Raw genomic sequence first — 247,416 nt, 5'->3', positions numbered from 1 at the left:
CTGCCCAGGGAAGTGGTGGAGTCACCATCCCTGGAGGTATTTAAAGGCGTGTAGATGTGGTGCTGAGGGACATGGGTTAGTGGTGGACTTGGCATTGTTCAGTTTATGGTTAGACTCAATGATCTTAAAAGCCTTCTCCAACCTAAATGATTCTGTGATTCTGTGTCCCTGTCTATATAACATGGGAGGATGATGCCTATGTAGGTTTATGAACTGCTTACATACTGATGTGTGAAAATCCCTACACAGGCATAACATATTGTATTTTTATAATTAATCAGACACAGAGTATGACTGTTACAGTCTCCTGTAGTTCACCCGAATATCCGTTTATTTACTACTTGTAATTTGCCACACTTCGATGAAATCAATTTCCCATTTCTGAGAAGACAGCGAACTGATTAATAAAAACTCCAGTCTGCTGCATGTCCTCCCTCCCGTGATTTGTGGGCATAGAAAAAACTGATACATTCTCTTTGCCAAGCGAAAAAATTCTGTAACAACAACAGAGATGGAAGAGAAGGCTTAAACTTTTTGAAGCAAAAAATCATAATAAAATTCTCATGGAAAAGCCAGTACATTATGTGATTCCCTGCCAATGGAAGCAGTCGAAATAGACTATATAGACAGCAAAGGGTGTAATCACTGTTTTAGGATCAAAGATAGAAACCAGGAGGTTCCATCTCTCCCAGAAACCCTACTGGACACACTGGGTTGGGATCCAGCCTGTAAATTATCGTACGGACCGCTACCAAGTCATTTAAAAATGACCCAGTCACAATACCCAGAGGAGGAAAGGCACAAAAGAGAGAGAAACCAGGCTCACTTTGTTACGGAGCAAATCTCAGCATCCCTCAGGGAGGTCACAGAGATGTAAATGGCTGCATGAAATATTCCCAGCTCCACAGAGGTCACTTCACAAGGGGAAACGTGGAATCTGCCATGCTAAGGATTTATAAAAGGGTAAAGACACACAATCTACAGCAGAGCACCATATAGTCAGGAATATCCGTACCTCAGTCCCTCTGGAGACAAAGTGAAGAATTTGCACGGCACCGAGCAGGATTTAAGGGGGTGCTCATGGAACTCGGGGGGGTTCTATCCAGCCATCCTCCGATGCAGGGATTGCTGTCATTCTTAGCAGGGAAGTAGCTGGATTACTGCTTAGATTACTCGTGCTTTGGGGACACAAATCTATCAGGACATTTAGGCAGGAATTTTATAGGAAACCTCAAGGTAGGAAAATCCCAGCCTGGGTATTGTTTGTTTTGGTTTTTTGCATTTCCTTTCTGGATTGTATCACCCCCCTCTAAAACACTACAAGAAATTCAAGTCCAATCCACAATGAAGCTGGTTTCTGATGCACAGATGAAAGTATAAATACTGCTTATTTTGATAGATGGGGGAGAACATGAGACCTGCACCTGGGTTACACGGTTTGAGTTTGTTTCTAGGTCTGTTTCCAAGCTGCTCATTGATCTTAGATACTCACTTCCTTTTTCTGGGCTTCCATTTCTGTAAAATACGGCCATGAGATCAACCTTCATTATAAAACGCTCTGAGATCTGTGGATGAAAACTACTAAATAAGAACCGATTATTATCATTAGGCCGGATCCAGACTCAGAAGTCGTCAGTTTTCTAGTTCAGCCTTACTTGGACTGTAATTATAATCTCATCAGAAGAGTTTGGCCTAAAATGGCAGAAATGTCCTAGAGGAAAATTCAGAGTATTTTAGTGTGGTTCTATTAGAAATCCTAGCTTTACTTGAAACTCATGTCCAGCCTTACCTAAACCTCATCATCTGCATGTCCCCATAATTCTTCATAGCTGCATTTTGCTACTGAAGAGTTAGAATGCCTGAAAATAGAATTATTCTTTGCTCTCAAAACAGTTGTTTTCCTCTTTATTACAAACTGAATGAAAACAAGCAAATACCAATGTACAGTTATCATGTCAAGCTGATTAGATTTCATAAAGCCATTCAGAAAATTATTTCAAGTGTATCCTGTGTTTCTCTAAGACCAAAAATATTACCCTCCATTCCATAAGATTTTAGCTTTTTCTTGACAACCCCACTGCTCCTTTTGGATGGTGTTTGGTCTTTTTTTAACCTCTTTAATAGGCAAAGTGAATCCTGCCTCCTGACAGCATACCAGCACACCTCAAACAGGAAAGTGTATGTGCTGTTTCTTTTGCTACAAGCTTCAGATCAAGCCTTTGATGAGAAAAACACGTTCTCTTTCTAAAGCTGAAACCCCAGCAAATATTGGTGCAATATATCTGCTTTATTGGAAGGAAAATCCTCTTTAAGAAAGGGCTGTGAATTCAAATTCCCAATCCAAACTGTGCGTCACAGTCTGAATTTCCTAGTCTGGTAGCACTACTAAAATGCCTCCCAGAGACTAAATTCAGCCTTAATTGAGGTTTGTCTGGCCAGCAGAGAATTAAGAAAAGCCCACAGCAGGGCCCAACGGCTCTACCAGCGTCTGTACTAACTCCCAGATTCCCTCCATGTAGAAAGGAGACGGAAAAACGAGCATTCCTCCAATCCAAACGTTTAAGAGGAAGATGAAAGAATCCCCACCCAAAGCGGGCAATTCAGGAGTAGTCCAGCTCTAGACGATAATTCTTTTTAACCTCCACAGAACATTAGTGATTGTAACTCTAAATTTCTAACTTGTTTCATGATGTTCGTACTACATTACATCATGCTACCCTGTGTATAAAAACAATGGAATGAAAGCCTCTAATTTCAGCTGTCATAAGTTAAAGAATAAATGGCAGCAGAAGCTTTCACTTATAATTGTAGGATTTTAGGTAGCTACAGAAAAAAAAAAGTTATCTTTTCTGTGGGTGAACAAATGCTCACACCTTTAAGGAAAATTTCAGAAACAGAAGTTGTGTGTGCTTAAGAGTTAATGGCGAAGGTGTCACTATGCTCAGAAATAGAGCCGACTTTTCCATGTCACATTCAGCTTATTAATAACCCAATTATTTCTGTCGCAATGGCACATGTCTCTCTCTGCTTTTTGTTATTGTTCTGCAGCTAGAAGAGCTTTCAGCATCACTTTTGGCTGAGCTTGAACAGGTAAACTATAAAAATTCAGCCAGAATGGAGTTTTATGCTGAAATGTTATTGCAATTCAATAGACGAATGCGGAGTGACATAGAGTATGCAATTATGCAAGAAGACTGTTTGCAACAAGCCATCTTGGAAGTACTTCCATTTGGGAGAGGATTTTTTTCACATTCTGAATCTGAATACATTAAAAAGCCTGTAATCAGTTAATAGAGTCAAATCTGCAATTCTTAATTCTGAGTATCTCCTCTAACGAGATGAGCTTCTCCATTCTTGTGATTAACTTACAAACAAAGCCAAATACAAGAAGCTGGTTCAGAAAAAAAAAAAAAAAAATCAATGCAGGGAATCATTGCCAGTTTTCTCATAAATATTTCTCCCTTAGAAACCACTGAAATTTACACTCTCTTTACCATGTGTTGTATAGGGCTATGTGCAATTACAGCACTTCCTACATAAAATAATATAGAACTGGGTAAGATCTTGCGTAAATGGATATAAAAAATTACATGCAGCCTCCTGGCAAATAGCCAAAGTGGTCCTTGTGCTTAGAAAATAGTGCATCAATCTCATCTAATCTCTGTGTGTACACGCCTATGACAATATTGCTGCAAAGCTGCTTTGTTTAGATGTGTATTTTCATGACCTTGAAGCTCAGGATAATGTATTTTTTATTCTATTCAGTATCTTCACACAAGGATATCTACAGTCATTATAAAAAATCTCCAGCCAGAGGAGTGGGAAAAAAAAAGGGACTTCAACTGCTCAGTTTCTAAATTAAGCTACATCTGAAGTTAAAAATAGCCCTTCCGCCTGAAGATGCTATGCTGCCTGAATTTAAATAGCCTGTTTCTTTCCCTGACAGATAACATTTATTGTGCTCTCTGCTGCAAAAAAAAAAAGCCTTCTATAAGGAGACTACCTTTCTTTAAGTCAAATTTCACTTCACCTAAGATGACAGAATTAAATAGAGTCAGTGTTCTAGCCAGGACGTGTATCAATTTTCCCAGAGATACATTTCTCAAATTTTACTAAATAGACCTAAAAATATGCATGTGTATATGTGTGACTTTTCCTAGCTCTTTCTGCATATTTTTCCGGGAAGATCTATAGTGAGAAAATGTTGCCTGAAATGCAATGAGTTTTCTACAACATATATCCTTTAAGTGCTTGCGCCCATCCCTACCAACCTGTTTTGTTTTCATTTACTTTCTTTTACATATATATATATAAAAGATATATATTTATAAATGTTATTTCTAGATGTTTCATTGCTGATTTTAGATAAAAAGAAATGTTAAATGCAACGACACACACTACACCTGAAATGGTTTTCTTGCTGCTTTTCCCCAAAGCACTGAATGGAGAAGCAGAGGCTGAGTGGTCACGATTAAGTTTCACAACGCCTGCTCGTGCTACCCATGTAGAGTAACTCAGGCATTGGCTTTATATCACATGCAGATTAGAAAGGTAAAAATTCTTTTATTCCATCCAGACCCTTTTTTCCAAAGCAGGTTAAGTTTTGTTGTTAAAATTTCTAGTGCTCCATCCAGTGTAGTTTGGAAGTTTCAAGCACTGCATCCATGCCTGCGCCTGGGAAACTGTTAATTTTCCTCAATATTCACTCTAAATTTATTGTACCTTAATGTCACCATTTTACAAGAATTAAAATTAATCAGATTCACTTCTACATTTCAGGCAAGAAAATAAGAAAGGCATACTTCTAATGTGCAAAAATGAAACTTGAATCTTGCTATATTGAGACAACCCTACTTTCCCCCTCTTTGTTAAATTGCATGTTTTATATGGGCGCTCCCAAAGGAATGCACAGAAAGACTCAGGAATAAGTAAATGCAAGATGAGATGGATATAAGTATTCCTCTTACCCCCAAGCAAGACTTTCACATTGCAGTCAATTTGTGGACTAAAAGACTGAAAGATCCCTGAAAGCTTTACAAGCATCAATAATATTTGCGCTGACGTAAGCCAAAGGCAGGGATCTACATTCTGCGGGCCCTAAGTGAATAAAACACCCATTGAAGTCAACAGAAATCGCACTCAATTAAGCTGTACAGTATTTCAGGTATATAGCATTTTACCTAATGTTACTAATCAGCACCTACGAGTAGTTTCAGTTGCATAGGGCAATGTTTGCATGTATGATTCAGTTGTGCAGCTTCAGCTGAACCTAACTGCAGCCATCAACGAACACCCCATGAAGACAGCAAGTCCATCCAGTTATCCAGGTGAAGCTCTAAGGCTACTTTGATGTGTAACAGCAAGGTCAGTCATGTTATAGGGGGAGTGAACTTGACTCAAATTTTAGATAAAACGGAAAATAAAATTAAATCCTTGTGAAATTTGGTGTGCATGTCCATACTGCGGGAAGGACAGGCTCACGGCTGCCGGAAACCGTTCGCATTGCACTGTGTCAGGGCGCTTCACAAAAGCCTGTGCTAATGCGAGGAATGAGTCTCCAGAATCACGTTTGTGAGGCCTGGAGAATGTTTCTCTTTCCAAATGTGAACTACTGAGTCATCCTGTTCATGAGAGACAGACTGTATTCTCTTCCCAGAGAGCTCCTTTGAATCACTGTTACCACCACAGAACAGATGTTGCTCTCCAGGAAAGTTTTTCATACAAGCTCTTATAATCATTCGGATTATTTCAACTTGACCTTGTAGCTACAGCAGAAAAACAAGATGGACCGGGGGATCTCAGAGGGCTGCGGGTTGTAGTACTTTGCATATCTAAGTAATTAGGCCCTCAACAACACGACTACTCAAAACACTACGCAAATAATAACAGGCAACATCCACAGTTTTATAGGTAAATACTACTTATTCCCAGCTTACGAATGAGAAGAAGCAAGCCCTAAAGTGTTTAATGGACTTGTCCAACATCATACAGTAAATATGGAACAAATCAGGAATAAGTGGCCCAATGCTCAAAAGCATCTATGTCCCTTTGAAACTTAGAGCCTACAGACACGCAACGAAACTCGAGTTAAATCATTTCAAAACAGGACTAAAAGTATAAATTGGAAGCTTTCAGTAAAGTACTTTAAAATGCCTGTCTTTTGACAATTGCTTCTTTTTTTAAACTACAAGACACTTTCGTCCTAATTATTTGTTCCAAGTCAGCAGAATCACAGAATGCTATGGGATTGGAAGGGACCTCTGGAGATCATCCAGTCCAATCCCCTGCCAAAGCAAAGCAATGTGTCCAGGCGGGTTTTGAATGTCTCCAGAGAAGGAGACTCCACCACCCCTCCGGGCAGCCTCTTCCAGGGCTCTGCCACCCTCAAAGTAAAGAAGTTCCTCCTCATGTTTAGGTGGAACTTCTTATGTGCAACTTTTTGTGCTCGTTTCCTCTTGCCCTCTCACTGGGCACCACTGAAAAAAGACTGGCCCCATCCTCTTGACACCCACCCGTTAAGTATTTATAGGCGTTGATCAGATCCCCCCTCAGCCTTCTCTTCTCCAGACTAAAAAGACCCAAATCCCTCAGCCTTTCCTCATCAGAGAGATGTTCTAAGCCCCTCATCATCTTTGTGGTCCTCTGCTGTACCCTCTACAGCAGTTCCCAGAACCTTACCATGTGCTTTAAAAGAGCTGTTGAAAAGTACTGTAATACATACTAAATTTCAAACTTTCCTAACTATTCATACTTCTGGCCAAGTGGCAGTAACTGTCCCTCTGCAAGCCTTTATTGTGTTCCTGGATTGCAGCTTTGGATGATAAAGCACATTTTCACCACTATTTTTCAAAAATGCCAGAGTGTGGCAATTTAAAATCAGACATTTATATTGTAACTATTCCTTCTGGTGCCACTTTAACTAAGTTCAGGCAATTAAATTATTTCGCTAATGCCCTGAATACACGCATTTCATGATTTGACATCAGAGTTTTGGAGTTGTGCCACCAGATCCCAGAAGTAAATAGCGAGATGCTTATTCATGGCAGTGGACAGTCAGGCCCAGGTAATGCAATAACAGCATGGATTCCAAACAGCAGCAACAAAATACAGAACCGCAGGGCTTTGGTTAAATAAAAATGAATTAGTAAATTTTTCATCAGATGGTCTCATTAATCACTACAGTCATGACTTAGAACCTCACAGTATTCCTTTAAGAGAGATACTTTTCATTTAAAAAAAAACAAACCCAAAACAACAAAAAAGGTGATGTCAGATCATGGATGACGATCTGATGATCCGACAGATCTGACGCCTGTCAGATAAAATAATCCACCAGGTCTCAGTAGAATTAACCTCTATAGCAAAGGCCAAGCTGAGGCTGAGGGGTCCAGTGCACCGATAGCACTAATCCCGTTATCAATAACGATTTGCTTTGCCATACACTATGTTTAGAAATTATTGTTCACCTGACCGTTATTCACCTTCATTTATTTGTTGCCTTCTGCTTCTCAAGGGATGAGGATTTTGGGCTAATGAATGTTTTTATATGTTCTTTCACTTATCCACCGTGTCTCAGTCTTTCTAGGATAAGCACTGCTGCTCTTTTGTCATCCTAATTGTCTTCCCATTCCTCAGTATCTCCTCGTTTTCCAGCCTGGTCCGAAGCCTGACTTTTCACCAGTGGATTAATTTGTACTGTTAATTCTTCCTCTTCTTTTCCATGTATTCAAATGTGGAAGATAAAGAAACAGCTTGAGTTCACCACTTTAGTTACCAGCAATAGACATGGCATTAGAAGGTTTAAATTGCTCAACAGCACTTATGCTGTGTCATGGGTATTTACCCATTTACAGTCAATTACCCATTTACAGTATTTACTGTCTCCCAAACTTTAGTGTCTGTCTCTTCCCAACCTATCCTCCCTGGATTCCCACCCCAAACGCTGCACACCAGCTTCTCGAGATGCTCCAGGAACCTCCCTAGCCTGCTCCCTGGAGCTCTCTGCTACTGGGTTAGTTTACTGCACTCCCAGTATGAACACCGCTAAAACCACTTAGTCTCCCCTAACCTTACAGCTTTCCTTCATTACTCCCGGTCCGTTTGCCTCCTGATTTCTCAGACTTCGTTGCTGCAGAATTATCCACCTCCTGCATCACTCCTCAGAGCCACAAATACCTCGCTGGAATTGTTGTCAGACTTTATACTGTGAACAACTCACAAGGCAGACTTCATTCCCTTCTCCTCCTTTCAGTGTCCATCTCTCTGTCCCACTGTCTGAAAGTAAGTGCCATCCTCTGCATAATGCAGTCACGGAGCATTTTCCAGTTGGAAAGGGGGAGATGGAGAAGCAGATAGACAGGAAGAAGGTGAAGAGAAAGATAAAGAGAGAGCCTTGCTACCCACCATCTTCTCCAGAAAGGTTTATCTCTGAATCTCTCATTTGAAAACCTGCTTTACTAATTAACATGCCTTACCTAGTTGTCATCGTGTTATTTTTCTGTCATAAGACACCACCTAGAATACAAAATGATCTTTTTGTGGTTTTGCTTCCCAGATTACTAAAAATGGTGGAATCATATGGAAAGCTGACAAACTAGGAACGTTAGATAATGATACATTTTCTTCAAGCTTCCTGATTATTTTTCCTCCAGTGTAAGCTTTTAACTATTATTCATATCTTAAACTGCTTAAAAGTGATATCCAGAGCAGAGATGTCAAAAAAAAGGTAACAATTTTTAGAAAGAGGAAACAGGTCTACTTTCTGAATAAACATATTTTCTCAACAGCCTGAGGAAAAGATCGTTTCCACCTCAGACTGAAATTGTCACTCTCAATTCTCCTCTCATATATGCACATCCAGACGCACTGCTGTGCTCCAGTTGTTTTGATAATGCAAAGATATCATAAACACATCTGTGAATACACAGTAACAGCTAAAATTCAGCAACTGGTATTTACCATGCTGAATTAAATGCCCAAACGGTATATTTTCACTGAGGAAAAGTGTGAGTCAAATTCACACTCTGGATGTATTTGCAAGAAGGAGCAGGAAATAAATAGATGTGCTTTATTCTGATTAATATACGTGGTGCCCATCACGACACGTGAGATTGCCAGGACGTGAAGCTCATGGAAGCTCTGCGTAGGTGTAAATATATTAAGCAGCAAATAGTAACTTTGATAAGACAATCACTATTTTGAACTTTGATACCTTAGCAATTCTACATAGCAAAACGCAGCCACCTCCTCGATTGTCCCTTTCTCCCAGGAAGCCGGCACACAAACAGGGGACTGTACCAACAAACGTGCTCTTGACTCAAAATAATTCCAATGTAGTTCATTTAAAAAAACAACAACAACAACAACAACAACAAAACCCACCCTAAACCTGCACTTCAGTCATATCATAACCCAGATTACACGTAATATACTTCAGAGAAACTTCAGAGCTTATTGGGAACTTCTGAATGGATGTTTTTTGCCTCCTTTCCTATGTATTATTTTTGTGCCCTCACATGGCAAAGAACAAAATTTGGGCCCATTCTGTGAGGCACTAACAGCTCCCACCGATAGCATCAGCTCCAGAAAAACATTCTGCAATCTGGAGACTCTATTTTCTTACTGCCTACAAGTGAGCAAAGAGTTAGTCCCTGAGCCTGCAAGTGTCTATTTAATAGACAAAATATAAAAACAACAGGAGTTCAACATCTTAGAGGATAGGGCTCAACTCCGGATTTTCAGTTTCCAGTTGATGTGGCCTATTATATACATACAGTACAATGAAGACTATTCAGAACTTCCCATTTGCCTTAGAGGCAACCACAGCTAATGCTCTGTCATCTGCATTACAACACACTCCGGAGTTTTTTTGTTTTTAATTAATTCTTCTGAAAATATTTTGGGGATGAGTGGATGTATACGGTGAACGTAGTGGCGAGAAAGGCTGTGGGATTCGTAATTACAAAGAGAATGAAACCATGACCTGCTGTATATGCAGCACTACTAAGATTTTATTGTTCAAATTAAGTAAAACCTCTGTGCTATTACTAATTTCAAGGTCAGCTACACATATAGCAAAAAAAAATTGGTAATGATGCTCAATGTTTTGAATTAATCCAGACAGAGCTGTTAATAAAATAGAAAAGAAAAAGCCTCACTTACCTCAATAGTTGGAAGCTGTTATTTCATACTCTGTAAACTTTCACTCCCCACTAACTAAACAAAAAAGTTCTGCAATCTTGCTGCTGGAACAGCTCTCAAATACATACTGCAGAATACCAAAAAAGAGAAAGCCTATGTTGTCCTTACTAGCAGGCATCTCTCCAGGGATGATTGGTCATTACCCTGGCAACCCTCACAAATGGCAAATGACGTAAAGAGAGTGGGAAAAAAGCCACTGAGAGCAAAAAGCACTATATGCATTATAGATAGTTCTGAGAATCCACGCTCACATATGCATTAAATGGCTTCAGAGGAGCACAAGGGACCTTCCATTTTGCAGCGATTCCTGCCGAGGTGAATAAGAAACTTTCTCATTTTTTTTCTTAATCAAAACATTGGGAGTATCTTTAAGTCTTTAATTGAAGCAAATTGGTTTCTGATTATTTTAATAACTCAGACACTGTTTTTATTCTCTTTTTTTTTTTCCATTCTGTTGAAATTTCCCATTGAAATAGCTCACAGTGGTATTCAGACAAGAGTGGATGTATTTTTCATTATTCCTTTCCATTTTATTTATTGTTGCTTGAAGTTACTTATTATTTTATTAATTCAAATTAGCTCTCATACCCTCATTTTTCCCTAGCAATGCATTTGTAAAAATTGTACAAGAGTTCTTGTGTTTATGTCATTAGAAATAAACACATTAGCAGTTGTATTTAGTGTTACTGGTAACTATATTCTGCCTAAAGACGACATGATGTAGCCAAACATGAGAGAATAAATTAAAAAGCATTTTGTTATTTTTGCACAGCATGATCACAGTGAATTTGACCCCACTAGGATGTGCACATCACAGAGCTAGAGAAATTTGGGTGGGGTTAATTCTTCCACAATTAGATGGGAAAAAAATCACAAGTAAGATAAAAAGGAAACCTGTTTTGAGATTCTTTAGCATCTGCACCCTTCTTCTATACACTGAAAAACTGAAGGAATTCCAGGTACGAAACCCAAGAAAAGCATCTTCCACCCCTTCTTGCACATCTTACCAATTACAATCCAGGGTCAGGCGTCCTTTTCCTTGCTCTTCTTTGGACGTCAGGATTTCTGGATCCCTAAATGCATGCAAGCCAACTTCCAAAGAGCATATTGGACAGCATTAGCACTTAGATCATTTTATAACCTAAAGGAAAGGGCACAATTCTCAGAGATGAAGAAAGAAGAGCTAAGGAAGCAAGCGAACCGAGGCAGCTGCTCTAACCATTTAGCGACTATGTAAAACTTGGATGGGAATGGCTCTACTGGGACAACTGAGTTTTGTGCTGAACTGAAGAAAACACCATAGATGTATCTGAATTCTGCCCCACCCCAAACAGAAGTAACCAGCAGCTGCAACTAGATATTTCTCTACCTAACTGCCTAAATTCAATCAGTTAAAAGCCTAAGGAATAAAATTTAGCACTCATTGAAATTTAGATGCATTTAAACTTAGGTGCCCTTGAAGAAGAGGACAGACGGGCTTTAGAAGCCCAGCTTGTTCATACAAGAATAAGGGCAAGAAACTTTGTCAACACCTATAGTTAAAAAATTACATCTGGGTCCTTCAAGAGCAATCGAACTATAAAGGCAGGACAAATCAGCACATTAAGCACAACGTACACACTTCTACCAAAGAAAATCTGTTAAAAATATGATTTTCTAAAAGTGTAACAGAAGGAAGACTCTGACGTGACAGTTGTAGAGGGATGTACCTGGGCTACTTCACCAAATAAAGAAGTTGATGTACAAGAAAAATCTTTATCAGAACAGTTGCTCTGTAATAGTGAGATTTCCTTATGGATGTGGCAACACTAAGAGACATTGCATGATCAGCAGCAGGGCCCTGATTGTCCTCACAACTCAGGCAGTGAGCTGAGATTAAAGGAGACCCAAGTTAATTCTCAGTTATATTCCTAGCTCTACTACTAGCTTGTTGGATGAGCTCTCACAAAACCCTTCCCCAGCTGTACAATGTGAATAAAGATTCTAACTCCTTTAAAACGTGCTTTCAGTGCTATCATTGAGATGGTTTACACAAAAAAAAAGGCTTCATTTTTACTATTTTCCAAAATCTGCTATCTCCCTGCAATCAGGAAGAAGGCAGTACGCTTGTATTGTGACAATTTTCCAAAAAGGCTGAACAAGCCTTTATGAAATAACAAGTAATGACAAAACAAATAATACACAAGAAAGGATATTCAAAAGCTAATGCTTCATTAGGTGTACTTTACTTATTTGCTGAAGACAACTCATTTTTAAATATTTAAACTCTGGCAACACCACACTAGCAAATGTTCTGCTGGGTTATAATTGACAGAAATATCTTGATCTGAGTGAAGTGAAGCCCGAGAATAACATTACCTCTGCTGTTACATTTTCCCTGGCAGGAGGACAGCAAGCACTATTTTGTGTTTAGAAACCACAGAAGGCAAAGTTCACCAGTATGTAGATGGCCAATGCCTGCTCTACGCTTCCCATAAATCTTCTCTTTGATGGTCCAAATCTAAGCTTCTCATTTTTTTTTCACAATTACCCCTTGCAGAAACTTAGATCCAACTACAAACTTTCCACATACCTTCAGCTCATTACCACAACTGAACAAAAATCTTACCCTCAGTGTTCCCAAACTCGCTTTTTTAAGAACAAATACAGTTTTGTCATGGACATATTTTGTATGAAATGTTATAAGACCAAAAAGTATTTTTAAATATACAAAAACTTTCTCTGTTTTCGCAAGAAGGTGGTCTTCATAAAACCTTCATCTTTTTGAATCATATCCAACCCTACCAACTTGCTTTTGACTCAGCTTGTGAGATTGACTCATGAATGTTCTGGGAGGCACAACGGGGACAAATCCAGGCAGTGAATGGGTAGAAGGGGAAAACACTGGTGCAGACCTGCAGTCAGGGAACAAGGCTTCTAACGGAACCTTAGGAAGAGGGACAATGACAGAATCTTGCGCTCATTTGGGGACACTGTGTCAACCATGCTGCTGAATCTGACAGATATAGTGCCTGACGGAAAACTGGATTGCCAGTCCTAAAGTATCCTTTCCATACACGGATAAGAATTTTCCAATACATTAGAAAATTAAATTAAAAATTGGTCAGTACATTAAAAAAAATGATTGGAGACAGAAATAATCAGATAAGTAAGTTACGACTAACGTTATTCTAAGCGATTCATCTCAAGAAAGGATTGGCTTACTCGGTGGGAGTTAAAAGTCTTCAGTATTTATCTGGACCAACCGTTTAAATGCTTGGGAAATACATCACATGGCAGAATCCAGCCACAGTTGCTTCCAGGCAACTGGCGTAAAAGACAATCACACAGGGCTTTCTCCATACTTTTCAAGTTCTGTCCTTCCTCATGTGTGCGTCTGCTCCGGTCTCTTTTTTAGCTGGAGAAAATTAGCTCAGGTTTTAGCAGAGCCAATGCACTATATGTCAGAGAGTTACAGAAAATAAAACTGTCAGAACATATTATGTTTCTAGAGGCCTTTGCACTGTCATGTCGTGTATACACGACAAAGGGGTGAATGATGATTTTTATTTCCTAAACTATGAATACGATTCTGAAAAATACACTGTTGAGTAAGCAAAATAATGTTTTTTTCTTTCTCTGCTCTTCTAGAGGACAAATGTGTGCCTTGTCAGGTGATGCCAAACCCATTATTAGTGTCCTTGCGCTTCTCCATTAGCGATATTGCAGCTAGACCAGCTGATGTCAAGGATGCCCGTGTTGAAAGGTAACAACATTCCTTAGTAGCAGAAACTATAGGCTTTCAGCATTCTCGGGCGTTCCCGTGATTCGTCATTAACTGGGAACGTTATTACAGCGAAATTCAGTGAGATTAACTAAGAAATAGAAAGTACCAACATTCAGAAAGTGCAAACACCTGAGTATGAACACACTGCTGTCAGTACCCTTCAGTACTCAGTCACAACCAAATTCAGACACAGGCTGCTCTTTAACACAGACGCATCCAAACCCAGCAACCCATTACTCTCATTCCGTCTTTTTTCCAGTCCTAGAATTTGTGGTCTAGGACCTTTGCGACTCAGACCAGTCTCTCCTGACCCCATAAACTCTGTGCCAAAATATTCCAATAGGTGGCCACCACCTCAGCTGGGGAATGCTGGGGCAGGAAAACTGGAGTCATTCTGGTAAGAGAGGACAGTGGCAAGTCCAACCATTCCAACAAGAGACAGGGCAAGGCCATACGGGCCACCGGTGATGGTGACACCTGCAATCTCTGCTGAATTACTTTCAGAGCTGGTAGTCCAGATTAACCAGCAGCTGCCAAGTCAACCGAACCACACTTCTGGTACGTGGCACAGCCCGGGGATCCACACAGCACTAGAACTTCTAGTAAGCAACACAGATTTTAAGTTCGTAGGACTGGCTATCCCTGTGCCAGCACCAGCGAGCAGGAAAGCGCTCGTATACACTTAGAGGAACTGTGTTTACAGCTTTGTTTAAGGTAGATCTAAACAAGCCATTAAAAATAAGCAGCTTCTCAGAAACATAGCTTAAAAGGCCTGGTTTCCTCCAGTCGTGTTTCATATTTGGATTCTTTTGTGTGTCTCAAAAGCAAAAATTTCTGATCAAAGCTCTAACTAGGATAAAGATATTCATGCAATCTGTGTTCTAGATGGGTTATCCGTTGTCAACTAATATAATATAGCTTACGCTGCAACCTTATCATCTGTGGAAGCAAGCAAAAAGGAAGCATAAACCCAGTTTCCTAAAAGCACTAGTTTAAAAATACCTGAGGCTTGCTCACATTAGCTCACCCCTACCACAAGCATCCCCCAGGGCTAGGCAGTTTTCTATCTCTATTTTTCTTGATTGTTCAAAGAAACCAAATATCATGACTGATAATAAAAGTCTCTCCTTAAAAGCTTTCTATAGTTAAAAGTTTCAAGAAATTAATAAATACAAAATACCAAGACTATGCTGGAGTGGTGCTCTTATATGCTGTTTATTTCCTGCGAAAAATAACATCCCTGACCACCCTCCGAGCCAGTACGGTCTGTGCCATAGCTAATTTTCATATAAAGGAGTAAATAATGAAGACCACCCACAAACGTAAGCTGACATATAAGGACTCAAGGAAAGCTCATCATCTGCAGATCTTGTCTAGTTCTGCACTGTACCACATCTTTTCCTGACAAGACTCGGAAACATTGATTCCTCTCAGTTTCACTTGCAAGGGAGTTATGGAAAATGCCATGAACTAATTTGTTACAGCAATTTCAATAATCATCAAATAATGCAAAGATCTTCACCACCACCCCAAGGACTTTTTAAAATGGAGCATATTAATACAGATGTGTGCTGATGCTGTAATTTAGGAGCTGATACTCTCAAACAGTAGTAGTGTGACTGCCCTAAAATACAGATTTTCTGTGAACAAATATTCCAGACAAAGCACTGCAATCCTAAGCTTCCCTGTATAAATCAGTGTCTCCTGAAGGAAAGCACACCCTTTTCTGCATCAGGCTTCTTGCTGCAGTGCAATTGCATTGCTCTACATGCTCATTTTGGATGATAAACTACATACTTGTCATAGTAATGACCTGAATGAATTCAGGAAAAAAGAGACAATCTGTTTGCAAACATGCCCATCCAGCAAATACACTATTATTTCTCCTCACTGATGTACCATTTAATAATTAAGTTTATAACAATATTTTTTTGTGATACAATAATACATTAATCTAGAAAATCAGGCTGATACCTTGCTGTTTTTTTGAAACCCAGTATAAATAATGCTACTCTAGTTTGTATTCCAAACCCACCTACATTGATGATGATTGCCAATGTCTTTGCCCCCTGCTTTGCCTATGCCCAGTTCTGGTGGTAGAATAAATGTTGTACAGAATAGACGTGGAGACACCAAAACCTCTCCTTTACAGCAAGCATATCCAGATATCAAGTGAAAACAGCTTTCTATAGTAAAACAGGCCAAGATTCCGAGCCTAACAGGGTTCCAAAAAGGTAACATAGTAAGCGTCACAACGCCTATAAGATCATTGATTAGCACACCCCTACAGCTCTACTCCCAAGAACGCTTTATTTCACCCAATTAAGAATGCATATGCAGAAATAGGGACTCGGGGCTCTTCTCTCTCCAAGGAGCAGGTTAATCACCAGGATTAACTTTTATCCTTTAGGATTCCTTACCCCTGGCTGCACAGAGCCATGATTCTTAGCCGCACGGTATCACAGCTCAAAACTACTAGTGAGGAAACACAGCATCTTCCTTGAAAGCTGGGAATAGAAATTTGCACCTTGTCAGGCTGAAGACAGAGCATCTGACCAAGAAATGGGAGATCAGTGGGGCATGCTACCTGCTCGGCTATTACAGCCAAATTTCCATTCTAGCAGTGGGAAGCGCAGGGGATCAAAATGCCTCATTTAATGGTAAGGCTCAGCTGACACAAAGATCTTCTGTTTATCAGGCTAAGCTGGCTTCCCAGCTGTAAGTAGCTTTGTTTGTACAGATGAGAGGTACTGAGCCAGGTCAGGTTTGGCCCAGCTGCCAAGCTAATAAGCCCTGCAAGAATCCAAAGTGACTACAGACCAAGCACTAAGCCCGAAACAGTAAGTGCTGCCAGATCTGAGCCAAGCGAGACAGACATACACAAGAGGCTCATTTGAGAAGGGCAATACAGGCCCACTTAAGTTCTGGCCAGGGCTGGCTTAGCCCAGCAGACCTCTTACCTCAGAACCAGTTCCAGGCAAAGGTTGCCATATCACCTTCACGCTTAATCTGGCTCGGTGAATTCATACCCTGCCTGAGCTAAACAAGGACAGTGGCTGGGAATCCTCCAGTGTGGTTTCACAGGAACCACTTACAGTCAGAACAATAAAGCAGCACTAATATTACGTGGGTTTTTTCCCCATTCTCCAGTGTATCCTAGCCACTACTATTCCAGCCAGAGTCAGCTGGAATCTCAGCATGCATTCTCTGTACTGTTTTTTCCTTGTCCAAAAACTGGTCAGGCCATCTATTGGTGATGGAAAGTTGATTGTATATTAACAGCAAGCACCATCACCTCTTCCTTCAGTCATGTTCTAAAATGAGAGTGAGTCATGGATCTTTTACAAAAGGACTACGTTAAACACACCAGTTCATAAAGAAGATTCTGGGACATATATCCCGGTGACTGCCTTGCTGGAGTCACAGGCAGATTTCAGACATATCTCCTCTCCTCAGCATTTTCAACCGCTAAACCCAACTTCCTGTACAGTGGTTACACTTTCGCAAACCCGGTTTTAAGTTGTCCATCTTTAGTACATTTTATATGAAATGTAGCTCAATGCTTGGTAAGAACCTAAAGGGGAGGTGTGGCAATGTTGAGGCCCCTTAGTGAGGTTTAGTATTTAATTTGTGTTCTAGCTCTTTCTCTGCAGGAGGATGATAACATATTTATACTCACTGCATCCCTGTAAGGAAGGGAAGTATTAAAATTGAGAAAGTACCCAAGCACTTTAGCAAATAAAGTGGAAAGTTAAAAGGTCATACGAAGTTCTTGAGCGAACGAGTTTTAATGATAATTTTCCCTTTTTCATCTACAGATGCTTTTTTTAGTTCACATAAACATTTAAGACTTCTTCTGAAAATAAGAAAAATAAAAGCTTTAACACACATTTTGCAATCAAGAAACTAGAAGGAACACAGACGTTATGAATAACCCATTGTATATCTACACATACAACTCCTGCCAAGATACTATGGCAGTTTGTACCAATATGGGAACCTAGATAAAATACATTCATTGTTTCTATCTACTTTGAGTTTATAATCCTTGCTTCTGAGTAAACTAGGCAAAATACTTTAAAAAAACTCCAAAAGTATTTGGGTACGTTATGCACAGTGGTGGGCAAAACTCTAGATTTCACCTGCTCTTATGCAAATATAAGATAATGTGCAGGAATTCACTGAAATAATCCTAGATTTGTGTCTCTCTAAGCAAGGTTGCTGAAAAAAGATGCCCGGAGTCTATTTCTCTTGTGCATTGAACTTTGTAGGGTTATTACCCTGCTGCAGAACAAAGTCATTGTTTGTGTACACATTGTGTAAAATGTTATCACACCTCAGTGATGAGACGTTCTACACACTTTCCACTGATGTAAATACCTATAAAAGTGCAAGGCAGAGAAAAGTAAGACGTAGACAGTTGTCAGTCTAAATTTCCTTCCCCATATCCTCCAGGCTTCTTGAGGATTATATAAATTTGCTTTATTTCCTTATGCTTGTCAAATTCCGAGGCTTCTAGATACGGGTATGATTTCCAGTACACGTTACCTTGCAGTTCCTCCTCTCAGTCCCGATCAGCCGCTGGAGCAGCAGAGATGAGTCAGGCACAGGCAGGGCCCCTCTCCATGCCTCACACAGCCACAAGCCTCTTTACCCCGGCACACGTTTGCTGATGGCATCACTGGGAATTCCTCTGTGTTGAAGAAATAAGGAAGAAAAAACCAAAGCAGCACAATGCTGCGTTTGTTTCTGGCTTGCAGATCAATCCTAAGCAGCTCTCATGCAGAGAGCAGGATCTGGCTTAAAGTATCAATTATCAGTTATCAATACAATGAACCATTACTACACCAATAATGTAAGTACAAGCAGGAGCTAATAGAAGATTCTCTGGCATTGTAATTCCAAATTTTCTCAACTGCTTTTCCCATCTGCAATTAATTCCTCCTCCTCCAACAACTCTACCTTGAGTATTAGTGCCACATACTGGAAATCATGGTAACACGTTAACTTTAAAAGATCTCGTAATACAAAACTGAGGTGCACTGACTTTATGAGGTATAGTTAGTGAAACAGCAGTATTTATATTTACCTTCCTAATGCTAGCATCTACATTTTGTAGTTGTATTGTATTATAATGTATGCAAAAACTTCAAATTTCTTAATTACATGATAAAATTATGAAGTTTGCTCATTAAAGAAACTGAGAATCAAAATGTGTGTCAAATTAAATTCCGTGCCCTTAAGATAGTAAGTCCAATCACCTCCTGGTATTCTCATAATTGTGCTTAAAAAAACCCACCCAACTGGTTGTCCCTTACTGTTGGATTTTAATATTTTTCCTATGTTTTGATTCAGGATGAGACTTAATGGGGGACTGCCGGTCACCAGCCTAACATTAACGGCAGCACCTTGGGAGCTGCAGTCCAAACACACACATCTAGGCTGCTTTTCTCCTTCACTAGCACAAAGCTTGCTGGAATTTGTAATATTCTGTTCTATTCACAACAGCGTTACAAACTTCCTGAATAAAACTACTGGGTACACCAAATGTAAATTTCCTCTCTCTTCTCACCTCACTGATTAAATTAAGTGTAAATAAGGAGACACAATTGAAACTTAAGTCACAACTTAGAAAAAAAACGAAGCTTTGTTAGGAAGCTCTGAACTCTCTATCAAAATAAGACAAAGCAAGACCCATAGCAGTAATTTTTGTCTTACGGTGAAAATATACAAAACACTTTTTAATTATTTACAGTCCAATAATTAATTGCTATTAAGATCAATCATTACGCTATCTAATACTTTATAGGGAAATGTAAAGGTAATAAATCAAATGCCATTCTATTATGCTGACTAAATCTAATCATTTGGAGATCCTTACTGCAGTATTACAGAAATAAGCTACAGATCCTATGTGAATTTGAAAAGAACGTTCATGATTATACTAGGCCATACACAAAACTCCCCTGCACCTCAAAAAAAACCCCAAAACAGCTCATATAGGAATTCAACAAGGTGCACACCAGAAATTGCACTTTAAGCCAATTCCCTCATTCTCCAGTTAGAATTTTCTCTGATGCTAACCTCTGGTTATGCCTGAGGTCTCTTTCTTTTGTTTCCTTTAATTCCTACAACTTTATCGTTCCCCCTCTCTGGCTGAATAGCAAGTTTGGCCGAGAACTCTGACGCCAAATAAGGCGATCTGAAATCCTAATTACAAGCTCAATGGCTAAACGGGCAGCTGAGCTGGCAAATTAGAACTGCCAACCATCCAGCTCGCCTCAGGGATCAAGGGCTGAGGTGCAAAGGAGTGCCCCAAGCGAGAAAGGAACACCACAAGGCTAGGATACGAAGATATACTTTAAACACGTTTTATTCTCGGTGGAAGAGCCCAGAGGAGCAGTGACAGCAGCAGGGGAAAGGCTCAGGGAGGGCCCAGCTTCAGTAACCATAGCTCCATTCGACAGCAGCCCCTCTCCACTCACCCCACTCCTCCCTATTGCCTCAGGCGGCAGCAAGCCCACCCCACGAGTCCTCAGGACTCCCAAGCTTCCTTTCTCTACCTCAGCAGCCTTCCCCTTGACTCTCCCCACCTCATCCATCCATCCATCCATCCATCCATCCATCCATCCATCCATCCATCCATCCATCCATCCATCCATCCGCCCGCCCGCCCGCCCGCCCAGGCCCCTCCCGCCCACTCCTCACACCTCCCGCCTCGCCACTCTCCTCACACCGCCGCTCCCGCGCACTGCACCCGCGCCTGCTGGCCTGACCGCTTGCCCGCCCTCCGCTTCCTGCCTTGTGATTGGCTGTCCGCGGCATGGCCCCGCCTCCCTCCGGCTCCGATTGGCCCTTGTGCCGAGCGGCGGGCGCTGCTATTGGCGGCAAGGCGGCGGCCTGCAATGTTAGGCTGAGCGCCGGCGGCGAGAGGGGCGAAGGTGCTATTGTTGCCGGGTCGCCGAGAAGAGGAGCCGGCGGGCGGCGGGGCCGGGCAGAGCGGGCCCAGCGGCAGCCATGAGCGGCGGCGTGTACGGGGGAGGTGAGTCCTGCGCCGCCGCGCTTGCCCGTTCCCCTCCCCTGCCCCGCGACCGTTGAGCTCGGCCCCGTCCCGTGAGGCGGCGCGTGCGAGCTTCCCCCGGGTGCTTCCCGCCTCCCGCCGCTCCCTCAGGCCCTGGGCAACGGGGTGGGGGGGCTGCGGCCCGCCTCTGCCGAAGCCCTCCCGGTCCTTCCGCAGCATGCGTGAGGAAGAGGAGGCAGCAGGCCTTGTTTATATCCCTCTGGGCTCCCTCCGGAGACGGGCCAAGCCCCGGACGTGGGCTGAATTAGCGCCGCTCGGGTGCCGGCTGGCCCCGAAAGACCCCCCGCGCTGTGGAAAGCGGGGTGTCGTTCCCTGCCGGGGCCCTTCTGCCCACCCTGCGGTGAGGAGCGGAGTCCAGGTGCTTTGTCTCAGGCTTTGGTTCTGCTGGGGGTGCTCAGAGCCACCTCAGTGAGGACCGGGGGCCACAGGGGTGAGGTGTGCCAGCCCTCACTGACAGAATCGGCGTTTTCAGGCCCACCTTTCTAATTCTCATCACCCCCGGGAGGTCTGGGCTCACCTGGATTTGGGTGACTGTTAAGCCAGCGCTTTCTGAAAGTTTTGTCTTCTAATGTATTTAGATGCAACTGTGTTGTCCCTCTTCTGTTAGAATCCCCCCTTTACTTATGCTAAAGGAATGTTCTAAATTAAATTAAAGCCTATTAAATCCCAATTAAAGCCTATTTGCACTCTTCTAATAGCTCTCTGGTAACTGGAGTTCTGAACAGAATTTCTTCTTGCCTTGGAAAAGATGTTTTGACTTGCTTTTCTTCTTTTGCAAGCAAACCAGACGGGGGACAGGGAAAGTCAGGATTGTAGTAGAGCGTAATAACTGTTCACTATCCCTTTATTAACACTCTTTTCAGATGAAGTTGGGGCTCTTGTTTTTGACATCGGCTCGTACACGGTGAGAGCAGGCTATGCAGGCGAGGACTGTCCAAAGGTGAGAATCTGTGCCACTCAATGGAAATAAAACATGAATTTAAGCCTTGGATCTTGTGTGTTAGTTACGAGCTTTCAGAATATGCTGGGTTTTGTTCTGACTGTATTCTATAAGGAAAGCTCTGAATTTATGAGCGAAAAAAACACCCAAAACACTAATAGTTCTCATATACTCCTTACCTTTTGCCTTACAGGTTGATTTTCCAACAGCCATTGGTGTGGTGCTAGAAAGGGATAATGGCAGCACTCTCATGGAGATAGATGGTGACAAAGGCAAACAAGGGGGCCCGACTTACTACATAGACACCAATGCCCTGAGAGTTCCAAGGGAGAATATGGAGGCCATTTCACCTTTAAAAAATGGAATGAGTATGGTGCTCTGTCTTTTTTTCTACCTGTTTTTAGAATAGCATTGGTGGGCCACAAAAAGTCATAGCTTTCATGTAAACAGATGGGGGGTGTGTGTGGTAACAGGAGCCGTAAGAACAGATACGTGATTTACAAATTGCATGAAGTATAGTTGGTTTACGGAGTTAGTAGACTTTCAGCATAATTCTTGAAATGTAATGATTGTGATGCTTACAGAGAAGAGAACTCTACAAAGCTATTAAGGGAGTTGTGTGTCAGCCGAGGACAGCTTTTTGACTAAGGAGCTCTATGCAATAAAAAAAAAATCATTGGAAAACCTTTATGTATTTATGAAATGGAACAAAACTTAGAAGTAACTCCTCTGCTCGCTTCGATGTTGTTACAGTTGAAGACTGGGATAGTTTCCAGGCAATTTTGGATCACACTTACAAGATGCATATTAAATCTGAAGCAAGTTTGCATCCTGTCCTTATGTCTGAAGCACCGGTGAGTAAAAGCAGCTTTCCATTTTGAAAACTCTTAACTGTATCTTCTTGCTGACTCTACAGACATTGGTCTTGGGCAAGTCTGACATTGGCTTGTAGGTTACGAGTGTTAAGACTTAGCTACAGAAATAATAATTTTGAAATACTTTGCCAAGTTCTGGAAAGTAATCTGTTTAAGAAACACGTCTAAAAAAGAGAACAATTTGAAATAGTTCACGTGAGTTGTATTAGAAATTACTTACAATGTACTGTTGCTTTTCACTTAACAAAAAGAAGTCAAAATTAAAGAAAAAAAATAAGTCTCACTTTACTGCCTAGAATAAAAGCAAAAGATATTTGGATGTCTTCATATGTATTAAAATACACCTAATGTCATTGAAAATCTGTCGCTTCGTTCAGCCTTGCAACTAATATTACATGAGAGAATAATTTTTATCATGGAGAAGTTTTAGGTTTTCTGTCTTCGTTTTTGTAAATGGCCCTGTAAGGTAACTGAAGTGGGCAAATACAAATTTCTGGGATAACACGTGGACAAGGTTTCTGTTATTTAATAGTGCTCAGCATTCGAAGGGCGGATCTTAAAGTCAGAATACAAAAGGTAGCTATGCCAATATGCCATACAGAAGTTATTCCTATCTTTAACAAAATCTTATGAGAAGAATTTTTATTATTCCCTTGCATTGAATTGTAGCTTGTGGAATATGGATGAATTTGCAATGGTTCTTTCATGTTTGATGACTCGGTGGGTGTCTGTTCTGAATAGAGGTTCCCATTAGCATTCTCCTTGCAGAACTAATCTTACTTTTAACGTATTGGCTTGGAAAAAACTTGCCGTTTTCAGTAATATGTAGAATAATTGATATATATCCTGGCTTAATTGCAAGTGTAGTAGAACTGTAGGAAGATACCTTGGAAACAGGAAAATCTGGATTTATTTTTCTTTCAACTGGGCAAGTTATTTCATGTATCTTTCCCCTTGTAAAATGGGCATGTTACTTGTTTTAGAAAGTTTTTGGAGAGACAGATACTGGGAGAGCTGTAGAAGTGTAAAGAAATCTTTGTCGTAACAGTAAAAGTATGTATCACTTTTGCCCTTGATTTTCAGAAGTCTTTTTGTATATTTAAGTCAATATTACTTTAATTTTGTGTGATAGATAAGCATTAATGTATTTTAGTAGAATTGGAATAAAAAGTTTCTAAAGAAGTAAATTAGTAGAAATCTGTGTATAAAATTTTGATACGGTGGCTATAATAATTCTAATTACTTCTTTATTAGGCTAGCATTCTTTTAGTGTGCTCTGATGATCCTCAGGATAAACATTTCTTGCTTTTGGTCATTTATTTGTGGTTTGGTTTATTTTTTTTTCTTCTAGTGGAATACTAGAGCAAAGCGTGAAAAACTGACTGAATTGATGTTTGAACACTACAACATCCCTGCTTTTTTCTTGTGTAAAACCGCCGTCCTGACAGCGTATCCTTTGGAATGTTTCACTGCTCTCCCTGGAAATGACAGTAAACTTATTCTAGGCAATTCCTACTATAACAGCATGTCTAACTTCTTTTAAATTAATTTTTCTATAAACATCAAAGGAGGAAGTAAACAAATTCTGTTTCTGAGCTTTAGAGCTCAGTTTTGAAGTTCTCCCAATCTGTTTTCCTTGAAGGCAATGTCTCTTATTTTATATTTTTTTCCCCCCGTTGTATACCATGGGTAAGATTACAGACCTGAAATGGTGTTTGTCCTGACTGCTAAATACAGTAATTAGAGCTTGAAGTTCCCGTAGCCTTAAGATGAACATTTGTAATTATTTTAAACTAATAATATGTTTCACCTTCAGAGTCTAAATGAATTGGATATACTTAGAGCTTGCTGCGTAGTATTGACTTGAAGTCTCGCCTTCGTACGTCCAAAGCTTAAGGTAGTTCACAGACAGAATTTAAAAATCATTCTCTCTATGAGGTGGTCACTTCATAGAAAGAAGATTTGACTGGAAAACAGCAAATCCTTTTGTAAAGCTGATGAAAAACACATCAGGGGTCTTCAGTCCTTGTTATCCTTTTAATTGCATGGCAGTATTATTTCCTATGGTGAAAATAACAATATTGTCCTTAATCATTTTTGTTAGTTTTGCTAACGGGAGATCTACAGGTCTCATTTTAGATAGCGGAGCAACGCATACCACTGCTATTCCAGTGCACGATGGATATGTACTTCAGCAAGGTAAAAACTTGCGTGGATAACGGCATTGTGGTATCAAGGTCAAGTTAGTTTTCTTCCTGCTTTTACACAGATTTAAAAACAACAAAACTCTATTCCCTTAAATATGGGAAAAAAAACCCTAATGGTGTTCACTGACAAATAGTTTATTGGGAGAGTTTATTTGCAATTTTTTTCTCTATTACTTGTGTTTTTCTCTATTACTTTTTTGTTGTCTTTTAGGTATTGTAAAATCACCACTTGCAGGAGACTTTATTACTATGCAGTGTCGGGAATTGTTTCAGGAAATGAACATAGAGATAATTCCTCCATATATGATTGCTTCAAAGGTGGGAAAATAACGTTACTTATTAAGTGCTTGCTTGGGGAGAGGCTTAAATGGTTAACTGATGGTCATGTTTCCCGCAATCTCAGGAGGCGGTTCGTGAGGGGTCACCAGCAAATTGGAAGAGAAAAGAGAAGTTACCTCAGGTCACTAGGTCTTGGCACAACTACATGTGTAATGTAAGTGGGTTGTTTCTCCCACCCTCAAACTCCCCTAGGCATCCCATAAAGAGGTTTTGTTTGCAAGTATATCAGGTTTTCCTCTTGAAAAACTAGAAAATCTTAAAGTCAGTATCAATTCTATAAATTCTATCACCTGAAGACTGAAATTCCTATAACCGTGTTATTCTTAACTCCGTAGTGTGTCATTCAGGACTTCCAAGCTTCTGTCCTCCAAGTATCGGATTCAACCTATGATGAACAGTACGTCACTGTCTTTTTCTTATTGTAAAATCAATTATTGGTTGTGCATGGGGTGCTTAGCCTGTTACTGCTGTTGGCTGAGTTTATTAGAGAAGTTTTTAGATTAAATCTGTTTATTTCTGAAAGTAGAAATACAGTCTACCTCCAGGTGATAGACTTTTGTTAATATTTATTATGATCTCGTGCCTCTTGGAATTAAATATAAAACTAAAGCATATCAATCACAATATTCCAGTTGAAGTTTTGGTTTATAATGCCACTTAGCTTAACATCCTGTTTACATTGCACTTTAATATGTGACTCTCTGACAAATGCTCCAGGGTGGCAGCGCAGATGCCAACAGTTCATTACGAGTTTCCCAACGGTTATAACTGTGACTTCGGTGCTGAGCGTCTAAAAATTCCTGAGGGATTGTTTGACCCTTCTAATGTAAAGGTAAAATAACTGTGATGTGCAGTAATTGGAAGGCTTTAAGTTACTAGATTATCCCATGCCTTCCTTTTGCATGACGTTCTTAATTTCATGATTTGTATGTGTGTATTTACACCGCGTGGTTCTCTTGGGGGTACAGTTTCCCTTTGTTTTAGGGCTGGGGGAGCAAAGGACAAAATGTAGTTCAAACTGGGTGATGACGACCTGAATGGGAAAATAGGGTTTGGGTTTTCTTTTTTCCTTCCCTAAAAAATGCTTAGCTCCCTCTCTAGTAATATTTGTAAACTCAATTCATTCAGGGCTTCTCTGTGCCTTGCTCTTTTGAAGTGATGATATGTAGATTACTAATTTTAATTCTAGGGTTTATCTGGTAACACGATGTTGGGTGTGAGCCACGTTGTCACAACAAGCGTTGGAATGTGTGATATAGACATCAGGCCGGTAAGTGTTAGTCAGACGTGTTTTATTTTAAGGCATAGATATTTTTGTCCTGATGGGATTTTTTTGGGGGGGACCAGAACACTGTCGATGAAGAAATGTGGATTTCCTTGGATGATGATAAACACATTAGAATAATTCTCTGAATATTACGTATTTGTATATAGGAGCATGTAGAATTACTGTTTTGTCTTACAAAATGCTAAATCAGGATCTTTTAATCAGTGTTTCTACCCATAAATAAGCAGCTAGTGTCCAGATTTTGTGGCTGGCACTGCATAATGTGCATTGGATTGGCTTAAGATGAGCATTTTATTTTCATAAGTTTGAGCGTTATCTTCAGATTTTTGGGTGTGACAGATATACCAAAATTCCATATGATTGGTTATGTCTAGAAAGTAGAGAGTAGAAGGAAGAAAAGAGGTTTTAAAGGAAAACTTCCTTTTTAAAACTATGTTCTAGCTTTCTCAGGTGTCAATTTGAAAATAGTCGAGTTTGATACGAACTGCCCGGGGGTTGTTTGAAATATTTTTATTTATTTTTTTTTCCTCTTTGCTGGCATATCAGGCTGGCTGAGCAGAGCCAGGCTGTGTGTTGTGTTCACCAACTGCAGCATTAGTGAGACTGAGGACTGCTGCAGTGCTCCAGGGTGTTCCTTTGTGGTTGGAACACCCATCTGTAAGGAAACCGACAGTTCGGATACAGGAGGTATCTGTAGGTGTAGGGTTCTCTACAGTAGAAAATACTCTGTGAAATCATTTAGAGCCATTAATTGCATAGTTTCTGTCTTCCTTGGATAGTTTAATATTAAGCTGTCTTCAAATATCTTTCAAGTGATTAAAAAAAATAATTTGATTGGGAGAGGCAATACTGTTGGCATCAAGTATTATTGCTGTTGATTGATTATATGTGCTTGAGTGCCATTGCTCTGTATTCTGTGGAAGAGTTGATTTCAGAATGATTTCAGAGTTAATATTGTAGGTCACTTACTCTCTTTCTAGGGCCTCTATGGCAGCGTGATTGTAGCAGGAGGAAACACTCTAATCCAGAGTTTCACAGACAGATTGAACAGAGAGCTGTCTCAGAAAACTCCACCGGTAAAACAACTCTTTTAATTGCTGCATTGAGTTACTTATCATTTTGCTTTTCTGCCATATAAATACATGAGCATGTTTCATAGCGTTGGCTCTGTTAGAAATCTCTTCAGCTGCTGGGTTCCTCTGGGGAAAGAAATCTCTTCCTTCTCCAAAGAAAAGAAAGAAGTCTTGAAAAGTTGTTGTATGAAATGAATTCCAGCAGTTACAATACAACTGCTTCCTTCGTGTTTGACTTCTTCGTTCCTGCTTTCAGATTGTGATCTTGAGTTCTGTAGCTGTCCCTAAGCAACAGTCACTATTTCCCTTGGTGGCCTCTGCTGAAGTGCCGCTGACTAATTTGAGGCACATTCAGTCATTCTGCCCGAGGTCTTGTCAATTCCTCACGGGACTTGTTCTTTCTGGATTCTGCAGACAGCTGAACTTACTCGTAGATAAAACCTGGTCATTTAACATACTTGTATTTTTTTTTTTGATCACTTTATGTCAAAGAAAGTATTAATACCTTGTTCTTGAGAGCACATAGAGCTTATGATATTTCTTGAATATTCATATTCATGAAAAAAGTTCTACGTGTAGCAACTCTGAAATCATGAATGTTACGAGAAACAGGTAGTTACTCACTGCTGCTTATAACAGCTGGGAAAGAACCCACTGAAATTCAAAGATTTTTACTGCTACAATGCATTTTGAAAGCAAAAGGAATGAATGGGTCTGAAAAGGACTAGATGGATGAAGTTCAGCAACGTTAGACATGTTAGTTCCAGAGCACATTTTCAGTAGCCAAGTGTAGGAGGTGACGATACATATTGTATAGCGTACGTATACTGTATTACTGCTCTCTACCTGCCCTATTTCTAGCCTTAAGCATTTACTGCTGCTCTCTGTTGGGAGACAAGATAAAAGCCACGTGGGCTCTGTTCTGCTGTGGCTATTCTTCAATTCTAAGCACAGGGCAGATGAGCATTATTACAAGTTTAATAAAATTGACCCTTTTCACCTGCATGTTGGTATATACACCCAGTTCCTTGCGCTGTCCTTCTCTTGTCCCTAAAGGTCACCCGCCTACAATTTCTCTGTTCTTTTGTTTTACCTCTCTTCCGTTCAGAGCATGCGCCTGAAGTTGATAGCAAACAACACAACGGTGGAGCGGAGGTTCAGCTCGTGGATTGGTGGCTCAATTTTGGCTTCTTTGGTGAGTAAACCCATGTTACTATGTTGCTACGCTAAGCAGCTCTGTCACCCAAAAATTTAGTGCTATATGAGTGTGTGTCGCAGTGTTTGTGCTACCATAGCAATTGTAATCTTTTCCATCCTCGTGGTAAGGTGGAGAGAATATATTTAAAAAATAAGACAACTTGAGTACTTTGATTCAAAAAAATAACTTGCCTTATTTAATAACTTGCCTCCTGGGGAGGAATAACCCCCTGCACCAGGACAGGTTGGGGGCTGACCTGCTGGAGAGCAGCTCTGAGGAAAGACCTGGGAGTCCTGGTGGACAACAGGATGCCCATGAGCCAGCAATGTGCCCTTGTGGCCAAGAAGGCCAATGGCATCCTGGGGTGCATCAGGAAGAGTGTGACCAGCAGGTTGGAGGCAGGTCATCCTCCCCCTCTGCTCTGGGGAGGCCCCATCTGGAGCACTGGGTCCAGTTCTGGGCTCCCCAGTTCAAGGACAGGGAGCTGTTGGAGAGGGTACAGCAGAAGACCACAAAGATGATGAGGGGCCTCGAGCATCTCTTATAAGGAAAGGCTGAGGGACTTGGGTCGCTTTCGTCTGGAGAAGACTGCGGGGGGCGGATCTGGTCAACGCCTATAAATACTTAAAGGGTGGGTGTCAGGAGGATGGGGCCAGTTTTTTTCAGTGGTGCCCAGTGACAGGAGAAGAGGAAATGGGCACAAACTTGAACATAAGAAGTTCCATCTAAACATGAGTAGGAACTTCTTCACGTTGAGGGTGGCAGAGCCCTGGAAGAGGCTGCCCGGAGAGGCGGTGGAGTCTCCTTCTCTGGAGACATTCCAAACCCCACCTGGACACGTTCCTGTGCAACCTGCTGTGGGTGGACCTGCTTTGGGCAGGGGTGGTTGAACTGGATGATCTCCAGAGGTCCCTTCCAACCCCATGTCGTTCTGTGATTCTGTTATGTAAAGACTGGTTTGTTTTCCCCTCGTACTAAAAGCTAATCGTCTTTCACTTAACCTTCATTTGTTTTCTGATTTATTTTTTTTATTGTGTGTTTTGTTGTTTGTTTTTTGTTTTTTTTTTTTTTTGTAGGGTACTTTCCAACAGATGTGGATTTCTAAACAAGAATACGAAGAAGGAGGGAAACAGTGTGTAGAAAGAAAATGTCCTTAGACCTCTGACTGTGCCGACGGCTGCCTGCTCAGTGCTCCTTCTGTTTCATAGCTTTAGCAGACTCAGGAATGGGATGGACTCTCTTTTTTGTAGAAAGTTTATATGGGATTTTTTGTGTAATTCAAGTTCCATTTTAACAAACCTTAGAAATTTTGAGAGACCTAATTGGTACTATCATAGAAAAAGGCTGTTTACATCCCTTGTAAAGCAATAATTCATGTAACAAGCATTTTATAATTTTGTATAAATGTCTATTTTTCTCTAGTATCTTTTCCTGGGAACAGCTTTACAATTTAGCAAATAGCTAGAGGCATAACCTTGCAAATGCCCGTGCGAGTTTATTAAAAAATCTCTCCTCTACTTCCATATATTAGTCTTCCTTGCTGGTACTTTGGCCTTAAATCGCTCTTATTTCTCTCTTAAAAAATAAAATTTGGTCTTTTATATTTGAGCAATTTTGTGAGTACTTGAAGAGAAAGTTACCCTTCTGTTTTAAAAATGGAAAGTTTGTATTTAGTAATTACTATAAAGTGACTGAGTTTGGTGTAACTCTCACTCTCTGGTGAAAGTGTTACATTCCGTGTAGTGAATGTTCTGCGAAGCACTGGTTTGCTTATTTCCCGCTCTGGAGCAATTTCATTTCCATAAAGCGTTTCAGTGCTTTCCACCTGATCTCTAAGAATGTATTTAATGCCTTTGTGATGTAGGTGAGAAGCAAAACTTGTTCGAGCCAGGGCAGCTGAGGCGAAGAATGGTCTCTCCGGGAGGAGGAGCGTAGTCCTAGAAGAGCTCAGGATGTGGTTTGGCATTTTCCAGGGAGCTGGAGCTCGAGGGGACAGTCACCATGTGTTTATGGCTGGTTGGGTCCCTTGGCCAACTCACCACAGGGTCAGTAAGTGCCTGCGTTTGGCGCGGGGAGCACGCTCAGGGGAAGGAGGAGGAGAAGCTGTCGAGGTGCAGCTCTGTGTTGCTGTTAAGCTTCACTTTCCAACTGTGTGATATTCTCTACTGGGACACAACAAAGTTTTGCTCCTTAAAAGCCGTGGAAAACCAAATAGCATTTAACTGATTAAAAAAAAACCCCAAGTTTGAACAATACTGCTATATTTTTCGCATCCTAAGATCTTGTGGGTAAATAATGATGAGGCCTCTAGTTGGAAGAGTTTCACATTACCTCCTAATAAAGTAATTTATCAAAACAGCCTGGTTTTGTCCTATCATGAAAAGCATTAGTTTGCTCTTGAGACAAAGTTGCTTGCTCTACACTTTTCTAGTTATAGACTTCCTAGATTTTCAATTTTTACTGGTAAACCGCTTTTCTCTCACAAAATGAGGCAAACTTAAGTCAGCTACAACAGGTGATGTAAGTCACCAGCGGGAAGAAAGAGACTTTAATTTGCATTCATGTAGAGTGTGGAACCTCAACTGAACTTGTATCTTAGCTCTCCTCAATAATGGTCTATGAAGTTAGTATGGCATCAGTGAAGTACTAATGTTGTCCAGGCAGCTTGTAGCTCTAAGTGAAGATATAAAGTAGGCTTTTCTGCTTTTTCTTTTGGTTGGGACTAAGTGTTTTAAGCTTTCCTTCTGTGTCGTGTGCTTAGGTTTCATTATGGCTCATCAGCTTTTATCTTCCGTGTATCTTAAAAGAACTGCAGTACGATGGTAGTAGCTGTGAGTGTTGCAGCACCATATGGAGAGCGAAAGACTTTCTGGGGTTTTCTCACCACTGTAAAGAGTTTCTGTGTAAGAAGTGGGTATTTTGTGTTCTGCAGAGGAGTAACTGAAGGTCAAGATGATGGAGATAGATACGCCTGTCTCCTCAGTTTTGGTTCCCTTGGAGTTTCCAGTGGTTTATCAGATTATATTGTAGCACATTTACTTCCTGAAAGACTAGTATTTGTGATTTGATTCTTAGTTTCTACACAACCTCATGTGAAGGTTAAAAGCTTTCATGGGGTAGGTGTTTGCTGCTACTGCTCTCAGTTGTTGTTACCTTTCTACTTCAAATTGTTTCTACTTCAAATACTTGGCACTGCAAAAAAGCATTGCACAAAGTTTCAATTTTATATCTAGAAATTTAGGTATAAAGACTGCATTGTTAAAAGTTCACACGCTAAATATTTCACACTTTCTAACAAACCTGACTTAAAGCAGGGAAGAAGTTCCTTGTAGGAGACCAAAGAGCATATTTTCCCATGCTTTTATGCAGAAAGCACACGTAACTTGGGTGACGATCAGGCTCTCATCTTTCTGTCTGGTTTTAATGCGTATTTGTTAAACTAAACCAGGTAAATATTATCCCTACACTTAATTCTTTCATCTGGCACTCGCTGCTTGTCACTGTTAATGATGTACATCTCACATTTATAATAGCTGGTTAATGCATCATTTTTCAAATGTTTCTAGAAACAGGATTAATTTGAGTTATGCACCAAAACTGCTTTTGTAATTCCAGACCATAAATTTAATTTAGGTCAAATGCAGGATTAAAAAAAAAGAAAAAGAAAAAAAGATGGAGGCTTTCAGGAACGCTCAGTGGAGTTGTTTGCTGCTTTTAGAACTTGTTTCGTGTTCCGGTCACAAAGGTATTTCCAGCGCGTTACTGGCTCTGAGATTTTACAGCAAGGTGAGGGAACTTCCTTTCCAAGACCTTCCGCCTCGTCCTCTCCAGGTTTTGCCTTCTTGCTCTTCTACGTAATGATTTTTCAAGCCTGAGCCTGAAATAAAGAAGTCAGTGTGGTTAATTTCTAGAGAGCTTGTAACAGCCTTAATGAGCTCACCCCCGTAGTCAAACAGAGGCTCCCACTGATTAATAACCTGAGTATTAATTTGCTTTCAATATGCAAAAATGTCTGCAAAGCAAATTAGATTTTTTTTTTTTTCTTCTGCTTTTGAGCTCTACAGAAATGCAGCCTCTGGGAGGATCTCAGGTAGGCTGCACCTAAAGCTACTTTTACAGTGCAACTTCACAGATAACCAAATCTCTTCATAACTAAGATGGGAAGAGCAAAAAAAAAAGAGAGAGAGCAAGCTGTAGCTAAAAAGTCATGTTTTTGTCCTACTAGCTGTAAAAACAAGATTACTACTATTTTTGCCCTGCAAAGTGGAATGAGGAGGACTGAGGAACAGATCAGAAAGTAACTTTCAACGTCAAAAAACTTTTTTACCTGATGAAGTGATTCACGTGAGGTAAGTAATAGAATTTCCTCTTTTTGTATTTTTTGTTCAAGTACCACGGTATTGGCCATTCCTTGTAACTGTACCTGTTTGAAGACAAAAAAAAATGTACCTTCTATAATTCCTTTTCTCTGTCTTCATTCTTGGATTCTACCAGTTACACCTGGTTACAGCAGGGCGATAAAGTGGTCTGATGGGTAGATTGCAGAATTTGGGTATTTACTTTCAGCTCTCTTGCTTGGTTTGTAACTACACCTCGTCGCCCCAGGTCTTCATGTAGAAACTGGTCTTGCTTTAACAACTGTAGATGTTTGAAGGGAGGGCCCAGTATAGATAAAGATTCTTTAGAGTTATGTTTTAAAGTTACTCCTTTGTAAGAAAACTTTCAAAAGCTGATTTGAACAAACTGTGTGTAAAGAGAGCTTTGTTTCTACTACAATTTTCTTTTAAATGCCAGTGTTGGAGTGTCATGTCAAGTGCAAATCAGCCTCAACGTAAATATAGACTCTATAGAGTCCCTCTAAATATAGACTTTATTATTTGTGTTTGGGGTTTCTGGTGCATAGGAGCTGCACGGATGGCTCGTGCAGATTGACCTACAGACTCCAGCGCACCCAGACTGTGTCAGACCTACTGCTACGCGTGTGGCAGAGTTTCTGCATGTGCTTACAGACCATCTCGTGTCATCTGCCCCCTTTTCCCCTGCTTAAACTGGGGGGGACTGGACTTCCAAATGCGTGGGCAAACCCTTCTTTGGGGCCAGGGTTTCCATGCAGAAAGAGGTGTGAGGAAGCCTTACCCTAAAGATGTAAATCTAGTGGTTGGTGCATTTTGTACTCTGCTGATTAATATTTAATGGGTAAACAAAAGCATAACAACTGAAAAATCACCAGTATAATAGTGTGGTCACCTTCTGTTATCTGCACTGTTACTGCAGAGCTGAATGCTGTAATTAGTGCTTTAAATGCCGGTACGATGAGGGTAAAATACTGGTTAATGAAATAGCAGGTCCTGCCAGAGCCTTCAGCGTCATCGTCTGAAATTACAGACTATTGAAAGTATCCAGACAATAAACCATTCTAAAGGTAGAAGTTTCTAAGTTAAATAAGACCAAGCAGGGAATTCCAAGGTGTGTTTAGGTGGTCTCACGCAGTGATTTGGGTGGTTGTCCCCCAGTATGTGGGTTTTGCATAACTAGAGAAATTGGGACGGTTCAACTTGAACTGCAGTCCCTAGTTCATTCATGTGTTACTGAACAGCTACAGTAACAGACATCCCCCTCCTGCAGAAACCATATTAGTTACACAGAACTAATTTTCTTATAATTACTGGCCGAGTTTGCCACTAATTATTTAGCAACAATTATAACCACATTAAAAAACACAAAACTAAAACAAAAAAACTCAAGAAGAACCTTAACGCTGACCAGAAAACATTTCGTTCTATACATCCTTTCTTGATTAGATAAGGATTTTCTGATAAAAAGAGATCGCATGAAAAATTCACACGTATGAAACAAAAAACTCCTTTTCCATACCAGTAGGTGCGTCCTAAGAAGTCGTGTCTCCACTCGCCAGGTACTGGTTTCTCATGGCCGGTTTGCAAAAGCCTCAAAGCAATTTCTCTTTCTCTGACAACCAAGTCTATATTTTTCATAGATTTTGCTACCTGGAAATAGGAAATAATTTCAGGATGGGCCAAAAAAAACCAATGCTGACAATTCAAATGATATTTAAAGTGCGGTCACAGCCTCAGCGATGCCTGTTGGCCGCTGAAGAGGCTGCCTTGACCTAAGTATGACACTTGAGTTGAAGGTTTTTAGTAACACACATCACACGTGGCAACATATTTAACGCTCTGGGAAGCTGCTAGAGCTAATTTTAATAAGCAGATTGTTGTATTTTGTCTCAGTGTGATCACAGTATTTCACTAGTCCTTGATTCTACTTTTCTTGTGCTTCAGCCAAAGCCGAACAGGCTACTAGTAAGATTTGACTTTTTGAAGTGCTGAGACCACGCGCTTCAGTTCGCTCCCAAAACCAGTCCTTCCGTGATTCGTAGTTGCTGAATACAGAAGTGTAGGTGGGACTAAGAAAATACTGTTCAGTAATCATGAAGAAGTGAAAATAAATCAAAAAAATAAACCAAATAAATCCACATCTGACACAGTGCAGAGATGGTAATATCGTTGCAGATCTACGTGATGGCAAATAACAGTTCAATGATTAATGATACAAAGAAATTCAGGGGAACAGTGTAAAGGTCAGACTCTTCCCAAATTCACTGGATAAATAGGGGCTATTTTTACAAAACCTTTTTTATATATAAAATACATTTCCATAGGGGCTTTTTATACAAAAATCAATCCCAGCTGGATTATTTAGCTGGCCAGTGACGGTGTAAATTTCCATCTGTGAGACATAAGCATAGAGATGGCAGCTGATTTATAAGTAAATGAAGTTTTCAATGATACTGAGGAAAGAATTTAATAAATTAGTGGCAGAATCGCAACGATGCAAAAGAAGTAGGGGATGACAAAAATGAGGACAGCAAAGAACTAAAAGACACAAGTTCGGAGAAGACGGTATCAGGCAAGAAGCTGGCAACGGTTAAGAGATTAAAATAAAAAGTTTGTGAAGGGTTTGGCAGGAAGTTTCTAGAAATCCTCTAGTGCAGTGCCAGAGCATGAAAATGGCAAAATATTTCTTAGTATTATATAGCAGGTGGAGAGGCCTTTCCCACTATATTGCTTGAGCGCAGAGTTCGTGCTTATACTAAAATCAGGGAAACAATTTTAAAAATGGTCTTTAACGAGTTTACAAACACTTCACCTTTCACTCAGCAATTTCACTTGGAGTTATATTTTTAGCTAGTACGAAAAAGTTACCTTTTCTAATCGTTCTGGACTTGGCATAGGCTTGAGCTGGCGTTTTGATTCTTGCTCTAAAGTTAACAGCATGTTTTTTTCCTTCAGTAGGACATACCTAGATCAGAAAGCACAGGACTTCAGAAATAACTTCTGGATGCGTTGGCAATTATTCACTCGCTCCCCTGCTGGATAGAGAGAGTGCAGTTGTCCAACCTATAATCCTGTATCCTATACCTGCCAGCTTCATATAAAAAAACAAAAATACTGAAAAATAGTGGAGAAAGGCCAGCAGGGGGGAGCTGCTGTTTCTTGGTTGTTAAGCTCATTAGCCACGTTTTAATAAAGCGGGCAGAGCTGCTTGGAAAGAATCATAGAATCACAGAATGGGTTGGGTTGGAAGGGACCTTAAAGATCATCCAGTTCCAACCCCCTGCCCTGGGCAGGGACACCTCCCACCAGACCAGGTTGCTCCAAGCCCCATCCAGCCTGGCCTTGAACCCCTCCAGGGATGGGGCAGCCACAGCTTCTCTGGGCAACCTGGGCCAGGGTCTCACCACCCTCACAGCAAAGAAGTTCTTCTTTAAAGAAAGAAGAGAAGCTGCTTCACTAACACTTACTTACCAAAGTTTGTGCAAGTCTTCACTGCTCTTGCCCCTTAGCTGCTTTATATTCCATGCATCCCCTGTAAGAAAAACAAGAAATATCAATTTAATAGGACAAAATTCTCTTATTCTGAAAAAAAAAAAAACATTAGCAGGCTCAGCTGACTCAACAGAGCAAGGATCACTTAAAAAAAATACCACCTCTTGAAAAACTATCCTTGTAGATATTCAGCTTTGCTTTAAATATACAAATAGATTAAAAAGGCAGTGACATAAAGTGTTTGTGTTTGTAAAAAGCTGAACGCAGAGAAAGCTGTAAGATGAATCTTTACATTGCAATATTAGCCTTCCGTGGTCCTGTGTATTTCATCAAGGAACATCTCTTCTGTGGAACACTCTCAAGAGTGAGGCAGAGGATTTACAGCAAAGTATTTTGCTGCATAATAGCTATTCGCTTTCTTAAGCACAGAAAAAAATAAAATTCACAGACATAAAAAGCACAAGTACATGTACGTACGTATAAAAATAAAAGTTTTATGTAGCTATGAATACTTTCTCTAGTGGAAAACAGTAGGGCAGGTTTCAGCCCAAAAATCACTGTCAGAAATGCTAAATAAAACTCACCGGACTTTACTGTTTTTTCTCCCCAGTTTCTCGGATCATCAAAAAACTCCTCCAGACCTTTCCGAGGCAGAGTAGTGTGCACAAACCTCAGCTGGCGGAGGGGCTCAGCTTTTGCTAGGTTCTTGGGGAGCAGGTTCTGAGTCAATCTGCATAAAAATTAACGGGGAAATCAGATTTGAGAGGAAAACTAACATTTGGCTAAAGGAGAGTGTTTCTTGTGTTCATAAAGGCAGCTAAAGGTCCCGCAGGTGAATACCATGGTCTAGGGGCTAAAGATGCGAGTTGAGCTCTTCATAAAATGTCACTTAATAAAAACGTCACAGTGTTGCTTCCCCCTCTACCCTCTGTTTATCGTTTATCCATGATCAGAGATAAATAAGTTTGAAAATTAAAAGAAAGAGTAAGTTTGAGCTACGCTGTACACAAATGTCCTCCTACACTGACTTTAACTAAACGACAAAAGCTATAAACACGGAATAAACACGAAAACCCTCGCGCCGCAGCATGACGACTGCGGAGCAGCGATGGGCAGAGGGAACCGCTTCACACCGCCTCTCCGCGGCCCCTCACAGCACCCACCGCCCCGCGGCCCGGCCCGCCGGGACGGACACCGGCCGACGCGGGGGCAAGGCCGCTACAGGCGGCTCTCCTCCCCCCGGGAACCCGCTACGGCCCGCAACGCGCCGGTTTCCGAGCCCCGGCCTCTCCCGCCCCGGTGCTCACCCGGGGAGACCGGCCGCCGCCGAGCCCAGCCGCAGGGCGCCCGCGAGGCGCCGGCACAGGGCGGCCATCCCCACGGCGGCCGCCATTGCCCCCGGCCGCCCTTCCCACAATGCCCTGCACCGGAAGGAGGGCCGAAGGTCTGCCCTTTTCCAAGATGGCGGCCGCTTAGCTTCACCCCGCCGCGCAGAGCGGCGCCGCCCGCTCCGCCCCCCGCGCCAGTTCCAGCCATGGCGGCCATGAGCCTGCTGCTGCGGGCAGCGGCGGCCTGGGGAGCGCGGCGGGCGGCGAGCGGCGCGGCGGGCGGTGTTCGCCTCCCCTGGCTCGCTGGGGCCGCCCGCCTCCCCGGCACCGTCGGTAGGACCTCGGCGGCGGCAGGAGTGAGGGGGGGAGCGGGTGTGGCAGGGGCGAGGTGACCTTGGGGAGCGGAGGAGCGGGCGGCGGCTGAGGAGAAGGACCCCGCAAAGGAGCGGGAGCCCCGGCCGAGGAGAGGGGGGTTCCCGGCTGAGGAGACTGGGTTCCCGGCTGAGGAGACTGGGTTCCCGGCCGAGGAGAAGGATCCCGGCTGAGGAGAGGGGGGTCCCCGGCCGAGGAGAAGGATCCCGGCCGAGGAGAAGGACCCCACTGAGGAGCGGGAGGCTCGGCCGAGGAGAAGGAGTCCCTCACTGAGAGAGGCGGGGTGCGCGGCTGAGGAGAGGGGGGGTCTCCGGCCGAGGAGAAGGATCCCGGCCGAAGAGGTGGGGGTCCCCGGCTGAGGAGAGGGGGGTCTCCAGCTGAGGAAAAGGATCCCGGCTGAAGAGATGGGGGTTCCTGCCTGAGGAGAAGAATCCTAGCTGAGGAGCGGGGGGGTCCCCGGCTGAGGGGTGCTCGCCTCGGGGAGTGCAACGCGTATCTCCCATTTCTCTGAGAAATTGTCAGTTCTTGGGCAGAAGGTGGATGGGAATTGGCGGGAGGCTAAGCTTCCCAACATACCAATCTGTGAACTGACTCGGCCCGCGTAAGGACATTCCGTCATTTATTTGTGGGGACCTGAGGGTAGAAATAGATCTCTACCTACAGTTAGAAAGAAAATAGGTGTGTTTTAGCAAAGTAGGAAATTAGTTCAGTCGGGCTTTTAGGAACACTGATTTCCTCTGGAAAACCAGCTCGTAACTCCTCAGCCGCTGTTCTGTGTCGCTTTTTTCTTTTCCCCACATGGGTTGTTAACCTTATCCTGGCACAATCGCCAAAAGGAGAAAAAAAAAAAACCAACCATAATGCTTTGGTTCAATTTTCAGCTCCTGTACGACACAGCAGCAGCCATGGGAAGAGAATGTTTATTATCAAGGCCACAAGTTTTTATGATACTCGATTTCTCAACTTGTTGGTGAGTTAAGACCAAATTTATTACATCCAATATAATGCATCCCTTGCAAATGGTGTAAGAGTGTCTTAAATACAATTTCCTCCATTGTTTATGTGAGCATCTAAAACGTGGTTGGCACTGTTCACATAAACAGGAATTTCCAGCCCCCTCCTAATGAATTTTTTTGTCGTATGTTGTAAACTCGGGTGCAGATGAAGTAAAAAGATCCACGACTGGCGAAGTGGCAAAGATTGTGATGGGTGCTTAAATTAATGCTGTAGTAGCATTCTTAAATTATGAGTCCGTGTTCATATATGCATAACCTACAAAGGCTTTCCACTCCATCCTCGTTTTTCAAACGTATTGCCTTACTCTTCTGCAGGGTTTTTCCCCTCAGTTATTTAAACCGCTAATACCAGAGATTAGACTGGGGAAGCCTGACCTGCGCTCAACCTCTAAAAAGCCAGGTTTTGGATAAAGCCTATTAGGATGGGTACCAGCCAGCCTGATACAACTCCCTTCATGCGATCGGGCTTCCTTTATCTGCCTTCTGCAGTTACCAGAGCCGGCAGCCGTTGTATTTACACCGGATTATGTCACGTCGGTGTCAGTGCCTCCTCCCAGTTCGGTGCTGGAGCCGGTCCTGGCAAGGTGCTGAGCCGGCACTCGGGGAGAGCATCACTGTCTGCCTCTGCAGAGGCTGAAAGCTGAACTAAAAAGGCTCATGGGCTGACACAGCGTCGCTGTCCCTGTATTCTACTTTGTTAATTAACTTATTTTAGTATATTTTCACATACAACACCCCTACCCTATGAATGCGCATCTAAGAATAATTGGCTAATTGACTAACTTCAACTAAACACTGTCAGGCTGACTTTCTATTTCCTTTTTGCTTTTTATCCCCTCTACAGAGATTCTATATATTTCTGACGGGAATACCAGTGGCGCTGTTCATAACGTACGTCAACGTCTTCATCGGTGAGTGCTCACTCGTGACTAAGCTAAGTACAAAGTCAAAAATTTATTAAATGGGAACTAAGTAGGCTGGGTAAAAAAAAGAGAGATCTTCTAAGGCTCACTCTTCAGAAGACCATGAAATAAGCCTAACAGTGGTGATAATATTGTATAAGTACATAGAAGATCTTCCCAGGATTTTCATTTTTCTCTAGTTGTTACTTTTTTCTTCAAAAAAAGCTTTCCACATTTTTAAAAAACATAAAAATCCCATCTTTTGAGAGTCTTTGCAACACCCGTGAGGGTTAGCGAACGGTTCTTCTGTATTCAAGTGAGGAGTCTGCATTACCTTCTGTTACGTACTTCTTTAAGAAGGCTGCATACGCTGCAACTGGCGCTTTTTATCTAGCCAAAAAGCCAAAATTCTGCTTGGCAATGTGTTTTAAATTTACTACTGTAATAATACAGAATTAATTTAATAGAGAAATTAGGAGAAATCCATGCTTTCAGCTTATATACTTTAAAGGGCATTTCTGGAATTGATTTTAATTATTTCTTCTTTATAGCTGCTAATTTCACCCTTTTGTTGTGTGGCTTAAAGTCTATGAATTAGATAAACTCAGTATCAAGGGAAGCGTCTGGAAAAATCACGTCCAATTTTTCTGAACAGAGCTCAGATTGAGGGATTAAGTACTCTCCACGTGAAATAATGATCTTTTCCTAATGTGAAAGACAGAATAGAAGCTACTTAAAAAAATAATACTTGAATTAAACGTTCCTCCCTTCTTTTCCTTGTCAGGTGAAGCTGAACTTGCGGAGATTCCCGAAGGTTATATTCCAGAGTACTGGGAATACTACAAAGTGAGTGAAACACGTAAAAGGGTGGCATGTTATGGTCGGCCTTCCTCTTCACACAATGACAGAATGCTATGGGGTTGGAAGGGACCTCTGGAGATCATCTAGTCCAAGCCCCTGCCAGAGCAGGGTCACCCAGAGCAGGTTGAGCAGGAACGTCGCCAGGTGGGTTTGGAATGTCTCCACAGACAGAGACTCCACCACCTCCCTGGGCAGCCTCTTCCAGGGCTCTGCCATCCTCACAGGAAAGAGGTTCCTCCTCATGTTTAGATGGAACTTCCCGTGTTCAGCTGTGTGCCCATTTCCTCTTGTCCTGTCACTGGGCACCACTGGAAAAAGACTGGCCCCATCCTCCTGACACCCTCCCTTTAAGTATTTAGAGGCGTTGATCAGATCCCCCCCCAGTCTTCTCTAGACTAAACAGACCCAAGTCCCTCAGCCTTTCCTCCCAGGAGAGATGTTCTAAGCCCCTCATCATCTTTGTAGCCCTCTGCTGTACCCTCTCCTACAGTTCCCTGTCCTTCTGAACTGGGGAGCCCAGAATTGGACACTCTTGATGGTATTTTGGGGAGTAAAATGTGTGGAGTACGGTAATGAGGATGACCACATCCCTGCCAGTGGGTATCAGTGCAGTAGAACTGGGAACACGCAGTATCATGTAGTTACAATGACCTTTCTACTTGGGAATCGTGTGAATAATCTCTGCTTTTCCACTATCCAGCACCCTATAAGTCGCTGGATAGCTCGTTACTTCCTTGACCCTCCTGAAAAGCACTATGAGAAAGAGATGGCTTTGCTTGATATTGAAGCGAAGAAGACTGAACTGAGGTACGTTACGTAGTTGAGGTTTTTAAAATATTGATACGTACTGTAGCTGACACAGGCAGTCTGATAAAACAACAGCGTCTCTTCAAAAGGCTTCGTATCTATAAAGGTGTCTTTAACTCTGTCTTCCTGACTCAGGAAACGGACAGCTTTTTGCCTCTGCTAATGCTCATGGCTTAATTGAGTAGCTAAATGACAGAGGACAGGACTTGCCGTGTTCCTTGCTGCTGTTGGAAATGTTGTGAGCAGCAACCACGTTGTTGTACTGAGTTTATTCTGTACTCAGAGGAAACTGTGGTGGTAGAAGACAGTCCAAGTTCCACGAACTGTTGCTATTGGGACCACAACAGCAGAGCTCTTTCTGCCATCACGTTTACTTCTGATTTTCTTGCTCTTATTTATTTTTAGTTGAAAGCTGTATCAAAATAGTCTAGCCCCTTACTAAGCGAGAGCCTGTGACAGAACTCCTGCAAGTATTTTTATTACTATTTTGTGAGACAACTTGCTGAAAAAAATGGAAAGAGAATGATGCAACAGTTCATGCTTTAGCTGAACCCTTCCTATTTTGGTACTGCCTGTGTTTCACTAGTATTTATAAAGCGTAGATGCTAAACTCCGTGCTGTTGTCAGTGATGCCCTTATGTTAAACATTGATATATGTACGATCAAAGCTAATAAACTTACATTGAGTGTGTCTGTTGCTCTTGTTTTTTCCAGGCTGATGGAGCTGGAGGCACGCAGGCTGATGAGGCACAGGGGGGATGGACCTTGGTATCATTATGAAACACCTGACAAAAATCTCGTTGACAATTCTATGAAATCCACACCTGACAACTAAACAATTTTGTGAGGGTATGCTTGGTCTTAAGTGCACACCGACAAATTGTGCCTGAGCTATATAATATATACATCCTGCTGGTTCACTGACCGAAATGAATAAAAATAAGCAACGTTTGTGTTGATTGTGATAATTTGAAAGAAACCCTGTAGCAGTTCATCTCGGATAGCTGTTCAAGTTGTTAATCAGACAACATGCCTTATATCAGTTGCCAACAATTACTCCTCTTCTCCAGAACATCAATGTAGAATGGGCTTTGTGACCTGAGAGATGTGAAACAATTTGGTAATATTAGTCTTCATCATGTGATTTCTAGTATTTAAAGTTTTAAATGAAAAGTACAGGAAACCGCAAGGCTTTATTCTTTCACGATGCCTTGCGGAAGATGAACTGAGAAAGAAAAATGCCTTCAGATCTTTGGGATATTAGGATTAGATCTACAACTTTTGACAAATTCTTTCACTATTTTTTCCCTACCTGTGTGGTGTTCAACGTCTGTTCTCATTTTCTCTACATTATCTCCAAAGTTTCTCTCTTTAGATATGTCTCTTCTTCCCCGATAGTGTCAGCCCTGCTGCTCTTCCTTCATTAGTTTTGTCACCAGCTTTTAACTTTTTTCCTTTTGTGTATGCATAATTTATGCTTGTCTGCTCTTTCCTTTTCCCCAATCTCACCTCCTATACAATCCGTGTCTGGAAAAGACTTTAAAGACTATTTAAAAAACCCCAAACAAACAAAAAAAACCCCACGACAACAACAAAAAACCAACCCCCAGAGATGACTGAGAGAATTCTGTGCGTCTTTCAGGACTGGACACTTCTCTGTGTAAATCATCCAAAAGGTGGTCTTTCTAGAACATCTTTCTATGTTGCTCTGGTTATTTTTTTGTTTGGTTTGTTGTTTTGGTTTTTTTAATGGTTTGGTTTTAAATGAGGTTTAAAAGCATAACAAGGAAGAATCTAAATGGACAAATATTAAACTTAGTGTTTTCCTAGTAACTGCTCTGAATCTAACACTTTTAGCAATATATTCAAGTTACTGATACTGTTTTTACCTTTTTACTTCCTGGAACAGGCTTAGTAAGATGAACAAGGGAAAAATAGGAAATGGAAGGTTGTTATGGAAGGAGCGCTAATTGTCTGGAGAGCAAGGATGAAGGCAGGGAGACTGGCATAGGCTGCCGCTAGTTAATAGGTTTTATGGATCATCTTATGACTGCTGGGTGAAGAGATACTGTCTTCTGCTGTGCTACTACACAACTTTTAGTACATAAAAATAGAGGTCTTGACGGCGAAACCTCAAGATGTAAACTTCAAACTGTATACTCCCAATGCATTTAGTGTAGAGAGGCCACGTGAGCGATTTTGGAGATGAAAAGGGTAAACCTTTCTGGTAACGTTGAGGCTAACTCAAAGGCTTCTTACCAAGGACGAACTGGAATTAAAAAAGCAAACCAAAAGAGTTTATGTGGAAGTGGAAATGTGCTGTGCAACTGCTATTCACCAAGGAAAAATTAAGAAATAAATGAGCTGCATCTGAGGACATCCACACACGCCTACATTTTCAGAACTGTACAGCTATTTTTCTACACCACTTTTGACAGTGACCTTTACCTGGCAGACTTTTGCCACTAGAGGGATGTGCTTCCTTGGGTTCTACTGGCCATGGTGCTCCCCTGGATTTAATGCCTCAAGAGGGTGATGGGAAGTGCCTCTTACAGTTTGTGACCCTAAACTACCTGTCCGTATTCAAAATTCCCACTTTTTTAAGGAAATAAGGCCAAGTCCTTTAGTAACTCCTGATCATCTTGTGGTTTCAGACTGTTAAAACACATAGTTTTTTGTGTGTACATTAAGCACAGGCTATTTTAAGCAAAGACCGCCTTGTTTGCTGTTTCTTAGCACTGCCAAATATTAGAAAGATTCTGATTTTGTATCAGTGCTTTGACTTGTCCTTTTTGCTTGAGTCAATCTTTCAGGTTAGACCGTTTGTATGTTATTATGGCTCTCATTGTTTATAAAAGCTGACTTAATCGTAAGAAAAGCCATTAAAAAAAGCACAAAGTCTTCTCAGGTAAAATAAATCTGCCTGGTGGGCCTGTATTATTTTGTGGTTTTTATCCAGCATCCAACTGTTCTTGAGTTCTAAGGCCATTCTGTTCTAAGGCCGTTCCACTGACATATTCTCCCTTCTGTATTTCACATTGTTCCCAACACTTGATTTTTTATTTTTTTTTTGGCTAGAAAAATTGCTGGGAACGGACTGCGCTGGTCTGCTCGCTCTCACAGCCTGCTTCTTCATAGCTGGATACAACATCATACAAGATATTTCAGTGCTGTTGGGTTTTTTTTTTTTTCTTATTTTTTTCAATTCTGTTGGGATTCTACTAGAACCACCTTTTGAAACTTTAATTTTTTAGGTAAAGGTCCCCTCACTTGCTTGGAAGTGATCGATGAATCCTTGGCTATACCGTGGACTACGGGGGGAAGGCTATTCATTGCCGTTTTACATCTTCATTTTAAGTGGATCAAGTCACTTCTTGAACCCTGCTGCTGTCAGGCGTATGCGACAGTCATTAGATATTGCTGGGAAAAAAATATTATCTCAGTATTTTTTTCCTACAAAGTTACTTCAGTCTATTCCTCCTTCCCCTAACAGCATTCTCGCGAAGTGAAAAGCAAAGAGAAACGCAGCAAGCGCCCAAAAAAAAAAAAAAAGCGCTCATTTTCAGCGAAGGCACTGTCCCTCGAACCGGGAAACGCGGGTTTGGCCACCGGCACCCCCGCAGCTCCACAGGTCACCTCAGCCCGGGCATTCCCGCTCCCTGTCCCGCTGCCCCGGCCCGGTTACAGACCGCTCCGGAGGGTGACCGTCTCCCTCAGCCCCGCGGGGCGGTCGCCTCGCGGCGCCGGCCGCCTCAGGGCCACCTAACGGCCGCCCGGGGCGCGCGCCCGCGGCGGGAATCACCTCAGGCCAGCGGCCCCGCCGGCACCTCCGGCCGCCGGAGGCCGCCCTGCCTCTCCCCTCCCTCCCTGGCCGGGACCCCCGAGTGTCGCCGCCGCAGCTGGTGCCGCTCCCGCTGCCATTGGATTAAAAATAGCATCTTCCCTCCTCCTCCTCCTCCTCCCCTCCCCCGGGCCCGGCTCCCGCCGTCGCCGCCGCGCCCTGCCCCGGGCCCGGCTGCCCTCCGCCTCCATTGCCCTCGCCGTTGCCCGCTCGCCGTCGGCCGGCCGCAGGGAGGGAGGAAGGATGCAGCGGGCCGCGCTCTTCAGCGGCGGCGATGCGCAGATGGCCGCCGGGGACCTGGGCGAGCTGCTGGTCCCCTACATGCCCACGATCCGGGTGCCCAAGTCAGGGGACCGGGTCTACAAGACGGAGTGCGCCTTCTCCTACGATTCGCCCGTGAGTGCAGCGAAGCCGCCGCCGGCTGCCTCCGCTCCCCCTTTTCCCCGCCGCCCACCTGCCCTCCCTCAGCCGGCTCTCTGCGGCAAACCCGCCCCTCCCGCCGCCCCTTCCCTCCCCGGGCCGCTGCCTCCCCCCCTCAGCCTTCCGAAACCTTCCCCCGTCCCTTCCCGGGCCACCCCGCCCGCTTCCACCTGCCCCGGAGCCGTGTCTCCCTTCACCCTCCTCCGCCCGCGGCTCCTCACGGCAAAACGGCTGCCGGCTCCTCCGCAGCAGCGGCGGGGTTTCTACGCTTGTTTATTTATTTTATTGTTTTTCCCCTCCTTCCGGCGGTCTGAAGCGGTTGCTTAGACGCGGGGGCTTTGCGTTTTTTTTGGGGGGGGAAACTTTCCGGCCTGCTGGGGACCAGGCCGTGGCGGCCCCAGGGCTGCACCCCCCCCCCCGCCCTCAGGCTGAGGGCAAGGCAGCCCCCGGCCTTCTCCTTTGCGGGTCTTGGCTACCAGGTGCCAATCGTTTGGGTTTTGCTGCTGCCTCGGGGCTCACTCTCCTTTTTTTAAAACCTTCAGCGAAAGCATCCGAGGTAAAGGCTGGACCTGAAAATCAGTGTTGAAACTCCTCCTGAAACGCTTTCTCTCCCAGGGTTTCAGTTGCGTCACTAGACTTCAGCAAACTCGTGCTTATTTCCCCACCAGCTGGTCGAGTTTGCTGTTAAACGAATGTTCGATGTGCAGTAGACTTTCCGTGGTGTGATACGTGTCTTGCAGAACATCCCCAAGCTCCGCAGACTGCATATAGCAGATTTTTACTCATTTTTAACTTTGCTGATAATACTTTTAAGCCTTCATAGGCAGTAACAGTTCCATGCTATGTAAGAAACAGGTGCTAAGAAATGATACTTTTTAAATGGAGCTGAAGTGTTATTAAAAGTTGCTTCTCCACATGAAGCTGAGGTTTCCCAGAGGTGATTGAGCACCATATATTGTCGTTAAAGGCAATGGCAGCAATCAAAAGGAAAGCTCAGGGTTTACGTTACAGAATATTAAATGCAAGATACATTTCAGACAGATTTTTTTGAATCCTTTGTCCCCCTCTCTTTGCTAATTCCTTTTAATGCAGAAAATCAAAATTGGTTTCAAAGGTGACTCAGCTGCCTGGTGTTCATCATCTCTTGTTGAACAGAGGTTATTTTTACCCGCGCTCTCCAGATCTCAAGTGTCACCCAGCAGCCCTGACTGTACTGGGAGGCGGTCTGATTAAAACTGCCTAATCAGACACTACTGTGGAGACGCTAATTGCATTATATACTTAATAAGGGGTTTGGGGGGGAAATCAACGTACCACAATCTTTCCTTCAGATTTCTACTCTGGTGGACACGTGGTTGATGGTTTTAGTTACACTTTCAGGCTTTTTTGACATTGTGGTTTATAAAAAGTTTCTGTGAACCAGTAGGAAGGGATATTAAATGCTACTACAAATTAAAAAACAACCAATCACCACCCCTACCAACAAGCCTCAAGTAAACCCAGCGAAAGCTGTGTTTAACGAAACAGTTTGAACAAAACATAATAACGTTTGAACAAAACGTAAAACACCTGAGCATGACTGAACAGAAACTATGTATGAAAGTAGCAAAGAAGTTGGAATCACCATGTGTGAGGCTTTTTTTTCCCAAAAACGTTTCATCCTTTTGACTTTATTGGAAAGAGATTTCAAATTTTGGACAATGTTGCCCTCCATTGTTAAAGCTTTTATTTTTAAATTGCATTATAGGCATTCACTGGGCGAAAGGTTTGAGTGAACCTGTGCAGTACCAGTAAAAATAAAACTAGTCTCAGTTTCTGTTGTTTTCCATGGCTTTTCAGCCCACACCACTCCTCAGCTCAGCTGGGCAAAAGACTTGTCTCAGATTTTATTTTTTATTCCTATATAATCTAACAGATACTTGGGTATTGTTTCTAGGATGACAGTTCTAAAGGGCAAATGTGTGCTTTCTAGGGTAAAACACTGGCATTTACAAACTGAAAATAGCGAAGTTGTGTTTTTACAGTCTTCTGTTCAGAAGGAAAGTGAAAGGGTAGAGGCAGGTTGTTGCCTTGACTGAAGGGAGATGTTTCTCTCGGTGTTCTCTGTGTTAGATTGGTTTAGTAACTTATTTTCTTAGGTTAGCTATGTGTGACCTAAGCGAGCCTCTTCCTATTGAGTTGTCTGCCTCTTTCGAAATAAGATGCACAGGTTGTTTGCTTGGTTTGTTATAGTATTAAAGCAAATGATCAACGTTAAAAAACATGCTCTTGGTATTATTATCCATGGTAAAATTCCAGATTACTTTTCTGATAGGGGAGGTGTAAGCTTATTTCTCAGTATTTCCTCACGTCGTCTCATTTTGCCATTTGCAATATGCTCCTTGTTACAGTTCTGACTTCAGCACGTCGCTCTTTGGAGCCAACTCAATGCAAGATGTTTTGTTCTGTCACTTTTCTTCAGTACCAGATCTTATTTCAGTAGTTTCTTTCATTAACACCATAAGACTGTATCTCAAGCTTTACCCTTCTTTTTCTTTTTTTCTTCTTCTAAGTAGTGAATTTCCTGAGTATTTGTGTGTGTGCCTTAAAGTAACACACCCGGTCACACAGCAGCTCTATACTCAAATTTCTTTAGCGATACTAATTGTAGATTATTACTTTCCCTGTAAGGAAACGTTGTGATCTTTAAAATACACTAAAACCCATCAGGCCTGTGAGGATTAGGGTACAAGGTATTATTATTATTATAGAGAAAGATTCTGCACCGATTTTGAAGAGGACCAAGGAGGGTGGAATGATCGAAATCAGAGACGTTTGTGTCAAGGGTTCTAGGTCCAGTTTTTACTGGGAGTGAGTGGCTCCTTGTTTTACTTCCAATTGTGCAAAGCTTCACGTGGCTTTTGCAGACTTGTCACTCTGTCAGTCGTGTCTCTTGTCCGGATTTCAGCGGTGTAGTGTCACTGAAGGCCCATGTTCTAGCGGTTACAGGCAGCCTCACGGATTACTCTCAAAATTGGTTGACTCACTATTTCCTTTCCATGAGTTTTAAGTCTTACTTCCTTGGGTGAAGATCTGAGAACAGCACCTTTGTGCTAAAAGAGAGTCATTAGTTGAGAGATTTCAAAAGTGTGAGCATAGGAGATAACACTGAATATCCACTTGTACATTTTTTCCATTATGATCTTGTCAGGAAGGTGGTATTGTTAGAAGAGCCACTAAACAGGTGAGAAATTCATGTTCCTTAGATTTGGCCTATTTCCAACAGAACATAATAGGGTTAGTTTCCAGGAAATTCAGCAGAATCAGGAGGCAAATTTCTGTGCACTTCAGAGCCCTAGTGACACTTTTTAGTTTGCTTGTCTCATAAGATTAGACAATATGCCTTCTTATGATTTAATTTTTAATTACTTCCGTTTTTTTGGTGGCTTCTAGAAAACCTGTGTTTCCCTGATGCAGGCTCCTACTCCAGTGAGCCATTGAGCCATTATAGAGAAATTGGGAAGGGAAGGAAGGCTGCCCACAAAAGACACGTGTGGCCTTGTGTTGAGTGTCACTCAGTGAGTGGCACTGGCCCAGTAGCCATGGTGGCCTGCCACTTCCCTACAATTTGATGGATAAAATCCTATACCTCTGACTTTTCAGATCTGACACGCAGTCCCTGCTGGTGCCTGGTTTTCTGTACCTGTGCTCTTGTGGTGTAGGTTTCTTTTCTCCTATTTTGTCCACCGTGACCTCTTGTCCTCTTGGTGGATGAACTTGACTTTGTGTTCAAAAAGGAGGCAAAAAGATTGCATTTATATAATCTTTTAATATAATTTTTTGCCCTCATTATTATGTATATAGAAGTGTAGTACTCTGCTGGAAATTCCACCTTTTAATGGGATCCTTCTCTCAAAGACCTCTGACCATTTTAGACGAGACTTAGCTAAGGGAGAGGCAACTGCTAGAAGAGGGATGCAAACCGGAGTTCTAAGGAAGGTTTACGCGTGTGTTGTAGATGGATGTGCCCTGCAGCCTTCCCCCCGAAGGACGGGGGTTACAGCTACAGCACAAGGCACGAGTCCCACACAGACAGGACCAAGCAGTCGGGTTCTGGAGGTTGCAGGACTGTGTTGGAGCATCTTAAAGCTTGGCTTCACTCTGCTGGACAACCTTAACTGCTGACAACGGTTTCCTTTGTGAATCTTGCTGACTTCATTTTCGTGGCTCGGGGGCTCGGTAATGGTTATATTAGGACAATTCCCGAAGGCTGAACTGTGCTGATGGCCGGCTGTTTATTAGACAGTACAGTGGAGGCTGAAATCCTTGAGAGTTTGGAGTGTGTAACTGATATTGGCGACCACGCTGCATAAAACTGTCTAGAAATAAGTACCTCCAATCTGGCTGTTCCTTTGGTCGATATTCCTTGAAGAAAATGAGAAAGTCACTGTGGCCGCTGTCTGGGAGGGGTAGGCCGGTGTCTTGTTTCTATCGATGGAAGCAGTGAGGAAACAAGAGGACTGAATACTCCCAGACAAATCGAATACTCCAGACAAAAGATTTTGGCCAAGTTACTGGGGCAGTGAATTGCTTGGTGGCGGGTGAAAAATCACAAAAACCTGAAAAATCAGAGTAGTGATGTGCTGCTGCATCACAGGGAGATACCAAAGCTGTCCCGCGGGTGAGTGCCTTGCTGGCTGGGAGTGCACCAGGACACTAAGGTTAACTAAATGGTCTTCCAAAGTTGGAGAATGGTAAAAATCAGTAAGTGGCTCACAAATGAGAAATAACTTTGCAGCTTTGGAGAACAACCATTGTGTATGTGTATTGTGCATTTGTATGGGTTTGATCTAAATTTGGATCTTACTTTCCCTCCATATGACTGACCAAACTTTAGTTGTCCTGTTATCCATAGTGACAATGGGCTGGAATATTTTGGGTAGCAGAGAGACTTTGTATGATACCTGGAATGCTAGAGGATAAATACAGAGGTGCAGATGAACAGGCAGCCCTGGAGTTCTGCTGAATCGCTGTGGAACCATTAGGTTTCCTCTGAACTCTTCTCCCCAGATCTTCTGTTGTGGAATCACAGCACTGTCTTTGTGACCAACAGAACTGTACATCTAGGGCTCTCCACAGAGCAAAAATCATCAGGCTCTCTCCAAATCTAAGCTGCTGTGGAAGCAGTGCAGGTGGCACCGCTTGAGCTGCAGTACTGGGATTGAGCTAGGAAATAAGTCACGATGGGTCTGAGACACCTCTATCAGTGGCCCAGGCAACCTCCACGTGGATAATCCGACCCCTAACAGCATTGATTGATGGATGGAAGTTCTGTGTTCCTGGCTGCAGGTCAGAAGAGCTCATGACCTAATGTTGGTTTTGCCATTGTATCTGCTCAATTATCGTGAAGCCTTGATCCTGCCCGTGAATGTGACTTATACAAGATACAGCTTCGGAATTACGTATGACCTGCTCCAGAGTCCACCTACAACTTGTGCACATGAGTGAGCAGTCGATCCATCTCTTGGAATGGTGCTTTGGCTTCATTTCAGTGACTGACTGGCCCACACAGCTTTTTTCTTCCCCAGTAATGTTTTAAGTGCTGTACTGGATTGGCCTTTTCCATGTGCCCATCTAGAAGATACGATGGAGATACTGGACATCTTCTTTAAGCAATTGCTTAACAATCTGCTCATAGGGAAATACCCAGTCCCATCCCTAATAGTTGGCATTTAGCCCAGAACCCGGAGGATTTTAAACCTTTCAAAACTGTAATATAATTGCTGTTATAAATTTGTAAAATTGTCTGCTTCTCCACATAACATCAGAACCCCAGAGTCCTGATAAGTTTTGATTTCAGCGACGTGTACTTTCTTCAAGCTGTTCAATATTTTGCATGTTGCTCTCACAAAGTGTGATAAAATGGGAAATAGTAACTTTATATTTGTTTGTTTGTTTTTGTTTTTAAGGGAGGGGAAGGATTTCTTTTGCTCTTGAAGCTAACAGTCCAGTTATTAGAAGCCCTGTACTTTAGTTCCTGCTGCCATGTCATTTGTCCTTCCTTTCTCTGCCCAACCCAGCTCTTCTTTTCCCATGTCTCTTCTCTTTTACCAGTTCCAGTGGTACATGGCTCTGCTTCACGGCTTGTATATATTCTCACACCAGTGCTTGTGTATGTCTGTGTTGTTCTCTTCCTTTCTCTGATTCTGTTGCTTCTTGCTCTCTTCTTCTTTACCAGTTGTCCAATTTTACCCTCTTATTATTCCTTTTGTCACCACTGCTTTCTTGTCATCATTGGGTGACAGATGACAGGCTTTCTTTTTATTCCTCATTGTAAATTATTATATGTTCTTGAGATAAATATTAAGTGCTGAAAAGTCTGTTATTCTTTTTAAGCCTGTCCTGAAATTAAATACCTGTCAGCTACACTATTGTGGGATTCAGTGCAATATGTGTATGTTAGGGACGGTAGGATTCAGTGCAATATGTGTAACTTTTCGAAATACGTTAAAGATTGGATTGTAGTTACACCACAAAAGTCTTACGACCACAGCCAGATTAATTGTGGTGGTTCCTGATGACCAGACACTCTGAATAGAGCCCTTAGCAGTTCTGTTTGGTTTTGTAGGGAAAAACTTATGGAAACCATAGCAAAAGGCACAGAGGAGCCAGTGACCCTCTGTCATAACTGGCACCTTTTACTTTATATGTGATAGGATAAACAATCTTTTCGTTCTTTATATTTGTGAAGACTCAAGGTACCATTTTATTCTCTTCTCTGGTACCTATATTTGCAAGTTTTACCATTGTTCTGGTGGATCTAAAGCAAACACCTGATTAGTAGACATTGTGCCCAAGTCTGTAACTGTGTGCTGTGTGCGTAGATCACCGCAGCAATTGTGATTTTATAAATTCATTATTGTCTGAGCCACCTCAGGAGCTGAAATTGCTGAACCCTAGATTTCCCTCAGGGGCCTAAATGGTTCGGGGGTTTGGTAATGGAATACAGGTCATTAGTTCAAATCCTGAGCAGGTTAGTAGTGTTTGAAAGCTATTAGTGTCTGGTTCCTTGTGGACTGGCATTTGTGTTTGCTAGAGCTCTCATCCACCAGCTTCCTTCCTCTGGTTTTCAGGCCTGAGAGGGAATAACTTGCATTTTAGCTCTTTCACTGTGGATTCCCTGTCCCTGCTCATCTTACCTCTGCAAAACACGATTTATTATCTAAATAAGTAAGATGAGCTACTTTTTTTTTTTTTTTAATACTTTTCTCCCTGGTGTGGACTGTGTGTCTCCCTCTCTATCAATAAAGCACCTGACATACTGTGACCATCTTAGCAGCAAAGAACAGGAAGAAATACAGTGAAGAGCAATCACTTTTCCTTCTGCTTCAGGGGCAAGAAGACTAGTCTGCTCTTGAGTGACCTTCTGGGTAATGATCAAAGCCTGAGCAAGTACAAGTTTCTGCCCCAATAATGTTTTTAGATAGATTGGAGTAATAAGGGAAGGCAATGTTTATACATTACTTTATGGTAAACTTCACACTACATGCCCACTAAGTGCTGAGGCAAGAGTGAGGGAGGGGAAAAAAATCCAGCTAAAATTCCTGGGTTTGTCTCCCAAGACAAGCTGTATTTTTCTGGTGTAAAATCGTGTATTCAGTTCTTTAGATATGTTGCCTTCCTCCAGCATAACCTTTCACACATATCTAAAATGAAAGTTGATTACAAAGATTTACATGCCACAGCCTATATAAAACATTGTTCCTCCCAGAACTGGTTGTGTGCGCAGTAGGGTTGAATTAATGAGCACAAAACCTGTCTTAGAGCACAGTCGAGCATTCTTTGAACACCAAAAAGGGGCCTAATAGAGCCTTCTGCAAAGGTGGCTTTTTCACACATGCCCCTATTTTGCTGTGACCTTTTAGGCTATTGAACATCCCGTCCACTTCTTTCCAAGTTGCGTGAGAGAATAGTCTGCCTGCGTTCTCCAGCAGAAATAACTGTTTTGTTAGTAACCATAACCAACTTACTCAGATTCTACATTTAGCTCGTATGTTGAAAGTGTCAGATTGTTGTCATAGGCTGCTTATCAGAAACGGTTCAGTGGTCTCTTGGATTCCTTCCAGAGAGAGAGAACGGTCTCCCAGAAAACAAAATTGTAAACGAAGATCCTGAGACCCTAGGGTGACAACACGATATATTTTTATTTAGGCTGGGGACCTGTAGGATCCCCTTGTAGAGGACACATCCACGACTTTCTCACAGAAGGAGATAGTGCAAAAGGATTTGGAATACAGGATATAAGAGCAGACAGCAAAGATATAATGGGCCTTAAAGCAGATAAGTCTGCGAAAGAGTAGTGGAAATTAAAATAAATGTAATGCAATTAAAATACAATTGTATTTTATGAATATTTTGAATACCGGATTTGTAGTTTTCTTTTAACCACTTTATTAATTTTGAGCACGATTGTAGGTATCAGCCCTGTTCTTAAGGCTGTGAATATTTGAAATTCAAAGGAGCTGTGTTTTTTTAAAATATAATCTCAGTTAGGGGTTATGTGGATCAGAAATGAGATGGCTAAATAGTTTACTATTTACTCTGTGGAGATAATCATTGTGATATCTAGATGCTGAGAGAATGACTTCATGGTATATGTTAAGTGTGAATAGCAGATAGACTAAACCCTTGCTCCAGATCGCCTATTTCAATCCTGAAATGCTCAATGCTTTTATTTGTCCTTTAGAGGCAGGTAAAGCAACGTTTGTATAGTTCATTACAGGTTCATCTTTCAGCTAAATCTGGAAAGCTGAAGCTTGTATGTGTTGGTTCACATTAAGAAAAGCAGAAGAGATGGATATTTTCTAAAGTCTTGAGGTAAAACCTCATTCGTTGATCTCTCTCCGTGTTCTGTTCCTCAGCTCCAGGGCTCCACTGGTTGCTGTGGAAGTACCAGTATTTAGCTGCTGTTTGAGGCAGTTCCTCAGTTCTAGCTACAGTTATATTGATAAAAATGAACATGTTTGAAAGAGTAGCGCACAGATATGGATAAGGGTTGCAGGTAAGCTGGAAGTTTAAATTCCTTCCAGTCCTACTGAAATACTCAGTGCCAGTCTTTGAAACCAGCTGGGGAGAACTAACTGGGTTTAGAGAGGCACATTCAAGCCTGGTTTTGGGGTAGTGGTAGGAGCGGGCAGACTGGTCTGTGCCAGGTATCAAGTGAGCAACAACTGCTCAACACTGTTAGCCCTTCAGCTTCCTTTTCTGGAAGAGAATAAGGTGTATTAACCTGGTGCTGGTTAGGAAACTGTTGGAGGTCAGCTATGGTCTCTGTCGGACTTGCTCTCTGCTACTTGTTCCAGTCCTCAGGACTGGAGAGTGCCTAACTCATGGTTGGCATGGCAGGATGGCCACTTTGTGCTGGCTCTGGGAGGGGATCCTGGGGGAGATCAGAGGTTCCTGCCTGGCAGGGCCTTGAAGAGAGGTGACCCAGGCAGGAGAGGACTTCTTGTTTTACCATGCTGAATTTGTTCCAGGTGTGGCACTCTCAGGTGGTATCCTGTCAAAGCAATTGTTCCTGTAACAATTCTCATTACATGATTGTACTCATATACGTGCCTAATGTGACTTATTTCTGGAGATAATGATTTATTTATTTATTTATTTATTTCCTTCTAAGGTGCCCATGGATGAGTTTAGTTCATGTTGTTCTTTGTGGAATCCTAACATGAGATGTTCTGTACTACCCAATAGCACAAACACGTTCACAATAGAAGGAAGGTCATGGTGCTCAATCTTTGTTATGCACCACCTACTCAAAACAATACACGCTAGAGAGGGCTTAAAAAATTGATCCAGCACCAATGAACCAGATGACTGAGAGTCCTCCTGGCAGTCTGAATGATGGAGGAGAGATCTGGGAGCGGTGTTAAAGTGGAACAAGGCCCTGACAGGAGCCAGCATCAACACCCAGCTTTTGGGAGAGCAAAAAGTGACGGGACTCTTGCCAGGTTATGCTACTGAAATGTAAGCAGTTGTGATCGGTACCAGGAATATACAACTTTGTATTTACTTTATAGTGTCCTTGTCTACAAGCATTCTTACTGCATGAATAGAGAGAATCCCTGGTTGATACTGAAGAATGTTCACAAAACACTTGCCAATTTTCTTAGCCAGTTCTAAGAGCTGTAAGATCACTTGAGATCTGTTTTTCTTGGACAAGATTGTGATCAATAGTAGAAGTTGTGGCTGAATCAATCCCTGGCCATCAGCTCTGTCATGCTTCTGATTTGAAATGTTGTTCTTGCAATCAAATGGCCAAAAAAAGTTCTACTATTTCAAACAAATGTCTGTGCTTCGTTATTTCTGTGCTTTACAAATTTCTGCACCTACAAATCTGAAAGGGTCTGCAATTCTTTGGGGTTTGTTTTCTGCTTGCTGCATCTGTGCTCTAACTATTTGTGTCCTTCCTTTTAGGATTCAGAAGGAGGTCTTTATGTGTGCATGAACACATTTCTGGGATTTGGAAGGGAACACATTGAAAGGCATTACCGGAAAACAGGACAGTGTGTATATTTGCACCTGAAACGACATGTGATAGAGGTGAGATTTGTGGCTTCCCAACTAACTACCCCAGTAGTTCTCGGGTCTCTTGTGCTCGTTTCGATAATGCATTCCAGACACAGAGCAAACCCTGAATGACAGAAATGAGCATGTTCAGATTTGGGGCTGGATATCAAATTCAGGTGCTTGGATCCCAGCCAGTCCTATAGCTTCAGTTCTGAGATGAATCAAAAGCCCTAAGGAGTCAGATTTTAAAGGCAGCTTGTTGCCTGATTTTGACTGATCTTTTTCATGACACGCTTTTGTGTATCACATGCATATCGTCTGCACGTTATGTGCATGTGGTTCGTCTGGCATCTTTAAAGGGCTGTTGATGACTTCTGACCTGAGCTATAGGGAAGGCGCCAGGTTTACTTATAGCTCACTCTCCTGTAAGCTCTGTCTCTTTTGGCAAGTTAGAGGGCCTAAAATAGCTGCTTGGAGTGGGATAGAATACTTGACGTTTCTCGTTCTGCAGCAATGTTTCCCCTGGAGGATGAAGGCCCCGAGTTATGTGAAGTGCCCTGACTACTTATTTCCAGTAGATGACTATTCATTTTTTATTGAATTATAGTGAGGTGGGTTGCAGGTCTCCCAGGCTGAGATTGTTAATGATGTTTGTTATACTTTAGAATTGTCCTTCCTCGTAAGGCTGATAGCAACATTTTTCCTCACACAGTATCTGAGGTTTTGGAGAGCTGAGTCTAGTTTTAGCAACAGCTCTTCTGAGTGAATTTAACACTCCTGAAAGATGATATCTAGGACTAGAGACCGGTGGGCAGAAATCCCGTCAGCTTTCCTTGTATATAACTTTCTTCCAGCATGTGACCTGGGAATTTTCAATATTAAAGTAAACTGGCATTAAAATGAGGCCTCAAAAATTCCTTTCCTGGATAAAGATTACGCTGAAGAACTCCAAAGGGGAGAAACAAATATATTGACTGTTGCTTGGTGTTGCATACCCCTTCACTTGAACTAGTTCAGTGGTTCCAATTTTTCTTCTTGTGGATCATGACGTAGCAGAGGGGCCTGGCATCTCTGTTTGAAGGTGATGACACACTGGTGCACTGGGTGATGTGGCAGGAAATGGTGTTAGTCTCTACAGTACAGGTGAAGATTGTGTTGTCTAATGTGGCTCATAGGTAGGATTCCTCGTACATGAGCTGTGGGTTTTGTTTACCATGACTGTCTTATGTGCTCTCTGTGGTTTTCTTAGAGCCATGAGAAACATCAGGCCTTCACTGGAACAGTTTTATGAAGTGTCTGGCACACACTGCAATGTGGTTTTGGTTTTTTAAGCCAAGCTTTTGATGGGGTGGGATACAGTAAAGCCAAAGGCATTGGACATGCTATCTTAAGATTCTTTTAGTAAGGTTGCTATTCTTGCCTGTGGTTCCCTTGGCATCATCCTTGCAGAATGCACTGCATTGCTGCAAAATCCCTGTTTGCTTCCGATGGCATTTGGAATAAATATGTCGTGTATCTTGTCACAATTCAATTAGAAAATACAGGTCAGATCTTCAACCTAATGAAGAAAATAATTTTTTTTTTCTTTTCTCCAGAATTTCACTCTTCAGAATTTTTAAAACGGCCACTTTCTAGTAATGTATGACTCATATACAACTGCCTGGGTAGTATTCAGCCTGGGCAGAGCTTTGGTGCTATAGTGATACCTCAGCCTGGTGAAAATACTGGACAGAGAAGCATGAAATGTCCTACAGTGATGGGTTTTTGGATATTATTCAGTATGGTACTGTTATAAAAAATGTGGCAATGGTGCAGTTAAAGAGAGCGCAGAATTGGCTACACTGACACCTCGTACAAGAAGCATCACACACAGAATTTAATGCCACTGCTGATGCGTTGTGTAGAGTCCCGTTTGCTGGGTGTCACATCTGTTGGAAACCAAAATTGTTTTGTGGATGGGAAACACTGTGATTTCGGACAGGTGGAGAAACAAGGTAAAAAACCTGTCAGGTTCTGGGTTTCTCGGGATTATTGAGCATCTGCAATTGCAGTTCAGATGGATTTAGCAGAGAGGAGAATCAAGCTGAAATTTTTAATATCAGGCTGACAGTAATAAACACTCCATGTGAATTCTTCCTCTTTGAAATATCTAATCTTAATGACTTTCACAGTATCCCACATGGTGACATCAGAATTCAATTGGAGCTTCCTAGTATTGGAAACAACTTTTTTTTTTTTTTTTTAAGTTCTGAAGCTATAATCCTTGGACTATGTGCGATTTATTCATAATATATTTGTAATTGGCTCATGTTGTATCTTGCTGCTACTTTTTTAAAATAGATTTCTATTCTTTGCTGCTTCCTTTCCACCTGTTAAATTCCAGTAGTATTAAGGAAAAAAAGTGTTCTGCTTGTTATTTTCACTTCATTGAGGAATTTTTTATTATTTTTTTTTAATGCTGGATTTGCAACCCTGGCTTTCCCTAGGGCTTGTATATATGGATAATAAGTTCTGTTCTTAAGTGCAGCCAAGGAGTGTTGGCATCTGCTCTTTCTAAGAATGGAAAACTTTCCTATGATGTATAAGACCTCCGTGATGATTCAAGCAGTCTGCGTTGGCCAGAGCTTTATTTACATGGTGAAGGGAACCACCCAAAATATGTGACCCTTTCACTTACCAAGGAGCAGAGGCAAACATGAACTTTCCCTGGGCTGACAGGTTCTTGGCTGGTTTCTCTCCACCTGTTGTATCCCGATATTATTATTAAAAAAAGGTACCTAACAACCTCACCAGTTACACTAACATCATACATGTTGGCATTATAGCCACAGAGGCTTATTTGATTTAATTCAATTTGATTTAATGTTGCCTGTTAATAAACAGTTTAAGAAGCAAGTGTGTTGATGTTTACATTTCCTCAGCTACTAGTGTTTTCTCTAGTAGCGTGAGGTATTTTGAAGTGGGAAAGTAGTGTTTGAATGTCACTTGGAAGTTACTATGCTCTGCTGTGGAGCTTAAATTGAAAAATAAAATAAAATCCCCCCTAAACAATTGCTTGGGTGTTGTGAGGTTTCCTCCACACTTCCTAGTATTAAGAAAGCATGGTGTTAACTTGGATGGATCTTCATGGGAGCAGGCATGGATCCTGACGGAAAGGGCATTTTTTTTCTGGATAGAAGAACTTTAGCTGAACTAACAGATCACGGCAAAGTGGTCATACTGGAATTAGTTGTGAAGGATTGAATCTTTTATGCTGATTTCTTCCCCTCTCTAATTCAGCTTTAGTCATGAAGAAATACTGTAGGGCATCTAGTGGTGAGAGGTCTGAGCGATGCTAGATGTCCCCGTTTTGTTGACGGAACTGCAGTCACCCATGATGACCATGAGACATGCCCTGCTTAATTTCTAACAACAAAGTTTGAAGGATTCAGGTGGTGGCTTTTTCACTCCATGAGGGTTGTAAGCAATGACGAGTTGAACCCCATCATCAGAGGTGAATTCTTACATTACGTTCTTGCTCAGCAAGGACTGTGATTTAATAGAAGGACCGTGAACAGATAGATGTGTGTCAGAAATGGTGATGGTATGGGGTTGTTGCTGATTTACTGTTGTCTCACTTGATGGACTTCTAATTGTTTCTTTCTTTCTTTCCAGAAGGTACCAGGGGCATCTGGTGGAGCTTTACCCAAAAGGAGGAATGCTAAGCTATTTTTAGGTACTGTGAACAGCTGCTTTCACAGAGTCCTTTTCTGACCCTGTCTGCATGTGTACTTGGGTACTGTCCACCATTGTGTCTGCCTTTGGGGCTCCTTCTGGGTTTTATTTTTCTGTTGGGTTGTTTTTTTTAATATTTAGTTCTAGTTTTTTCAGTTGGTCCAGACAAATAAGTAATTCTTAGCAATTTTGGTGTATATTGAGAGATATGTGTATGTACACTTGAGGCATTTTAATCTAAAGTAGGCCCTCAACTACTCTCAAACAGCCTAGGGTTTGATAGGCATTTTTAGACTAATTCTGTCCCTTCTTTCTCTTTGTGATTTCCACAAAGCACCCTTTTATTAAAATGTTTATCTATATTTAATGTTTAGATGTAACATGGCCTCGGTGTGGCACTGTTCTGCTCAGCCTCTGGTCGTAGAAAGGGTTGTTAAAATTTCGAAGTTGTTACACAGGTAAATGTTCTTAAGTGATGTTGTGGTCTCTCCTGTAATGAGTGCAACAGAACATATATCATGAGTGTCTCTTACAAATTCTTACTCTGTTATGTCCACAGTTCTATCCCCTTGCTTCATGGAAAGCAGTTTTCTTACCATGTCCATTCCATCCAATATCCATAGATTCAGATTATCTGGGAAACCTGAGGGCCTCATAAATATGGATGAGGGGAACATGATGCAAAGCCTATATTCTCCCTCCTCCCACCACTTGTGATATTTCTCTGATTCATCTATTATTTATTCTTTCTGTATTAATAGCGAATAGTGAATTTTTCTTCTGGTAATGAAAAGGTTAAATGTTTTCTTTACAATTGCCAGCTCTTATGGCTAAAAGGAAACAATAGCATGGCCTCCCTTTGGAATTGCTTTGATCTGTGGAATGTGTCCCTAAGAGGCCTTTGCAGATTGTGATCGATTAAATTATTGTTTTTAATGTCTGGAGTAAGTTTTGCAAGGAGTGCTCAGAGAGGAAAAAAAGTCTTAAAATGAGTCATAAAGAAACGAAACGTCTCTTTTAGGAGGAGACTTTTAAGTCACAGATGCTGGTCTAAATGCCATTTACTGTCAATTTATATTGAAAATAATGTTTGTCACTTGATACTTGTGAAATAATTGGTTCAGAAACAAAGCTGGCTGCAATGCAGTGATGGTTGTACAGTGTTAGCAATGTGAGTGTAAACAAAAAGTACAAAAGCGTGGTCAGATTTTATTCTTGCTGATGTCCTGCTACGCTTTGAGGCTCCTGTCGTTGTGGTATGTCGGCACACAGTGTACGCGGCAGAGCGTCTCTCATGTGCCGTGTTGGAGTCCTCAAATTCCATCCTTGCACATGAGTATTTTGTTCCCACGGAGTAGATCTGGAGCAGCAGTTCCAAGTGTCCTGGTCTCAGGGAGCTTCTGAAGGTGGTGCAGTTTCACTGTGGTGGATTTAACACATGGAACTATCACCATTTAATTCAGCACTTCTGGAATCTAATGCACTTTTGAAAATACATTTCATCTGGTCTGTTTTTCTACTGCAATCCTCTTTGCAGCCCATGCTGGTTGGGAGTAAAATGGTATCAACTCTCTCCTCTGATCCTTGAGATAGTACTTCCATGCATCCAAATGCTTTGTATCCACTTCTTTGGCTCAGCAGATCTTATTCTTTTTTTTGGCCATGCTTAAAGAACAAAGAATTATTCCTGTCCTTATTCATAGCTGAGGAAACAACAGCCCAGAGATGTCAGCCGATTCGGTAATTTTGCATGAGACAGTAGCAGAGATGGTTAGCAGAATTTGGCATCTCATCTCTTCATCCAACATCTTCCTCATTGGTTTGGAGCTGCTGGACTTCTTAACAGGTTCTTTTAGTTCTGTCTTTCTCATTGTGACCTTGGGCAGCTACGGTAGAGGTCTGCACCAAATGGGCTGTTACCAGTGGCCTGCCATTCAGGGCTTACCCTGCCAGACAGGCATAGACAATGATCAATGGGTGACTCTAACATCACTATGTTTCTAGGTGTCTTTGAATAATTCCCTGAAGGCCCAGAGATTTAAGCTTTGTGTACAAAGTCAATCCAGTTTGGGCATTTGTTACATTGCTTCTCATAATCCTCTTTGATGCAAAGCTATTAAAGATACTAAACCCTTTTCAAATCTGCTTAGTATTAGGAAACATCTTTTGGATGCTCACCGATTACTTTCTAGGACTGCCACTATCCAGCAAATGCACTAGAAACACAGACTGGTTGGGGCAGTCAACTGGAAGCTTTATCTTTCCCTAAACATTAAGAGATCCATAGCAAAGCGTGTGTGCATTAGATTTTGGGCTCATTTTGTTCTTCTTTTGGAGAGGGCTTTGAGTCTTCTATGTAATCAAGAAGCATAATAACATAGTGCAGTGAAATGTGTGAACTGCCTTTAATCCCCATTGTTTAGGTGTTGCCGGGCAGTGTGGTTACGGTCACTTCAGCTCAGGCTGTGTGAGCTTTCAGGGAATTTGGGGTGATAGTTAAGCATCTCAATGCATGGAATAATATCCTCACTGCATTGTTATCTAGGCTGGCAAGTTTGAAGGTACTTTGTGCTTGCCAACGTGTGTGGCTATCACACAAAGAAGTTCCAGATCCGGTCTGTAAAATAGAAAGAAATTAATTGATGGGACAAGGTGGTATCTCCCTATGACTTCACAAGGCTCTCAGATAAGAAACAGCTGTGCTGTCGTCTTCAGTATGCAACCTCTTGTTTAAATCAGCCACAACGTGATAAATATGATACCAGTTCTGGAAAAAAAAAAAAGACATGATGGGACCAGGAGGAGCATCATCACTAAATTTAATTTTCATATTAGCCCATCTGGAAGAAAAAACTGGATCAGAACTGATAGAAAGGCATCTAAAGATGACAGAACAGAGAAGAACCTTTGTGGATTTTCCAAAGTGAAGTAATGATTCTGGGTCTGCCAGAATACTCTGTGACTATGTGTAGTAATCTCCCTACGTATTCAGTGACTATGTGAATAAGAGCAGTTCCATTAACAGGCTCTACTATGATTTTCCTCACAAGATCCTGGTTGAAAGGGGTGGTAGAATAAGAGGGAAGATCCCTGTATTGAAGGGACTGGAGGCCTAGTTCTTACAGAAGAGTTACCAGCAGAGTCCCCCTGGACCTGTTACTCCCAGGAGTTATCAGCAGAGTCCTTCATAATGTTCTAATTATGAAGAATTAATGCCACTGTAAATGGTCTGGAAAGGGATTGAAAAATGAGGAAATAGATTTTGCTGGGTGATTTAAAATTATCTAAGAGATTAAATCTAGAAGTGACTTTTAATGTGTTACCGAGTAACTAAACAATAGATGAAGTAAATGTTGAAAAATGCAAAGAAGAGGAATGAATGCTTTAACCGTGTGTGCACAGTGATGGGGTCTAAGTGAGCTATTTCTGTTCAGAAAGGTTTTTCTGCGAGAGCGATGGTGTGAACGGTTCTCTGAAAATGTCAGCTTAGTTGTCAGCAGCAGCAAAAGACTCAGGTGGAACATCAGGAGTAGAGAAACATTTTATATTCTGTTCTCTATTATTTTGCTTTATAAATAAGAAGTGAACCTCTCTTTTGAACAGAGAGACCACAGCTGGGTGCAGTATCACCAAAAGGTCTCTCTCCAAAATCAACGAGACAAACACTCACCCACCCACCCACCCACCCCACCCCAGCAGACAAAAACACCCCAGAGAGGTATCTGGAAGCGTGAAGGGGTATACACTGAGGGAGGAATCACCGCAGTTTTGCCTTGTTCTGGTACCCTCTTCCTGGGCATCTGTTGGTCCATGCCAGAGCCTGGACTCCAGGCTAAACAGAGCTGGCAGAGTGGCTGTCATAAAACTTGTCCACAGACAGATGTCCCCTTCCAGATCAGTTACCACAGCAGTATCTGCCAGTGCAGCAAGTCCTGTGAGCTCTGTTTTGAGCAAAGTCAGGGCTAACTTAGCCCGTCAATTAAGTGCTTTGAAGTACTCAAATGAACAGCTCTGTCAGCAGATCTGTGCGGATGGTAATTGCTGGTGAGAAGAGTGTCTGTGAGGAGCAGTATCCATGACACACAGCTGGTCTCGGAGAAGGACTTGGAAATAAGAGAAAACTTCCACTTAGAGAGTCTGGGAGAATGTGTAAAATTGCTGGGGTTTTCCTGGATGGCACCTGCCTGCCTAGAGCTGTGAATGCACTTACAGCTACCATTTCCAAGGGTAAAGACCACTCATAAGAGTGGCTGTACTGGATTTGGGCACAGCCCCACTTAGCTGCCCTAGATGTCACAGCAGCCAGCAGCAAACTCTGTTTTCAGTAAGGATGTTTTTGTTTGGTAAGCTTCCAAAGAGGACTTTTATCACAAGTGATTTAAGTTTATATTTATGTAAGGAAGCATATAGAGCATATATCTGTGAGTGGAAAGTTATGATTTAAGAGGATTTGAGTGTTTCCTGACAATATTTTTAAATTTTAGTCCAATAAAGTTGTGCATACCCCCCCACAGTAGCAGTGGAACTGGTTTTACCATGAGTTGAACCTGTTGCTTTCCAGCTTTGCCATCTAAGGTTGAGTATAGAATGGTGAGCAGATACCTTACACTAAGAATCTTAATAGTTTGCTGATTTAAGCAGAACTGTGGAAATTGGGCTAGATTAACAAAGGCTAATGCTGCTAGTAAAATAGTTAAGGTTTTGAATTCTGGTGGTTTAGCTTTGCTTGTTTAACACATGACTGTGCTAGAAATCCAAGGGATGAGGTCTGTATCTAGCAACAAGACCAGCATATTAATGATTTGGAGATGTAGCAAGGAATTTGAATGTTATTTTACAAGTAGTGAATGATCCGAATGATCCAAGTGATCCTAGTAGAAAATTTTGCTTTTCCTTTTGCCACAAAGGAGAACCTTACGACTCTAAAGTGAATCTTTTTAAATTATTTTTAATTTCTTCTTTTTTATAGTTTATCTGGTGAGGTCAGTGTTTCAGATGTGCCTGAAGACAAATGAACAGAACCGCTTATAGTTTGCAAAGCGCTGCTGCTGCAACTCACTATTACTTAGAGGCTTCAGGAAGAAGTGACTTGATTTAAAGGCTCAGTCCTTCACTTCCAAGTCAATACAAATTTGTCCATTGCTTTCAGTGAGAGCGGGATCAAGCCCAGATTCCTAAGGCGCCTTTCTAGGGTTTCAAAATTAATTGTAAGCTCGCTATCAACATCCTCATTCAATTTTCATGTTTGTATTCCCTTTCATATGCACACAGACGCATCCATATACACAGGAAATCCTGCTTGGGGGTCCTGCCTGGAGTCTCCTTATGCCACTATTATTAGTGGCAGTCAGTTGGTAACTTGTCTAAATCTGATCTGGGCATGTCCACTCCTTTTCTTCCCCTCCGGCGGGTTGGTTTACAGTACTCTGTCTTCCACTTCCAGCTGCTGTTTTCAGTTAGTTCAGCAGCAACGCATTTCTCTCCGTCGCTAATGCGATGCCTGTGAGCTGGAGTAAATTTACTGACTGCTTGCCCAAAATAACAATGTCAGTCGAGCCTGTGTTTTAACGTGTGTGCTATTTTGCTTTCCCCATCGTCCCAGCCTCCCAGCACAACTTATGACCTACAGACGCTTTGTTTTAGTGACCACAGTGTTTAATTGGGGCTCTGAAGAGGCACCGTAAAGCTGTTAGCCCACTAGAAGGGGAACAATGTCATGTGGGCATTCACCGTCAAGCTGTCAGCTCTTTAAAAAAGATTAGTTGGTTGTCTTGTGGCTCAGTCTTAGAACTGAGTAAACCCTTTTTTGCCCAGAGATTCTTCTACTCAGGGTGCATATTAGATGAACATCTTCGTCCAAGAAACAGCTTTGTAGGAAGTATAGTGCTTAAAAGTTCATATTCTTCAGTGCCTTTAGTGTTACAGTAATTTTTAATCAAATATGCTCCATTTGCAAGTAGATTTCCCCCTGCTTCTCTTTCCTCTAGTTACTCTCGTTCCTCTCTCAAATTCTACATTAGTTTTAAAATCCAACTTTGAAGCTGCCTGCAGACTGAACCTGATGCCCCATGGCTACGGGGTCAACCTCTGCCCTCATTTAGTGTGGGCTCCATTGCTTTCAAAAGTAATAGTTGTCTGTTTTTATTATATCTAAGCTTATGGCTTTCTTAGCCATGTTGGCCCTTGCACAGGCACAGAAAATACGATGCAGGTAGAACTTCTTACTGAACTTAGACATTCTGACTCTCAGCACATACCAGCCAAAATTTAAAAACATCGGTAGTTATTTGGGGGTTTCAACTGGACATCGTTAAGGGGCCTGTCTGACAGTCAACAAAAGGGATTAGTTTATATGGTCATCTGCTGTATCGAGATTTCAGTCAGTGACCTTAGAAGTCCTTTCCGCTCTTACGTACCGGATCTGAACCCCGAGAAACTGCCTTCAGAGTGATAATTGCCAAAAATTCCAATTAATTCCATTAATTCCTATTTAGAGGGAGTAGGTGTGTGAGTGGAAGTGTACCAGCTTTACATGGTCACCTTCAAAAGTGGAATTGCCAGTTAAATGCTCATGTTGGGTTTTTTTTTTTTTTTCCTGGAACTGTTATGAGTCTGTGAGCATCTTTCTTTAAATAAGAAGCGTGATGCTGCCATATCGGCGTGTCAGACACCCAAAATGCTGTGCTGACGGGACATCGTTTTCTGCTTTTCTGGTAACATGAATGGTATGAAGTCTGAGAAGGTAAAAAGGAACTTTTCTTCCCTACCCGTTGCACACAAAAGTTTGATGCTCCTCAGTGTGTGAAGTCCTTAGGTGGCAGCAGATGATTGCTAATGGGATACTCCGTCTTTCGTCCCTGGATCACTAGTTCAAATGCAGGTCAGGTCGGTAGCAGTGAAGTCCCTACTGTCTGACTGATGTCGTTTGGCTTGAGATGAGCTGAAACATGAGCCTGAATTTTGAACCCAGGCAACCATATCATTGTGTTTCTGTATCGTGGATTATAAATGCTATAAACTTAATGTCGATATCGTAAGGAAATGGAAATATCAGCAGGTTTTACACATATCTAGATAACAGCGGCTGATGTGAGCTGTCCTCAGGTTCCCTCTGGTGGCAGAGCGACGTGTGTGACTGCAAGCCCTGGAAGAGGCGTTTGCTGCCTTTAAACCTGTCTGAACACACACTGAGTTGTCATCCTCTCTGAGGAACCTCTGCATATTTAGGAGATGGGCAGTGCTTTTGGGTTTGCTGTGCTGGCCACCACCAAACTTCTGGGCTTTACGTGAAAATTCTCTGTGATGCATTGCCGTATGTGTCATCAGCTTGGAGATACCTTCTTTGCTCCAAAGAAAGAGAGAGTTTACTGTTGCAGACTGCATCTGTTGAGATTCACTCCTTTATCAAAACACAGCATTGTAATAAAAACTGGGAAAGAAGACCAAAGTAAAGTGAGGTCGCTGGTTATCTCTGTTATGCTGCAGAAAAGGAAGGGGTCATCACAAAAATAATGTGATTCAGGGAATTAGTAATGAATTAATACTTTCTTTATAGATGTCATGCTTTCAGAATAAGAAAAAGTTCTTGCTTTTGTCTTTGTATTCAGCTGATGAGAAGGGTCTTTTGTTGGGTGATGCTGAGAAAGAAGTGATGCTGCTGGAAGTCACTGACAGTGGGTGTTGTCACCCCTCAGGACTGGCTGGTGCAGCAGGTGAGCCAGGAATTGAAGGGAGACTGGATTATGTTCCTTTCAAGAGGTGGTCTTTCCAGGTCAAATTAAAATATCTTTGGATACTTGTTTTATCACTTAGGATGTTCAGGCTGTCACTGCCCGCTGGGTAAATAGAGAGCGTAGGTTTCTGAATCTGGCCTCTGTCATCCTCACCTCTGTCCCAAATACACATTTGAGATCTCAGGCATTCCCAGGGTGCAGCGGTTGCTGCACATGCATTTACTTGGAGTGAAAATAAGAGCCAGCTTTAGCTACTGCTGATGCATCTTCTTTCTTGGTTGAACCTTATTCTGTTGGTGACTGTCTGGTACATCAGAATACGGTAGATCCAGCATCTCCAGACGGGAGAAAGATCCAGAATATCCCATCCTTGCCCAGGCTGTTCTTGCAGCTGAATCACGTGAAACGTCTGACAAAACACGCACATGTTTGGTCTTAACTTTTTCAGTTGTCCTGGGAAGAACTGAGCAAGATTTTAACTTGGTCTTGTCACTATGGGATGATTATGTTTTTGATGAAGCTAGAGATAAAAACAATAGCCTTTTAGTTACTTGTATACAGTCCTGGCTTCTCTCTGAGTCTGCTTATTTCTGGACAAGCACTTTAGCTGATGTTTCTTGATCAAGGCTCATATTTAAGCAAAAAAGTCATCCTTACAATGAAATAAGAGTGTACACAAACGCTATGGAAGGCTTCATCTTCAAAGGAAAACTTTATTAGTTAGTAAGTGCTTTTTAAATAGATAGTTACAGTGATTACAGAGTGGAGTTAGCAAGAGAGGGATAACGCTGGTATAACTGTACTTGCTGTAGCTATTTGAGACTATGGATGAGCTGCAGGAATACTTCAAGCCATGAACATCTTCATGGGAGGAAGGGCCACAGGTTCAAGACGGATGGGAGCCATAGCATGTTTCAACCAGGTCTGTGATGTGGAAAATATGGGGGACTGAAGCAGAGGTGCATTATTCCTGCTCTGCAATTTGGGTGTGGGTAGTGTGACGTGGTCTCCATATTGTATAGTGTTTCAGGATCCTGGGTAAGAGGCACAGCATTTTCACATCCCGATTTTGTTCAAAATGAGCAGAATTTTGTTGGCCGCTTCCCATAATGTGATGTCTGCAACAGTGCACCGCTTGGAGAGGGGCCAAGTGATCTGTGAGTGGGGATGAGATTAAGATGGAAATGTTGGTCTTCAGAACATCCTCTTGCAGATTTCAGTTTAGGTCAGGATTTCACAAACATTTCTAGCCAGAAGGAACTACCGACAGTGTCAGCTTGCAGGCTGATGCCAGGCAAGCAATGCTTCAGAGTGCTACCCCTGCCACAGTTTAGGAACCTTGGTCTCGGGACAGACTCCTAACATTCTCCATCTTGTTTTCCAGATCTAGAGACAAACAGTGATCCCAACAGTGATGACTTTGAATATGAAGATGAAGCAAAACTCGTTATATTTCCTGATCACTACGAAATCCCATTACCCAATATAGAAGAGTTACCAGCACTGGTCAGTGAGTGTGTGCAAGTGGTGACAGGAATTGTCTCCCGCTTCAGTTTTTATCAACGTAGTGCTCTGTTTCCTTATGTGTGATCTTATTTTTACATAAAGATCTTTCTTAACTAAAGATCTTTCTAGCTATAAAAGAGAGTCAGTCATTTTTAAAAGTCTGCTTTGTCTTTGTTTCTTGGATTTCCTTTTACCTCCCGTATTCCTTCCCTTATTATGATGCCAGCTTGTCCTAGGGAAGCTCACATAGTACATGTTGTGCTTACTTCCCTGCTAAAATAATAACAACTGCAGTCTGGAAGATTACATGCATATTTAAGTATATAAATAGTCTTACTGATATCCAGTTCTGTACGTGGTTAGCAATGGGCTGAATGCCAAGTTCTGTCCAGTCACTGAACCGCGTTAGGTTTTGATTGACATTCATTTATCTTCCAGGTGACGATAGCTTGTGATGCGCTCCTCAGCGCAAAGTCACCCTACAGGAAGCAGGACCCCGACTCCTGGGAAGAAGAGCTGCAGGCATCTAAACACGCCAAAACACTTGTACAGTTAGACAATGGTGTTAGGATTCCCCCCAGGTGAGGGTAACAAGGTTTGTTCATTGTAGGCTCTCTAATATAATCGAGTAGCAGAACTAAAGCCAGCAACTCGGTCACCAATACTCTTGCATGACTCCGGGCTGTGTGTGTGTGTTTGCTTTGACCTACCATAACTGGAAATACAGGACTGGTCCTGCCTTCCTTATTTCTGTTCTTTCTTCCTGTTTTCTCTTGCAGTGGTTGGAAGTGCTCAAAATGTGACCTGCGGGAGAATCTGTGGCTAAACCTGACGGATGGTTCAGTGCTGTGTGGGAAGTGGTTCTTCGACGGCAGTGGGGGGAACGGGCATGCAGTGGAGCACTACAAGGAGACGGGTTATCCCCTGGCAGTCAAGCTGGGAACCATCACTCCTGATGGAGCAGGTCAGCCACCTGTCAGGCCTTGAGATGGGCCATCTTTTGTGCATCAAACTAACAGTGTTTATCTATTACCAAATGCATTTGTTCTTCTAGTGCAAATGTTTGAGAAACTGATGTGGAAAGAAAACCCTGTGAGTCTGCGAATCTTGATTGGGACTGGGGGAATGACACACATTCTGTTTGGAGAAACACCTTGCCTTTTTTATCTGCTCTTCTCCTGTTTTATATTTCGTGTAAATAGTTTTTTGAGTTTGTATAATGGTAGAAGAATGGTATTATTTTGAAACAGCAGAATACAGTGGTATTTTTGAGTTCTGCTACATTTGTAGGGCAAGTGGTTAATCTTATGTAATATAAATACAGTAATGATTTTTAAAGTCAGAAAAGTCTGTTCTTATCAGCATGTGTGGGTTTTTTTATCATTCTGGAAACCGTGCTATTTTTCCTTATGTAGGTAATATTTTGTTCAGTCTAATGAATGCTTATCTTCATGGGGCTGCTGTGATGCTCATTTGTAAAACGCTTCATGATCTCAAGAGGGGAAAAAAGCTGTAGCTGTATCCTTGTTTGCATATTCTCCGAGTGTGACGTTCTGCAGTGTTGCTGTGGAGAGGGTTATGGTGTGTGAGGATTACACGGAGTAAAAACATGAGAAGCTGAAAAAGTCATAAGCAAAGAGATCTTTTGCTGCAGCTGTACAGAGAAATAAAAACCAGAAGAACACATAGCATGATTATATTTTTGGTTTTATTGCTTATGACCACATGGATGAAACATAGCTGTTTAGAGCAGCCCCCTTTTTTAACATGCATCAGTTGAGAGCTTTTAATCTTTAAGTCCTATTCAGTGTCAGGGAAAGGAGACTGTAGTCAGATCCAACCAGCTGTGCCACAGAAACACTGAGAAAAATTCATTCTTTTCTTTCCCAGATGGAATATTGTTTCCTTGCATGAGCCTGATTGTGGATGATTTCTATCCAAGGCTCTCAATTATTGAAGTTTTTTAGGATTTTCCCAGCTATAGGCTTCAAATGCATCTAAAAAATAACCAGAATGTTCTTTAGTGTGTTTTTTCAATATTTTTTTTTCTTTTCTTTCTCATCTTTAGCAGCAGTACTTGTTTCCTTATGGCTGCTGTCCTTCTGCCTCCCACCGATCAGCTGCTTCCTTAGGTGGCCTTTGGGATGACGAAGGACAGGCTGTCATCCTTCCCTCTGAATGAGGGGCACCAGCTGTTCCCTGCAGACCTTTGTTCTTCTGGGTGACGTTTACTTGGTTTCCCGATAGAAAAGACTTCCTTCCCCCGACCCTCCTTGTTTCCTTTCTTTCTCCGATCTATATTGCAGTGGTTATCATAACCTCTTGAGAGGGCTGGGTGACAAATAAGCTCCAGGAAAAAGGGTGTGTGGCTGATTGTGACACAAAGTCTGCCTGGGTTTCTGCTTCCCTGGGCTGGAGGGGAAGAGGTGATGGTAGAGGAGTAATAAGTTAGTCCCTCTGCTCACATAACATCCCTTTTTCACACCAGTAAGAAGGAGAAAGAGGTGGTGCCAGAATTCCACTTATACTTATACTACGTACACAGAGGGAGCAGAGGAGAGCTCCTTGTCTTCTCATGAGAAATCTGTGTTGTATACATTATGAAAGATTTCTGGGGCATTAGCCCCATTTTGTAGCGTTCTGTCAACAGATCTGGGATCGGGGCAGAAATTGAACCAAACTTCTGTCTTCCACTCTCGGACAGGACGCACAAGAGTCAGAAAAGCTGCTTGCTTCAATAGGTTGAGTGCTCCTCAGCAGCCCGTGCTACCTGCTGCCTCTGTTGAGTAATATTCTGTCTCATCTGTCTCAGATTTTTCTTGCGTTTTTTACCTCGTATTCCTCCCTTTCCCCCCCGCCCTTCTCATTCTAATGATACCAGCTTGTGTGTGTCACATTTGCTGACTTGTCAACATCCCTTATCTACCAGAGTCCATATGACAGCACTACACACCTGTGTTTGGGGGCTCTCATCTTCTTTCTTTCATTTGCTGCTCTTTGATTTTTTTGAAATAAGTGAATTCTGTCTCTCTCCTATGAATTTAAGTTGGCTGCACAGCAGAAAGAACTAAAATGTATGACATGACCTGGGCTTGAGCAAAAGATTAATGTGTCTTGTGTTCCTATTCTGCTGCTCTGGGACAGTACTCCCAGGTGGCTGCTCTCTCTTCACTTACCAGAGCTGAGAAAAACAAAATCAAAGCTTCCACAGTGAAAGTAGTCACCCAAGATTAGTTGATGTGTAATCTCACTCCAGTAGGTGTTTGAACTTTACAGGATCTTTTGGTTGGGCTGTGACCTCACCAGAAGACTATGGGAATGTTGTGATCTCGTGCGTGTGGATGAACGGTCGTATTTTCTGGGTGCGCTTGCTACCACACGGTGGAATTCCAGCAGATGGGCAGCCACAGCCACACACATGCCAGAGAGGTCATCAGGACCTATGTTAATAGGGGGTCTGATGGCTAATCAGCAGCTGGCAGCACAACTCAAAAGCACAATTCCCTGATTTGAGGGAGATATTTTTTCATAGGGCTGAATTTTAAAAGTTGCATTAGGTCTTTGAGTTCTTGGCTACCCTTCAACCTATTGATGGTCCCTTCCAACCTAGACGATTCTATGATTTAAACACTAAAAATGAGGTTTTTCTCACAACCATTTTGTCCTTCTCTTGAATTTATTAAAACTGGTTTCATAATGAAAATATCGTCATATTGCTTCCCTTCACAGTTTGAACTTTGCTCTGCCGAAATGTTCATGGGCTTTTTACTGAAGGCCACAAGGACCTATCATAGAACTAGAACTGGAATCTGGGTCTCCCATGCAATAAAGCAAGACATCTCAGGCATGGAATCAGCCTTTCTCCTTAATCACAAGATTAATCTTCCAAGTGCAATCCAGTGGTGTTCAATACAATAAACACGTCTTTATTCCTAATAAAGAATTTCTTAGTTCTTCCTGCACCTCTGTGGGAAAAGGGCATAAATGGATTCCTTAAACCGTGCTAGAAATTAAAACACCATTGACAGTAGTCAGTTGGCCTCGTGTGTTCACAGTTTTCGTGTGTCTACCTGTATCTATTAGCTCCACAAAAATTCAGAATCTCTTGTTGCCATGTTCAAAACATGGACTGGCCACATAGCTGAGAATCTGGCATGCCCCGTTCCTTGTTTTCCCTACAAATTTCTTATTTTTTGGGCGGGGGGAGCGACTACTATGATCACTATAAATATTCTGAGGTTTTAATACTGGGAGGGCATGCGATTTCTTTTGAGGAGAATAGTTGAGGTGATTGTGTTGAGAACATTTAAGATATTTACTGAGCCCTATGGATGTCTATGCATGTTTCTGTTGGTCCTAACTAAACTTAGAGAATATGAGTAAGGCATCTTGTATAGGTGGTCCTGGACTGAGAGTGCAGTGTTGGTAAACAAAGACAAGGGGTAATATTTGATACTGCAGCTCATCTGTTTCTCTCTGCTTTTGTAGATGTCTATTCCTTTGATGAGGAGGAGCCGGTTTTAGATCCACATATAGCAAAACATTTGGCACACTTTGGAATTGATATGCTGCAGATGCAAGTGGTAGGAAATCCATCGTTTACTTAGTTTGTTGGGTACTGCTTGTTTGTTTAGTTGGGGGTGGGAGAGAAACGGGAGAAGAACAATACCTGTAGCTTTTATTTGTGTGATTCCTTCAGACTGTTATAACAGTATTTAGTTTTAAGTTGAGCCAGCCAGTTCGCGTTTTATTGTCTGAGGTCTGAGATGACTGAACCGTTACTCTCAAATCTAAAAATTCCCTCCCAAAAGAGTTCCTTTGTAGTCTTTAGCTTAAGTGTTTCACTTCTCATGTGAAGTTGTATGGTTGTATACCATTTTCCTTCAAGATAAAAACCTCATTCAATTGGAGAAGAATATCTAGGATATTTAATTACAGTGTGTGAAGGAAAGCCTATTGCATGTGTAAACAGATACAAGTCTTAAGCAAAATTAAGCTAAGCAATCAATAAATTAAAAAATGGTTGAAAGGTTCTATATGCGAAGTTATACATTTCAGTTTAGGCCTTGTTAACAAATACATTACAAAATGAAAAAATACCTTGTCTCAAGTCTAGAAACCAGGGTGGTCTATGGTGTGGTAGACTAGAAAGGGACTGGGGCAAAAATGTGTCGCTGGTCTGTATTAGTAGAGAAGCCCTTTTAATAATTTGTATCTTAGTGGATATTGATTCCAGTTCTGATTAAATCATCTAAGAAGTCTGAATGGAATATAGTTATAAAAGCAGGTGGCTATATTCTTATTTTTTCACTGAAGCACGTAGCCTAGCATCACTACCTGAGAACGTGAAAAGGAAAACTGTTAAAAGTGAACAAACCTGATACTAGTTCAGTGTATTTCATTTTCCAAATGGAGAGAAAACTAATAATAACTCTAAAATGATAGAAAAGAGTTAAACTGCGGTTTCAAAAGCCTTCATGGGATGCAGGCGTTTTACCTGCCTTTGCCCGTTGGTTTGGCTCTTCTGTTCTAGAGTACAGAACACAAAGCTGGTGATGATGACAGCAGCAGCATAATTGTTGCAGAAGTAAAACAGATTAAAAAAAAAAAAATAATCTTGTTGCTTTCAGGCAGAGAATGGGCTAAGAGATAATGATATAAAACCAAGAGTCTCTGAATGGGAAGTGATTCAGGAAGCTGGTGTGAAACTCAAGCCCATGTATGGCCCAGGATACACCGGCATGAAGAACCTGGGAAACAGCTGCTACCTCAATGCTGTCATGCAGGCCATTTTCAGCATCCCGGAGTTCCAGCGAGCGTGAGTAGCTTCAAACTAGTTCTGGTCACGAGCTGCTGTGTTCCTCAATCTTTTTTCTAAGCAAAATAATATTTTAATTTGTTTCACCTAAACAAGCCTCTTTCAGTCAGTTCAGTGCCCGCATAGAGGATTTAGTGATTGCATTGTTCTGTTCTGGAAAAGGTTGAAATACAAAACTCAATCTGCCTTTGAAATCAGAACTTACTCACTTAGTTGCAGGGGTGGGAAATCATATGCCACCTTAAACTTGATTGCTCTGTCTCTGCTTTTCATATACATACGTACATAGCTCTATCTTGGTATTATCAATATCACAGGGGTTTTTGTACTGGCCCAAGCCTTCATACAGCTGCAGGAATCATTCTTTTGCTCCAGTGTCATATATGCAACAAGCTGTACTGGCACAAACATGTTAATGTTGATCCATGCTAGTGAAAAGCAATGCACCTTTTGCATGCAGGTCTGGCTAAGAAGAGGGGAAACTATCAGAGGCATTCTTTTAATTAAAATTCTTATTAAAAAACAAAATCTCATTTCATGAAAAGGGTAGTGTGAGTATATTCTTCCACTGAATAATTAAGAAAGTAAAAGGACCAAAGCACAACAGAAGAATACAAAATAGTCCTGACTGATCAAAAATGAACACATCACTCCAAGGAGAGAAGCTTTTCTATAAAGGACACTCTGTGGTTTGCAGTAAAATTCAGAGTGTGCTTTCATTGCACAGCAGTAATAGTGTGTGTGCTGGACGTAAGGCTTTTAGATTTTGGAAAGTCTCCCCGGTTTTCATGTAGCAGTTGCCTTCTGGAGAAGAAGAGGGAGAAAACTTGTGTTTGTTTACTTTGTTGGCCATATGGAGTACAGTCTGCAGCTTCATTAAGTGCCAGCTTTTCTCCTTCCATGTTTGAAAAATATCAAAAAGGACTTTGCTAAGGGAGGTTGTTTTCCACAGCCTGGTCCTTGGAGTTCCCCAGAGCACTTAGTGTCGACAAAGTAGTGGAGATCTTTGATGAAAGAGGGACCAGGCAGAAATGAGATGTGTTCTTTCAACCTGCCCGTACCTTCCTTGCCTGTTTTTCTTGTGCTCAAGGGAAGTGATGCTCAGATGGAGTGCTACTAAATGCTTCACTTTCCAACAAACTGGCTAGAACAATGTATACCTCAATGTTTATTGTCAGGAGAGAGCCTTTGTTTCTCTGAAGAAACTCAATAGAAACATTCTTTTCACATGTTTTGGTCCTGATACAAATTTGGAATTTATTTGGTGATGCTGGTTGGGAGCAGGAAGTACATTGGTTCTTTCAGCCCAGCTCTACGGTTTTGAGCAACACCGTCCTGCAGCTATTTCAAGATCAAGGAATAGAGTTTAAATTCTGGAAGAACAACACTGCCATACCCTTTAGAGCTAGAAGCTTCTAAGCAAAACTTAAATGTCTTTTCCTATTTTCTTTACTATTATTTTTCTGTGATAGAAGCACTCAGCAGGGATAGATTAAGTCATTGCTGTGATGCAAAATGTGACTTGTTAGCCCAGAGGAAGCCTGCTGATGTATCACTGCTGAAGCCTGAGGGTCTGTTAGGATATTCTTGAGTAAATCCTGCTGGGATATTTGAATGTTTCTGCTTTGTTCTTGTTGCCCAGGTACGTGGGAAACCTCCCACGAATATTTGACTACTCTCCTCTTGATCCAACGCAAGATTTCAATACTCAGATGTAAGTGACACTTCTCAATGTTTTCCTTGGTCAAGTTAAATAGAATGTAAATAAATTAATGGCAGGGCAAAAGAACATGCTCTGCACGGGCTTGAAAGTGAGATGGGGGAAGATTTGCCCACTTAATTGATGTTTCATCAGGGGGTCAAAGGCAGCAAACTTCTTTTTTTGCTTGGACTAAAATTCTTCTCTTTTCTGTTTTTCTCACATGTTTGTTTCCACCCCGCCACTTTCTTCCCTACAGGGCTAAATTGGGACACGGCCTCCTTTCAGGCCAGTACTCTAAACCACCCATGAAATCTGAGCTTATTGAGCAGGTGATGAAAGAAGAACACAAGGTATTTGACTGAGTTTGTGCAGCCTGGTAACTAGGTAAAAGTGATATCCTGAGAAAAGGGAACAGGTGCCGGGCATTGAAGAGCATGTGTGGATCCAGCTTGGGATGCTTAGCAAGGTGGAATGTGCAGGATTCTCGTCAGGAATATATTAGTCAGGGGCTATTTGTGCAAAGCGTTAAAACGACCCTTGGTTCTGCTAATGAAGTATTCTGCTGCTCCAGTAATGAGTGCAAAAATTCATAGAAGTTGCAACTTATGTTTATCTTCTCTGAGGAACAAAAAAAAAATCCTTATCTAGAGAGTCCTGAATATTTGGAAGCAAACTTCTAAACCCTCTTTAAATTTCAGAAAAAAGTATAAGGAGCTAAAGAGTTGTTTCCAGGAAGTGTCTGACATTACTCCACCTGATTTCAGGAGAGAGTCAGGAGAAATCAGGTCTAGGTAATGCAAGATGGAGTGGTGCTGGAGGCTTTCATGTAGGTGAAGGAGGGGCCAGGCAGAGTCAGAGAATCATAGAATAGTTCAAGTTGGAAGGGACCCTTAAAGTACTGGATAAATAACATGCTGGACACAAAGGAAAGAGGGACTGAAAGATGAAATAAACTTTTTCCCCATGTTTGTGCAATACAGAATTTTATTTCTCTGTCATAGTGAGTGTTTTGTCTTAAGCAAAATAGCAGTTATCGGGACGATGTTATTTACCCAAGCGACTCTGTTATTTTAGATTGGGTTTACTGTTCAAACCATCTACCTTGAAACATTGTGTTTAGAGTGATGCTGGGAAAACTGGACCTAGAATATATTTCTGTCCCTGCCCCTGTTAATGTGACCCCAAGCAGAATGTGGAGTGAAACCACAGACTCCAGAGATGGGATATTTAGAAATGAAAGGTCAACTAATAACCAGTACTGGAAATACGACCTGTAGAAAAGAGCTGTCTTTATGGAGAAAGGATCTGATACTAAGTTGTAGTTTTACACACAGTAGAAACCACACGTGCTTCTGTCACAGAAGCGTGGTGCTAGTTTCCATGGAAACAGGTATTTTCCTTCATCTATCAGTTACTGATATAGGAATTTCTCATACTGAAATCAGAACATCAAGGAGATTTTGGATAAAGATAGAGCATCTGGTACGGAGTAGTTTGAAAAGTCCTGTGTCTCCCAAGTAACTGCTTTGTACAGTAGCTACTCATTGTTTTGGAACAACAAATGAATCCTCCTTGTTTGCTTTAGATGAAGTTTAAAGCTTAGAAACTACTGGCATTTAACAATAGTTGTGTTATCCGTAAGTTCAGTTTAATAAAGTTGTAGTTACATGCAACAGGTGACTTTATCAAGCAATTCATAGCATGGATAAGGTTTTACTGCTTTTGTTCTTTGTTCTATTGAAGATGTATTTAGGAAAAAAATAAAGTATAGGTATTTTCTCCATTCCCTCACTCTGGGCAAACAAATCTATGCTTTGTTGGCTTGGGGGCGCTATTTTTGTTTGGTGGCTTCCCCCCAGCTAATACTGGTATAGATAATACTGGTGTACATACAGATAGGATTTTGATATTTTGTCATTCACAGGGTTGTACTGACATTTATAATAGATATAATTGCATAGGATTTTAGGCCTTCAGCATTTTCGAATGCTTCTGCTTTGTGTTTATAAAATCAATTATTCATTTTATTTTTATTCGTTTACTTTTTTTTTCCCCTCCTACATGGAAAGAGGTTCTCTGGCTTTCTGGGTCTTTGGAATTCATCCAAAGTTTTGGGGAGTTGTTGCCTGTAGAAGCATTCATATGAGATCTGCAGTGGTCCAGCACAGTCTATATTTAGCTAAACTGTTTTGCAACTGTTGATGGGGAAAGTATGCAAGGTATTCTATAAATATTCATGGTACTGTGGAGCTGAAATTTTTCACCACAGGAGTTTAATCTGGAAATGGCTGCAGTTTTCTTCACTCACTTTAACATTAAAAACAGGCTGAAAGCCTGAAGGGTCATCAGCTAAGGCTTGGTTTTCTGTTTAGAGCTTTGCTATTTCTTCTCTTATTTTTCTTGTCCTTGAGATGGAAAGGGTTTAGAAGGCGAGATCCGATCCACTACTATAGACAGTCACACATGGCGTGTTGCTCTTCTCCCTGCTGAAATGGCTGAGTAAAAAGTGTATAGATGGAAACAAGGCTTAATTCCAAACTCGGGGCAAATGTGCCACCTTGCTGAATTCTTGTTTCTGACACAAACAACCCTGGTATATAGTAATTTGAGCTGCTTTATGCATTACTCTCCCCAGGCCTAGCTTTAATGAAAGGCAGCTGAGGACACCGAAGTGATATATAACCCAAGATTCAGAAATCCCTAGAACATCTCTTTGTTCAAGCAATACTGAGAGCCTTTAAAGAACATCTTGGCCTAATGTGGTTGCTGGTATACTGCCAGAAATTGAAAAACCATTAAAATTGAGAATCTGCTTCTAATTTCAGTGGGTCTAGGAACACCTTACCTTGGTGAAACCAAGAATAAAATTTTGCTCTTTTAGGTGTGTTTTATGTGCCTTCCGTTTCATGCTGCTTTTTCTATTTTTATATTGGTATGATAGCACATCTGTAGTAAAGAATGAGATTGGCTGAGTATTTAACAGCCTCTGCCATATTCTAAAGGCTTGGATAGTCTTGAAAATTATTTGGTCTCATGGACTATGAGGACAAATATGGATAAAAGATTCTGACCCTTTCAAAAGTGTTATTTAAAAAGGATAATAGCTAGTGTTGTCTTGAGGATGCAACTTGGGATGGTTGGGGAGGCTTCTTAAAGTGATATAGAGGGTGAGAAAGTCAGAACTCTCTTGGAAGTGAGGGATTTTCTGATTTGGGATAGTTTCCTGCTGATGTAACTGAATGGCTAAAGGCAGTGTGTTACCGTCCTTCTGTCTTTTCTCTAGCGGCAGAAATGGGCCATAGATAGATCTAGTGGAGTGACTTTGGGATACTTAGTCCAGGAATTAATAAAAATCCTTCTTTAAAAGGTTTCTCTTTCTCTTATTTAGCCTCAACACAATGGAATATCTCCCCGAATGTTTAAGGCTTTTATAAGTAAAGGCCACCCAGAATTTTCCTCTAATAGACAACAAGACGCACAGGAATTTTTTCTACATCTTATAAATCTAGTAGAGGTGAGAAAATCTGGATTACTGCTTCTTTTCCCTGGTTATATTAGACAATGAGGGCAAAGCTGTTATATGAGTGGCTTATTTTTTTATTATCCTCTTTTTAACCTTGGGTATGTAGAAAATGGCACTAATTTAAATGTATTTTGGTTTAGAAACATTTGTTTCTATAATTCTCCCTTCTCTTCACTTCAGACTCTTGCATGACTACACACAGGTCCAATGCTGCCGCTGACAACTGCAAGAGATATAGGGAGGTCAAGCGTCACCATGCAGGCTATAAAATTTAAAACATATGTGACTGTCCTTTAAATTGATGGCTGTTTTATGCTATCCATTTGCTTACCATATTGAAGTATGTCTTGGAATATTAATAAATTGGGTATTATTATTATTATTATTCCAAATTTATATCATCAGTGGGAGCAAACTAATTACCGTGTCCAGTTCTTTTACAAATCCCAGCTGTATGTCATGGAATCATTCTGGGAGGAAGGACTCCCCTTCTGAAAGCGAAGGGACTATTTGTCAGTTGAATATTTCCGTATAAAATGTTAGTTCCTCTGAACTCCAGCTCAATGCTGTGTGTAAAAGAATCAGTACTGTGAATTTTTAATGCTTGCTTTCTGAAAAGCTAATTCACAAATATGTGCAGGTTTGATTTAAAGCATTTTTTTTCTATTCCATCCTTCCTCCTTCTTTTTCCCATTTTTCCCAAGAATCGAGGATTATTATTCATGTATTACAGTCTACATGAAGTTATTCACATTTGCATGCATAATGTTCCACATCTCAAAACGCATGTACTGATTATAGGGTAGTTAGAAGACATTTTTCTGTTTTTTGCTTGATAACAGACATTAACATGAACAATAAAGAGGAGGTGCATTATTTGTATGACATTCCCATCTGGATAATGAGCTACAAGTTGCTTGTTGTGTTTCAGTGCGGATTCGGAGTGGTAGGAACAATATCTATTCTGAAAGGATGCTCCGTGTTATTTACCTGAGCTTTCTACCTTTATTCTAACCTGCCACCTTCCTACCTTCTTCTGTTTGCTCGACTCAGTCAGATTCCTTGGGTACATACCCTGCAAGCTACTACGTGTAGAAGGGTATTGCTGTGTTTGCAGATACTGTGGACTTCAGTGAGATTCTCTGTGGGTGCAAGAGTTCTGCATGCAATAAAACAATAAAATGCAAGCTGAGCTGTCAGATCTGGGTGCCAGATTGATGTCTTTGTGCTCGCCATAAAACAACCAGCCGCCTTTGGGTTCTCTGGTCGTTTTAATGATCATCACTTAAGTTATCGGATCTAATCTTCCTTTCAGAGGAACCCTGTAGGTTCAGAAAACCCCAGTGATGTTTTCCGGTTCCTGGTGGAAGAACGCACACAATGCTGCCAGTCCAGAAAGGTCCGCTATGCAGAGAGGGTGGACTATATCATGCAGTTACCTGTTGCCATGGAGGCAGCAACAAATAAAGGTAAAGAAAGAACCTGGTCCATTGACTGACCTTCTGGTGACTCTCTCAACCGTGGGGGAATGAAGTTCCTCACCCCGACATGGTCTTTGTATGGATAGAATGGTTCAGGGCCATGTGGCAAATCAAACCAAAGAACTGATCAGGGGAAAGTTACTTGCTTTGGTTTTCTTTAAAGAAGATTTTAAACACACATCAGTTTGTGCTTTTACCATCCCTGATCATATTTTTAAGGAAGAAGGATTCTACCTGGATACTCTTGGCAAGTTTTCAGACAGATTTCAGACTATGGGACCACCATTAAGTGTCACTGCTCAGGAATATATCACTAAGAATGGTAGCAGTTTGTATGATAAAGATGTCAGAGATTTGTGACTTAAAACCTTAACCTGGATTTGACCCCGGAATGTGCCGCACCACTTGTAGTACAGTTTATTTACCCTTGTTCTATGTGTGTGTGCGTGCGTGTGTGTGTGTGTGTGCCCAAAGATCTTCATTAGCATTGGATTGCCCTTGTCCTGGACAGTGAGCCAGTATATAAAAAGTTCCTAATGCTTAAAAAGGAACCAAACGTACTAGCTAATTAATATCTTGTAAAAACAAACACACACACAGACACAAAGAAACCAAAACCATTTCTAAAACGTGAAAAACTAAGACCGGTAAGGGACATCATAGCCACGACAATCTTCATTTAGCTTTTAGTGTCATGTACATTTCTCAGATGAATTAATTGCCTATGAATTGAAGAGGCGAGAAGCAGAAGCTGCAAGGAGACCTCCACCAGAGCTCGTCCGTGCCAAGATCCCCTTTAGCGCGTGTCTGCAGGCCTTTTCTGAACCAAGCAACGTCGAGGATTTCTGGAGCAGTGCCCTTCAAGCAAAATCTGCAGGAGTTAAGTAAGTGTGTGTCTGGCTGTCGATTAAAAATTGATATAGTAGTGCTCGTGCTTATCTTGCTGCCTGGGCATGGTGCAGAGGGAAATAGGCAAAGACGTAGTGGGCTTTGGCACTTTGTTTTGGTGCTGGGGCTCATAAATGTAAGGTGCAGCTCAAGCTGCACCAATTGGTAATGACCAATTCAGCAGGAAATAAATTGTTCTCAACTGACTTCAAGAGGTGATGGGGTCTCACTGTTAAGAGCTTGAACTTTAAATGCTTGTAGCTTAATTGTCTGCCCACATTTTAAAATCAGATCCTGCGAATCAGCTAGTGCTAGAGCTCTGTATTGCGTGGTAGGAGACAATCTGGATCTCTGGGCTCAGTCTCTTGACATCTTCATTTCACTAAAAATGCTGAAGGGTGTTTTGTGGCAACAAAACGGAGTGAGGCAAACAAAGGCTGTGTTCCTTGTGAGAAAGTTCTTTAGATGGATAGAAAATTTTGCATTTTTGAAGTGCTATGCTGCAAACTTTTTTTTTATTATGTTATGTTTTATGTTATTTATTGTTAGTGTCTGGATTTCAACCCATCATCTTTGTGTGCCACAGCGTTTGGTGGCATTTGTTAAGTTTGCTGTCACTTACATGGGGCCATACAAGGTGGACATATAAAAGAAGGAACCCATCTTGTGTGTTTATAGTCAGGTAGATAAAAGAACCGAGAATATCTTGGTCTTAAAAAAGCCTTCTTTCTTAAAAAATAGGACAGCAGGCAGAGATCAATGCAGTTTTCAGGGCAGTGTTTCTTGCTGAGGACACGAGTTAGTCTCTTATCCGGTTCCATTTCTATGTCAGTGGTTGAAAATCTGGCTCTGCAACTGGTTTGCTGTGGTTAGGTACCTGCTATTTTTAGATCACTTAACATATCAATGATTCATTGCTGTTTTAGCATATGCTTTCCCTGACATATTGAAAATTAGGGGACGAGCACATGGTGGAGAAAAATGTAGCAGAAATCAAAAGGCTTGTTGTATTAACTGTGAACGTGCTGGAATAACATTCTCGTTTTCAAATAGATCCAGAGTTAACTTGTAATTTAGCTGTTCTTCATCCATTAGATCTTTAAAAGCATTGAAAGATGAAGAATAATTTGCTATTTAAAATTCAAAATTTTCATGCTGCAGATGATAAAGTTAATAAAATTGTGAGGTGATGCTAACAAGGATTTAGAAAATAGTAACTTATAGTATGGAAGGAAGGCCTTATATTTATGATGCATTTACTCTATTTTTCCCAGAGTTAGGGGAATGAGAAGAAAGGATGGTGTGTGTGTGAACGGAAGATAAAGGGAAGGATGCAGGAGATGAAATGTGGGAAAAATGGGATCATAGAGAAGGAGAATGGCCTTACATATAATGTTACATTGTGTTCAAGATTAGACTTTTTCTTTGCATTAAGTAGGCAAATATCAGGGATCCCCTTAAACTTAAGAGTCATCCTCTATTTTGGTAAAGATCATAGTAGCTCAATAAGAATAGAATGTGGGTTTTTTATATATAGCACTTTCATGTGAAAAACTACAAATGACAGCTTTTTTATCTTTGCTTAACGAAATGCATTATAGGTGGACTGATACCTCCTGGACAATGCTTCTGTTGCTAGAAAAGGAGTGAAAAAAATGCATATTTAATTGTTACTCCATTCTGTCTGGGCTGTGTTTTAAGCCCATGCCCTGAAGTTCTAGCTAATGTGTCATTCAGAATTCATTTCCTGACACTTACCTTCAGAACAACTGGAGTGAGCAAGTTTAATATTACTTGTAGTTGTTTTCTATAATTTTTCTACAAGCTGAATTGTCTGCAAGGGTTTGGGCTGCCATTCAGGATATGAATGGAGAGAGAGCCACTACCGTATTTCTCTGCTGTACTTGAAAACCTTTTTGTGAAATTTATGTTTATAAAATCCATGACTATTCATCTCACTCAGGGCTAAAGTTACTCATCTCAGTGTGCGTGAGGTATGGAAATCTCAGCTGCTTGTGATTGTGTTGCCTTGTCTCTCTGAATTGTATTTCTTGTGTTTCCCAGGACTTCTCGTTTTGCTTCATTTCCTGAGTACTTAGTGGTGCAGATAAAGAAATTCACCTTTGGCCTTGACTGGATACCCAAAAAGCTTGGTATGTGCCTTTTATATTTACCTTTTTCTCGTTCTATCCAAGATAACCTCTAAGGTGTACACGCTTTGGTCTATGATCAGGAGTCTGGCTTGAGTCTCAGATTTGTACTGTGACGATCCTTATTGAATCTTCTTTTATGACAAATTAAACCAATGCATCAGGTCTGTGGAGTTAAAATACAGTTTCATGTCATCTGACCTCCTAGTTAAATTGTGCTTTAGTGTTCCAAATTTCGCAAATAACCCTTTTCAGGTGAAGAATCCTGGCTGCGCTTGTAGCTTGAGTACCAGAGTCCCCTCTCTGATGGGGTAGGTGGTACCATGAGGTCATTTTGCTGGATTCATACACTTAGCCTGTTCCTCTGCTTTTCTAGACGTTTCTATAGACATGCCAGACTTCCTAGATATCAGCCACCTTCGGGCCAGGGGTCTCCAGCCAGGAGAAGAGGAACTTCCAGACATTGCTCCTCCCATTATCATTCCTGATGACCCAAAAGGTATTTACTGACTACTCAGTATGGTTTATAGCAAGTAAAATCATGTTTTTATAGTGTGACCTTAGACCCAGATTGCTGCTATTTCCTCCAGATGACTGAAGTTTGGGTGCCTTAGTATTTAATAGGAAGCCAGTATGATGATTGCCCCATTTGCTTGGATAATTATAACAGTGGTGGTATAATATCAAGCTGTGTGCATGTGAAAGGAAGCTGGTACCTGAAATTGTCTGTCAGGGCAAATTTTTGTCACGGCAAAATTCAGTTCTCCAAAGGTTTTAATTTTGTCCCTTATCTGTAGGTTCCTTACCAAGGCCTATTCTTTTTTATCCTCTTGCTCAATGGACTGACGTCATTTTAGTGTAAGCGCGTGGATGATGGTACCTTAGTTATAACAAAATAGATTCTTCCTTGAGTAGGTTTAGGTCAGCCATCAGCTGTATTTCCTTCTGGTTTATAGTAGCAGTGACACGTTGCTCTGAGTTGCCTTAGGGAAATTACTGGGCAGAAACTTCCATGCTCTAATTCATGGCAAAAACACCAGGGATGTAAGGATAAACATGCCCTGCCTGTAAACGTTTCTATGACTTTAAAAACACGGAATTGTTTTTACTGTAGGAATCTACTTAGCCTTCATAAAGTCCTTTTCCCTGTTTTTTTTCCTTTCTCAATTTTCAGATCGAATGACAAACCATTTTGTGGAGTGTACGTATCTCATTTTTCTGAGACCAGTATTTCAGCTGCTTAAAAAATTATCATGCTTTTGCTCAGCTAGTGGCTTCTCTGTCCTCGTGGGGATGCATGGAGTATTGTCTTGCATGCTTCTAAACAGCAGATGATTTTTGTATTTGTTCAGCATTTACTTGCATGTGTGCAGGACTCTTTAAGAAACTGTAGTAGCATCACCGTAGCCAGAATATGAGCTGCTCCTCATCTGCTGCTCATCATCAGGATCTTGCAGTGCTGGGGGTCACCACTGCTTGATCCTGGCTCCCTCTGGACTCTGATCTCCGCTCGTCTTCATCAGCTCCTCTTCATCTCTGAATGACAGAGACTGGAGACTGCAGATCCAGCAGCCGTTGATTCTCTCACCTGCAAGATCCTGCCTCTGAGAGAGGCGATTGCTTTGGGCTGCCATCTGTAGCTAAGCTCAGCACCCCTGGAAATCCAGTGGTGTTTTTTTAATAAATAAAGTCCTGTAGGAATTTGTCGAAGTTTAAGGATCTATGTAGATTTCTGAGACAAAAGATTACCAGGAATCCCTAACAAATACTATAATGCTTTGTACAAGGCTGTTTTTTCTAATGGGTGTGGGTTTACTGTAACACTAAGACAAATACAAGAGATATGTATTGCAATATGTGGCACCATGAACAACAATAAGAAATACTATACAATGGATGAAATTAGACTTTTATATTTTAGAAGGTCCTTTCTCGTAGCTCTAGATATCGATGACTCTTCGGTTATGCAACTGGCGGAGATGGGTTTTCCTTTGGAAGCATGTCGGAAAGCTGTGTACTACACAGGCAACCTGGGTGCTGAAGTGGCTTTCAACTGGATCATTGCACACATGGAAGATCCAGGTCAGTGACTGGAAGGTGTAAGTTAAACTCAGTTCCTGGTTGTATGTTTTGGCAGTCAGTAGAAATTTTATAATGTGTGAGAGTGAAACAATGGCCCCCTTCCCCACCCCAGGAAACCTGGAGGTGTGAGGGAATTTTTCTAAGCTGCTCCTGGGATATGCAGATCTTGACCATTATGTGGCATCCTCTGCCTAGAAGAAGACAACAAAACCTAAGCTACACCAGAAGTACACTCTCCTGTCCTCACTGATGGTGTGGGCCAGCTCTCTGTTTTCCACCCTTTGGCTAGGTCCATGCTGCTAAGGGGGAGGCTGACTTGTGATCAAGCGTAAGTACAAAGAATCCTGTGGTCCAGATGCTTTTCCTCCATATCAGCCTTCTCTAGCTCCGGCTGGAGCATTCATGCCATACTTAGAACTTGGCCTATCTACTGATGGACAGGGCTGCTAGATGTTCTCCACTTCCTGTGTTCCATCCATGCAAAGTTTGGACCTTGCTAGAAAACTCCAGATTTGGTTGAGTTTGAGCTTCACTGTGGGCTTTTGCGTTGCTTGTGTAAATGGGGCATGAGTTTCACTTGGGCTTAAATGGCATATTTCAGCTATGGAATCAGTTCATTTTACATCTATACGTGTATCAGCTGGGTTGTCTACTATTCTGGTGTCATCATGGCTTCCATTCCAATCTTGGCTACTTTCCTGCAGTTCTTTCGCTTCTGTGATGTGCCAGATTATTCCAGCCTGCTCAGTATGAGTTTGTCCACCTAGATATTTTGTAATATGCATGCTCATCTTTTTCTTTTTAAGGCTTTCCACACATCTAAGTCCCAACTGGGCCAGTGAAATGAACTTACATTGATTTCAGGACTGTTTTTGAGGTCCTGTTTGTGTTTGTTGTTGACTTTTCCAATTCAGTGGGGCAAAAGAATGAACTGATGAATGTTTGTTTATTCCAGACTTTGCTGAGCCATTGGTCGTACCTGCATTTGGAGAAGTTGCTTCCAGTGGAGCAGCCGCGTTTGGAGGTGTTGGGCTAGATAACCAACCTCCCGAAGAGATGGTTGCGATTATCATTTCCATGGGCTTCCAAAGGGATCTAGCAATTCAAGCACTGAAGGCAACGGTGAGTTCCATGAATTAGTGGTAGCACTTGGGTTTCCTTTCATATTATATGTGCTTTGTATGTGTGCCTGCTGAGATGTCTTTGAAACATGCATTTCAAAATCCAGCTTGTGGACGGTGCATGTAGAACTATTCTGGCAAAGCGTGGGATGCCTGACTTGTCTGGGTTAGAGCAGGGAAGGTGGTTTGTGTGTTTCACATGGAGGAAAGTGAGGAAAACTTCGCTGCTTTTACCATCTGCTGAGAAACAACCTGGATGCCTAAAGCTATGCAGCTTCAAGATGAGAACCCGGGGGCCGTGGGGATTAATTGTGGGAGGATTTCTTCTTCCATCTGTCAAGCTTCTGCAGAGTGTTTGTTGAATACTGTTTTCCATGGAGGTAGAGTATGTACCTTACAAGTTTTAAGTGCTGTCGAACGTGATCCTTACTCTGTTCAAAGATTGATGATGCTGGAGAATGTACTAAAGGCTGCTCTTTGGCTTGTTTGACTCGCAGAACAATAATTTGGAGCGTGCGCTGGAATGGATCTTCAGCCACTCCGAACTCGAGGAGGAAAGTGAGCCTGCTCTGGACATGATGAACATGGCAAACAACACTAATGCCAATGTCCTTGCAGAGACAGGGTCAGAGGGACCCAGGATCAAAGATGGGTCTGGAAGTAAGTTCTCCTTCATCTCTTCATCATGTCGTTGCATCACACCTACACCATTCATACAGCTCCATTTTTGAAAGTAGCTATCGTGGGTTTTTGGACAAGATCCAGGCAATTTACTTCCAATCTTGCTTTTGGGGCTGAGTCCAGCTCCGCGGTGCTGCTAAGTTCTGTGGGATGTGTTTGCTCAGAAAAATCTTTCCCCGGACTCACTGAATAACCTGAGTTGAAGTTTCTTGTTGCCACAGCATATAAGTCTCCTGGCCTGGCTTTGCTTTTTTTGTTGCTGTAAGATAAAAAGACAAAGAAAAGCTAGAATGTTTAAAGACTGAGCATCCTAAAGATAACGCTGCTGTTACAGACCACCTGAGTTTCTGTCCTCCTGTGCCTCTGATGAGAGATTGCCTCCACCTGATGAGGTGCCTCCAACCAAGTTCCTTATTCTAAATATGGCAGGTGTAGTGGGTATCCTGCATGTACTGCTTAGCTGTTTTCTTTTGGGTGTTTTTGTTTGAGATCCTCAGTCATGTTCCTGCTAAATAAACCACAAGATGGGGCTAACGTGCAGCAGGCAGAGTTGTGAAGTAAGCAAAGAACATCTTGTGAGTGTAAAAGCACTGGAGTACAAAAGCTCAGCGGTGGTTCTAACATAAGGATATCACATAACGTTTTTTGAAGGATCTTTAGTGACCAATTCTAATAACTGTAGTTTCTTCTAAATCTGTACCTCTGATCATGACCATAATGGTCTTATAAAAAAAAACAGAAAACACTAACAACCAATTTTATTTTTGTTTCTGTGGTTGCTGTTATTATATAAGAACATTAATTTCTTTGTTTCTGACCTTATAACGATCCATCTTAAGTCTCTTGCAGACACGGGGAGCATTGATTATCGTTAGCTTAAAAAAAAAAAAGAGATTTGCAATAATTATTTTTTGTGGTACTTAGCCTTTATAGACTGAGACCATTTACTGAGTGCCTGAAATCCTGATAACCAACATGATACTGTAAAATGGCTCCAGAAAGCCCTCTCCACCAAAATCCAGGCCCCTCTCCTTATGCAATATCCTGAAAGAAGGTACCCTTTTACTTTTGGTGGTAATTTGGGTGAATGGCATGAATGGGTGGGGAGCAAGAACCAATGCTGAGTTCTCCAGAGACTCTAAGCACAAAAATGGTCCTCATATGAAAGGAAGAGGTTTCTTTCCTGTCCTCTCTTTCATGGGCTGCTGAAATTTAAACCTCTGTTTCTGGTTTGATTTCTAGGGGATCTGTGATCACATTTTAGACATAGCTAATTTGTGTGCGGAATGAACTCCCTATCTGGCACTTCTCTGTGAACTAGGAATGAATCTGCTGTTTTCTCTCTCCCGGCAGGGGCTGTGATCACAGCCCGGCTGTACGTGCACAGCTCGATGTGGGTTTGATTTGGATTGGTTTGATGTTTGACAATGAATCTGGCTGCTCCTTAAAGCGAGAATATGCTGTGATCTTAACAGAAACTGTGTTTGGGGATGCAGAGCCTGAGTCAGGAGAGCTAAGCTGCTTCTCCAGTATTAGAAAGAAAGTTTCCCCTGGAGTCATATTGTAGCGTTAGCAATAAAAGATTTATGCTCCTCTTCATATTTCTTAAACAGGATACGAGCTGTTTGGGTTCATCAGCCACATGGGAACATCCACAATGAGTGGCCACTACGTTTGTCATCTCAAAAAGGAGGGAAGGTGAGTGGAACTGGGAGAGATACACAAGGATGAGCAAATGTTTTCTTTGAAGTGTGCATCTGTACAGAGCAGGGGGTGTGTTCATGGCAGACAAAACATGCGTGTCGTTACCATGTATACATTTCCCATCAAAGAATGAAGATTGTTACAGATTGTAGATGGGCTGAGTCAATTCCAATTCCGCTGAGGTCTGTGCCGAAACCTATCATCAGCTCTCCCGTGCTGGCTGTTCCAAACCTCTGTTCATTTTGGGGCAGCAGTTCTGTATCTGGCTTTGTTTATCTGAGCTTCCTCCAACTTCCTTTCATTCCCTGTCAATTGAAACCCATCAAACTATGGGCTGATACTGGTGTTGCTAGTACTGCAGTGCTGGTCTTGTGATCAGCAGAACAAAATCTTCTGATTTTGATATATTCCTATTACTTGGCCTTGGGAATCCCTGTTTTTCCTTCAACTGAACTGTAACTGCACATTCCTCTTCCTTTTCAATTCCTGACTCTGGCAGTAAACCTGCCTTGCCTGTTTCTCTGAGCTTTTGTTCTCATTGCAATGCCTAATTTTAGATGTTAAGCTCTCTGAAGTTCGGGTCTGAAAAGTCCTTGATAAACTTGTGATGATTTTTATACACATGGAATGTAATCTATCTTGTTTTCATTTCAGATGGGTGATCTACAATGACCTTAGAGTCTGTGCCTCAGAACGACCTCCCAAAGACCTGGGCTACATTTATTTTTACCACAGGATACCAAGTTAGGCCTCGAATCTATTAGTTGGCCTTAAGAAGCCATAAGCCTTTTTAATCTGCCCAAAAAAAGCGTACAATAAAAAAGAAAATCTAAAACCAACAAAAGACCCCTAACTCTTGGACTGCCAAAAAGCAAAGGAAAACATGGGATATTTATAGTTTATTTAAAAACAGTCATTTGATGCTGCCTTAAGTGTTAGAGGGAAAATTTCAATTAGGTGATGTATAGTATGTTGTTTTAAATTTATATACCCTAAAGGATACCTTAAGACCATGCAGATTACTGGTGGAGTTTGCAGCAGTATATGGGGAAAACAGAAGTTTCAGAGTTGAACAAAAATAGCCCAGTTCAGCCCAGCTCCCGCCTGTTCTGTCCATGGATCCACTGAAGACCAGGAAGAAATATTTGCATCTTTGGGAAATGTGTTTTCACCCAGAGTTCAGACCATTTAGAGAAATCACATCGCATACAAAGTTGGAGGGAGGGACGGTGTGAGTGTTCTCCAAAGTAGAATGTCTTATTTGTGGGATTTTCAGTGCAGTAAGAGAAGTCAACTGAAGTTCTATCTCTTGCAATTCAGTATTTTGATTTGTCTTTTTGATGCATAAACCTAAGAAACTAATGGAGATGGAAGCAATCTCCTGTCAGTGCCCTGTACGTTTTCTGCCAAAGAAAAATAGTAGATTTTATTTTTGCAGACATAATTTTCTTCGTCTTCTTTTGAATGTTTGTTTTGCAGGTTTTCCCAACAGATTCAGGATTACAGATGGCTAAAAGAAACAGACTATAAAATTAAATGCATGCCCTCAGGAAAGGCAAGGCTATTATTTAAATTTTATTTTCTTATGAAGGAGGTAAAGAAGGGGTTAATGTCCCATTATATTTATTTCAGGGAAATTTGCATCTAGACCCACTCACATTCCAGCTGAAATCAACTCCCTGACAAAGTACTCGCAGTGCGATTCTGCTTTCTGCCAAAGGTTGATTAAATACTTAGTTCCATCCATGAAGGGGGGTAATTGCTTAGTAAAATTGCAGATTTATTGATTTGCCACTCTCTCCTCCCTCCCCTTAAAAAAAACAACAAACCAACCAACCAAAAAGCAACAACAACAAAACCCAAACAACAAACAAAACCCCCCCTTGAAATGATGTTTCAGCTTTTTTAAAACTTGCAAATACACCAAGAATCTGATCTCTTCAACAGAAACCTTCTAAGAGGGGTTTATCTCTGGCAGGGATGAAGGGGTGCATAGGTAAGGGCTGGCCTTTCCCGTCTCTTCCTTTTTTTTTGGGTGTTATTTTGGTTTGTGTCACAGAGAAGAATATGTGTGTGGGCTTTCAAATTCTATTTGAAAACACTAATTTTAGAAAAAATGCAATGGGGAGTGCGAAACCTTTCATGATTCCAAAACACCCCCAAAGGCTCCCAGTGTTGGCCACTGCTTAGAGACTGGTGCCAGAGTTGCCTCATATAGTCTTACTGAGCCCTCAAAATATATTGAAACAGTCAAAAAAAGAAGAAAAGAATCCTCCTTAGAGAGTGCAAGGGAGGCAGGGAGGTGTAATTCCATTTTCTCTGCAGTCAGTGCCTGCAAGTTTAATAGCAAAATTCAGGCAGCCACACACTACAGAAGAGAACCCAAACTAAAAATCTGGTTATGAGTAGGGCATTTTATTTTTTCCAGCCTTTGGGGGAAAATAGTTCTCCCTCTGGTCATACAGCCTTATGCAGAGCCAAAAAAACACTGTTGGTATTTTTTTTTTTTTTTTTAAATAATAAGAGAAATTCGAGTGCAATAATTCTGTCGACTGTAAATGGTGCCTAATTGCTGGGAAAGCTTCCTGCACTTAGTGCTCTTACTGACACCCAGACCCGCGTCCTGGCACGTCACTGAGTGGCTCCGGTGAGATTCAGCTGCCTTGGAATTACTGAGCCACCGGCTCTGGGCAAAATAAAAACTGCCAGTGGGTTTTTTTTTTTTTTTTCCTTCTTCCAGGCTTTGAGTATTCATGTATTTCACCAGAAAATGCCAGACTTGAAAATGGGATCAGCAAATTATGCAGTGATACACCTTCTATTTAAAGAGAAAGGGCAAAACTTCTGTGTATCTATGTTTGTGCCTTTTCATTCTGGAGGGAGAAAAAGGACAAAATGCCTCTCTCTTTTTTTTTTATTTTTTTCTTTTTAAAGTTTTTTGAATGCCCAGTTATATTCCAAGGAAGTTCAACACAACAGCTTCTCTCTTGCCTCATGAACTTAAAGGGCTATTTATAAACTAACAAGGTTCTGGTGGCCGCTACCTTTTTATTTAGAAACCTCAGGTGAATAAAGGCCAGTGGAGTTGTTCCCGTGTTTGGTATTAAACTGGAAATGCGGCTGGTCTCGTAGGATTAAGGATGAAGCTCGGACTCTTGCAAACCATTTGCCTGGTACATCCTAAAACCGGAATGGCTGTGGGACTGACTGGTCTCAGTTAGTGGGAGGAACACTTGGAAAGCTGGCGGGTGATAAACTGGAAATGGGAACTGGAAGGGGGGAGCCAGTCACTGGTGCTGGCGGGGGAACTGCAGCACCTCGGCTTCTGAAATTCCTTTCAGTTCATCATTTTTGGGCCTGCCCAAACTACCAAGAGGGTCAGAAGTGGAAGGAGCAGCTTGGGGAAAAGGTTATGGATCTTCTAAAATTTAAGACGTGAAAATATGTTAAAGTTCTTCAGCTGTTTGAGGAATTATTGTCTCCCAAAGTAGTGCCTTCCCTTTTTCAACGGCCAGTTCAGTCAGCTCACTTTGCAATGGGGTGTGTGTGAAGAACATTCTGAATCTGGAGAAGCAGGATCTAAACTCCTAACTCTTCAGTGGGGGAGAGGAGTTTGGGGTTTTTGGTTTATTTGGTGTTTTTTTTTTTTTTTAAATTTCAGCGTGCAGAAGCCACAACCAAACAGACTGTACTGAAAAATGACTAATTTATTGGGCTTTGCCTGCTCAGAAGCTCCGTGTCTCTGGGTACTGTAAGAGCTGGGGGGGGTTAGGTGTGCTGGGAGCTTCTCGACAAAAAAGTGTCAAGAAAAATCACTGTGAGGTATGTGAGACAATCGGACCTGAGGATTATGGAAAGCCAGAAGAAGAGCAAATAATGCTCCAATGTCTTGGCCTGATTTTTACTTTTCCGTAGGGTACATTGAGGTTAGGAGAGTGGAAGGAAGAAAGACTCAACAACTTTTCCTTGTTTTCCTTTTCCCCTCTCATTCCTAGCAGCGTGCTGCATCCAGTACCCCCCTCATTCCGAGTCACAATCTCCAGTCTCCAAAACACACGTAGACACAAACTCCTATTTAATCTTCCTAGCTAAAATATAATTAGGCTGAAAAATTTAATTTATTCAAAGCTATGGTTCAAAAACAAGCCTAGATGGTTCTGGACTGCTGTCGCTTGTAATTCTGCTGGGTTCAGTGGCATCGCCTCTGACTGGCTTTGGTGTAACTGAAACCAGAATCAGTCCCTTTGCTCTGACTCAGGCAGCCTCCCTGGGGTCGTGGGGCACCTTCCCAACACAGACGCAACCAGAGCTCTTTCGATTCATTTAGAAGCATCTCCAATTCATTCCTTTTATTCTCCGTCCTGGCAGCAGCCAGTTTTATCTTCTCTGCTGTTTTCATGCATTGAAAGACTATTTTAGTAAAATATATAACTGGACATAACTTTTGATTCTTCTCCCGTCGCCCTTCCTACCTTAATGGCTGAGAGCAGTTTCTGATTTTTATTGTCTCTTGGGTGATTTTACTGCTGTATCCTGGAAGTGTCTGTACTGGTTCACTTTGCACCATTCAGAGTCGTTTGCTTGAAGCACTGTTAACATTTTGGAGAGTATTTGTCTGAGATGAGAAAGGTTGTGAATGACGTTGTTGCAACTGTTTTAAATTAAAAGGAAATATTCTCACATCTTGCGACTGTGTGGATTCTTGCTTCTTTCTTTCCTGTCTGAACTGCAGAGGAATAGACTGACTGAGTGTGTTTTGATGCTCCCTCTTTTCTTATCTTTTTGGTCACATTTGGTGTTTTACTTTAAAAATCCTGCATAGGGAACAAAGAGGTTTGTGAGAGTCTTGATTTCTTGTGACTTGTGGCACTTGTGTGGATGGAAAAAAAACAAACCAAACCCAAAATAAAAATCCCCAAGCCCTGAGTGGATATAAAATGTTTCAAAAATAAAAAATAAGATTTAAACTAAGATTAATTTTTTTGTTTTTAACTTTTAAGCCAGTTGGTGTTCTTTGGACACAAGAGTTTGCAACATTCATGTGGAAGAGAGTTGTCGTTTCACCCCCAAGTTCCTGCTGTTCAGAAATCATAGTTTTATCTTGGTCTGTAACTTCTCATACTCATGTAGAAATGTGACCTGCTGTTCAGTGAAGTCTTTTTTTCCTCATGTGTAAGGGCTTTACTGAGCAGTGTGACCACCGGAACTCTTTGGTAGATGCAAGAATAGGCCAAAAAATAAAACTGAAGGATGGCAACTCTCTCATCTTTTTATAGGATCCTGGGACTGGGAACTAGAGGAGAGGTAAGAGATAAGCCCACAGGGCTGCAAGCGGAGTTTCCTGACATGAAGTGTTGCATGATAGGAAAGGTAAAGATGGTTCAGCTCCTGAACTCCAAATTTAATGATCTGTTTTGGTTTCTTTTCTATCACAGATGTCCTCTGTGACAGTGACAAGTCACGCCACGCTGTGTTCACACCACCTGCAGCAACTGGAAGAGGTGGGAGAACGTGGCTCCTTGTGCAAGCTGAAGAATCACACAATTCATGCAAGAATTTCCTGTACAGGATTTTCCTGCGATCTTTTTCAGCCGGCTTGTGGGAAGCAGTGTTAGATAAAGGACGAGTTAACACCACCCCTGGTCTCTGCTCCCCCTCACTAAAACGGGAAGTGACACCTCTCTGTCCCTCAGGTGTGCCACAGGGATGGCAGGAATAAGGGAGGTGCTGGCAGCTGCGGTGAAAGATGAAGGCCATAAAAATACTGAAGTCAGACTGCGTGTGGCTGGCAGCTGGTGTGGAGCAGGTGATTATATTCTCAGACTTCTTTTCCAGTTTCCTTCCCGGGGATTTTTTGAGCAGTTCTGTACACAGGATTTGGCAGTGACGCTTTTCTCCCCACCACTCAGTTTGGCTTCAGGATGCAGTGCTGGGTTCCTCGACCGTGTTCCTACAGAACCCATAACTAAGGGGCATTCCTGCTGCGTCTTTATTGGTACGTTTGAGCAGCAAGAACTAAATCAACTTTAACATCTCCTGGCAAAACACACCAGTGTGAAGAGCACACATTGCTTGCATCCTAAGGGTTAGTATTTTGAGTGGCTGTTCCCTTTTCTGGCTTTTCTGTCCACAGCAGGCCATGTCCCTCTCCTGCCTGTGCTTATGTCGGTGTCCCATAGCCAAAGTACAAAGATGATGTCATTTTGACCCCGTCAGCTCTTTCACCTCATCCCATGAAAGCCAAAGCTGAAAAGACCATTAGCCAACTCCCACCACGGTTTATGGGAAGTTGCTTGAATAACAATTTCATTCGCTGAAAGCTGGCTTTTGTTTTTTTCAGAAAGATTGCGTTCCAATGTTATTACTTCTGTTGTAATTTTGAGATGTGCAGTTGCATGATCTCCAGGAAAAATTCAGATCTACTTTTTCCCCTTTTTCTTCATACGGAGTGCATGCACCACATGCTTTGGGCCAGACCTCAGCTAGTATAAATTCCAGTTGTAAGTATAATTGATCAACATGTTGAAATAAAAATAAATTGCAAAAATAACTCTACCTCACAGGTACGATGAATTTATGAAAAATGTTTGGTAACGGAAAATGCCTCTTCTGGGCTTCATTTTTAAGCAGAGGAGCATGTTCACATCGTAAACAATAGGATAGAAGACCTCATTAAAAAAATCCTTTATTTCACTTGGAGAAGCAGGTCCCTCCTTTCAGTTCAAGTAATTATAGTCAAGACCAATTTCAAATCGAAAGATATTTTGAAATATTTGAAGCCACAGACAAAGTTTATTTTTAAAACATATTTAAAAATTGCACAGTTATAAATACAGGTAAATAAATACATTTTAATATGTGGAAAAGAACCCAAGGAAGGCATGCTTCCATTACAGTACAAAAATACTACATTAAATGTGGTGCTCTGCAAATAGTCATCTATGATCTTAATAAATTGAACACATCCAATATGCACATCCTTCATTTTTGAGGAAATAGATTATTTTAAAGAGCAGTGCAAGGAAACATCAAATTAAAGCATCAGTAAGACTACAGGTCTGTGTTTAATACCATACACAGCTGATAATGCACTAATTGTAGAGAGGCAGAGTTACCTGTAGTAAGAAACTAATCTTTTACTCCGTCCGTACGCACGGGCTCGGGCTCTCGCTCTGGGTCAATGTAAACATTCAGGTAGGGATGAGCTCCCCCCTCCGCACCCACCGCCCGCCCCCCTGCCCAGCCTCGCACCCCACTTAACCCCAACACGAGGAGTTAAGTGAGCCACGCAGGTCTGGGCAGCTGCAGGGGCTCTTCGGCTGGCCCAGGCGAAAGTATCTGCCAACCCTTTAATCTCCTCTTTCTTCTACGTTGGCTTAAAAATAAAGCCAAAAAAACTGATGCAGGATTGCAAAGGTTTTCAAACAGTTTACAGCATATAGAAGCAGCCGCACGGAATGCCTCTCAAAACTATATCCTTTTATTTTGTCCTAGATACGTTATACTCTGATATATAAAATATATTTATAAATGTTTTGATTTTTCTGAATTTACAATAGATTATGGATATTAAAAAGGCTATTTAAATTAAAGGTTTGGCCAATGTCGATGGCATTCTGTAAACGTGGAAGGGGAAAAAAGATCAAAGCACATTAAGTCTTGACCATGCAATCTCGCTCGATGGGCTGTCGCGTGTGCGGGTGTTTGTAAAGTTACAGCTCTTTTGAGGGAACTTTGGATTCCTTCTGCCTCTTCCCCACGCCTAATATCCATTCCTTTGTGGCTGAGGCTCTGAAACTTCCCGGGGATTGTGTGACATGCTCGTTTTTTCATTTTGCCTGGGTTTGTTCAGAGTGTTGGTGATCTCTTCACACACAGGCACTCCTTTCCGTTGATCTATTTCACCGGTCCAAAGCCAGTAGGACTATAATGAAGGAATCTGATTTCTAGCCTGGGTGAGGTGTGAGTAGTAGATACGGCCGTATTGCGTACCCACCATGTGTTTCACAACATGCAGTGCATTTTGTCTATCACTTTTATCTGTGAATACTCGGTATTTTATAAACATTTAGTACATGAACTCACTGTACAGGCTGCTAAGCTGATGACACTGGCGACCAGAAATCTCAGTTTTTCAATTGTGCGGGTTGTTCATGCCAAGGAACTAATATGTCTCATTTTGCAGACACCTGTTTGGGCAAAAGAGATCTAAAACCAATTTATGTTTCACTCCAGTTCTCACTGGCTCCAGCAGCCGATGGTTTAGGCCTCTGTGGCTGCAAGGGATGTTATCGGTTATTATTTCTGTCGCGGTGGCTGTTGTGTTCTGGAGGCCTGTGCTCTGTGGATGTCCCTAGGGTCACCTGGCCAACCTCTTGGTGTTGTCAGGGTCCTCCTTGTCATCTGACTGACAGGCTCAGGTTTTCTAAATTGGCTCATCAGCTCTTCGTACTTAACTTGATGTTCTGAGCTTTTCAGCTGAGTTAAGTGTCTGCAGCTGGCATCGGGGATGCAGCAGAGGCTCGGATCCTGTGAAGTTTTACATCGACGTATTTCGAAGAGGGCAGTTGGACACCGAGCTGCCTTCAGAGCCGGTGGGGTGTTTGAAAAGCCTGGGCCATTGTAAGTAAGCGTAGACTGAAGCTATCCTTCTTTCACTGGTTCTGGGGATCTTTTTCTCTGGTTTGGACTAGAGAAGAAAATGTGAAAATCCAAACATCCAGCTTCACTGTGAAAGCTGTGCACATTCAGCTTTTTAATTCTTAAGAGGATTCTAAAACATATCTGCAAAAGCTGCTACTACAGGTGTCTGTCATTAATTAAACACTTGAAGCAAACATGAGATCCACAACGCAATATGATTTCTAAGGGTGGAATTTAAAAAGGGGCTCTGCGTTTGATTTAACCTGTTCCAAATAACATGAACAACTCGGTTTTGAGTTTGGCAGATGCAAAGTACTTGAAAAATATCCCGTAGAAGATACCGACCGATAGTTTAAAAATACCCTATGTGTGGGCCTTCCGCATGCATTCTGTAAACATATACTCGAGTAGCATTACTGCATGCTTTGTGTTAATACTTCAGCGTGGTTATTGGTTAATGTGGTTGCATGCAATATCGTCGTGTGAGGTTTTCTGTCCTTTGAACCTCCCTCTCGATATTTTTACAAGTGCTGTGATTTATCAGGTCATATGAAAATACCATCACGTACCGACACGTGTATGTGTTTACCTAAAGGTCAAACCGGTTCCTCAAACTGACATAAACCAGTCCATCGCAACGAGGTTTCCAGAGTCATTACCGTTCTAAGAGATGAGCTTTTGTCACAAAGCCTCACTCTGTAAACAGTCACTTTGATTTCAGCGCCTGTTCGGCGTGTGCCGTGGTGTCGGAGGCCAGCCCTTGTCCGGCACCTGAACCCGCGCACACGAGCTGATCGCACAGAGAGCTGAGCGCTCCCGAGAAGGATACGGGCTCTCCGGGCTCGGCAGCTTGGTGGATCAGACTTAGAGGTCAGACATACTCGTAAAGCTTTGCAGAGGAGGGACAGGCACAAGCTGGGGTTAGGAAAGCATTTTTTTTTTTTAATTGCATGAAATATAAAATAGAAGAAAGACTCAAAAACTTGGAATTAATTACCTGGCAGTGATAAATCACCTCTGGAGAAAGAGGGGAGTAAGAAGAAGGGGAAACAGGGATGGGAGATGATGACAAATCATTGCAGCACTCTAATTTGGCATCACCCCGTAGATGCTCTGCAGTTGTCATCCTGAAATGTCTCCAACACTTCCCTGCTGAAATTACTCGTCTCTGTGTAAAATCACCTCTTTCCTTAGACCTGAGCAACCTTCTGTTTGTGTGTTACCTTCCCGTTTACGCCAGCGGGGACCTCACCCACACAGTCCATAAGAGCATGACACTACCCTGCTCTCCTGCGGTGCCACCACGTGCAGTGGCTGTTTGTGCCCTTCTTCCTTGCGTGCACACCTGGGCAGGTCAGGGATGGTAGGAGGGTCTGACTTGATCGAGCTCAGGGGGAGCATGGAGAACACGTCCCAGATCTCCTGTCTGTTGCTCTCAGGCTCAATCTGCTGCTGTTCAGCCTTATTTATCCTACCTCATGCCTGGTTGGAAGTACCAGTAGATGAATTTTCTCTTCAGGGTGTTAATTTGTTGTAGCCTCCTCACGTTTCCTCTTGCTGTTTCAGGCAAATACACATACTTGCCTCTGAATATTTAAGAAACGCCATGAAGTCAGATCAAAGCTGCATCTAATCCCATCTTCTGCGCTGACAGTGCTGGGCAGCGGGGGCTAAAGGAGGACGGTAAAGCCCAGGATATTGAAGAAGTCCCCAGAAGTCCCAAGAGTCCTGTTAGAGGGAGGTGAGCTCAGTCACTGGCTGCTCTCCCACACACACCAGGCCAGAACTGGTGTCTGGTACGAGAGGATATAAGTCTGTCTGCTTTAGTCTTTCCCTCCCGCTGTGTCTCGGTCAGTGGGACGTGGTTAACTGGCCACAGGGTATCTACACCAGGAGAGAACGGTGGGGATGGTCTCCAAGAGCGTGCACAGTCTCTTTGGACAGGCTTTGGAGGGCAGAACTGCAGCTCTCGGGATGGACCTAGTCTTGAGCATCCCCGTGGCAGGCAGGGCTCAGCCCTGGTGACTCAGTCCTGGGTTTCCACAGATGACTTTCCGTGTGCCAGTCACGCGGGTGTGGACGTGTGTCGGCAGATGAATGCTGTTTTGAGCAGCGCATCCCAGGATAAATCAAAATCTACCTGATTTGTCTGTTCTTTTGGGGAAGAATAGGAGTTGCGTTAGGTTTCCCTAATGGAATTGCTGTGTTTCTCATCCACACACTAGAGAAGAAGAGGTTTAGTCAACTGCCATCAATATCAAATTCCCCTTGTCATTCTGGCTCTGAGAAGTCAAGCAGTTAAGGGTTGGGGTTTTTTAGTTGAAAGGTATAAAAATAAAGCTCCTGAACAGCTAATTCCTCTGGATAAGCGCTGATTATCCTGCCCAACAGCACAGAGGATATTCTGGAAGAACTTGCCTGATGGCAGGGCATCAAGCACAACCTAAGCACATATGCCTTTGCTTTACAGCCTCTCTTATCGCTTCCCAGATTCAATTGCGCCGCACCTTCTGCTCTGCCTTATCAATAAAGAGCTGTCATCACACATCGCTGTCAAAGCAAAAGAGCAAACTGTTGTCAGCAGATACGCGCGCAGCAGCCCACTGAGCCAAAGTGACATTCCCAGCCAGTCCTTGATAACCAAGCCTTAGAGAAGGTTGCGGGAATCAGTTATAAACAGGAATATACAGGAATATACGTGTAAAGGATGAATTAATAAAGCACTATTAGAAAAATCCCTATAGCTGTTTCAGCTCCTCTATTCTGTGGGAGAGAGTGAGGGGTAAGCCTTTGATTTTTTTTTTTTTTTTTTTTTTATGAGAATTTATTATTTTTATAAATCACCAGACTACAGTTGGTGATTAGATGCAGCGATTGCACTGCCTTAGATGGAATTTTCCTTTAAGTGGTTGCTCAAGATAACAGACGGCTGCAAGAAGCTGCAGGTTTGTACTGGTGAAACTGTCCAGTTCCCACAGAGCTGCTCTCTCTGTGAGCTCCGCAGTTGGATGGGGTTTTTTTTTATCCAGCTGCTTGAGCTGGATTTTTCTTTTAATGCTGTTTATAGGAAATGTGATATTTGTCCCACTTTAACACATTCAAATAGCTGCCCTGCAGATTGAATTCCTGACCACAGATCAACACAGTAGCCATCTAATCACATTTTTTATCTTTCACTATTTAGGAGAAATATTAAAAATACCAGCAACTGAAAATTACCTCCTTAAAAATTTCTATTCCTGTCTTTGATTGACACATTCACCTTGAGCTAAATGTGTTTGCCTGTGGCTGAATCAATCCCTTCACCGTGTGGCAGTGTCCTGCCCCCAGTGCTGTTCTCCAGTCATCCAATCAGGGAAAATTAAGATGCTGTGTGTATATATACATATATATATACACACACACATTTTTAAGCAGCTACAAATAGTGATGTTATCTAAGGATTTAGTCTGATACCATGGAGGTCACTGAGGCTTTTGCTGCTGCCTCCCGTAACGGCAGGATCAAACTTAGTCTCAATCCTACAAGCATTACATAGACCATGGTTTTTGGGGAATATTTTCCCTTGAGCATGGTCTGAGGGTGTTAGCTCCTATGAAAACTTTTCTTTATTCGCAATAAAGATCTGTGGCTTGTTATGTTCTGAAATGACATAATTCACATACAACATGTATGTGCATGCACATGCGTGTGTGTGTGTGTAGTACCTGACGGATGCATAATAGAATCGTCTCTCTAATAGATATTGCAGTTTATACTCTATTTGCATTTTTTATACATTAGAATATCGAAACGCTTCTCGTCACGTTTCAGGAAATGATATTTGGTCCTCTATGCCAACAAGGCCTAACCTGTACGTTCCTTCCTTAGTAACCAAAATAAAAGCATAGCACTGGTTTACACAAACAAAGGTTAAAGTGCATAAGTACATAGATCGATGCAGATGCTGCTGCGAGCTCCTTTGAAGCAGACGTGCTCTGTCCGAGATCAAGGATAGTTGGTTTAAACAGCAACAATTCTAGTGCAAATCACCGCTTCTGCTGGCAACGCCTGGCCTTCCCGTATGGATGTGGCCTAATCCCAAAGACCTCCGTGTACAGCGTTCCTCTTAACGTTGCACATGGTTTGCAATTCCGTGCGCCTGCAGAATCGGGCCCAATTAATTCGAGGTACCTTTTGGAAGCAAAAAATTTTCCGGACTGCCAACTAATAAATATATTCAAACCAAAATGCATCTGTGTGTTTTACATGCAGCTATTTTCAGAGCTTTGTTAAAAATGGACCTTGAGAAGACTTTTCAACAAAGAAACCAAAGGATGGGGAATCCCCGTTGTAGGGCAAAGGGATGTCAGTGTAGTGCGATGAGCTGCGAAGCAGGTTCCTTGGATGCATCGCTTGCCATTCTAAATGTGCAATTATGATTATCTAGGTTTGTTCTTAATATAGTTTTCTTTGTATAGCTGTGTATATAGAGAGATATAGCTTGCATGGGATGAAGATTCTTCAGAAACAGCTATTTTGTCTAGTTCAGGGCTTTGTCAGATTAGCCGCAGCTCATTTCAATCCTTGGAGTTTGACTTTATATACAATATCTTGTGCTTTTGAACTTTTCCTTCTGGAATAACGTCCGAGAGAATCCCCCTACTGATCTACAGCCATGATCTTTTGGAAAAGGTGGTCACTTTGAATGAGTAATAAAAGAGTTCTCTGTTTCCCAGTACAGTTTAATCAATCTGTGGATACTTTTTATTACGGCTCTAGATTAAAAGCTCTTAACAGAATGTCTAGATCACCTACGTTGGCAGCTTGGAATAGTTCTGGCTGGTCCATCATAGACAGAGCAATTCGAAGGGCTGCCCAAATATTGCCCGAGAGAGCAGGATGGGGAACCTGTTGTTGATTCCTGCTCTTCCGTTGCAAACTGAGAGCAGTGAGAAAATTGCTGACGGCCTCTCTGTAGGGAAGAAGGAAAAAGAAACAAGCACTATAATTTGCTAAACAACTCGAGTAAAACTTTCTCAAGTTCTATGCTAGACAAGTATATTATTTAGAAAGCAGTTCATCGGTCTCTTTGTGTTACTCTTGCTCGATTCTCTTTAAACAAGTGGACGTGGCTTGTAGTAACGCAGAACTCAGTCTATTCATACATCTGTGTAGGTTCCCCTTCATCTTAACCGTCTTAAGCTCACAGCTGGGACCCTGGAACATCACCCTTGATTCCCGAAGGATGTACCGAAACTGTTTTTGACGGCATTAACTTACTTGAAGCAGTTTAACAGAAGCTTCTCTTCTAAAGACAGGCTCTATTTTCTTTAACAAAAGCTTCTAAGCACAGGACTAAGTTTAAGTGCGAGAACAATCCCACTGATTATAATAAAAGTACTTGCACTTAGAGCTAAAAAAAATGCTTAAGCAGCTTGCTGAATGAGGGATTTATTTTCTTTTAATAGAAATTCAATAGTTCTGTTAGATAAAATTTGTGGCTATAAGAAAAGTATCATTGCTTTGTAAGCACTTTGTAAAAAATAATTACAAATTTTACAATAGCGGAGATTATATAGCTCTATTCTGGTATTTTTTTATTCTTAGATAGCTCCAGCTAGTAAATGAATTTTCACTTGGTAGTTATGATCCCTAACTTTTTTGTAACTCACCTGTATGCCCCTAGGTTGATGCAGCTTATCCCTAAGTTGTATCTGGACCGGATGAAGCCAGGCTGGATCTCTAAAGCACGCGTGTACGCCTCCACAGCCTCCTCGCTCCGATCCCCGTTTGCCAAGGTTGCTCCCAGACGGTTCCATAGTGTATAGTCCTGGTGAGAAAATGAGTTTTCTACTGTAGGTGTCAAAAAGGGACACAATAGCTCATTTTTGCTTGCGAAGTAAGGAGGACTGCAGAAAATAACAGTATTGTGTCTTCTCTTAACTGACATGGCCTGTGAGGTTCTGACTCCTGATTAGAGGTAACTTTATATAACTAGTACAATTAATCAGCACACAGCTAGGAATTGGACATGTTTAAATCTGCTCCTAAATGGGACTGTCTTGTAATTAACATTTCTATTTCAGGTATTAAAATTTTAATGGCTGAAGTGACATCTCATTAATATTAGCCTGATTGAGAGGGGAGAAAGAAAACGGCCTGTAAAGCTAAATTCTTAAAAATGTGAAAGCGTAAGATGTACCTCTGGTCGAACAGTTAAAGCAGCACTAAATGCATCTATTGCTCTGTTAAATTCTCCGTTCAGGTGGAAAAGAACTCCAAGTCCCGTCTGCAAGTCAGGGTCTATCATATCACCATTCTGGTGAGCAGCCTCCAGGTACAAATCCTTTACTTCTTCAAGTAACGAGCTAAAGAAGGGGGAAAAAGAACTGAAGGTTCCATCTTACAGTTCTTTACAAAGATTACAATATTGATTGCAAATCGAAATCCTTGCAGTGGGTTTATCAGAAGCAATATACTCCCAAAATCCAGAATAAGCTTCTTCAACTTTATTGACTAGCCCAGACCCCTGAAGAAAGATGCCAAAATTTAAGACTTCTGACCCCCTGTGGGATTCATAAAACCTTTGCACTGACAACACCAGATGAAGCCAAAGTAGAATAACACACTTAGCAATTAAGCAGGACTTGCATATTTTATTTTTGCTTATACTAAATTATCCTGTCAACCCGGGGCTTGTTTAGTCATAGGGGTAAAACATAAGGCCCGTCTTCAAAATGACAAGCAGTGAGATAGCCCTAATGTTTGAGTTCTAGAAATCATGTTTATGCCTTTAATGACTTGATCATGCATCTTGTAATTTGAAGACACTTATTTATCAACCTCATGAAATCATGACGGAGGGCTGCCAACTCCTGAATTCTTTTGTTATTTCGAAGGGCTGCCAGCTGCCGTTACAGTCCAATAAAATGACTACACTCTCTCTTTGTTTAGAACCAGAACGGCTTTTAAACAAGCAGATGCTGCCTCCCAATATTTTCAGTGAACTGAAGCCACATCTCACTGCAAATGCCTGTCATTCCTGGATTCCAGTGGCTTGGTCGGGATATAGAAAATATGATGGACAGTAGGAAGGACATACACGTGTAGAGCAGGATACAGGTCCGGTAGGGATGAAAAATGAGGATGTGGGAATACAGAGGCAGCAGACAGGGTCAGAGGAAAGTGATGGGAGTTGAGGGGAAGCATCTCTTTTTAGCTGTTTTATTTATAATTATTTTTTAACTTCCAGGGCTGGCATAAGATACAGCTGTCAGTCACTAAACCAGATGTCCTGTGTTGGCTTCCCACTCCTGCCAGTGGAGACGTTGAGTCTTCTACCACAAGGAACAGGCTGGAGTTGTACAGAGTAAGGGAGCACAGAACGCACCATCATTTCTAGTGACGTCATTAAAATTTCCACCATCAGGATTTACGCTGCATTTACCTTTCATCTGATGTCTTAGACATTCTCCTGGTAAGTGCCGGGGACCCTTTTTTGCTTTTGGCTATATACTTGTACTTTGGATTTTGCTTTATCCAGTTCCTTAGAGCTTGATAGGCTTCTTGCTGGTGGCCAGTGTTGGTGTAACTCACAGCCAGGGCCATCAGAGCCTTCAGGTTGTTTGGCTGCAGTTCCAAGCACCTAGGCAGAAAAAAATAGGTCGAGGTATTTTTTTAGCCAAACACAATTCTTGAATTCTTCCAAAATAATCTGTGTAAAAAAAATCACTCACGGAAGTGAGGTTTACCCAATAATACTTTTAAAGAAGGAACTTTGTCTTATTTTTCTGTGGTAAGTGCATTAAGTGTATGTATGTACACACATACATGCACGTTGCTCTGCACACACACATATGTACATAAAGATATGCATATATTTTGGAACTGACATTTTACGTCATACTGCGAGCTTCACATCTCTATCAACATAAAAATGGTGTCAGTTTAGTATTCAGCAGCTGAAGGGAGCTCGTTCCAATTAAGAAAACCTCTTCATTAAAGGACAGGCTACAGAACATATGCCAAGTGGCTAGAATATCAAAAAGGCACTTTATTTGCATTATGCCTAATTCACGTTTATCAGGCCATGTAACTTCTCCTTTGTGCAACTACTGAAATTACTAGGTTAAACATTGCGCTTGGTTAATAAAACAGAAATATTAAAGACTACTCATCCCTTTGAAGTCACTGGGAAGATTTCTATATCTATGTCAATGCTTTACTTGGTTAAATAAACGCTTTGTGTTACAAGGTAAGTATGATGTTAAATATAGCTAGGCCTCCATTACCTAATACTCATCAGACCCCTTATTTAGCAATTATCTTCATCTACCTTTGGAGGGCGACAATGGCTGCCTGCTCGTTCTCATTCTCTGCCTGTGTTATACCCAGGAACTGCCAGGCCTGCAAAAACAATCACAATTGTGTTATTTTGTTATATGTGCCCAACTGCAAGCAGAGTTACAACTAATTCCACTCTTAAGCAGCCAAGTGAATAAAAATAGCAGATTTTTCCAGCACTAACTATGGATTGTTCTGCAGTGTGCACTAATCGGGGCAGTTTTGAACATCTTTGGGCCCGATAATATTTATAATCAATTAATTCAAAAGTATTCTGTCAGTGTACGATCACATGCTGATTTCTTAAATTTGAGCTACTGTACATTTTAAGTGTTGCTTAAGAAAAGAACAACTGAATTATGAAGAACAATTATTAAGTTGTAAAGGTTTAAGGGATTCTGGGGGATGCAGTGATTCTTTCTGCTTTTCAAAATACTGCTGCTTAATTTAATGTAGCAAGAGATTCAGAGAGACCTAGATACTTACACCCTAAATATTTTTCATCTTTCACAGAAAACAGGCTTTAAATATATACCCATTGAAAACATTAATATTGTAGAAATTGATGTCACTTTTAAAAATTTGTCAACATTCTTGTTAAATCAAAAATGTTCATCTTTTCAGTAGCAGTGTTTAAAAGATAGTTTGAAAACACCAGGTTTGGGCCCCGAAACCATTCCATCGTTGCATGCTAAAGGGATCCCCCTTTCCCTTTACCAGTAAAAGCCACGTGAGTAAAAATACCTCTGCATCATTGGGTTCTTGTAGAATAGCAGCCTCCAGGTACAAGATTGTAACTGGCAGGTCCCCTTCTTTCATTTTTTTCAGTCCTTCCTCAAAAGCACCCGGCCAGTCTTTGAAGGGATTCTCCATATGGAAATAATAACCCTGGGGAAGAGAGAGAACAGGCTCCTGATGAAGCACCGTAGCAAGGAATGCAACTCTCTAAAATTCAAATGACTCAGTGTTTTCCAACTGGATGTAAACATCCACTGTTCCATGAAAACAGGATGAGATTCCCCATGAAATTTGTAAAAAGTGAGCATTACTGGACATTGATGTTTCTGCTCATTTCTTCTACATTTTTACTGTAGCTCTAGAGTTTTACTTGCTGGTACTCATGTTGGGCTCTGCTGCTTCCATCAAAGATAACGGCAACCCCTCACAGTGACTGCAGTAACAGCAGAACTCATCCCAGCACGAGCCCAGTACACCCAGTTTGGTGGTAAAGAGCACACATCAAGCAGTTGGCTCCCTGCGGTGCTTGTAACCTGATGTCTCCTCAGTTCAAAGCCTGAAATCCTCAACTAACCTTCAGTGCTTCAAGCACCTGAGTTTATTCAGGCAAAATTAGCTTCCGTGCCCAAAGAGTTACCTTGGGTTCCCTCGATCCCAGAGTTTCACAGGAAGGAGGTACCATATTAAAAATCTTTGTGTTACCTTCTCAATGGTTGAGATGGTGACTTGCCCTGGTGCTTCCTGGTTCTCTGAAATCCAGTTTCTGCGAGCCATTTCTTCCCATTCTGCTTGCATTTTATCCCAAAACTCTGTGTCTGACTAGAAGAAAGAGAGGGGGGAAAAAAAGAGAAGAAAAATGAACAACAAAACTTTAAAATAAAACTGAAAGTTTTAAATTTCTTTCTATGAGTGGTCTGAGTCTGGTGATTTTGCTGACCAGTATTAATTCTATTAACAGTCACACTGACTGAAATACTACGGCACAAATTTGGAATTACATGTAATTAAATGTCATCTCTCGTGTTGGAATGCATTTCGTCAACAGAAAACTCTTTATCTCAGAGGCAGCGTATGTTGTGTTTGAAGCAGGATTTGCAGCAGCTTACGCTGCATCCTAGTGATGCCGACAGCAAAACGTTACATAAAATTTGAAGGAAATGAATGCTGCTTGGCCCTGGCCAGAAAATTAAAAAAAAAGAAAAAAGAAAAAAATCAACAAAGCATACATGCTAAAGAATAATAGATAAACCAGTTTAAAAGAGAGCAAACATCCCACTTTGGTATTTTCAGCATTATTTTCAGCTACGTAAGAGAGTAATGGCAAGGCTTAGGCAGAGGGTGTCTGCACAAGAGAATTAATACAAACGGGGCTTTTTGACATAGTGGAGAGATCTTGGTATTGATCATATACTGTGCTGGCGAGAGGAATCTGCAAGAGATTACAAAATTGTACAGCAAGATTAACATTCAGTTCAAAGACAAGAGCAAAAAATGCATATAGAAGAGAAACAGAAATGATGAAAAAAGCCTGAGATTTAGGATGCGTAACGACTAGGACGAGGGATCCACTGTGGCTACTGGAAACTGATGCCAAGAAATAGAAATAGGATTTAAAAAAAAAAAAAGAAAGAGAGGAGAATTCAAGTTAAGGTGCTATTTTTTCAGCCTCCACACATTAGTTATAAGCCCTGAAAAGCAGTTCCACAGCAGAATTATCTGCTGGGCACTACGAGCCTTTGCGAAGTTCTCCAGTGCCTACAAGGTCATGGCCGGAACCTCTGTGAACTGACACTACAGAGAGTTTGTTTACCTCAAAGACGAGAGCACAAATAATTCTCCCGAGCTTTAGACAGAACAATTTGCGAGTGAGGTGCTAATCAAAATAAATTGAAGGTATTATAAACCAGATAGTTCTGTCTGAATCTTCATTACAAGACTGATGGCTTTGCCACGGCCAGGCGTGGTTTGCTTAGTCCGTGATTGCGTGACTCGCTCCAACCCTCCTTAGGTACGTGGGAAAAGGAAAGGCCAGACTGTCTAGAGTCTACCCAATCCAGAAGGCATCAGCAACGAGAAGGTTTGAGACGAGGTGGGGAGGATTAGGAGGACTTGCTCTGGGTAACGTCAGGCGTGGTTGCTGTAAATCCTAAGGTTCTTTGCAAATGGGAATGTTCGTCCCCTCTCTAGAAATCCAACGGGCATTTCCCTGTGGCTCTGATCAGCACGTGCCTCCTGATACTCAGCGCTTTCTTCCAGGAGACTCAGAATTGTCTGAATTATGCAATTATGAGATCTATGAAGGTGCCTGCCATGTTCCTCTGTGGACTAGGAAACGAATGGGAATCATTCACTGCTGGAGAGGAGATTTCACTCTTTGTCACAGAAACGAACAGAGCTTGACAACTCCGTTACACAACAACTTCCCAGGTTTCAAAATTTGCTTTCATTTCAAATTCGAAGGAAATACAGTCTTTTAAATAGGTGTGAGATTGTGCTGAAATGTCCGTTTAGGGTTTGAAAAGGCAGGATAATGGACCAGATCGCTCCCTCTTTTACTCTTATCAGCCCTGGCCAGAGGCACTCGAATTCCTTAAACTACCCTGTCCCAGAGGTGTCTCCATCAGCGGTTTCGCGTTCAGTGCAAACCTGCTTGGAACTGAAGAAAAAAAATTACTCAACCGTGTTCTTACTGAAATAAACTGAATAAATATACTGAAATAGACTGAATAAAACTACTGCAAAGTAATTAGTAATTCCTTTTTAAACAGATGAACTTATAGAAATAATTATATATAGATACATATATATATATATGATGTTTATACTAGAATTTTTGCTTGTCCCACAAAAATCCCTTATGAACCAATGGTTTGGAAACATATCGCATTTCTGTAGATTGTAGGCAAGCATGTAAGTGGTTTTAGGTCTGAAGTTCAAATTCTGCTGCTTAATTACATATTTATAATTCACACATATGTTCACTGTGTGCATACTCCACTTAAAAAGCTAACGGATTACTCCGCGTTCAAGTAGCCAGGTTTAAAGTCTATCTATAATGAGTCAAGGGTGGAGGAAAAATGCGATGGGGAGAAGAGCTGTTTTGCTAGAAAGTCTCTCAACTCATCATATGCTACTGGGACACGGGCCAGGACCCAACTGGGATTTTGTATAAGCAAAGATTAGTTTATTTGGGCCAAATGGGCCGAAGTCCCAGCTACAGCTTCCCAAGCACGTCCAGTATGTGGGGTTCCGAAAATGGTAGGGCACAGCCACGCCGAGCCGCTGGGTTACGTGCCATAAAAAAAATGCCATAATATATAATATTGGCGTGACAAATAGCAATGTCAATAGCAGAGCAGTTTAATGTCCTTGAGGAAGAGGACTGTAGATATCACCCAGTCCTCGTTAAAGGCCTAAGTCTACCTCAGCTCTCCTTAGTAGCAATTTTCTCATTGACTTCAGTGGCAGGAGGGTTAAATGAATATTGAGTGTTGCTGAAAATCTGGCTGTGGATCACGACTCCTAGATCTAATTTTAACTCTATTTGCTACGTGACTGGTGCCAATTACCTCCTTTCAATGCTTTTGCTACCTTAATGCCGGCAAATTACTTTGGACACAGCAAAACTTTTGAGACCGGTTGAACACATTTAACACGTTCTCAGATCATCTGCAGCAGTTGAGTGGAATGACAACCAGGAAAAATGTTCCTACCATCTGACTACTTCCAAGCAGAATAATCTGCATTTTGTCAAAGAGGCTATTTTTACTCTTAGTACTTAAAAATATGCTGAAGCAGTTAAACAAATAGGAGGCAAAATATTTCCAGGCTCTTTACTTCCTATGACAGAGTGAAAGGGGGTGAAGGGAGCAGGGGGAAGGGCACTTTCTGAATATTGCTGCTTAATTTCTGAATTTACCCATTTTCATAACTTTAAGAATAGAATTTTGCCCGTCCTGTTCTGCCAAAAATTAATTTGCAATGTTTCTTATTGACCAATGCATAAGAAAGAAAGGTTCATCTCTCTTATGAGGAAAGGCGAGGGACCTGGGTATTTTCAGTCTGGAGAAGAGAAGACTGGGGGGGCATCTGATCAACACCTATAAATACTTAAAGGGAGGGTGTCAGGAGGATGGGGCCAGTCTTTTTCCAGTGATGCCCAGTGACAGGACAAGAGGAAATGGGCACAAAGTTGTACATAAGAAGTTCTATCTAAACATGAGGAGGAACTTCTTTACTTTGAGGGTGGCAGAGCCCTGGAAGAGGCTGCCCAGAGAGTTGGTGGAGTCTCCTTCTCTGGAGACATTCAAACCCACCTGGGCATGTTCCTGTGCAACCTGCTCTGGGTGGACCTGCTCTGGTAGGGGGTTGGACTGGATGATCTCCAGAGGTCCCTTCCAACCCCATAGCATTCTGTGATTCTCTGAAAGGTTCTGTGGTTGTTCTTTGAATTAGTACATACTAATGTACAACATACTCTTTGATGTGAAAGGCACGGTAAATTAGACGTGTTCTGACTATGTAAGATTATACCTTGGCTGATATCTTCTCAAAACAAAGTTTGAAGTATGCCTCTTTGGTACAGTTTAGAGATAAAAAATGTACATTGAGGCAAAGATTTCCACTGCGATTTGAGAGAGTAGTAATAAAATGTAATAAAATGCATCTGAACGACCCCTAAATCCCACTTTAAAATGTGATTTAGGCAGTCTTAGGCACATCCAAAGGGATGTCGAAATAGCGAGCCAGGAATACAGAAAGGATTCTAACCAGTGCTCGTGGGAACCACAAGCTGATGATTCTGTACTACATTTTCCTAGGCTAGAATGAATTAATCCCATCTTCTTCCTACTATTGTCACATAATTCAGGTGTAATATATTCTGGTGCTTCAGAGCAGTATATTATACCGCAGATGGCTCGTGCAACACGGTGTTGTAAATAAAATGATGCTGAGAAGGACAGCTCAAAATTTCTTTTGCCTAAACTCACAAAACAGTGTGGCAACTGCAGTTTAATCTCTACATCAGGGAAATGTGGAATAAGAAAATATCAAAATTGCTTTTTTGTTCCACCTCTGAGACATTTCTCAGTTGGGAGTTTCTGCACTTTCTTGGTTTCATTTTTATTTCTTCTAACTCATTACCAGTAGGATGGTGGATGATAAAACAATCGTTTTAACAGAATGTAGGTACAGGATGGATCCGAATCTCCCGGCTGGCACTTTTTTAAAAATTCAAAAGTACCAATTTTTGGTAAAACACAGCTAATTATTAGAATGATTACGTTAAAACATTTTTGGTGTGGCACTTGGAAATCATAAAGATTTTAGGCTATTTGTGCTTCCCTCACGTGCACAGCAAAGGCATGAGGCAAAAATCAAATCCAACTTCTGGAATGGCAGAAAAAGTAGGGAAGTCTGCAAGCACCCAATCGCTGCAAGTGAATCTGGACCCTCTTTAGTAAAAAAACTAATTTACTTACCTCTTCATTCTTAAAAGATTTCCCAACGGCATAGACATCTTTAAACCTTCTTAAGAAAGAATTACCTCATGGATCTTCATTAATGGCAAAGTCTGACATCTTAAAACCATTCCCAAAGCTCTAAAGTGAATATTGGGTGGAGGATAAAGTTTGGTGTCTTCATTTTCTGAATTGTTAATTAATTCCTTTCGAACTAGGCCACAAAGAACCTGAGATTTGCTTCCTTTTCTTGATCAGTTTTCTGGCTAATCTTACCACTTTGAAGAATATTACAGAAACATCCAAAGCCTGAAAGATGAATTTTTGAACCATGTCTATTCTCCGCTTAAGAAAGCACTAATCTCTCTGAGATGGGCTGCAATTTATTTCAATCACTCCAGCTTTCTTACCACTTCGTGTTAGGATGGAAATTCAACTCTTTTCATATGCAAATGGAAATAACTGCTCTATGAGGTCTTGAAGAATCCTTCCCTTTACATTTGAACTACCTGGTCCCCGTTTCTATATCAAGCAGGAAGAATAAGACCGCCAGCTACACAGATAGGGAAACATTTCATTAGATTCTTTTTAATCGCTGCTTTTGAGACTACCTTAAAGCATTTAAACAACCTTTGTGGTCTCAGAATGACCTTTTAATATGCAGGGGGTTCTTTTACAATATATTCTCCTCCTTCCTTTAGTCTGTAAAGTAATTCAGTAACGTTTTGTAATCTCTCGTTGGCTTAAACTCATTTTTCTTTCTGCTGAATGTCTGGGAAGTCCCATCACAGGTGGTTTCTGGCAGTTCCAAGAGTCCTGAGGTCATTTGTTTAACCACTAACCGTAAGGCAGAGACGTTCATCATCAGATTCCCTGTGTCGCAATCGCAGATCCCAGCCCACCACATCCCTCCCTAAGGATGAGGCTGCAGAGCAATTTGGAAGATCTAGAGCATCTTCAGCAGCGACAACCTGAAACCAAGTCTCTCCTTTCCTGCTGGGAGCAGATGGGGATGATGTGGGACATCAAAAAATCTATTGTGCATCACCAGCAGTTGTTTATAAAGAATCTATCTCATCAGGAAAAAACCAATGCACTCAAAAAATAGGAGAAAAATTCATTCAGTGTATAGTTCAGCTGATGGTGTCCATTTCAGCCTTGTGCGATAAGATCCTGAGAAACCCTGATAGAAACCACGCAGTCTTACCTTAGTGTATCATGAAAAAACCTTGCAAATCAAATTAATTCCTTAAATAAGAAATTCTGTTTCTAGCCAGAAGCCAGCATGTGATTTAGGCCTAGTTTTGTTTGTAATCAACAAATATGCATCTAGAATAGTTCAACTGCCAACACTGGAATGATAATGTAGAGGAGTATTAAAATACAGACACTAAAATTTAAATCTAAACCCAAATATCCTTAAAGTCTTCTAGATGTTTGGAGACTAATGAGACTGCAGTTCATGCTAAAAGTAATCAGTTTTCAGGAATCAGTTCACGGGCTCATCCTTTCCACCCCAAAAACTCATTTCAGTGGCTGTTACATTATTCGGCCTGAGCTCTCGCCCTTGGTGGATGCAGCTGCCGTGGCTCTGTGTGGGGATGGAATTTCGAAGGGTCACCGACTGAATCCCTGAGAAGATATGATGCTCAAGATCGATGCTTATATCTAATTTTTTATTGGAATCTGTTAAAAAAACTGTACGCCACCTTGTCTCGAGCCAGGATCAGGATTTCAATTAGAACCAGTGGTACAGGACAACACTCCAGAGGCATTTCTCATGTTGGAAAAGTAGCAGTTAGTGAAAAAACCAGAAGTGCAATAGGAGAACTCTCCAAATACCTACCGAGAGTTCTCCTGCATTTAACATCCTGCCACTAATTATAAAAATGCATTGGTGTGTGGTTACTGCCGTACTGCTGTACCCGTTACAGCAGGGAATCGCTCTCTTTATCAATGATGCTGAATTCCAGTTTCACTGCGGGGAACGGGTTTGTGTCTCAGCTTGAGTAACTGACTGCACACATGCAGTTGCTGGCGAAAAATATGTTTCGCTCTTATACTTTAAGATTGGAAGTACTTACACTTATGGGGAATTTTTCTTGGCCCACTTGCTGTAGCAATAAAAATCGAGCTTGAAAAGCTGGTTCTGTCTAATCTTCATTTATAGCAAAGGTTATTATTATTTTTTTTTAAAGAGACAAACTGCTATTTGAGATGAGTAACTCCAGGAAATGTATCTTTTCTCTGCTTTAAATAATCCAGTTCCAACTTCCTCCTATGCTTGTGCTGCAAGATGAATAAGAAATCCATAGAACATCAGCTGAAAATGAAATCAGCAAATGAAGTAATACCTCAACAGCTGCCTTTGCTCTTTCAAATTCCTCCTCCAAGGAGTGATTTCTGGAGAGAAGGGGCCCTCCCCAACGCTGCTCCTTAGCTGATCGTGCCTAAAAAATAAAAGAATAAATCAGAAGGGGATGATACACTCTCTGCCACATTTCTGAGTTATGTCCTTAATTGCCTAGAGCTCCAAATGGCCTTTTTCTTGGGCAAAACTAGTTCTGTCCCTGCATGAATTCCTCTGAATTCTCTTACACCGCAGCAGAGATCATTCCTCATGGGAAGCAGTCATTTATCTTTTCCAGACTTTTCTTTTCACTCAGGATGCGTGAAAGATAGAGACATCCAAGAAAAGACAATGCAAGAGTTGGGCTACAAAGGGAAGAGCTGACTGTTTTGTGTAAGGCTTTTACCGTAATTGCTCCTTCTCCTGTATCATGACTGTGGGAATGTGCTCCAGGAAGAAAGTGTCTCATTTTCCCTGTACATTTAGTGTTTTTCTTTCAGGTTCTGTTTTGGGATCACTTGGAGAACCAAGTTTGCTATGGATTTCACTGGACGGACAAGTCTTTTTTACAGTCAGCAGCTCTCTCTTCTGCACCTTACTATCAGTCCATCCCATTGGAAGTACCTAAGAAGTTTCTCCCTCTTTTTTTATTAAAAACATTTATTTTTTGCACAAAAGGCAGAGTACAAACCCAAACGGTATTCAGTGATAGCACAGAAAAGCACAAAGTGGCCTAATCTTGCTAAAGAGACCTCTGACTGCTAATCCCTTCCCTCGTGTTTGGCAGAGGTTAAACTCATTAGCCATTTGCCTGCCCGTGGTCCCAATTGCATTAATTTATGTGATTATATTTCTGATGACTGTACTTGTAATACTCAATTCCAATGAGCCACAGAGCTAAAAGGCTCCTTTTGCTCACTTCAGACTCATTGGGCTGTATCCGGGAGGGTTGGAACGTGCCCTGCTGGGATGAAACATCCAATACTTGCCTGGCTTCCCACCTACTGCCTCTTCTCCACGTGGTTTGGAAAATAGCATTTTTCTTTGGGTGAGGCCAGGAATTGATTTCAGGTTGTCATCCTACACACTAAACAGCTATTTTATTGATTAACAGAATTTAAGGCAGAAGAGAAAACTGGTTGAAATAATCCGTTTGTCTGTATATCACAGGACGGTATTTGTCACTCATCATCCACAGGATGAGTCTGACATTCCAAGGAGAATAAACTGAGGTTCTCTGGAATATATGTCTTTGAGGAAGGTGCTTGGATTTAATTTCAAGTTATCAAGAGACCTTAATCTTATCACTTTGTTTGCAAATTCGTTTAATTGCCTTCCTTGTTTCTCTTATTAATTTTAATTTCTGTTTCCAGCTCTCACTTCTTATGCTTTTTCCAGTAGTTTAAAGCACTTTTAGTACTTCTTATTTTCTCTGTGGAAAAATACTGATGACTTTAATCAGGTTTTAATTGTCTTCTAAATGATATAATGAGACTGAGATCTTCCATTCTCTCATTATGAGGCATTTTGTTCAGATTTCAACCTTTTTGGTGTCTCTTTTACTCTCCCTCTTTATTTTTTTATAGCCATACAGTCAACCAAAGCGAACCCTATATTCCAGTACCTGTCCTGCCGTTTCTCTGCACAGAAATTGGGAGATCTCCTATTTCCCACTAATCCTGTCTGCTTCTACCCGCTCTCCTTGCCACAGCACTGCCCAGGGAGCACTCGAGCTGACATTCTCCTACACTCTGAACCACGGATTCCTTTCCAATTGCCTTCCAGCGTAGTGCTGTAAGTACAGCCTGCATTCTTGCTCTCAAATGTTACGATTTTTCAAGCGACTGTATTGGAATATAGATTTCTACAGATGTCTTGGTCACCAGCTCATTTTTATGACTCTTTTATTTACTTTTTTCTCATTCCACTCTTGCATCATACGCTAATTTTATCAGGAATGGCTTGAATATTTCTTTTCAGATCAATAATATTGCATATTTCTTTTCAGATAAATAATATTGAAGATCATCATTTCTCTTTGGAATCACAGAAGAACCCCCATGTGATTACAGCTCCTAGTAAACAGCCGCTGTGCTTGAGAACTTCAGCTACCCGGTTTTAATTTGTTTAGCAGCTGATTCATTCATATTGTATGGTGCTAATTTTAAAATTAGAATATGGTACATTAATTCAAACATCTCGCAGAGTATCACACAGCAACATTTATCAACCCGACCTGTAATCTGATCAAAGAATTGAGTTTGGGTTTCTTGACACAAAACTCTTGTTGATAGCCATTAATTATGTCCCGAGGCTTTTTCATTATTCACCAGTTGGCTCTTGCAAACTGTTTGATTACTTCCGCTTTTTAATCTTTTGTTTCCAGTGACTGCAATTTCCTGGGGTCAAGGACAATGCTGTAAATCACGATGTTCAGCCCGTGCAGCCTTGCAGAAGGGGAGAGGGAGGTTGTTGGGGCAGTAGAGAAGCAAGAAAAGCCTAACAAGGAACTTTCCAGAATGGCAGATAAAAGAAAGAACAGCCATCCTCTGGGCCAATGCAGTTTAAGAGTTAGTAACGGGTACCGTGTGGTGTGAGGAGAAGACTGAGAAGCGAGATGGCCACATCCAACGACAGCCACCATGGTACTGCCCGTTCCAACACATTCCTCCCTCATTAATTCAAAGCATGCCTTTGTGATTTTGTATTGGCACACGTGCTGGTAAACACAGGATTTTGTTAAGAAGATTGCATAATTTTATTGAAAATATGACCTAGTTACTTAGTATTTCACTCTGAGGAACTAAATCTAAGGTGTCAAAGATGAGTGATGAAGGCGATTGTCTGGGAAATTGCTGATGGAAAATTGCAGCGAGCTTGACAAGATGAAATCTTTAGGGTACGGCAGAATCTGTTGCATATGCAAAGGTTACCCTTAAATGAGACAGACAGGATCTATAGAGGACAAAGTATGGAAAACATATGCTTTGATAAAAGCTCTAACGTGATTTCTTTTACAAGCAGATTAAGAACTCGGTCAAGACAGATGATCCTACTTGACTTGGTGGGAGCTGACAACTTTGGCAGCCCAAGTGTAAGCAGGATGAAGCAGGCAGTGAATGAAAATACTAAATTTCTAAGTAAACTACCTAAAATAAGAATGCAATCTCACTTCGGGTCATTTCTCTGCACTACTAATTACCGGTTTAACAACATTTCATGACTTGAAGGGATCACAAGTTTGAAAAAAAGCAATGATAAAACAAAACAAAGCATGAAATATATCAGAACAACAGGCAAGAATTTTAGACTCTGCTTCTTTTTCAAGTTGCCTGATTCAACTTCAATTTTTTTTCATTTTGAAATACCAGTCATTTAACAAAAGAGTACGGAGCCTCAACTGACTGAACTTATACTGAATTAAAAATGTGGATTTTTCATTCCTCTGTTATTCTAGTGGAAGATAAACAGGAAATAGGCCATATAAAGTAGAGATGTGATATACTAAATTTGTAACTGCTTTTACAGAAAGCCACAGCACTTAAATTCTGTGACTGTCTACCTGATTTACACACGTCTCAGCCGAGCACAAACTTCCTGGCATTTAGATCTATTAGGCTGAGGAACAGCATCCTGAAAAGGGGTTAGAGGTACTTAAAGATGAGCTGGACAAAGCATGTGAAAACACACCGTCCATCTCAAGTGGATGGCATTATGCAGTAGATCTTTTCCATTGCTGAGATGTATAAATCTATTGCACAGAAAGGCAAGATATCACGATTACAGCTAGTGTTAGGCTTTCCAAAGGAACAAAAAAGGTCCTGTTTGTAATGTAGAGACGGCAGGGAAGCAAAGGAGACTTTTCTCCTAACCAAAACACAGAAATGGACCCTGATAACTGGGTTCTGTTTCTATTTTCTGCAGAAACGGGTGCGTAATCTCAGGAAAAGACATTTGGCATTTTACTGTCAAATTCTTCCATTTTCAAATGAGGCTATTATTTTCCATTAATTTCCAGATTTTCCATCTGACAGAAAGGTTTTGAAGTCCAGGTCTAAAAATAGCTGTGGAAGAGGAGAAAATTATTTTCAACTAAAAGTGAATCCACCAAACAACTCTCTCTTCCCCCTGCCAGTGGCATTGGCTGAACGTGAAATTTTTCAGTTAAAAAATAAGCAGCAGGAAAGAAGGTGCATAAACAGCCTGATCTACGTGCATATATAAATATATGTTTACACATATACATACATATCTAAAACTCTAAGTAATCATTTCCATAAGGAAGGTCCTGTCCAATATGTGATATGACAGTGGAACTGGGCAATTCTGCAGACTTTCAGCCCAGAGCTCTCTCCTCTTAGAGTTCCTTTTCCAGCAGAAAAAAGTCCTTTGACCACATCCATCTCCCACATGTGGAGATAAACTGCTAATGAACATTGGACTAATGATTCCTTACTGTATCCCTTAGCCATTTCCCAATTCTGGGGATTCCTGATTGACCAAGAGACCTTGTGAAGAGATACATAACAGAGAGGGAACCATTAGGACTTTGGATTTCAGAACTGGAGGAAGGGAAACAAGATGATGCTGTAAATTGTAGTTTGAAGTCTTTGTACAGGAAGGTCACAGTTCACTGTAGTATTAAACTCTGAACGTTTGGGATGCTGACATCCTTAAGTTAGTTTCAGAACATCTTAATTGGAAGCTGTGTGAACATTTGGCTGTACGGGTCTTTTAATTGATGATCCTGAAAATATCCCTTGAGTAGTTCTTCCAGAATGTAACTGGTTAGCCAGTGGGACAATTCCTACTTGCCTTTTTATTATTAATAAATCTTCCAAATCCTCTTACCTGTGTTGCAGGTGCAAGTTCTAATTCTGACGTTGAATCAGAGTCCAAGGCACTCTTGACGTTAGTCAGCTCTGACTGGGATCTGTTTTCTGTGGACCTGGAAATGATGCATTTACATACTCATCACCGCACACTAAGACACGCTGCCTTCTCTCTTTTAGCTTCATAAGCACATATTGATCAATTAGGTTATTTCCTTTAACAGAATACAAGAATACAAGACTTCACTTTGGCATACGTGCATTTTTGTGCCACAATATCCTAATATTCTTTCTTCCTAGACAATGAAACCCTGGAGACCAAAATCAAGCTCACTGAGCAGAGCTTGTGTAAAGCTCTAAGTTAGAGAAACCCACAGATAAAGGGCAGGTTAAGATACAGGATAAGCAGTCAGTGGTCAGAAAACTGCTTCTAGTGTATGAAAATGCTAATTATGGTCATGCCTAATGTAGTGAATGAGTGTTGCTTGCATATCAAGAAGGCAGCAGAATTAATCTACATGAACTGTTCCCAAAGGCAAAGTCCGATTCTTCCCTCATTTACATCCCCTGCAGTTTTAGGGGATGTTGAACTGCATGAAAGTTAGTACTTGGCTGGGTATTTTATGGTGCCTCTTCTTCCAGCTATACACTGAAATTCTGCCCTCCTGGTAGCAAAACCAAAATCCACTGGATACCCGGTGACTCTCAAATCACTGCCAAGTATCTGGTTTTACTCATTTTACTCATGTTTGTTGTTGGTTTTGGATCACTGGTTGCCTCTGTAGAATTCTCCCCACCGTTTATTTAGTAATTGTACCCGCTACTTTTCACAACATGAAAAATTGCTGGCAAAATGTCATTTTATAGTGTTCTTGCTTATGATACATTGTCCCAAATGTCTGTTTGAATGCACTTAATGTAATCATAACAGATCTAATAATATGGCTTGTCATCAAGCCAGCACTTCTGTGAATTACAAGAGCTGCACTGGAAATGGTTTTGTAAGGAAAGCAAGAAGTTGTACCATAAAAGCTCTTTTGATGGAGCTCTTGATGATGCTGATGTTCGCTCTGCAGAAGGGTGAACCTTGCTACTCCTGTCTCCGTGAAAACTGACGTCGTCCCATTTCTCGAGCTGTGTCTGAATATCCACTGAAAGATAAGAAAAGAAAAGATGAATATTTTAAAGAAACTACTGCAGAAAACTCTGTTAAATGTAGATTATAGTGAAAATGGTGCCACCAAAGACTGTATTTTAGTTAAGGTCCAATGTACAGAAATGCTGTGCACGTTTCTAGCTGATATTCTGTGAAAACACTTGGGAATTCACAACATTTTTCTAAATGTATTAGCAGTGGTGGTCAGAATGTCAGTGGAGCTCTAAACTTAAAATCAGTTATTTGTATGTAATTTAGATATTTTGATAAAAGTATAGTAAGTATTTGATAGTTTTGGATATTTTTAATTTCCTAATTGTAGTCAAATCTTAAAAATACAACTTCTTTTAGTGACTACCATTTAAAAATGACTGTGACAGCAACTGATATTATTCAATCATGTGTCAGACTTCCTTTGCAAAAATCAAATGTTCAGCTCCTGGTTGAAGATAAAGTTCTCTAAAGGAATTCCTGTGCTGATGAGTGGAAAATTTGCTACCTTGGTACAAATTACATTTACCTTGCAAATTTCTCAGTCGCAGTGCAAGTAATTTAGTTTGGATGGAACTAAATTAAATTCACCTTTTCCAAAGCTTATCTATAGATCACGCTTGGCAGATATTGAGTTGTGCTTGGGATTTTTTTTTTCAATCTGTGCAAATATAGCTCTTTTGTCAAGAATGGATATTTTTTCTGTCATATGCATAGATAAAGCTGCATTTACAAATATCATGTGTATTTCTGACATCTGCAGTTCTGAAAAGAACATCTATTATGGACTTTATCAGTTTCCCATCATACCCCTATAGATTTTTCTACCATTTTACTGACCCTGATTAAGTTCTTTTCTGAAAGAATCCTTTCAAAACTTTATTTGCACATTTACTGGTAACTTAATAGGTACAATGGCAAAGGCAAAAGCAAAATGTGTTTGCAGTGATGAAGTGTTTTAAGTGGTTTATAACGTGGAAGGAAGGTTCCACTCCCTGCTAAAATGAGGTGCAACCAAAAAATCTGGCGTTGCTCGTTATTTTGTGATAGTAGGAAGGAGCCACCTGTGCTAAGCAAGGCTCTGTAGCACTGATAAAATAGCTACACTCTTACCTAAATCTAGTGAAGACTTGTCTGAAACTCTGACAGTCTGGGCTTTCTGCTCAGTATCCACACTGATAAGGTCAGAATTGTCTGTCTTCTTTCTGTGGGTTGAAGCTTTTAAGCCTTCGCTTCTCGATGGAGTCTCTGATTTCTTTACTTTGTTTTGGGTTTGTAAGACAGGTTCACTAAGATCCAAGAGATCCAGACCTGCTGATAATACTTAGAGACAAAATGTTAGAATTTAATGTTGTTTTAATTCAAATAGCTCACTTTTTAAAATTTGTTTTAATTGGAAAAAAATTACTAATGCATTTGCATTTGACTAGAGTAGATGTATAGTTCCTGGCTAAAGATGACGATATTGAATTATGACTAGGGATTGCAGGTGCTTAACTGGATGCAGTTGAAAAAAGCTTGATTTGCATAAATGGCTTTTCCTCTGAAAATTGTAAAGACATCTTAGGTCTTAAGGCTCTGGCCTTACTCCGCAGATTTTCTTCTGTTGTGAGGGTTCCCTGGACAATTGACCTTTCAGATAAGATTTGGTTTAATCTTATGATTTCTCCAGTGCTGGTAACAGCCGCTTTGGGCACTACTTTTGGTGCCACGTGCCATTGTGGAGAAAGCTGAGGAGTAGACAACTTCTTGGGTCATGAAGAAATAATGGAATGTTTAGTAATGGTTTCTACTGCTGTTGCTGTTTATCTTTTGGGGGACAAACAGTGAATATAGTTATAAATTCTGCTGCTATTTCTATTAAGCATATTAATATTGATATTAATAAGATATTTCATATCAGCATGAAAGGCATGTTCAGTCTGAGTTCTTTATGTAAGAGTTGCTTAAAAAGTAACATTTAAAATTCTTTAGCACGTAAAAGATAGAAAAACTCCCTCTTTATCATAATTTTATCAGGTGTTTTTGACAGATCAATTTATATTATCTCTTGCAGTGCATTATCTGTGTTCTTGGTAAATCACTGAGTTTCATCAGTCTTCATAGAATAAGAAACTTTTGTTTTCTTATTAAAAAATCTAATTACCCCCCCCCAATCTGATCGATATTCAAGGCAGATCTACAGATACTTACTTTCTTACAAAAGACACCACTCTTAGAAAACTTGAAATATTTCTATTCATCCCTGTAATATCTTTGGCTATATATAAAAGGAAAAAATATTATTTACAATTATTATTTAATTCAGTGTTCCAGGTTTTGTTATTAGAACTTGCATACTGCTTTAGACGTATTAATTAGATGTGAAGATAATCATCCAGCTGTCAATTACTCATTTTAATAATTTGTATGTGTATAGATTTTAATTAAATGGCTTCTAACAAACCAATTCATTTTATGGGATAGAAATAGAACATAGTAGCGCTGTGCTGATTTTATTGTATCTCGGTTGATTTGCTCAACCGCTTGGATTACCTTTGCACAAACACCGAATGGGAGGAGGCCAGTTTCTAAAAACACTTCCAAAGGACAATATACTTCAAATATAATTCAATATAATTCAAAAGGCTTTCAGGATTCACTTTTATTTTTTATTATCTGTTCTACTATCTCACCGCTACACAAAGGAGCTAAGAAATGTGTTCGATCCTTTCATGGATAAGGTGTCTGAATGCAGCCTGGATAAACTCGTTTGATATCTCTTCCCTTTTCTCTGACATCCCATCTGAGTTTTTATTGAAGAAAATCTTTCTAGAGCAACGAATGGGTTTGGTTGAAACCAGACTAAATGTGGCTTACCCATAGGTTAAAATTTTACAAAAACAAAGATTGAGAATTGGTCAAAACGGTATGTGCTTCCCGTTGAACTGAAACAAGTTCCCTTGAATTCAGCCCCAGAGATCTGCTAGAATTTGCATCACATCACATTTGCCCTCAATTGTAACGAACAAAGTTTTTTCTACTATTAGATCAAGCAATTATAATTTAATACCAGCTTGTAATTTTGTGCAAACAGTAAGAAATCAAGAAATGACAAAAATGTACCGTAATTTAGATAATACTAAAATTATTTCTCTCTAGTGCTGGACAGGGAAGAACTTTGTTTACCTGCAGTATTTGAAGTTACAGGCCTTGCAACAGCTTCTGGTTTAGTTTCACAGAGAAAGTCGTCAATGGAGGGGCTCAGAAGGGGTCTGCTTTCTTGTTGCTCGTTCACCAGCTGGCAACAAAAAAACCCAGGGTCACAGAGTGTTGCTGGGGTGCAGAATTCAAAGAAATAAAACATATTCTCACACTATCCCGCACTTTATTTTTGATTGGGAGACAGTAGGATATTACAATTAGAAGATGTACAAACAGCTCTGGGCTTAAAATGAAAAACTTCAGACTCTTTTGGGGCAAAATTATATTCTAGTTTTACAAATTGCACAAAAATAAAGCAGCAAGGTGATTTTCCCATCGCAATTATTGCATACTATTGCTTATGGGGCTAAAGTATACAAGCCCTGCTGTAACTCCCTCCAAATCGATGGGTGAAGTTGGCCTTCTCTATCACCTGGAGACTAAACAGGGCTTTTTTTAGGGTTTGGAAGTGGTCATTTTATCTCACCCCCCGGAACTTGCCCAATACCGTTTCATCTAGCAAATATGCATTAGCCCATGGAACAATAACCTGCTGAGACGGAAAACACTTCTCTGCCATACAAAGACATGTGAACGGCAGTGGGTGGAGCCTGGTGAATGTATGAACTTCCTGCAGGAGTTTTGACCGTGTGAAGACTCATAATACGGTTTTTATTTATGAGCAGTTTTCCCTTTTTATAGTAATTGCACAAATGCACTGGGTTTCTGCTACCTAAAAGAAACCTCTATCTCGCAGGCTATTTCAGGTATTAGGGATTAAAAAGACAAAACAGTAAAACAGACTCATAAATAAAAGTCTCCTCTCCGTGATCTATCTCTGATTGGAGGATCAAGACCTAAGCTGAGCTGGAGGGATGTCTGATGGTGTGGCCTGCATTTATTTTATCTTTAATAATGTAAAAACATGTTTCCCTCTGTCTGTTGCTTTCATCTGGAGTTATTTCAGCTTTACTTTTATCCTCTCTTCTCTCCATTCTATTCTCACTCTTTTTCCACTGTTGAATTTTCAAAATTTTCTCTCAGATATATTTTAACTTTTAAATTTAGGATGCTAACATGGACAAAAACTGGCAAAAAACATGTTTACTCATGCTCATTTTTTATTTGTTAGTTACTGGCATTTAGCGACTCCAGTAGCAGGATTGTCTCTAAAGTTATTACAACAAAACAGCTGAGATTCACTGTTGTTCACTAATTGGTTTCTGTATTACAAAGTTCCAAGAAAATACAAGAGCTATTGAAATAAAAAGTCCATTATTTTGATGGATCAAACATTTAAGCTGGTACCTAACGCCAACTGACTGTATAATATGTGCACTTAGTCACTGGCCCAGGACCTTAGCGTTTTGCACTGAAATACCAATTTACACGAGTAACATGGAAGACAGAGGAGTGATTCCCTGCCCAACTGTGTGTGGCAGAACGTGCAAATGCGGGCACTTAATTCAGAAATCTGGCAATGATGCTGTCCCAAACTCTAATTCTGCGTGCACTACTGCATACCCAGACTGCGGGTGGGTGACCTTACAGGTGACTTCATCATCATCGGGTTTTTAACTCTCCGAATTGATTCTCCAGGTTGCTGTCTCATTCAACGCACAGAAGTTACTTGCTTAATGTGGTAAATCTCAACACTTGATTGGAAATGGCATTTATACCAGCTGCGCGCCTTTGAGTTCCATTCAAGGTGGCTCTACAGTACCGACATTATCTCCAGGTCTATACTTTTACCTAATACTAATATTTTAAGACCTAAGAGGACCTTGGTTTTGTGTTTATGATTTAGTGACAGTCCTTACTCATCTCTCTTTGTGAAAAAAAAAAAAAAGGAGGTGGATGCCTAGTTAATCCATGCCCAAATTACTTTTAATATTTTAAAAGTTTTATTATTATCAAATTCAGATATCAGCAAAAGTTGCTTGAATATGGTTTTCTTTTTACTTACAGATCCCGTTTTAGGAACTAGCATTGGTAACAGCTGCTGAGTTTTTCAACAAGTTGCATATTTGGGTGAATACAGCATCCAGCAGAAAGATTGTCAAAGCCTCTGGGTCAGCTGGACCTTCAATCACCTACTCGGTGATATACTAACGGCATAAAGAAAAGTCCTACGCCATGTGGAGGGGGAAAGGAGGGAAGAAAGAAGAATATTCTGTTTCTGTATCTCTAAGAGTGTACCAGTAGGGTACATTAACGCATAAGATTTGGATGCTTATCAAGTTTCCCATTACTTTCCATGGAAATTTTCTTTAATAGGAAGAAATGGGAGAAGGAGGGAATGAAGAAGGATTATGAGAACCAAACAGCCAAGATCACTCACTGCAGACAGTGAAGAACAAAAAATCCAAAGACCTACTGGGAAGGCAATTTATTGACCAAACCTGTTGCGGAGGTAAGAGGATAAACTCTGGGAAAAGTGACAGTAATGCTGAGAATCGGAATCGTGGAGGGGAAGGAGACTAGAATCAACAAAAATCTGGATTTCTCCAGGGTTCAAGCAAAGTATGAAGTGGGCTCAGCAACAGGCCTGCATTAGTTTGATACCAGCAGTGTATTGTTCAAAATCCCTGGATAAAATTCTACCATCAAACTGAAAGAAGACTGGTGGCAATATCCATTTCATCAATTTTGCCAGCAAACACAAGATTTAATTTTTACTAAATTGGGTCTTCTTTCTGCTGCATTTACAGCCTCTTTGTTTAATTAGAAAACAAACAGGTTCCTCTTCTGTGACTCTCTTACTTTGTGAACATATACACTAAATTCATCAGAGATGGGCCTCCCAAATGAGCAGAGGAATAAGGAATATGTTTTACAGGGAGACTAAAAGAGTTTGACTTTCTTAGGCTAACAAAACAAAGATTGAGTAAGAATATAATTATTCTTCATGTATACATACAGGGAGAGTGGTCAGATGACATTGGAGGAGGAAAGTTATTTCAGCTATTGAGAAAGTCTGGCACCACAACAAAGAGATCTAAACTGGCCATGAATAGATCTGGTCTGGGAATTAAAAGAATCCAACTGTCACAGCAGTGAAGTGTATGAACAGCATTTTTTATAGGGTAGGGAGACAAAAAGCCTAACTATTCAAAATGGCTTTTGACAAGCTTTCTCCATGGCTGCTTATAATGTGATTGCTTCTGAGAAGTGGACTGTGGCCCAGAGAATCCCTCCTGGTCCCATGTCCTGTGCTCCCATGACTAAGGACTGGAAGCTGTAGAAGTGTCTTCTTAAAAGCATTGCTCCTGTGAGAAATAATCTGCTTTCAACTGAAATATCTGGGTCAAAACAGACAGCAAATACATTACCAAGTCTGCTAATTCTGAGTAAACACAAACTATGTATGCACAGCCATAGAACATATTAGAAAAATATGTTTTGTCCTGAAGCAGACATTTCATGATGAATCAGACCTTAAAGAATGCCAAGAGGTGATATTTTTGGTGGAGGTAAGCGGGCAGTGGGGCAGGTTTCTGACATTTCTGTGTATGCAGTGCCACTTGGCAAGTCCTCGCTCTCACACTTGGAATTTCATTTTGGTGCCTCATATATCGTACCAAATTCATCCCTAGTTTAACTCTGCTCAAGTTATTAGAGTTATATCAGGCATGAATTTGGAGTAGCGCTATAAAACATTCATGAGATGAAAACTATTATCTATATTAGAGTAATAATTTATGGTTCTCAAGCACCTTTCAGGGTGAATATCACAGAATGCTTTAAAACATTCATGAATCAAGCCTGGCACCACCGCGGCGCTGAGGAGCATTATCTCTACGTTGCAGACGAGAAGAAGCAAAGGGAAATGAAGAAAGTGTCCCATCGTCACCTGGCGCCGGGGCAGGAGCCGGCGCTGCGAGATCTGTACAGACACCAAGAGCCTGCGAAACTGTTGATTTCTGAGTGCTAATTTAGCCAGGGAATGCCATAAATTCTCATAATGTCTCCAAGAACTTAATTTTTCCTAGTAAAAGCCATTTTAATTAAAGAACACCCCACACACACCTTAACTGAAGGATATCTAAGATCTGTGGAGGATGATACTCCCTATTACTAATACATCTGAAGACACTCATCCAGAGTATAGAATACTCTGAAATTAAAATGAATTTTCTGACTGACTGCTGCTGTTGGACAGCACCACAGAAAAGGGTGTTTCTTCTCATCCCAGTGCTGCTGTCGGGCTTTTTTTGTTTGTTCCAAAAAGCATACATACGGAGCTTTTGGTGATACCGGGAGAGTCAAAAGTATCATGTGATGGCTGATATGAGCCCCACCGCTTAAATTTCCTCAAAGGGAGGATTATTTAAGTAGAGATCTGAGATGGGGCTCAGAGGCCGGCCCAGGTGGAGGCAGATGCTGTGCTGGAGGCCAGGGCTGCCATGTCTCCCCTCAGCACAGGCCCTGAGGAGAACCACCTGGGCTCCATTTTCTGTGCCTCGTCACCCACCCTTCCTCAGCTGTCTGCATTTATTCAGCTGATGTAGTTTATTACCTGCAGCTGCCTTTGCTGCTGAATTGTCCTTTCCCCAGTGGTCTCTGTGCTGCCTCCAGAGCTGCTGTGAGATGAGGAGGAAGAGGGGGCTCATGGTGGTTCTCCCTCTGGGTGCTCCTCGGGAGTAAAGGGTAGGTGGGAGCCCAGTGAATTGTGCTGGATGCAACTGGTTGGGGGGTCAAAAAAATCAAACCCTTGGTGGTCCCGGGCATGAGTGCGCTGGGGCACGAGGGAGACGTTGCTGTGGAAGAGGTGCAGTGCTGGCCCCCTGAAAGGGAGGAGTGGCCATGACAGGGATTTCTTCCCTGTAGTTAATATCCAGCCTGGTCTCAGCTTCCCTCAGCCACCCACCCTGCACCTCTGCCACGCAGCCACCCCTAAATCCTCTCAGGACTTCTTGTCTCCCCTTGTCCCCACAGGAGGGCCCTGCCTGGAGCCTCAGGCCCAGGGCTTCCATGGGGCACAGTGAGCCCACACCTGCTACCATGGGGCAGCTCCGCTGTCCTGTAAAAATTTGTTTTCTGCTCATCTTTGGGGCCTTTGGCTTGTAGTTTTGATGCAGGTGCCTCTTGCCGTGATGGTGTTGGTGTGTTTTACTGTGCTGGAGACAATGTGAGATGATGTATGTACCCAGCAACTGCTATGGCTTTGGGTTTGCTTTGCTCCCGGTCTACATCCTGTGTTGTAGTAAGAGTTATGAAACATCTAGGGAGTAGCCTGTTTTTTATTTTATTTATTTATTTTTTTAAAAGGGGGTGGGCAGCTGACAGGGCTCTGTTGTGAAAAGTTTCCACGGAGCAGCTTAGTTTGGCCTTAAGGCAGAGGGAGCTGGAGCACACCCGCTGCTCAGGGGAACAGAGGATGGGACCAACTTCTTAACCTAGTGTCCCGTTTACAGTTGATAATGTTCACCTGCACAACCTGCCCTGCTCATGGCTACAAGTGCTTTCTCTGCTTTCTCTTCTTAGGGCGCTGGGCTTATGCTGTGGGAGTGCTGGAGCACACCGAGGCCGTCAGTAAGGTATGGTCCTCACATCCCGTATTTATACACTCTCTTACTAAGTTTCTGATCTTGATCTGTTTGTGGTGCGCCATGCATGCTGTTTTGTTTCTTTTTTTTTTTTTAATGTTAGTAGGGCATAACATAATGCTAGTCTTTAAGATAAACTGTTTGGAATCTAAATTGGGGGGTTCCAGTCAGGCATAGGCAGCTAATTAGCACCTATGTTTTGAGCACATAGTGAACTAGTTCTCTTAAATTAAGTGCCTAAATTCCCTCCATGTTCAGTAGGGAGAGAGAAATGCCTAGAAAAGCAACTCCAGAGGGAGATCCTGCCTGCCTAATTTAGGCTGTCCCTCAGGAAGCTCTCAAAGGCACCTAGCTTTCCCACTGGCTATATATGGAATTTATTTTAGAAGGACTGGTTCAAGAGGCACCTAAAATTTAGATGCAATTAGTTCCCCAAGTTAGTTGGATTGGATTCTACTCGTTTTTGTCACCTGAGGCTGACTGAATTACTCAAGGCACTAATTTAGGAAGCACCAGACTACTAACGGGTAATCCCCTGTACAGTTCAGCAGCAAGGCTGCTCCTGGGCACCTACACCTTCTGCTGTACTGGCCTGTGGGGTGGCGAGGGTGAGGTTGGTGTCCATCAGGGAAAAGGTCTGACCTAGAAAGCTCGGTGTGTGGTAATGAATGTGTGGTAACAAGCATGGGAGAAAGCAAGAACACTTGAACTCGGATTTTTCTATTGGAGAAATTGTTTTTTTGAACTTCACTCTGAGCAACATGTCTGCTGCTTGGGTGAGACTGGACAAACAGGTGAAGGAGACTTATTTGAGTAGTTAGTTTGTGTTGTACTGTTCTTTTAACTTAACCAGTGGCATCTACTAAAGCATGAACTTCAGTCACTAATTTATACGATACACAGCAATGGATTCTTTATAGATAGGTTGTCTGCACACATCTGGCATATTGTGATCTTTGGTGATGCTCACTAGGGTGAGAGGGGAAAAAGTGAATTCATTTCCAGTAACTAGCTATTTCTAAAAACTGAGAAATGGGAACCACAACTAGAATTTGAGGTTATTGTTCTCTAGAACTGGAAGTACTGGCCTGACAGTAGTGTCTGTGGATCATTATCTTGGCAGGATAAGTGGAAGACCTGCTTTTCTTCTCTCTGTGGGAGGTTTGTAAAGGGAACTCCTGACAAAATCACTAGTCTCATGCTAAAAGTTCAAATTACATGAATTATGTTTTTCTTCACCCACTTTCCTACAATGTTTATAAATATTTCACAATCCAGATTATCACCTCACACACTTGATTTGTTATTGTATAAGTAAGCATGATCACTACTTGACTCTTTGAATCATTCTTGTGCCAGAGTGATACTAATCTTTTCTCTGTCACTTTTGTGTGAATTTATGTCCCAACAAAACTGACATGCCAGCTGGATATTTGGGTTTCACAAGAAGAGAGAATCAATTCACAGGGCACACAGTATAACTGAATTCCACCTAATGTGAATTGCAGGAAGCTCTAAAACTGAGACAAACTCATTTGACCCTCCTGCAAAGAGCCCTTTGGTGTTGCTGCCTCCCTGAAGCCTAGTCTTGCTCAGCAGGTGATAACGGGTGCTGTGTTGCTAAGTGGTAGGAGGTGTGTGGAGTGGCCTGTGAGTCAGAGGTGACAATATCTTACCTGAAATCACACAAGCTGAGCGACCCCCTGGGGCTTATTGCAAACAACTGACAGAGGGCTTGTGCGAAGCCAGAGAAGCTGTGGGGGGATTACTACAGAAACTTTATTGGATTTACACCCTGTTGGGTTAAATTTAAATTCACATGCCAACTGTGTTGTTTAAAACCTATGCTTGGTGTCTAAATCGGTAAATTATGCTTATGTTGTGTCTTTGCAAATGGCAGTTGCATTGCGTGGATAACTTGCTGTGATCGCTGTGTCACAGTAGCATCCTATTTGTGTTTGTAAGTGCTGACCTATACAAGTTATGATTTATTTTTGCAAGGTAGAACTAAGTATCTCACAGCTCACCATCTCCTTCCCTCTGCTCCTCTTGGTCTGGCTGAAGGAAACTAAACATGGGAATTGTAGTTGTATCTGGCTCCTGCATTTTGGCTTTGCTCCAGCAAAGCACTTAAACCTGTCCTGCAAAACTCAAGGTTAAGCATGTGCTCAACAGTCTCGCTGGATCAGAGCCATGGGGGAAGGGGAGGAAAGTTGCTCTTGTCAAAATTTGACTGTTACTGACAATTTGGCCTTTACTATTCATGTGAAAAGGTGATTTACTGTAAATCTGTCTGTTGCATTAATATCTGCATGCTCTATACGCTTTTTAAGTGAAGGAAGCTGTTTACTAAACTGAAGGGCCTCGCCTCCCTGGGTGTTTAAAGATTTCATTTATTTATTTATTTTCCCCTCACCTGGCTATGTGTTGTCTTTGAGGTGTTACCCCATGATTTGTCTTTTAGCCTCTTCCCTTCCCCATATCACTATCTGAGCTGCAGGACTACTCTGCAACACCGATCAAAGACAAAATTAGCTTATCACAGATGCTTAGAGATCCTTGAGGTAGTATAGTCGCTAAGAAATTACAAAGTGTTCCTTTAAAGAAATTATTTCTGTGATGTTAGTTTATTCAAGTACCTAGGCTGCACTCCTAAACTGGCCTGCTGGTTAGTTGAGGGACTAACAAATCTGACACGGAAAGCGGGTAAATGCAGGTTAGGAAAGTCTGGCAGAACAGGAAGGCTACAGAATCCAGAGTTATCTGAGAAAATCCTGAAGAAACCTGTGCTGTGGGAGGAGGCACAAGTGTAATGACAATATCTGCAGGGAATGAATGGTAACTCATGATGCTTGATTATGGTTTCTGGATCATTCATTGAAATTACTTTTTGTGTGGCGACTCCAGCTGAAGAGGAAGTCTGAGTTTGAGAACCACAGCTCTCAAATGCTTTCAGATAAGGTGCAGAGGACAGAGTCCTCTTTCACTCACATTGGTATTACATTTGTACTCTTGCAGCATCTCTGGGGACAACTATGATTATTGCTTACAAAACATTAGAAAATTATTTAATGTTTTTCATTAGTTGAAAGTAAAGAAGGCTACAGGTTATGGAACTGAGCTGCATGTGCAAATTCTTTGTGACCCCCCAGTGACGTGCAGGTAAGTTGAAGAGTTGTATACAGCCTCACGCACTACTCTGACTATCGTATATGATCAAATGCCAGTTTAGGTGAAAGATGCACAACTACTTTTTTCAGACCAAATCTTCATGCTACACCAGCATGAGGACTGTAAAGGCGAAGATGAGAGAATTAACAATATCAAATATATCAGGGCTTGTCACAGAATTTAATTTTTGTAAAGCTTAGGCCATTCCATTTCCAGCTGTGTTGAAAGTGCCCTTTGTTGATTTCCCGTGCAACGAAATTCATCTTTTACTATACCCTCGCTGTATCTTTGCTTAGAGGCTGTAATTACTTAAGAGATCACACAGATTTTTCTTATCCTTTCTGTGGGTTTGTCTTTTAAAATAGAGGTGTGTAGCGTATCTAGAATAAGGTTGTGGTTTTGGATGCCTTACTGTGGGCAGTCACAGGAAGCAAGTCATAATTCCTTGTTAAGTTATACAGCCTTTCTCTGTAGGGCTCTGTCACAGCGTGTGTGCTTGCTTTGAAAAGGTTTTTGCAGATTGAAAAGCTTGAAACTCAAAAGCTGTTTGTGGATTTTTCTGGACTTCGAATTCAGAACAGTTTCACAATGAACAGCAGGTTCATTGAATATAGAACTGTAGTACGTGGCTTGCAGCTCTTTAACAGGATAGTATATTTTTCCTTAGAGTATTCAGGAATGAAGAACCAACAAATTTCTGAAGATTAACTGCTATTCATAAATATTTCATATTTTAAAAAAAGTTAAACTGGCATAATATATTATTTATAAAAAATGTTTGTGCAAATCTTTCTGTGCTTATGGAATGGTAAGGCATTTTAAAACGTATGAAACAGTACAGGTAACTTTTTATTTTATGAAAAAAATTGCACTCTCATTTCCCGTGATAATTTCAAATTAAAACGGTTATTTCATGGAAAGTGTATTTAATTTAGGTGTCAGAGAAATCTGTATAACTTTAGGCAAGCAGCCAATGTATGACTTTTAGGCATATTGTCAAGGCAACTTTATTATACTCATGAGAATATTTCTGCTGAAATTATGCATACTACCCTAAAAGCAATAATAGTGTGGAGCAGTATTTAACTTAGAGGCAAAGAATCAATCAATATTTGTACTGGTAAGCATGCACTTATGAATTTTGTATTTTCTTTTTTACTCTTCTTTTTTTTACCTTGTTTTAATAACAGATGAAAGAGTTATCAGTAGAAGTATCCCCTGATAAACTACTAAAAAATTTTATAATAAATAAAATGAGACAGATTTGAGATTTATGGAAAATACTAAATTCTTTAAAAAAGAATATAAAAAAATGTCAGGTCTAGTCTTCCTAAGATGAGTGAGGAAATTGCCACTGTTCTCAGAACAGACTGGAATGTACAGTGAATTATTGTAGTCTGAACTTTATTGTCATTATCCAAAACTGTCATGACTTTGTCTTTTTTTTTTCCAATTAATGTATATGAACTCATTGAAATTGAGTTAATTCTGGTTTAGAATTGTATAAAAGAGAACAGAAGCTAATTACAGTCACTTTAACTTTCCGCCATTCACTTAAATGTTTACTAAACAACATTATACGGAGTCAATGCAAGTCTAACACTAAGAAGCTTAGAATGAACACAATTGATCAAGTGGGACTCTTTAACTTTTATATGTAAAACTACGATTATGCGGTCAAATTAATGTAGTGAATCCTCAATATACACGTGAGAAAATATAATAAATTGAGAGCAGAATATTTGCTCACTTTACTGTTTCCTGTAAAAAGTTGAAAGGAAGCATTTGCCAGATTTCCTATCGGAGTTTAAAAAGAAAGGAAAAAAAAAACCCAAGAAGAAAACCCCAAACAAAACCCCAGAATAAAACAAAAAGCCCAATGAACTAAGAAAAGAATAATCAGTGGGATTTAGGCATTGGAAGTGTTTGAGGATTTTACTCAAGTCCTTGAGCAAATATAAATGTGCTTGGATCAACAAATGGCATGCAAATGAAGTTCACTTTAAAATAAAAAAAATTTAAAAATGTTCCTGAATGCTAACTATTACCTCAGAGACTATAAAAACAAACTCTTGGGCATCTGGTGGAGTTAATTGGGGTGTAGTTGTGAAACATATATCTTTTTTGACAACTTGTGCATTGTAGCCTGCTTTTTTTCATGGGAAAGGATGAATTTCAGCATAGAATCACAGAATGGGTTGGGTTGGAAGGGACCTTAAAGATCATCCAGTTCCAACCCCCCTGCTCTGGGCAGGGACACCTCCCACCAGACCAGGTTGCTCCAAGCCCCCTCCAGCCTGGCCTTGAACCCCTCCAGGGATGGGGCAGCCACAGCTTCTCTGGGCAACCTGGGCCAGGCTCTCACCACCCTCAGAGTGAACAAAAATTTCTTATTGTGTGATTTCATATCTTTCAGTTATAAACAAAAGTGAGGATAGCTTTCAATATATACTTTGCATTTCTTTTTTTTACCGGTGAATTTTTCATGAACTCCCATTTCTGTTCCATATAATAGCGGAGTATATTTGCCATAGGATCATCTTGGACATGAATTACCTCCTGCAGGTCTCATTTCTTTCAGTTATCTTTATCGGGATCCTACCAGCTTTCCAATTTCTGTATTTCAGTGAAGAATCTAAATCAGGTGTGATGGATCTGGGACAAATAACTCCTGTGACACTGTGAGATTTGTTTGTTTAAAATCGGGCTGGCAAGGCAATTAAGCATGCACTTTTTTTACTGCTCAATAAAGCAGTTAATCATATTTTAAAGTGTAAGTGTGGATCGAAGTACTTTATTGAATCAGATCTTTTGAAGTTCACTGACCTGTAGTAAATTGGGAATTTCATAGCTGACTGTACAATTAAACTTTGACTCCAGGGGATATTTAGGTTTAAATTTCTCATTAGAAAGTAATTCTGAAGTGAGCTTTTTTTTCCCCTGACAAATGCAAAGAAGCTGTGAAGAGGTTAAACAAAAATTTTATTTTGGAATTCAAATCAAACCCTTATGCACAATTTTTCTCACTTATTTTTCTGCTTCAATTAGAAGTATATTGGTAATAGTTTAACTTCCATGTAATCTTTGAACTTTCAGTGAACTCTATTCCACTTTTTCTAGGTTCTATTCATATTAAAAATACCTTTTGTATTTGTTCCAGTCTCTTCTGAATTATCTTAAAGAAATAAGGAGGCAGCAACATGGCATAGAGTTGTGTTCTACAAAATCCCATTCGGACTGAAAGCTCACTCTCTGTTGATGCTTAAAGTATTAAATTTGGCAACTACTGAATGCTTTCTCACCCCAATAAAGTGACTTTCATTGAAGGTAATTGAGAAAGACTAAAAAAAACAAAGATTCTTGAAGGCATATTCAATTATCAAGAATAACCCTCTGCTTATTGGAGTATCCAGTTACTGCTGGAATGATGGTCAGGATTCCCAGTTGCCATATATTGACATAGCCCCACTGGAGTATGTAATGCCTTTTTGGTTTATGGTATTTGAAAGATTTGCCTCCAGATGTGATGATATAAAATAATACCTGATGATACACAATAATCTGTGAATTGGAAGCTTCATTAAAATTAAATTCACAGTATTTTTGTCAACAAATAAGTGTCCTATTTTAGAAGCAGGGGTTTGCCAGGGGCATAACAATAAAATACGAATGTTTATCTGATTTGTTCTGTGTTGGGTAAGTTTTTAACATTTTCCAGAGGAAAAGAAGCATCTCTAAAAATAAAAATTCAGGGGCCTCTGTATATTATCGCTGTTTCTCTCAAAATGAAGATTTAGTCTTTTCGTCATGTATCAGATTCCACTGATGCTTCCTATGGAGTTTGCTTCCACGGCCAGACATAATTAATCACCTGTTCATCAAGGATTTTTGGAAAGGGGAGATTTCACTTTTTTTTTTTCCTCCTTTTAGAAAAGCTAATTCTCTATCTGGGCTCGATCCTTGCATTTTATTTGCAGGTTTCTTGCTTAGCTACTTGTAGGGATGCAGCAACATAGATACTGAATGTATATAATTCCTTCCTGAGATATCCAGGTGCCTGTACGGGGTGTGGTGGTGGTAACTTTGGAAGCTCCAGGCCTTATTCCTGTGACCCAGTTCCATCTGGTTTGGGAAACTTGTTTGCAGCCGATTTGGAACTTGTGCGTGTTTCACCCTGTGAGCTGCGACCACATCCATCTGTTTCATCATGTAAAGAGCGGAGACAAACACTTGGATGGTGATGGCTAAATGTATATCACAATATAGCGATTCTGAATGAGAGGTTTGCATGGACACAGTAAAGAGGAAGCATCTCAAAACAACACTGCAGCCAGACAATTAGGGCACGAATGATGTATGCAATATGGTCACGTAACCGCACATCACACATACATGATGCAGAGATGCCTATGGGAAATACTCACTTTTTCACTTGATTCTGCTTCCTTTTGGCTTCTGCACCCCTTTGGTGCATAGCAGGGAAGTAGGTATTTGTGTTTAGTGGAAGAAATTACACCGACAGACACAAGCATTTCACTCATAAATTTATCATGGACTATTGCTGAATAGACTGACAACCACCACAAATGGTGCATTAAACACTTAACGAACCCAGGCTCAACTCCTGGCCCTGTTGAAGCCAATGGAAGTTTTGCACTTTTTTGGGGGGGGGGAAGTGGGTAGAGGAGGCAGCATTTTATGTTGGTTTCTAATTGTTTCCTGATCACTTAGTAGCAAATTAGAAATGATGCCTTAAAGAGAGCATCCTTTTCCTTTGTGCAACTACTTCGTAGACATTAGACTTCTCCACAGGCAAAATATGGTGTTCAACAGGGGCTGAGGAGGAGGTGGCCAGACCTGGTTTCCAAAGTAGTAGATGATATTTCTATAATCTGTGACGCTCTGTAAGAGGAGGATGCACTGGCCTTGTGTGCATCTTAAATGCTGTCAAAAATGACAGGAGCTGTTATCCTAAAACGTGGAAGGAATAAAGCACCATTGTGGATTTTGTTGAAGGCTCTCACAAAAGAACAACTCATGTGGTGAGATTACTTCCATTAAACCTCCTGATGAGTAGGAAACACTTGTACGTGCTGAATACTAACAGTAAACCTAATGCACTTGTTTAGGGAACAAATTAATGTGTGTGAGAAACAGGAGGGAATAAAATCCACTCTTGTAGTGAGATGGAAGTTTTACTGTTGAGTCACTGTGTCTAAGAAACTAAATAAACCGTCTAAGGCTCGATGGCCCCTCGAAGGTGTAAGGTTTAGTGTGATGATGTTATGTCCTTCCTTTGACTGGAGCTGGAGAAGTAAGAGGAATGGGGTGTGTGAAATAACGCGTTCTGACCTGGACCAGGAGGAGAATCCCAGTGGGAGCTTTGGGATGGGATCTGGGATACTGAAAATGATACTGATTTGAAGTGGTTGTTTCTTAGTTTATATATGCATTGAGTATGAGTATGTTATGTATGTATTGCAACTGAGTGTTTGTGGTGTGGATACTGATGGCATGAATTATAATTCAAATTTTAAATTGGTTTTAAATAACTTTCTGCTAACTGGTGTATACTGTACTTTCTACAGATCCCTTTATTTGGGGGGAAAATGCATTTTTTGTTTAAGTTTTCACATCAGAACATCTAAACTCCCGTTTTTCCCCATGTGGGTGAGGAAAGGTGGTGATGTTGATGTGAGACCCTCGAGCTGATGGGTTCCACCAAGGGGAAACCCTCGTGTGCCGCGTTCTCGCGTGTCCGCAGCCTCCTCAGAGCCCCGCGCTCTGCCCACCTGTGATGTCATAGTAAGGAGGGGCTTTTCTTCTGCAGACTCCTCCCTCGGAATCTCCTTCATCACCATGGCAACAGCCTTATCTGCCGCCCTAGAGCCTTTCCCCTACAACAGCGAAATCAACAATGGCGCGAGTCAGCAGCCGGGCTGGCAACAACCGCGTCCCAACAACACACCCCACAACCAGCCAGTCGTTGGCTTTTATGGCTGGAAGCAAAGCCTGGTTGAAAGCAGAATACACAAACACTGTTTAAAAAATCGTAATAGTATTAATTTATCTGGGAACCCATTCGTTATCAACGCGGTTGGGGTCTGACCGTAGTCTCGTGACTCGTTAGGGTTGCCCCATTGAAGTCGACGGGAATACGGCAGCTTCTGGCTGGAAATACTCCTGTGCCAACGAAAGGATTTGGACCTTCTTCAGGATAGGAACTCCATAGAGTAAGGTCTGCAGGGTCAGCCCCTTGCTTTAGCTTGTTACCCAAAAGTTTATATCTGAAAGTAACTTTCTTCTGCTTAAAAATAGCATCAAGCTGATTTTGCAAAAAAAAAGCACAGATCCTTATAGTCCACTAAGGCAAAAGCTCCCTGAAACTTGCAATTGTAAGATGTTGTAGGGCTGGCCCACAGTGTTTATAGCTCTGGTAACATTTTAAAATAAACAATTTACATAATATAAACAGTCTGGGTTTTGCTAACAGAATATACGGAGCCAAATTCTGCCATCATAGGCATTGCTACAATTCTCCAAGAAACAAAGGTCATTGCTGTTGAACCTTAAGAATTGTTTTAAACTTAACTTTTCTTAAAATTCACTTAATATATTGTAAATATTCAAGATGAAGTTAAAATGTTTTAACAATATTTAAAGATTGTAGCCAAACAAAACCACTTTGTGCCATACTCTGAAGACATACTCTTTATTTTAAAAGGGTATTTATCTTCTTGACTTCACGTGGATTTCTGTATTTTGATCTCTTATACTCTTGCAAGTGACAGAAAGTCTGAGCATTATGGACAAAGCATAACAGCAGAACTGTATTATGCTCGTGACCCTGGCTATGTCCTTATTTTTATGCTTAAAAAGCTCCCATTGATTTCTGTGGAAGTTTTAGCTGTGCAAAGACTGCAGGATCTGGCTCCATAAAAGCAGCATTTTACACTAGACTTAAATATATTTAAATACTTAAAAGTCTACTAATAGAAGGGGTTCTTCACTACCATATCATATTCTAGAATTACTTTCACTAGCACTGTATTCTGTGTCCAATAGAAAAAAAAAAAAACCCAACACTACTGCTTACGCTGAACTACAGGTTGTTTCAGAAACATTTCATCAATTGCAGGTAAAAACATTACGTTCTGTTGCAGGTTTTGAACAGATTTGATTAATTAGCAGGTCACCATTAGGTTAGTTTGCTTGTGCAACACATCACAGTTACCCTACAGAGTTCTTTGCATGCTGCAAGAAAATCTCAGAGCAGAAGTGTCATAAATGATAAGCATGCTGGATTTGTGATGCCTTTGATATCTCAAGAACTACAAAGTCATTGTAAAAATTAAATATATTTAGTTCAATGAGAACTACTTCTAATTAGTAAGCATATCAAAGGTTCTTGGCCAATTACGTATTGACTTCGTTCATGGTTTGTATGAGATGTTCCAGGTCTATGGAGCTTGTTTCTAGCATGAGGTGTGGAGCTCTCATTAGCTAGCTGTAATAACATGCTATTTGATCTTTATAAAAGGTAGTCCTTTTGTGCTGAGTGATAGAACAAAATAGTTTATCAGCTAGAAGGGATGCATTGGAAAGCATGCAGTGCTTTTTATTTCTTGCAGAGTAAAAACCCACCAAAGCAAAGGTCAGGTCACTTTTTTGAAGACAGAGCCACTTTTTCTTCAAGGTTTCACCTACTGCCTGAAAAGAGTCATGATACTCGTATTAGTGCCTGCTTTTAAGCTTTCATAAACATCACTCTGCAAACCCCTGGGAGTGGTTGATGCCATAGATCATCTCAGCAGTTTAAAGTGGCTACAGTACAATGTTGAATAATAACCTGATGAATATCTCTGCGCTACCTTTTATGAGCAGACTTTGTATATCTGCTAGTCAAAGTGAGTGATTTGATACTACTTTTTTTTTTTTTTTTTAATTAGGGCTTTCTTTTAGCTTTCCTAAAAGACTCCATGTAAGTCAGATTCATTTCTGGCTACTGGTATGAAAAACATTATTCTTAATCTCAAAGTTAGTAGGCAATTTCCTGGATACCAAAGAGAGACACTGCAGTGAAGTAGCTTAAATTCTGAGATGATGGTGGAAAGATACACAGGTGACCAATTCATTGGAAAATCCTTTTTTTTTTTTTTTTTTTTTTATGCTGGTGACTAAAAATGGATTTTGTTGTCCGATGAAAGGTATGTAAGCTTGAAAATTTTGGTCTGTATTCCCTATAGTGAATACTAACGTACTCATTCCTTGCCTGTGAAGTGATTAGGCAGAAGAATTGGAGAGGAGTAAAAATGGCTTGTTTGTGATTAGGACAACCTCGTTACTGTCGTGAACTGCAGCTGAAATAATATCTAGCACATTTATTACAATAAATATTGAGGGATTGTTCTTTAAAAAAAAAAAGAATAAAAAGTTACAATTTAGTTGGCCTCCTTCAATGTTAAGTGTTTTTTCTTAGCATTTTGGCTTGCTGTATGTATTTATCTCTTACAGTATTGCTCAAACCCTGTAATTCTGTAATAGCTAATGTTACACTTGCCAGGTCTTTAAAATGAACAGTTTGTTGATAGCGCAGATTTGCAAGGTAAGTTATTTTTCTCATGTAAACAACAGTTTAATAATTTAGTAAATGAATTTCCCCATTTGTCTGCAATGTATAGATGGAAACTATTGTGATGCAGAGCACGACAACCTATGTACAAATCAAGACAAACACGAACTGATGAAGGAAAAACTTATTGCTTACATAGAACATATTGCTCAAGAAAAAGTACAAAACATGCCAGTATTTCACTATTTGATACATTTAAAACTGGACAGTTCCTTTAGGTGATATCTCAAGAGCAAAATAAAGAGGAGAGCTCCGAGTATTCCCATGATGCTAAATATTTATAATAGAATTGGGTTCAAAACTTAATAACAGTTTCTCTAGGTCTATCCCTTGGGATCAGATAATGGACAGTAGTAGACATTTTCAAAGGAGTATGCTGATTTGGTGGGATTTTATAAGAAAATACTCTGGGTTTTTTGCAGCTGATGTTTCTGAATGGTTCAGAATTAAATTCTGTACAAGTCACACTATTTACATGTGGCACTGAGTATTTAATTAAGCTACTGTAAGAGCATGTTAATGTAAATTTCTAGTGAAGCATACGGTTTTGGGGTTTAAAATCGGTGATGCATGTGATGAGAGAGAGCTTTTCTTCTTTAAATACAGGGGACCAATCGATCACCTTTAAGTGACAATGGGGAGGTCAGGTAGAAAGAATACATGGGCAGACTTGGACTGTTGCTGTTTGGTGAAATACTATATAATTCTGTAATTCTCTTCTTCATTACAGTTGTTTGCGCATTTGTTCTTATATATGAAAAGCCAATGGCAAGACCTTTTAAATATTTAATATTTTGACAACAGTATTTAGGCTATAATGATTAATTAGAGAAATTCTTTGTCATCTTCTGTGCAATAAAAGGATTTTTCTAAATCCATAACATAATTAGAAGTTTGCTTTTGATTAATATTTAAGGTACCGGAGTCCCAAATTCATGTTTCAGGAATATTTATACCACTTCTTCTTGCCAGAAAGTGAACACAAAGAAATCTCAAGACGGGCATGTTTAAATTTAAGCTTTTGTAAAATAGAAGTTTTAAACACAGCTTCCCTCATAAAGACATTGATAGAAAAAAGTGCTATGCAGGCAGCGCTAGTACGCGTGTGCTGTGATTACTGATCTCCTGCGGCATCTCTCCTTTCTAGCTGAGGAGAAAGAGAGTAACAACTTGCTGTATTTATGAATATAAATGCCAAAAAAGTGACCGGCTACCCTGAACTTTTCACATCGGGCTATTGAATTAAAATGCGTTTAAAAATAAAACAACAACAAAAAAAACCCCACTAAGTACTTTCCAGTCCGGAATATCTTGAAGTTCTGATCTGCTCTTTTAATAATGTTTATAGTTTGGGGAACGGGTTTTTAAAGCAAACGTTCTGAAAGATGCCTTTGTGGTAACTTGCGGTTACAGTAGCTGGAGTCCCTCTGTGTTGGGAGAAAGAGGAGACAGATCTACTGTACGTGATGAACTTGGGGAGTTTGGCTGCTCTCCACATCTCCAGGCAGCTGATATATCAGATTTACGGTTCCAATTAAGCAGCCTATTCAAAATGGATTTATGCACCACAAATCTTTGTGGTTTGTGCGATATAAAAATGAAGGGACAAACTTGACTTTATTGTTTGAAATTATGCAGTGCAAACACTTTTACCTCTCAAAATCACCATGCACAGCTATTGCAATGGTACCGTGAGAGTTCTAGTGTTCACGAGACAACTGTGAGCTCTTAATTTCACCTAGGATCTGTTTCGTATTTTGTATTTTTTCCCTTCTCAGGCTTTTCTGTTTGTGTTTTTTCCATGTGTCTATCTTTTCATCTATACTTTTCTACTGTTTTCTAGTGGTGTTATACCTTGCATCTTATACATCACTAAAAATAAGGAGAAAACAAATGGTGAGGCGGTTTTATGAACCAATACGAGATGGATATTTAAACAAAAAAATTTGCTATGTCAGATCTAGCTCATTCTCTATAAACTGGTACGATTCTTGCAAGCTAATAGGAGGAAGATGCAGTGAAACTTGCTTGTTTCTTTTAAGTTAAAGTTTTATTTGGAATATACCAGGGAAGTGTATCTTTTGAGCAATGTAACACTTTCTAATGTTGGGACAATAACGTTGACCCAACTGTAACCAGTAAATCCAGCCTGGAACAGAGAGCAAGGTTGGTAAGTGCCAGCAGAGCGAGGTCTGGGGCAGAACCAACTACTTAAAGGTTGTTTAAGGTTCTGGTTCTTTTATGAACAAATTACATAATGCAGCTGCTTGTGACAGCAGGGTTGGGAGGACCTTTGCGGTCCTTTTCATTCTATGTACACGTCATCTTTTAATAAAGCCATTGTGAATATGCAGAAACTATCTTTTTTAGCACTTATTTGATTGACTTCTTGATAATTTGGAACTGCATTATCAAAGGGGGGAGTCTTTTGACTGCACGATGCTATTTGACTTCAAAAACTTCAGGGAACAGCTGTAGAATTTCTTTCATCTCTGCTTAGTCTGTGTCAAGGAACGTTGTGAAATCATTGGGTTTAGCAACTGCCAATTTCAAATTTGTTTGGTCTTCACGGAGAATTGATACCAAAATATTTTCACTCTCTCAACTGGAGTTCATTTTGTGTTGACTTCAGTATCATGAGCCCCAATCGTAACATACACATAACAACAGCAGAACTAGTTTGTGACTATGGTAATGCATGGACTGAATTGGAACAAGGTATTCCTCTAGTGTCAACTCGAGTGAAATTCAAGGAGCTCAGATCACTTTCAAAAGGCGCAGGTTGGTGACTAATGTACTGCCCATTGTTTACATGTGTGTTTACTGCACGTGATGTGTAAATTATGTGTGTTTCTCACTTCCAGCACATAATGCCTTGTTCTCTGAAGTGTTAGGGGTTCCTCACCTCTCAAACCTGCTATGCAATTTTTAATGGGTTTGTTTCATAAAACGTTCAGAGAACTCAGACAAACGGTCTCCGGCAAACGTAGTAAGATTAAAGGCCATACAGTTAAGTCTGAATTGCTACTTTGATACACTTAATATTACTGATGAAACAAGTTCTCCTGATATGACTTGCAGTTTTGTGCACATAAGTTAAAATTTACCGTAATTACATTACATTTTATCTGTCGTTTTCAAATGATAATTTAAATTCCACTTCCTAATAAAGAAGCACTACTGCACTGAGTGATGTATCTGTGCTGGAACTGGGGTACTTTGTCAAAAACTCACATCAGTGAGAAAGCAGTGAAATCTGTGCCTTAAAACATTTGGTGCACGTACATTCTGTGTAATAATTAGCAATGTTTCAGCATGTAAGGAACTGGGCAGGAGATAATTTTGAATAATCTTCCATGTGCTTGCCTTCAGATGGGAGATGGGAACACACTTCAGTAAATTTTCCTTCTATTCCTCTGCTGGTTCACAAACCAGATGTTCCCGCTGACACAGGCTGGTCACTGGACCATCAGTAATGAATGGAAGAATTTTTGATAAATCTATAAGATTTGCTATCAGCATACAGAAGTATGCCTTCTTCCATCTGCTCTTCTTAATATGCCTTAAGAATTAGTTAAAGTTTAGTTCATTCCCTGCATAATTTGAGGGCTAGAAGTTTGACCATCAGGAGGGATTGTTGATAATTTTGACTTAAAAGAGAGAGTAAAGATTTCAGCATTTGATTTTAAAACTCCAGCTAAGAATTATTAAATGCTTTCTCTTTAAAAATCTAGAATTTGTTATTTTGGGGGGTAGAAGTTGAAATTATTTTTCAATTCTTTTGCGTCCTCCCCCAGACACAGAGGATGTTAATCCAGAATGATGAGTAAACCATTTAATACAGGTAAAATCAGTTTGGATTATAAATAATCTGTGGACATGTAGAACTTTTGTATTAGTGCTAATGCTGTTCAAGATGTAATGCCACAGCTGGACTAAACACAGAGTTGACAGTAAGCTGAGTAAACAGGACACTTGGAAAAATATATCCATAGCTTGTGCTTTTGTAAAAAAGAATTGTTTAGGGAAAACAATGAAAATAAACTGAGAGGTCGTATTTTTTTTTAATGTGGAAAAATCTGAGGTTCGTCAAAGAGCAGGAATACAGAACAGTTTTTGTAGGAAATTCAGGATATAGAACATTGTTCTGAGCTAATTAATGATTACAAGACAACTGTTTCTGAGCCTGTCTTATATAAAATGATTTATAGGTGTAGTGGTAGGGTAACTCTCAGTGAAATTATAAACTGTTCTTATTTAACCCCAGGCAACGGCTTGATCTACAAAGCTCAAGACAGGCATTTAACTTTGAGTGCTTGTCACAAATGTTTATAGCAGTTGGAAATATTGATTTTGACGGTTTTGCTTGGACCAGCTTTTGCATTATCTCAGCCTTAAACTGTGATGCTGTTAGAGGGTCCTGTGCTCCCAGGTGTGGTGTCCTGAGAGTGTATGAAAATACTTTTAAGTATGCATAAAAGACAATTAGAAGTATAACTGCGCCTGAAATATGATGAAAGTTCTTTTTAAAAAAGGAAGTGATGCAGGTTCTGATGTTAAAATGGTGTAATTTGTGCTCTGCCTGCCTGAAACATATAACTGTATTTTTGCCGGTGTTTGCAAGCTTAAGTACTTTGCTCTTCTTGTCCCAGGTATCATTATAAAACCATTCACTTCACAGTTGTATGCCTGTGTGGCCAAAAAAGGAATTAGATCCCATTAGCCAAATCTCCTTGTTTGTGGATACTTTCTCTAGAGTGGGCAGAGACTTGTCAGACGTTTAGAATAAGAAAGAGAGGCAAAGAAACAAACATAATTTAAAAGAACAAAAAAAAAATCTCTTACAGAGCTAAAAGAAGGCTCTGCACACATAATATTTTATCATATCCTATAGCTACAATTCTATGAGAATCATTTAAGTCTCAAAACTGTGGTTTTCTGCACAGAATTAATGATAAATAATATAAATAATAAAATACAGCAGAATTTTTTTATCAAAAGTGCTGGTTGGACATTGTGATTGTCTGTCTGTTGTTTCCTCTGGTTTTTACCTTACCAGATGAAAAGGGTGTATGTTGCTTATTGCCACTGTAGGGATGGTTTTATTCTTGCTTTGAAAGCCCTTAAGGAAGGTAGAATTATTTAAGAAAGGTGGAATTAAGTTGAATAAGGGCAACTGTTCAGATGCCCAGTTATTTCAGAGTCAGATAAAATCCTGCACACTGTTTTGAATAATAAGATATGTACTCAAATAAATGAATTGCTGTATGTCTCCCACTAGGTCCCTAATTTCAGAACCATTTTAAACTTGTGTTACTTCTAAAATGACTGTTATTTTGATTGTTCTGATTTTGTTTACAAAGGAAGACAGTTTGCCATGTGTTCTCATCAGTATTAACTCTTATTGAAGATTAGGATGAAAATCTCAGGATTTGAGTTCTATAAATCTGGGGTAAACATGAATGTGATCAAAATCCATGCCTTCAGCTTAATTCTTTCTTATAGGTTCTTTTGTGATTTGTGTATAATAATTAAAGGGAAAAAATTAATTCTGCTTAGGATTTTTGTCTTTCTTTAGCTCTTCTGTTTAAAGCCTTGCTCAAATGCTACACAAAAAGATTGGAAACTTTTGTTAACCTGAAAGGCTAAAATATATTTAATCCTGACATAATAATATATGTGATTCTGCTGCATAAAAGGGCAGAAAGATGGTGAGGCAGAGAATGAATGGAACAAAAAAGTTAAAAAAAGCGTAGATGGAGGGTTATGATCTGGATTTGTTTTGAAGCAGGTTGCTGTGAGTTTCTCATCAGGCCTGTGATTAGACCTGCACATATCAAAAAATGACAATGTATCATAATAGATGGCAAGTTTGAAAACAACAGATCAGGATAGTTTATGATTGAAAAATAATTTGAGGACTTCTTTTCTTGACCTATTTGAGTTCTCTCCAGCCACTGTTCAGAGTGCTGCCAGGACAGACTTACCGCTCTCTGTAATACAAACATTTGATTCCCACCATAATATAAACAATTGATAACCTTGAATATATTCTGCCAGTTTTCTGCTACAACCTTAGGATTTGAGTCCTTCCTACAGTGAATGGAGACTAAAGCAGAACTCTTACAGCACTTTGGTGATAAAGGGGCTTTATGCTGTATCCTTGACCCAAAATTCGCTCTGTGTTCTTGGTAACAAAGGTTTCTGAAACTTAGTGTACTTACTTGCTAGAATAAAACTCTATTTTTAACACACTATATAGAATATGATACACATATATAATACAAATAGAATATGTTTACCCCCTTAATTTTATTCCCTAACACTAGCAGGTTGCCATTTATCAGACAACAGCAATAGTGGATGAGGCAGTCGAATAACAGTGTGACTGCAAAATAAGTTCATGTCCCTGACCTGGAGATGGCCTCTGCTCACAGTTTCAGCTTTGGAATGATCTCATCTGAAGTCCTGAAGTATGTTAATGCCGCAAAAGCAGCATTAACAGCATCGTATAAGCCCATTTAGAGAGGATTATGCTACTGTCCCTTCATTTAGCCCCTCGTTTATCACGGAGTTTGGAAACCTTCAGGAAGCATGTTCTTAAAATTGAGGTATTACGAGGGTCCTTTTAAAAGATATTTCGAATTCTCTCATGTGTACTATTTGTCACGAGAATGGACTTTTCCACTCTAATACTGCAAAAGTTGTAACTGCAAAAATGACAATTGCAAAAATGACAATTACAAAAATGTAGGTGCATTAGCAGATAATTACTTCTAGACCTAATCAGAAGTTCAACTATCTTGGACAATTGAAAACTATTCTTCTATCTTTACTGTTTAAGATAATTTTTTTAGCATAATGAGCCACATCAGTTACATTTGTATAAATCTGCTCTTTTGTATATATTTGCTACTATCCTGTATTCTTTTTGGCCTCAGTGGATTTAATTTCATTTTACATCAATGCCAGTGATCAGCATTTGGCCTGTTTGACAAGGAGCTGAAAGCAGTATGTATCTCTATTTGGAATAGCCAGCACATCACCAATAGCAGGTATTCTCTGTATTGCTCAGTTTAAACAGGCATTCACCTTCTCCTACATCAAGTTACTGCAATGCAGTCACAGAATATGGGGTTGGAAAGGACTTCTGCAGATCATCTAGTCCGACAATCAAAAGCACTATTTTTCGTAAACTTATTTTTTACCTCCTTTACACTTACAAAGTAACATGCATCTATTAAAGAAAAAAGGGAAAAGATGTATTCACTCAGTTTACACACGCTTTTAAAAAGTATGCTTTAACTTTATATAATAATAAGGTTTATAAAGTGTTTTGCAGTCCACATGTGCTTAGGTTGTCAGGTTCCTCATTAGAGAAGTAAAGTCTCTATTGTTTGTTGTTTTTTTTTTCCTGTAATTCAACTGTATTTCAAAATTCAGTTATTTACTATCAGTTTGGGGGCGTCTGTAAACCTGCAATATAACTAAAAAGGTGGTGAATCTACACTTTCTATAGTAACTATTTAAATCAGCTCAGTTTGGGTGGCAGGGTAGTAATTTTGCTTAAAAACTGTGAGCACCTGCAGCACGACACGTGTAAAAAGAAGCTGGGAATGGTGAATGCCTCTACAGAGAGGTTCTTGATTCTCAAAACATCTTAATTAAGATTTTATATGCGAAGAATTGTTAAATCATCAATTACACTTGCTGCGAAGCATCTTCAGCACTTACTTTCCTGGGATGTAAATGATGCTGCTTGTGTGTGTGGTACACAGGAAATCCCTCGGATGTACTGTGGCACTAATTAGTGGATTCTGCCTCTTCAGCTGGGATGTCAAATCCAGCACCGGTCTGTCCGATGTCGTTAAAGCTAAACTGAATCTGCCCTGCAGTTAAGGGCATAGTAACCTAATGCTGCGGAGGTTCAGTGGCCTGACGGCAGCCTGACCGCTATTGTCAGAAGTATTTCTCCTCAGAGGTTGTATAAAAAAAATTAATCTGTATTAATCTTGTAGCCCAGTGCTCTGCGCTGTTTGTGTCCCTTCCACAAGAACAGGCTCGTTTAGCACGGACTGTTCTGGAACATCAAAATAAATCTTGATCGAGTGGAAGAGCCGGGGATGAGTTAACCACTTTCTGAAGTGCTTGCAAAGACAGCCTCAAATGTGCTTTATTATCGGAAAATTAACAAACCGGTGTCTGAGGGGAAGAGGCGCAGCAGCTTGCTCATGTTTGCCGTTTGTACTCGGTAATAGATGGGGATGTGGCTGACAAACACGGGGAGGGGAATACGGGTATTTCTGGGGCTGGGTGTAGAGGATAAGCAGTGGAGTTTCAAATATATGTATCTATAAGTATCTTGACTTTGCTCTCTGCTCACTGAGGAGAGCAACTGAACCACCGCAGGAAAAAAAAATTGTTTGTTTGTCGGTGTAGTCCAGCGGTAATTCACGATATTGTCTCCTGGTGGGCTTAGGAAGAAAGTAGAGTGGCCTTTCTAGTGACCATGACTGTCCGAAATTGGTCCATCAGGCAGCCCTCTGAATTTTGTATTCCCCAGAACACGCTGCTGCTCCATTTCTCTCTGGAAAAACTTGTAAATAAGGAAGTCTTGATGCAAACTTGACTCTTTCCCATTAAGCTTCAAACACTTCATGTTAATGAAGCCCCAGTGAAACAATGTGAAAGATGACATTGTCAACTCTGATCGATACAAATTAGTTGGAGAAATATATAGGCATATGCTTAAACTGGCAAGGACTGGAAGGTGTTTTTTCAGCCCAGATAGCATGAGCATAATTGAGGAAGAAAGAAGCTGTTGCAGATGGTGAGAGCAGCGAGAGGCTCAGTGACCACCCAGAGTTTGCTACGGGGGAGTTCCTGAGGAAGGATAATGAACCAGAGCAGCTGCCAAAGCTCAGGCTCTAAGAAACACGCTTATTAACAAATCAAACTTGTGTATTTGTAAAGAGAGTGAATGGAATCGTTCCTTCCTGTGGGGAGTAGAGTAGAAAAATGAACTGAGAAATGTGTGTCTTGGTCCCAAGGGATCGGTGCCAGAGAGAATCCGGCAGAGATGAGGGAATGAGGATTTCCAGGAGCGTGGCAGCCTGTGGTATCGGCATGGGGCAGCTACTGCATGGTCAGGGTAAGGGAGAATTACCTATAATTATGTAAAATGCCTGGGAGAATTGGAAAATACCGGTGTTTTCCCATAAGGGAGGGTGTTACCTGGGCCACATATGAGCTGCCTTGTTTGAAATGCTTTCAAGCTGGGGTTGATCTGTAAAGGCTCAGCTAAGAGGTATACAGTGTGGCCAGGATTTTCTTTTTCCCCTCCTGTTCACACCTTAACATAAAGTGCCCTTGGAGTCATTAGCAGCCAATAAAAAATTCAAGGAGCTGATTCATGGTCAGTGAAGTGGAAAGGATGGTGGAAAGGAGAGCTTGGAGCTATTTTCACACACGCATTTCTGAATTGCACTGTCCTCTCATCAACTACTCCTGAGTTTTTCACACATTTTGGTCTCATTTTATTATTAGAATAGTTTCTTTGGTCAGTAACAGTGCCAATGATCGAAGAGAGTTTGGCTAAGGTAGACCGAGAATGTTTCTTATTTCCTAGCACATGAAAGACGTTCTCCTTTCAAATGTTTCTGTGTTATCCTGAAACTGTTGGAAAAAAACCACTGGAAAAAAACCACTGTATTTCTTTCATGCCCCTAAGTATGTAGAGGAATAACTCCTTGTACACCTGCTGAGGCTGTTGCTATTTTCTCCAAAGGTCTCTCTTTTTGGTGGTGGTATTTATGTCAAATCCTGACCTTTTATTTCTTTATCGCCTGTGACAATATAGTTTAAATTTTCCTCTTCAGGAGTGAGAACTCGACAGTACTATTAACTGTGTATTATTTCTGCATATGGGCTTTTTGATTTATACTTGCAGTCTGTAATACCAGAGGCTGCGAGTTTTTAGAAACTCATTTCAAGATCTGCTCGCAAACGTTAAAAACATGCATGTTATTTTCTGTACGTATAGATAGCTGGAAATCAATGGTTAGTAGAAATGAGACATTGTCTTGTAGGCAACAGTGAGCTTTTTGAGAGTAAATGTAGATGAGACAGTGCAGTGAACACAAACACCTGCTTGTATTTTGGGCTTCATTTTGAAATTTCAGTCTGGAATTTCCTTATTTATTTGTGAATCAAAGGCTACGTGCACAATCGCTTTTCTGTGCACAAGAGAAGGATCGAGAACAAAATACAGGCTTTTGTTTGTCTTGTAGCTGCCTAATTTAGAACTCCTATTACCAAGCGTGACTCGTTTCTGATTGTTTCCAGTTAGCTGTTTAAGCCTAATGAGAAATACTACAGATCTCACCAGATCAGCAAATTACAGATGACTTTGAATTGTTACAAATATTGTAGGAGCTAAGAAAAGGAGGACTTTCTCTGCAAGGTTTTGCAGTAAGGCTTTTTGTACCATTTCAGAAAGTAGCTTTAAATTTCTGGGCGATGTGATACAGTAAGTCCTAGTAATTCATAGCTTTTAAGGTTATAATATTGCATGTGCTTGTCTTAGTTGACCTCATATAACTGATACAAAAAAATGTCTTTGTTATATACATCACTTTTATCTCACAGGGAACATCCTCAAATATCACAGAATCACAGAATGGTTTGAGTTGGAAGGGACCTTAAAGTTTGAATTCCACCCCCTGCCCTGGGCAGAGACATCTCCCACCAGACCAGGTTGCTCAAAGCCCCGTCCAGCCTGGCCTTGAACCCCTCCAGGGATGGGGCAGCCACAGCTTCTCTGGGCAACCTGGGCCAGGGTCTCACCACCCTCACAGCAAAGAATTTCTTCCTGAGATCTCATCTCAATCTCCCCTCTTTCAGTTTAAAACCATTCCCCCTTGTCCTATGGCTGCCCTCCCTGATCAAGAGTCCCTCCCCATCTCTCCTGGAGCCCCTTTAGGGACTGGAAGGGGCTCTAAGGTCTCCCTGGAGCCTTCTCTTCTCCAGGCTGAACACCCCCAACTCACAGCAGAGGGGCTCCAGCCCTCGGAGCGTCTTCACGGACTATTCTGGACCTGCTCCAACAGGTCCATGACTTTCTGATATTGGGAGCCCCAAAGCCGGATACAGTGCTCCAGTTAGGGTCTCACCAGAGCAGAGGGGGAGAATCCCCTCCCTTGCCCTGCTGGCCACGCTTCTTTTGCTGCAGCCCAGGATACGGCTTTCTGGGCTGTGATCAGACATTGCCAGGTCATGTTGAGCTTGTATATATATATAAAAAAATAAATATAAATGTAAAACTATTTTAATATATATATTTATAATAAAGACCAATTAATGGAATTTGTAATATTCTGCTCTTGAAGCTCTGTAGTGCTGCTGTGAAGTAAGAGGAGCACGTTTGTTGACTACCTGACCTCTCAGCTCAGAGAAAAAGCGAGCTCAGATTGAGCGACTGTCTTGTTCCCTACTCCTGCCTCCTGAGGTGCAGCCACAAAAACCATTCTGCTGTTCACTTCGTGGTGTCCGTGCCTCGCTTCTCCAGCAGGAGCAGATAGTGTCGAATACTCCCCCCCCGGCAGTGACTTCAGCCGCCTCTTCAAGTAGCATTACTTGATCTGAAGGGGAGTGTTTTATTTTGGAAAGCTGCTGCCTTTCTTCTCTTGGGCCCACACTTCAGGTCAGGTGTGATGTTGGGCAGAGAGGATTTCGTTAATTTTCAGTTCTGTTCTGCACCTCCCTTCAGCAGCCTTAGGATTCTCCCCCAGCCTTCCTCTCTTTTTTGCTGCTTCTTTCCTACTCTTTGCAGCCCAGAAGCAGCAGAGCGCCTGCTCTCACCGTAGTGTTCTATTGTACGTAATCGTTGAAACAGATAGTAAGTGATTATCTGAAATTCAAGTTGTTATTTCTGTAAAACCTCCTAGGAAATGCTCTATAAAATAGTAATGAAGGCTAGGTTTTGACCCTTAATTTTACTTTACAATAAATACATCAACACTTGAAATTCATCATCTGAGAATTACATGTTCAGTGAGTCAGAAACGCTGTTAGAGAACTAAAATTAGATATTTCTGTTTCACTTTCACAGGAGGTTTGTCCTGATGTGTATTGCCCACTATTCTGTTTGTTACACTAAATACCATACCTAGAAACAAGAGGTGGTTTTCGTAAAGCAGGATGTGAAATATCCTCTAATGAAACTGCAGAGTTTGAATCACACTGTGGACCAATAAAGCATAGCTCTGGCTTCTTAGGAACCCGTGTTACGTTGCAGTAGCTACCGGACAATGTTGACATTTCTCCTAACTTGTCTATATATTGATTTAATATCATTATTTAGAAAAAGATACGTGAATGGTCTGGAATAGTGAGCACCTTACGAGATGATCTGAATAAAGCAATGTCCAGACATGGGTTTAGCAGGAAAGCTGGTGCTCAGTTACACCAGCAGCAGGGTACGTGCCATGGGAATACCCCTGTAAATGTTCCGTTCGTGCCCAGACTGCAGCTGCCTCTTCTGGTGTGTGAGCAGTTGTCTTGGGTTCGTTGGCTGACTGGAAAAATCACAATAAAAAAAAAAACCTGTTCTAAAGTGACTGTCAATGCAATGCACATTATGAAAATATTTAACTTTGAATCAAATGGGATGTTTTATTAAGTCTAAGTCTTCTAGTTACTGAGGTGACAGAAAAAATATAGGTCAGAAGGAAATCGGTAGCTGAACATCTGGGACTGATACCTCCAAATGTTTTTCACGGTAGACTGATGCCAAAAGCTGGGGATGCTAATAAGCCTATGGATGAGACGAGGCTTGAAGGCATCGCTAATACAGAGGGTTATCAGAATAATAGAAATAGGATGAAAGGTCCTTCTAATACCAAGGAACTTCTGCTGCCATCTGGGAGTCTATCATGGAAATAACCAAATAGCAAAGCCACCAGTTGGTCCCAGGACTCCTGCAAGTGACTAATATGCAGCTGTGAATTGATCGTGTGTCACTTCAAAATGAGGATCTAAAATTCTCAACAAATTTTCAAATTAAGAATCTTATTTCTTATTTATTGGGTAAATACACCATGCTGACTCTTCTGTTTCCCAGTGAATGCTGTGTTGGGTAAGAAATCCCATCTCAACTTTAGTTCTGCTGGAATTTTGTGCTCTTTTGCGTGTTATAAAACCAGCAGCTTCCTACGTTTAGGAATCTATATAAAGGTTTTTTTACTGATTCATCTCCTAAATGTTTTCATGATGTAATTTTGATGTTAAAACAAATAGGGAAATGTGCTTTATGGCATGTATGAATCACGTGACATAACTTTTTTTGACAAACTAATAAAGAGCTGACATGAGGTGACTGTATTTGTGTCTTGGTGAAGCCCACCACAGTGGACGGGTGCACCCTGAGACATTACCTATTCCCTCAATGCAGAGCGACATTTCTGATGCTCTCTCTCCTTTAAAACCAATTTATATATGTGCAATCAATGGGGTGTGTGTGTGTTTTGTTGTTTTTGTTGTTTTGTTTTTGGTTTTTACAATGCTACTTCAGAATGTGCTGCATTAGACACATCTTTGCATTAGAAATATCTTTTTATTCTTTGTCGATCTTGCTGTTCCCATGGATGAATTCCAAAGGAAGAAAATAATAAATTCGTATTTCCTGTCTCAATTGTTCATTTTGTAAGAACTACCTAAAGTTAGCAGCAAGTGGAATAAAACCAGCAGGACTAGAGTGATGTAAAGGAATTTCTGAATTTTATGGCAAGGCTCAGCGCTCGACAGGAAACCTTTGCAATGCGGTTGTCATCTCTGTAGTAGAACAGAACAGTTCCTGAGAGTTTGATGTTTTTCTCCCTGGGGTCCTGGTGGGTGGGTGGATGGATGTGAGGAAACGCTTCTATAAAGGAGTATTCACTTCTTAAAAATTGTTCAGAATTGTGAACCAAGGCTAGAGGCCATAGAGCATCATACTGGCTATGAGGATACTGGTGTGAAAAACAAATTGAAAGAAATAAAGGAATGTGGCACAAAGAGTAGTGAATAAACATAGCTGTCCCTTACCACTCTAAAGAGAAAATATTTTTCCATTGTACAGTTTTCTAAACTAATTTTGGTTATTAATGTGAAATCAAAGATGAGAGTGTAGTTAAACTTCTTGCGGTAATAATGTCTGTAGTCTTTTACTTCTTTCATATATAAAACTACTGAAATAAGAACGGGTGCTTTGTCCCATCTAGGTTGCTGGGAATTTATGCTGTAAAATAAGCTATTGAAAAAGAATACAGGTTTTGCTTAGAGAAATCCAGAACTGTTATTAGGTTTTGTACTGTAAAACTAGCAATTATCAAAATGGCTAGAAGCCAGTTTAAAATATTACAAATACTCCTAGTGTAAGCTTTTATCCTGCTGCCTGTCCGTGTTGGTATTTCTGTATCATGAGCCCACAAGAGTATGTACACAGCGTGGTCTGTGAGTGTTTCCTAACGCCAAACTGTTGGTAGCTGATGGCAGCAATAAGTAGTTTTACACATCCCCTCCTCTTTCATTGTGTGGTTGTGGGCGTTTGGTTTGGTTTTGGTGTTTGGTGTTCTGGGATTTTTTTTTTTTTTTTGTTGGTTGGACTCGATCTCAAAGGTCCCATCCAATCAAAAATATCCTGTGATTCTGTGATTCATTAAGGTCTGAGTAATACAATTATAAACCCAGAAACGATATCCTGGACTCTAGTTGTAGCTACATGTGACACTTGTATTAAGATAAAAGCTTGTCGAAGATCTAAATATAACCATCTATTTTAACATGTATAAAGACTAAATCTCGCACATTTAAATACTAACTACAATGCCCTACCTGTAGTTAGGCGTGTGACACTGGCTAGTGTTCGTTATCTGCCCTCGGAGCATTAACCTGGTGGAATTTAGTGGTTATGGCCTGACCCTGTAAGATGTTAAACACTCCCAATCCCATTGCCTTCCCCAGCTATAAGGGGGACTCAGGAAATCCCATAAGCAGGAATTACATTTAGCAAAATAAGTCCTTCTCTTGCTGTAATCGGTTGAGTTCATGAATTGGTGGAAGCATTCAGAATCCATTAAAAATAAACATTGAAAATCAGCCTGGAGTTTATATTGAGTCAGCACAAAAACCATGCCTGATTTGAAATGTCTAACTTTAGACTAAGCTTGGTTCCAATCAGCAAATGAAGCTCACAATTGTATTGGATGAATGATAGGGAATTACAATCACAAAATATCTTGAATATTAAGAAATGGGAGAGCCTGGAGGTAGCCCCAGTCATTGTGCACAGCTGCAGGCAAGACACACAGCGCCTGGGTGGTAAATACTCCTTATCGGTTATCCTTCGCACAATTTAAAAAAAAAAAAAAAAAAAGCTGTTGCCAAAATTTGCAATCCTATTATCAGTTTGAGCGTATCTCCCTGTTTCAAATGCCATCAGGGATCAAATATATTTATAAGAAACACTGGTTTCAGGAGAATAGAGACAGCTGTTGAGGTGAAAAGTGCTGAGGTCAGACAGAAGAGAGAACCCAGATAATGAAAAATATCAGGAGTAAGAAGAAGGGAAAGACTGCTGAGATCGTCAGCCGTGGAATGATGACACTTCAGCCCTCATGAGTTGTCCCATGGGATGAGTTCAGCCAAGGGTTTGTAAGAGGCAAAGGTGTTAGACATAATGAAGTGAGATTATAAGCACATGCCATACATGGAAAGTTTCTTTGCTTATACACTCATATAGCTGTAACACTAAGTTATTTTTAGAGCATGTTTGTGATTAAAAGCTCAGAGGGAAAAAATACCCGTTCTCCCATGGACTTTGACAGCCTGATCTTTCCAAAGGCACAGAGAGCATGACGTGCCCAGGGGTGTTCCAGAGCTACAGCAACTGGAGTTCGGGAACTGTATCTGTGTTATAACTAACTCATGGCAATGCACTTTCACTATTATTGGCATTTCTAACGATTAAATTAGAGCAGTTTCATGGCAGTTGTGAAATTCGAGTTGCTCTCACTGTACCATCTTGCATTTGCAACTTGTCCCATGTACTTCTTTTGAGGGAAGGTAGAATGGAGCTACCTGGCTTTGGGGTTAGTACGCATGTAGCGGTCGTCACTGTATGCCAGCTGGTATGATTTGTTTTGTAATAATCCATTTTTAATAAGTAATAACTCTAATAAAGTAGGCAGGTAATTGACACATGCTTGTGCAATTTATGTTTTGTCTCCCAGACTTTGTGTCATCTTTTGTAGTCTTATATTTTTTTCTAATTGTGTTGTTGGCTCTTCAGAGAGGTAGATCTCTTATGTTTGACAGTCTTATGAGACATGCAACTATATGAAGTTGTGCTACATATAGACAGAGTTCCCTACACCTTTTCACAAGGGAGGAAGGATGGTGTCTGTTCAGGAATTGTGGTGTTTAAAAGTGTCTTTGTAAGTTCCCCTATCAGATCATTTTCAATAGAAGCTTTGCTGTGATTTGCTAAAGCTCAAAAACCACCTTGTGTCCATTCTTTGCAAGTTTTTGGACTGCAAATAAACCTGAACTTCCTACTGAGTTATACATTTAAGTTTGTAGTAAATAGTGGAAGTTGATTGTCTTAAACTCCAGAAATATCTTGTGCCAATATGACCTGCAGTAGTCCTACAGCCCTGCATCTCCATACACTGCCCGTGGTTAGAAAATACTGTCTCCAGCTGCTGCCTGCAAAAGGCATTGTATTCTGAGGCGTAACATATTTCTGCAGGGGATACATTACCTGAATTTATATGTATCCCCTTAAAAGTCACAATCTAGAGAATTAGGCTTTTAGACATGTGTGATCTACCTTGTATAATGAACTTCTTATACTGCTTATATTAGTGAAAAGACTCAGTGAAGTGAGACATTTAATTTTTTTAGAGTGGAATCTTTTTAAAAGGCTGGCTAGGAAGAAGATTCGGCAACTTCAGAAACATGGCTGTGGGAGATTTAAAGCTTCTAACTATTGGATGGTCATATTTCAACAGCATGCGCTCATTTGCCATTAATCTCATTATCCATCATGCTTTCCTTATACGTACACAAGGGTGTAAATAGGTATGAAGATTTCAACTAAAAAGTTGCATTATTTGCAAAACTTTGTAGGATTTGTGCCCGTCATTGTACCCGTCATTGTACCCATTGCACATGTAAAATATTAAATAGTCATAAGTTGCGCAGAGTGAGCAACCTTTCTTTTTGAGACTAAAGGTCTATCGCGTAATCAAACACAGAAGTAAAGCTTCCAGTAAAAACAAATTAAATTATTAAGCTCTAGAGTACTAAATCAGCCCTATCAGCAGCCTGTGGAGTTTTACTCTATACAATTCTCTTCTTACAGTAGATTTCCATCTCTCAGATTGCATTCTGGCAGTGTAAGTGTACTGTGACTGGGAGCTGCTGGTTATGATGGTGTCTCCCTGCTGAAAAAACCCTGCAGGAGAATGCCAAAACCCTGAAGTTTTAAAATCTATTCTAGGACCCTTTTTTTCCCCCGTTCCTCTAGAGGACAATTTATTGACAAAGATTAAAGTTAAATTTGGAGGAGAGAAAAGTACAAATTAAGATGTAAAGAGTTTATATGGTTTTTTTTCCACCTATCTATGTCCATGCACCTTCTGAAACTTAATTGGGTGCCTTGGCACATCGCATTGTGTGGCTCTTCTGCCTTCCGTATGTTATAAATTCCACATGCTCTTCCTAAAAGACTCAGGTGTGCAGGGATGTTTCCTGGGAACCTGCTGTACCTGGAAGGCCAGGTGCCTCCTTCCTCCTAATTCTCTCCTGTTTAATGTTTAATCTGCCCTTCTTTGAGCTGCAGCTGCCATGTGTCTGATATATCTTTGCCAGGAAAACGTAGTTGTGTTTTTGTTGCAGCATCTTTTAATCCAGTTCGAAGTACGTATGATCCTATCTTCTCCTTTTGGCACATGTAGGTGGGCTTCTACACTGGGGGAGAAGCAGGACTGGGGCCTAGCTGTTGACAGAAAGGTTGAGGTGGGAATTCCTCGTCGCTGTGTGCGGCCCCTGTGTTCCTGAGTCAGGCTGAGGAGTTCTGTGCTGCCTCCAGGCAATCTCAGCACCCTGTTCCTAGCTCTCCGGTGGGGATTTGGGGTCCGGCTGTAACCTTGTCTCTGTACACCCCTCCGGAGGAGCTGAGTGAGGAACACTCCAGGTACTGATGCGAGCAAGAGGAGCTCAGATAATCTGTTTGGTTTTTTTTTACTGTCTCCCTGCCTAAAGCCACTTAATGTAACTATTATCTCTGCTAATAGTGTGATTCAGGCTTTGTGTTACATGGGGGAAGTAAAGGGCAGCCCAGCGTGGTGCTGGAACCGAGTCACTGCAAGCGCTGCAACGAGACACTAGTGGCTTCTCGAAATTCCTCCAGACCTTTCTTCAAAGGACTTACTAAATCTGCTTTGCCATAGAGACAGCTTTGGTCCCGGGCTGCATCTAAAGAGTTTCATCTTTTTCAAAGCGTTGCACGTGGTGTGTTTCCACAGAGGATGCAGCTGAAGAGGGGGCCCAGGCAGCTCTGTCAGGGCGCATCTTTCCACAGGGATCCCTCGGGAATTGTTTATAACCGATTTTATGAACGTTGCTATGTTCGTAGCACATAGTTAATAGCTATGGTTCGTAGGCACAAATGACAAAAACTATTTGCAGCTAACTCAAGTGCTATAATCTGATCCTAATCGCTGTTTTGAATCTGGTTTAATTTATTTGCACTGGAAGGAACGGATGATCTGGACTGTACCAGGCATTTGATCTTGATGTTACACTTATTGTGTTCGTAGCATTTAATTAAAAATGTCGCTGGGTATATTCTTAGCTATAGTAAAATTCTTTCAGTGAATGATGGAGTTATGGATTTTCCCAAACCAGCTTGTCCATCTCTTTGTATTTTCACTTCGCTGTATTGCTCTCATTAAAATAATTTTAAAATAGTATTTTTTTTATAAAGTATTAATAAAATCTGGAGGCAGCATCAGAAAGCCCGTTGATCCTCTTGTCAGTGGGTCCCACAATACTGGCTGATGATAATTTTCTTTTTGTGCGAGAGAATGTATTTTGGTGGAAGCACTCCAAGCTTAAAGAACTAACTTGAGAGTTTTAATTAAATGTCTTTTGCGTTTGGCTGCTGCTGTCTGTGTGTGGAAGAGTGGGATGACGCAGCTTCTTGGTGGTGTCAGCGAGTGAAGCTTCCTCTGTGCCTTTTACGAGAAGGAAGACAAAGTAAAATACTTGTTCTTTTATTGTAACTGTTCATTCCTACTGTCTGTGGGATACGTGGGGCTCGGACCACGTGTGGGGCAGGACATCATTCCTATTTGGGAAAACTGTTGTTAATGCTCATCACGGGAGCCTGAATGCGTCTCCCAGTGAAAGCCCATGATTAGGTCAGCCACTGGGTATCAGAAGAACAAAGGTTGTCGGTTCTGTTTGCATCTGTTATAAATTCAATTAATTTCTATGTCCTGTGAAGGGTATTATGGTATGGGACTCTGAATAAGACTGTCTTCTGCAGAGTTATAGTTTCTTTTTGTATTAATTAAATAGCCCTACTTTGGTGGGACAAAGGGGTTTGCATCAGCGATCTCCAGAGGCCTATTCCAAACTAAATTATTCTATGATTCTATTATCTTATCCTGAATTTAATCTTTACTTTCTTTTAAAAAATAGAGTTTTAAATGGCAGACTGTTATGCTCGCCCCTCTTTTGGTCCAGAGCTGAGAGAGGGTCCCCCAGTAACAGGCAGCAGCCTCAGAGAATACTCTCTCTAATTGCTGATGGGAACTTTGCTGTTTGAGCTGCTCCTCTTTCCGTGTCTGTCACTTTGATTAATTTGTGTAAGGATGTTCTCCAGAGTCAAGGCTGATGATCTAAGGTTAGTTGGGGTTAAAGAAAGGTCTTTGACACATTTTGAGATGGATACATCTGAGGAATCCTCTTGCGTGGAGAAGACAGTGGCTCATTACGGCATTTCCAGTGGAAGGAAATGCTACATATTGTGTTTGTTATACAAGGCAATAATTTTTAAAATGATGAACTATTTGTTTCAGTATTAAAAGAAAATAACTCTGTTTAATAACTGGTTTCCACCAATATTCCCATTAAAAGAGGATATATAACCCTCAGTTCTTTAAAGGGTAAAAAATATTATAATAATGAAGAATAGAATAGAATAGAGCCATGGGACTTTTTTTGCCAGAAAGGTACTAACTGGTGAAAATGTAAATGCATGACCTTTAGATTTCTGTTGGGATTTTGAATGTGTACCTTTGTTTTGAACAGAGAAATTCTTACAAGATTTGTGATGGAGTTGATGGACAGAATGGCCCTAAAGCATGAAATCTGGCTGTGGAAATAAGGTGGTTTCTGAAGAAACACATATTGCTACTATGTTATGCCAGGAGACTGTAAACAAGAAATAATTGTAAATTGATTTAGCCCCTCTCTAATAATTTCACTTTACTGGCCTTTCAAAAGCTGTATAAAAGCTTCAGTTGTTATCCACCCTTAAAAAACATTTAAAAGCACAGGTAAACTCTGAATTCTTCCTGTAAAACGACTGAACCCTACAGACTTGCTAAATGTGTTCAGGGGGATGAACCTATTGAAGATTATTGTCTCCTAGGAGATAACAATCATCTTCATTTTCACACTTCTAGAAAATTCTTCATACCTTACATTGAACTAAGAAATTAATTTGTTACCTGTACGAGAACAAAAATGTCTCCAGACTCACTGTTTTCAAGTACACCTTCGAGTACCGATGTCTACATCAACTTGATTTTTCACATGTAAAATTCTAACCAGAAAAATGGCCACAGGCTTCCACTTCTATATTTTCATCTCTTCTTGTGTTGTGGTTGATTTAGATGGTAAATTTTTTGTATTGGTGGACATTGTTTGGTGTAAGTCACCACACAAACGCTCTGACAGATCCACGGTTGCTGAATGTTCTGGCTATTATATGAAACTAATCAGTTCCTGGGCCCTTGAAGCAGTCGGGCTCTATGTCTTCCAATCATATCAACTGTGATATAGGCTTTGGCCCCTATTTGTATCTGCTTGAAATACACGATGAAGAATAATCTAAACCTAACTAGTTTTCAGTGTTAGCCCGCAAATTTTGGATAATCTTTTTAATTAGTAGTGTGTCACCCACATAACCATTGAGCTAAAATAAATCCTCAAAAGCAAGCAAGCCTGCCTGAAAGGTTAACAACTTGGGAGTGTAAACCTTTTTCTCCAGTGAGTATTTGATGTAAACAGTGAATCATAAACCGCTTTATAAGCAGCACTAGAGATGGGTTGAGCATCCAGTCCTTTCTTCTTGTTGAGAAACCACATGTGATCAGTCCTTGACTCTCAGTTACAGGCTTTTTATTCTGAATTATTGAATGGATTCTCATGTAAATGTATTTCACTCGACTGAAGGTTTATGGATGTCTTCAATTCTCAGCTTCCGTGTGATTTGCTGCTTTGAGGACGTGGTAGTGGCCCTCTCCGTTTCTTGGTTGGAAGAATGTAGCTCTAGCAAAGACTTGAGAAATATAATCAGAGCTAAAAACCTTTTTTACAAGCTGCTAGAGGAGGACTGGCTGAGTTACATATTCTATTCTGGGTTTCTCGAGCTGAACCTTGCTAGAGGCATTGTTACAAGGAGAAAATAGCCTGTATAATATTTGATGTGATGAAACTTAAAGCATATGTATGCGTATGCATTTCTGTGTCAGGACTTAAGTCTCAGGCGTTGTGGACGTTTCTTCAAGCCCTTCTGTTAAATTCATTAAGCATTAGCCTCAGCAGAGCTGTGTTAATCATCACCAAATTTGGTGAGCTAAAGGTGATAATACATGGAGGAGGAAAGAGTTTGCCAAGCAATTAAATTTAACTTTGTGGATAAAACTCACTTATTATGTGAGAGAGATTGCCATTGTTCTGGTGCTATCAATGCTCAGAAACTTTGGAAATGGATTTTACCTCATTTTGTCTTAAGACAAAATACAGGGAATAGGGAAAAGTTAATGGGGTAAGATACGGCTGATGGCCGTGCCAAAGGTTGAGAGAAAGAGATGTGCTGGCAGGTACTTGATGAAATCTATCATTTACTGCCAGAAACTAATTCTCCTCGGTTTTGTATACTATTAATCTCCCTTTCAATTTATCCCCTTAACTTTTTGAAACAATTTGCTTACTAATTTGCTTAATGCAAATTTCTACTGAGCTTTCAGTTTTCTTTCTTTCCTAAACGGGTGCTGAGCATAGCTGGTATTTCAAAGGTAAGGAGGTCCCAGAGTAGGTACAACTGTTTGCATATGAACACAAGGACACTCTTAATTAAAAAAAGACCATGCCGTTTTCTGTTTCTAAGGGTCTTTTTTTCACCTGCTTATAACATTCCTGACAATTTGTCATTGTTCAGGCTGTAGTAGACTGAAATTTTGGCAGAGTTGTATATTTTGGGTGTATGATCAGCTATTTCCTTGAAGACTTTCAGGATTATTACTGTGGCAATAGCCAGGTTGTGCAGAATTCCTCTAAAACCGCTTGTACTGGAAATCAGATATCCACACTTTTTCAAGAAGCTTATAAGCAATTAATAAATGTTTAAATTGAATTCCTTATACATATTGTCCTAGCAAAGTTGCTGAACTTTACTCTTATAAAACTATTGTGAAGGAATTGCTATATTCATTACTGAAATGTAGCAGACTCCAAAATGGAACTCATAACCCAAATTTCGTTACAATAGGAATATTACCCAGTGGGTCAGCATTCAAACAAGTTGTAGCAACTTATTAGCAAACTTTTCAAACTGAATAATATTGAAACATATTTGAAAACTTTTAGTCAGTGAAGTTTTGGAGTTCCAGATGCATTAAAATCTTGAGAGTTCTGAGAAAATGTATGGGCAAAATGTTTCTGTTGGTTTGAATGTGAGTGTTGATTGACCACATTTGCAGTTGTCAGGTGTGTGTTTTCATTTGCATGTGAAATGTTAAAAGCAGCCATGCTTTGGCAGGCAAAATGAGAGCTATCTAACCTAAATCATAAAATGTTGCACCATCCCCTTCAAAATGACAAAATTGTCTATAAATGCCTTGGAAATTTGCAGATGCTTCACTTGAAGTTCTTTATTACCTTCTGCTTTTATCAACTTTTTATATTCTTCCTGTTTTTCTGTTGCGAAAATCATGTTATTCCAAGACTTGTCATCTTACTGAAGACAGCATATATTATGTGATTTGAAATAGAACTGGGAACTAATAGTGTTGCCCAAGATGCAGAGACCATTTTCTAAGGAAATTGTCAGTGATGGGGCATGCTGTTTTCAAAGATAAACCTCAGAAACCTTCCCTGCAGAAGACCTGTGTGATTCCACTTCAGAAATACAGCTGCCAAGCAAAGGAGATCGTTACAGAAGGCTTTAGATAAAAGGGGCTGACTAAATATGATATTTTGCAGTACTTGATTTTACAGATTTTAGTGATGTTTATAATTTTGTTTGGGTATTTCATGTAATATCACTCACATTTTTATTGGAGTAAATAAAGATAATCCCTAGTGAGGTTTTTACGGCTTCTAAAGGTGTTTTAGGAGTAAAGGGAAAGGTGATAACAAAAATAACCTATTTGAAGTTATCATTGCAGTATCTAATGCTTCGCAACTATTGATCTCTGCGTACCCTTAGCACATCTGTCCCGACCCTGACAAAGGCAGCATCGACCCTGCCTATTTCAGCGTGTGGGTGCTGGTGTTGGGAGTCATCCCACCTGCGCACTGGGAATTGGGCAACTTACAGGTTTTTAATGGACTCAGCTGCACTATGGGATCCAGGGGGGCCGGTTCGGACATGAATTTCTGACTTCACGGTATTGCCAAGAGGCAAGGAGATCACGCACAAAGAGATTGAGACAAAGATTTCAGTTTTTAGCAGCCTGGAATGACTCAATGACTAGTTGCATTTTTGAAGCATCTGTATTGACCAAAGCCCTCTGAATACTCAGCGTTATTTATAATCCAGTGCAAAACATTTGTACCTTATGTTACTTCTACAGGCTCGATTTATATTTTTTTTTTAATGTTATTTTATTTTTTATTATTGTGCACTTGGTAGATGTATGTTTTATCTTGGACATCAGGGACAACATCCTCGGTTGTTACTAGCTGTAATAACTCCACCGGCAACATCTTGCAATTTATACCCCTTTTGAGCCTATATTTTCTACTGACAGGTAAATTCACAAAGTAGATAGATCTTCTGGTTCTTTGTGCATTGGCGTTTCTGCTGGAGAAGGAAATACATAGAAATCCCAGAAATGGCTGTGATACTGTTTAAAATACTGGAAGCTTTGACTGTCTTTGAACTTATAAATACTTATGGGAGGCATTTTAATGTCAGTCCTTAGTATCTAGAAACCGTGAAACAACAAATTCCTATATAAGTACTTTCTTCCTTGCAAGTGCAAAACGAAATCTCTTTTATGCTGTGACTGAGCGTATCCCAAATCATTTTAAGCTACTGATTGATCTTCTCTTGCTTCCTGTAGGGTCTTTGGTTTAATAGAACAGTTCGAGCAGTGGAATGCAGTGACTGATTTTATCCTGTGATTAATCTCATGTATAACAGTTGAGGGATGCTTTTGTTTTTTGTATTTTTTCACCAAAAAAATCTTTAATTTATTCATAGCTGTCTCATAAATGACTACACAGTTGACTGGGTGCTGTTTCTAATATTCCTTCTTCCACAGCGTGGTAAAGTCAGTTAATCCACTGATAATTACAGGTAGCTGCTTTTATGAATGTTTCCAAAATAATTCAGTCGGCAGCTGTTCCTCCATCTAGTGACACCTATTGACAGTAATCCCTATGAAGTCCACGTCTCTACCGCTGTTCTCAGGAGGATGTGAGGAGATGAGGATGTGCGTGTCCTCGTTTGCAGGTAGAGGCTCAGGAACAGAGGGATTGATTTGTGCAGGATCCCAGAAGCTCAGGGCAGAGCAGGGACCTGAATATTCTTCTCCAGTTCATAAACTCACTTTCTAACCAATGAATTGTTCTTTCTCTCCTGAGTGGGAAGCACAGCTACCATTTTGGAATCTTTTTCACTTGTAGACCTGTGTATGTCTCCAGTGGAGGTACCAACCTCTGCAGAGGGAATTTAGACCCAGCAAGTGTGACACTGCTTTTGGTAGTGGAATTTCTAGATATTATCAATGAGTATTCCTTAATTGTGATCTTTCTCTGTCTGTGGGCCACAGTTGGAAAACCACTGGTGTGTGCTATGGTTTATTGGATAAAGCAACAACGTGCAGCAGATTAAAAAAAAAAAAAAAGTATTTTTGTCTTTGTGTTGTATTTTATACTGCTATCTGGATGGCTCTGGACACTCTGGATCAGATTTTGGCCCTGACTCATTTGTTCCTTTGCAATCAATGGTTACTTAAACCCCAGCTTTTACTACTCTTACAGTGAAATTTTATCCCTTTATACAGGTTGTTATCTAAATTTGACCACAACTGTGTGGCAGGGAATTGAGATGAAGTCTTCTCCAGTAAATCTTCTATCTTTGAGAGTAACTAACTGCCAGCTGATGAGAAACCACGCTGCTTCCTGTCACTTCACACTTATTCATCTTTGCAGAATCATCCCACTGAAAACTGGCAGGAGAATTCTGGGCAGTTTTAATTAGTGATAGAAAAACTATCTTAGGATCTGCTTAGATTGCATAAGCTGGAGGTTGCCTGTCTTGCACAAAAGAACTTCCACCAATTCCCTGCTTTAAAGTCGGTCCTTCAGTAACTTGCCCTCTGTACTCAGATGTCTTGTTTGGTCTGGACTTTCTAGCTGAAACCCTATCTGCTCGGCACAAAATAAGTGAAAAACAGAGCAAGTATCTCCTACTTTGCTGCCCACCTTCTTCTGATTGCTCCTTCTGTCAGCCTCCTACTCTGGCCCATAGTCGACTTGGGGACCAAACATAAATGTTGGTAGGAGAACCAGGAGGCAGAAGGGCAGAGTTGGAGAAAATCAGCAGCAAAGGAGGAGTCCTAAGATTATTTGAATCAAACATTATTTGTCCAAACATTATTTGAATCAAAACCAGCTTGTCCCTTATTTGTAATGAGAATGGATATATTTGCTCCCTCTGTATAGCTTTCATGTATCTTCAGCCATTTTACCACAACTTAGCTCTGAAGGGAATGATGCTTACATCAATGGGATTAGGGTCAGCTCCTGGCTCAGCTACAATTCTTTTGTGAAACTTTGCCCAGGTTCTTATTGTTTCAATTTGTCACCTCTGAGAGAACAGTGATGGATAATTGCCCATTTACAAATTAAGAATAAAGATTTCAAATGTGACAAATTTTTGAGGAGCTGGAGTTTCATTTAAAGTGTGATCCCTGTTAGATTTTTTTGCCAAGGTTTTGGTTGCCAAAAGATGCAGAGAGGAGTCCAGTGGGAAATACGGCTCTGAACCCTCCCTGAACTGTGCATTGAAACTCTCCCTCAAGCTGTCAGATCTTATTGTGATTAACAGGTCAAGATCTTAATATATTCTCATGCTTATTTTGAAAATGTGCATGTTAGCATTCAAAAGCTTAAATTTCTTTTTTGTATGTACAGTGCTAGCGTATCTGTGTGTAAATAGGGGTAGACATGCAGAGCTCGATGTGTGTGACCTCTGGGGTCTTCTGCTTTCGCACTCCTGCAGAATGCAAAGTGAATTGGGAGGCTCAGATGGAGGGGGAATTACAGTTTATATAGAAGTATTACAGTCACCTGATATTTATGCCGAAGCTAAAGGGTTCTGAAGAGAAGAACTCGGGGAATATTTTTTATGATAACAGTAACGCTTCATTTGAGGTTTTTTGCTAGTCTTAAACACCTTGTATCTGAAGGTTTGGCAGGCCTTGCTGTTTTAATTGCGTCTGCAGATGATGAAAAGAAACAACTTTTCCTGTAGAGAATATCCTAAACAGATGGTGAATTTACAGTAGATTACAATGCACTGAGTCTTTGCAGTTTTTTCCCAAAGAGGACAAGAAATTGCAGAGACTACACATGATTATGTTGGAGAAAGCATAGCAAGAATACGTATTTTCTTCCACAGTTGTGGAGTTTATTCTCCTAAGTCTACAAACTGAAATATATCCATTCTGCTAAAAAAATGTAATATAAATAAAGTGCCAACCTTTCTAAGTTACATTAATTTTCAGCTAAATGGTTGTTAGGTGAATTCTCTTAATGCATATAGTGCAGACTTGGGTTAGAGAGGATTGTTCACGAGGAGTGAGGTTGGTGGAGTTACTCCATTGAAACGGAGAAAATAGGTGGGCTGCGAGCAAATGTGCATATTTCCAATCCTAATTAATGCTGTCTGTTGACCTCAAATTGGTTTAGAAGAGCTTGACTCGGATGCTGTCTTTTCCATTCTCATTAAGACTGGATATTGATTTCAGCAAAATAATAGAGAAAAACAAAAAAGGGGGTGCTAAGGGAGCGCACGTGTGTGTGTGTGTGTGCGGCTGGTTGGGACTTCAGGCAGGGCAGAGCTGGAAACTTTGGATCCTGGTTCCAGGATCAGGGTCAGGAAACCACAGATCGAAGCTGAAAGTCAGTAGGTGGTTAGGAGAAGACACTTTAAAAGCTGAAAAATGTTTTAAAAGAAATATCCCAAAGCTGTATCAACTCCTCTGCGCTCAGCCTGTACTAACAGAATTTCTGTGTGTGAAGTTATGGAGACAAGTTGTTCTGCATATTAAACAAATATCTTAATATCCACACTTCCTATATTACAATAAATCTGATACAATTTTTGCCAGCCTTGTAATTTGCGTTTATCAGCATTCCTGTCCCCTTCAACAAGGAGTACCTCGCTTTATGTACCTATCACAAGAGATGAGAACTTAAAAGAACTTTCTAGATTAAAGCCCAGTATAAATTACCACGCTCAAAGAAACCAGAAGCCACCTGCTTCTTCCAGCTTTCAATAAAAAGCAGATCCCTCTTTAGAAGGCAGATTCGGCAGCAGCTAATTAGTTTATGTAGCTAATCTTTTACACAGTCTTTTAGGTTATGAAGATAAACTAAACAGGATGAATAAGGAAAAGCATCCACAGCACACTAATAATAAACAATCCCTGGGCATTTCCCTCGCTTAATGTATATTGAGACATCTTTCAAAGCCTGGAACAGTGATTCACATCTGACTACTCGTAAATACAGAAGGGCTGCTTACTGTAAGATCCTTTTTGGTGTTGGAATTGGGAGTTAGGAGGAAAAAAATGAAACCAGGCAATTCTGGGGAGGGAAGAAGCAACTTGGTTACTCTTCCCTGGGGTGTCACGGCAAGAAGGAAATGGGGTGCTGGAACTGTATTCACCGACACGGAGCAATTTTCAACTGGAAAAGCCCATCTTACAGTGAAAAAGATCAGAAGAGATTTTTTTCAGCTTGCTGTTACTTAGATTTACATGGCACCAGGCAGGTTTTAATGAATATTCTTATCATCAGTATATTTTGTTGCTTTAGCAACTCTCTCTTCAGTCACCAAATTTAAAGATATTTGCACCTTTGTTTTTAAAAGAAAATAAGTTCTGGTTTTTTTTCAGTGTGTTATCTATAGTTCCAAGTGCAGTCAAGTCAAATCAGCTTAAACATGACTGATCTCCTTTTTTTTAATAAAAAAGTCTTTTTTTAATATATACTTTAGCATTTTAGGAGTATGTGTACAGTTCACTTTGCAGACACACAAGTATTTTCAACCTGAGGAGATTTATACTCTTAAATTCTTAAACTTATCCTACTCGCAGGTGTGTGCCTTTTGAAAATTTCCTCTCTGAGGAGAAAATTTCGTGCCTTAGATTCAGTGTTGTCCTAATGTGGCTCTGAAAGTCAAGAATTTCTGAATTCCTTTAGGAAATATGAGCCAATCCATGAAAAATAATGAGATAGTAAAAATGAAATTGGTGATTATCTTACTTGCTTTCTGGTTTGTTAAGTCTTTACATTTTAAAGTTTCTCTCAACAACTATAAAACCTAGAAACATTTTTCTGAAATAAAGAGAGCTTTAGATATAATGATGGAACTCTAGGGGTTAGCGGTTTAATAAAGAACAGAATGAGACTGAATAGCAAATTGGTGAAAATGGAAAATGACAGAATAACAATACGAAAGAAATGGAAAAAAGCTCCTTTTTGTGGTACGCAGTTGCCTGGATTGAAGTCAACTGGAATTCACTGTGGTGTTGTGTTTATTTGTTGTGTTTATTAAGCCAGGAGAGTGTGTACAGGGAAGGGACAACTCATGCAGATTATATGATGGAGGAAGTGACAGTTGGGTGTAACAACTTGCATTTAATTTATATTTTATTGAATGTTGTCAATAGAGAGCTCAGAGAATGGCAGAGCATCTGTCTATTTTAACATAATTAAATTCTCACTGATTTGCATCTCAGATCTGTCCTTTTGATAATAAGCTGTTCTACGGACATGACATCATCTATTGAAACTGTTTGGAACATTGCACAATTATTAATATATTATCTCTAAAGTGAGAGTGAATGGGTTTCCAAGTCATAAAATGAGAGACCAGATTATTTTACAATAGAAAGGATGTAAAATAGCTAATTACTTGGACTGAATTGCCTAATTGTAGTTTTACTGTGCACTTTGTATGTTAAACACTGACAAATGAGGGCAATTAATACTGTAGGGAAGTGTTCAGGGTGTACAAGGTACAGCACAGGGGGCCGAGGGGGGGTATTTCCTTCTCCCTGCTACGCTGTATTTCAGTCTCGGGCAGCAGCACCCACCTCCAAGAATATATATGTTACCGTATTTTTATTGTTTCTGTACTTGCCCATATGTATTACATGTATCATATGTCGTGTGACACATGCTGTTTGTGCTAGAAAGCTCTAGAATTCTTTTAATGTTAATTGAAGGTAAAAAAACCCCACTCCATCCTTAAGCATAAGGGAGGAATAGGCCAAGGAGGACTCAGACTGTGCCTCTGGGGTCTTCTCCCCCGTTAGAGCAAGATGGTCCCTATTCCTCACCACTTTACAGAGTCTCAAACACTGAATCAATGGACAGGTTGTTTTTCCAATTTGCTAAATATTAATTACGTATTCTATATTGTGTACATGTCCTCTTCTACGCATTGTCTTTCTCTTGTGATGATTTCCTTTAGGCAGGCAGATTTTAGATACAAAATTTCTACTCCAGGCACATCAGTCCTAAATTTAATTTGCTTCCAAAGAGTTTCCAAATGAGGTAAAAGCTCCTTGTGTGTTTCGGAGGTTATTTTGGTGAGGGAAGGGGGTCCCTACATCAAACTTAATTATCTTGCGGTTTCTCAACTACCTAAAGTTTTGCTTCCGGACATCTCCATCTTGATGGTCCTGAACTGTCTCATCCTGCCTCTATAAGATTAATGAAATAAGTGTTCTCATGTCTATTTTGGCTGCTCGGTTTAGTCTGTCAGGCCTTCTCGGAGCACACCAAGTCCACACAACCAGAGCATCCTTCTCTGCCTTCACCGAGTGATGCCACAGTTAAATAATCATCCCGTGTCCCATTCTTTCTGTTTCTCAAATTTCTTTGAGCTTCCTCTCCCCCTCAGGGTGCTCACATGCCAAACTGTATGACACCCTGGGGTAGCTGGAAGCCATTCTTGCTACTTTTTTTTTTATTGAAGCAACTCTAATTTTTATGGAATTAATATTTTTCAGGGGACTGGAGAAAGCCTACGTTTATCGATGTAGAGAAAGCCTGAGGTTCAGACCCTTGCTCTAGTGAACATTTAATTATTTATTTTCAAGTGATAAGCAAAAGAAAGCCTAAAACTCAGGTGTTTTTTCTTTCCAGCATAACTACTTTGGCTGCTGGGCTATATCCAAGTTTGCTTTTATCCCTTTTTCTGACTGTTGCTATGAATATTTAATCAATTCCATGCACAGCAGAGCAAATTCAGCAGGAAGGAATGAAAATGCCATTAATATAGCAGATTGTCCTACATCTGTTGGTTTGGGGACACCTTGAAGACGGCAGATGTTGTTTTGGATTCCTCAGACACATTCTAGAAGGGGACACCTCTCTTCTGGAGCCTGAGGGAGGGTGCTCAGTGCTGGAGAGGGTACTGTTCCTCCTCCAATTTCTGTATTTTGGGAGGGGGCACTTAGTTTCTCCCTAAGTTTCTTAACAGCGACGTGTTTGGGTATCAGATTCCTGGTACAGCATTTAAGGAAGGGGGTTCTGTAGCCCAGAAATAAACGAAATCAGCCTTTTCTGAGCATTGGATTTCTTAAGCGGCTCCTGCTCTAGCTACTGATGGCCGTGGATGCCGATTGCAGGCACACACTCACCCCAGTTGCCTGGGGCCCAGTTTGAGCTATAGATTTCAGGAGACAGTGCAATACTTCAATACTTCTCCATTAGATGATGCCCTGCTCAGCACCACGGTGCCTCTGTGCTGCTTCTGCCCTACCAGGTGCTGAATGGAAAGATAAGAATCCTAAAGAGCAAGTGTTTTGCAAAGGTTTCATCTCTTCTTTCCGTATTTCAGCTTAAAGCTTTTTTTTTTTTTTTTTTTATCCACAAGGATTTTCAGAATATTCACAATAATAAAATGGTTGCTCAAATGATAAAATTTGCTGCCAGTAGTACATGGAAAAGACAAGCTGTGTTTTTAATGATGCAATATGAGAAGCATATGTCGAAACGCAAATGAAACAGCTTACTGAAGAAGATTGTGCCAGCTACAGTACTGTAGGATGAAAGGCAGTGAAGAAAAAGCTACGATTTCTGTCTTCCCTGTTAAGTAGCACTTCACACAACCTTCTCCAGTACTTGAGCTGCAGAGCCCCAGTAGCACTCGCAGGTACTGTAAAGAACTATTTTGGTCCTGTTTTACAGATGGGATAATTCAAAGCAAAAAGAAGTAATAGTACATAAGCGGAGGAGATACAGAAATATTCTTTGTTTCTTTTAGCTCACGGGCAAACTTTAATCCTCATACCATTACTCCCAGTACGTGTATGACAATGAAGAGCTGGGAAGTGTGGTGATATCCATTTCTGATAATTTTTAATAATCCCAGACAGAACCAGACCTGTCTGAGCTGTGTGAACTTCTCTCTCTGTTCCAATCTGAGGAATGTTGTTCTTTTTTCCTTAGTAGCCCCTAGAGGCACTTGAAATCTGCTGCCTTCTCCCTCGGTGTTTCAGGCAGTGTCTTACTACAAGGTGATAAATAACTTGCCTGCGGATTCTGCAACTCCGTAACACCAGAGACAGGAATAAAACCAGCCAGAGCTGTTCTCCCTACTCATTTTCCGCTTAATGAATATACTGAATAGAAATATTTTCTATTAATGAACATGGATGGAAGCTGAATCCTGGACAGGATGGAAAGAGAAATAGAGAACAGTGTCATCTTCTGTATCCAGCGACACTCTCCACATCCCTCCCATGCGGTCCTACAGACATCAGCTTTGATGCCTCACTGGACCAGCCGTCTTCCAACGGCATCATCTGCTTTTCTGCAGCTTTGTGAGCTGAGGATGATCTTTCTGAGACAGGTTGCAAAGCCTCTGCCCTTTCTCTTTCTAAATGCTACTTTCACGGCCCTGCTCTCAGGAAGGAGACCATCTCTTTTCTAGCAACAGAGGCAGAAAGAATTATAGAAAAGTTGAGTCTTGTGCCTGACAGAGATGAGTAAAACCGTTGCGCTGGTGCAATTATCAGTGCTGCGCTTGACTTGTTTGCTGTAGTTCATCTAATAAATGCCTGGTTCTTCATGACTTTCACATTTAATTAGCTGTAAATTAATTAGGATCATTTTGACTGACAGTGCTGACTTGTTTTTCTGCTGCTTATATAAAAGTCGTGTATTTTTGCTTAGTTGTGCAGTTATGTTTTGCTGTGGAAAAATTCTAATTGTAAGCTATCGGCGGCGTTGCCAGGAATCACCACGGAGGCTGGTCCAGTTATTAATGGTATTGCTGTCTGGTATTTTCCCTACTCATTAATTTAGGAGTCTTTCTTACACATTCAGACAGTCTGCTTTTAGTTCTCTCCTGACCATCTCCCTACTGGCCTCAGCAGTTTCTCCCAAGTCTCATTTGGCTCCCTCTCCTCTTTGTTTTTAGTGCAGGTTCTCTGTTATTGTTAGAGCTTTAAATAGCGAAGCTACATGATGGTCTTTTATTCCCTGCACTTTGTTTCTCAGTCTGTGGCAGCCACACCAGCAATCCATACTTGGATATCTCCCACATTCTGTTCTCATAGTATTTTTCTAACAGGAACTGGGAGAGGAACAAGACTGTGTAAAACCGATGATATTTCACCATTTCTTTTATGTGTTTAGTGAGCGTGGAACATTACTGACAATAGTAGCTTTGCTGTTGTATGAAACTTTAGAATAACTATTGCTTTTGTAAGAGTTAAGATTAGGAGCAAGAGTGAGAGCCAGCTCTCTGAGCAGTGACGAGCTCCAAATCCTAATGGGAGGGGAAGGAAGAGGGGGTTAGATGAGATCCTGTGCTTTTTTTCCCACCTGATCTTGGCCAAGACATTTCACTTGGTTTCACGTGGAAGTTTGAACTTTCAAATTAAATAAAGAAATCTTCAACATACCCCTCTTCTTACTCAGTTCCACAGTTATTTCATAATAGCACTGTCATAAGTATAATAAGATTAAACTGAAATTGCCTGTATTGAGTTAGGTTTTGCTGAAGAAGGCACCCTGTGCCCAAAAGCATACTTGCTTTTTTCAAGCTGTATCAGCTAATCTAATAAAAGATACCCTTTTTACAAAGCTCTCTTCGCTTATGCCCATTCCTCATATCCTCCTAAATCAATAAATAAAGTTAAGGGAATCTAAAAATAAACTGGGCTACTTTTATGGAAGGTTCCCAAGCATACTATACAAAATACCTTTAGAATCTGGCTCTGTATCTATCTACTCAACAGTGTTTCTCCCGGGAGACAACTGCTAGGAAGAAAATCAAGTGAGAGATGAGGACCTGAATTTTTTTTTTTCCCCGAATGTAACTTTTCTCATTTTGCATAAAAGACTCATGTACAGACATTGAATCCCAGAGCCATGCAAAGGGGTACAGTAAATTGTTTACTTCTCAGGGGTTCCTTTCCTAAGAGCATAACTGCTTAGAACAGCACAATTTCATGCACCAGCTGACAGCGCGGATGTATTTCCTTCTTATATGCTTGATTTGAACTGGACACTCTGGTATTGTTGTAAATAAATGAAATCCATGGCAGGTAAAGAGATTTGAAGCGCATTTCTTTAGTGTAAGTTGGAGTGTTTCAAGAAAATATCTCTTAATATGATGTGTTGACTAACTCGTACTCCTCCAGTCAGTAAGGCACCTTTCCTTTGAATTTCCTAATACAATGTAATGAAAATATTCCTATTTATCTAACCTTTTGCTTCTCATCTGAAGATTTAGGATTCTGAGACATGGTTATAGTCTTGCACATGTAAAACTGTTGCAGCAAAGTAACCTATTACTGCTGATTCTCATTGTTCGCATGGAAAAGAAATAACACTTTTTTTTTTTTTTTTGCCTTCACCTAATCAGCTGCTCAAATCCAGTAGAACCTTCTAGGGGAATGTCAGAAGTGGTATCAGTCATTGAAATGGTTTGTTGTTTGAAACTGTTGATCTAGTTTCCATTTTTTAAAATCAAAGTACTTCTATGGTACCATAGTAAACATGAGACCAGTATGGTACTGGGGATGCTCCAGATCACCAAGAACTATGAAGTACTTCACAGAACTGAGACCTGAAATGTCCTTGGGGGTCATAGTTTGTCTTGTGAAGTGAGAGTGATGCCCGTCTAATGCCTTTGTCAAACTGGGCAAAATATCTGTTGAAAGGTTATTTGTTTTTAACCTCCCTAGTATATCATTATATGTTGCCCTGTTATCCAGAGATTTAGTGTGGATTGTGAGACACAGAGTACTGTCCTTGCATGTACCAGATTCTGAAATTCTTACTTTTTCTTCACTAGTTGGTACTTAAGAACTCGCATTTATAGGAGTTACAACTTGAGTGTGGGCAGTCAGGACTTAAATCAACAAACGAGGACTTTTTCTGATTTTCATTTTGCATTGACGTCACTTGATTAGTATGAATTTAAAGATACACCTTCTTTTATCCTTAAAAAAGACACTGAAACGCTGTTTCCCTGAATAATATTCCAACTAAAAGACAAAAACCTCTTACAAAACAACCTACTCCAGGAAGTTGCTGGTGCTTTTTTTTCTTTGCACGTGTTCTGAGATAATCAAACCGTTCTGAGAAGGCAGGTCACCACCTCCCCGCGTGAAGAGCAGTCTTACGTCTTTAATCTTGCTTGCCTATGTGAAAAGCAGGCAACCTGGAGGGAAGACAACACGCCTTCACTGGTGTCAGAACCGATCATTTACATTAGTGCTTGAAGACTGATCTTGTACGTTTTCAGTTTTCTCCGGCAGTACTCAGACTTTCGTGAAGCAGAATGAGCTCACTGGGGGAAAACGTAAGTTGAGATGGTGTCAACTCAACCTTTTCTTCTTTTAAATCTACCTAGGTGTACAGTAGGAGGAGAAACTTTTCCCTAAAAATATATATATGTGAGAAAAAAAGAGTATCTATATGGATACTGTACTTAAAATTCTAGCACTTTCCCAATTTCTCTGGGAGAGACAATTTGGAACCCTCTGGAAAGAGTTCTTCTACATATCAAATATTAAATTGATACAAATCAAGCTTATAGTGAGTTATACAATGTAAGCATCTGATAACTCCTCTGTGAGAGCTTTTAGCGATATTGCTCTCAGATTGTGCTTAACTTCATTACAAATGATGGTAAATAAAGTGCTGTCCTGGGTTGCACCCGGTGTCTCCAGAGTCTACAGACATGACAATAAAAGAAATTGTTAGAATCTATTCTTGTTGTTAATGATAAGCTACGTAAATCAATGGAGTTGTAGAGAATTTTGACTGATTTCAGATTTGAACCTGACCTATAATAAGCAGCAGGACTGAAGTCTGAGGTGTCGCTGTGCTTTACCTCCCTGTTTTGTGTGAATTCTGCCAGATTAGGAAACAAAAAGCTGCTCTTGCCTCTTCTTCCCTGGCACGCCACCTGGAAACCTGTTGTGTTGTGAAATACATATTGGTGCTGTGTGTGGAGGGGAACCTTGAACCGTAGATGCCTATATTCAAATAATTAATTCCTCTCTGTTCCCTTTTATTTTACTCCAACAAGCACAAGGAAAGAAGGAAAAAGCTGGAGCGTTGGTAGCGACTGCAGAAATCAGAAGGAGACCTTGTGCTTCTGAAGCATCAGTCCTTGCTTGTATTATTAGCAGTGATTCAGTGGTCGGATATCGGAGTTCTTATTCATTCACCTTCTGTTCTGCTCATTCCTCTGTGATTAGCACTCGTGAAGCAACTCGCCACCCTTTGCTGCACATTCACAATATAATGTTCCCACTTAAGCAGCAAGGCATATGGAGTTCTTTGCAGAAACACCGTGAGGTGCTTGTGCGTACTTACAAGGCAATAACACGACTGCAGTTATTATCCAATTAAACTGACAGAACATGACAGGAATAATAAAATCAACGTAATAACTCTGAGGGAGAAATTGTTAGCTAAACGTTATCTATACCCCAAATATTTTTAAAATTTCAAGAGTGAAGGGGATTTTAATTTTGTGCTTATTTTGTTTTATAAATTAGGATGGTAAGGTGTAAGTCAGATACCGCTGCTACAGTTTGCAAATACGAGTGAAGTCCTGTAATCAAGATTATGCAAAATAAGCCCTGATCAAAGTGAATTTTCTTTCTTTTATCTTTTCTGTGTTGCTTTCTCAAAAATGAATTCTGATCAAAAACAAATGATCAAATAACACAGATTTTGATCCACTCCTGTGACGTGAGCTGATACTAATGATGGCATTTGTGACTTTCATGAGTGGAGCTCAGAGTGGAAATAGTTGTGTAGGGGCTTGGTCGATTAACAATGTGGCATCTGAGATAACGTGGTTTTTTTCTTGCTGTACCGAGCAGACCACTTTGGAAGGCAATTGGGTTTGTACTGTGCTTCCAATTTAGAAACCTGCCAGCGAATTGTGCTGGAGAGGAAACTGTAATTGAGAAGCCGCAGTTTTGGTGTTTGTGTTTGGATTTATCTAGACAACCTTCCTTAAGGGGGCTGGGGAGAGCACAAAGAGAAAGGACTCCCCTTTGTTTTTTCTTGTCTCCTGTAAAACAGAATGACTGAACTGCTCTATGTCCTTTAGATTAATGGAAAAAATTTGAGTTTAGCTTTGTAGCATCCACCTGCTTCAGACAGTATCCAGCTGCTCGTGCCCACATTGAGCTGCTGCACAGCCCTGGGCTCCCTGCAGCGAACCATCCAAACTCCTTTGTGGTGTGCAGAGATTGCTCTGCTTTAAGGACTACACAACTCCTTGTGTCCTGGTATTGGACTCGCTCCCCAGGACCTTCAGCATATGTACTTGGGACTTTTTTTGGTCTCTTAGGAGGTAAGTTGTCTTTGCACAGATTGTCTCTGATATGTGGTCCAGCACAATATCACAAAGAGTTTGCATAAATATTAAATAAGCAGCTCAATGATCTGTAGTAAATCACTGTTTGAGGGGAAAAAAAATCTCAATTTGATGGATTTTCTGGCTGGCTATGACAGATCCGATGTCATGCTCCATGCTGGAGTGGTTCTATTATTTCATGCTGCTGGCACTGAAAGAACCCAACCGCTTCCATTAGTAGGGAAGAGAGTCTGACAGTAGTGATGTTCCCTACAGCGTTAAATTAGATTGGGCCCCTTGGACAACTGTTTGTTCGGTTTGCTGTTTGATTGTTTTTAGAAGATGACTGACTTGATGTTAGGATTCTATTCGTTAGGAGTGAGATTCACTCTTGCAAGGATGTAATCTCAAAGTGATTGTCTGTTACAAGCATTTAGACCAGGACTTGGACACAGAAAGGATGAGCTAATGCTGACCAGTAAGAATAAGAAGTGTCTTTAGTTGACTGATGTAATTTCTGCAGATATTTAGTCTATTGCAGATACTTTTTTTTGTAAACATTCATTGTCTTAAATCTCCAGTGTTCCCATAAAAGTGCCTTCCAGATGAGAATTACATAGGGAATAAACCCTCGCTGTATCCTGGTCTGAAGAAAAGGTACGTCAAACAAATTCTTAGTTGCAGACCTGCAACAAGCATGAGATTGCCTATGAGTTTTTTCAGAAAGCATCGTTAATTTTTTTGACAAAAGAAATTGCTGAGAATGGCTAAGACAGCAAAATGTAGGTATCACCCAGAGACATCAGCACAGTCTATCTGCCCTTTGCTGACTGCTCATTTTCAGAGAATTCTGCATATTTTTGCATAATGGGCATGTTATAATTTCTATTAATGCGTTTTCAACTTGGAGATTTTAAAGCAAAATATCTTCTCTCTCCCTCGTTTATGACAAGCTTTTTCACAAGTCATTATTACCATGTAGCTAGTGCTGGGTTATACAATTAGGAAAAAACTAATTAGACAAAGCGGGTAACTGCTGAAAATCCACCAATGGCATGCATCTGAAGTGAGCTGCTGTACTGCAGATCGCCTGGCCTTCTAAAAGCTGCATTCTGAACATGGTTCTCTTTGGACTCAACTGAGGGATCAGTCATGTACTTTGGTTTGCACTGCTGGAGATCAGACTGGATGATCACTGGGGTCTTTCTCACAGTTAAAAGCTCTAATTGCCATGTTGCCGGAATGGGTCCATACAGAACCAGCGCCTGGAGTCTGCGTTTCTGCTGAGAGCAGAACGGTTGGAAGTTGGAGGAGGGAGCTGGGAGTATTTGGAGCCCAAAGGGATTCCTGTCGTGGAGTTAGTGTTGTTTGGACTTACTCCGCAGCAGAAAAAATTAAGGGAGGGTTTCTTAGTTCCTCTGGTTACACCTCTTAGTAAGAAGTTAAGTGTACCTAGGTCCGTTCCTCCTTGTTGGACCTAACTGTATAGACCAACCGGCATCAGTACTGCCAAGCTCTGACCCTCCTGAGAAGGTGTCCTGCAGCCATCCAGATGGGCACTGGAATGGCCACTGTCCTCTGCCACCCCCTGAATCACACCCAGGAACTGTTTGGAAGTCAACATGGGCCACAAGCATGTCAGGGACCGTTACAGCAGTCTAACAGTAGAGATGGTTACAGTCCAGTGCCCGGACACTTCCCTGGCCTTTAACCAGCCTAACCATAACCTGTAGGTAACAGCATTTAGCTTAATTTCTCAGGCTTTGTGCTTGGGAGAGCTGCCTGTGGGTTGTTAGCAACGCATGAGTTACTATTTTAAAAAGAAGCTATATTTTGAAAAATGAAGCTTGAAAGCTCTTTGAGGCTACTGTGATATTACTGCTTCCTAGATGTGAGAAGTGGAAAAAAGGTGCGTGTTATGTTACTTCCTCTGCTCACAGATCAGGAATTACTCTCCATGACTTCTTTGTGTGTGTGAACCCATTTTAAAGCAGACAGACATCGTGCCTCATACAGGTTTCTGGGACAATTATATTATAGTGCAGCATCAGAACGAAGAGGCATCAAAGTTAAGATTTGCAATAGAAAATGTAACTTGTTCATTTGATTAAAATCACTGGCTGCAGGTTGGTTTGTGTTCTAGTTGTGCTCTAAAAGGATGAATTTGTGTCAGGCAAATCATCGTTGCTTCATGGGGGACGGCAGGAGGAGGAGTCTTCCGTAGTTTAGCCTCGTACGCACGGCATGGGCTTACTGGAATTGCAAATGCCGCTTCCTTTGGGCACTGACTCTTGGAAGAGGGAAGGAGCTGAACTAATTAAAAAGGTAGCATTATTGAGTGGGATTCTGGAGGTGGTGGGTGGCTGTTCATGTCACCCAGCGTCAGGCACCTGGATTAACCCATTCAGTAAGGGGACAGCCTGCCTTCGCTCTCCGAGGGAGCCTGCTGCTTCCATAGGCACCTTGGGAGCTAATTTAGAGAATGAAATATAGACAATTTCTCCTTTGTTTTATCTTCCAGTCTGGCACGGGCAATTGAAAAGGGACTTCTTTCTTTTCATTTTACTATTTACAAGTTTAAGATAAAAAAAATACTGCCCCAATTACCAATTACATTCTGGATATAAGTCAGAATTGTTTAAGATCCTATACTGCTAAAGCCACTACGAGTGTAAGAAATACAGTAGGTCCAACACTTGTCTCTGCTGCAGCCTCAGTGGGGTTGGGTGACTGTGTACCAGCCTCTAACCAGAGCTGGGCTCCCACTTCCCCCACTCAACCCCTTGCTCCAGTGTTTTAAGGATGAGCTCTTTGACCAGTGTTACACTTCACATACCTCTGCCTGCATACGATGGTATGTGTATTTAGTGTATATTCGATATTTTTTCTAAGTTGTTATGGGGATACTGGTAAAAATGGGAGATTTAAAGGCAAAACTCCTATTTATAACACACCCACAGAACACCAGAACCAGTGAGGGCTTTGTTCTCATTACCCAAGGGCCTGAGACCGCGTTAGTGTGTCCAGGTGGTCTGTCTATAAATCTATCAGCTATGGCGAAGTTTTTCAATAATTTTCTTATTAGTTAAAATGTAGATTGAGACTCCCTATGTATTTTTTAAAAGACACCTAAAATCTTGTGGAAAACGAGCAGGCTTTTGCAGGTCACTGGTGGGTGCTTGTAAGCCTGGGAGAAATAAGAGTTAGCTAAGGAGATCCCCTTTGCAGCTTTCTCAAGCTAATGGCTCACCCCAAATTCCCTTTTGTTTTCCTCTCTCAGTGTCTGTTCGCTGCTGCCAGCCAGCGAAACACGCTGGGGCTCGGTAAAATGAAATAGCTGGGTCAGACCGTGAAAAGTGCTGATGTGAGCTGTTTCTTAACAGGTTGAGCTGTTTTCCCACACAGCCCTCTGGATGTGCTGAAACAATAGATTTTTCTTAGTTGTGCGTATGTATATATCTCTGTTCTTCTTGGACTTAGGCTATGACTTTTTTTTATGGTGCAGGATTTAGTATTCGCTGTCTTATGTCTCAAATATAAATAACTTGCTATATTATAATAGTCAACAGTTCCTGCTGTTTCAAGGTCCAGATTATATAAAACAAAAACCTGTAATGATGCAGTCTGAAACTTCACTGTACGTTAAAATGCTGTCACATTAAAATGCATTTCTAAAGGGATCATATAGTTACGTTAGGACAGGGATGGACAAAATGTGTGCTGGCGGGGCTGAACGGTTTTCTGAGCACGAGCCCACACTGACCAGGAAATTTAGGGCTTTGTATTCATCTTATTCTCTTGTGGACACATTAAGTGAAGTGGTTAAACTTGTCATGCTAGAAAGACTCCTAAAAAGAAAAAAAATGTGGTTAGAATGGTGAATGAGGCAGGTAATTTCTGCATTTTGTGTAGGTTTGGAAGGCAGGGAATGGAGACAGAATTGAGAAAGTTACTTCTCAGATGAAGGGCTTCACCACAGGCCAGAAAAGCATTGTAAATGATGACTTAAAAATGAGGAAAATGGGAAAAGGTGATAAAATGTTCATTTGCAGCTATGTGGAGTTTCATTTTAACTTTAATTGCTGACAATGAAAAAAATTTCATATATTTTATGAAAAAAATCCCTCTGTGCTTTGCATATAAGAAGATGCTAGCCCCTTTTTCCTCTGTATGCATTTTGGGACGCTGGTGTGTTTTCTGTCTTGGTTTGGAACACCTTATTTGCTAATCCTTATCTTTAATCCAAGGATCTAGAGGCCCTTGACAGGCATCAGTGAATTTAGCCACATGATAGATCTCTGTAAGGTAGGTTGGTAGTGTCCCTAGAATATTTTTATAAAGAGAGAAACTGAGGCACAGAGAAACCTCAGATAACAGAGGACTGACTGTATTTACTGGACACGTGGTTCAATGTGCCTATAATATCCTCCAGAGTGCTGGTACTTCTCAAATACCTTGGAATCCTAATAAAAGATCTTTGGTATGCACAGGACTGACAAGATACCGATAAATATTGTGATATTCTGGTGTTTGCTGGCAGCTTTACATTAATGTCATACATCTCCTTTAATTTTATTTTTCTGGTTCTGTATATAAAAATGCAAATATAAATAAAATCTTGTTTTGCCAAAATGCATTTAGAATTTTAGCCTTAGTTATTAGATCTCATGAAGACACAGCTATTGATTTTCTGGGGACAAGAGTGCTCTTATTATGTAGAGGCTACAGTTCTACCAATTTTCACAATATCGTGAAATATTTGTTCGTTATAAGTCTGGTAGGAAGTCAGAATGGAAATTTTTTTGCAGTCTCTTTTTGTGACCTTCCAAACGATTCTGCCTGAACCTGCACTTCTCTGCATGAAATCCTAATTATACAAGTTGCCTATTTATAAAAGTTCATTCTTTATTTCTTGTATGTACAAATGATGTAAAACTCACGTGGAAACATATTTTGATTGATTTTTATAGTTTATTCTTAAATCTACTACTTGAGAGTAGTAGTCACATAGTTAAAACCAGCTTTTTCAAGTAATAATGGTTATAGAGCTGGATATGTTCAAAAGGATATTATTTGGAAAAGGTCCCTCGTAATCTTGCACAAATAGCTTTATTTCCCACAAGACTCCCATTATCTTCTGCAGTAATTGGGCCATAAATGCTGGGTTTACGGGAAAACTTCATTTTTAAATACATTTCCCTTTTTAGATAAAGCAAGAAATGGTTCGAGACATTTGAACTTCAGATTATTGTACTGATAAAACACAGCTTTATTTTTTTAAAAGTTCCAGAACGGTCCAGCCTCTGCAGCACGAACTGCAGCAGTCGTGGCCTTGCCCACCCCCTGTCACGGAATGGGATGAGCAGATCGATGGCAACCACTAGAAAGTTCCCACGATTGTGGGAAATTGGCAAAAAGATTTTCTGTTAAGCGTTTACATGTTTTTTAAAATGGTTATCTTTTACCGTCTGCCCATGGCATGGTTGTTTGGGTTTGTTTGTTGGTTTGTGGTTTTTTTTTTTAGCGCTTAGAGCACAAAATACACAGGATCCGCAATTTGAAGTCAAAAGATAAAAGGCTCTGTCTCATGGAAGGATGTTCAAGCTATTTTCTTGGAGCCGTTGGAAGTTTGTTATTTCTCTCCGCTGTATTGTCACGGGTTGATGTATTGGTAACTCTTAGGCACTGAATTAACTTCAGCTCGTGGTCGCTCTTCATGCAGCAAGCACTTTAAATGCTGCTTTTTGTGATGGAGTGAAAGGGGAGTAAAACTAATTAAAAGAACGTGTACTGTTACTCAGTAAAGTGATCTCCTTTTTCGAAAGTACGACTGCAGCTCGTTAATTTGTACGCACCTGTATGAAGTTGGCTTTAATTGAGTTATATCGGGGTAGCGTGCCAGAATCCTGCCAGTCTGACATACGGGGGAATCGCAAGTCCCTCAAACGCTGTGTTATTAATATATCACTTTCCGTTTCTGTGAAAACTCTTCAGTATAACCTGATATGTTGGATTGTCAAAACGTTACTTAAATAATACTGATGGATGGCATTCAGGAGATAGGCCTCAGTTAAGCAAGACTCTGTAGTTACTGATAAAGCTATTAATTATTTTATCTTTTAGCAATTCCCTTTCCAATAGTTTTAACTGTAATTTAACCCCTAACTGTAATAAAGTAAGGTTTAAAAAAGAGAAAGGTGCCTTTTCCCAGGTGTTTCCAACTAACCCAACGGGTAGGCGCCCATCTCCACCCCTTGGTGTCACTGCCCGGTCTCTGGCCGCTGTGGAGGAGTCCAAGGCCCGCCCAGGCCGCTCACAGCCTGTTCCGGCCAGCTCCCCAGTGGCCCTGGCAACAGCTCAGCCAATCAGGGGAGAGTCAGCCCCTCCCTGAACCAATCAGAGGTGCTTGTGGCGCCTCTGTGGAGGCATCTTGAGGAAAGGGCGGGAAAGGCCGTGTGAAGGAACATGGTGGCCAGGGCTGTCAGGATTTCCTCCGTTAGTGTCCAAACAATGAGTCGACAGGCACAGAAGAAACAACATATCTTTTGCTGAGGACTTAGGGGAACCCAGGTGACTTTTAAATCAGTTAAATGCGACACTGGTGCCCTATCACAATAAACCCCGTTTGCCCTGCCAGTTGCCCTGCTCATCAGGGGCTTCACTGATGGTGTTCCCAGCTGAAGGAATCCACACAGATAAGTGCAAACACAGTGTGGTAGAATGATGTGTCTTGATTAAGGCTTATTTGAATAGCTTTGTTTTGAGTAAATACAGCTGCAAAGGAAAGGTACAGGCACATAATCTTTTCAGTGAATTATGAAGTATCAACTTTTGCTGCAGGATAAATACAATTAAAGTACTTGGGAGAGAAAAAATAATTGGTCAAAATGTTAGAAATTCAAGGTGAAGGAGCTGCTTTAGCGAAGTAAAGCTGACAGTGTACAGGTAGAGATCCATTGCACTACCTGAGGTCTGCTGAGACTGTTCTAAATAAAACAAGTAGGCTTTGCTTCATAAACAAGTTGATTCAACTACCGAGTCCCTGTAGAGGGTTTTTTTTGCCTTTGTATTGTCATCAGGGAATAGTGGAAACATCCCTTCAATCATAATCCAGCATTAAAAAACATATGGTAGATTTTGGTTTGAATTAATGATATTGAATAATTTTTGTGAAAGAAATTAAATATCCTACTGTCCAGAATGTATAAACTTCTATAATTTAATATTTCCTAACTGCCCAGGTAAATGTTCAAACAGTTATTAATGTATTTTGCAGGCAAGGTGTCCGCTTGTACACAGTACATTCCCAAATCAGTGCACTTCATTTTGGTATTAATTGAACAGAAATGACTAATATTTGCATTAATAGATGGGGAGAAGGGAACTAATACAAGAAATTAGTGTCTCTGTGCAGTTAACGGGACAGAAATTAATCCAGTGAATGTAATTTGAAAGCATGGAGTAGAGTTAGTGTTTTAAGTGCCGATAGTATCAGCTTGGTTATCACAAATGATAAGCAGTGGGGTGAGTGGAATTTCTCCTTTCCCCTGAATAGGGAGATAAGATATTAGCAGGAGAGTCAACACACTTTCTATTCTCACCTGTGGTTATTGTTACCTTGATTTACCATCACAATGCAATTTCCCCCTTCAGCTTTCCTCTGGTTCTTTTCCTGACTTCTAGCATTCTTTTGATGAGAGGATTGTCTCATGTTGCAGTCTGTTTAGTATCTTTAAATATTGATTATAACATAATCAGGACATGTGCTAACCTATGTTTTTTACTGGAAAGTTCAAACTCCTTTGTCTTTTGCTTCCATTATGACTGTGGGTAAAAATGGTGTTTCCATTTTTTGCTACTGGTTGAATAACCTTGTTTCCTTTCTGTGTGTGTAAGGAAGAGAGGAATTCTTTATCTGTAGCCTTGTCTGATTGTATTGTTAGCGGGAATTGTTTTCAGGCTTAGAGACTGTCACTCCTTGTTCTGTTCATTGGACTGTAAAAACTCTTGTTGCCAAGGAACTTTCTGAGAAAGTTCTAAAATAGATCTATGATTAAACTACGGAGTAGTTAAACTCAGAGTAGGCTACATTTTGCTTACTATAATACACAGGAATACACGCTCCTGACATATACGTGTGAATGGATTTTTAAGTTCACTCTACAAAGCAGCCTTTCTTGACCCAGATGTTTTCTAAAAGTTGATCACGGTTCCTTCCCACAAGACTAGAGGCAAAATCCTGGTTCCTCCAAAAGCAATGGAAACTTTTACACTGTGAGATCTTTTTGTGGCATATATAGCAAGAGGCTGCTGCTGCCTTGAGGGTTATTCCTCTGACTCCTACAACTCCCACTTTTGTCCACTGGAAGTGAACTGAAATGCTGTGTTGGAAACAAGAAGCTAGAGACTTTTAACTGATTCTTTGATGTCCTTATTTACACATGTCCTTACTGAGTTAGGTGTGCTCTCCATGCCTATAAATATCATTTCAAACCTCCTCATTATAATTCAGCTTACCTGAGAATTCTAAAAATATTATCTGCTTCGTTATATTCTTGTAACGTAGTTTCTAATGTGTTCTCTATGTGTATGAAAGAAATGTTTTATGTTGCTAACCTTGAGAATCTGTACTGGCATATCTTGAGCAAGTGATAGATTTCCCATCGCTTTAAGTCTGTAAACTTAAACTTGATGCTTTTCCTGAGTATGTGCTGTTCTCATTCAAACGATCTTAAATAAATGGTGAAGTTCATCAGCCTGTATTATGTTACAGTTCATACAGGATGACAGTGTATTAGAACACTTCTTTTTTTTTTTGTAATTCAAATGTGGTCCAAACATCAAAAACCTTTGCTGATTTTACTGTTAGTTGTGCACCTCAGTGTATGTTTATTTATAAAGTACACCTCAATCCTAGCTCACGAATTTTGTCATTGGTACAATGTCATCATTCAGTGGGAGCTTCTGCCTGTTTTTGTCTGTAGTTGCTCATGGAACATTTGTATATGGGTGAAAACTTAAAATAATTAAAATTTCTGGATGATCAGCTTCATTTTTCATGTTACCATGAGACTGAGGTTCTAGAGTAACTAATATTTCCTCATTTCCCTTACAGATATTGTTAAATTGCATTAGAATTTAATTTGGGGGACTTTTGTGTTTTGTCCCCTCTCCTTTGGGGGATCAACTGTGTGGATGTTCATCAAACAAAATACCTTGCTTGCAGCAGTACAATAACTTTCGATAAAAAGGAGAATATTGAAGTAACCTTACTAAGTGACTAAAATTGTTCAAATGAATTACAAATGATATCTAAATGAAATTTTAGAAGAGACTGTCTAGGCCTACTGAAAAAGAACACATTAAGTGAAGCTCCACTGCTGCTATTCAGAGAACAGTAATTCTTAGCCTTCTACATGTAAAATTATTCACTTAAACAGAAATGGCTTCCACGAGGAAGAATGGTGTGAAAAGGAGAATATTAAGGAATTTTTTTTTTGTAAGAAGCAGGGGTTTCAAGTGAGCGAAATACATGTTTGCTCTAGAGAATAAACCACAAGAAGTAAACAGGAAGCGGTGACTGAGCGCTGGTTTTACGGCACCCTTACTCCAAGAAAAATCTTACTCCATTAGCAGCACCACTAAATCCAGCAGAGTTACTCTTAGAAAAAGCTCATATTACGTTCCTGTAAGTTGACACAATCTGACACTACAGGAATATAGTTTATAAGACAGCAATGCAATGTTTCCCTGTGGCTGCTCAGCTGCACATTCATCATGCACCTGAAATACTTTTTTTTTTTTTTTTTTAATCTGTATCTATTCTTGGATATGATTTTGACAGAGAATTTACACAACATCCTGTGTCCCTGATGTTCTGATGTTCTGCACGGTTTTGTTTCTACTGCTCCCAAACTGCTCCTGTCTGTTCTTACAATTCCTTTACATAGATCCAAGCACCAATGTGGTCAAAAGGTTAATACATTGCAGGGAAGGGGGAAAGGGTTCCCAAAAGGTTATGAGCCTCCCTAAGGACTCCATAGCAGCAGTGATACCTGTATTCCTTTTAGATGATAGTATTTGGCAACAGACTTGCATGCTTAAATTAGTAGATAAGCAATTTACATTCCCCTAGTTCGCTCTCAAAGCCTCACTGTTCTGAAGCAATCTATCGTTCTCGGATAGAAGATCCAGATTTCACTGCTCAGCCTCTGAGTGTTTGGAAATGACCCTCTTTTCTCAAAGGTGGGAAATCACACTGGTTTCTGTACCTTATAGTCTCTTCTGCAAGCTGGCTGTTTCTGACTCCCTTTGGCATTTAGTCTCTTTGCCACAAAATACAAAATCCTCTCAACCTTTTTTTCCCCCCAAACTTACCTTGCAGTATTTTGGTAGCATGATATTAGCTCGCACTGGACTTTCTTCTCTGGAGCCTGGTGTCAGAGTCCAAAGGAGGCCATTAATCTAGGAAAGTGTAGTGGTCTCATCCTAGTCTTTGTTGTGGCTGTCTATGAATTCCCACCGCAGAAACACCGCCTTGCTCAGTCCGGTCCCAGGCAGCTCTGCAGGCTCTGCCCGAGAGAGGCTCAGGGCTTCAGTAGCGGTATTGCTAATGGTCAGGACTGTACAGCCTGAGCAGTGCTGTGTCAGTATCAGGAAGCTTTTACTGTGCCTGGGTTCCTGTCAGTGCTACTAATTCAATCACTTACATATGCAATAAATTCACATGAAAAATTAACAAATACCTAGCCAGCAGCAGTGCCCCCTGTTCTTGCTTTTTTGCTAAAAAACTGTGTAGCTTTCTCTGAAAATGATTGGGTTTAATGGTTCCTGGATGTTTTCAGCATGTTCTGTATTTCACCATTTGGTGAAAAATAAGTTTTTCTTTTATTGATAAATAGCTTCTCCATATTAATCCCGGACATTACGTTATTTAGCTGTTATTCCTAATATCTTGCATCAGGTTCTTTTCTAATTCTGTATCATCCCTTGAACTGAAAGGGTCTCTGCAGGTGTCAGAGGTGGGGTATAGCTCAGCAACTTGCAGTGATCTGTTCCATTCAACTCAAGATCTATCTGATTTTATTCTATTTTCCATCTCTAAGATCCACTATAGATAATTTTTGGTATGATCAAGTAGTAATAGCTGTAAAGGCAGCATAGTGTATGGAGGGAATAGGACTCAGGACTCTCTCCTCCTCCTAAACAGGAATCCCTAAGGAATTAAGATCCAAGTATCTTTTCTTTCCTTATTGAATTTTTTGAGAAGTTGGTGATCTTCCCTGGAGAGCTGGTTGGTCTGGGATTCTACAAGCAGTAGCCTACAGCTCACATAGTCTAATGAAAGTGTGTTCAAAACCAAGAACTACTTAAAGCAAAAGCTGTGGCCCTTATCAGAAGGTTTTATTCGAGCTGTCTGTTCTAGCACAGCTTAAGAAATGAGGGTGGAAGTGATATCCTCCTCTAGCCATGGGGCAGACTGAGATTTATACCAGTTATGAGGAAGCAGTCTCTTCCTGTAGAAAAAGGTTGTTAAAGCAGCTGGTGACCGTGGTGATATTTAGGACACCTTTGGCATATTCCTTCTCCTGTAGAAATGCTCGGTCTTCAAACTTGTCTCTGTAACGTATTAGCAGGTCTTCAATAGGTATGTATTTAATTGTCAGTTGAAGTGGGAATGATAGTCCAGTCATCATCGCAGTGGTTTCAAGATAAAACTGAATCTGTTATATAAACGTTATAGTGAAACAACTAAAATGTTAAGTTTCCGCTTGTAGATGAGTGTAAATGTGTTCCTTTTGCACTCCTTGCTGACCCCTGTCCAAAAGATGATGCAGTTGAAGCAACTCCTTTCTTGTTTGCTGAAACGCTAAGTGGGATTTTAATTTTCAGAACTGATGATTTAGCAAAAAAGACTAGAAATCAAAGAACGTCTGTCAGCAGTGATATCTTGAAAACATCATGCAGGCATTCAACGCCTCATAATTGAAAAAAAAAAAAAAGAGTTGATTGTTTCTCGTGGGTTACTGTAAACCAAGGACTCTGTTTCCTTGTGAAAAGCTGTGCAAAAATAGTAAAAATCTTATTCCCCTATTTACTATTTTCAATTCTTCAGCCAGTTGCAGTTGTTTGGTCGGCACACTACGTACATACATTTTAGCCATTTGTCAAGCTTTGTCTGATATATGTAGTCCTTCCAGTCTGTCTCGTCTGGTTGGCCACTTCAGTAACCGAGTCCTTCTGCTCCCTGATGCTGCAAATGACACCTATACAGGATGGAACTTGAGCAAGTTTGTGTGCGAGAAGGAGTAGTAAATACTTTTGTTTGTAAATTTGCATAAAATTACATTGCTTGGTGCTTAGCAAATACACAAAATATATGTATGCAACAACCTAAATGTACAGTTTTTTTCTGTGATGGTTGAGTCTGAGTTAATTACTTAGAATTTTATTTGAAACTTTATTTCTGATATTTATCAGTGACTACTTGAGAAAAGCGCAGTGAAATTTTGTTACTCTTTGATAACTATAAACCACTTTGGAAATAAGCGGGGTTTTTTTGTGTACTGGCAGGAAAAATTACTTGTCATCAAATGACCATCCTTTTTCCTTGCTTAGTAAATTTAGCTATATGCTTTTGCATATCTGTGACTAGCAATTATCCAGTGATCTCACCTATTTGGAAACTCTTTGCTGGCGTGACTCCTGAAATTCTGAAATATGAGCAGAGTGATGCTCAGTAAACTGCAGCACAGGAACTGCTGGCAACCAAGAGCTGCAAAGCTGTAGTGATGGTTTCAAGTTGTGACGGAGTGTTCATGGACATCTGTCTGCCTGATACATTGGGGGATGCAAATCGGAGCCATCATGATCTGAAACAAGCCAAGAACCCCAGCAAACAGATCCTCCAGTAGTTTTATGAGCCCAAATTAACCCAGAAGTAATTTTCTGATTCAGTCTACTAGAAGGGGCGTGGGATTGACTAGAAGATGCAGTTTTATGATCCCTTCAAAGAGAACAGTCCAAAGTGAGTTCAGTAGTTTTTCCTGACTAAGACTGCAAAACAAAGCACTGAGTTCCCTTCTTTGAGGATGTATGTTCTAAGTAATGACCATCACATATATTTTTGGAGTTTAGGAGAGAAAAGTGAGCCAGTGGTAGTATGGAGAAAAAGCTGTATCCCAGCCCTGCTGAGGCCAGGGAAAATATCCCTACTGGTTCTGATGGGTTCTAGTTTAGATCCTTATGCACACGTGCTTTGGCTGTTATTTTAATAAATTTAAGCTTACTGTTACACGATGTTAACACAGTTGGTGATTTCAAACCCTCAGTGCCTACTTGTGGGAACACAAATACAAGATGAGGAGAAGGTTCAGTGTTTCTAGCATGAGCCGGTGAGTTTAGCTGTATGGGGGAAATGCATTTCCTCTGATTATTAAGGTTTTATATGTAGCAAAACTATCTGTTCAGCTGAGTGGGAGACTCGATAAGGAAGCTGGCACAGAGAGCATTCAAACTGTAGAGCTCAGTTCTACGAGTAGTGAAAATGATGTTTAGGGCTAGGCAATGGGAGGAGAAGTGAGACTAATTAGTCAGTTCCTGTATGACTCTATTAGTGGGAGGTTTCTGAAGCTATGAAGACAACCAAGCCCTCCACAGCCACAATAGGAAGACTTTTGACTCTTGATGTTGAGGATTTTGGTCTTACTGGACAAGAGTCAGGGTTTGTTTCTGCTGAAGTCAAAGAAATTTCAGAAGACAAGAAGGAGGGTGTTGGTGCATTATTGAGGTTCAGTCCTCTGCTCTCACAGGCAGCATATCGTACAAAGTCTTCCATAAATTGATTGTGTTTCATCTTTAAAGTAATTAGGTTTTTTGCCTCCACTATTCCAGTTGGAAGGCTATGGGAAATCTTGATTGCTCTAATGATCAGAAACCTTCTTCTAATTTCCAACCTAAATTTATTCGCAGCCGGTTAATATCCATTTGTTCTTGTGCCAGTTTTGTCCTTAGCTAATTTAGGTTTTTCCGTATCTGGTGTTTATCTCCCTGATGCATTTACATGCTGTGATTATGCTCCTGCTGAGCCGTCATTTTGCCAACAAAGTAAGCCAAAATCTTTTGGTCTGTTCTTGTAAGATAGACTTTCCCTTCTCCTTGATCATCCTTCTTTGGACCTGTTTGCACATCTCTCTTCTTGACTAGATCTGTCCAAGAGTCTCAATTGAGAATTTGCTAGTGGTATTGTAAACTGGCATTGATATTTTCCTCCTATTCTGGAGAAACCTCTTCTAAAACTAGAACTGCATCTGTCTTTTTTATGGATATATCATATTGATAGCTTGTAGTCATCTTTCTTCTTAATCATTTGTAAATGATAGTTTACAGCTTAGACATTTGTTGCTATTGATGCTTAACAGCATATTGTGCTGTTAACTTTAATCGTGTTTGTATTGGTGAAGTTCACACAGTTCCCTCTTGTACAGTCACCTGAAATTCATCAGTACTGATGATGTTTCCCAATAATGATGATGTTTCCCAGCATTGAGGAATCGACATACGTATTCAGCGTCTTCCTGTTTCTAGCAGGTTTATGGATGAAACATCAGACATCAGTTCCAACGCTCATCCACAAAGACCTTCCCTATTAAACTTTCCTCCACCTGAGAGTCTTTCCTTTAATGCTGTATTTTTCATTTCCCCATGAATGAGTTTCTTGCCCTCTTTACAGATATTCTACTATTTCTTATTTTCTCCAGCTTCACTAATAATTTCTTTTGTGGCACCATAACAAAACGTTTACCAAAACCTTATAGATCAAGCCAGTTACGTCTCCCTTGCCTAAAAACTCAGTTATGACAACAGAAAATGCTGTCAAGTTAGCCTGATGTTATCTTCTCTTGATAAATTCAAATGGCATTTTTACCATTTTTTTGTATATCTTTATTTGTTTAATTTTCTTTAAAGTCTGTCCCCTAAAACCTTGCAGATTATGGATAGCCATGTGGGTATCTGGGCTGTTTAGTTGTTTTACTATTTTTCTCACCTTATCTTAAATCTTGACATATTTTGTATCATCCTGTCATATGACACTGTATCTGGATTCATAACTAGGCTATTAAATATTGGTACTAAGTCTTCAATTTCATATATCAGTTCCATCAGCAGTCTGGGATGGAGATATATAGTGTACCTCTGCATGAGCTCTTGCTTTGCACAGTTGTAGTAATTGTAGAATTCATTCTGGGTTTGCACCATAAATTAGGTTATCCATCATGTGAATGCCACTTTGAGTATGTTTTTCTGCCCCCTATCATGTAACTGAAAAACTTTCAACAGTTGTTTTGATATACTTCTAAGATCTAAATAAGCTGTACTTTAGGCAACTTGTACTTTTTCCTTCTACCTCCGAGGAGCACTTTGTCTCTGTTCCTTATGCGTTCTTGGCTTAGTCTTAACTTTTTAATAATTGAAATTATTAGTTTGGAAGCTTCTTACAATTTTTTGGTAAGATTTGTGTGATCCCCCACTTTCTTGAGATCCAGGTTCCTAATGTGACTGACACCTTTGGTTTTCTGTCTTTCCTAAACAGCACGTCCTCTTTTATTGGGAGTGCTCCAGGGATAAGTGTTGTTTCACTGCTTCCAGTTAGTGTCCAGCTGTTTTCTAATAATTCAGATACCTTTGTTTTGTTGCGCAGGTTCAGGCAAGCCTATGCATCCTTTCCAGTTTTATATACCTTGGCATGTTGTGTACGTTACCTGGAATTAAGTACAGCCGTAAAATTAACAATGTTTTGTACTGTTCCGAACAATAACAGCTCTCCCTTCCTTCCTAGTTTCCATTCTTTTGCCTGATTTTTCTCTGTTGTGCATCAACATTTTCCTCCTTTCTTTTACCTAACAAATAGAGGTAATACGATTCTCATCTGACCTTCTGTTGTTATTCTTATTTTGAGAAGTTTTTTATGTTGTGGGGTTTTTTTAGTTTTGTTTTTACTTACTACTACTGGTCATTTTTCCTTGTATTCCTTTTTCAAAGCCTTCTTAAAATTGTCTTGGCTCTTGGAGGGAGTGTTAGATGACAAATAGCAAAAGATGAAAGAACTCGTCTACATCTGACGTCTGTAACTGGAAAATTATCTTCCTTGTTAAACTTCAGTGAATGGCAGCAGAAATAACTTTTCGCTTTGATGAGACACGTCAAGCTACACTTGTTACTATTTTATTAATCACGTCTATGACATTTCTGTCATTATTTCTCTGACAATATTGATTAAGGCCTTAGTGAAGACTTAAGGCCATCCTTCTACTTTATATAAATAATATTAATCTATTGTTCTGTGTAAAAGACAAGATTCTGTCTTTTTTTTCTAGATCTTCCTATTAGGGGCTACTCGCTTGGATTTTAAAAAGCTCTGGCAGATTACCATCACATCGGGATGTGATGTTTTCTCTCAGTTACAGTCTTTGCTTATTCCTATGTTAATATTAGCAAACTTGACCTTAGAAAATTCTGTGAACTTAAACTCTAATATTCAGTGTTCCTTATAGAGAAACAGATCTCCATATTCCAGGTAGCCTTAAACAGGGAAGTATTATCTCTCAGTTGACTTTTAATGAGCAGTGAGTAAGAGTTCCTGCACTTTTTTCTTGATACACATACTGGTTAGAAAATGTTGAATTAGAAAATGCAATTCATAACAGCTTTTCTGCCTCCGTTCAGGACATGCTGTATTCTCTACTTTACACTGTAACTTTGGAACCCGACTGGTGACATTTAGAAGATAGGGATTAACATGAAAAAGGCCTGGAAGCCAATTATTCTCTTATTTACATCATTATAATTTCCACTTACGTTCATTAATGTAAAGATAGATACAGCTGGCTCTAATGTTGGTAAGGCAACATTTCAGCTTTTGAAAACTAGTCTATAAAGCCAAATGATTGATCTAAGGAAAAAAAAATACAAAGAAAATCTGACTGATCCTAAAATAAACGCATGCCAAAATCATTCTGAAGTTGTAATTTCTAAATGTCAGTGGATAAGTGTATTTGAATTTCTTTTATGTATCTCATAACAGAAAACAAAGTCTTAAAGTAATCAAGAACGATTGTTTGTCTGAACTCATTGCACAGTACTTTTCTTATCACATATGCTTTTGTTATTATACTGACAGATTCTAAATGCATAGCTGTTATTTTGTATGTTAATTGAAAAATGCTGTCCAAAGACATTTGTATTCATATAACTTGTATTATACCCAACATCCATATTAGAATAAGAGGCGTTTTAAGGGATTGAGATGAAATTAACAGTGTCAAGTTCCCAGAAGATCACAGACTGCTGTAAAACAAGTGAACATAATGTAGTAGAGCGTTCGCATATTTTACAGAGAAAGTCACAAAGACTGTAGTCTGATTATTTTTCTCTAGGGATTGCCAAAATAGATAAGCATGTGAGAAAAGAGAGTTCATGGACATTGGCCCACCCTACGCACATGCTGTGGTGGCTCTCGCTGAAATGTCAGGTTGTGGTTTTAAAGCCAGGTACTTTCCTTTTCTTGGTGGTCCCCTATTGCTTCCTAATCTAGATTTAGTCTGAGAGCAGTGAGCTCTGCTGGCAGCAAAGACCTCAGCTATCATTTCGCTGCTTTCTACTCATGCCAGTGAACTTCACGGTGGAACATTTTTGCCTTGTGACCAAGTGCTGCTGAGAGGTGGCCCGGACCCCGTTGCATGTAGCGTGCAGTCATGGCATGGGAAAGTTTGGCTTCATAAATGAAACTGCAGAGCAAATGTGGTAGGAGGCAAAGCATTTCAAGAAAACCTTTGAACTCTTAAAAGGAGGAGAAAATGAATAAATAGGACAGAGTGAGAGAAGAAACACTGGCAGATCTGTCTGAGTGTCTCGATAGGCCATGGAGAAGTGGAGGAAGGAAGCTTGGGGCTTATGTCTATTATGGCAACCCGATAGAAGTTTACTGAAAAACTGGGAGGAACCACAGTAATACTGAGACATGTGACTAGTCATGCAAACTTTGGTTTGTTTTCTGTTCCTGAGGATATATAATCTGATGAGACATGTTTTTTTCCATTCAGTATAATATATTTTAATTACTTGATATTTTAGACTTTTACTTAATTTATTTATATGCGAATAAACCATTGGAAGTGAAACTCATGTAACGATGACTCAGAATTTCGAAAGCTTGAGAAGAAAACAATGAAATGTCATACAGTTGGTAATAATTGGAACCTGGTAAAAGAATTTGCTGAATATGGTCTTTATGATCCTCAGGCATTTTGTTAGTAATGTCATTGGACAATGATGAAAATTCATAACTACAGAAAGTCACCTCCTAGTTTACATGTCATGACACCTGATTTGGAAGATAACTAATTCTCTCGGTTTTGCAGTATCAGCTGTTTCTGAAATAGACTGTGCAAACGTAACATTCTGTGATACGAACAACTAGTAGATGCTTCCTGTGCTGGGTACGTAAGAAAAACAAGCTGGTCAGATTAATTCTAAGTTATATTCCAATGTTTTTTCATTTCTAACTATTGCAAAAAGGGCTAGCAAATTAAACTCTGGTTATAAATAGACCTGGTTTAGACATCAAACCCCTCTTAAAAGTTTCCAGAGAATCAGCTTACTTAGAAACAAGATTATTATAAATTAGGAATTATTTTCTACTGATGAATGTTTATGAGACTGCATTTCCTAAAGGGAACTCTACGTTTCTGTATGTGGTTATCTTATCTTCCCCATCGTTTCATGCACCTTGTCCTACTTGGATATTTCATCCTAATCTAGTTCATGGACTTCTTTCCAACTCTTTGGCCTCGTCCTTTGCATAGCAGTTTCATCTATATTCTTCCATTCTCAGACTGCTGGCCTGCCTTTTTCTCTCACTGATATGTTAACAGTGGTTCCCATTAAACTAATTAGTTTTCAAACATGCGTAAGCCTAAACTTTCAAACAAGTGTATAATCTAAGTAATCAAAAGGCTCTCTCTCACTGTAGGTCATCATGCAGCTCAGTGTTTCACTATTAATCATCAAACCTAGGTTTTACTAGTTGTGCAGGTGCATTTTAGGATATTTGAAAACATGATTTAACAAAAAAAAAGCTAAGCATACATGCTAGGAAGTCAGAGTAGACAGCGTAGGTGGGGCAAAATGGATGCGTGGAAAGGTGAGTGGGCTTGCTGAAGCTGTCTGATAAAGCTAGAGGTAAAATCCAGGTTTCTAGATGTGTAGTTTAAAGAACTAGGGACTGCATCATGCTGTCATAAATTGTGACAATATTGGTAGATTTTTAAAAAATACAGCAAGATTTCTTGAGTAAACAGCGCCTCTTTTGTGAAAGCTATATACTGGATTTAGACTAACATACTTAGATACATAAATGACAGGGGTAGGGACTGTCATTTTTCTATGTTTTCAATGAATTTAATTCCAGAATAGAGGGATGGATCCTTATTTAGTTACTGAGAGTTCCTCTTAATTTGCATCCAGCAAAAATACACTGTGTGCCAAGAGTTTCTGAGCCTTTGCAAGATTTTCTGCTAGGTTCTTGTAAAACTGCCTTACAGCTTCAAGGAATGTTCCTCTATACCGGCATTACAAATACTCACAATTTATACAGTTTCAGTATGCATCTTAGCCAAAAGCAGTATATCACCCACTTTCATTGAAAGAGGTTCATTCAAAGAAAGTGAGCTCATTATTTTTAGCTTGTTTCATTTATAAGCAGTTCATAATCTGCCGTTAAAAACTTGAAAAGCTGCTAGTGAATAATTGGAAAATATCAAGACAAAATGGAAAACATACTGCCATAAACACTGCCCTAGTATTGTAAGTACTTTTAGAAAAGGCTTGTAATAATGAAAAAATATCAGTTTATCCTAATGGCATTTTAGCTAAGCTAGGAGTTACGGTTCACAGACATTGCTAAGGATCTGTTAGATTCCAGCTACGTGCCCAGGTTTTTAGAATTTTGTAGCTTAATGTTATTGAGTTTGTGTTGATCTTAACAGCTGAACAAAGATTCAATTTAGCATTGCATTCAATGTTGTTGTGCATATTCTTTGTGGGCTGTTTTATTCATGTACAAAATGCATAGCTGAGAGATTACTTTTTTTGGTATTCATAATTGATTAATAGTTTAGGTTTTATTTATTTTTACACGGCAGCGTAAGCAGCACTATTACAGTATTTTTAATAGGTTACCAAATGAGCAAAGATGGGACTTGCATCTACAGCTAATCCTGATCCAGTTCTGCTTCACTTCTCACAGTGAGTTAGCTGGGGCTTAAGTGCTGGGAAATCAGTGCAAAAATGTTTTTTTATAACTTCTGAAATATTTAGCAACTCTTTTCAGGGCCAGTAAAACGTGAAGCCCTTGAGGTTTCAACTTGCAAGAATTTTAATGTGTACATAGTTATTTTTCTGCAGACCCGTTACGATCATATAGGTACGTGTTTGATGACTGAAATCTTACTGAAATGTGAATGATTAATATGTGTCATTTCATGTAAATATGAAATGCCAATGGTAGAATGTTAAATATCTTTAATACTACAGAACACAACACAACAGTTAAGGGCGTGAAGTTGATTGCCTATGCAATTAAAAGTTTAGGAGACTATCTGATCTGGAACTCGGCCAAGGCATCGTGACTAACAAGCCTGTTCTTGCGAAAAAGTGCCAGAGGAGCTCTGATAGCTGTGTGTGGTCAAGATTTCTGCTTTGTCTAAATTAAGCCATCTCAAAACATAACACTGCCATACATAAAATCCCATGCCAGCATTTGGCAAAGCACTTGTTCTGTTCGAGCATTTGTGCTGGAGAAAGCTGCCTATACACAGCATCAAGGCAAACAGCTTTGAAAGCATTTATTTTGAATTTCCTAGGAAGCCAAATGCTGCTGAAAATCCCATTCTGTGATTGTAATTTACCCTCCGTCCATTTATAGAGCTCTCATAAAAGCCGATGGGAGGGACTAGTACCAGGTATATAATATACTGTAAAAACTTTAAAACATCTTATTGATGGTTGTTAAAATGATAGACATTTTAGAACAGTGACTGTGGGATGAACTCAGCTTATGTTCTGCTTCCATCTGGCCTGCTACTGTCTCCTCAGGAGATGGAAAGCAGCACACGTTGGGTTGGACACATTCTCCTAAGACAGAAATATTCTCTTTCACCTGCACAGCTGAGCTTTTAGACTCAGTTCTTTTGCCATATGCGTGTAATCCCAGAGCGTGCTCTTGTAACCATCAGGTTTTATCCTGTCACAGCCCAAATTTACTGAATTAAACAAGACTTCTTACATAACTGCAGTTGTATGTTTGTAGGCAAATAGTCTGTGCGTCTCCTCTGAAGTTCTCCTTCTCCTATGAAGCCCCACCTTAAAGCTCAGGCTTCGGGAGGTAGCTCTGTGCCTTAGAACCCCTGCCAGTCCCTGTTAGGTTGTAGACAGCTGCTGTGTAAACCAAACAGGTTGGTAAATGGGGCTAAATCAAATACTTATGCTTATTATGATAGTGAAATAGCTTTGCAAGAGCTCCCTGGCACTGTACTTCTCTGCATCCTCTTTCTGTTTGTGGTGCTGGCTCTGCAGGAGGCCACTTCGCCTTTCTCCTAGTATTTTCTGTGAAAGCGTGCGGTGCACATGTAACAGAAAAGCTAGCCCTATAGAAAGGTACTCGGACATGTAAAGACAGTGGTTGAATGAGTAATGTACCTACTTTTTAGATTTTTAATTTTTTTTTTTTTACTGTCTTTGGAATGTTAGCTTAGGACCTTTCTGATATTTCTGTGGTGTGAGGATTCGTTTATAGAACAGAGGGAAATCTAAACCTCAGTCTTTGGACTAAACTAAGTAATTTTCTGGGATTCAGAAAAAAAAAAAAAACCAAAAACTGATCTGTACTAGAAACTAAAAATTAAGACATACACATATTATGGCCTGATGTAGTAAAGTACTTTAGGTGCTTGCTGGACTTCAGCGGTGCTTAAATACAAAGTATATTTCATCTACACTTGCAGAATTTACTGAGCTTAGTCAGAAGCTCCCCACTGAAGCTGATAATGCTTGATGCCCGTTCGAGGTAAATTCTCGTCTCTCTAATTATACTTATTACGTTGTTACAGTTGTTAATGTTTTCGCCTTTCAGAAGTCTTCCAAGAATTAGCTGAGTTACAGCTGATTATTAGTAAAACATTGGCTCTCTAAACATCTTTTAAAGGAATTGGACTAAGAAATTATTTCTGCAGATTTTACTTTTACATCTGAGAACAAAGCAGTAGGAAACAAAACACTCTTGATCAGGGAGGGCAGCCATAGGACGAGGGGTAATGGTTTTAAATTGAAAGAGGGGAGATTGAGATGAGGTCTGGGGAAGAAGTTCTTTGCTGTGAGGGTGGTGAGAGCCTGGCCCAGGTTGCCCAGAGAAGCTGTGGCTGCCCCATCCCTGGAGGGGTTCAAGGCCAGGTTGGAGGGGGCTTGGAGCAACCTGGTCTGGTGGGAGGTGTCCCTGCCCAGGGCAGGGGTGTTGGAACTGGATGATCTTTAAGGTCCTTTCCAACTCTAACCGTTCTATGATTCTGTGTAAAGGGGAAGTGACACCTGGCATTCTAAATCAAATCCTGCATTTGATCACAATAGCTTCAGAAGGGCTTTTACCTTAAAACAGTGTAGGATCAGGCATTCTGTATTGGCACATCATTGTACATTTGGATGTATAAAGGTAATGCTTAAGGACCCCGGTAGGATCCAGCCAAATGCTCCAGTTTCACCTAAAGAAGCGGAAATTCTGTGAGCGCTTGGTGTCTTTAAAAACAAGATTGTTTTTCTTTAGGAATCCAGGTACTGACTTGGGTGCCTGACGTAATCCACCCGAGTTTGGATTGTTTCATGTTTTTTTAGATTGGCAGGTAGTTGCAGATAGTTTTCCTTAAGTTAGTCGAAGTCTTACCGGAATTCTTGGAGATATTAAGAAAGGACGTGTGATGCTTAGGATGTGCCTGGATTATTGTTAGCATGCGGTTTGATAGCGTACTGGTATGGCAACTTCGATGCTTTGTGTTCCAACATGGTTTAATAAACATTACACTAGATCATTTCATTGCAAAGAAATTAGCTCTTTATTGTCTTTGACTGATTCACTTAAAGGCTCTAATTAAGGATACAGTAAACATGAAAATCTCTCCTAATGCGTTAGGCTTTTCTGGGTGTTATCTGAAGAACGTTAATGCTTCCTGTTAGGAAAGCAATAGACTAAAAAGTTTAATTGATGAACTCAGGTGGGTTTTTATATTTAACAATTGCAAGTGTACTCAATACGAAGTGTATTTTTAATTCAGCAAATTTTAAAGAGAATTTGGTTATCATTTTATTACATTGGGGCTAGAAAAATAAATATAAAATACTTTGAAAGAAAAAAAATTAAAGCACATCAGTCACAACATACTCGGATGTTTTGACTTGACTTCCCTATTGCAAATTTGATTTCAACCTTTTAATGACTCAGAAAATTTGCAATGCTGTCAGACACCTCAATGTTCCATTAGATTTCCTTTTAAAAAAGTGGTGTATGTTTGTTGAAACCTTGCAATATATTACTCATAGCAAAGAACTTCTGTTTTCTTAAGGGTATAAATACCTATTTGGTGATGCCCAATTTGGTATCATTAGTTACAGGATTGGTTTTGTGTTACCATGAAACAACACATACTTTAACCTTATTATCAGAAATAAATAGTAATACGTATACTCCTTCCATTGATCACATTTCTCGTTAAAACCTGTTAGCTCTTCTATCACAAGCAATATTATGACACGTTATTTATCATTGTTGCGATCAGATAACACAAACGTGACAGAGTAACTGCTGTCATTCAGCTCTAGAAAGCAGACAGTGCTGAATCAGAGTCCTCGCTTAACTCCCCCAGATCGTACACAACCCCGGGTTTGACATTGACTTAACTTTAATGTTCCTGATGAGCGTTCAGCAGATTTTTAAATGCTGAGCAGTGTGGCACCGAAGTGACCAGCTTACACTTGCTAAGGCTGCATTTCTCTGTAAATAGCCTTAGTACTAACAGCACTACATGCAAGGCTGGTGCCACTGTACGTGATAACAGCATCTGATTGTTCCTGGCAATGAACACAAAGCCAGATTGGGTCCAAAAGCAAAAAAAGGAATTTGGGAGATCAGCGTAAACCTTAACTCCGCTTTGGCATTTCCTCCTCCTTCAAAATAGACTTGGCTTTCCAAGGAAGAGCCATGTGAAGGAGAGCGGGAGTCAAGGTTAAAGTCATCACGTCCGAGGCACTCGTATGTTTGTATTGGGAGAGGCATTTTCTGCTTCGGCAATGTGGATCAATAGGATCATGAGACAAGCTTTCTGCCTAAATGTTGAAGTCACTTAGACATGTGTTTGAATTCATTCTACAAAGTCATTCCAGGGCTTAGCAAAATCAATCCTCATCCCGTGTTGGGAGGGAAGAATAGAAATCCATCACCTTTAAATACAACACACTGTGCAAATCGACGGCTTTAGTGTGGCATGAAATCTTTGCAGATTTTGCAAAGCAAGTGCTCTGTCTTTTCCCTTATTGTTTGCCCTTCACTTGACATACAGGAAGAGATGCATCAAGAGGATGGCAGGAGACATGTGTCACTTAAAGCATGCCATAACAATGCTTGCCCTGGAATGCTCCCTTGAATCTCTTTGAACAAGCAGGCATAATAAAGGAATAAATATACACAGGACTTCACCTAGTTATAAAGTTGATAGAACCCCTTTTCCATCCCCCCCCCCGAGCAGAGCCAGCCCCAGGCACCCTCTTCCCTTCAGCCCTGAGCGGGAGCGCCACGATCATATTGCACCAGTTCACTTGTTGCACGGTGCCAAGGTGGCATCTCCCCTCCGCTCAACCCACAGAAACTTCACAGAATCCCGTTTCAGCGCAGCCCCTTCAGGAGGTCTCTCCTCTCCAGCCCCTTTCCAGCCTCTTACCTGCATGTGTCCCTGGTACATTCTGCTTTGTCTGGGTCAGGTGCCCCTCAGGCCGACAGGTTGGGTGTACGCTGGGGTGGGGGCACTTCTCCTGTGCGCTCGGCTAAAAGAAAGAAGAAGAAAAAAAAAAAAAAAAAAAGCGCCTAACCCTGAAAGAGCTATTTTTTGCAAAAGGTTCGGTTTGTCCTGGAAGCTCCTTTACTGCTTTCCCTAACCCGGTGATCCGGGCTGCTTCCCTCCCTCCGCGCTCTGCCCCTGCCCGCCCGTTACTGCGGTGCTGCAAACTGCAAAGGAGCTGTTCCTCGCGGGGTGCTGGGGGGAGGCGGGCCGGACCCGGGCGGCGGCGGCGGCGGCTGCGGGGCCGCCGGGCGGGGAGCGCGGCGGGGCGGAGCGGGGCCGCCCGATACCGGGCCTCGCCCGCCCGCTGCCGCACCTCGCCTCGTCCCGCTGCCAGCCGCCCCGGCCTGGCGGCCCTGGCCCCGGCGGCCCACCCCCGCCTCCTGGAGGCAGCCCCGGCGGCCCTCCCTCCCCCTTTCCCTCCTCCCTCCTTCTTTCCCTCCTTCTTTCCCTCCTCCTCCTCCTCCTCCCTCCTCCCTCTTTCCCTCCCTCCATCCCTCCGCAGAGGGAACGCGCGGCATCCGGGGAACGCGCGGAGCCCCGCGGAGCGTCGCGGCCGCCGGGCGGAGCCCTGCCGGGGTCCCGGGGGAACGGCGGTCCCCCGGCCGCACCGCACCGCCGGGGACCGGCGGCTTCCACTGCAGCAATTTAAAAAAAAAAAAAAAAAAAAATAGTAAGCACAACAACAGAAAAATCAGAGTGTCCCGGAGCCAGGACACGGCAAAACCTGGATCTGGCACACGGAGCCTCTCGGATGGTCGCGAGTTTTGTTGCCTCGCGTGGAAGGAGCGGGGGCGTGCAGGGAAAGGGGCCCGTGTGCGGGCACACCCCGGGGAATGGTTATCCCCAAACCTGGGGTCGGCTGCGCCCCGCTCACAGCCCTTCCCCGGCACGGCTGCGGCTGGAAGAGGGCTGCTTGCTGCTGCCTGCAGCACCCAAAAAGTTTGGCATTGCAGAACGAGAGGGATGTACAGGCTGTGGTTGTAATTAAACTGAATTTTAGTAATAGGCTTGGGGTAGGCCCTACTTTGTGCTCTGTGTATGAAGAGCAAACGTGATCTGTCGTGAGTCACAGAAAACATCAGGAGACTCTTGTTCTGGCTTGGGAGCAGTGCTTGGTAATGTTTTTCAACACTTACTAAAGATAACGTCACATAGAAAGAAATCTGGTAATAGCCTGTACGTGTAAAATTCTGACCTTGTAAACTGGCACAACAGGCCTGGCTAAATCCTGCAAGCAGCACCTGCATCATCTTGGATCCAGCTTTTTTCTCTTCTCCCCCACCTCAAACCTTAAACTTCTTCTCTGCTAAAAAGAGCAGCTGCTTCAATTTCATTGCAAATTTCTGTCCCACACAGTGTATGTATATTCAGTAGCACAGAAAACATCCAGTGCCTGGAGTTTGTATAATTTGTATAAATTGTATAATTTCTTGGCTCTGAGCTCTTAAGTCTTACTATTAAACTGCACAAAACTTTCTGATGCTTTTGATTGACCAGAGCAATCCAACCTTAAGCAATGCAAAATAGATTTCTTATTCCTGAAACCAGCACATTTGTATCATCCCAGCTCTTATTTCAGCTGACTAAATACGCCTTTTTGAAATGTTCCTATTCAGCTAAAAAATGGGGTTTTGCAGAATGCGAGTTCGTGAAGTTGTCAGTGATTGCATAAGCAAAATCCAGCCAATTATTTTTTCACTTAAGCTTGAGAGTCTTATCTTTTAGATAGATAGCAAAAGTGACAGTTCTCTTGCATCCAATGAATACGTATCCAGCTCAGTGAGATTTTTCAGAACAGCTGAGGAGTTTAGCCGTGTATGGGTGATAAAGGGAAATAAGAAATGAATATTTTTTGTCTAAATCCCTTAAGCCGCTTTGAAAACTTCAATTAAGAGCTGATGAGCTTAAAATATTGCTTTGGGATTGTCCACACGTGTTAGACACATCTTTGTATAAAACTTCACCATGTAATACAAAGAGTGACTGTGCTTACATAGATGAAAAGATCAGATGTGAATTATTGTGGTTTCACTTAAAATATGAAATATGGAATACAGATTTTTCATGTATGAATATCTGGCTGCCTTTGTGCTCAAAAAGTTTAGGTCTAGGTTAAAAAAAGCAAGTCCTATTTGAACTTGGAGCCTTGGTGTCTTTGTTGAACAGAGATTTATTAGACTCTTAAGCTTTTAGTAATCTTAAAGGTGCATTTTTTCACTCTGGCTACAGTAGATCCAGATTATTCTTTCCTCGGTTAATGTGCAAGTTTGTGATGGCAGCTGAATGTTTTTAAGGCATGTGAAAATGTCTTTTTTTGTTGTTGTGTTAAGTACAGGGCTCTTTTGTTTTTCTCAAGGGAGAAACTGGGGTAAATTTGTCAATGCCAGTAAGTAGCAATATTTATTTTTTCTAAATCTAAGTGTGTGCATCATGATTTAAATTTTTCCCACAGGGTAGGAAAAAGTACATTTATAGTGGAAAAATTGTTAATTCCAGAATGATTGTCCATGGCACATTATTTGTGGGTGAGGGGCAAAGATTGGTAGAATTTGGCAAGATGCAAATGCTGAACGTGAGATTTTATAGTATAGTGTGTGTTGAAACAGGCCTTTTTCTTAATGCATCAGAAGCAGGTGCATTTATTTTGCAATTTGTTTATGCAATGACATACTGGTGCCACAGTTTGGCAGGATCTGGCAGATCCAGTAAAGCCAGATAGATCCAGCTTTTACCTTTTCCCATAGCAGGGGGTAAATCACTTGGCACGGGCAGTAAGAAGGCTGGCAAACCAGCAGTCTGTGCAGTGGAGAGAGGAGGGAGATGTTTCTATGGAGAGATGGATGGAAGTGGTTTCTTCTCAAGGAGCTGCTCTTTAAATATCTTTCAGTGCAAGCCACACGCGGGGCTGTGCTTCCACAAGTGTGAACTCTGCCTTTGCTCTAGCTCTTCACAAGGAGAAGCTTCAGCAAGATTGTTTCTCTCTCCATCTAGTTCTAATCTGGAATCGATGCATGATATTTATTGCTTAGTTATAGTAGAGTTTCAGAAATGTGTGACGGTGAGTGAGACAGCATTAATGTGAAATTCTTTAATGTGAATATGAAGGCAAGTTCTTTACAGCTTGGGTGAGTAGAAAAAGGTGCCAGGACCCATGCTGTTTGTGACTCTGCTCTATTTGTGAACGTGAAGGTCTGCTTTGTTACAGGGCATGTTTAATTGCACAAGGTTCACTTGCCTAAAATACTACAAAAACATTTCTCCATTGTGGTCCCTTTTGATCTGTCTGTGTGGCTGCATTAGTATCTGAACCAGTGATGTCTGTGGGCTATGAGCTCTCTAAGCTTTGTTGTTTGTTATGGAAAAAATGGGAAAAATCATGGTAGAAAATATGAAAGTCATAATGTTTGTTAAGAAAAAGAAAAGTCACCATATGGCTCAACAGATTTTAATTAATATTAAATTGCCAGGGGAAATTTTGCAAAAAGTCAAATAAAAATCCTTTATTTTACAAATAAGTGCTCAGAATTTGTTTTCAAATACATTTCTGGGGCAATTAGGACTATTAGGAAGCCTAGAGATAGCAATGGGAGCGCAGGGGCATTTTCAGAAATACAGAAGTGCACAAGGTGGTTTTGGAGAATATTGTCACAAACCTGACATTTAACTCCCACTGAGAGGCCTAGCGGTAGATACCTCATTCCCTTAGACCTTACTGATATTTATATCATCCTGTAAATTTAATGAATAGTTTTAAATCACTGACTCTGAAAACGCACAAAACAACGCATATAGATTCCAATACCAGTTATCATTGTATTCTTCATTAACAAAGTGACTGGAATGGAAAAGTCTGTGGTTTCCATGCCAAGAAACCACATGGCAAGGGCAAGTCATGATTTTTATTAGGGAAATCCTGCAATGATAAACAGACCTGGACGTTCCAAGTCAGAAAATCAAATATATGCTCAGCGTCAAACGTAATTAAGTGCCCTTGCTTAGTAGGGGCGCTTTTCTGAAGGTGGGCGATAGGTAACTTGAAGGAAAACGAGTTTCCATAGTTGTAAATTGTGCGCAACAAAGTGTTCAATGGAAGAGTTTGAAATGCAAATTGAGGGTGATGATTAGCAGCGTTGGAGGCAGCCATGGCCCGTGATGGACCGTATTCTTGCAGCTTCCGAAGCCAGACTTGGAGATGGCGCTTTGGGGAGCTCAGAGCTCTGCGTGCCTGGCAGGATCGCTCCACTGCGCCTCTCAGATCTCTCGGCATCTTTTGGTGTTTCTCATGTATGACAACAGCTTGGGTTGCCAGCATCCAACGGTAACATATGTTTGGTGCTAAAGACACAGATTTGCTGCTTTGTTCAATAGTAGATTAATGTTCTGGTGCATATACCTTATATAAAACATCAGTCTATTAGCTCATGTAACCATGGAGATAATAAGTAATTTGCATACATGGAAACTCTTCGGGTTCACTTAGGCCTAACGCCTGCATTTTATTAAGAAATAGAACTTTACAAACATTAATACTAATAAATATTTTCATAAATAATTTTTTCTGCTAACTGAAAATAATTGGCCTCATTTGTGAAAACATGGAGCTGATTAAAAATTTACTACCAAAAAGAACCCAGCTTATTCTTAGACTCAAGCGAGGTGCAAAAACTGTGAAAATTAAATTCAGTTGTTAATGTATTAATAGTCTTATTAATAGCATAGAATTAAGGATTCATAATATTGTTAGTTCTGACAGTTTTTAATTACACTTCATACTATGTTTTCTAGTTGCAGTTGCAAGGTAGGAATGGTGCAACCACACAACAACGAAAGCTCTAATTATATTATGTGTATTTAGACACTGCTTTTATATGCTAACATGGTTTATATGTGTTTAGGGAACGCATGTAAAGGAGGTGTTTAAGGTGCTTTACATATTTTAATGAATAATAAATTTGAGCAACATGCGCTCCTAAATTAATTTTAAAAAGCTAGAAGTTTTGCTAATGATGCATATAAACCATTTAATTAACATAGAAACCACAAGTCACGCTAACAAATAGCAATTAGATTGTAAATAGCCTGAGTAGAATACTAACAGGGTAATCCTTTGTTATGTTGGAGTCACACCAGTGTTTTTCACCTGTAACTCTGCGCCTGTCAGTAGATACCAGCCTGGAACTTGTCAACAGTGTTCTCCACACAGAAATGCCTTGTACAGAAAGGATCTGCCTATTTAGAGAAAAAAAAGGAAGAGAAAGTATTTCTCTCCACTTTCCTGATGGCAAATTCCAAGACAACTACGTTTCAATGGCCAAATGGTGATATTCCTGAATCATTTACCCACTGTGGTTTTTTGTGGCTGATTAGTCCTACCTAACTACAGAATTTTGCCACTGTACTTATTGACTTGTCTCCTACTTATTCAAAACCATTTCTCCACTTTATCTAGACGTTTTTAAATTCTGGCCACATCCTTGTCTTGTTCTCACAAGCTTTTCCAGCTTCACGTTGCCTGCAAATTTAACAAATATGTTTTCTATTCCTTTAGCCAAATCATTAATCAAAATACTGAATTATATGCTGTTCTGTGGAATGCCACTTGGGAGACCCCTCTAGTTTGACAGTGAATCATCAATAACTGTTTTCTGAGTAGAGTTAGCAGCCACCTAACAGAGATTTTTCTAGACCATGTTTCCTCCAACTGCTTATGACAATATCATAAAGTTCTTATTAAAATTATTAAGTATTTTTTGCCTGTCTATAATGCCTGTTGCACAGAGAAAACAGTCTGAATTGCTGGTTACTCATCCCCTTATTGTCTTCTAGATTCTTAGAATCATAGAATCACAGAATGATTTTGGTTGGAAGGGACCTTAAAGATCATGGAGTTCCAACCCCGCTGCCATGGGCAGGGACACCTCCCACCAGACCAGGTTGCTCAAAACTTAAATTGTTTTGTTTGATTAATTATTATAGATTTTCTGCTCTAATTAGAAGTAAGCTTTCTGGCTTTTCTTTCCCCGATTATTAATACTAAGCGCTATGTTTGTACCTGTTTACAAGTTCTATGTAATGCTTCTGAGAGTGCTTCCGTCCATGCACAAAGTATCTGAATTTGATCAGCTGTTATTCTGAAAACAACTAACTTGCCTAAATACTTTCAAGCCTGGTTTTCCCATCGCTGGTGTTAGGTCTGTTTGACTTCTGAGCACAGCTGAACCTCTTAGGTAATTTAAATCTAGGGTTTTTTTCAGTTACCAGTAATATTTTAACAGCATGTAGCTCACAGGGGGTTCCAAACCATGTTTTAGAAGCTGTATAAATACGCAGGCATTTACCTGCTCCAAGCTCCTGATGTCTGTGGCCAGATGGGTGCCAGTATCCCAAGCTGGCTTTGGTTTAAAGCTGGCTTTGGTATGTCTCCACTACATTGCTATTGCATCAGTGCCTGCAATGGAAACACACCAATTTACCTTGAAGTCAGGAAAAATTACTGATATTGAATACTCCCTATAGAGTTAATGAAAATCTGGTTTCAGTGGTTTAATATTGATAAAAGTGTTTGCATAGTACCAGTACCTAAAACCCGCTAGACCGCAAATAAGAGGATGATTTGCAAGGATTTCCTTCTGATCATTTTTTCTTGAGTACAAAAATGCTTTACAGATCTCAAAGTGAAAGTTTTTGCTCTTTAATCAGATCTTATCCACTTGTGGATACAGATAACGCAGATGACGCATATTCCGCTTACCATATGAACCGCTTCACTATTTGTTGTACTTGACAAACCTTCAGAATTTACTGGATTCAGTGAAGCATCCGTTTAGAGCGACTCCACACAGTTACATAAGGGATTTTCTGGCAGCCAGAGCTTTAATGTTGCTGTATAAATTCTGGGTAGCCAGCACGAAAAAGGTACAAGAATGCTTTGTACCTCAGCTCCTATTCAGTACAAAAGAAAGAAGGACTTTTGTTGAAGTATGAATGTTCTTAATCACTGGAGAGGTACTGCAATACAGAGGAGTTAAAAAACTCAAATACTCTTACAAATTGTTTTTAAACTACTGATCTCAAAGCATTTGGGGAGTGCGTGCTGTTATCTGCGTTTTGTACAGGTAGAGATAGGGACTGGGAAATTATTTTCATTTCATCAGTAGCTGTGGAGGTTGTTAAACGGCTACTGTTCAAGTTAAGACATTTTATGATCAGCAGTTCCAATAACGTTCATCGGGGAGTATTCAAGGAACCGCTTAAGAATGTCTCTGGACTGTTAATGTTGTTTTTTATTAATTGATACAGCACTGGCAAGGCAAATACTGTGCCAGAATTTTAAATGGGATGGCTTAGTAATTACAGGCCTTTCAGCCTGGTGCCAATCCCTGGCAAAATAATGGAAGACTGATTTGGGACATTATTAGTAAAGTAATAATCAGGAATAATGTAATTTATAGCAGTTCTCATTGGTTTATGGAAAATATATCTTGTCAGACTAATTCAATAGCCTTCTTATGATATATGAGGTTTGGTCGATGAATGTTGTAGTGCTGATGTAATGGACTTTCTTAGGGCATTTGTCATGGTACCACACAACCTTTGATTCAGAAATGAGAATAATGCAAATTCAGCTGGGCAACACATTAAAAGGACCTAAAAATGCTTATCCGGTAGTCTTAATATGCAAATTGGGAATCATTATCTAATAGGATCCCTTAGGAATTGTTGGGCCATGCTCTGTTTCTCATTTCTTTTAATGACCAAAAAAAAAATATTAAAAAATCATTAATGGTTAATTTATGTAGGTGGAATAAAGTTTGGGACTTTGGAAATAAAGTTAGCTTATGAAGTGATCCATAAATCATATATGCTTCAGTAAAATGGAAGGTAATACCATATGCATATATATACATTTGGTTTATACATGTATTTTTTCATATAAATGAACAAGTAATTTAGCTTACATTTACAGGATGAATAACTCTATCCTGAGAAACAATGACTGATAGGTTTTTGGGAGATCACGATAGATAATTGGTTGAATTTGGATTTCACTGTCACGCAGTGGCTAATGGCCTAAAGACGGACTAAAGAGAAACTTCAAACAGGAATTACGAAGTTATGCACTTCTGTGTCAGCAGTGATGGGGTAACTTCCTAAATATCTGAGTATGTGTGAAGATTCAGATTCATGTTTCAAAAAGGAATAAAGAGCTGGTGAAGGCTTAGAGAATGATTAATGGCTTGGATATTCTGTGCAGCGAGGTACTCGAGGGCTTGAACCTATTCAATTTAAGCAAAGATAATTTGTCCCAGCATGTATCTATATAAGGAACAGAATAGGATATTGGAAAAGTTTTCAACAGAGCAGGTATAAAAAAATTAAATGGTGAAAAGTTGCAAGTTAAGCAACAGAAGGCCTAGATGCACATTTTTATAGTAAAGGTAATAAACTGTTGAAATGGTTTTTAAAGAATTGTGGATTCTCTGTCTGGAGTTTTAAAAATCAAGGCTGCTTGGTTTTCTGAAAAATATTTTCTGCTTCAAGTAGGAATTGATTTAGTTGTGGTACGGGAACAAACAATTGGGAGTTGTAATTACTAGGTTTGTAATCTCTCAACTGATTTACTCCAGATGACCTAGTTGGCTGCTGGCAACAGTTAGGATTGTACCTGCTCGTACTGATTCGCAAGCTTCAGTGTTATCCTTTATCCCGTACAACTTCCTACTAAATAAGAGAAAGGCTGAGATTTCTGAAATCTGTGTTTCTTTGCACGGGCGTGTGTGTGAATCCTGCTTTCCCGCTCAGTGTTGGAGATTAAAGGAAGCTCTTTTCCCATCTGTGCCCCTTGGCCAGACACAGTTCTAAAGCTGTACCTTTTGTTGTGCTGGTGCAGCAGCACTGAAACCCTCCACGTGGCCAACCTGCACCTCAGTCCCTTTCCTCTAGAAACCTGATGTCGCTCTGGGAGGGCTCTTCTGGGACACCAGGGCCAATCTCCCACATACAGCCTGTATCAGATGGAGAATGTGCTTTCCTCAGTGCCCTTACAGACATCAGACCTTTTTTCATTACAGCTATTGGCCTTCTAGTGCTGCACTGGGTCCCAAAGTCATTACTTTTTTCTGCTGAGCAGGAAGTTCGTGTTTCAGATGTTGATTTTTCATAAGGTGTGCTCGGTTTCAACCTGTAAGAATATTTTTATTAATGATGATTTCTTCTTTTTTTTTTTTTTTTTTTTGTCTGAAACATCTGTGTGGGTTAGAAAGTTCCTGTCACACAGATGAGGAATTGGCTGCTGATCCACAGAAAATGGGTACCACTGAAAAGGGAGCACATAAGCAAAGACTGTCCTGAGACCTGACTTTGTGGGATCCCGACCACGTTCCTGTCCCACCAGCTCAGTGGGCCAAATCCTTACGTCCTTGCTCAGGTGCCTGAATGAGAGGTGCTTTTAAATTTTTCAGTTCAACTGGGCCAGTCCCCGAGTGATTCAGTGTCAGTGCTTAAGTCATTTGGTGTTCTTTATTCTTGCTGTAGTGTCATGCGGAGAGCCGGCACAAGGATCTCTGTATTCTACAGCATTTCACAGCGAGAGAGGAAGCCGTGCAGAGAAGTACGTACATCACCTCATTGAGAGCAGATCCCCATTTGATTCCATCCCAGACTGGTGGGGGCAGCTGGGGTGGACACCTGCCAAGGGAAAAGGTGCAGGCTCACAACTTCTGTGAATATACCAGCTTTACTTCAGCTTTACTCCAGCTCTCACAGAAATGGCTAGACATGATTAATAGCAAGGGAGTAACTTTTAAATAGTGAGACCTTTTAAATGTGAGACTCAGCATGTGAGACCACTCTGCCACAAACAAATTCTGCTGAATCTTTTCTTTTGGCTCTTCTGTCATTCACAAATAGCCTGTGTATCAGGCTCATGATTTAATGGTTCTAAGCATATTTTTAACAGAGCCATTCATTTTGACTGCACAGAGGGGAAAAAATGCACTTTATCTTTTCTTCAGTTAGTAACAAAATAGCTATCTTAAAATTTTGAGATGTGTTGATGATAACAAAGACAAAAGGGACTGAGGTCCTTTGACATATACAGAATGAAAACTTCACTGTAGATTTTAAAGTTCTTTAAAGAATGTGCATCCTGTGATCTAGAATATCGGCAGCAATCAGTTTAACAGGCTGAGATAGGACAAGAATTATCAATTGTGTCTCATGCCTGTGTGAGAAATGTTTGTGTTTTCACACGTGTGAAACAAGTGATTAAAGTGCACAGCTGGGCTCTGAATTCTTTCTTTTGATAAACTGAATCTTTGAAAGTTGGCTTGTAGTTTGACAGTGTCAGGTAAACCAGGTTTATTCTTTCATCTCCATATAATAATATAAAACTCTAATTGGGGGGAGAGGAAAAATAATGAGCCTACTTAGTAGAAACAACTCTATAAAAGGGATTCCGTGAAGTTGAGCAACTAATTAAACATAAAAATAAAGCTTTAAAGATTAACACTTCAAAATGTCTTATTCCTAACTGTTGTTACATTACAATTTTTCATTATTACCTTTTAAGGTGAATTCATGATTCTCTGTAATGATGCTCTTGCATCATTTTCAAAAAGAAACACTTCCTCCCTTTGTCAGGGTATGTTCCCTGGTCATGGAAACACGGGACTTGGACCAGGAGCTTGTATCATCTAATCTTGTCCTAAAACTGTTTCTTTTTACAGCTGTCGCTAACAGAGTCTACTTCTGTTTTCCCAGCTGTGAACTGGGGCAGAGGGGGGGGTGTGTAATTAGTCGCACGTGTCCCAGGGCCAGTAGAGAGTGATAAAGGCTGTTACTGACGATTCATCTTAATGAGGGATTTCAGGTTCAGAAAGTAGCAAGAGCAGATGCGATTAGGAAAAAACAGCAATGAGTAACAGTCAGATATAAAACCACAGAGTTATAAATACAAACAAATCATTGTGTTACGCTTACTTTCATCATGATAGACAACCTTTCACTACTGCAATACATACAGCAATAAAAGCTGCAAAATCCTGGAGCAGATCCTCAGCAGGGATAAATTTTCGTAGCTCCATGACAACAGAGGTGTGATAATTTATACCTGACAAAGACCTGCTCTTTACTGAACAACTCTACCTCTTCCTCTTTGGTTTTTTACCTCCTCTGTTGTAGGCTTAGTAAGTAAATCCTGCATGAAGGGCTTGGAAGGCAAATAGGTCTTGTGCTGCTCTGCTGCATTAGAGCATTTCACCTGCTGTGTTGTGGCAACGTTAAGATGAACGATTTGGCCTCCAAAGAATTCCTGATAGGAAGGGCTTTGCTAACTAATGTGAAAGTCAGCTGGTGTCCCTCGAGACGCTGTAATTAAGATACAGCAGATGTTGAAACTTTTCTCCAGAAAGTACCAGTGATTAAGACATCATGTGTAGCAGACATACGCATTTGTTTAGATGCGAGGGAGGATACAGGTACCACGTGAGGTCCCTTTTTCATTAGACAAGGAGGAAGATGCAGTTTGTGCTCGGAGATTTGGTTAGAAAAGTTCATGGCAAAATAATTAACTTAGGAAGTGTCGAGCTGATGAAGAGCAAAAATGTTGCAGACATTTGGAAGTTGGAGGGCATGTAGAGAATTTGTACTTTGGCAAAAAACCTACTTGATAGGTCCAAGCAGGAGGCAACAGCTTAATTTTTTAATGCATTCCCCTTTACTCACCTTATCTGGATTTCTGCATATCATCCTGCTTTGCTCTGTGACCAAATGCATAGACAGATGCTTTGGAGAAAAGCTTGGGGCCTTTCTCTCAATGCCTTGGAAGCTCTCAAAACTCTTGTCCTTTGAAGTAGGGAGTGTTTTTCAGCTAAATTACTTAAATGCTGCTTCCGTTTGCTGGGGAAACCTTGCTTAGTGTATATCTGCCCCTTGTGACACACAGGGTCTCTCTTTCTGATGGGCTGGAAATCCTTCCCACAGCTGATTCTGGGATGCTGATGTTCCAGTCCGGGTGCCTCTTCAAAGCAAATTGCTGCTCAAGCAGTGTTTATGCAAACTGTGGTTCAAAAACTGAGTGGTGTTTCTGTTAAGGATTCAGAAAATGTGCTTAGACTGTGTAATATTGAAGCCTTTGCTCCAGTGATGGATAAAGAGACCTTAATACATTCAATTAAAACTTCACAATTCTTTTAATGGTAACAGATTGTGCTATCACCCTCCAAGAACTGTGAAGTGAGTTAATAGTGATCAAAATATCTTCTGTACCTGCATCTCAGTTTTCTGACATTACTGGCATGTTAGCTCTGCTGTCTTGTCTAAATTCCAATTTAAACAACTACGTTCTGCCCACCTTAATTCTAGCTCCTTCCCATGCACTCAGCGCTCCCAGCAGCTCCTACTTATACTTTATTTCTTCTCAAACCTGTTGAGCAGTTGTTGTAAGCTCTCAAGCTATGAAGTCATGACTCCTATGTATAATCTACATGTGAATTTTCACAGCACTTCCTTAGGACAAAAGGCAACATATGAGTTATTACCCCTTCCCAGTACAGCTGTATAATTTCAGATGTAAATGTGAAGAACTAAGGCCAGCTAAGCCAAGGTTTTTGGCACCGTGCATTGAGTAAGCTTTTAGATGTGTTTCAGTTGCAGTAAATAAAATAAAATGTGTTCAGAGTTAAAAGAAATTTACAGTTTAAAAACACCTCTAATCCTTCCAAAGTGTGAACTAAAGTTCTGTAAGGTCTCACTCTTCAGCTAATTAGCATAGCAAAAATACCTCCAATTTCTGTAACATTTTTCTCCTAAGCACTGCAAAACATTTCATACGTTTTATTGAATTTAGACTTGAAATATCATGATGATATGGGTTATCATCATCATCTTCATTTGACAGAAGAGTGTACTGAATCTCAGAGGAAAGTTAAGTGACTTGGAGAGGAAACTTTGAAGTACTGACAACTCCAACTTTGAAGTCGTCTTTTCTCAGAAATGTATGATCATTTGTCATTTCTGTACAACAGTGTTCTCAAAATACAATTTGCAATTTGCAAAGGGAGTCAGAAGAGTGTTTATATTAGCCCACAAATACCTAAACACCTTCGGTATGGCTGAAGCTGTTCCTTTAGGCCAGGGAAATGAGTAATCACTTCCTGCAATTAGTAATTACAACCAATTCTCACTTGGCCATCCTGTAGGAACGGAGCTGTTATTAGAAATAAAAGATGATGAGCTGTTTCCTGGTTACTGTAAGCACACAAGCAGACATAGGTTGAATCTGGACTGTTACCTCCTGAGGCCTTTTTTTTTGTTTTTTTGTACTTAGATTAGCATAATATATTTCTGATGTCTAAGTCAAGCTCCTAAGCCAGAGAGAAATGTTTCTGGTTTTTTCATGCCCCCAAAATACACAGCCTAAGGACTGGCAGAAGAAATACGCCTTGCCTCAAACCAAAGTTACTTTTCTTGATTCAATGAGGAACCTTAGAGAGGATTAACAGAGCTGAATTTAGCTTCAAGTTCAAGTCAGTTGCATTTGTTCCTCCACCAGCTTCTATTTCCCTTCTCATTTTGTATCTTAGCTGCAAAGGGAAGAATAGGATTGAGAAGAAGAGAATGTGTTTGTACTTTCTGTATTTCCAGAGCAGGACTTTTCCTCCAACCTTGCTATATGGACTTGGACTTCCTCTGTAGCCAAAACACTGTCAGAAAGTTAATCTCTCACAGCTGAACTCCTCTTTCCCTTTTTTATCCATATTTCAGCTTCATGCATTGTACTAGCATCCTGCAAAAAATTCACATCTTCAAGTGATTCTGCTACAAGGTGCCAGAATGTTCTGCTGCAGCCACAAAGCAAAGCTGCCATAGAAACTCCTTCTCTCAGGAGGCCTTGTATGTGCCAAATTAACTTGTTTATAACTTCTGTTTAGCTTTAACGTTAACTGCTATTTCAGACCTTCAGAGCTGCTATTTCACATGCCTGAAAGCCCCTCTAATTTTTACAGCTATTCTAGTTGGGCTGCTAAAAAAAATCTAGCTCTACTTATCATCCTAGATGGTCACGGCTGTAACAGTGTTTAACGAGTCGCTTGTGTGTGTGTGTTTGAATGTTAAGAACTTAAAGCACGTTGTGTTTTCTCAGCAGTGTAACGTCTCTGAGAACTTACGAAACTTGAGCTTATTGAAAGCCTGCAATGCTTACACAAAGCACAAAGTTTAGAAAGCTGGTAATGGTTTTAACTTCTGTTGTCATGGGATGAACTGTTCATCAACTGGTGTAAAAAGAATGATGAAAAATCAAAGTTCAATTCTGCATCTTAGTGGCTTTTTCAGGCATTTCAGTGGCACATCAGAGAACAGCAAAAAAGGCCATTGACTAAAATTTAATGAGGTGTCTCCGGCACTCAGACATGGATTGAATGAACAAGTTGCATTTATAGATCTATAAGTTGTATTTATAGACATATAGTTCCTTTAAACCAGATATCCAGTGTGTGCTGATGAATTTGACCTTAAAGGAGCAAAAGAAATTAGATGTCGTGCTCTGCAATACAGCTTTGTGTCTTAGTCACTTTCCAAGCGCTTTATCTGTTCAGATTTCCCTGAACAGCTATAAGGACAGATCGGCATCGAAACACACATTATATAGATGTGTATCAAATTGTGATGTAAACATCGCTCCACTGGGCTGAAATAATGGAATGAAAATCATGGAAAGAAAATAGATTAGGGCTTTACGGTAACAAATGAGGCCTCAGGGTTGTCTTGGGCTCATTTGGCCAGCAGTGGGCTAGGGTCATCTCTTAGCATTCCTACTGGTTGTTCTGAGATGTAATGTTCAAGAAGGTTTCAAAGCAGAAAAGTCCACATCCTTTTGGTCATAAATCATAAGCTTTTCTGGGCAGGGACCTGGAACATTTGCTGTTCTGTGAAGAATGGGGAACACATGGCACTTTGTAAATAATAAATGATAAAAATAAAGCATGAGTAACCATGCTGTAAAAAGACAGCAGGAAATGCATTGAGAAAGACCAACTGTCGGATCAGGATTATTACCTAACGAGCTGTGTTTCATCATTCGTCATTCAACTTTAGAGTTTTAACTGCTAAAGGAGGTGGTGCTACACAATTTTTTTTTTTTTTTAAAAGTAAAAATAGGGTACAAACATTTAGGTGGGAATTGGCAAAAACTGGAAACAGAAAGAAGGGAATGAGAAAAATACAAAAACTGTCAAAGAACAAAATTTGAGTTCTGTCTACTTATAGTCTAGCAGTAAAATTAATGAATTTCTGTAGCATGTGAAAAAGTACCTGTGCTCTGGGATGATCTTCTGCATAGTGCTGAGTGTCACTGTCATAAAACTTACTTTCTTTTTACTGTTGCCTTGATGAAACGCATTTCATTGATTCTATGTGTTTAGTAAACATTTTTCTGGAGAGTAAAATGTTGTTTTGAGCAATTGTTAGTGAAAATTCCCATCAGGATTTTAGGAGTCTGGTGATCCAAGGGTGGCATGGGGATGAGAAAGAGAAGTTAATATGTTTAGATCAATTTTTTTTTATAAATCTTATTTGTAATTTTGTTTTCTATTATTTTACAAACTAAGAAATGAACCTTACAAAATATTCTCTGTCAGGTCAATCTTATGTGAGAGCAGAATCATGAGAAATTGGTAGATGTTAAAGGTGTATTCAAAACGAAGTCATACAATTCAGGAATTTTAATTTTAAAAAAATATATCTCAAAAGTAAGACCATTCTTGTGTTCTGGGGACTGTCTCTTTTTTTCTTCACAAAGACCAAAGTTCTCTGTGGAGCTGATATCTTTTACTGCAACTTCAAAATGAAATTCAGAGACTCCTATCCTGTAAATATTTCATAAAACCTAAAGAGGGACCTGATCCTACCCTCGTGTACCAAATACAATGCTTGCTTCTTTGAGTAGTCACATTAACCACTTTTTTCTTCCCGTGCTACTGGATAATACTGTAGGTAATACATATTTTCAGGATTGGATTATAATACTGTTGTGAGAAAAACATCATTGATTACTTGGCCAGTCTCTTCACTAGAGTAAATCCAGCTCGTTCTTCCAAGCCCGGCTCTGCGTTCCAGCCTGTGAGTGGTCCCAGGAGACACAGAGCTGCAGAGACACCACTGGGACAGGCTTTCATGTGACACTCCTGTGTCTCCACCTCTTGTTTCTCTGTATTTTAGAAAAATAACACACCAGTTCTTAACAGTATAAATTTGGCTGCCTACTCTGTCAGTACCATCTAATCTATCTGTCTTAGTTATCTCAAGTGATCTCCACATGCATCCTTTTATTTATCATTTGCTGCACCAGAAAGAAAGTTTTAGCAGTGAGCATTCTATTATTCTGCTACATCCAACTGGCACTTCATGTATTTATCTTTAAAGACTGGTGACACGTATTCCATGTATAGCTGGATGTCATCTCAGGGTGTGTATCTAACTATATATACGCGCATAAAAAAAGGAGAGGAAGGGTAAAAGAAAGAAGAGAAAGAGAGTGATTGGCACTGGCAATGATCATCTTTTTTGTGACAAACTTCAGCACATTATTTATAGACAAATCTACCCTATTAAATCTTGACAGGGGAATAAGTCAGCAGCGTTTCCCATAATTCTTTGGTGCTCACAAAGCGATCCATCCATACATCACCATCTGATGATTCTGAAAGCAGGTAACAGTGGAGTGATGCTCTTTTTCCTTCCCCATGCAAGTTTTAGAACAATAGCTGTAAGAATATTGCCAGAAAATCCCCTATACTCTTTCCTCACACAAGACCACACTAGTGATAGAGAACTGCTTTGTTTCGTGAAAAGTACTTCCGGGTAATGGCTTTACTCATAGGGATAGGCAATTGGAATGATCCAGAAATAATTTTTAGCACTGTAAAATTTTTTGTGACAATTAGCAGGAGTCTGCAGAAGTCTTCGCTGAGGGTTAGAATCAGAAAGAGCAGGGCTGACTAATGGAGCAATGTGTAAGAAGCAATAAAGAGGTCATCTGCCTACAGAGAACTAGAAAATGCTGTTCCACATTCCTTTAACAGAGCAGCACTTTAGAGAGGACTCAGGTGTTTTTCCATCAGATTGTCTTCAATATTCCAGAGCAAAAGTTTTTCTTCTGTTCTTACTGCCTTTGAAATATTTGATTATGGGAGACATTTAGAGATGTCTGCCAGCTGAAATTGGGAACACTCAACTCTTTGAATGTGTGAGACCCTCGGTGACAGGAGAGTGCATGAGAACAGTTTTCTTGAATATATGATGGCCACTGCTAGAGATGAGCAGTGCCGTACAGTGCCTGGCAGGCATGTGGCTATAGCTCAGTGCCCCGGTCCCCAGCTTGCCATGGTAGGGTGATAACTGGACTCCTAAGGAAATGAGTAATAAAAAATAAGGGGGGAAAAAAAGCAGATTAGATTAAAATGGTAAGTGAGTTCGGTACGGCTCTAGCCAAAAAACCAAATATTAATTATGTGGGAGTTTACTAGGGTTCTTCGATTACTCTCTTTCTTATAGTGCAGGGGCACAGAAATCAGATATGAAGTAGATGTTAAATTAATGAAAATAAAAGCCAATAGTTTTAGTTGATCTAATTTTCCATTGCATAGAATAGCAAATCTTTTTGGAGGGGATTTCTTTTAAAGGCGAGCAGGGAAAATGGAATGAGATGTGTCCCCACGGTTTCTGAAATGCCAGACCATGAAGGCTTCATATACAATCCTCTGAGATGTACAATGTTATAGAGGTGCTTTCTAAAAGCAAATAACAGATGATGTTTGTGAGGAGGTTGGACTGCATGATCTCCAGAGGTCCCTTCCAACCCTGTGATTCTGTGATTTTGTGATTCTGTGAATGTAAAGTAAAAAGGTTTTGTTAAGTAACTAAAAGTTAGACAGTTGTTCAAACCAAAACAAAGACTAAAATTGCAGAAGACTGAATGTAATTAACGGGAAGACCCCTTTCTGTGATATGGTAAGTACAAAAACAAATCTAAGTGCTAGACCTGTTATTTCACGCAAATAAAACAATGAGAGATAAAAGAAGAGTTCAACCATGAATGCCAGGAAAAAAAATTAGAGATAAACCACAGTGAAAAACAGGCTCATGTGAGGAAACACGAGAGAGCATAGCTGAAAATTGATCATAAGTAAATACAGCTAATAGTGTAATGGCTCTCAAGGAAGCGAAATCTGGAAAGAGACTAAGTCTGGATCTCATCTGTATGAAAATTCCAGTAGGTTTTGTAGTCCTTTGCTCTGTGAAGGATGTGACTACAGCAATACAAAGATGTTACTTTAAATAATTAAGTTCCTGAGTGCAAGTCTATTTTCTAATCTCCCTCAGTATTTACTTGTTCCTGCAGCAGTGAATTCAAACCTTCCTCTGTCAGGAGCAAGACATTCAAGCAAGTGCAAATGTTATTGCTAGCAATATTAATCCAGTGTTATGACTCTGAAAATGCTGTCATAGGTGCTTTGGCAAAGGGACCGAGGAACATTTAAGGGTCTCATTATGGAATAACTTGATTGAGGCAAGTTCCCTCCTAATCAAGTCTGTTAGAGATTGACCAAGTCCCTGAGTTATATGGGTTTATGGAATTAGCCTTTCAAGCCAGGAGGCACGAGAAATCCACCATCCTGTTTAACGCAAGCTGGAGAAGCTCATTTAATAATTTGTGCATGCAGCCTACAACTATTTTAATATAAACATATGTGATTAAAGCCAGACAGTTATTATTTGGAAATGACAGGAGGAGGAAGAAGCCAGCTGTAATTTTCGACTTGTAGGATTACTGTGAGCCATCAGCCTGGTGCAGTCATGAAACAAAGTAAATAACCTGAGATTTATGTCAGGCAAGAAATTTCCAGTGGAACTGTGAAAGTAAGTTTCAATGTCCTTCTATAAGGCATTAGTGACATTTAATTTAGAAATTTGTGAATAATTCTCATCACTCAGGTTAAAAAAAAGGTGACTTCATGGCAATAGACCTCTTTGTTTTTAAGAGGAGGCCAAAAGAATAGAGCTTGCAAAAGGAAGGCGAAGTTAACTCTTGTTGTGGTTATAACTGAAGCTGCTCTGGACTGCTCTTCATCCTGGAGTTGCAGTTTTACAGCACTGTGAAAGAACTGCCCTCTACCAAACTCCGTGGCCTTGTCAGCCGAGCCAGAAAACAGCGCATAGAGAGGTGTCAGCTACAAACAATTACGCTTTGCTAGTATTTTTTCAAGTTTATAATCAATATGTGTTCCCTGGTTATAATTAATGTTCTCTTCTAGATTTCTGATTTACCTTCAACCCTTTATTTGATGGAATCAGTCCTTAAATAAATGCAATTTACTTCATTATTTTTTCACACAAGTGAATATGCACAAAATAGATTCACAATTAATTCAGAACATGGGATAGCTGAGCATCAGGAGACTCGGCACTGGCGGGACTTTAAAACTGCTGAATACTCGGTAGCTCCTTTTTGTGACAAAAAGAACATGGTACCTGCGTTTGAGGGCTTCTAAAAAGCCTAAATTTTTCTGAATGCTGACAAAGTTTGAAAAACTGTAGCAAGTCTTTTAAACTTCCCAATTCTTGGTTTCCTTGTCAGTTAAATGGAGTTAATATTTATGATATATTTTCTGGCTCCAGTGGGTCTTCACTTATCCTCAGAATTAAACGGGTTCTGAACGAGTCCCAATCATGAATCTTTCAAGAGAAGAAATAATTGCCAAATATTATTAATTTAATTTCTCTACAGTATTTATAGACGTTATTTTTTATAATTCTGAATCAGAATCTCTTTTCATATAGAAAAGCTATGCAGGAGACAGAAGTAATGGCACACTGCACAGACATACCTTCTTAATGTATGCAAATTATTGTGTTTTTAGAAATTGCACACAGCAACTGCAATCTTGCAAAAACCTGCAAATTAAAATGAAAGAAAATTACTTTAAAACTGCCTTGTTCGTTGAGCATTTATCTTTCTACCAGAGAAGAAAATAAAGTAAAAAGAAACCCAGAAAAGCCTGAGGCATCAGCAGAACTTCTTATCATAACAAATGATCCAACTACTTATCAAATGCTAGTTCTGAAAATCAATGAACAGTGACAATATCTTTTAAGAAGATTGCAACACTTAACGTTAAGTTTTCTTCTCTTCCTAAGGATCAAATCTTGGCTCTTGGTAAAATCACCGAGAGTTTCTCTCTAATGAGAGCATGATCAAACCTCAAGAGCCCAATTTGAAAATGTATTAGCTTTTTTGAGCATTACCAAGATCAAGTTCAAAATTAGCTGCATCACGCTATGGAATAAAAATCTGTACTTGTGTTTGTCTCTTTGTGTCTGTGCATGCTGTATGTATAATGGAATATTCAGTTCTATTAAAAAAAAAAAATCATATGATGTTTTCAGTAAGTACTAGTGCAAAAAGGTGACGCACCTTGAACAGCAAGGGGAACAGCAATCAGTTCAGCTCTCTGTTGGCATCCCATAGTTTTTGTCACTTTTAGTGGGCAAATGTGCCACAGTGCAGTTTAATGTTCCTTTTATACTCAATTACCATTTTTAGAAGGCAGGCTTTGATGTGATGCATCTCGAGTTTACGGGAGGAGGATGTGTGTCTGGATTCTTTTCTTGTGGCTTCTCTCTTTATGCATGGATAAAATAATCTGAAATGCTACCAAATTCAAAGAACTAACTTCATGTAGTTGCATATAGACGACAATAGACTCATTGCTTGGTATTCAGGGGGGGCTCTTTGAATTCCTCTTTAATGGGAAACCTCACCTGGCTTGGACACGGACAGGTGACAGGCTGAGAACTCCTCAGTTGCGTGGGCACTGGTGCACAGCTGCTCTTTCTCAGTGGAGCAGTTTGTTTAATTCCTGTGATCCTACAAGGACATTACAAGCCAGTGCTATGCCGTGCTCAGAATCCAGCCAAAAGTGGTTTTCTTGCAGCAAATTGTGAGCAGTTAATCAAGGAAGCGGTGATGTCTAGATATTTAGCCTTGACATCATGTCTCATTAAAATGTTCTATGTGTAGATGGTGTTTCCTGCTCTCACAGCCTTTCAGCACGTTACAGTCTGTCACCTCTGCCGTCAGGTGAATAGTGCTACAGTCCTAGTGCTCTGCTTTTCCCATTTGACCTTGGAATTTCTATCCACAGGGATTCTGTCTTCCTTTCTGACACAGTTAACTTTTCACTCTCATCTGAAACTGAGGTTTCTTTAATGCACAGTACAATTCTTTCTTCTACTCGCTTTTCCTTTATAGTTTCCTGAGTTTACAGTATCCCACTAATTCTCTTCCACAAGTTTCTCCTCTGCCTTTGATATCAACATTTTCATTTAAAGATAGGCATTCTGCTCTTTGTAAGTTTCTGTTAAACTTTTGCTGGATGTTTTCTATGCCATATTTGAAAGGTGCAGTGTGTCCCTGACATCAGCCCAGAAGAAAGAACAACCCAAACTGTATGTTCTTTTGCTCCAGCTTTCTATAATATTCTAATTTAACAAGTTTTCTGTACCTGGTAGCCTGCTTCCCATCTTGGTTAGGTGATGGCCAATTTGTTCTGTGTAAACTCCCTTGCTCAATCTGAAATGCCCTTTTTCACACCATTTTCTCATCTCTAGAGAAGGTTTTGCTTCTACATTTGTCCCCACAGGAGGTACTGGGAGCATTTCAGGGACTCCTACAGTAGAAATTCCCTATCTTCATTTTCCTGCCTACTACCCTTAATTTTGCCACTGGAGCCTGTCTTTTAGTCTTCCTTATAAAACCAACATCCGCAGGGGCTGTGACCCTCGAAGCCTCTCCATCATTTCCTGGGATCCGGTCCTGCTGAGGGTGTCACTGCCCAGCTCAGGCCTCTGCCTTGGGGGGTTTCCCGTGAGCCCTCACTGTGCCCGGTCCCGTCACAGTTCAGTGACAGAAGCCGAGTGAACGTATGCAACTATTTACATAAAGTAAGCATTTTTTAGGTCTCAGAATGAATAACCAGTTGAAGTGAGCCGTGTAGTTACAATCTTAAGAAATGAGCTATCTGCTGACAGGATTCTAGGCTGTGTGTGACAACTCCTTTGGAGCAGAGCTTTGTGCGCTTTTATTAAGATTAAATATACTGCACTTTGAAAATGAAGTGGAAAAAAACTTTTTGGTGGAGACAGCGTTGCTTGCAGCCATGGAGGAGTTGGACAGATATTTCTTTATGTGAACTGCTGAGGAGTCAAGGCTTCTATTTCATGTTCACTTCACACGCGCCTGCTCTTATGTAAGTGAGATCTATTTTAAAAAGCCTACAAGTTTTTAATATGCAGTACGATGGGAGAAATACAGAGTGATTAACGAGGGATCCCTATTTTGTAAACAAGTTGTGAGTATCATTACAGCCTTTGCAGCAATTAGGAGGTTATATTGCTGTACAGGCTTGTGGGAAGGATGCTCTTACGTAAGGAGAAACTGCAGAGTGTTTGTCTGACTGTGGATTTCCTCTCTCACTGGATCTGTACTGAAGTGATTGGAATGTGAACTGATTTTTCATGCTTTCACTCTGTTTTATAGCTATTACAGGGCCTCTGTGAATGAGTGCACGCTGCAGTTCAGGGATCCAGGCAAAAAGATTGCTCCTGCTGTCTTGGCTTAAGGACCGTGAAATGGGCACGGGTGCCTGTTGGGTTAGTTTGGATGCATAAAAATGCAAGTCAAAACCTACTCAATTTCTGCATTTTCCTTTGTCCTCAGAGAGGCTTTTTCTTGTTTGTAACTTCCTCCTGAGGTATGTCCCACCTGCATTTCCTTCTGCTTAACCATGTACCCTGAAGCAAAGAGAGATGTCGTAGAGAGGTTGGGAATCTTTAAGAAACGCTAAATAGCTCTAAGCTTTCCAAGAACTTTTCCATATGGGGAAATCCTGCAGATTTTTAGGATTGATTTTTTCACTAGAGCAACATCCACATCCTGTTGTGTGTTTCTGAAGCTGAGTATCGGAATATCTAAGTGTGGCTGAACTGCTGCAGCCGGTAGACGTGTACGTAGAGGAACACGGTGTGCATTATCACTACCGGCAGGTTGCATTACAATCTGGCTAGTGACCCAGATGTATACAATAACTGTTTACCCGTGTACAATATGCTTCTTCCTAGTAGCTTAGTAACCAATGGAAATCAGAGATCAGAAACTGTCACTTTGAAAGAGCAGAGAGTAATTTAAATCCACCTGAGGCTGGTTCGCAGGGTCTATGTGCTCCCACTCCTTCAGCAACGTAATACCCAGGACATCAGGCTGAAATGCCACGTTACTGTTCATGTCAGTGGGAATTATGTATTGAGATGTCAGTGTTACAAACAGGCCTTTTTTCTTTTTTTTTTTTATACTTTTGCTTTATTTTGTATCCATGGACAAAGTTAAAATTTGTTCTGTATGATTTTCAGAAGCAGGGAAGTAATATCCAGCACCAAAGGTATCATGCCGAGAGTCAGGAAATTGCAGTTCCATTCCCAGCCCTGCCACTGATTTGCTGCTGAGTGGTTTTGGAGAAGACATTCAGATATCTTCTGAACATCTGAAAATTCAGATCTGAACAACTGAGATTCGAGTGAGCACGTTCCCCTGAAACACTGATCCTAACTCCCAGTAAAGACTGAACCAGTACGGGCACTGGAGTTGAGGGCATAATTAATTTCAGCCTAAAGTAGAGGTCTGAATCTTACGTATTTCTCACAGTGATAAAAGGGTAGTTTAGCATTAGTCTAAAGCTGTTTAAAGCTGCGTGAGAGGGTCGTGTCCCTCAGCGCACACAAAGTATATGACATGCACACAACACGTATGATCAGCGTCAGACACAGGTGATGATCTGCTGAGTGAGACAGTTCACACATTTTTAATCTGACATTTTTGTAGCTCTGGCTGTCTGCGTTCAAAGACATCAATATACGTGGCAAAATTGCAGCTTATTGTCAATATTCATGAACATCTGATAAATGTTGTTAGGAAACATCTAGCTCTGCTCTCAGCACTTCAGTTAATGGTAAGTGGCACTAATAAGGGGATGGGTGGGCTGCAATAGGGAGGGAAAAGCAGCTTCGACTGGCTCAGGGAAGAAATACTTTATGCTGTTGTTGCTGCCAGAGACGTTGTGTCACCAAACCCAGGCTTTTAGGCTTAGACCAACCTTAGATTTCTGTACCTTGTGTTTAGATGGTGATTTTACTTTCAGATTCTGATGTGCAATTACTAGCAAGCTACAGAGAGGAGACGGGTAGGAATACGCATGGAAGCATGGCAGGAATGGTTGTTTCAATTTGCTGAGGTAACCAAAGCCTCGCACCCAGTTCTGAAAAAACAGCAACTCCTTTCGGGAGTTTAAGTGAAAAAGAGGAGCTCTGAAAAATGTTTCATTAGAGGAAAATATCTTTTATGGGGCTGAGCTCTTTACAGGCAACTTGGAAATTCTAAACCCTCGTTTTCCATTAACACTCCTAGAAAATGGTGCCATAAACCTAATCCGTACCCTTCGTCACTTTAGCTTGCTCCCCTGTTGCTTTGCATTAGTGAAACCCACCATGGGGAACAGTGTCCTGAAAATAACTTTGCAACAACCACGGGTGAACATCAGTTTTATTCTTCACGTTATTTAATCTTACGCAAATCACTTACAAAGGGGTGCCCGCTGTCAGCTGTTTGGCTCAATACTCCTTAGTGCTCCTCTGGGACTCAACGCCAAGAGGCACTGGACTGTCAAAGGTGATATATGCTTCATTACACAGCATGAGAAATAAAAAGAGTAATAATATCTCAGTGGGGAAATGGAAGTATAGAGATTAAGTGGAGGCAGAGTCTGGGCACTGTTCATACTATTAATTACTATTTAAGTATTAATAGCAGAGGGTTTGTCATTCCTAGATACCCCAGACAAGAACAGGACATATTTGAGTGAGGCGTTGTAAGTCAGTCTGTGTCTTAATTGTTTAGAATTCAGGACAGATGGAGAGAAGATGAGTAAAGGAAGTATTGACTCTGTTTTAGAGGGGAACTGAGGCACAACATTTTAAGTAGATGCCCAGGACATCTACATGTGTTGTGGACAACACGTCCTCGTTCAGGTATTTTATTGCCTGGGGCTTTTCTGTCCCTCCTGTTCACTGATGCTTGGGAGAACAGGATTTCTAAAGAACCTACGGAGCAAAGTGAGCCCTCTAAATGCTGTGTCCATTTTGATATTCATTCTTTTAGCTGTGTCAAACCTGTTTTGGGGTCAACTTGTCTCCTGAAAAAGAACACAGAAGCACAATGTGTCTGTATTTTGGATGCATCCTGAATACTTATGTCCAGATCATAGAAGTATGTACTGAGCAGATTAAAAGCTCCCAGCCAGCTTTTGCTCATTGTATAGAAATGGAAAGAGGACTTTTTTCTAGTCCTGGACATCAAACTTGAGGCCATAAATATATATATATGGCATCCATCCAGAACATCTTTGTGACATGAACGCTAATTGGTTAAATCAAGTGATTTTTCAAAAGGAAACGGAACACTGCAGTCTTCATTTCCCACTGCCCAGCCAGTTCTATAACATACTTTGTCTGTAAAAATTTTTACTGATGTTACAGAAATAATTATTTTGTTTTATTGAGATTGAGATGTAATCGTTGACACGTACATTCTTTAACTTCAAGAGCATTAAGCAGTCAATTTTATTAATGCAGAATAGATGGAACCTGCCACCAAATTTGAATAGTTATGCTTCGCACTCGTTTTGATTAGTTATAAATGGCTGAGGAAGATCTATGGTAACAGAGAAGCACAGATCAGATATTTACGTTATTGAATACAGACACATTGTGAAAACAGCTTCCAAACTGCTTAGCAAATGAGCACAATAGGATTGGTAATCTTTTATGAGTGTCTGTGATTTCAGAATACAGTTCTCAGATTGCTGGCGTCTCTGGTTGTTCTGAGGAAAATTGCTTCAAAAAATAGGAACTCTGATTCAAGGCTTGAGTCTTCCACAGATTCATCTGTTCTGATAGTATGTCTTGTATCGGTGAAATCCGCTGTGGCACAGCTTGTCCCATAAGGCGTGTATAATGAAAATAAGTTTCCACAATCTCATCATTTCCCAAATTTATAGGGACTCTACCCATTGTGTGGCGTATGAATATTCAGGTCTTTTCCCCAATGTGTCAGAATATGCTATGAATAATTTATAGCTTTAGACTGAAGTCTTGTCCTTTCAGCTTTGGAAATGTATGCAGCAACATTGACTTCTCTATTTCCTGGTGTTGAAACTGTATCCTAAACAGGCTTTGTTCTAAATTGCCGGCTTAACTGAGGCAGCCCAGGATGCCAAAGCATACATGGTATTTGGGGATGCTTAATTTAATACCATGTGTAAATTGTTATCTGCAAAACCAGAATCCTTCCTATGCTTGGTCTCTGCAGCGAAGAATAGCAAAGCTGTAATTTATCCAACACGCCAAAACCTGGCTCCAAAGCACATTAAGCTCCATGTGAAGTATTGTTGCTTTCCAGATGAAATTCCAGTGCTTGATTCTCTCCCATCAGACATGAACTGGACTATTTTATCACGTTTTTTTTTTTTATTTCTAGAAACCTGTTTCTGTTTCATACATATAAATTCCTCTCTCAAGACTAGGCAGTACTGATTTTTTAAGAAGGCTATTAAATTGTGAGGTGTTTGTACACTTGTATGTGTGAAAATAGATGGGTGCCATACTTTATGATTTATACCTTTATAGCTTTAATTATAACAGGCAACTGGAAGACTAAGATTCTAGTAAAGTGCTGCTCAGATTAGTCTTTGCCTTTCTTGCTGCTCCTAGAGAATATACGGGTTGTGCCATGTTTTACTCTTCATTTAATTTTGAAGTCAATGAAGTTTCATTTCAAAAGAATTTATGATAGGCTTGTTTACAAGGAAAAATAGTTTTTTGGAGACAACTAGTAGAATGGCCTAGAAATTTCTAAGTTTTCTTCCTTTAAGAATTGTAAATTAAACATTGTTACAATAATTTCCAGCAAACATAAATTACCTCAGCATCTCTTGGCCCCTTTTGGTATGTGGTTAGCCCACCTGACTTTCCGTTGCAATATCGTATCTAACAGCACAGTTCTTTATTTTCTATTTATGGAGAAACCTGTTAGGCATTGCTGGGATCACAGTTTTATTCTGATAGTAGAAAACAATAAAAGCTTCTTGACATCCTACTGAATGCTTGTTTTGTGGAAGCCCCGAATGCTGATGTCAGGTGATTCAGAGAGTCTGTTTTCGTTTAAAAAAATAAATAAGTTGAATAAGGATCAAATCTTCATGGTATCATTCAAAACACTGAGCGTGTGAGCACAGTCTAACCTGAAGGCTCAGAACCCACAAGTTAATTGATTAAAATTATAACCATAATTATTATCCTGACGTTCTTGGGATGTGGCTCATTGTACATGACTAAGGATTTCTCAGTTGTTGCAGTTGCCAGATGCTGCTGTGGAAGCTAAGGGTTGAACCTGTTCAAGTTTTCTGGCTTCTGTGGCCTTCTCCATCCCACCTGAGCAGCTTCTTCAGGTAGAGAACCCAGGAAGGGCAGGGTAGATGTGCCTCGACCGCACGTCTTGGCTTGGGCAAGAGAAGAGAGGAAGTTACAGGAGGAGGGAGATACGTAATCTTGGAGGTTTTGGAACAGTTTTACCAGAACTGAGAAAGGAGCACAAGGCTTGTGTGGGAAAGCTCTGACACGTATCCAAATGGAGCTATTTGGAGGAGCACAGCAGTTTCCTTTGGATTTACCCATGCAATCTGAAGATTGACTTTCTGTTTTCTGCTATGTTGCATGTTCTATTTTTATCTTTCTGCTCTCTACTTAGGAAATTTTTTCTACTATATACTCCCCCCTCTCTCTGATTCTCCTCAGGTTTGCAGCTTATCAGTTTTGAAGTGCTAAATTAGGATGAAAATGCTACAGTATATTTATGAAACAGCTGCAGGTGTGAGGGGCTCGGTGGTCTGCACAAGGATAAATAACAAACAGTTTGGGTAAAAGGAGGAAACCAGTGTTTATTCTCTGACATGGGGAAATTATTGCAGTTTGACTTGTGTATTATCCAATCTGAAGCCCTACAAAAATATGAAAGAAGCATAATATAAATTAGAATTCTGTACTTACTGGATTTGTTCATTATTGTTTCCAAATTGATTATGGGCTCTCCAGTTGAGATCAACTGTCTTTTATTCACTGGAATAACATAGATCTGACAAAGAAAGAAAATTGAGAACAGAGAAACATGAGAACACTTGCATATATAAGTTTTCTCTATATTGTTACACAAAAATATCTTGTTCCACTACCTATAAGATGGTTCTGGGGCAGGTCTCATCTATCTACCTGAGTGAGGAAAGAAAATTGAGAGACTCGCTGCATGCCTAAAATGTTCACTTTCCGTCCCTTTTATGCATCGAATGAGGTAATTTAGGTTAAAAACTCTCTAAACAAGAGGGCACATCCAATGAGAAAAGGTTTCCCTGTGTGAGATTTGATTTTCTGTGGGCTGGGGATCAGTTTGCCAGTTCTCAGCTGCCTGTTTTTGAGAAGAATGAGAAGTGCCGTCTTTTGCAACCCATAGCATTTACAGTGACGGCGCTTGTCTGCTTTGTGGCCGTGGGAGGACCCCCGTTGGCAGCGGTAACCGACAGCAGGGGCCGAGAGCATCTGCAGGAGGGTGGGCAAAACTGGCACCAAACACTCTGCTTCCAGCCAGCTCCTACCAACAGGGAGAGATTGTTCTGTGTCAGAGTCAAACCACGGGAGGCAGTGCCTTCCCTTAGGGCCTTTCCTCACTAACCTACTTAGAGGATGCTCGAATGCAGAACTTCTACCCTCAGAACGGTATGTGCTTCATAGATATTTTACTAACTAATATCTAATCTTACATTCTAGTCTCGGTAGTTACCAAATCAAACACGTTTTGAGACAAAGTTGTTTACTTAAATCTTTACAATATTGATTGTGTATGAACGAAAATGACAAAATACCTTAGACATTGGCATTTTCTGCGGCAATTATATTTATGCTTTATTTAATAGAGATCTGTGTAATCTAAACCTCAGCCAGGACCCAGTAGATTCTTTTATGAAGAAGAACCTTTTCTGCTTCCCTTCAGTCAGGGCATCAAATATTTTCTGATGTGATGGCTCACAATAGCAGAACAGTTTCTCTTTTTTCTTCATGTGCTACAAGACACACGTAAGAGAGAGAAGGCAGAGAAAGGAGAGAACACATAAAGTGAATGAACACAATCAGTTTAGAAAGAAGATTTGAAACTTCAATGACAGTGTGACCAGGCCAAAAGCTGTTGAATGAAATATCTGAGTGGGTAGATCTGCAACTGGAGCAAGTTGTCACGGGTCAGTTTTCATTTCAGTAGGCCTGTGACTGGTTCTCCTAGTTGAGGTGGTAGCCCTAGAAACTTCCCATTCCATAAGTTTCTACACCAGCAGGTTTCTCTGCATTGGTCCAATATGATCTGAAACCAACAGAACTCATTTATTCTCTTATGTCGTATAAAAAGAATGTTTATTTTCCTTATGTCTCCCACAGGCACATATCTCTCTAAAATCCTCTAGATTTCTCTGCACCCAATGAGTAACATTTTGCTTTTTGTTGAATGTAAGTACAACTGAATGGAGTCATTCAATGTTCTGCTGGTGTAGCTGAAAGCAGGATGCGCCCATCAGACTTGTTGGTCCCCTATGGGTCTCCTTGTATTTGCAGCAAATATGGTGAAATGAAGGCAAATAAGCCTGTCTGTCAAATTAATGATAGATGCCATCCAAACTTGAGAACCAAACCTAAAGCTCTCATTCTCTTCACCGCTGATATCTTTAATTATGGTAGTTAGACAGATGGAAAGATCATTGTGCAGGTTTTATTTAAGAGGTTCGTGCCACGTTAGCTTTTCTGCCAAGGGTAATCAGTTGCATTAAGGAATTTGCCAGAAAGAACAAATCTGTCTTATTTATAGTTAGCTAAGATCTAATTATTTCTCCTAAATGGGCAGTCAGATAATAATGTGTAAACATAAAGCAAGCGTAGAACTGCAATTACTACACAGTGGATAGCTTCCCCCAAGCTCTATAATATTTTCAAGCTTTACCATGTCACAGAACAAAACCACACAAATTGGGCAGACCACAAACCTGTCTACATTTTTAAGCATTCATTTCTCCCGCTCATGCAAAGAAACGGTGGTTTCCTTTTCCACACTAATAATTGCCACAAGCACCTTGTGTCATGGGAAATGGATCACTATTAAATGTGAAAACAAATCCTAAATTGTACCTTCAGCTCTTGATAGGAATAATATACCAAAGCACAAGCAAGTTGTAATTAACACCAGAAAAGATATTTCTGGTTAAGGAAAGCTGGCTGAAACACCTCACGTACTTAGTGTGCCAAGCTCCTAGTGTAGTTTTCTAAAAAATATTACATTGGGAGATTGCTGAACACTTGAAAAGCTGATCTCAGTCATAATTGATTTCTCCTAAATCCTGGCCTCAACGATTACAGCTGTGATAGTCCAGGCTGCCATCAGCTAGATGACTCTCTCCCTCTTGCTCAAAATGGGCAAAACTGTCTGTCTTTTCTGGATTTCGCATGAATAGAACGAATGTCACTAATCATTTGCAGTAGATTTTAGTGGTAGAAGATTAAATGAAAGCAGTTAACAACATGGTTATTGAGGCTGCCCAATAAAAACTTTCATGAATGCAGCAGAGGAACTTCTACACGGGGCTGCTGCCACAGCAACTCTTTCTCTTCCATGGTGCAAAGGACCGAGGACGGTGGGAGTAACTGGAGCAGATCTGAGGTTGTGTGATGGTCAGACAAATAGAGGAAGAGGAACTCAGGCTGCTCGTTGTGTGAGACCCACAGTCTGTGTTCCCTCAGCAGCTGCTTATATCCTTATATAGCTACAGGTGGAGCTGAGAAGCCCTTTTTATAGTTCTTTTCAGGTACTTTTAAAGTACACTTTCAGGTGGTTTTAAGAGATTCTAGGAAGTTCCCTGAACTGCTCAGGCAGTTGGACTAGATGTTCATTGTAGGTCCCTTCCTACTGAAATAGTCTGTTCTATTCTGTTTACATCAATATCAGCCTCACCAAACGCAGACTCACCAAACAGATTTCTAAATGCCTTTCCAGTGCAGTGAAATTTCCATTATGAAGGTTCTTGAAAGTAACCTTCTTTTAGTTCTTGGAACCGAGAAAAAGTGACAGTTCCATGCACTTAAATTCCTGTCATAAGAGGTGGGAAGGATACAAATGGTAAAACCTTATTCATATCAGTACAATCATTTATACTTCAATAATGACATAAATAAGCCTCTTCAAAGGATTTAGGGCAGGTATCGAAAAACATTGTGTCACCTACCTTTGATGAGAGCTTCAAGGCAAATAATAAATGAGCAGATGAAACTTTCTGTAGAAAATCATGTTTTCAAACATGCCCAAATAACATCTTCAGTTCCTGATAGCAGTGTGCTAAAAGCAAAAGCAGATCATTAAAAATAGAGAAGGTACTTCCAGATTAATAGGTCTGGCTACAAAAAATCTGAAAGTTTCTCTTGAGAATTGCCAATAAATAAATTAAACTATCTTCATTTCCAGTGAATTAACATAAAACTGTTTTCCAAAACAGTGAAAACTAAAAATAAAAACCAGAAGAATGTAAATCCTTGTGCTCTGTTTCTTGCAAATTCTGTCCCCAAGTATTTTTGCAAATTAAATTAAATGATTGACTAGTTAGAGGCACAAAGAAAGAGAGCTAGAATATGTAAGTGCAGGAAAATAAATACATTGAATTTGGTGTAGCCATGATGGTACACAAAACATTTAAGTACGATTTCAAAGAGATCCTGAATTAACTGTAAAGGAAAGATGTCTTATACGTCCTGAGTTACAGAAAGGAGAAACAACTCTCTTGTTACTAATAGGCAGATTTTGTGGCAACTTAAGACAAGCTGTCCCTACTAGGAAATGCAGAGGACGGTGCTGCGGTGATTCAAGCCAGGCTGTAAAAAGTATTTACTGTAGCTTTAGGCAGAGTCTCAGACAAGTCCAAATAATAAGAGCCAGAGACAGCCCAGGAATAGCCTTAAAACTCCTCCTTTTCCTCCCTGTTGAGGTCCGAGAGGCTGCACAGTTTCAGTTTCTGAAACCTGAGAAAGGATTCAGAAAATGCCAGGCCAGGGGATTTTTTCAGTAGGGGCTATTTTAATCACTAGCTGGAGGGCTCTAACATATTACCTGCCAGAGGCATTTATCAAAAAACTAGTTATAAATGTAGAAGATGGTATTTACAAGAGATGAAGGGATGTCATGGTTTGAGTCATTGCTTCTTTAAAAATATATCCAATCGAGACTGAAGCAGCTCATGAACTAATTACTTTGGTAATGATGTAAAAACGAGCAGGAAGTTAATTATGGAGACAGTCAAATTCAAAAGGATCAGAATAGAAAAAGGACCACATGAAAGCCCAAATCGATTTACACTGAAAAATCAGCTAAGAAAATCAGATTATTCTTGAGCCACCGCCATATTTTAAGTACATGAGGAACTGGATTGCCAGGGAATTACCGCAGCACATAAAATCACATATGTGGCTACGAATCTTCCCGAGTCACGTCTTGTAGAAATACAGTGCACTGAGATAATCTTCAAAGGATTTAGACTTCAGCTGGTAGGGCAAAAGTTGTTTAGTGGAGTTAACTGTGCCAACAGCAGGTGGAAGGTTTTCAGAAGAGGAGTATTCCAAGGGACCGTTTTGTTGAGTTGTCATTACAGAATTTAATCCTGAGCCTTTTATTTGTATCCCAGAAATCTTCGATTGGAGGTAAAGGATGTGGCTGCTCTATAAGAATGGTAGAATTAAGCTCTTGGATTGAGCTGATCATGAGACACCGAGAGAGAAAATGTTTCCTGTAAGACTTCTTAGCTCTGTCTCCAGTCAACAGATACTATTCTCCTGCTTTAGTAATTGTTATTATTATATAGTATTATGTATAATAGAACATGTTCTTATCTTAGCTCTGTTTCTGTGGTTTCAGATTCATCCTGCTGGAATCACAGGAGTAAATTAGACATGTATTTGCAACAGTATGTTTTTAATCTATATACACATACATTTAAAAACAAAACAAATATAAGTTGATGTGCTGAGTAAAATCCTTGCTCCATTAAAATTGCAGAGAATTTTGCCGGTAGTTTTAATTGGATCAGAATCCTGTCCCATATTAATTCTGTGGAGTTGTACGGAATACCCAGGCGATCCAAGTTTCTTTGCAGTGTGGAACTGAAACCCAAACACTTCATCCATTTCAGGGCTAAGAAAATGTGTTCTCCTTACTAAAAATATGATTTCCCATTCTGTTGATGACTCTATTTTAGTACAGAGAGCTTTGTTTTATTTCCATATGGGTTTGTTTGCAATTTGGGTTCACACAGGGTTGCTCTAGGCCCGTGAGCATCCCAGTGAATGTTTGCATTCATTTCCACGGGAGCTATATATCTCCTGGAAGCAACTCTTGCAAGAAAGATTAACCAGTAAGGAATAGTTTTGTTATTTTTCCCCCTTTTAAGAACTTTCATTTTATGAACAAGGTACTCGGAGTTAGACATTCCTGAAAAATTACAAACAATCTACCCCTTAAGATACCAAATGTCAATTAATTCAATTCACTTAAAACACTGATTTATGTTCTGAAAATGAGTCATTTCTCATTTAGCTACAAAATATTGCACTTTCCACTTCAAAGGGGAAGAAATAGTTCACAGTAAATATTATCTCCTCTTTAAACTTTTTTACTGATAGCATGCCTTGAATGCCAGGACTGTGCAGTTATTTAATTCTTTTTCCGAATGAGGTTTATCTTGTAGACATATCTGTACAATGTACATCATAAAAATATTAAACTTGGTAAAAGATTATACAGCATATAAAATACAGTAGCCTTTTTATGGCTGACTTTGAATTTGCAATCAGCCAAAACGCCATTAACTATCTAAAAGTCTTGGACATGCTGCTGATGAAAAGCTAATAAAAGGAATGAAATTTGAAGAATGATTTTATTATCTCATATCAATCTTGATAGATCATTTCCTGTAGAGTTTAAAATTTAGGAAAAAAATCGTAAATCTGAGCTGTGAAATAGGCCTTCCCTTCATCCTCTAACATTTTTTTCTTATAATTAGTAAGAAAGAAGGAACCAAATCCAAAATGTTTCATTTTAATTTGTAATCCTGTCATACATTCCTCCTCTTCTCTCCCCAGCTATTTTCTCTCTCTTTGTTACGTGTTGGTTTGTTGGGTTTTTTGTCTCCGGGATGTTCTTATCCTCATTTTGTTTGTTTATTAAAATCCCTGCTTAAGGCAGGGAATGCTGTTTAGCATCACTGTGTGCTAACCCAGCCTCCTCAAACACTGACGTGTTATGCAGGAGGGACGGAAATTGCTACATTACAAAGGAGTGGATCATTTTGAGTAGTTGTTTTTCCCTTTTCAGAGGTTCCTCTGATCTTTTTTCTCTTTGGGACATAAGAACATCCCATTCTGTAGTATTTCTTTCCACGCAGCTGCTGACATAGGGGGTGCCGTCCCTGCTGATAAAGGACTGAATGCAAAGCCATCTGTTGACTTTGGGGAGACAGCACTTGCCATGTACCCATTTGTTTCTATTCATTTTGGTTTCTCTGTGCTGTGATTTTCTGGTACATGTGAGAAAGCTCTGATTGCTGGATTTGTTCATGGAGAAATATGCAGAGAGCCTGTTTTTCTTGTGTTCATGGAGAAATACACAGCCTGTTTTTCTCATGTGCTCTGATATTTACAGGTGTCATGTACATATATCATAGAATCATAGAATATCTCCAGTTGGAAGGGACCCATAAGGATCCATATCATAAGAATATCGTGTTGTTTGTTATTTCCTGGGTATGCTTTCTTAAACAACGCACTTAAATTTACGACTTCAAAATGTATTGTAGATTCTTGATGGGAAGGTGAAGGCTATGAATATAAATTTCTAATTGGATTTTAAAACATAGACCTATTCATCACTCATTTGAATTCTACCCAGGCAACTAGTGGATAAAAGCTGTTCAGAGTCCCTTGTAATGTGAATTTTGGGGGTTTGGCCCAGCTCTCACAAATTCCTCATTTAGAGAACCTCACTGATACTGAATCCTCCTGCTCATTGACTCAGCAGAGGGGTCAGGTGGGCGCTCAGCACCTCTCACATGCTCCGCATCCGAGGACACGCTTTCCAAAGATAGGACACAAAGACAGTAACTGCTTGAAAAAGCTTGAAACAGCTGTAGGTAGAGAGCCCAGCACCCTCTTCACTGTTTCTTTTCCTTTCTTCTGTAAATCATGTTGGAGTTAGATTTGCACACTGATGAGTAAGAGAACTGAGAAGTTCATTAACTTAGAAGAACAGAAAATCACACCAGATTGTTTAACTCAATTAATCAGAAGCAACTCTCACAACAGATTGAAGAGTATTAGGACAAAAAAGGGTGTCCTCCCTGCATGTATCTTCCCCCAGTGCAGCATGCAGATGGTCATCTCTAAATCCCGGATCTTCAACTGCCAGAGAATCCAAAATGATCCCAAATGACTTAGGAAGAGCAATGTTTACCAGTCACTGTAATAAGTGTGTGGCAGCTGCTGAGATGCCACAGCAGCTCTTCCCAAGCCCTGAAAGAAGGAGCTAAGAACTGAGATATGCCTCCTCAGTGCTGTGCTCTGGACTTCACAGCATTTGCAAAAAGTTGCTTTTTGCAATAACCAACATTTTCTGCAGTTCTGAAAGAATGAATTTCACTCGGCTGAATTCTTGGGGATTTCTCTTACTCTCTTCCTTCCTCCTCCCTCAGCTCTCAGAATGCAAAACCAGCTCCAAAGAGGGAAAGCAGACCCTGCGTGACATCACTGGATATTTCCCTTTCTTTCAGACTTTCACTAAAATCCCATCAGCAATTACTATAATACCGTCTTTCTTTAGTTATGGGTATGTATCAAAGGACCAGTAACTGTGCAGCCTGGGCATACTGGTGGATTTTGTCATATTCCAGCACATAAGGAAGTCAAGCGTTCAATGTTTTCACCAAAGAGTTGAAGACGTTCTGTGCTCTGAGAGCACTCCTGTGCCTGGGTCAGGTGCTATGAGGATATTTTACAAAAGAAAGAGGGATACACAGCAGGGAAAAACCTTGTGCTGTTTAGATGTAACAGTTCAGACACAGCAAGTGAGTTCCCGTTTCTCCTCTTCCCTGGCATTCGTGGCAGCAGCTCTGGATGGGAGTTCCTGTGATCTGGTGCAGAAACATTTTGCTGGGGAAATAGGTGCTGTAATTTCTGTTTAAATTTAGTATTAGGGCTGCATGCCCTTGGTTGCTCCTCTGGCAGTTGTTGAGGCTTAGCTGATTGATTTCTCAACTGGGGAGCAGGCATCTGGAGAGAAGACATTGATCTCTGTAAAGCTGCTCACATTATGTCCTGGGACAATAAGCAGCTTAATTCAGGTTTTCAGAGGTATCTATGAATGAAGCTGGGGGCTGTGTCGCTGCAGCCCCCTGCTCCCAGTTCTGATGCACAGAGGGTGAATTTCTCACCTCTCTTTTTATCTCCAAGATTTTGAGATATCTTGGAAAACCAGGCATATCTGGATTCATAGAGAATTTTTATTTTTAGCTTAGCTTTCTATGCAGCCTCTCCTTTTTTTTTCCTCTTCCCTACCGCCTTCTTCCCTAAGTGCTGTTAGTGTGTATGAATGTGGATGCCTGAGTGAGAGGGCACAGCAGAGATGACAGATAATTAAGTAATTGCTGTCTTTCCCCTCCTCTCTCTCCTCTCTTCTCCAAACATTTTCTAAAACAGCATTAACATGCGGTAACGTACATTTATTCTCTCATCCTGCCTCTTCAGTGGAGCCTTTGGGGTATGTGTTTCTTGTTTTGCTGTACAGATTTCCTTGTATCGTGTGTATTAATGCTCCAGAAGGCAACACTAGACCAATACATCATTCTTGTGAGCAGAGAGGACTAGGGTCCATCACATTGAGATACTTGTGCTTTTAAGGGCAGACCTACGAGTCCTTGTGTGTATTAAACTAATTTGCCTTTGTTATAATTTCTGTCTCGGTTTCTTTTTCATATCGTGTGTGTGATCAGTGACCATCAGAGTGGGGAAGAAATGAAAAACTCTTGGAATGAAGCTGCATTTTCTTTGAATTTATCACAGTGAACCACTTTCAAAAGAAAGCGAAAGAGAAGGGAAATGCAGCTGCAGATGATGACAAAAGAAATCAGATTTGTTTAAACACAGCTGGAAACAATGCTGGAGATGGAGACAGCGCTTTGAAATAATTTTTATGGTCAAAGTCAGTAGCTGTGTAAGAACTTCCCAAACAAATTAAATTTTCTCCCAGGCTGACATGCTTCATGCACTAACTTTTGGGAACATTTGCAATGTGCCTGGATTCTGATGCGATTGGTAATAGAGTTGTTGCCTTCTCATAGTAGTCTGGTAAAGACTCTCCCCTTGTCCTCAAAGTTCCTTTTGTGACCAATCATATCTCATTCCTCTCTTTGGATTGATATTGCTGTTTTCTTTTTTCTCTGCATGGATCTTCATAGTCCTGATCTTATGATGACTATAAACAAGTAGCCTGTGGCTACACCCTTTGCAGTGCAAGGGACAGAGACCCATGTTCTTAATGGGCTGAAATTTTCTTTTTGTCAACCAAAATATTTTTTCCTTTACACAATGTGGTAGTGTTTTGTCTTGGTGAAAAAAAAAAAATCAAATTTGTAAAAATTTGACAAATTTTGTCAAAAATGTCAATAGACTTGTTAGCTGACTGGGAAATATGGAAAAAGCAGAGGTAGAGTTGTATTTTTTTTTTTTTTTTAAATCTCAAGATTTGTAATGTATTTGTAACATTGTAATTCTAAATAAGTTTATGTGCTAGTAAGATAACTAGTCCTCAGTACAAACCTGGGTTGGGAGGGTCTGGAAGTATCTCATACCCCAGACTGTGTTTGTGAAAGGATCACAGGACTCAGTTACTGATATTGCAGATCTTTTCTGTTTCTTACTAGGGAATGGACCAGAAGTGGATCTGCCCAAATAAATAGGGGAGCATCTGTGTGACTGTGGTCATTTCTGTACCACGCTAAGGAGCTTATTCCTCACTGTGTGATCCTAACGAGGAAGAGTGAATCACCCTTAAGGCTTCCAGTAAATCTTTCTGTAGAATAAACCACTGATGTACCATTTGGATGACAGCAGAAGGGCCATAGCTTGATGAACCAGTAATGGGTTGGAATCTGTGGATTCCTGATTTCTAGTGCCACCTGTGGCACTAAGAGAAGACATAATCTTGGTCAGATACTTTGGTTTCCTTTGTCTCAGTCTCCCAGTGTGTAAGTGATGAAGTTTTCACATTTCCCCTAATGGAGTCTTTATGCAAAGGCAAATAAGTAGAGTGAAGAGGAGGAAAGAAGCCCTGTTGCTTATATTGAAATGTATTACAGCTGAGGCCAGACAGTAATGTGTTATCTGAAAGGCTTTTATTCCTCTCTACCTTAGAGACAATTGAGCTTTAACACATGCGTAGCTGATCCTGACAGCGTGTCTCTTTATCTATTAAGTATAATTTCCACTGCAAGCTGGCTGAGAAGAACTGTGTGCAGGGGAGTGTGATTTCCTTGCCAGAGCATTGATCAAAAGCGTTTTATTTTAATGCAAACAGACAACATACAGAGTACATATGAATGTAAAATGTAGGTCTGGAGCACCGAAGGATTTCTATTAAAAGATAAATTTATTTCATTAATGAAGTGGCAAAGGATGTTTGATTCTACTTTGTACAACTTCCAATGACACAGCACATTAACCAGGCACCTCTAATGTATACGGGATCTGGGTACGTCACTGAAGCATTAAAAAATCATAGACATTTGGCACTGAATTATTGGACTACAGCGGCAAGTCATTAAGCTCCAGTCCAAAAGAATCACTTTTTTTTTCCCAAAAAAGATAGTGTGTGCTGAGCCCTTCAGAGGGAAAAGGTACTTTTTCCAGTCCTGGTACTAGAGTTGGTTCCAGGGAGAGCTGGGCTTGGCTCCCGTCTCTGCCATAATCTGTGTGTGATTTAAGCAAATCCCTTACATCCCCTGCACTTCAGCTTGTTATTAAATGAGAAGAATAGTATGACCTTCTCAGCTTTTTCTTCATTTCAGGGAAATAACCCTCTTCGTGTGTTTGCAGGGTGTCTGGCACAACAGGGTCCCAGGTTCGGGTGGTGACAAGGACTCACATGGAAAAGAAAAAGGGTTATGGGTATAATTTACTCTCCTAGGGTGATTCCGATTGGACACAAGAGAAAAATTTTCATAATGAGAATAATCAGCCATTGGAATAATCTCCCCAGGGAAGTGGTGGATTCCCCAACACTGAACACTTTAAAGATTCAGCTGGACGGGGTTCTGGGCCGTCTTGGACCAGATGATCCCTGAGGTCCCTTCCAACCTGGTATTCTATGATTTTGTCTGGGAAAGTTCATTGTAATTGGATTTAATTGCCTGCTCATGTGCTTTCTAGCCCATTAAAACCTGAACTGCTTTTTCTGCTCTTTAGGGTGAGAGCATTTCAGTGCGTTACTAGTCATCATAAAGGAGAATATACTTTAGTCTGCATTAGAGTCACGGTCTGTATTGCTGTTGTAGTCATGAGATTTTTAATCACTTACTAATTTTTTTTAATAAAAATATTAGTTTACATTACTGTTAAACTTCCTTAATTATTTGCTATAATCATTATAGGGAATATTACCAGCTTGTGCTATTCATTAGGAAAAATAGTTCCTATCCAGTGTAATCCAGGGTGATGCTTTCACCAGAGCCTTGTTTCCACATTACAGTTGTGAGATATACGGGGCCTTAAATACTCAGGTAGAGAAGACTCCGCAGCAGGGGGAGCGCAAAGGCAGCAGGGGGGATGTGGCAGAGATGCTTTGGGGAGTTTGAGGTGCACAAGGATGCAGCTTGGGCCAGGAGTGATTTGTAATGGCTTAATGACTGACATTAATGACTTATATTTATCATAACTGCTCCGCACTCCCATTTACTGGGCTTGTGGCTGCCTCTGTTCTTCAGCAAGGAGTGCTTGCAGAGATAATTTTGACACTAGTAGATGCCTGGGAGCAGCGCACCATTTGAACATCTCTGATCTCCTCCCGAGCAGGGACAACTGGCCGAGGGAGTGCTCTGCAAACAGCAAAATTGTTCAGAGCTGTCTTGTATCACAGAGTGTGAGCGTGTCTTCAGAAAACCAGCAGGGAATCTTTCTGTGTCATTTAGCAAAATAGTGTTCTTGCTATTTAAAGGTACCAGATATGGTCTCCAAAAGTTTCAAACTTTTTTTTTTCCACAGCAGAAAATTTTCCTGCCACTTCTGTGTAAGGACAGGATGTTGTAGTTCCCACTAGTTTTCATTCCTCAGTTGAGGCTGCTGGAGAGTGGCAGTGGGTAAGACGAGGACATCAGTTGACTTAGAGCTGGATGGAAGCCACCAGCTCACATCAAATACACCATCAGATGGCGACTTGTCAAGTCAGGCCATAGCTGATCCGTTTCATATCACAGTACCAAGTCCCTGAGCTACGTAGACTCAGTTGAATAAATTCTATGGGTACCTGTCCTTGTTCGTTTCTTCATGCTGATCCTCTGTCTAATTTGTCACTGATATTAAAGCAATCTTTTGCATACTTAATTACTGTTTAAATTAACGTATCTTATAAGTCTGTGTCATCTTTTTCTGTTTTCCAGACATGTCCTAAATAGCTGAGGGATGTTGCCTTCACATCTACCTTTCTGAAATCCAGGTTTAAAAGGCAGAAGCCATGACAGAGAAATGAGCTTATCTATCGGAACTCTGGTAAGAGGCTTCATTTCTTTTGACTTTTTTGTTATGCTGGGAAATCAAGTCCTTAAATCAGAACACCTCATTTATCTCGCAAATTAGATTGGCTTCAGCACAACCCAGTAAAGAACATCTGTGGCTACACCAAATATGCCATTAGTGTATGAAACAAATGAAGGGACTGTACGTGGTATTTAATTTGAAAGAATCCTGTGGTGCAGTTATATTTTTTCTAGTGCTAAATATAATAAAGAAAAAGTTTGTGATTGTTTCAAGTACGTGATGTACTTAATTCTTCTTTTTGCTATAGCATCTGTAAAGCCCAAACAAGACAAATTATTCTCTGAAGGTTAGAGAGCTTCTTGTATTTGTGTTACCTGCGTATGTCTGAGCATTTCTTCTTTGGGAATATTAGAATCTATTTCAAAAATAAAATTATTTGAATCTGAGCTGGTTCAAGTTCTCCACAAAGGCCCAGTAGTAAATCTATTTTAGATCTCTTCTTTCCGAAGTACAGATGATCTTACTTGAGATGCTGAGGTAGC

At 40.4% G+C, this 247,416-nt stretch overlaps 5 protein-coding genes across 9 annotated transcripts; 3 read left to right on the top strand and 2 right to left on the bottom strand.

The window, feature by feature from the left end:
* Positions 1–20,887: 20,887 nt before the first annotated feature.
* On the top strand, positions 20,888–31,319 carry ACTL6A (actin like 6A). Its single transcript, XM_074153868.1, has 14 exons — positions 20,888–21,008; positions 21,911–21,987; positions 22,181–22,355; positions 22,741–22,841; positions 24,214–24,311; positions 24,967–25,061; positions 25,281–25,387; positions 25,473–25,562; positions 25,744–25,805; positions 26,126–26,240; positions 26,598–26,678; positions 27,677–27,772; positions 28,878–28,964; positions 30,044–31,319. Exons 1-14 carry the CDS (start codon positions 20,984–20,986, stop codon positions 30,122–30,124), a joined length of 1,290 nt encoding a protein of 429 aa, XP_074009969.1. The 5' UTR covers positions 20,888–20,983; the 3' UTR covers positions 30,125–31,319.
* A 1,176-nt stretch (positions 31,320–32,495) lies between these two features.
* On the bottom strand, positions 32,496–38,226 carry MRPL47 (mitochondrial ribosomal protein L47). Its single transcript, XM_074153869.1, has 7 exons — positions 38,122–38,226; positions 37,399–37,544; positions 36,794–36,854; positions 36,191–36,287; positions 34,842–34,972; positions 33,295–33,390; positions 32,496–32,844 (listed from the first exon to the last, which is right to left on the bottom strand). The coding sequence occupies exons 1-7, from the start codon at positions 38,205–38,207 to the stop codon at positions 32,727–32,729; spliced, it is 735 nt and encodes a 244-aa protein (XP_074009970.1). The 5' UTR covers positions 38,208–38,226; the 3' UTR covers positions 32,496–32,726.
* Positions 38,227–38,255: 29 nt separating this feature from the next.
* NDUFB5 (NADH:ubiquinone oxidoreductase subunit B5) lies at positions 38,256–45,038 on the top strand. The gene is made up of 6 exons (XM_074153870.1): positions 38,256–38,475; positions 39,396–39,484; positions 40,375–40,441; positions 41,217–41,278; positions 41,994–42,100; positions 42,815–45,038. The coding sequence occupies exons 1-6, from the start codon at positions 38,349–38,351 to the stop codon at positions 42,933–42,935; spliced, it is 573 nt and encodes a 190-aa protein (XP_074009971.1). The 5' UTR covers positions 38,256–38,348; the 3' UTR covers positions 42,936–45,038.
* A 1,121-nt stretch (positions 45,039–46,159) lies between these two features.
* Positions 46,160–95,695, top strand: USP13 (ubiquitin specific peptidase 13). Its single transcript, XM_074153946.1, has 21 exons — positions 46,160–46,337; positions 56,817–56,942; positions 60,564–60,624; positions 69,741–69,862; positions 70,301–70,443; positions 70,642–70,826; positions 74,351–74,445; positions 75,493–75,680; positions 77,323–77,394; positions 77,639–77,732; positions 80,771–80,896; positions 82,221–82,374; positions 83,096–83,270; positions 85,339–85,427; positions 85,801–85,923; positions 86,599–86,625; positions 87,363–87,506; positions 88,462–88,628; positions 89,125–89,287; positions 90,922–91,006; positions 91,667–95,695. Exons 1-21 carry the CDS (start codon positions 46,185–46,187, stop codon positions 91,758–91,760), a joined length of 2,586 nt encoding a protein of 861 aa, XP_074010047.1. The 5' UTR covers positions 46,160–46,184; the 3' UTR covers positions 91,761–95,695.
* Positions 95,696–104,369: 8,674 nt separating this feature from the next.
* PEX5L (peroxisomal biogenesis factor 5 like) lies at positions 104,370–149,473 on the bottom strand. 5 transcript variants are annotated; one of them, XM_074152946.1, is made up of 15 exons: positions 142,057–142,119; positions 140,205–140,309; positions 138,837–138,875; positions 125,678–125,789; positions 123,623–123,832; positions 122,387–122,513; positions 121,382–121,478; positions 116,535–116,630; positions 109,421–109,537; positions 108,725–108,868; positions 107,973–108,043; positions 107,085–107,282; positions 105,840–106,005; positions 105,310–105,467; positions 104,370–104,609 (listed from the first exon to the last, which is right to left on the bottom strand). In XM_074152946.1, the coding sequence occupies exons 2-15, from the start codon at positions 140,271–140,273 to the stop codon at positions 104,405–104,407; spliced, it is 1,809 nt and encodes a 602-aa protein (XP_074009047.1). In that variant the 5' UTR covers positions 140,274–140,309; positions 142,057–142,119; the 3' UTR covers positions 104,370–104,404. The 5 variants fall into 5 exon arrangements, with proteins under 5 accessions (XP_074009047.1, XP_074009049.1, XP_074009048.1 ...); XM_074152948.1 differs by lacking the exons at positions 138,837–138,875; positions 142,057–142,119 and adding an exon at positions 149,459–149,473; XM_074152947.1 differs by lacking the exon at positions 138,837–138,875.
* Positions 149,474–247,416: the final 97,943 nt, after the last annotated feature.

Source organism: Numenius arquata, chromosome 9 (genome assembly GCF_964106895.1).
Source record: "Numenius arquata chromosome 9, bNumArq3.hap1.1, whole genome shotgun sequence".
Classification (NCBI taxonomy): domain Eukaryota; kingdom Metazoa; phylum Chordata; class Aves; order Charadriiformes; family Scolopacidae; genus Numenius; species Numenius arquata.
This window is presented reverse-complemented; position numbering and strand designations above follow the sequence as displayed.

Coding starts and splice junctions, on each gene's coding strand:
- ACTL6A (XM_074153868.1), top strand. CDS start 20,984: ATGAGCGGCGGCGTGTACGGGGGAG. Junction 25,563..25,743: donor GGCACAACTACATGTGTAAT/GTAAGTGGGTTG, acceptor TTAACTCCGTAG/TGTGTCATTCAGGACTTCCA. Junction 27,773..28,877: donor TGTCTCAGAAAACTCCACCG/GTAAAACAACTC, acceptor TCTTCCGTTCAG/AGCATGCGCCTGAAGTTGAT.
- MRPL47 (XM_074153869.1), bottom strand. CDS start 38,207: ATGGCGGCCGCCGTGGGGATGGCCGCCCTGTGCCGGCGCCTCGCGGGC. Junction 36,855..37,398: donor AGAAAAAACAGTAAAGTCCG/GTGAGTTTTATT, acceptor TTTTTCTTACAG/GGGATGCATGGAATATAAAG. Junction 34,973..36,190: donor GTCCAGAACGATTAGAAAAG/GTAACTTTTTCG, acceptor TCCTATTTCCAG/GTAGCAAAATCTATGAAAAA.
- NDUFB5 (XM_074153870.1), top strand. CDS start 38,349: ATGGCGGCCATGAGCCTGCTGCTGCGGGCAGCGGCGGCCTGGGGAGCG. Junction 41,279..41,993: donor AGTACTGGGAATACTACAAA/GTGAGTGAAACA, acceptor TCCACTATCCAG/CACCCTATAAGTCGCTGGAT. Junction 42,101..42,814: donor GCGAAGAAGACTGAACTGAG/GTACGTTACGTA, acceptor TGTTTTTTCCAG/GCTGATGGAGCTGGAGGCAC.
- USP13 (XM_074153946.1), top strand. CDS start 46,185: ATGCAGCGGGCCGCGCTCTTCAGCGGCGGCGATGCGCAGATGGCCGCC. Junction 83,271..85,338: donor GCAAAATCTGCAGGAGTTAA/GTAAGTGTGTGT, acceptor TGTGTTTCCCAG/GACTTCTCGTTTTGCTTCAT. Junction 87,507..88,461: donor TGCACACATGGAAGATCCAG/GTCAGTGACTGG, acceptor TGTTTATTCCAG/ACTTTGCTGAGCCATTGGTC.
- PEX5L (XM_074152946.1), bottom strand. CDS start 140,273: ATGGTGATGAAGGAGATTCCGAGGGAGGAGTCTGCAGAAGAAAAGCCC. Junction 123,833..125,677: donor TGTAACTTCAAATACTGCAG/GTAAACAAAGTT, acceptor TTTGTCTCTAAG/TATTATCAGCAGGTCTGGAT. Junction 104,610..105,309: donor ATCAACCTAGGGGCATACAG/GTGAGTTACAAA, acceptor TCTTCCCTACAG/AGAGGCCGTCAGCAATTTTC.